Source organism: Trachinotus anak, unplaced genomic scaffold (genome assembly GCF_046630095.1).
Source record: "Trachinotus anak isolate AG129_WGS33_773 ecotype Australia unplaced genomic scaffold, CSIRO_AGI_Tana_v1 ptg000028l, whole genome shotgun sequence".
Classification (NCBI taxonomy): domain Eukaryota; kingdom Metazoa; phylum Chordata; class Actinopteri; order Carangiformes; family Carangidae; genus Trachinotus; species Trachinotus anak.
Window position 1 is genome coordinate 18431129 of NW_027273879.1, and position 288358 is coordinate 18719486.

Genomic DNA, 288358 nt, shown 5'->3' on the forward strand with positions numbered 1-288358 from the left:
TGAGCCAAACTATAGTCTCACATAGCCAGACCTACACACACTTAGTTTTGGTGCTGTGCCAGAGCTGGAGAGTCACATATACTCTATTATAGTAAGACTATCATAGCAGAGTAATTTAGTTACCTTATCTATCAACATGATGACTATTTTATGAGCGCGAGCAACACAGTTCTGACTGTGGTTCACTGAATGACCACCAGTGACCACCAGCATTTCTGAATGGTACACATATAAATCTTTTAAACGTTTGGTGCTCATAGGATTTTTATTTGCAGCTTCTGTTCCAAATATCTAAAAGATCTAGAGCTGTCCAAAACACACACATCTGGAAAAGCAGATGACATGAAATTAAACAAATCACAAATAAAAACTTTGTTAATTTGTCAACATGTTTATCTGACTCAAATGTTGCATGCATAAATTAGATGAACTAATTTAATATGGATGCACAGGTGTGCACAGCTCCTGCAGCACCCATCTGGCAGCTATAATGAGGTAGGGTTGTAATTATGCTGCAAATCAAGACAGCTTCCACCTCAAGGCCATGGGAGCAGACCCACTATATTCACCGCAAAGAACCGTTTCCTAACTTCATCATCTTCATCTTTGCCACATCAACAAGGAGTTTCTGCCACAAACACACACTTCAAGAACCATTTGTTTCTTTTTTGTGCACTAATCCAAAGTTAAATCCCTTATTGAACATCAGTGCAACAATGCCAGGAGAGGACAGCTTTCATTAAGGTGTATCTGACACCACAAAGAGCTTCACGGGTGAGTAATCCATCCTTGTTGTTTTAAAGGGCAGCAATATTGGATTAATGTTTTTCTTGGTGTCACCTGTTCAAAGAATTCCCACTGTTCCACTGTCATCTAGAGTCCACTATCAGCCAACACACTGGGGATGATTTAATTAACTTTCCGGCAAAACAACACACTTGAACACTGTAAGAGTTCTACCCAACCGCTTTTTAATGCTTTTAGCTAATTTCCGGAACACAACAGGAGAAGCCATGATGAAAAACAATTTAACGTGGCCAATCCAGTGTGTCCGAAATGGTATAAAAGGCCATGATATGATCCCAGAATCAGAACAGCAAAGGAAGAGCTCCGGAAAGCAATTCATCCACGAAACCAACGGCTCACGCCTCTTGGAAGATCTTCACCATGAGACAGTCACTCATGTCCGTTATCTTCGCCGCAGCACTTTTATTCAAGTGCTACGCACTGACCGGAGCATTGCCCATGGCCAAGACCGAAGACAGCTCCTTGGAGCAGGATACTTTTGCCTCGCTGCTGAGTGACGACGCGACAGAAACCGGCCTCAGCGATGCAGATCTGGGCACTGCGGGGAAAACCAGAGGGCCGAGGGTGATCGTTGTCGCTGATCCCAGCCTGTGGAGGGACCTCCGGGTTCTGCACAATGGACTTCCCCTCTACAAGCGGAGAGCTGACAACAATGACCAGGCTGTCGAGCACGTCAACGCCGGCCAGGGCCAGAGCATCCCCATCCTGAGGAGGGACAACATGAGGTGCATGGTGGGACGAGTGTACCGGCCATGCTGGGAAGTCTAGGACAGTTTCCAGCTCACACTGAGATGTAACATAATCCAAAATCCTGTGTATCTATATTTAAATTATTGCATATCTGAGAATAAAAAAATCATTGAATTCTGCCTTATGTCTTGTGTATGTTTGACTTCTCTTTTGAGATTGTGTTTGAGTTCTTCTTTCAGATATGATGGCACAGAAGTACAGTGACTGAATTAGTGAGCTGTAGAGGTGTTGGTAAGTTTGTTGATGAACTTTGAAAAGAGCTAGACCAGCTGTTTCCCTCTGCCGCAGGTTTTTATGCTAAGCTAGCTAGGCTTATCACCTCCCAGTTTCCAGGGGTGGATGATAATGAAGTACATTATTTTGAGTACTGCACTTCAGTAAACATTTCAGGATCTGTACTTTACTTAAAGTTTTTAGTCTTTTAGTGGGATTAATTTTCTTTTATTTTAAAAATGCGAGAGGCCATACGCTGGGTTTGTCACAGGAGGAAAAATAATCACAGCCATTTCCTACATTTTCAGTCATGTTGGAACAGCTCAGTTTGAACATGGCAGTGTCCTAACGATGCTACGTCAGATAAAGATGAAGCAGAAGATTCTTCACCAGAGAACCACAGCCTTATCTTTAGTCCGTGTTTAAAATTTTAGAAATAAAGAAAGATTCCTTTGGTTAAAATGTTTGATGTGTCTAACACGACCAAACTTAATCACTGCCTAAAAAAAGACACAAAACAATGGCTCCTTTCATTGATTCAATCGTGGTTTTATGGACATTTCTATAGGCTTTGTAGCAGTCAGTGAGTCAGTGCATTCAGTTGGTAGATCTGGAGTCATTATGTTCTGTGAATGCTCTGTGGAGCATTACAACAATGCCTTGACATTTTGAATACTAAAGTATTTTTAAAAGCAATTACTCCAGTACTTTAACTCAAGTAAAAATTTGAACAGCTTTCACTTTCATTGGGGTCATATTTGACCAGGAGTAACTTACACTGGCCCTGAGAGCTCAACACACTGCAACTTAAAAAAACACATGCAAGTAGACAAGAACACAAGCAAATTCAGAAAACATCTTCATCAGTTTGACAACACATGTGCTGCAAATACTCACAACACAACAAAATACAGTATCGTGCTGTAAGTAGCACAGACGACAATGGAGGTGTTTCCAGGCAACACTAAAAAGTGATGAACCCGGCTGGGACACCCTTGTTGTTCAATACTTAGCGACTTTCGAAGTTAAAAGCATTGAACGAATACACATGGATGAATTAAAACATATCCATGCAAGTGCGTCGTAGCTGGCATCATCACTTTTCTGTGTCCCCTGTAAACACTTCTGTTGTCATCTGTGCTACTTGCAGAGCGTTTGTGTATTTCATTCTGTTGTGAGTTACTTGCAGCACATGTGTTGTCAAACTGATGAAGATGTTTTCTGAACTCGCCTCTCTTTTATCTATTTGCATGTGTTGTCTTGAGTTGCTCTCAGGGCCATAGTAATATCTATACTTTGACTCAAGTTATGGAGTTGTGTACTTTGTCAGCCTCCGCCAGTTTCAGCTCCATACTCTATAAGCGCAGACATAAAAATGATATTGATCGTCTTATTGGGACTCTCGGAAAGAAAATCATTTATGCATATTTCCCAAAATACTTATTTTCTTCCTAAACACTCGAATCCAGACACCAGAGGAAGTCAGAGGGAGGAAAGGTGGGTGAAAAACATCAAGTAAAATGAGGTAATCTTTTCTTCTCCAAAACACCATGAAATCATGAAGTTACAAGGCAAAACTGAAAACATGCACAAAAGCAGGATTCATTCAAAATGCTTGTAAATGTCTTTCCTGCAGCAGCTCTTAAAGTAGCAGCAGTAGTTGCTGTAGTGTAGGATGCAGATTGGCTTCTTCTGGAGGCACTGTAAATCTGATTCAACAAAAACCATCTGCGACATCTGAGAACAGAGGTGTGTATTGTAATAATACCAGCGCATTAAGCTAAGTGATTTCCTGGGCTTTGCAGATGTGTCCTGCACCGCAGAGTCGGGATTTAACAGAAATTGCCCTTTCAATCAATCAGGATGGGAATCAAGCTTCCTGATGTTTGATAAAAATCAATTACAGATGGTTTGGTTCATTATAGCCACTGTGGCTCCTGCTTTGGCAAATGCAACTCATAATGAGGATTCACACATCAAACACACATCTCAGAAAAGTGTCACTTGGTTTTAATGAAATCTGCTGGAAAATTCTCGCGTACGATGTCTTTTTCTTCCTGTCTCCACCTTCTCTGTCATTATTTATGGCCCATGACCCGTTAGTCTTTCAGAAAGCAAATGAACACATTAGGTGTAGTAATGAGCTGTTGGTGATGATCTGGTTGTGCAGGAGTTCATGTGTGCGGTCGTGTTTGCATGTGTGGTCCAGAGGTGACTCGTGAATTCTTGCAGCACCTTCGCTACCAGGAAACACTGGTTTTAAAAAGCCTTTGGCACTTTATTGTTGTGGGTCTGTCAAAGTGGCTCGGCCAACAACTGCAGAACATTCCTCACAAAATACAGAGAGAGAGCAGTGAGTCAGCAGAAAGGAAGATGTGTTTCTGAGAATGCCTACACCTTTTTGGAATTTGGGAGTAAGCTTCTGGTTGGAAAAACATTTGGGCTAAAGACATGGGCAAATATCCAGCATGTGAAAAATGTAATGCCTACTCTGACAAAAACGACTCATTGGCCACAATCTGGAAAACTGTGGTACTTTGTAAGTTATAATATACTATTTAATGCCCTGTTTGACAACATGAGAACAGTTTCTGCAAAGTAAATCCTTTAATGTTAATAACTATTGAATGAGACATTTCAGATTATGTTTTTTAGACCATGAAGACAGAATTCAACTGTTTTATTCATCTGGATGACACAGATGACCTGAGCCATCTAGTGCTGTGGCTTTAGGGAGGGCAGTCTACTCATCTACTCAGTGGATTCTCATATAATTTGCCGCAGACATTCATGGTCCCCAGAGGATGAAACCTCTGGAAACGACTGGTGATCCCTAACTGTTTCTCTAGTCAGGTGGACGTTTTGGTTTTGAGCAGAAATATCTTGACAATTATTGGATGGATTGTCATGACATTTTGTATATAAGGAATACAAACATATTTTCAACATTAACCCTATTTTTCTGTACAGAGGCTACCACAGCCTCACTGAGTGGGCTAACATTGCTGTATGCCAGTGTTTCCCAACCTGCGGGCCACGGCACACCGGTGGGCCGTGAAGGTTTTGCAAATAGACCAACTAACACCAACGACAGAATTTTGGTGAAAAGATATTATTATAAAAAAATGAATATATAAATAATGCATTTAAATTAGGGCTGTCAATCAATTAAAATATTTAATTGCGATTAATTGCAAGATTGTCCATGGTTAACTCGTGATTAATCGCAAATTAATCACACATTTTTTACGTTTTTAATACTCTTATCAACATGGGAGTGAAAAAATATGCTTGTTATGCTTGTATGTCTGTTTTATTATTATTGCTACAATCCAAAACAATGACAAATACTGTCCAGAGCATTCTCCAGAATAACCTCAAAGGTACTGCATGCTCAAAAAATATGCTGAAAGCATCACACTGCGCACTCATTCCCTGGATCCTGCACACTTAAAGCAAATAATCTAACTGTGTCTAACCTGACAGAATGTGTGCGTCAAAAAAATTAGTAGAGTTAAAAGGATTTTGTGTTAATTCGTTATTATCACGTTAACTTTAATAATATAAATGTTTTTAAACCAAATGATTGTTTTTACTCTCTTTTTAAAGCCAATCACTGTGATAAACCAATGATAGAAACTTTTATGTTGTTGCTGGACACAACATATACTTGTTTGCTATCTCAGTCTGATTGCACACTAAAAGATGACATTCATGGCAAAAACTGGAGTATCAAAATAGCTGGTTAGCATCAGGAAGAGAGTCATGATGGTGAATCGACAAGTTGATCTCTCCCCAAAAACAAAAAAGAAAAAAATGAGCTTTCTCTGCTTTCAGTTCAATCCTGAATGTTCTATTATCATTATCATCAAAATAAAAAGTGCTGTGAGAAGGCGTTATTTGGCCTCCATATTGTTATGGGGTCAGATGTGGGCCACCAACATTTTTGATTTTTTCATGTGGGCCATGAGTCGGAAAAGGTTGGGAACACTGCTGTAGACTCTTGTCTTGACTCTGTCTTGTTTTACTGTGGAAAAATGGTTTTAGCATGTGGATTTCACAAACACTGATGCATCTCATAAGTCGTAATGTCGGGAAGATTTTGTGATCAAGTTTAACTGGAATTATGCTAAATAAACTGTTTCCAATAGCCAGAAATACCTACCGCGGTGTGTATTTCCTGTTTGTCATGCTCTAATGCTTCAAGTCCTTGGCTTTAAAGTAAAAGCCCTTTAAAATTATGACAAATTACAAGGGCATTTACATACCTCATAAGAGTACGCAATTCAGATAAACGTTTTATGGGAAGGTGTTTTGTTTTACAGATAACTGTGGGGAGCAACATCTGGAAACTGTTAAACAAGAGGCTGTGCAACTTTATATTTAATCAGTAGTTGGTTATATGTGGTTTTTAATTTAATTTACCATGAATGTCAAATCTTGAATACCTGCAAGTTTTTGATATTAAAGTATAGAGTAAATCACTTAGACCCCCTGTTAACTTAGCTGACATAAGTCATGTGTTTGGCAAAATACCAAATTTGAATAACTGAAAGATGAATAAAACACCCTTTAGAGCGCTCTTGGTACGTCATTCTGTGGTATAGCATGGTTTAATAAAGGCTGTAAACAAAAGTAATCATTGCTGTAAATGTTGTGACACATTTCACCTCTATCCAAAAAATTGCAGCTCCTTACAACACTTCCTGTGAATGTAGAGTTGTTGTAACTTAATGATACAAACACATATGCAAGCGGGCCAGCTTTCAGTATCATATACAGTGAGCCTGTCAGCCAAAATATTTTATTAGCTGCCAAACTCCGCATCCATTAGCCAAAATTGCTTTACTGGCTTCTAAAATAAAATACAGGAGACATGTAGTTTATAGCAGCTGAAAAATCACAGCACTGTTCAAACACAGCTGAGCAGAGGTCTGTCTCACATCTTACTTAACTGTAAACTAATGGCTTATGTGCTGCTTAACAGGTAAACCTTTCTTCAGTATCATGCTGCTTTTACTCTGAAATACAACTATAAAGAAAATAACGGCTATAAAAATGTAATAAAATAATAGAAATGTGAATGTATACTCAACCTCCAACCTCTGATTATTACATAACCGCAGCAAAAGCTTTTATCAAGGTCATCAATTATTGGTGATTTTCCATTATGTTTTTGTACTACACTTCATAATAACGCTACAGTTATAGCGCTTTCTATCCTCTGCGTGGAGGCATTATAAGGCCTGCTTGCCTTGCCTGTCCATTCTCTGGAAGAATAGTACTATTAATAGCTGAGGAACAGCAGGAGAAAGGTTAGCTATCCATTGAAACCGTCTTGGACTTCATTATCAAAGGGTGGCAAACACAGCTTGGCTGTCTGCTTCACACTCCTCAGTCCCTCTCTTCCCCAGAACGATTCCATTTAGGCTTTTAAGAAACCTCTGGACTGTTGGATGGGGATTTAATGAGTGTGATGAGATTTAAAAGAAGGAATTAGAAAACTGTCCTGGTTCATAAATGGTGCAGCTGCAACATAAGGTACAGAACTGGATACAGATTATCCTGTAGATGTATCAGGACTTAATTAAATGAATCATATGAATCCTTCATTAATTGCAGACATGATTACAGTGGGGTGACACACTGTGTATTCAGTATTAGACAGTGCATTAGCATGTAGTCAGTGGTATGAGATGGCACCAAAACCGCTTCAACTGTTGACTTGATGAAACCCAGAACATTTTCCATGGCCTCTCAGAACAGGACACTGAATGGAGAACGGATGTTGTTGACTCTGTCTGGCTGGTTTACACGTCATTGCACAAACACTTGTCCAGATAGCAACACAGGGTTGAGTTTGAAGTCACATGGACACAGTACGGCTATCTGTCATTACAAAACTGGACCATTTAGTTGTTACTTAAGTGTTTTCTTATTATATTGTCATGACTATATAAGTTTTGTTGACTTATTACATTATTTGAAACATTATCATCGCAACATTATTCCATTCATTCATCCATTTTCTTCCGCCTCTCTGGGGTAGGGTCACGGTGGCAGCAGACGAAGCAGGGTATTCCAGACAGCCCTCTTTCCAGCAACACTTTCCAAGCTCTTTGTGGGATAATCCTGAGGCAGAGTGGAATATGTAATCCCACCAGCGGGTTCAGGGTCTACCCCGGTGTCTCCTCCCAGTTGGACATGCTCAGGAGGAATCCTAATCAGACTCAATCCAACACGAAGAAGCAAAATTTGGGGTAGGGTATGATGCACACCAGGTGGACTGGGCATGATTACTACATGAATGTGACACTGTATTTTCATTTTTTAAAATGTATTCAATTTTTGGTCTATTTACAGTGCAGAGGAAAAGAAAGCGTTCCGTTCTGATTTTAAATGATTATTTCTTCTTCTCACATATGTATTATTTTGTAAACTACAGAACCAATGAAGTCTTCAAGGTGTTTTTTTCATATATATTTTGTGTGCATAAATTATCTGATTCACATCTGATTCACCTTATTTTGTGCAATATTTGATGTGCACAAGATGAAAATTAATCATCTTTTTGGACTTTAGGGGTCCTGTAGAAAGCAACTGAAAGAAATATTAGTAATAATTTAAAAAATGACTAAAGAAAAAAAACTTGTATACAAAAAATATGTATAGATAAGGTCCTATGTCCTCTTCCATGCCTCAGTGTGATGATATTGCCAATTGATACAAGACTCAGTGATATACAAGAAGCCTTTTAATTCTTGATCAGTTCCTGATGTGGCTCTCAGATGTATAGAATTACAGAAGCAGAATTAGTGGTATTTTATGATGACAAAGGAGAGAGTGGATGGTTTTAACATGCTAATGTTGTGGACTGAGTGAGACTATTGAAGCTGTGGCAACGAAGGCCTGCAATTGTCTGAAATGGCTGAAACAGCTGACACAGTGAAAGGAGGTGAATGCATGAAGGCTAATTATAGCCAGAGAGAGTCATCTGTGTACGGTTTCTCCACAGTCTTGTTTGTTCAACAGTGCTCGTTTTGCACAGTTTACAACAAATGGCTTTCGCCCTCAATGGGGTACCTTGGAAAAAAAATTAACATCTGGAACCCATTTTTGGCAAAGAGATTATTATGTCTGGGCTGTCAAGATAAAAATCAGTACATTGTTTTACCAAATTGCAAAGGCAGTATTTTTTATTTATTTATGCAACGTCTGGCTTACTTGTGAAATTGAATAAAACTGTTTACCACATCTTATACATATGGGGCCCCACCAACATTTTCAACTTCAGTTTAGTTGGTGAACGTGATCCAGTAGCCTATATAAAGACTTGTTGTGCAGTTTTAGTCATTATAACATGGGCATCCCATTGTAGCACAGCCAGGCTCTGTTGCTGAACCAGCCTCACAAACCTACATTTCCACAGCTCTGATCCTCTCAGTACAACAGCTACTCCTTTCCAAAACTGAACGCCTCCTGTGTGTGTTTTAGATTAAAAGCCTATAAGTAAAGGAAGGAGCTATGTCCTCTGAGTGACAAGAATAACTTCACTGTGACAGCAGGAAAGCATGGAGGACGTTTTGTGTTTGCAAGAACAACAAATTAAAACAGGAGCACATGAGAAAAACCACAGGGAGACTTCTCACTAAAATATGATAAAACACACTTGTAAAACAAGTACACAGTTTAGGTAACTAAAGGTCACTGTCACAATTGAGAGTTTATGGTAATTAATGGCACTGAAACACAATCGACCTCAAATTCAGTGTTATACCAATCCACATAATGTTACAATGTTGGTGAAAATATTTTTCACTGAAGAATTTCTTTAGATTTTTAGGAAATAAATTAAGGACACTCGCACTTAAAGATTATGTGTGATGAGGAAACTGAGGTAAACTGAAGGTGAATCTTGGCGCAGCTGTAGTTAACCCTGGACAATCACAGCAGGTCACAGTGGAAAACTGTGGTTTTCCTCTGCCACGCTTTATTGATCCCTGAGGAGGAAATACACTTCCTTCCTCCATGTAGGGTGAGAGCACAGAGGACAGGGGTCGTCTGAATCACAGAGACTCCGGAGTGAGAGAGTCAACCTTTAGCCTGACGATTGTTGGGCAACAAAAACACTTGGGGCAAACAGGAAGTGATTCATAGATCATTCGCTGCAGGTCTCCAATCTGCTCGTGGCCAGTTTGAATACCTCTGAATGGACAAGACTGTCAGAAGAGTATGTAATGTACAGTAATGTAATTCATTCAGTTTATTCAGTATCCACTGTACAGCATCCTTATCAAAACTGTCAGATCCTGACATTTTTTACTGGTTAAAATTCTATAATAAAGAACTTCTACCAGTTAATCCTGCAGTAGATCAGTAGTTTATACAATCAGCTTTACCTTTCTTTATCTTATCATTATGATATAAGCTAACTTGTATTTTACAAATAACACATTAGAATATATTCATACAATATATTCTAACATGTTATTTTATTTTAATTATTATAATAATTAAATTACATATATATTGTATATATATTGTAATATAATCATACAATATAGCTGCAACTATATTAACTTTAGACTTGTTACGTCATGATATAAAAAATTATTTCAAATACATATTTTACTATTTAAGAGGTAGGGGCGTATGCTCACATTAATATTTCACAGTGAACTCTAGGCTACTTTATTGCCAGAAGTCATTTTGAGTGAAAAGGTTTTATTTTAAAGTGAACATCTGCTCTACCATCTGTCTCAAGCCATTAACATCATATTTATCACCAGATTTATTGCATTAAGTGCAGTGACAGTGACTGTCTCTTTGCGAGTGAAACCTGATATTGAAATCTAATTTGGCATCGCAATTCTTTGTTCTCTAATATGATCAGTCTAATAGTTTGGTCAACCGTTTACATGGCATCTGGCGCCAAAGGGCTCGCCGACGTCCAGTTCTAATTACATTTCTTTTAGTCAGTTTCAATAATCAGTGCAACAGCTCAACGTGTTCAAGCCTGACGAGCTGCTGGTCACCAGAGACTGAAGCCATCAGATAAAATGTTAAACTCAACTCTGACGGCTGATAGCAAGATGTTTGAATGCTCAGATTTTCAGGAAAATGTCCCTTTTTTTAAATGGGCACTTACACAGGCAGCTCTTCTCTTCCAGGAGAAAAGCTTCACAATGCCTCTCATTCACCCTTGCACAGAAGAAATCCTGGGTTCAGTGATGTTCAGTAAACTACCAACTAACACTGGATGTTTTAAGTGAACTGTGATTGTTACTGACTGAAACAGTAGCTTTTAGCACTGGAGCTCCCCTCATTGGTGACTGGGAACTTCATTATTAAAAGGTTAATAAAATGCCGCCACACCACAGAAACAAACATGATGTGGTAACTCTGTTGGTACCAGCTGGCTGCTGAGCTGTTAACTTTATAACCAGTGCTTTTATAGAACTAAATTTAACAGCTTGAACCTACCACTGTTGGAATCGCCGCCAAATATCACAGCTTTACAAACAGTGATGGGTTCGTTTACTGTTGAGCGAACTGAAGCACATTTGAGCAGTGATGTGATCAGTTAGCTCATTTGGAGGCCACATTCTTTTAGCAGTGTGAACGCAAATGATCTGAAGTGGTAACTCGAGACGAATGTGGAGTAGTGTTTTAAAGTTCCTGGCATATTTTAAACTGTGTGAAATACTCTGCTATGATACATATTTTGTTTAACTTGGTTTTCACACATAAAAAGTGTGAAAAAAAATAATCAAAAACTGGGGCTGGAATCATATCTACACTTATTTCCTTATTAAAAAATCTGAATCAGGTCTTTTGCCCCTCCCACTACTGCTGCTTGTGCTGGTTGACAGGTGAAACAGCGGAATATCAAGATGGTCAGAGGAGGAAACACTGGAAAGATTCAACCACATGTTTGGGCCTCAGTCCGACCCAGACTCTGGAGTTTTTGAGGAGTTTATCGTGACCAAAATCTGTGACTTGCAGACATTATCATAACAGTTTATTTGTTTATGCTGCTTGTTAGCTTGTAACTGGCAGTGGCTGACACAGTGTTAGTGGTTGTGCTAATGCAAACTTTCACCCTCTGTACCGACAAGTTGATGGGATTGATTCCTTAGTTACGTTACGTTTGAATCCCTGGCTGTCTGAATTAGTTTTTATGAGACTGTCATTGGTTCACTGCAGTTCAAGGTGACTGCTTATTTCATGATATGTCTTGTACTATATAAAAAAAATCATGTGAACAAGGTTAAAAACTTGATTTTCATTGGAGGAGATTTTTAATGCCAGGTGTGATCTGATGTACTTAGAGCTGTCCACTGGTGATCAGATCACACAAAACACAATAAGTACGAATCTTTGAACTGCACTGAACAAAACAGTCCAGGTTTAAGGACTCATTCCTCATACTAGATACCACTGGACTTTCCCTCCTTTCCCAATCACCTGACCTTCTCCTCCCATTCACACACCTGTTCCCAGTTTCCCATTCATCCAGCCAGTATTTACTCCTGCCTGTTCCATCTGCTCGCTGCCCCATCGAAGCCTGTTTCAATGATTTGTCCTTTGTGTTGCTCATGTTGTAGACTCCTGATCTTTCCACCTTGCCTGCTTCCTGCTTGCCTGTAAGTTTTTGTTCTCATCATCAGATTTACTATTAAAGTCTCTGAATTGTTCCTGCCTGACTGTGTGTCTGTGTTTGGTTTCTCAGCATCACAGAGCCGCTAGCCTGGCTGCAGCACCAGTTTCTATATAAATCTCATTACTTGTTGAAAATTGTGATAACATTCCTGATTTATCTCACATTGTGCAATGATTTATTAACTCGCGCTCAAGCACCACAGTCACATACAGATTTAAGATTTGTATTACTTGGCCCTGTATTCAGGGGCTTCACCGGGGCAGAGCTGCGATTTTAAAGGTGTATGAGCTCTAATGGTTCTAATGAATGTCATACATTTCTACATTTTCTTCACCACCCTATTCAAAATGTCAACCACGCCGAGCACCAACCCCATTCCTTCAAGATACTATATTCATCTGCATTTACATACCACAGTGTAAGCTTTAGATGTTAATTCATATTGTATATTTGAGTTGTGCCCAGTGTGGACAAAGTGACATTAGGATACGATGGGTTCTGCTCACAGCCACAATGTTGGTATTCCATATGTCAAGATGCCGTTAGCAGAGGGCGTTCAGAAGACATTGGATTTTGGTTGGGCTACTTAACACAATTTAAAACCAAAAAAAATATCACTGTCATCTCTCATCAGTAAACTATATCTGTGGGCTTTGACGTCACAACCTACGTTCAGCCAATTCTCACGACACTGGTGGCCAACAATGTGCCTGCAGGGTGAGTACTGCCCCTTTTGGCCCAGTACTCCATTCATCCTTCATCCTCACTTAAAATATCCCACAGATATCAGAGCTGTGACACACCAGATGTTAGCTTGTGCCAGTGATTCGAAGCCCTTTCCAGGCCTCATGAAGCCCCTTGCCCAGAGGGTGAGAGACAGAGAGAGTGAGCGAGAGACTGAGATGGCTTTTGGCAGCTGGTTTACTTTCTTCTTCTTTCTTGACTTTGTTGCTGAGCGTGTTGATTTTTCACGGTGTTTTAGTGTTTTGCTTTGCATAGTATGAGCTGGTCTTCCCAGAAATGAGACAGACGCAGACCAGCAGGAGAGTGGGAATACCTCACACTATGGCGAAAACATGCTTTTAAATTTTGATTGGTGACATAGCCTGTCAGAAGGGGTCTCTGAGTTCACAGTATCACAAGCAAGAGGACAGTAGACACATGTCTAACATCTAACATCTGTTGATAGTGGCAACTCATCGATGTGTGTCAGTGACCCAGGACAATAAGATGTCTTCCTTCTGGAGAGACCTGCTAATGACTGTAGTTCCTCCACTTTGAAGCCCTGCATTGGCCAGGCGCACATACATGCAAGCCTGTTCCTCCAACAGGACTAACTGGATTGTATTTCTGTTTTACGTTAAGTAACACACCCCAACCAACGCAGCCCCACGCGTTGTTTTCACACAGGACAAAAATGTCTGAATGTGGCCTGAGGAACAGCATTTAACTGTGGGTCACTTCAGTCTGAGTTTCCATTAGACTCTACTGGCACTCTTTTGGTATTAAACTGAGGAAAACTCCCAATTGTGAAGAGGAGAAGAAGACGTGTGTAATATGAAAACCTTGCAATTGCCTCCTGTTTTTACAAAATATATTATAGGTTCAGTACCAACTGACCTGGAACACCTACAGAGTAAGACGCCTTTTTCCATGAATTGTTTTTTTATTTTTTTTATTTAAGTCCCCCATAAGCAAACAGGGACATGCTGTAAACAACGGGGAAACCCACCACTACAATTATAAATTTCTCCTGTTGGGAAAAACAGTTTACACGGTTGTGTTCTCTGGTGTTCTCTCGAGCGGGACGCTTCAACATTTCGATTTGGTTGCCATGTCATAGCTCATTACCATAATGTTGCCTGGACTTTTTTTGATGCCAAAAAACCACCCAAGACGCGCTGCCAACAGGCTGCTCGCCGCCAAGAGACACTGGCTCAAGGAGACTTCCAGTCTCTTTGATGTCCTTGTTGGTTTCAGTCTTGATGTTCAGTTATAGGAAGGCCTTAAGGAAATTTTAGGGATCCTTGGGGTGGTTGAATATTTTTTGAATATTTTTTGGAAGAACACAGGTCACACATCCTGTCTGGAGTTCAAAAGACTTTCAGAATCTATATCAAGTAGCAGTGAAGCTGTTTTGAGGCTCATGGCAGAAAAACACCTTACTCTAACACTTCTGTACTTTTACTGCTGTGGTGTATAGAATTTAATTGAGGCCTCTCTTTCTTGTCAAAAACATCTCTCCATTTTCCAGTCTTCAGCAACTTCTGTTCTCCCTCAGCAGTCATCAGTCATTATGAAAGGTGGTTACATAAGCTCGTATTGACAGACACACAAACACACTGTATTCACAGTGTTCCCTCTTGACCACCAGGGTCTGCTGGTGAAGTGACCTGCAGAGGCAGAACGCTCGTCTGCTTAGACACACTCTTCCGGCAGAGCTGAGGTCCTCTACAGCTGACTCCATCATTCAGTCCCAGGTGTCCTTGTCTGGCTCCATGGGGCCGGGTGACATCATCGTCACCCCCCTCTCCCCTCTTACCCCGCTGTCTCTAATGGAGGCCCGGAGCTGGTGAAGGGGCCTTGTGAATAATTTAGAAGCTCTGGTGCACTCTATAACCTGGCCTGCAAGGCTAGCCGGGACATTCACCCTAAGTGCATTAGTATAATAGTCGGAGAGGAAACTAGCCTTTATTGACTAATATAATCAATAACTGTGCTTCTGTTGGCTGTCGACTCCCTGGAGGCTCCAGTGTGTGTGGGATGATGGACCAAACTACCAGAAAACACTCATGAGAACAACAAAAAAGTAACCTCATGTAATTATGCTCTGAGGAAAATTGGTTCATCCCTGATTCTCTGCAAAATCATGAGCAGATGTTGTCTCGAAGCAAAGAGCTGATGAATAATTGGAGCAATTTTATTCATTAATTCATTTTTTGACTTTGTTGAGTGAGGAACCATCTGTAACAATCAAACACATAATTTCCCCATGGCGAGGCAAAGAAATTCCTCTGACAATGTGCATTACGTGTCTGACGGGGACCAGGTTTAACACGGGAAGAGCTCCTGTAATCAAGGAAATTCAGTGTCATTTTGGAGAGGAGAGTGATGTGACAAATGGCGTGATTATCTCAGGCTCCTTCAGTAGGATAGGAGACCTCGAAATATTCATTCAGAGGAGGAGCTCACCTTCATGAGGTGAAAGCTGATGGAAAAAAATGACTCCATTTTAATTTAACAAAGTGCTTACTCAGCAGTAAACACAGAGAGCACACTGCTACTAACAACACCAACATCAGAACCGATCTGGTGACACCCACAGTTGTATTGAAGTAGACTCAAATGACACACAGGGAACAATGAGTAATATACATGAATGAAATGTTTATCTATTTAACTATGGGATTAATATATATTATAATAATATATTTTCTATAGTTATTTACTGTATGCTGGTATGAGGTTGAATTTTCGGTTTTGTATGTTTCATGTTCTAGTTTGTTGTTGGTCATTTTGTTTTCTTTCATGTATAAATGAATAAATCCTTCCTGATGTTTAAGAAACCCACAAGCTCTTTAAAACAGACGAACTGCTGTTTTGAAGGTATTTCCAAAACCTTCAAAGACTCCTCTAATCATGTGGATTAAAAAATAATGTGAACCAGTTTCCCAATTTATAACTTTATTTCCAAATCCAGGCAGCTGGAAATGACAACTCTATGTTCACGTTGTGCAACACAACATTACTGTGTGTGTAAAGTAACAATAGAGATAGAGAGTGGGATATTTGTTAATAATGTATGTTGGTACAGTATATGTTATAGGGAAGGTCGGATAATAAAGTGTGCATGTGAAGTCAACAGTGAGTCCCATGCGTTTATGTTTATTGAAAACACAACAGAGCACAAGCAAATAGGCTATATTTGATAGGGCAATTTTTTTAGTTCATGTTACAAATTGAGCACAGACATATTTCTGGCTATGATCTTTGTCTGGATTAAGAAAATGAGTCAATTTATAAAAAGGGACGAAATCAATTTTATCGCAAGGCAAACAAAATATTTTTTTCATCCAAATAATTTGAAGGCTCTTTTTCTGGACATAATATCAGAGCAGTTGTTGAGGGTTGAGGGTTGTTGAATGACCTTATGCACTGATGATAAATCTTACTGTCTTTGATAATGATTTTTTTCATCATCATGATGTTGACACTTGTGGTTCTGAATAATGTGTCTTGACAGCTGTTGTTAGGATCTCCATAAAATCCAGCACAGTCTTTTTCCTTCGGTTAAACTGTATAACTTTGGTGATCCCCTGACTTTTCATCAGGTTGAAATTGGTTTATGACCAAATACCTGCAGAGCTAATGCCATTCCCGTCAGCTTTAGCTGTACTTAGTGCTAAATAGCAAATGTTAGCATGCTAACATCAGCATGTTAGCACTGCCATTGTGAGTATGTTAGTCATAACAAATATAAAAAAATGGGGATGTTTTAAAATGTTGGTTTTAAGAGTGGTTGACACATAACTTGTATAATCGTACTGTCGTCATTTCTGTGGCCAGTTTTGTGCCACTATTTTTTTTATGGTAGCAAAGTAGCAAGCTAGCTCTTAAGTCCACTGATAGAGCTGTTGATTGTTGATTTGTTTCTCCAACTGTGGATAACACCTGTTGAAGGCACAGCACCTTCACTTTCTGAACTGGTGAACAAATCTGAGATGTGGCAGTGATATAGGGGTCTGCCAACACGTTACAAAATGCCCCCATCCCATTGTGTGCTTTGTGTTAGGCGCTAAATAGCATATCTTAGCATGCTAACATCAGCATGCTAGCATTGTCATTGTGAGCATGTAAGCAAAAAAAGTAACTAATTTTGGAGTGTTTGTATTTTAATAGGTTCTGGTAGATGGGGTTTAAAATGCAGGTTTGAGCTAAGAGCCAACTCATATGTTCAGGTCTTTCTACAGGTTCGGTAGTTGGCAAATCACTGCAAATTCAGGTTTCCTCAGGGAAACATCTCTAGGTGAAATTCTGTGAGTGTATTTTAAAAATTGAAGCGTATATTCTATGTTAAACTTCGCATTTGAATCATAGGCTACACTGACATGAACAAAATTTACCATAAATGAATGAGTTTTGTAAAGGTTTCTGTGCACACGTGGATCCAGGCAGAACAGGGTCAGATAACAAGCAGTGGAGATGCCAAGGTCCAGTGGTGGACGGCCTCTGTCAATCTCTGTGTCGCATGCAGACAACAAAGGAGGTGGCCAAGTGACCCCAGGGGTTGATTTACAGTGTGTCAGCGGGACCAGCAGTGTCCCCCCTCCCCTCCCCTGTCCTCCTCCCAACACACTGAGGATTTATCACAGCTCAGAGGTGATGTTTGCCATGCAGCCTGACTCACCAAACGGGTCAGATTACAACATACTGTAGATACCAGAAGGCAGCTTTAAAGACTAGTCATACTGGGTGCCATTGATATTTAGTGTGGGGAAAATCAGACATTACACAACATCCATAAGGGTTTTTTTTGTTGTTGTTGTTTTTACCTGTGCACACTGTAAATTTGTGAATGTAAGATCATCAATGTGTAGAATAATTCTTTACAGGATTTTGTAACACAAATCAAACCTTAAAAACTACAATATTACATTACATGGCTCATAAATCAGCCTAAAGCACTTAATTATCTCAATCGTCAGCCATCACATAAGGAAGGAATATACCACATACAGTGTAATCACAGCACCAGGCACAGGATTCATGAGCAGTCTTGTTCTCATTATTACTGATCTCGTAAATCAAAACACAAACACTGGCACAGTTCCCTCTAAGTAAAACAGTGTGATGTAACCTCTGATAGTCACACTACATGGCAACATTAACTTAATAGCCCTTTAGTGATTATTATGTTGCACGGTGAGGTTAGGTTAAAAAGCAGGGCGCAGTTTGACAAGTACAAACCATTGGTGCTTCAGTCAGCATGACGTAATGTGAACATGAAGATGTAGTGTACGTGACTGCTGGTGAGGACGTTTAGTAAGCTGCTTTTTATGAGCCAGATAACCAGAGCTGAAATCTCAAGAGGAGTTCTTCAAAGTCAAAATGAGATGTTTTATTCCAAAACTAGTCACTTAGAGCAATATGGTGTAAGTCTACCAGTTTGCTCAGAGCATACGCTGTATATAAAGATGGTTGTAGCCTCCGTGACATCACTCATAGGTTTCTGAAAGAGGTGAGGCATCTAGAGCCGTCTTAGTAAAATTAAAACGGGCAAGTTATATAAAATTTCACCCCGTACAGTTGTCATGAAAGGGGGAAATTAGCTATAGAGACCCAAACCACTTTTTGTACCAGGTTGTCATTTTGAGCCCCACAGGATGCTGCTTGACTCAGAACAGTATATTTCTGTGTATTCAAATGATGACAGATCTGTTGGTTTCCCCAGATCATATCAGACAATAACTCCTCACTTGATGTGGCTAATTCATCCTGCTGACTCCTCATATTAGCTTCAGGTGACCTGTAACATTCATTTTTTTTAATATAATGAGGACTGTGTATTTTGTCCCTCCTAGACTTCCACTGGGAAGGCATTTCTTCACAGCCAGTATGGACAGGAGGAATGATTACAGCAACAACTAACTCCGTCATTGCACATTGTTTGACGTGTAGTTATTTCTTTAAGACAGTTAAGAAAATATAAGCCAAAATAAATTTTATTAAAATTTTTCAATACTTCAAACACCTTCACTAAGACCTGCAATTAAGCTTGCTAATATTTTAAGCATTTAACATACTGTACATATACTTAAAACCTCTACTACAACCTCTTGTATCACCCAAAGATATTTTTTGTTGTTGTTGTTGTTGTTGTTGACAAAGAAAGTATGGTAGCAGTTACAAGGAGTAATTATTTCAATTAATAAATAAATTCTAATTTTTCATATAGACCAAAAAATATGTTGGTTTTAAAAGTGGTTGACATACAAATGGTGTTACTGTCATTTTTGTGTTGCGGTTTGTCATGGATGAAGGTAGGTAGCAAGCTAGCTTTGTGGGTAGATGGCATCCCCATTCTTAATGCTGCTGACAGAGCTGATTTGTTGATTTGTTTATCCAACTGAGGGAAACAGCTGTAAAAGGGTACAACATCTTCAGTTTTTTAATTGCTGAGCAAATGTAAGATGTGGCAGTGATTCAGGGGTCTCGCACTAGACTATAAAAATGCAGTCGTACACAAAAACAGTCCTCAGCAAGTTCAAAATACAACTTTTAGATCCCAATAGTGAAAAGAAATTTGACCTCAGTATCTCTGATACAGCTTTATATTGGTTCTTATATAGAACCAAGTAATAAACTCCTGACTTTAAAAAGCATGCCATCATACTGGCGCTTTAAAATCTTTGGACCAGACCTATTAATCCCCAGAATTTGTGTAGAGACGGCCAGTGGAAAAATCAGTAGGAGAACTGAAGAACCAAGAGTCCTCGTCGCTCTGCAACCACATTGTACTCTGAACTGGTCCAGTCGAGCTGCTCAGGGGCCAAAAATAACCTCTGAGAGCTGAAACAAGATAATAACTTCTTTTTGTCTCCCCAAAACAACATCTTCTGCCAAAACACGCATGTAATAAAATTTGGGATTTGTACAGTGGCTTTATTTTTGCATAACTTGACTTTATGTCTGTGTTTGTGTAACCAGGCTGTCGTTTATAACGTGTGCCGTAGGATGGTTTGCTGATTTAAAGCATAAGTTTGGTTTATTACAACTTCAGTCTATACTATTATACTATTTTCATTACTTTGTAGCTTTGCCCAGTTGTTATGGGATTGTAGATGTTTAAATTCCCATTTTATTTTATTTTATCTTATTTTATTTTACTTATTGTTCATGTTACATTACATCTTCTGATGAAGCTTGTGATAATGTAAAAAGCTACCAAAAAAAGAACTAAATGGACCTTCAGGTGATATTGTTTTGTCAACTGCTGTTTCCAAGGTCAAGAATTAACTTTGAAGGTCAATATTTAAGCTAACATGAGGATGAGAAAGTGCTCAGAAAGGTCACTCACTCACTCACGCTGATGGAGACCATCTGATATGACTGAAAGCTTGAGAACAGGTGAGATTGTTTTGTTAAATGATGTACAACACTAAACATATGGGACAGGACATATAGGAGGCCTCACAGTACATCACTAATACTCACTCAGAGATAAAGCAGTGAAGAAATATTCTTCTGTATGTATGTAGTTTTGAGATGTTCTTTCTTCTGAATATTAAATTTGCACTGATATTTGTTCAAATCATCTTTGACATTTGCTTTGAAATATAAAAGCTTTCTCCTCTCCCTCCAAACTACTCAGTGTCCTGTGTCTTTGAAAGAAAGCACAAGTAAGCGTAAACCTTGACCGTGAGGAGAAGATGACTTCCTGCTCGCCACTCAAACTGTACACAGAGAGGTTAAGGTGGTCTGGAGAAAATCCTATTCACACCTGGTTCAAGCACTCCACTGTTCAGGCCACAATGGCAGCCTTTATTTCCTCCATGTGACATTGAGCGTCAAAGGTCAGTAAAGTTCAGGAAGCACATGATTTTTATTTGAAAATCCATAAATTGTGAAAATGAATGACCCTGTGTTTATTTGTGCTTCATTCCATTCTCCAACCCAGAGGCCTCATTCTGCATGCCAGCTGCCAGCCTATTAGCACCCCACAGAAACCCTAACAGTGCTGCCACGGGCCGGCTGTTTGTTTGACTTTGTCATTATTGAATAGAGACACGCAGACTTGGTGGACGGGAGGTGAGAATGGGCATTGACTCATTCTGAAGGGTGCACTTGTTAAATCTCTGGCCATCTTGGAAGATGTTTAGACTGGGAAGGAGTTCCAAACTTTTGACTCTGGTCTTGGACGATCTGCTTGTGGGTGAGATCTGTGATGCTGAAATACTGAGCAGGCTGAAGCCAAGCTTTGCATTCTTTCTGGACCTCAGTGCTGACTCGCAAATTCATTTAATGGGGAGAGCTTGAGTAAACATGGAAAAGGACAGAAGCATTTGGGCTTTAAGGAAACTGAAATGTGCAAAAATACATAAACGGACATCAAGTTTGCATGATTGTACATTGCTGTCATTTAAGTGGTTGGTTCACCCGACATATTTTATAATTCAATTTTAGTGGTGTCTAGCCATGCAGATAGTTTTGGTTTTATCTGAATACATAGGTTTTGAGACATCTGCCTCTGATGAAGCCAATGCAATGATGGCAATAAAATAAAATAAAATAGTAATTTAAACATCTACAATCCCATAACAACTGGGCAAACTGAAGATCATGTATTCAAGTTTCAGAAAAGCTACAAAGCAAAGAAAATAATGAACCAAACTTAAACTTTAAATCCACAATGGCATACATTATATACAACAGCCTGGTTACACAAACACAGACATAAAGTCAAGTTATGTAAAAATGGCAGTAAAGATGACTGAAACAATCAACCCTTTTCACTGCATGATACCAGCTCAACTCAACTCAACTTTTTTGGCTTTCCATTGGCTGAAAGGTGTGGATAGTACCTTCCATCTGGTTCCTTTTTTGGTATCACTGCCTCCGAGGTTCCAAGCGACTACACACAATACACACAATACCATTGTGTGTAGTCGCTAATATAATGGCAACACATTGATGGGGTACTATCTGCAGAGGAGAAAGCAGTACCTGGTACCGAGGTTACCAAGGGTACCAGGAGGTAGAGCGGGTCATCTGTTAATTAGAAGGTCAGTGGTTTGATCCCCAGCTCCTCCAGGCAGTGTGCTGAAGTGTCCTTGGGCAAGATAGTGACACCTGAGCAGTTCCATTCAGAGCAGAAGACTGACAAACATGGTGGAAAAATCAGAAAAGCTAAAGGCGGACCTGAGATAAAATTAATTTGTTACAATATGCAATTGTTCACAGTGGGTTTATTATTCAGGGAAACTCGGAACTTGAATGTCACAATGCTATTACAAGAATAAAGTGATATAGTATTGAACTACTTTAAAGCTGCAAGAAACGGATAAAAACAAGGCTAGAAGCCTACACCCATACTAGCGGGTTTGGAGGGCTGCACAGTCCCACAGTCGTGTTTTAAGCTAAATAATAACATCAGAATGTTAATATGGTCAGAATGAGAAGATTTAATGTTTGCCATGCTCATCAGCTTGTTTCAAAGAGCTATATATACGTTTTGCTATAGTGACAGTGATAGCCAACATTAGCATTAACAGCTGTTTACTTAGCAGTCTAGCGTAAGCATAGAACTTTATTCCTTTACTTGCTAAGAGCTGTCTCCATTATTGGAGAGCAGCTCTCCTGTTTCGCTTCTATTTCTATCACTTCTTTTCTTCTACTGAAATTAGCATGCGCACCTGATAGCCCAGGTCCAGCTGGACGGTCTCGTCACTTTCTGATACCGAGTCACTGTAGCATCAAGTCTGCCCTGAAGAAGTAGTGCTGCTCGCACGGTCTGTTATAACCTCTCATATTGTGAACCCAACAATGGCTGAAGCTCATGGCAAGACTGGTAAGTAAAGAGTTAATGCTAATGTCGGCTATGTAGCAATGGCGAAAGTGACAAATAGCTCCTTTACTGTGTTAGTGTGCAAACATTTCGTCATTAGCATTCAATACAAAGTACAGCAGAGGCTGATGGGCATGTCACTAGTTTTGCGAGTACTTGGTCATGAACCAAATGGACAAAGAGAAAATTTGACCTGAAGTTATTATTGGCCATACACCCAATAGTTCAATATTATTGTTGATATTTAAAAAACAAACAAACAAACAAACACATGGTTGTGCCAGATGAAATTTTAGGGTATAACCAAAGTCATTAGGATACACTGTCTGGGAACCATGACTGTGTGCGATGTTGAGATACTTCACTGTGAAGCACAGATGTCAACTTACTGGTGGTGCTACATGAAAAGTCAGGGGATCGCCCAAGTCAGTAGGTTTTCTGTTAAAGATTTATAGTCTCCAAACCCCATCTGAGATTACACAAGTGCGGAGGTTCTTAGAATCCAGGACCTAATCCAGGTGTTGGTCTGGACAAAATTCAGTCAAATAAGACCAAGTAAGCCCAGATTCTCGATCATCTCTGATCACTTTCTCTGTCATTCTCATCCACGGAGTAACATATTTTCTGAGGCAGTAAACTGTGACATGCAGGAAAAGTAACATGTACTGCTGCTCCTGTGCAGACGACCGCTCAATAACTGGTGACAAATCAGTTTGCTACCAGTAAAAGGCATATTACTGTTTAATTTTTCAAATGTAATTATTTTAGAGTTTTGAGCACCACAAAGTAAATTCCATTCTCCTTTTTTGTATTGGGGTGGAGGCAGAAATCTCAGCGGCCGTTCTTTCACCCTCTGCAAAAACCAAAGCTACTTGTACGAGACCCCAAAGGTTGAGTGATGAAATATCTTTTCTTTTTTTCTTTTTTTTTTGGTATTCTGTGTGAACTTACCCCTTAAGCATTTTAGGATCACGAGCAAACGTGGTGTTTCGGTGTTCAGTTGCTGACTTGTCTTGAGCTGCACAGCCACTATGTTCAATTTTCCATCATAATAAATGTCACACAGCTGAATCCTTGTCAGAGAGGCCAAATAGTGTTCCAGGCAGCTGCAAGTGTATGGTTTGGAGCCCCGCACAGGAGGAATCTCTCTTGTAAACTGATATGGCTGCTCAGTCATGACCTCAGCCTCCAAGAATGAATTCTCAGTATGATCTGTGGGTTTAAAAGCCCGGCTTTCCACGATAACTGAGACTAATTATCATGTGTCTCTGTGGAAAACAACAGAGGGAGAGCTAGATGGATGAAAGGGATGTGCTCTTAAGGTGTCAGCATTACTGCCCGTATGTCATTATGTCAGGTAACAGATGCACATCTTTGAATCTCATATCAGGGTTGTGTCAAACAATTTAGCAATATAAAACCTTTGAAACTATCAAAGCATGGTTTGGCTGGGTTTCTACCTCACAAGACAGCGAATGCACCACTGATCTTTTATGTGGAACTCAGGTCATATTTCACTGTATGAACTCTTTGCATGAACTTCAATAAACCCAAACTCCCAACGTGCCAAATAATGTTTTTCCCCTTTCAGAGGCACATGATTTCTGGTCTCAGCTTCTGCAGCAATAGATGTAGTCAAGTGTTATCCAGAGGGCCTTTAGGAGCGATGGCCTTATGACCCCGATGATGTACACAGTGACTCACGTCATGCAGATGGCAGGTGGTCTTGTACAGCAAAGCTCTCCAGGCGTCCTCCTGGGGGTGTGAGGATGGATGGGGGGGCTGGTTCCCCCAGGGTCTCAGCTGTGAATGGGTTAAAGTGATAATAGCTCCCACTCTGCTTTGTCCATTATCCTTAAATACTTGTGGTTTGATTTGATGTAATTGAATCTGAGGAGCCTATCTGCAGCTTACATGAGCTCTCCATGTCTCTTACTAGTATTAAGACTCAATTTAAGGGGTGGACAAAAGATTATACCACAACATCTGCAGATATTGTCAATTTTGCTGGTCCTTAAATTGAGCTGAAAAGAAAAATTAATGACGGCTGAATTTCAATTAGCTGCTGTTGTTCACTTTAATATAATTGAGCCATTGTTCATGCCATTAGTAAAACCTGTTCTTCCCACTGTGACAAATCAAAATCTGTCAATACCCCAAAGCTTTGCACACACTGCCCTGCTAGATCTTTAATATTGGATAATACTACCTAATGGACACCAGCTTTGAAGCCATTACTTTAAAATTACTCAAAGTATCTCGAACATTTTTGGCATTTCTGTTCTGCAACTTGTTACTTCTCAAGCCCTGATGCATCAGCACCAAGCCATCACTGGCCTGTTGGAAAGTTACTGGAATGATAGTTCCATTTTTGGGAAACAGCCATTAGAGGAGGTCTGCAGAAAATGTTAAGACATGATAGAGCAAACAAGACCACTCTGGTGATACCAAGGTTAAGATTCAGGTTTGCAACATTAAGACTGCATAAAGTAAAGCACAAGATTCAAACAGGAATAGGCAATGCACTTTAAACTAGAAAGGCTCTTACCCCTGAGTTCACTCAGTAGTGGGGTGGTATTACATCCAAAACCAACATGCAGTTTGTTTACAGAGGTTGCATGGCCGGTCCTAAAGGGCATGAGCCACTACACATTTTGTAACAAATACTGTTGTCTCAGATCACCCTGATGCTCAGGGACATTGTAGCAGAAACTAGGACAATCCAAACACAGGTGTAAGAATTATAGAGTTCTTAGCTGAACAGCACATCTAGTCAATTTTAGAAGCAATTTCAGACTGGGACATGAGTATCTTACATCCCAGTATCACTGAAGCTCAAGCTGACACATTACAGAACTTGAGGTTATAGAGGAATGCAACTTCAGTCTTACAGTGACCTCTAGTGGTGAGGAAAATACATGGCAAGGAAGCAGTTGTCTGGTCAAAAACCATTTAATAGATGCTTTAAGAATGTAAAATCATTTAAAGTATCACTGTACATTTTACACAGTCACACATTAAGAATATACCATAAAAAGGCTGGAAAGGGCCAGACCTGCCCACTGGACCTTTACATGGCTGACATTTCTGAAAGCATGCAACAAGTTTTAGCTTTTCATTGATTACAGCATAAAAAATAACTGCTAGACTTGACACTGATAGGGACACAAGTTTGTGACTGTCAAGTTACACTGTGGCAACATTTTAGTTTCAGAACTGTCAAATTGCATTCAAGATACCAAAGACTTCAGTCTGCTAACAATAAGTAGTGCATTAATGAGTCATGTTGTAAGAGTGAAAATGGTGAATTGTTGCATTACAGTAGTCATTTTAGGCTGACTGAATCTCATGTGTAAAGATGTTGATAATGGTCACAGCATTGAAGAGCAAGTCAGTTTCATAATCTGGTCTAGATTTTCAATTGGAAGCCACAGAATTAAAACTTGGAGCATGCTTTGTAAATGGTCAGTCAAGTATGCATGATCGCAGCTGGTTAAACATGCAAACCACTGACATGGTCCTCTGCGTGCTGATCCTTCAGTCACGGTTAAAAAGTTTAAGTTACAACTGTACAAATCAGCACATGGTGCTAAAAACATTCAGGCAGTTCACTGGGTGAGCTGCTTTGCAAGGTCCTTCACAAATGCAGATTTGAGCTGCGAGATGGTGGCAATCCTCATCTGCTTTGAAGTTGAGTATTTGCCTTTGATGGCCTGAAACAGAAAAGACAAATAGCAAAATAAGTGTCACTGATGTTCTAACTGGCCAAGCAGAAAGCAAGGCTCCAACTATCTGCCTTGTGGCAGGGAGTCTGATTCACTAGGTATTTTACATCCCATCTGGCTGGAAGAGTTCAGTGACATGACGTTATAGTTTGGTCACAACTTACCACGTGCTTGGTCTGCCCCTCGTTCACTTTCACAACGTTCTTGGCAATGTGTGCCATTACAGGAATCAAACTCTCTGCTGTGTAGTCCATGTAGTGCTGCAGTGTCACATCCTGAGAAGAGATGTCAGAAACATGGTCAAAGCAGAAGAGGTCTTGCCATCTTTTACAACTAGAGGCAACTTTATGCATCTTGACAGATTCTCTATATAAATAAAGTTTTTGGATTGTCTAAACTCCAGTATCAGTTAAGCTATAGCATCTGCAGTAGTCAACAGGAAAAAAAAAAAAAAAAAAAAAAAAAAAAGGGAAGCTGCCACACTCACCCATTCCCCAGCATCCAAGGTCTTGAGGGTAAGAGCCAAAGCAGCACTAGCCACCATGGAGGGTGGGAAGTGAACCATCTCGTAGTCGACCATGGTGAGCTCCAGGAGGTATTTTGCCAGTGTGTGCTGCTCAGCAGTTACCTGAAGTGAGACAGGTACATGAGTGCCTTGACAAAAACCTGAATTCTGTCAGTGAATTCAGTTTCAGCTGGACTAAGATGCTGATACCTCGTAAATCTTTGAGGCCCTTCTGAGGAACTGCAGGGGGAGAGGGCGGCCTAGTTGGAACTTGAGCACCCGCAGGATGGTCATCTCCATGTCTCTGATCTGGGCAGTGGTGTAGGCCCTGTCTGTCACATAGGCAAAGTCTGAGATCTCCGGAGGATACATCTCCTCGTATTTGGAAGCAAGGAACATGGCGGTCACTCCAACCAACTGCAGCTGCTTCTTGGGGACTGGGTGGTCCTGTTGGGAATGCAACCACATGTAGAGATTAGAAGCACAGGTGTAGCACATCAGTGGGAGGCTAGGGCTTTGTTGTATAGCAAAGCTAAGGTTTAATACAAAAACCCTTACCTGAAGAAAGCGGTCGATGATTCCCACAGTCATGTACATCGTTTCCTGCAGTAGGCGGAACTTCAGGCTCACTTGCACCAGCCAGTCAATGAGAATGGCTCGCATGTTACCAGTCACCTCCTTACCCTGCAGATAACTGGGTCTAACATTCTGCTCAGCCTGAAGAGACAAGAAACTGGATTAAACCCAGAGACGAGACGGGGAGAAAGCCAGACACATTTAACATGAAATCCAATCACAAAGTTAAAACGTTGCTTGCCTCGAGCTGTCGTAGATACTTGTAGATGTGTTTCACATATTCACTGCAGAGCATGGGGTTGTCGTAGTCATCGGCATCCACGTCCCTGACAGCAGTATGAAGCATGACATCTGAAAATGCCTGACAGAGGTCAGCAGGCTCACAGCCAGAAGTCTCCATTGGAGTTGGGGAGGCAGGTTCAGGCAGAACCTGCAGTGGAAATCCAAACATGAGTTCAAACAAACAGAAGCACCACACCCAGCAGTCATTTGTGTCTAAATAGCCAGATAGCTGCTGGCAGGAAACTTACCTGTACCTCAGGCTCAGATTTAACAGCTGGGACCTCATTTTTTGGTTTTGGTTGCTCAACTACTGCTGCTGCTTTTTCCACTTTAGCGGTGACTTTGGGCTTCTTAGTTGCTTCTGTCTTGATGTTCTGGGGGGGGGGGGGGGGGGGGGGATTATATATAAAAGTGATAAGTCTCAGCTGAAATGATAATGCAACTGCATGGTTTAGTCATTTTCCCTAGAACATAAAAACTTAAGTCCAATTGTTGAGAATATACTCAGTAACTCATGACAATTGTTAGTTGCACATTTAAAATGCAAACGCACATCTTTAAAAGGGTAGCAGCACGTCCATTTTGTTGACACCCTTTTGTTCCCACCACATTTAGGCCTTTGGACTAAGCAGCTAGTCCACTGGTTCAATTTAAGAGACATGAAAATCCCCACAACATAACCAGACCTTATAGTATTGCATCATCCTGCAAGATTATTGAAGAATTTCAAGGCATGACTAACGATATAAGGCGTTTGTATTGTACAAACCAATGGTTTGTACAATACCACCCCTCCTTCGCAGATAAAGTATGGCAAACTCCTGGTATTTCATGATTAGGTGATATTTCACCTTTTTCTGTGCTTCTTTGTTCACTGCGATGTTTCCAATCTCGCCAAGCGCCGCCCGGGGCTTCAGCGTGGGCCCGGTCACCGAGCAGGCCTTGCCACCGAGGTCGGTCCTGGTGGAAGCCAGGCGGTTCTGCAGGAGAGCAAAAGCAGCAAAGTTATGTCTGATGTTGCAGGTGTGTGGTAGGACGAGCGAGGATTTACTCGGTTTTTAATAGTCGGATGTACAGTTCCTGCTCCAGCAGGTCCCACCGCGACACAGGACGGCATTTTACAACGCAGGTATTTTTTTTAAAAAGAAAATAAATTTTAAAAAAAATTAAATGAAGCCACATTTCATTTAAACCCTTTCCGTTATGAGTAAGAAAGCGATACATTCAAAGGGAAAAAAGGCTGAATTAACTTACTCTGGTCACTCGAAGAGCCATTTGGAAATGTTCGTTGCTTCGACCAAAGGACGAGAGTCGCGATGACGAGAGACGCGGTGTAGTTTTAAGCTTCAGCGTCTTGGTTTAAATCCTCGCTCTCTACGCGCTGATTGGCTGCGCTCCGAGTTCCCTGAGCTTCTGATTGGTCGAGCGCATCTGTTTCAAATGCGTTCCCCAGACAACTAGTGGTCACGTGATTTAGGTTCTTTTTCCTTTTCGTTCACTTCCTTTTCCTGTTATGTCCTGCTTATGTTTTAAAACCACGCTTCGTAGCGTTTACGTGCTTTTTAAATGTGTTATTTCCATGTAGAGAATATGTTTACAAACTAAAGACAAAAATAAAAATACAAACAGAAAATCGGATGAAGATGCGCTTATATGTGCCATTGCCTGCACACACACACACACACACACACACACACACACAGATAGACATATGACCTCATTGCTCAGTGAATTCTTATTTTCAGCTCTAAATGTCTTTGTGAGCAATTAACAGGAAAAAATATCCAAAAACCTATCTCTGCTTCATGCAAAATATGTGAACTATTGCCTTACTGTTATCTGAAATAACCTTTCTACAAATATAACATCTTTCTTTCTTCCATTCTCTTTATCAAACAACTACAGAATGACAAAATATTTTTGGATTATGACAATTTCTTCATTCAGGTAATCTGAAATGATAGAAGAGTTGCAAATTCAAAAACAATCTATAAGGAGCTGATGGGAATTTGCAAATGAGTAGAGGGATGAATTGCATGGATGAATTATAACGTACATGAAAGGCACCTCCTCCTAACAACAAAGGCCCCCCAAATTGTGCTTTTAATGTCTATTTTCTAATTTTGGATCAATATGTGAAACTCCTATCTGACAGAACTCAAAATGGATCATGAATTGCATCATTTTAAACTCAGGTTACCTTGAAAGAGTGTTCAGTTGTGTAGGCATAAAGGATCTGGTGCTTTTCGTTGGGTTTTATGATCATTTTATGCATCATCGTGTGTGTCCTGTGAATTGTTTGTGTTGTATTCTGTTTTGCATGCATTTTCCATGTGAGTTTTGTGTATTTGTGTGCAGGCCCTTGTGATGGACATTGCAAACAAGCTTAGGCTATAAATGCTGTGGCATGTGGCATCAGTCCATGCTATGTGCTTGTCCCTATAAAAATAAACATGACAAAAAGTTGATAAAAATAAATATCAATCCAGACTCGGTATCATTAGAACAGCTACACAACATGAAATGATCAGGATTTTTTTAAATGACCAAGATATTCCTGCTTTTACCTGAACCCTGTGACTTTTTGACAAAAAATACCTGGACTGTGCCTTGTACATACAAAGACTACACATCACTGAGCTTCACCACATGGAGATGTAAGTTACTGGACAAAGACCAGGGTTAGATGGAGAGAGCTATGGTGAAAGCTGGCAGCGGAGGTGCAGAAATTTCCTGAGGAAAGTGGAGCTCACAAGGAGCATGTGTATGCGCCATCTCCCCCCCAACTTGTTTTGTTGGATGTACAGACAGCAAGGCAGCGTCGCCCCTTCCCTAACAACATACTCATTGATTTTTAAACAACAGTGGGATCGAAGCTACTGTCTGTCTGCTGGGTGGAGGAAGCAGGTTTAATTGTTCTGTAATACCCTGAAATCTTTCGTGGCTAAACTCCAGCACCCCTGCCTTCCAATCACAGGATCACAATTTCCGTGACGTCCACCGGAAAGAGAGAGGACGCAAACGCACCACGTAAAACAAAACAGATGCCACCACAAATCAGCGACGGAGGACGTCAACCAAAGCAGCCAGCAGGAGTCCCGGGCGTCTGTGTGAGGACTGAAGAGGAAGGCACAGGCGACGACTCACCTAGACGGCCCTAGTTAGTTAGCTCCAACCAAGGTCTGCCTAGTTATTCCGTCAATCCTAAAAGTTTCCAGAAGAAACGCTTCTCTGACACAGAAGGTAAGTTCATTAGTTGAAGCATCGAGAGCTAGCATAAGTGGCTGTTGGGGAAGTTTCTGAAGTGGGGAGGAAAACACTAGCGTTAACATGGGCACTCTTTAAGTCACATTTTATCTCACGGTAATTAGCCTCGACTTAAATCTAAATTTGACTGAAAGTGAACTGGCGAGGATGAAAGAAATGCTCCCTTTGATTTACACGTGTCGCTGAAAACTTTGCTTGTCCAACTGCGAGGTCGTAAATTAAAGGCTACTGTCCCATGTTAGAGCCGCTAGCAAGTAAATCTGACTGTAATGTCACGTTTTATTCACCACCGATCAAACTAAAAACTATCTGTCTATTGCGGCTAGCGTTAATCTGCTAACACCACCCTCAGCATTTATAGATTTGCTCAAGTATCTTGTTGGCTGTATCAAGATTTTACTATTAACAGGTATTTTTATGTGTCCGCTTTACAGTTTTTTTTAATTCACCCATACTAATAGTCGTCAAGGCAGTTTGTTACAAATTAATGTTAACTTAAGCACTTGGTCTGTAGTGGGAACAAAAACAAAGAACAGACAAAGCAAAGGCAACAACAGAGCTAACAGTTTTCTGTTGTAGCTAACCCTTAGCATGCTATCATTAGCGAGATCACGAGAATCTGCTCATACGGTTGTTGTGGCTAACAGTCGTTAGCATATGAGCCACAAGACTAAACCATAAAGCGTCGAGTTTAGTTTCAGGTGTGTGTCTTTTGAGCCAGAAACATTTATAACGCGACAGAGAGGTGATAATGTCCATGCTAGCCAGTTCAATGTAACGTTGTTTTTGAGAGATGGACGCTAGCAGCAGCCATTAGCCTGCTAGCATGACTCAGTGGATTTGTAGAAGTGACACGGCTGTGGCCCGGTGTTTGCCAGGAAGCAACAGAGGACCGCAGCTTATATAAATGAGACCGATTGTTTGTGACTCCACTAAGTGTGTCTAACTGGAGGTGCGTCCCTGTGTGTTATTGATCCTCGGGGTGATGCTAGCATGCTACCAGAAACACGACATGTTTGAACCAGGGACTGACTTTATCTTTTGTCTTGGTTTTAAAACGTGCTCTTTACGTGATCTACAGGTGTTGTGCTGAATTTTGTGTCCATGTTACAATCTGTTCAGATTGCTTTCAAAAACAGTCGGTGTAAGGCTTTATCTTGATAATGTGTTTCCTCCCTTGGTTTAGAAAGCTGATGTTATCTTTGAAGGGAACCTACTCTGACGAGGATACAAATCTTGGCATGATACCAGCTCTGTTTGCACGTCTCTTGAGGTTGTCTAAAAATAGATGCGTTCACGGTCTTACTGTATTGAGGCAACTCGTGAGTGTGTGTGTGTGTGTGTGTGTGCGCGCCTTTGAGATCAGTGTCACATTGCACCCCTGTGACAGAGGAAAGCCACCATACACAGGTCCATGTGAGCCCGGGGCTCTGCAGTCTGCAGGCGCACACACGTGAAGCTGCAGATTGCAGTGGTGTGGTGATGACATTTTTGGGGCGAGGAAGACACCTCTGATGCAGTTCACTGGAACCAGAACTTGATGATGTGAATACTTCCCTTTTTTGCTCCCCGATGTTGTACACAGCCTCTGCCCCCTTTAGTGATATCCTCACCACTTCCCTTAACATACGTCTCTCATGAGGCTGATGCAAATTCCTGTTAATCTTAGTAACTTTTAGAAAAGAGAAGACTCATACACTTTATGTTTTGAATAGCAGTAATTATGTTCATTTTAGCTTAAATATTTGCTTTTAGATCTGCCTGTGCTTATGCCCACAGATATCATCATTCTAATAACATTACATCTGGACTTTTTTAAATAGCAATGGAGATGCAATTATCAAGTTTCTGGTATTGTTCCTTGTTTAACAAACAAAGTTGAAGTTCTCAAATGTTAAACATCAGCAGCCAAACAGTGTAGGAGTTTTCTCCAGCCTGAAATTTGTGGTAAATTGATCTCTGCTTAAGGTCCACTTACTAGCCCCTCAAAGGCTTTATCCCACATCTCTCAGTCTTCATCAGTGAAGACCAAGAAGGCTGTTGAATACGTTATGAACCCAACCCGACCCTCCACACTTAAACCATGTGATGACAGCTCATCCATTTAATTCACAGATGAAGACTGTGAGATGTTGGTTAAAGCTAAAAAAGGCAGTAAATGGTTTGAGTTTTTAATTCAATTCAATTCAATTCAATTTTATTTGTATAGCGCCAAATCATAATATACATTATCTCAAGGCACTTTACAGGGTAAGGTCAAGACCTTACTTTGTTAAAGAGAAAAACCCAACAGTTCCCACAAAGAGCAAGCGCTTGGCGACAGGGGGGAGGAAAAACTCCCTTTTAACAGGAAGAAACCTCCAACAGAACCGGGCTCAGGGTGGGCGGCCGTCTGCCTCGACCGGTTGGGTTTAGGAGAAGATAAAAAGAGGGGGTGGAGGGAGGAGAGGGGAGAGAAGAGAGAGAGACCAGGAACAGCTGTGTAGGTAATGGTGTTATCAGTAATAATGACAGGTAACAGTGGTTAATAGTAAAGATGAGTAGTGGTGGATCTGGATCCTGCTGCTCCTGAGGCAGAGATACCTGCAGAATGAGGACAGAGAGAGGGAGAGAGAGGAGAAGCAAAATAATCCATGTTGCCAAAAAAGTACAGACCCCTGGCTCAAATGATATGATTACCTCATCATTCAGGTAGTGTAGTGAGCTGAGGCCAAACCCTGTAGTGATACAGGGCAGAAGGAAGATACAAGTTGTCTCTAACTTTGGCTACTGAAGAAATGTCTTCTGTCAGCGGTGATCAGTGATTGCCTGCCCCTTTCACACTGTTGTTTGATGACCGTGTCCAAATTAGAATATAATGTTGTGTTAATGACATTAAGTGGCTCAGCAGCTGAACAAGCCAAAGTCAGATGAGGGCATGTGTTAACGGCTGTGAGTGATAATGAGCTCTTGCTAAACCTATTAATAATTGCTAGCTACTGATGAATAGTGTGCTATGAGTGTGTTGAGTGGAGTTGAACCGGGGGTGAATGTGATTTAGTTTAGCTGACAGACTACAGCCAGGGGTGAAATTACACTGTTGCGTTGTGACACAGCCTGATGCTCACTGCAGGGCCCAGAGATAGGTCAGAACATCACCGAACAAGAATACTCATCCAGTGCCCACCAAACTTATGGCACATTTTAATCTGTTTTGATAACTGCTTTGAGCTGTGTGTTCCAGATGTTGGATTGGTTTTATCATCTTCTGCAGATTCAAGAGAACAAATATGAATATTTTCTGACTCTCTACCTGGATATTTAGTGTGGGTGCTGCCTGTAATGCAGCTGAGCTTAGCTAAATCACAATATCACAGAACCCCACTTTTCAGACTATATCTAGTGTCAAAACATCATCAGTGTGGTTTTTTAGCACAGTGTTGTTTAGGTCTGAACATCTGGTCAAAGTGTGTTTACGATACAATAACAAAAATAATATTTTATTTATAGGCACCTTTCAAGGCACTCAAGGACACCTTACAGCACACAGTAAAGGATAAATGCAAGTACAAGGCATAAAATACAACAGTACAAAATAAATTAAAATAAATATACTTGCATAGAATAAATATGAGTAAACACTAGTGGTGTCGTTTGTTGTGGGATTTGAAAATAGGAAGGAATCAGTGTTACGGATATAAATTGGAACAAGCAGCAAACCTCAAATTAGAGAAACTGGAGTCAGTGAATGTTTGTCATTTTTGCCTGATGAATTCTTTGTATTCCTTTAACCCTTCAGTGGCGTGTTGGGGATGATTTGTCTTTGTGCAGAGAGCCCCACTCAGCAAAGCTAATTAATTCTGGAGCTTATTTCTTCAGGTCTGATTTTTTTTTTTGCCTGTGGTTGCAATGACACAAACACTCATCATTCCAGTGTGCGTCTTTGTTTATGTCTCCAGGTCAGCTCACTAGGTGGCAGACATCGCTATGGCCCAGGAGACCAATCAGAGCCCAGTACCTATGCTCTGTGCCACCGGCTGTGGTTTCTATGGCAACCCTAGGACTAATGGCATGTGCTCTGTATGCCACAAGGAGCACCTGTCAAGACAGAACAATGGAGGAGTCGGTTCTTTGAGTGCTGTGGGTAAGACCTGCTGTGTCTGTCACTGGGTTGTTTTTTTTTTTTCATGTGCACAAAGGAGAAAACTCCTGACTCCTGTCCGCAGCTGCACTGCCTTTGTTTCAAGTGTCTGACTGTAACACAGTGAAATTTACTCCCTCAGGCAGCAGCAGTGGACCCACAGCTGAGGCTTCTGCCATCCAGAGGTTAGAGGCCACCTTGAACAATGCTGCAGCTGCTGCAGTCGCTGCTGCAGAGGTGGCGGCTGAGGCTGCTGCTTCTGCTGAGGCTACTGAAGCTCTCAGGTGAGGGGATACACCTCAGTCACACTATAGCTACATTCAGACAACGCTTAAGGTCACAGGTTTGAAATGGGAAGCTGACTCCACAATTTAAGTGGTTAAAGTCATGAGCTCAGTGTCATTAGTCCTTAGCAACTCATGGGCTCGGACATTTTTGAAAACATCAGTGCCTTTATGTGATGTTAACTCAGTACTTCCAAAAACATACACTCACAGAGTCCTGAATAATCGCATCAGGGAGTCATTCCTGTGGACTCTTCTCATAAACATGACTCCACTTGAAGGCACCATTAAACCTGAAGCAACACACGTTAAGTAGGATTTCATTAGTGTCTCTTCCCCCTCACACAAACACAGCTGGATATATGATAAATATGGTCATTAAATGCATTTACTCTCATGTCATACACAGCTTTTTATAGATTTCTCTGTTTGTCCTTCACAGTGGGGTTTCAACGGCCATTTCTGTAACACAACAGATGACTGAGATGAGTCTCTCCTGTGAGAAGAAAGGAGCATCGGGGAGTAAAGTAGAGCTCACAGAGCCAGGTGGGTACCAAAAATGGGCCAGTTACTTATCTCTGAGGATATATCGAATAATAGATTGAGTGCAGTGTAATGCCGGCTAATACAATAGTCCATCAAGAAATAACATTGGGAAATTTGCAGTACAATGTTTGCCTTTTGTTTTCACTGTCAGAAAGATGTTGATTGCAGTTGGGCAGTTTGATGGTATTTATCATGAGACAATCAAAATATACTGAGGAATTCTTTACTCAGATGTCTCTGATTGTGTTTGGCCATTGAGGAGAAATTTGTAAACCAGTGAGCAGAGCTGCTTTAAGGCAATATTGCATTTATTGTCTTTCATTCTGCTTATTTTATGTATAAATTCAGAGAATTTGTTGTATATTTCAGTGTATACATTAATGTTACAATTTATAACTGCAAACCACCCTGATAGAAGGCTTTGTTGTCCGAGGAATGTTTTTTTTTTTTGTTTTGTTTTTTTTAAGTGCAACACCTCTGTGAGGTTAGTGAAAGCGACACTTTTCCTAAGTGAAGTGTTTCTCTTGTGTGTCTGCAGTGGTGAGTCAGCCCACAGTCTCAGCCTCCCATCCCTCCACTGCTGGCAGTGAAGATTCCAAAACCCCAGAGCCCCCAAAACCGAAGAAGAATCGCTGCTTTATGTGCCGCAAGAAGGTTGGCCTTACAGGTGAGAATTGACACCGATGCACCAGTTAATGTGATTAGAGAGAGTCAGTCTGCCACCAAGCATGGGTTTGTTCCTGTTCTTCATGGTTACGTTCCCAAGAAGTGTTAGCTGACAACTGAAGCTTCTTTCAGTTTAGATAAAGTCATTTAGTTATTTACATGGTGGAATGTTGTCAGGTGTTCAGATGGGAACATTTACTGTGCTTAGATAATGAGATTTGCTAATGCAGCCTGGTCCAGACCAGAGCCGACACACAGCAAACAAAGAGTCCACAGCAGAATGTGAATAGTGGATAAACTATTACTTTTGCAACAGCTGATTTTAAAAATCAAAAGGTGTCAGTCTTCTTATGCAGCTGAAACATTAGCAGCAAGAGCTAAAATGGATAAAGGCAAAGATTTGAGTAAACATTAGTTCAGAAATGGTTGATCTCATATTTTGACAGTAATTGGCTACGTTACAGGAAGCACTGATTCACTACAGCTTGTTAATAGTCTACATTCGCCAAAAAAAGAGCTGTGTCCTTTTTCCTGAAAATGTGACACCTGTTCTGATCTGCAATTGATTGCATCAGGTGGTGATGAGTTTTAAGGTAATCGACATGTGGCTGCAGGGTCTCCATTTAGGGGTGTTTTGCTGTTGTTTTTGATTGATTGATTGTCCTCCGCTGTGTCTTTTCAGGTTTTGACTGCCGCTGTGGGAACCTGTTCTGTGGACTTCACCGTTACTCCGACAAGCACAACTGTCCGTACGACTACAAAGCCGAAGCTGCTGCCAAGATTCGCAAAGAGAACCCTGTGGTTGTTGCCGACAAGATCCAGAGAATATGAAGAAGACTCTCAGTTTGACTTTGAATACTGGGAGCGATCGGATATAAAAAAAAAAACAAAATAGACTTGAGCCCAACCTTCTTTGTGAAGGATCTGTTTTTCTTTTCTGGTTTGTTACACATTCAGGACATTTTTCTCCCAGTGCATGAAAGTTCACGTATATTTTCAGCTTTGTTCTTGTTTGGGTGTGAGTCTAACACTTTTTCAAGGGTTGTACTGAACAAGCTAAGAGTGTATCTGAGGATTGGGCGTGGGTGGGGGTTGGATATTATGGGAAATGACTGAGGTAGGTTGCTGAAGAAAAAGTCATTGCCCCTTTTAGAAAATGCTGTTGATGGCTGTCCAGTGTGTTTTGGGATCCTCCTGAGATCACTTGAACTCTGCCTGGAAAGCGCTCAGATATTTTCGGGCTGTCGTTTGACTCTCAGACTGTTACTACTGTTGTCTGACGGCACCATCTCAGCCGTGCTTGCTCTCTGCTGGCTTGAGTAGCAAAATTGATATCTCTCTCCCTCCCCCTCTGTCTCTTTTTCTTTTTTTTTTGGCCTCCACTAAACTCTGTGTGGTCAGAGTTAAACCCTCCTGACTTGTCAGACTTTTGCGTCCCGGTAAGTTATTATCAACGTGAAATGCTTCTCTGTGCCGCCGGAATCTCGTCCGCTCTGGCCCGCCTGCAACACACAGCTCAGACATATTGCTATAAAGACTTTGAGAAAGAGACTTTGTTGCAGCCCCTTTCTTGCTGGCTCATATTCCCCCCCTCCTGCTGTGTGTGCGGCACTAGGAACACAATGTAGTTTGACAGTGTATTTCTTTTTCTCCCACTGATCTTGGACTGAAAGCTGTGACTTGCCCTGTGTCCAGGATCTGGAGGTCAGGCACGTGGACTTCTGCTTTTTAGGTTTTTAAAACCATCCACTGAAGTCACATGACAAGACGTGTCGCCTGACTGTGATGTTTGTTTCCTTTTGGTTTTTTGTTTTCCAGAAAAGTGGTTTGTATGCTGTGTTGTTGTATGACAAGTAGCCTACACTTGTATTAATTTTTGCCTTTGGATGGGTTTAGCTCCACTAATATTTTCATCTTTTACTTCACTATTGAATGTTTTGTTCTATTTTTAATGTGAGCTGACAAATTCACAACATCGGGATTGTTGGACTGCTGCACACGCGTGTATCAAACACAGGTGTGTGTCTGTGGGAGTAGATGTGGCTGGCTGGTGTGTGAGTATCGTATGAGGCTAAGTGGTTGTGTGCCGCGGTGACTAGTGAGACCTGTGGGCGTAGGTTATTAATAATTTTCTGTTTCTGATGATTTTTGGTCTGCTGCTTCATTTGTGTGTTTTTGTTTTTTACCCTTTAGTTATGCAAGTTTGTACAAACATCTTTATTTATATACTGCAGTGCGCATAATCTTCCAATAATACAGAATAAATTGTATGATGTAAATAAATTATGTTCAAAAATATAGAATCAAGACTCATTCATTTGAGCAGTCGGTCTGAAATTAAAATGAATATCTTGGTGTTTGCCTTTCTTCCTGAATGTTTAACCTCTTCTATATGGACCTCTCTTCATATAAAGCTATTTACAGTATCCATTGTAAAACAACACTTTGGTAAAAGTGTGATGCAACTGCAGTTTTTAAAGGTCCCATATTGTATAAGGGTAAATTTCCACATATAAAGCAGGTCTAGGTTCTGTATTAATACTGTGAAAGTATCAAAGCCTCAGTCCACAGAAATGCACACAGCCTGTATTCAGAAACTGAGCATTAAAATGAGCCATCAGGACTTTTGTAACTTCGTGATGTCACAACAAAGCAGTCGCTGCTCTCAGCCATGCCCCAAGCCCAGTCCACCTGAACCCTCCATCTAACCCTGCAGGATTTGGCTTCTCTGAGTGTTTACCTGAAATCTGCTATATTTTTATCTAATCACTTGGAGAACAGTCAGCCAATCGGAAGAGAGGATTAGAGCCTCCTGTTACTGGTGCTCCAGAGAGAAGCCTGAGAGAGGAGATGTAAAACTACACTGAGATGGTTTTTGATTCTTAAAACCACAAATGTCAACACTTCAAATAAAACACAGAAGAGTGTAAAATACGGGACCTTTAATGATCCTCCAGCCTGTTTTCCCTGAACAGGTTCAGACCTGGAGCACAACACCCAGCTGACATTTACAGGCTGCTGTCTGTCCATCAGTGTCTCTGTTACGGCTCCGTGTTTCCATGTGACTCGTGTCTCTGCAGGGGAAACAGGATCTGCTGCAGCGAGTGTGGCCTCAGGTCACGTTATGGCACCTGCTCCCCTGCTTCACCGTGGGGCTTGTCGTTTTTGATGCACACACACGTGCAAAGTGTAACTCATTCATCAGCACAAGAAGCACATGGTGTCAGGGACAACGCTGTTCCTCAGCCAGCCCCCCCCCCCCAGTAGCACAGTGGGATTCGCTGTCTGGGGACCATGAATGTTCAAAAATACACGGCAGTGTGTGCAGTAGTTGTAAAAAGCTTTTTTATTGTAGACCAAAGTGGCCGACCATCAGACCAACATACCATCCACAGAGCCTTTAGTAAAACGAGGCTGAGTAAATACAAATTGTGCAGAAATGATCAATGTTGTAACTTCAGTGTGTGACTGACGTTAACAGTGCACATTTGAAGTTGTGTAAGAGTTTTGATCCTGCTTTTACAGTTGAAAATCTTTTCCACACATGCAGAGTTTTGTCACAGGTTTATAAAAGGTGATAATCACACAAACATCCTTTCATAAATTCAAAATCTTATTGATCATATCTTAATCTAATTCCATATCTAACCTTCAGATTATTCCGTTTCTAAACTTTGCACACCTCTGTACACGTGATTGTAATGAACCATACAGAAATATAAAAGTACATTAAATATATTTTCACACAAATTAACATGACCTCTCAGTATTTGTAAAACAGCTCATTTATATAGTAATACACAGCTATACTGCAGTAGTTGTAGGTTAGTACACATCAGTAGATGTGTAGTATTTTTTTTTTTTTTGTTGGTCAAGATTTATGTTGTTGAACAACCACTAGGTGGCATAACAGCCTCATACTCCCTATATAACTTATCTAAGGGCACACGATCCAAAAATGACAGTGAACTTTATATATTATTGTGCAGTTTCTAGAAATGTAAGACACTTTTTAAGACACATATAGAAATAAAAGATATCAGCATAAATAGATATCACTGAAATGTCAACCCCAACATGTAAATTTAAAAAGAGGTAACCTTGTCAATGTGATCACAAATACAAACACATGTAAACAGCTGAACTTCTAACCAAGCTTCTTATATGAAAGTTTGTAGTTGTTAATGCTCACTGACTGTTCAATAAGAAGTTTAATATCTTTCTGTCTTTCACACATGCTGGTGTGGACGTGACACAGATGTGCAGTAGCATTAAAACACTCTTCAGACCTGACTTATTAACCTTTAATTGCTCATGCATCTTTTATGGTGATCAGGCATCAAATATTGATTTAGAAACATCTGATGGTTTTTGGAGATAAGGAGGTGTTAAGAAATTTGTGTCAGGACCACAAGTGTGTCCAGAGCTCTGCTGTTCCCTGCAGCCGATCTCAGGGATGTTATCAACCGAAAAACTGAAGACAAGTTAAACAAACGCCAAGTGATTTTGGTTTTGGTAAACAATTATTTTGTAGTTTTGACATTTTAGTCTTAAAGCTAAAATATATTCTGGTTACATCTTCAAAATGCTTTGAAATGTGTTTGTAGTAATAATGAAATAATGAAGATACAAAAGTAGAACTATTTCTCCATGGTAACGCATTCAATTGCAGTTTATTTTTTTCAGTCACTCAATCATAATTTTCCCATGTTGGCAGTTTTACCTTTTTAGTTTTCGTTGTCTCCAGTGTGATGTGATGATTCATTATTCAGTACATAGAGATGGTCTTTTCAATGATAAATATCTATGTAACAATACAAGACTGGCAACACTGAGAGGTGTAAGTCTGACTTTTGGACCCCATTGTACATAGCAAAAACACAATGTGTACATGTACTTATATAATATATGTTACATAAAATGCATGTATATCTGTGCATAAGTCTACACATATATATACATACAGTGGACTCCAAAGGTCTGGGACCTCTTTTGGGAAATGGTCTCAGACTTTTGGAATGCAGTGTATAGTATATAGCACCGTCATATTAAATTCACATTAAAGTTGCAGGACTTTGTACAACGACCATTAATTACAAACATCTAATATAGTAATAATTGTATGATACACACTTTCTTGTCATATGCACTTTGACCATAATCTCAGACCAGGTGAACAGGGACTCAGCAGGTGTGTCCACACACATCAGCGCTGTCTGCAGGAGTGTTATCCACATCTCACCTGCAGGAACTGACAACCGTGTAATAGAATCATTTTGGATGTGAAAAATGAGCTCTACTCTATTATTTAATGAGGCTCTGGGGTGTTTCTCTGCTGGCTGACTGTCTTAGCTGCTGTATTTGTACTGTATAGAAAAAACAAATGCAGTTGCAAGGTCATCTCAGGGTATTTACTGCTTGCCTAATGAGCCTCACGCACAGAAACCTAAACCTTCATTAAATCTTTAGGGCGTCTGGCCTTCTCCTGTGTGTGTGTGTGTGTGTGTGTGTGTGTGTGTGTGTGTGTGGTCTCCAATAACAAGATGAGTGAGAGTGTTTTTAGGCACTTAAGATAAAGTGGTCTTTTAGCCATTTAGGAAAAGCAGCTAAATACAGTAGAGTCACATTAAATGATTCATTTAACATCGTTAAATGATGTTTCACCTCCTAGCATCAGTTTGCTTCTGATATGAGCCACTGCTGAGACCCACAGCTGTATCATCACCTCCTCTGTGTAGTAATGATAAAATATAAATGTCCCAGCTACAGGAGAATAACACAGCCGCTCTGCTTGATAAGACACAGTGCATCGCCTTTGGGTTCCAGAATTTACCTCACCTATCAAAGAACACCTGTTGGGAGCGGGTCACATGCAACAGTCGTCATAGTGACGGCACTGTCAGATACCTGAGTTGGGTGCTGGCGGGGAGCCGAGGCAGAGGAGAGCCAATTTCTTTGGGGGGGGTGGTAGACTGGTCAAACGCTGCAGAGGACGCAGAGGACAGACGCTTTTTATTTTCCATCATGCCAAGAAAAATTGATGCAGCTACAATGGAGGAAGGTGAGGTGAAGATTAGAGGACGGGAGGATTCATTTGTTTTGTATAATGATGTAGATTGTGTAGGTTGTAATGATGTGTGATGCAGCAGGGTCATTTCAGAGGAGGAACATATTTTCCTGTACCAAAACAGATTTTTAAGAATAATTTGTTTTGAAAAATGTACATCTTAACTGATTGAACACTGATTTATGACCACACATTATTTACAGACTTTATATAATATTACATGCTTTAATTGAGAGCCAGACACTGATATGTAGACTCTTGTTGGCCCTTTTCCACATACAGGAGCGTAATGTAGCTTGACATAACGTGCAGCCATTGTCACGGGTTCTGCTCTTGTTCGCACTGGTCTCCATCTGCTGTTGGCCTGAGATGAATTTGAGTCATACATTTTGTGACCTCAGACTTGACAAAATCAAAAAAGCTTATTGATTTGTGACTCAAGTGACTTGTAACTTCATTTGGACTTTCTGATCTTAACAACTTGCCATGCTATTGTTTTAACACCCATACATCTGCTGTGTGTTACATGCAAACAGTGTCGCTATATCAAGTGCATCTACGATGAACTTCAAAAACATAGTTCACATATAAAGTTTATGTCATAAAAAAATTTTTTTGTTTTTGCTGAGTCCTAAAAACCTTGTTTTCTAAAAGCAAACGATTCTCCCAACAGGCTGATATTATTCCGAAAGTAATAGTCATTCTACATACAGTATACTGTAATTTTTCAGTTTCATTATCTCTTTTTTATCATTAATACAAATAACATCTTTAAACATTTTATTTTGAAAGATTCTTGAGACATTTTCTCTCAGTGAAGATCTAATGATAACGATTATGAGAAACTAAGTCATAGATTATGTGATACAGAAGTCAGAACTACAAGATCAAGTCTCCAAATAGTTTTCCTCATATAATGAATTTCTGTATTCACACTGTAGCCAAGCTAGCATGTTCACAATGACAATACTACATGTTTACATCTTAGCTTAGCATGTTAGCATGCCGACATCTGCTAAGTAGCACTAAATACAAGGTACAACTGAGGCTGGTGGGAATTTTCATTGGTTTATCATTTTGTTGAGATATTTCACTCAAAAACACGAACATCAACCTGATGCAGGCAGGCTGACTGACACTGTCGTCCCTTAGCTACACCACGAGCATACAACTCAATAATAATGATCTGATTTATTAAGATTGAGATTTCTTGCAATTAATCATAGAACAGATTTATAATTATTGGCGTTGAAAATGGACGTGTTCGTGGTCTGTTGAGTATTTGATTGTTGATGTGTTGTTGTGTCTGCATTCGTCCCCAGTTGGGATAGAGATAGACGGGAAGTTGAGTGACAGTGACGGTGAGTGGATAAAACAGCATTTCATCAACCTGAGTTTAAAAAAGTTAACAGTCTAGACTCTGATCAAATACTCAGAACTCCACATGTGGTAATTTGTTTGGTTTATTTGGTTTTGATGTAGACGGTGCCACCCAGAGGAGAACGAACAGGAGGCAGGCAGCTGGGAGAGGAGGTGCAAGGGGAAGAGGCCGGGGTAAAAAACCAGCCAGCGAGGACGAGGATGATGAAGATGAAGATGAAGAGGAAGCTCCCAGGGGACGCAGAGGTGCAAACAAGAAGACGCCTGCCAAGAAACGCGGGGGTGGTGATGATGAGGATGAGAGTGAGGACGAAGCTCCCAAGAGGAAACGAGGAGGAGCAGCTACTAAAAAGAAAGGAGGCAAAGCTCAGGACAGTGATGAGGACAGTGACAAGGGAAAAGGAAAGAAGGGAAGGAAGGGAGGAGGGAAAAAAGGAGGTAAGGAGGAGGAGGACAGTAAGGGTAAGAAGGGGGATACCAAAGGGAAGGACAAGGGGAAAGACAAGGATGACGACAAGGACAAGAAGAAGAAAAAGAAAAAGGACGACAGGTAGGAAACAAAACTACCCGAAAGGAGTCAGACACCCTCCTAATTTTTCAATTTAACGTTACCCTTTAAATCAGATCCATATTACTGTGACAGTTTAATTCCCAAGACATAAAACTGTCCTGTGGTGTGCTGCAAAGTTTCCATTGTAACCTGAGGCTGGTATCAGTGGAAAGCTCAAGGTGTCCAGGATAGAAAGGGTTTATCCTCTGTTGAGAATGAAACTTATCTATTGTGTGGAACTTGATGCAAAGGTCAGGGGATCCCCAAAATAATTACAGTTCATCTGGGGAACATGAATATCCACTGCAAAATCCATGGACATTTTCAGCAGTTTGCAGAGGAAACATTTTTCAGCGCCAGTGGAAAGCTCAGATACACCAAAATGACAAGGGTTTATTGTGTGGAGAGCATGAATATCCAAAATAATCCTCATGGCAATTTGGTGTGTAGATATAAAGACTTGTGGACCTCTGGATCAAAGTGTTGGACAGAAAAACTGAAAAGAAAAACTTGAAGCTACTGAATTATACCAAGAAATCCTGCAATTAGCTTCAGTCCCTCTGACACCCACCAACACTGTGTGAATGTACAGTGTGAACAGACCGGGACCAGCAGACTACAAACATCACCGTGCAGCCGAGGTTCTCAGCTTTAGCCACATTAGCAGCATGGCTTCTGGGATGAAAACGTCAATCATCAGTCCGTCGGTCCACCACTTTGGTCCAGACTGAAATGTCTCAACAACTACTGGGTGGATTGCTATGAAATTTTATACAGACATTTGTAGTTCCTGGAGGATTAATGCTAATGACCTTGGTTACTTTTCATCTTGCACCACCACCACTTCAGGCCTGGTCTGCCGCTGTTTTTCACCACTTATTTAGGGTTTGAATGAACGCTGAACAGACATGAATGTTCCCCTCAGGATGAATTGTAATGATTATAGTGATCCCTTGAATGTTACTTGTATTTGTGTTGGCATGCTAACATGCTAAACTAAAATGGTGAGTGAGGTAAACATTATACCTGCTAAACACCAGCATTTTTGTATTGTCATTGTGGGTATGTTAGCATGCTAATGTTAGCATTTAGCTCAAAGCGCTGCTGTGCTTTAATTTAGTCGAGTCTCACAGAGCTGCTAGCATGTGCATAGTCTCTTTTTTTAGTTTTATTTGTATAAATGTTTAGAGAACTGAAAGAATGAGGAAGTAATTCACAAGAAAAAAGGTTAAAATTAAATTAAATTAAACAGACTTTGTGTTGTTAAACCTATCCTGTTAAGCATCCCTCAAAATTACTCTGGGAGCCCACGTGTGGAGTTCACTGCCTTACAGGTGGACGTTCTCTTCACGTTACTTTGATTATCCAGAATTTAAGGTATGCGTTCAAACAGAGAAGCATCTAAACGAGCAACAGTCCATCAGTGTTGTGTATTTTCGTCCTCGTCCTAAACTTGTTTTCCTTTAACAAACTCCCTCCTTTCCGTCTCTGTGCCTTTTCTGCCTTTTCTCCTCCAGTTCATCTGACTCCAGCTCAAACTCTGAGGAGGAGGAGTCCATGTCAGAGGGAGAGATGGCCCAGCTGATGGAGGAGGTGGAGGAGAAAAAGAAACTGATCGCCAATATCAGGAATAAGCCATGGAGGATGAAACGAAGGCTCACACACCTGAAGTAATCTTCTGCCCTGACAGACTGCTTTATTGTCTTTATGTTGGGAATCTAGAAGTAGATGGATGTGGAAAAACATAGATTCAGCTCATTGGAATGAGTGTTTGTCTCTTGTGTCACTTTCTCTCTTCACAGGGAGGCTCAAGAATTTGTGGATAAGTTTGAAGGTGCTTTGGGTAAAGGAAAAGGCAGGAAGTGGTACGCCTACAAAGTGATGATGACGAAGGTTAGGCACAAAATCAAAACTTTCAAGCCTTTCTTGTTTCTGCTTTTTGCTTGTGTGTGTGTGTGTGTGTGTGTGTGTGTGTGTGTGTGTGTGTGTGTGTGTGTGTGTTTGTTTGTGTGTGTGCTTTGATTTTGCATCTTCTTTTCGATCTCAGAAATGGATCAAGTTTCAAAGGGATTTTGAGAATTTCAGAACAGCTTGTATCCCCTGGGAGAGGAAGATCAAAGAGGTGGAAAGTAAGTCTTGTTGACGGAGCAGCTGCAGTGTTCACCAGATGAACAGCGACTCCTTGTGGACAGATGCTGAATTAAAAAATCTTCTCAATGTCTTCAGGTCACTTCGGGTCATCTGTGGCGTCTTATTTCATCTTCCTGCGCTGGATGTACGGCATGAACCTCGTCCTCTTCGGTTTAACTTTTGGACTGGTGGTTATTCCTGAGGTCAAGTGATGTATTCCTGTTTCTGCATTTAAAAATCTATTAATGTAGCACTTTACTAAATCAGAAAAGGCATGAAGTGATTTATTATTATCAGTATTAAGATGTAAGTTCAAAAAGAAATGAAGAAAAACTAATTATCCAGGATCCAGATGTGCTCTCTAAGAAAAACTTTGATGAAGAAATTCAAAAGATGACACTGACTCATTCTGCCATTCATTTCTCCGGGGTGGTTCTTAAAGAGCCTTTAATCTTAACTCTACATATTCATGTCTTTGTGTCTCAGGTTCTGATGGGTCTCCCTTACGGCTCGATTCCCAGGAAAACTGTACCGAGACCAGAGCAGGCCACGGCTCAAGACTACTCTGTCCTCATGGACTTCAATGTGAGTCTGATATAAGAGTCTGCAGTTTTTTTTTCATTTATCATTGTGTCGTACATAAATATACCCAGGCGATGTGTCTAAATATAAACTAGATCATACATATGCAAACAATACTGCAGAGTCCAAAAATAAAGAAAATCCATTCATAACTCACATAAACATATTTTCATGTCTATAATGAAATTCATAGGTTATAAATTACCACAGAAAAGTAGACAAGACTCACTAAATACTCTGATCCTCTTTTTATCTTCATGACATCCACTATTTTAGGGAACTGAAAACCATATTTAGCAGTTTGCTCTTTATGTAATAAAAACCTTATGTTTCCTGTATTTAACTAGAATCTTCTCTTTTTTGAAGGCATCCTAACATGGCAGCACAACTATGTTACACAAACCAACACAGACAATAAAGTAAAACAACATCTTCCTTTATTTACATCTTGTCTCTTTGCAGGGCTACTGCAAATATTCGGTCCTGTTTTATGGATATTACAACAACCAGAGGACCATCGGCTTGCTGAAGTTCAGGCTGCCTCTGTCCTACCTCATGGTTGGGATCGGCACCTTCGGCTACAGCCTGATGGTCGTGATCCGCACGTGAGTCTGCAGCAGCATCAAGCTCAGAGACCTTTGTATTAGCTGCTTTGGATAAATGTCATTAATAATTTAATGTTATTAAGCTCCAGTTTTGATCATTTGAATTGGAAAATCTTTCCATTGATTGGATTAATTTAATTTAGTCTCTTAAATGTGACAAAGCCAGACTCAAGCTGTAATTTAAACAAACACAGAGTGATTGTCATCAAGATTTAACCCTTGTAATTATGTAAACTGCCTGTTACAAATATCAAGATTTATTTCTAGAATGTCCAGACTTGTCTGCCTAAACGACCGTAAAGAAGGAGTTTGTTTTATTTCCCAGAATGGCCAAGAATGCTGATGTTGGCGGTGGAGACGGAGAGGAAGGAGAGTTTACATTTGCCTGGAAGATGTTCACCAGCTGGGATTACCTCATCGGCAACGCAGAGACAGCTGACAACAAATACGCCTCCATCACCACCAGCTTCAAGGTAACCATGGCAACCGTTTTACCAGGAACAAATGTATAAACATGTGTGCGTTATTTTTCAGGACATCTGTAGTTTATTTTGAGTTCACCGCTAAGTTCTCCACTAAACATAAATCATTTCTGTTCCTGCTCTGCCAAGAACAGGAGTCCATTGTGGACGAGCAAGAGAACCAGAAGGATGAGAACATCCACCTGCGGAGGTTCCTCAGGGTCCTGGCTAACTTCCTGATTACCTGCAGCCTCGGCGGCAGCGGATACCTCATCTACTTTGTGGTGAAGAGGTCTCAGGAGTTTGCCACCAGGGACGACCTCAGCTGGTACGAGAAGAACGAGGTAATGATGGTCACACGACTCCAAGGAAACAGGCCCTGATGATGATGTTAATAACGGGGACACCACTGTTGCAGTCATTAGTAGCTGCTGCTAAGCTACTGCTACCACGGCTACACCTGCTGCACCACTGTTACTGCTACATACTAATATTCCTGTTATTAAGTCTGATGCAAGCAGGTTTATAGGACGCTAAACAAAGGTTACAAATGAAATCTAAAAACTCACAGAAGACAGTGACTCTACATCACAACATCACATGTTGCTCAGCAAAAAAATCTGTTGTTATAACTGAAAACATACATAAAATACATGAATAAACTCAGATACAAATGTAGGTATAATATAGAAAGGAGAATGTAAATTGTAATTTGACATGATGATGTCAGATGGGATTTTGACCTGTTTTGATCCAGTTGGAGATCATCATGTCTCTGCTGGGCCTGGTGTGTCCTCCTCTGTTCGAGACCATCGCTGAGCTGGAGGACTACCACCCTCGCATTGCCCTCAAGTGGCAGCTGGGACGCATCTTCGCCCTCTTCCTGGGAAACCTCTACACCTTTCTGTTTGCCCTGTTTGATGAGGTCAACACCAAGGTAAGGCAGCACCGCGTTCGTGTGTGTGTGTGTGTGTGACCCTCAGGGCAGTTTTCTGAAGGTTCCACAGTAACCACAGTTGACCTCAATCAGGATAATTTAGCTGAAACCCCTCGGATAATTATGGTCTTTTCGTGTTGCCTGAGCAGTCAGTCAGTCAGTGTGTCCATACATCCCCCTGAGCAAAAAAACAGATGTCAAATTTCATTGAACCCTTGTGTGACATGACCCTTGGTGACCTTTCCCCTCACATCACTAAAATTCCTTCTTGTACACGGGAAACACTAAAATCAGATGGTTACCCTGTCATGAAGTTTTTTCCTCCCTCAGGCCAAAATATCTGCACTCAGGAGATGTCATACATTTTAAACTGTCAGGTTGATTTGACTTGATTTGGTTGAATTTTAGCCAAACTTTACACTTTGTCTTCCAATGAGATCCTGCTTTTAAAGGTGATGTCATCAGTATGCATCACCAAACATGACAGTCTCTCTCAATCTGAACATTTAACAATCTTTTATAAAATGAACATTTTAGTTTTATATCAGAAAATGTATCAGTCAGTTTTCATGTTAGCTTTTGATGTTTGATCCCATAAACGTTCACATAAAAAACCAACCTCTATGTAAAACATCTCAGTTGGAGAGAGGTTTTGTGTACGCTGGACAGAAAGCTGCTGACTGATTGATTTCTTTGTGCCTCTCAGCTGGAAGAGGAGCAGGCCATTAAAAACGCCTCCATCTGGGCCATGAAGGAGTACTACGCCAACTACTCACGTCTGGTCAACGACTCGGAGTCCACCCCACCCCCCATGGACCCTTCTGATGTCATCAGAGGACCCTGCTGGGAAACTGCTGTCGGCATAGTAATGAAAATAAAAGCTCTTTCATACCTACATCATTGAATTCAGCTCTCTTAATCAATTTCAATATGGAATCATTTTCTGGCATCATCTTTCAATATGATCTGACCAAAAACTGGATGATGATATTTTATGAACCACTCGCCAGTTTTACCTGGTTCTCAGGCCAAAGATCATCATCTGACTTCAGAATCAATACAAGGTGTTTAGACGGTGAAATTCTCCTTTCATATCAGGTAAGTATTAAATGAATTCATATCTCTGTTCTCTGCTGCAGGAGTTTGTAAAGCTGACAGTGTCGGACATCCAGGTGACCTACCTGACCATCCTGATTGGTGACTTCGCCCGAGCCGTCATCGTCCGCTTCCTTAACTACTGCTGGTGCTGGGACCTGGAGGCTGGATTTGTAAGTGTTTGGTTCAATATTGAATTTAATTGTTTTCACAGGGTGTGTCTAAGAAGTGGTGCATAGTCATTTTCTGCTGGAGGAATTTTTAATTAGAATTATTTTGTGTAGTTGTATATTTGGGTGTCTGCTGTTATGTGAAATTCGATCTTTTGTTGTCTCTCTCTCTCTGTCTTTTTGATCTTTTTCCTTATTTTAAATTGAATAAATTATGCAATGCAGAGAGCCCTGATCAATCCTCCTTCAGGGGCTTTTTGCACCTCTCTATTTCACTGCTTTGTTGTTTCTGCAACTTTTTGCATATGTGTAAACCAATAAAATCTAAATCTGAAATCATTCCAGTGCACTGGAGGTTCAAGTGTGCAGAAAGCTCCCACAATGCACTGATTGAGCAACTTGAAATACTGTTATTTCACCTCCAATAGGACCTTCTTCATAGTCTGAATCCCAGCTCCACACTATGATCAAATAATATGAAGTGTATATTATGTTTGAGGGTTTACAGGAGGATGTTATTGGCAGACAGTGCAAGTGCAAAAAGATTTTTAACACTACCTGCAATTCCCAAATAGAATAGTAAAAAAAGAATTGAACTGTTATACTTTATAAGTTCAGTGTGAAACTTAAACTTTGTTATGAGGAAAGCTGTTTTTAATTTGTTGTCTCTGTTCACTTTTAGCCGTCGTATGGAGAGTTCGACATCAGTGGAAATGTCCTTGGATTGGTCTTCAATCAGGGGATGATCTGGTACAAACTTTATTTTTATACTGACATGCTCATGCTCAGTCAGCGGTGTGGTCATTAGTCCGGTGTGTGTATGTGAGTGTGAGTTTCCATGCATGGCTGTGTGTTGCTGCATGTATCCAGTATCACTGAATAGGTAGATAATGTACAGCCAGTGTTTGGGCTTCAGGTTGCCATTGGAGCTGCTCTGCATTCATTATCAACATGAATAGACCATCACCAGATATACATAGCATGAAGTAGTAGGTTACATCTAATTATGTTACATCACATTACGCTGCATCACATGCATCCCCTCAATGTGTTATCAAATGATACATTTAAGCAGGAATATGCTGATATGAGATACACTGTCAGGAACTGCATACAGTCTCTCAAAAGAAAAGCTTTCATATTCAATGATTTGTTATAAAACATGGTGTCACGTCTTTAGGATGGGAGCGTTTTATGCCCCTGGGCTGGTGGGCATCAACGTGCTCCGCCTCCTCAGCTCCATGTACTATCAGTGCTGGGCCGTCATGGCAACCAACGTCCCCCATGAGAGAGTCTTCAAGGCCTCCAAGTCCAACAACTTCTACATGGGCCTGCTGCTCCTCATCCTCTTCCTCAGTCTGTTACCTGTCGTCTACACCATCATGACCCTGCCACCTTCGTTTGACTGTGGACCATTCAGGTAACAACACTTGTGAAAAAAAACCTTACAAATACGTAATATGAATATGATTGATGCAAATATTGACCAAGTTGATGTCTGCAGTGGGAAGGTGAAGATGTTTGATGTCATCATGGAGACGATCGACCTGGACCTGCCGGCCTTCATGGGGACGCTCTTCAGCTACGCAGCCAACCCGGGCCTCATCATACCAGCTGTACTGCTCATGGTGTGAGTGTGGAGGAGGCACACAGGATCACACACAAACACACATTAGACTGTGAACTTAAATCTGCTCTTAGGTCTGATTTATTTATTTTTGAGCTTTAGTCAATTTTGTACTGTTAGATACCATGTTTTATTTAAATGGATCCATATATACATTCATACGTACACATCTCCAGACAGCAGAAACAAACTGAAATGCACACACATACATAAGTTCACAACAACTAATTGTTGTTGTTGATGTGTGTATCTAAAAAGGCTGCAAAATTTCCCATGTTGCCTCAGCAGCCACTGAAAAACAACAACTCATGTCCTCTCTCCTGTGCAGACTGGCCATCTACTACCTGAACTCGGTGTCTGAGGCCTACAAAAACTCCAACATGGAGCTGAAGAAGAAGATGCAGATGGTAAATAGAGAACGGAGATAAATGTAGAGTGCACTGTGCAATCTGTACATGTACAGAACTGCAGACTGCTGACTGAATAATGAATAATTTGTTGGTATAATGTCAGTCTGCCCTTGGTGATCCCTTCACTTTTCATCTAGCGCTACCATCTGTCGTCATGTACAGATCCACAGTATTTGGGGTCAAATATTTCACCAAAGATGCTGTTTAAAGGATAAATTAGAGACATTTTATATTTTAATCAATGTAAACAATTCATATGAAAAGAAACCAACCATGAATTGATCCTATTAACAAGCACGTTTCGTATCCAAAGTCTCATATATCTTATTTTCTGTGCCATCGAACTGTTGTTGTTGAGAAACTGTGAAATGAGCCACTGTTGCCCCGGGCGACATGTTCCTTCATTACCATGAATACTGCATTAATCCCTCGCTGAAAATAGTCACAAACAAATGCAATATTTACTCCTGTTAGAGTAATGTTTGCGAAAAACTACAGTGTGTAGCTGTTATAGGAAATGACTGAGCCTTTTTTAAAGAAGTGAAAAACATATTTGTGCCCTGTTTTAAAAGATTTACATCTTCAGGAAGAAGGAATGGACTTGAGGCCACAGACTCTCAGAAGTCTGAGTATGGAGAGATGGACTAACACATAGTTGGTTTTGGTCTTTTCAAGGGATTTATTATCAATAACTATAAATATAGAATATCACCAGTCTTACCCTTTAAGCACCTTCTTTACATATCTGATAGAAATAACAACACATTTAACATGACTGGTTTGTGCCTCCTCTATATGTTCTCTCTAAGTGTCTTGTTTTTTTTTTTAACTCCTCCTCACTTTTTCCATCTGCCACCTCGTTTTGTCTGTATCTGTCTCCCTCCATCTCTCTCTGTCCAGGCTCGGGATGAGGAGAAGAATCGGAGGAACAACACAGATAGCACCAACCAGGTCATGAAAGACCTGGAGGACCTGCTGCCGAACCGCTCCCTCATGCCCCCTGCTCCACCAGAGCCTGGTCAGTAAGCTCCTCAAAACTAGTGAATCTATTACTCATCAAAGCTTATTCCCTGTATACTATCGTAGGACGTTGTATCCATTGAGGTGTTGAGGTTATGAAACAAATGGAGATCTAGAAATATGACTGATTTATCACTTCCTCTGTCTAAGCAGAAAAAAAATCAGAGCCAGAACCAAAACCGACAAAGACCAAGCCCGGGTCATCTGGTAAAGGCGTTAACCTTCAGAAAGATGTGGCTCTGGCATCGCCCAACCCCAACGTTCAAAGGCCAGTGAGCCGGCCACCAGGGCCAAGAGGACCAGGGCCGATGCAGGGTCCAGGTGCAGGCCCGGGCCGAGGCCGTGGGAGAGGGCCGCCTCCAAGATAGCAGCATGAGAAAATCATTTCCCTGAAGGCTGCGTTCATCCCTCAGGGAACCTGTTCAGTTCACAGATCAGACACATTCAGCAGAGTGTTGAGACAGTGGTATTTCACAAGAGCCTTCATTTCCTTTCATGCTTCTTTACTGACATCACTAGTCTGAAGTTTGTCGGAGGTCATTTTTGAAACCTGTAGCCCTGTAAACTCTAACTGACAGTTCCTGTTTTGTCTTGAGCAACTGATAATCAGTGAAGGAGGTGTCTGTGTTTCTACCCTGTGGGTGTGAGCTGTGACCAAGGTGGGCCCTGCTGGGCAAAATTAGGACCAAAGTGGATATCTGTTGGCTAGCATGTGAGTTATACATTTAACTATACTACTAATATCATACATAATATCACTTAAAATACTTGTTATTTGATTGACTGGTGTCATGACTCAGGATACTGAGGACTCAGTACAGTATTTCTGCTTCACCCTGTGTTACCAGATAACTCACTTGCAAAAAACAAACAAACAAACAAAAAAAAAAACATGATATAGTGCAAATAACCCACAAAATAAAGTGCAGAGAACTGGTTACTATGGATCTCAGATACATAATGTATGAATGGAAACATGGACGAGTCTTAATACAAAGACTAATTTCCCTTAATGATGCCCTCACAACATTCCTTATTTTTCATATGAGCACAACATATGTATGATCACTTACATGTACAATAGCCACAGAAATGGATGAGCTAGCAAGGTGAAGTCAAAATATAATATATTAACAACCCACATGGGCAGACGCACATGAGGCCCACAGTATATGGAGGAGATAAGTACATTGTGACAGATGCACAAACACCAGCCTCTAACTAAACTTGCCTGGAGTATGTTTGTTGAATAACTAGCATATTTGACTGAATCATGATGTTTGATAAAACACATTTCTAAAGAGACAAAGTTTTCTCATTAAAGTTTGAGCTTATCAACTGCAGGAAACAATGATCTTAGGTGTCCAGACACTGTGAAATTAATGTTAATTTAACGTAGTATATATATTAACATGTTAAAGGTTCCATATATTACACTTCTCTGGTGTTTTATTTGAAGATATATTTGTGGTTTTAAGAACCAAAAACCATCTCGATGTAGTTTTACATCTCTTCTCTCAGCCTTTCTGGAGCTCTAATGACAGGTCAGTCAGCCAATGGTTGGCCAGCAGAGTGGTGACTGCTTTGTTGTGACATCACAAAGTTACAGAAGTCCTGACGTCTCATTTTAAGACTCAGTTTCTGAATACAGGCTGTGTATTCTCTTTGGACTGAGGTTTTGATACTTTCATAATGTTTCTATAGAACCTAGACCTGCTTTATAATAAACAATGACATGGAAATCTCAATTTCTGCAATATGGGACCTTTAATAATGTCGATTAAGCATATTTTCATGCTGTTACATTGTGATAATTTTGAAGACATTGGCCTCTTTATCTCATCCATCTACCACTCAGTTTGTTCCTGTACTTCATATAAACATAGCGTGGTCATGTCTGATGTCTCAGTTAATGATTTTCAACACATCTGTGCCTGATTCTTTTTTGTTTTCTCTTACATTCACATTGACTTTGTAATTCTGACTTTGAAATAAAGTTTAAAATCTTTTAATAACATCTTTGTAGCAGTTCAGTTTATATCCTTTTACTTTGTATTTTATTGTACCCTACTTTATTTTTATTTTATTTTTTATTTTTTTCAATCTTGCTTGTCTAAACCTGGTTCCCACATTACCCACAATGCAACTTAACAAAAATGTTTTCATTTTCAAACTTGTATTCTTCAGACCCAACAGACCCTGACTCAGGTGACATCACTTGAGGACATTGTGTAGCTCCCTCTGGAGCCACAGAAATCTTCATAAAACTTTTTTCAAACATGCAGGCGAGCTCCCTAGGATCTATAAACAGACTTTAATGCATAAAATCTGCTGAGTTCCCTTTTCACAGCCCAAGATAAAAATGTGGAAGAACAGGTTCAGTTATGCAATTGTGCAAAAACAACATTGTGTTGTCTCAGGTCAGTTTTTAGGTGAGTTTTCTTCACCAGCTCCTTTAAGTTATGAACTAGTCGCTTGTATCTGAGTTGACACTGTTTGCTACATGTCTGCGTGAATGATAAGTTGTTTGATCAAAGGGTGAAGCACTTCAAAATTTCCATCACAAGCCCGAACAGAAGAGTCACCCAACCAGTCAGAGGTGTCCAAACCTCAGACTGTCACCTTGCAGGAATGCTGTCTTTGAGAGGTGACAGATGATTGGCTGATCCTCTGCAGGCGAAAACAAACCTGCCTGAGAATCATCTGCACAGAGTTGGGTGGAGACACAGACCAAGCTAAATACTGTGACATCCAGAGATTTACAGACTGGGGTGTGAGGACAGTCTCCTGTAGCACGGGTGAGGTTTTTACATTGTGAAATATGATAAGAACCATTTTAAATCACTCTAACCTCCTGTTTGTCTTTCTTCACCTTTTTCCCTCTACAGTCTTTGTTTCTTTTTTTAAACCCTCCAGCTGAGGAAAGATGTCCATCTTTAAGAAATTTTTCAAGAATGTCATCCATAACAGAGACCCTGAAGATGACACAGTTACAGTGAGTATCACCTGTAGGAGCGACCAGTCATTGGGAGCATACACCTGATGTTGGCTAACTCCAGTTACGATGAATGCTGTGTAATTCCAGTTTGAGATCCAGGTTTTAATGAGAGACATTGTAGTATTTGTTCTTCGTATGAATTTCATAGCTCTGTCAACCCTGGCAGCTCATCATCCTGTCCAGAGTTTGTAAGGCATCTGTATCTGTTTGTTCTTGTAGGTGAAGGGTAAACCGAAGCCGAAGTATTATGGAACAGTCACCCCGTACCCCAACTTCAATGCCAGCGCTGACGCTTCAGTTCTGCAGAGCGCCATTGAAAGCAAAGGTGTGTCTGCTCACTCCCGTTTTCTTAAAGATGACCTCATGTATGTAAGGTTAGGTTAGGTTGCTGTGAAATGTTCTGGCTCTCCTCTCAGTGCTTTAAAGACAGCGAGGTAAAAGTGCAGCTTGTTCCTCACAGGAGTGGACGAGGATGTGATCATTTCAGTCCTGGTGAAGAGAAACAACGAGCAGAGGCAGAAGATCAAAGCCGTTTATGAGGCGTCCACTGGGGAGGTGAGAAAATTAAGAAAGTGTCTTGAAAAATCTTAATGTAAGCCTGAAACATTAAATGTCAGTCATCATTCTGACCTCACTATGTAAAGTGTTTTGAGCATTTACACTTTTGCAAAACAAATGAGGTCAGTTGTTATGACAACAAGTCATTCAATCCCTGTGCTGCATTAGAATTAAAGCTGCTCTTGCAATTCTTATTTCCTCACATTAACCCTTTGGGTTTAACAGGCTACAATTACACCAAAGATTAATTAATCTTTCACATTATACATAAGACATATGACTCATAAGACTGTGGTACGTTTGAAGGAAGAAATAAAAAATCTTAATTATAAGTAATAAAACACAACCTTGTTTAATTAAATACACGCAACCAAACTTTACTCAGTAAAGTTATGACCAGCTCTGGCCTAGAGCAGTGAGTTTTGGTCCCACTCACTATAAATCATAATGTGATTGGTTAATTCACCTGCCACTTACTAAACAAACACACCCCGCTGTGGAGGCTTCCAGCCTCCTGTGCCGGTTCTGAGGTCCTAACCACTGAGTTCACCTTTTCTCTGCCAAGAGACAACAACAAAGAAAAAGAAAAATCTGATTGGTTAACTCTGTTTTCATGGTTACAGGACAGTAACCTTTTCATTTCTAAAGCAAATTTACAACAAAATGAGGATGAAGTTAGAATTGGAAGAGAATAATGATTAAATTAAAAAGAGTAAAGAGAGTAAAATGCTGATGTGTGGCCTGACGGTTCCTCACTGCTTAGGCAGTTTTTCCTTATGACTCATCGCTACTTGTGCTACTTTTCTCATGTAACATTTCATCACTAATGTTAACAAGTAAATCCAGCAGACCTCACAAGAAGGACCATTATTATTGGTGGTTCCCTTCCATTCACTCTCAGTCAGGCTGTATAAAGAGAAATGTCTTTAAAGCAGCTGACTGAAGGGAAATTTAATCTGCTATGATCCTGTAGTTATAACTAGTGGTGATAGTGGTCATTGTTCAGCAAATGTTTAAAGCTCATATGTGAAGAATTTGAAAATGTTTTACTCATACACACACAAATCAGGACATAATGGCTTTAACTTTCTGCAGTAGTTTTAGTGTGTTTTAGTGTGTAACGCCATGAATTTCATGAACTATAGTTCCCTCGTGTCTTCATGTGGCTGCTCCCTGTGTGTTGCAGAGGCTGGATGAAGATCTGAAGGGAGCTCTGCGTTCAGATTTAGAGGATGTCTCTCTGGCTCTGCTCATGACACCAGCTCACTTTGATGCCTACCAGCTCAGGAAAGCCACAAAGGTAAATATCAGAGGTTTGTGTGCTAAATATCAATGGAGAATATTTCCAGATATCACTCTATGTGTAACTCTTTGTTGTTCTACCAGCAGTGAATTCCTCTTTGATTTGGCCTCTGAATGGTTTTCATCTTTCAAAAAGGTTGAGCATTAGTTGAGCTGAGTAAGCTATTACATGTACCATATTTTATTTTCAGGTTTTTCAGTGGCAAAATTGTATATAATTAACCTTGTGTAGGACAATGAGAACAAAGTAAAGAAGTGATCCCTCTCTCAGCAGCAGCAGTTACTAGTTAAGTGCCTTGCTCAAAGGCATTTTACTGTTGATAATGAAGGATGGCAAACTACAGATTCATTTTCCTGACCGGAATTAGTCTCTGCTGCCAGTCTTCAACAGTCTTCCTGCAAATCAACACTCTTGAGATTGGCAGTAAGGTGTAGTCATTATTTTGTGATCTAATCACATAAATAGATTATTTTCCTTTAACATTAAAAAAGAGAGAAGCTTTTCTGGATGTCTGTGTATATGTATCCTCACCATTTAGTAAAAATCGAGTTATGAGGAGCTTTAAACTGAACTTCACATATAACACTTAAAGCCTGTTAAAAATAACTCAATAAGCTGTATCTGGCATTTCTAGGCACAGCTGTTGCTTGGTGATTCACTGCTGTTTTTTCTTTAAACATTAGTTCTGTAACTAATATCTTTAATGCTTGGATAACACTTGGGGTCCTATAAAAAAACAATTTTACCTTTGAATTACTGTTTTAAATTTCATCACTCACTTCTGGTATTTGCTCCTTTCCAACAGGGTCTGGGCACACATGAGGAAGTCCTGGTGGAGATTCTGGCAACCAGATCAAACCAAGAGATTCGAGAGATCAAGAGAGTCTTCAAAGAAGGTTTGCCTCGCTTCGGTCCCATTACTTTATTATGTGTGGTTGTACATGAGCTGTGAACTGCTGAGAGGTCCTCACATTTCATGTAATATCTTCGGTATGTAACTGACACTCTGTAGTGTCTCCAGTGGAGCAGTATAACACTGAATTTCCACACAGTGCTGCACTGTTATCATTGTTAACCTCTAAACATACCCTACATAACCACTGCCATTATATTATTGCAGAGTGTGTGATCTTTGTACTGAAATGCTCTTGATCCCTCAGAGTATGGAAAGGATCTGGAGGAGGTTATTGAGGATGAGACCAGTGGTGACTTCACCACAGCCCTTCTGGCCATGTTGAAAGCAAACAAGGATGAGAGCACTGAAGTTGACCTGGCTCTGTCCCGAAAGGACGCAGAGGTAAAGTTCAGGAAAATCAACTTTTAAACTATATGACTGGTGTTATTCTTTATTTCTGTTGTCAAAAAATCCCTTGAAAAAAACAAATAAATACTGTCAAACTTACCTATCCTGTCTGCAACACTGTCACAAGCTCATTGGTTCTTATTGAAGATAGTTTCATGTTTTTAAAAAGGTTCTAATTTTCTACAGTATTAGGGCACTGTAGTTTTTAAAGGCCCCATAATGTAGAAAGTTAGATTTCCCTATCTATTTTGATTATAAAGCAGGTGTAGGTGCTGTATAAATACTGAGAAAGTATTAAATCATGCAATCCATGGAGACATGCACATAATCTGTATTCAGAAACTGTGCCTTAAAACAAGTTGTTGGGACTTCTGTAAGTTTGTGATGTCACAACAAAGTCACTGCCCTCTGTCATGCACAGCCCACATGGACCCACCATCCAATCTTTTCTTTTTTCTTAGTTTTAACTTCATTAACAACACAAAACCAAGCGGTTCATTCTGTCACTGAGCTCACAAGCTACAAGTCAGAAAAATGTTGAGGAAATGCTGCACAATTGTTGGATGTCAGAATATCAATACATCAATACAGAACCATCCCAAGGACAGTTCTATTATAGGCAAAAGGCTCAAGTTTATTTTTTCTGAAATATGGCAGCATTTAATCGTTTATTCAGCTCATTTCAGCGCTGGCTGATCATCGCCATTTGCATTTACTAGTGAGTTTTACCAAGCTACAAAAAACTAAAATCTATGACCTGTGGTTAGCCTGGCCATGTGTCACTCAAAACTGTCAGCCAATCAGAAGACAGACGCGCAAAACTATCACATATACATGTATATATCACCAAACATTCTTCACAGGTTAACAGTGTTACTGTTTTCTATCTGTAGATGCTGTTTGAGGCAGGTGAGAACACTTCAGGAGTCGACGTCTCCGCCTTCATCAACATCCTGACCACACGGAGTGGGCCGCAGCTCTCTAAGAGTGAGTGTGTTCGAAATGTGTGAATGCTTCAGCTGTTAGGTTGAAACACTCAAAGCCTTCACTTTTAAATGAAGACACCCACATCTGGGCAAACAGGTGGAACCACACTCCTCCAGGTGACAGGTGGAACACACCCAGCAGCGTAGGAACAATACAGAGTCAGGCAGGAGGGCAAGTAGGCACGCAGGCAGGCACACGGGCAGGCGCAGACAACAGGACACTACACACAGGTAGCAGGGACACAGGGAAACACATGCTGATGCAGGAGATCTGGCAGTGAACACAGGAAGTGAACTGGTATATGTAGTGCAGGGCTGATGAGGGAATGGGGTGCAGGTGTGGAGAGCTCAGGTGACTGGAACAGGTGCGGGAATGGGTGTGGCAGTCAGGTGAACAGGAATAAGTAGGAGGGTCTGAGGTCATCTGGTTGGTGTATTACACATACTTTGACATGACATGATGAATAAAGCAAAAATAACCTCTGTGAAATAAAACACTTGGATCTCTGGCAGAAAACCTACACAAGAAATGTCTAAAAACATCTGGTCCCCTTGTCCAGTGAGAGCTGTTGCAACCTACACTATCTGCCTCCTAACTGCAAACTTGTTGTTATTCATCTTTTGTTGTTCAGCTGAACTCATGAATTCTGGATGTTCATGTGTAAACATCCCTTTAAAGAGTGTTTTTTAAATTCCAGAAATGCTTATGGTATAATGCAGCAACCTTGTACCTTGAAGACAATAACTTGGAGAGGCGCCTGGTTTCTGTCTGACGACTACAATAACCCATTTACCCATAAATGCATGTTATTTGTGTGTTCACCTGTTAGCATTCCAGCAATACGCCTGCGTCAGTGACATCACATTACCTAAAGCCCTGGACATTGAGCTGAGAGGAGACATTGAAGACTGTCTTATTGACATAGGTAAAGTTGATGTCGTCATATATTTCCTGATGTGACGTGATTAGGTGTCTTTAGGTCTATCTACTTTATATTTTGCTGAGTTTCAGGGTACATACAGAAGAAAATTTTAAAGACTATGAAAAGCATTTTCTCAATTGGCTTCTCACTATGAGCAAAGTTGTCCTACAGTACATGAACACAACATTGTCTGCCATAGTCTTTGTTAATCAAGTCAAGTTATTTCTGTGTCTGTGCTTTTCTCACTGGATTGAAGAGGGTGGGGTTCAGCTGGAGGATGGTGATGTCACATATCTCTATATGCTAGTTAGCATTTAACAACATATAACAGCTGTTTGCTTGTCTTGTCAGGCTGCTGTATCAAATCTGATCTAAACACACCCACAGAGCTTCCAAACTTTAACCTTGATTGCTGTTATTGAATATTTAATATTACAGAGAAATAGTGAAACCATGTTGTCAGGGATTTTCAAGCACTTATTTTGTCATTGACAAGCTCTGACTATAGTGCTGCTCAGCTGATGTTAATATGGAGGATCTGCTGACAGGACACAGGCGGAAATATTTAACCACAACAGAGAAAGTGCTCCACTCATTGAACAACATACTGATTTTTTTGCTTTCTGGGGTCAAAATATAAAAGTTTATTCTGTGGGTGGAGTGAAACAAAAGATCATGAGATCAAACAGAGTGATCCTCTAGGGAGCATGGATGAGCTCAGTAAATTTCATAGCAATATGTCTGATATTGCCTTTGTACGAGTGAGAAATGTGGCGCCATCATGACTCTACAGGAAAGATCAGAGGGTCAACAAATTCAATGTGACCCTGAATATTCACAGTAAATTTTAAGGAAATCTGGCCAGTGGATGTTTTACACATTCATTCTCTGATGGGTGGGTGGATGGACAGACCACCTTCTGGACAAAGTGATGCTTTAAAACCACCCCTGGCAGAACAAAACGGTTCAACACTCTAAAACCTTTTTTAAAACATGATTTTGAATGTGCCATCCAATATAAAACAGTGGAAGAAGGGGGGATTGAAAAACACCTTAAATGCACAAATAATAAAAAAACATTTCCAGCTGAATAAGTGAAAATGAAGAAAAGTGAGATCAGGGAGGATTTAAAACTTTTTATGAACTACTTCAGCCTGAACATGAAACTCTATAATATAAGAGGTGAAGAAACACTGTAAGCTGTGCATCTGGACACGGCATGATGTTTGTGTGTGTGTGTCTGTGTGTGTGTGTGTGTCTCTTTGATGTTCAGTGAAATGTGCCTGGAACACACCAGCTTTCTTTGCTGAGAAACTCCATCTGGCCATGAAGGTGCGTATGAATATCTCTCTGCTTCCCTCTCTCACCATATGTTAGGGCGGATAGTGTGTGTGTGTGTGTGTGTGTGTGTGTGTGTGTGTGTGTGTGTTTGTGTGTCTGACTTTTCCACAAACATTTTCTGCTAAATTTATGTTTTCCTTGAGCAACTTCACCAAAACATAATTTTTACCTAAACTTTTATAACCTTGACATCTTTTGATTAGCATAAATAAATAAATTATTTGTACAATATCTTAAACCTTAAAGAGATAGTTCAAGTTTCTGGGTCATATGCTATTTTTCTTGCTTACTCAGAGTGACACAAGCTCATGGTTTTTGTTTTTTGTTTTTTTTTGTTTTTTTCTTTATACAACTCTGCATGTGGACTGAAGCGTGAGGAGAACTGCTTGATCGGTGAATGTAAAATGTCTTCAGTCGGAGGAACTCTCCAAAGTCTGAATGAATTAAAAACTGATGATGTCATTGGGGTTATCTAGATTTTAACCAGCAAGTCTGTGGTACTAACTGCGGGTCTGGAGTTTGAGAGTGGGTCTTTAAATTTAGAAGGCAGGGGGAAGGTTGAATGAAACACGCAAAAGTAGATATCCCAGTAGATATCACTTGTTTTGTATTTATGTCTTTCTTTCAAAAGCCAACTATGGACTGTAGTTGAAATAGTAATAAACTGAAAAGTCACTCACAATGTGCTGCAATCACAAGCAACATTTCAGATTTCTCTGCAAATATTTTCACCTTCTAAAAAACACAGATTAACTGTAGCGATGCAGCTGACAATACACAGATGTTGCACATCACAATGGTACATAACTTTCTGTGACATGGATGAGAACACTTAACTGAACACAGACGTGCTCCGTCGTCACAGGGCCACGGCACATGTGAGAATACGCTGACCAGGGTGCTGGTGAGCCGCTCTGAGATCGACCTGAAGAAGATTGTGGAGGAATACAGGGCCATGTACGACATCAGTCTGCAGGAACACATACTGGTGAGAAGACATATCTATTTTTCACTTCCAAGCTCATTAAGTGAAGAAATGACATCTTCAGTGTGTCTCAGCTAACACATCTTTGTCTCCGTTTCACAGAGAGAAACTGAGGAACATTATCAGAAGGTCCTGCTTGGACTCTGTGGACCCCACTGAGTTTGTGTCATTACCACTGTCCTAGAAATCAAGACTTTCTTCTCCACTGGATGCCACTGAAATCTCTCATATTTCTGAATCATTTGGGACAAAACTGTCTCTTTGACTTGATTCTCTAATAAAGCTCTTATCCCAGCAACAATAACATAAGCATCTCATACCCCTGTCTGACAAAAACATATTTCTACTGGTAATAACAGCTTTTTTAATCTCCTCAGCAAGATTTTTTCCCTTCTGGGAATAAATTGTAGTAACACGTTTAATATAGTATATGGGAAACTAATCTAAAAGATCCAGATAACATAAAAGAAGGACAATCAGGAGGCGGATTATATTTTATAAGATTTAAAGCCAATATCTCACCAAAAATGCTCATGCTCTGTTATGTTTTAACAAAGTTTGTGAAATCTTAGCGTGGTTCTGTTTCTTTGTTTTGTCTTTACCAAAAGCTTTGTTTCCACATACATAACATCGGTGATGAGGTTGCTTCATCAGCTGCAGGACTAACAAGACAATGATTTTAAAATCACCTAATTAGGCTCAGAGAGAAAGAAAAACATGCGTGAAGCTGCTTCGACTAATTCAGAAGAGTGTGATGTTACATTTCTACATCAGCTACTGTGTGTGTTTGCTGTCTCTCTTTTTGCTTCCATACGTTGGTTTTCTTTCTATACAATGAATTCACAACATGGCTCATTGTAATACAATGATATTAGTTTGTGAAGCGGAAGGGAAGAGGAGAAAATCTCAAATAAACCAGACAACAGGAAACAGTTTGAATTGATTTGAAATAAGTGGAACAACATATCCCATGAGTCTTTAGCCACAGAACTGTTGTCAAAGCCTCATGGGAGCTGTAGTTGTTTAATATGAAGGCATAAGAATAAGACGTTGAAGTCATACTGTCCAGTACAGTAGTAGATACTTTGAAAGCTAATTTCCACCAGGAAAAGAAAAACAACATGAAAAAGTTTGGAACGAGAAATATAAAAATACTCGTGGTAGGTCAAAGTTATCAGCTGTGAGTCACAATTTGATGACATCTGGACTTCTGTCGCTAAGTCATAACCACGAAATAGCTTGTGGAAATGTGGGATTTGTGAATAAAATTATGAAATATTAAGTAAAGATCTTTTACTTTTAACTCAGTATTTTGAGAAACTAAGTCATCATTTTGAGTCTGTCAGAATAACAGAAAATTATGAGATAAATATCATTACTTGGTATCTCAGACCTGACTCATTCCTGGCATGTCACCTATTTTTGTCCTGGCGGGAAAAGCTTTCCATAACGAGCATGACCCTCGGTATAAAATATAAACTATAATATATATCATATAATATATAATACACTGATTAATGAAAGCTGGTGAACACTGGTACATAGCTCACCTGAGTCAGGTCACTTTTCCCAGTCGCAGTGCCACCACCACCATCGCCCCCCCGGCACGTCCAAGGGCAGAACTGCGCAGGCGCGACTCTGACGAATAGACGTACGTGACGTGGAATGTTTACCGTGTCCGGAAGTGCTGTGACTCTTTTGTCAGCTTATTGTTTTACTCTTTCATTACGGACTTCAGCGTTCACTGTGGTCAACTCAACCTAAAACCTGTACATTTTCGTGCTCTGACTACGCGACCGCCTGTGTCAGTTTGATGTACACCGTCCACAGGACGTGTCGCAGCTACAAACCTTGGATAAAAAGCTAACTGACATGCCAGATGGCTAGCTAGCTAGCTAACAGGCTAAGAGTATGCCAGCTGACTGTTGGTTTCTGTTTGTTTACAGTTCACTTTAAACATTTTATTAAGTTAAAGCAGGGGGATGTATTAGGGCTAGAAAAAGCCAGTTCATACTCTTTAGCTGTGGCGGTTCAGCTTCACTATTAAGGTAACAGTGATGACGAGGTAACGGGAACATAAATACTGTTGCTGGACTTAAACTGGTCGAGATTGGGAGCTTGAAAATGGAAGAGAAATACAGCAGCAACGTGCTCTCAGGGGGGAAACTGGGCATGGTCGAAGTGCCTAATTCTAGGTATGTCTCTGTTGTGTTGTTTACGTTAATCTCATCTAACTGGTGTGAGTTATTGACTGTTTTCTTACCCCTAAGTCAGAGAGGTCAGATGACTAGCTGTAGTCCACATATGCGGTTTGTTGTTTAGTTTATAAAGTGTTTGATATTGTGAAAAATGTCCACCACAATTGTCCAAATATCTAAAATATGCTGCTACCTAAACTATTAAACAGAGTACACCTTTTCAATTGAAAATCTTGCTACTGTCTTTGCTTGATTAATAACTTAATAGTGATCAATGGATTGTCATAATTGTTATTGATTTTTGTTTTTACTAATCCATTACCTGACTGATTATTTCAGCAGATATTTAGTGTAACAGTGCAAAATAATGTGGAGGGGATGTATTAGAGATACAGATGAGGGATCTGTATCATCAACTCGATCACTAATATATCTTATTCTATATTTCCTTTTCCTCTTCAGGTTAACCAGGTACATAGTTTTACTGGTCATCTCAAAGATCCTCAAGGCTCTTGGGATCTTTGAATCATACGATATCCTAAAAGTTGTTCACATTGTCCAGTTCATCTTTGCACTAAAATTAGGGTAAGTACTCCTGAACTTATTTACTTGATGAGGTTTCATTTCATGCATTGTATTGAAATTGCAACCAGTGGTTATTTCTTTGCATTTTGAATTTATGGATGATGACAACATGCTGACAGAGATCTTTCCTTTTCTCAGGAGTGCTGTTATTCTGCTTTTCTTTCAAAAGCCTTTTTCCTCTGGAAAAGTCATCTCAAAAAGACAGGTTCGTTTGATTTCTTCCCCTTCAATATTATGAGCGAAAAAACCCAAATTTTTCTCTATGGTGTTTGATTATATCCACCATTTCTCCACAATTCAACATAACAGGGACATATGCATGTTTCTCAATTCTCTTATCCACCTATGGATGCTGTCTTGTTGTTTGTAGTGTTTGTGTTGAGTATTATAAAAGCAAAATATCATGTTATAATGAAACTGTATTTATTATATTGTATTGATTAATCTGTAAATCTGTTTTCTTTGTAGTGGATAAAGTTATTAAAGCATGCTGTTTTCAGCTGCGTCATATCTCTCCTGGGATTCTTTGGCCTAACTCTCTGTGGACCTCTAAGGTGAAATGTTTATCTACAATGATACATTTGTATTAGACTGTTTTTCCCATAGTATGTAAAGACATCAGTACTGTGTGTGTGGGGGTACTGTATCAGAGTGTGTGTTCATGCAGACACTGTTGTGTTCAACATGTAATTGAATCTTGGCTCATATCTATCACAGGACACTGTTGCTGTTTGAGCACAGCGATGTGGTGGTCATTGCTCTCCTCGGTGTCTTGTTCACCAGCTCAGGAGGGGGGCCGTCCAAGGTAGGAGGACACAAAGTCACACAACTAGTTTGTAATCAGAAACTTTGATCTCTAAAGCTCCGCCCCTTCCAGGTATATCTGACCTTACATGCATTTCTGTTGCTTGGTTTTTGTGCAACTCTGCAGACCAGAGGCGCTGCTTTCTTCATCATCGCTGTGATCTGCCTCCTCCTCTTTGACAACGATGATCTCATGGCAAAGATGGCTGAGCATCGTATCCTTTGCTCCATATGGAGGGCAACAGTTGCATCTGTTCTCAGTGTTTTTTGATGTGATCTGTTAGTGTTGTTGATATCACATGTCTCTGTTTGTGTTGTGTTTTCCTTGACTCGTCCTCTTAAAGCTGAGGGACACCATGACAGCGCGCTCACTCATTTCCTCTACACTGCCATTGCATTTTTGGGGGTTGCGGATCACAAAGTAAGCAAAGCTCATGTCCCACAGTAAATTTTATGTTTGCTGCTGCCTAAAGAGAAGCACAATAAAGTATTAGTTTTGCATTCCAAATTAATTTCCACCCACTGTTTTAACGTTCATCCTGTCAGGGTGGTGTTATGCTGCTGGTGGCCTCCCTGTGCCTGAAGGTGGGCTTCCACACGGTCTCCAGGAAATTATCAGTGGAAATTGGTGGTGCAAAACGCCTCTATGCCCTTGACAACCTGGTTTCTGCCATGGTGCTGCTGCCATGGGTCATAGTGCTCTCAGCGACCACAGAAGTAAGTGCACAGACCATTTGACAAGATGACAAATCTTTACCAATGTTTACATCATATACCCTCAGTCCTGTTTTAGCGATGCTAGCAGCTCCAGGCATGGCAGTGTCAGTGTGTCTATTTGTCACTCAGTCCAGTACTGTGGTCCAGACTGACATAACTCAACATTTACTGGATGGATTGTTGTGAAATTTGTCCATGGTTCCAGATGATGTAAGCTAATGACTTTGGTTATCCCCTGAGATTTCATCTACCACCTTCATGAGGTTGGATTTTGTGGCTTTGATTGAAATGTTGCAACAACTATTGGATGGGTTGCCATGACATTTGGTCCTTCACATTCATGCTCCCCTCAGGAAGAATGCTGATGACGTTGGTAAACTCTTAACTTTTCATCCACCATCGGGGCAAAATTTCACCCTGTCCAAAGCTTTACTGTTGGACAGTATCTGCAAATCTAATGACATTCCTATCAGCCTCAGCTGTACTGTTAGTCATCAAGTGTTAGCATGCTAACATGGTAAACTAAGATGATGAAAATTGTAAATGTTATTCCTGCTAAACATCAACATGTTAGCATTGTTCATTATGAGCATGTTAGCATGCTGATGGTAGCATTTAGCTCAAAGCGTTACTGTAGAACAGCCTCACGGAGCTGCTAGCATGGCTGTAGAATCTCAGTCTTGTCTCTCTTTTTGTGACAAGACCTAATGATAGCAATGCTACTCTGTTTTTTGGTCAGTGTAACACTGATTCAGAACAAGACCTCATTAACAAGTTTGGTTTAAGTATTTACGATGGATTCCTACATTCTTTAGTAACGATGTGACCTTTTCATTAAAGCCACATTACAATGAAAATTTCTACTTGTTCAACACAAGGTCAAACTAACAGCTGGATTTCTTCTTACTTTGAAATAGATATTATATATTATAATTATTACCAGTGTTTTTGTGTCCCCAAAACTCTTAGAGAAAGAATTGATCAAATGCAGAATCTGGGTTTCAGCACTGTTTCCTTTTCATTCCAGGTTGATGAAATATCTCAGTTTCTTATAAATCTGTTATGGAAGCTTTAATCTCCTTGCTCTCATATTCACTTTTTTGATCAGTAAAACAAATGCTCTAAATATGAGCAGTTTCTCATTTTCAGCTGGTGTTGTCTGTCCCTTTTCCCAGATAAAATACAAATGTCAGAGATGGCAGATTATATTAGTTGTAACTAGTTAATCTTAAATCAAAATATAACTAAAATCTTTCCTGTACATTTTCTCCAGCACCTTATTCAGACATAATTGACTTTCTTAAATTACTTGGGTTGTGTGAATGACCATATAAACATGTATTATGTTTAGATCTACCTCTCCATACTGTAAATCAGTGACGACTGTATCTGTTTATGCTCAAATGATGTCACAGCTCACCACTGTTCACTCTGTCTCAACACCAGAGTAAAGTAGAGTCATGGTCGTCCCTCATCCTGCCATTCGGGATGATCATCTTCTCCGTGATGATCCTGGAGTTTTACGTCGAGGCCGTGTGCAGCGCAAAGATGGAGACGCCGAGGTGTGCCCGCTACGGCACCATCGCCCTCTTCCTCAGCGCCCTGCTGCTGGCCAACTTCTGGACTCACCCGCTGACGGATCAGCTGCGCTCCATGAGCAAACCACCGCAGCAGGTCAGCACGGAGCATGTGCTCTCAGGAGGAGTGCTAGTCAGCGCCATGTTCTTCATCATGTGTAAGTAGGCAGGAGTCAGCAGGATGAGTACTAAATACTAAATACACAACTACATCTCATATTTTAGGGATGGAGGTGCAGTCAAAATTTTGTATATCCGCCATGATTTCTCCTCACGTTGTCTCCGCCCTCATCTCTCTCTGCAGCGTCCAGTATCCTCTCGTCTCCATCAAAGAAAGGTCAGAAGGGCACGTTGGTGGGTTACTCACCTGAAGGGACTCCTCTGTACAACTTCATGGGCGACGCCCTGCAGCACACGTCGCAGTCTCTCCCGCGGTTCATCAAAGATTCACTGAAACAAATCCTGGAGGAATATGACTCCAGACAAATCTTCTACTTCCTGTGTCTCAACCTGGTACGTATGATGTCACAAAGAGATAACTCACAGCTGACCATCAGGTGGAAGGTCGTGAAAATTGACTGTTTTACATTTCAGTAAACTAAAACCTCCTTGTGGTGTAGAGGAGACTTAGAGACAGTGTTTAGATCACAATATAAGGAGGAAAATAGAATTGGATCAACGCTTTCAAGATATAAATTTCAACTTTGTTAGCAGAAAATATTTATGGCTGTTTTTCACACTTGGAAGTGACTTGTCCTACTTTGTTTTTATTTTGTAAGATTTGTTGCTCTGAACGTTTCAGGCTTTTACCTTTGTGGAGCTGTTTTATGGTGTTTGGACCAACAGCCTGGGGCTGATCTCTGACGGCTTCCACATGCTGTTTGACTGCTCTGCTTTGGTCCTGGGGCTGTTTGCTGCCCTCATGACCCGCTGGAAAGCTACCAGGATCTTCTCCTATGGGTAAAGTCCATCTAGAACATGTAAAAAAGCCTTTGAGAGGAGATGCTGGAATAAATGTTAAATATTCAGCTGCATGTTTGAAAATGAACTCTTCTTTTTTTTTTTTTTTTTTTTTTTTGCAGGTTTGGTCGTGTTGAAATACTTTCTGGATTCATCAACGGCCTGTTCCTGATGGTCATCGCTTTCTTTGTCTTTGTTGAGTCAGTCACTCGTTTACTGGATCCTCCTAATATAAACACAGACATGCTGACTGTGAGTAAACTGCTTCTACCTTTTAATGTAAAGGCTTTTAACTGAATCTGTGTTTGCTTCATCATGTTCATGTACTTGAATTAATTCTGATCTGCATGTCCTGATCATGTAGCCATTTAATATTGAGCATCTGCTGATACAGTTCTCTCCAGTCCGACATAATAGAGCTGCTCATTGCACACTTCAGTAATTATTTACCTAAGCATTTATTTTCAAAGTAAAAGCTCTGTGTTGAAATATATAATAATCAAATAAAATAAGCAAACTAACAGGAGTTTGCTCATCATGTTTAGTGTTCGTTCTCTACTTAATGTGGCTCTGAAGTCAAAAGAAAATAAAATGTTGTCAGGCTAATCTTGTCTTAGAGACCACAAATGTTTGACAAAAAGCTTGTGTTACAACTGTGGTTGTTATGAAACACTACAGAGTTGCATCATCGATTGAGACGAGGAGCTAAAGGACTTCTTTCCTGGCCTCAGCTGCACTGATCTTGACTATACTTCCTTAATCTCTCTCTCACAAGTTCCCCAGTTAAATGCATGTGCTTTAACTAATCACTGGGGAATCCCTTTAAGAATGAATGAATCCTTTTATCCTAGAGTCAAACACGCAGAGCTGCTTAGCTCACATGGGCTTACAAGACACTGTTTATATTACAGGCAAGATAAACTGAAAGCAAAGCGAGCAAAACACAGAGTGCTATATCTCAGTATCAAAACACAGAATATCAGACGTAGCAAATTAAATACTGCATTGATGGTAATTTAACAAGAACTGAGCCAAATCAAACACTTTGCAGCATATACAGTAATCAAACACCCCAAAGATTAACATTTAAATTTCATTTTACTTCAAAGTTATGTTCCCGGTTCCTGAATCTGGTAAAACACTGGCAGTGCAGATATTCTATAGCTGCTGTTCTGTGTCTGATGATAACCAGCACCATGCTGTAGTCAGTGTAGTTTCTTATGCCTTGCCAGCTGCCTGACTTGTGTTCAGCGGTGGAGGGTAACAAAGTACATTGACTTGAGTACTGTGCACATCAGTCAGTCTGAACTGTGCGTGCTGTTTTTTCTCTCCTGCAGCCGGTGTCTGTCGGGGGCTTGCTGGTCAACCTGGTGGGTATCTGCGCTTTCAGTCACGCCCACTCCCACGGCGCCAAAAGCTGCTCATCACATGACCACGGCCACTCGCACCACGGCCACTCCCACAGTGAGCACAGCCACGGAGGTCACGGCCATTCTCATGGAGGACACGGGCACAGTGGTCATGGGCACGGCGGACACGGGCACTCCCACGGCTCGGTGGGTGGAGGCATGAACGCGAACATGAGAGGTGTGTGTTCTGGGAAATGCACAGAAACAAAGCCAGTGGGAGGGAAGTGCGAACCAGTTAAAGCCCTTATGTGTTTTTTTTTTCTTCCAGGTGTTTTCCTTCATGTCCTGGCTGATACTTTAGGCAGTGTTGGAGTGATCATCTCCACCATCCTCATCCGGCAGTTCGGCTGGTTGATCGCTGACCCGATTTGCTCGCTCTTCATCGCCACGCTCATTTTTCTCAGTGTCATCCCTCTGCTGAAGGACGCCTGTGAGGTTCTTCTTCTGCGAACTCCCCCAGAACACGAGAAGGACCTGAACAGTGCACTGGAGAAGGTGAGATGAGAACAATGTTACTGCAGTTTTCTCTAACAAATGGTGGTTTTACGAAAGTTTATTTGAACAGCACTTTTCACAAAGTGCTTCGGAACCAAATTAATAAAATCAAATGAAAGAATTAAAATCAAAATACATCAAATACAAAGATCAGATAAAATATACAAGAGGAAAAACAGATATAGGACACTGGGAGGACATGAAGTCGTTTAGTGGCGTTTTTTAAAATTACAAACAGAAAAACATTACTGTGTAAAAAATGATATTGTGCTTTTCTTTTAAGGCTTGACACCAGTAGAATCTGATGTTTTTTTATGTTATGTGGTTGGAGGCCTGTTTGGTTGCTTAGAAAATATCTCAAATATCATATTTATATTATTTATATATGTATACCTTTGACTCTGTCGACACATTCTTGTGAACACAATAACTGAAAAACTGGTGCATAGGAGAATCTTCGTACTGGACACCTCAGGGATCTCATATGGAGGAAATAATCTGATTACATTTTGGAGCATTTTGCTGCATAATTATGCATATTAATTTAATTTAGTTTTTTTTTTTTTTTTTGTTTCTGACAGCCTTCTCGATGACAAACTACTCGTACTGTGAGCATACACAATTATTCTATTTGCTGGATTACAACTTCAGCAAAGAAAATGTGGCATGGTCTCCATCATTGCCCATCACTTTTGGTGATCCAGATACTGATTTTACACTTTTTGTGTCAGATTTAGAGGATTGTGCAGCTTTAGTGGAGGTCTGCACTATGAAATGTTTTTAACTTGTAAATATGCTGCCTATTGAACGCCTAATTTTTCTGCTCCAGATCGAGAAGATTGAAGGAGTTTTGTCGTACAGAGACCCTCACTTCTGGAGGCATTCAGCCAACATGATTGCAGGGACCATCCACCTGCAGATCATGTCAGACGTGGTGGAGCAGAGGATCATACAGCAGGTCGGTACAAACACGACTCATACTCTATAAAACTTCCTCCAGGGTTAAAAGTCTGAAGTGTCTGACTGTAATTCTCCTCATTCACAGGTGACGGCCGTTTTGAAAGACGCTGGGGTGAACAATCTGTCGGTCCAGGTGGAGAAGGAGGCGTACTTCCAGCACATGTCTGGACTCAGCACCGGATTTCATGAAGTTCTGGCAATGACGCAACAGATGGAGTCCATGAAATACCTGAAAGATGGGACGTGTATCATGTAACGTCTGTCTGTGGGACCAAATGAAACTCTAGTGATTGTTTTTGAAATGTACAGTGTATGTATGTGGTTTAAATAAATCTGAATATATTGCTTTTATCATTGTGTCACTGTGTGTTTGTTTGCGTGCAGAACAAATGCTCTAAATGTTTCCTTCCTTTAAACATTCAGCGGTTAATTGACTGCATTATTTACATTTCTGTCATTTTCACTTCAGCGTTATTTGTTAGAACAAAGAAAGTGATTTTTGATCACTTAAAATTCCCACGTTTTTATTGGACCCTAACAGCATCTGTTCTTTCTTCACTAATTTCTTTCATCTGAGCTGTGTCGACCTCGACAGCAACTGGGGTCGGTGTCTATGTCGGTCAATAAGGACAAGGAACTGCATTAAAGAAATGGAGGTTCCCACAGTGGCTCCATTTATGCAAATAAAGTATGTGTCTACAGTGTTTGTCCACCACAGAGGACTGACAGACTTTTTGTACAAGGCCCACAAATACTCAGATACAATAACTGCAGCTGAGTGGAGAGTTCTGACCAAGTTCAGTTTTTTTTTTGCCTTAATCTATATTCAATAATAATACTTATTGTTGTCTTTATATATATATATATATATATATATATATATATATATATATATATATATATATATATAGTTTTGTGTCAGTATCAGTGCTATTTGGTCCCAAATTTATCAATATTTGTGCCAGAACAATATCTGAGTTTCAGTAAAGATAACGAAACAACAGGTTTCTCTACAAAACCATTTTTCATTTCACAAAATGATAAATGTTTTCTTGACACATAAAACTTTGTCTAAATGGACAAAATTAAAATTCAAGTAAAGAGAATGAGTCTGACCAATTCATACAGGCGATGATCGTTTTCAATAATCTGTGCTACAGATACATTTTGGTTGGTACCAAAAAAAGAGGTTGAACTATTCCTTTAAGCGTTGTCTTCCTTTGAGTACATGGCAGTGTTATTGATTAATGATTAATTAATGGAACATATGTTTCCATACAAATGAGACAATACAACACTAAATCATGTGCATCAGTCAGACTAGGCTGTATTCCCACCTGTTGACTGACGTTATTTCCTGTATCTGAACTCAGCAGTTATCAATGAAAACCACAGACATGTTGAATAACTGTCTCACTTTATTTGAGCAATGAGCATTAATCTAATGCATTTAAATGTGAAGACAAACACAGTTTAACACACCCTCTGTTGCTACAGTGCAGAAAGAAGTGTTGACTATGATACAACTGATGTGTTGCTTCATGAAAATAGAACTACATGAAAAGTTCAGATTGACATGTAGGAGTCAGGAGTGGACAATGCTTTGGTTTGTTTGTAATGTGCAAAAAAAAAAAAAAAAAAAAAAAGGGTTCATGCATCCTACACAGCGGCTCTCCTCTTCACCTCTACTCAATCTCATTGGAGGTTCCCACGGTGGCCTGAATCTCATTTTCTGCAGGGGAAATTAAGAAATCAGGAGTGGCTACAGATCTTCAAATAACTTCCTGTGTTTTTTGTTTCTTTGCAGGACCTTAAATCCTCAGTGTTTCCAGCAGTGTGTTCAATAAATAGGTTGTTTACCTGGACAAGGTCCACCTTCAAAGACAATGTCATCAATGGCGATGTCACTCCTCACTGATGAACCTCTGGTTGCTTCAAACACAATCTGGTTCAACAACACAAAGAGAAACAATCATAATTTAGATTAATGTAGAAGTTGTTTGATGTTTTAGCTGATAGAAACATACGTTTTGTCTTTTATATGGTCTCATATTGATCTGACAAGGAAGCAGTTGAGAGCAAACCTCTACAAAGGCCTGTTAGTGGCACTAGAGAAAACAGCATGTGGTGAACAAAAAGCAGAGATTTATTCCTGTTGGCTGCATCAGTGTGCAGAGGAAATACTGAATGTTTACCAGTGACAGTTCAGGAGATATGTTTAAGGGAAAATTGAAAAGTTGCCCTAAAGTTGTTGGTGAGTGAGGTTCCTTCTGTTGATCTGGGATAATGTTCATGTTTCAGTCTGTATGTTAGCTGACTCAGGTTTTGGGAACTAGCCCTTAGTTTGCCTGCTAACAGCTGGAGCAGCCCTTGTTGCAGTAGCTTCTTTAAGGGAAAAAGAGTGTTTTCCATTCTGCTAACTCCTCCGTTACTCAGAAATGGATCACGTTCTGCCATCACTGAGGACATTCCTGTACTAGTACTGAGGAAAGCAGGCCTCTGGAGGAGCTTAAGAAGAGGTGGATCCTGTGCAGATGTTTTTTTTCAGACTGTAACACAGAAGCTCATTTAGATAGTAAAAGAAGCAGCCAGATTTCTGTGGAAATTACAGCGCTGACAAGATGTGATTTAAACGTGTATATAATCCCCACTATTAATAAAGCTTTAACACTTTTACTACTTTGTCCAACTTTTCTTTACAGAAGCCTTCTCTCTCCTTTTTTATCCTTGGCTCCACATTTGTGTTGGCTCATCAGGGAAAGACTTGGTCCAAATACTTAATACTTCAAATAGCAGCTAGGTCACAGTTGTGATCAGTCCTATAATATCCAGCCTGAACCAAGACAATATCACACTCACTGTACCTGCAGTCGTTCAGACAATTTCATTGTGTATTTGTGCTGTTGGTTAGAATCTGTGAAGGATCAATGTTGGCCAAATGGAAAGGACTCAATATGTCAGTCAGGCTTAGTTATGACGGAAATTTGAATTCTTGATGTTTGAATATCTGAAGGGTTCATCTAAAAAGTCACTAGATCCTCCAAGAAAAGTCAGTAAGTAATTTCTGACACATTTATAACCCGAGCCCTTATTTTCATGCACCAATGGCACATGAATACCGTCCTCACTACTCAAAGTCACCATGTCCAGCCCACAGACCTAAAATATACGATTATCTATAATCAAAAAACAGCTTGGAGAGACTTGGTCCCAGTCTTGCCTGATGCTGGCTGTCACACTGATACTCTACTCTGGCCCTCAGCCAGGCAATGCTCTGCTCGCCGCTCCGTTGCCACAGCAACGTGTCCTGTCCGTCCTTGTCGAGGTAAATGCTGAGCTGGCCCGTGCCGGAGCCATACATATGGTAGAAGAAGCGCAGACACTGCGGCCCCCTGGAGCCCCTCAGAGGGCGGGAGAGCAGACGGATAGTCTGACCGGGCAGCATAGGTGACGCCTCCATGTGCAGGTAGTATCCTGCCAATCAAAAGTCAGCAGGTGTGTCTCATTACAGGTGTTTAAACAACAGTCCCAACAGCACCTGAAGAATTTCTGTGTATTGTTGTGCTACAGAATAATAATGAGTACAGGGTATTATTGTTTTCAGGGAGGAGGAGAGCCTCACCGAGGCCCGTGGTGTGGTCCCCTCTGGGCCCTGTGTAGGAGGTGGGGGTGGGTCCTCTCCTCCACTCCCAGTCACCAGCATCAGTCTGCTTGTCCTGAGTGTAGCCACACAGGCCTCTTTCAAAGTCACAGTGTCCTGGCAGGAGTGACGACAACGAACCTGCAACAGGAAAATGAAGGTTACTTCATATTGGGGCGGAGTTTACTGTGTGAAAAACAACAATCAACTGACAGAAAGTTGATGTTTATCAGTGTGTAACTTTTAGCTGCTTCTCTCTCGATTCACTCAAAATTAAATCTTAATCTGATCCCTTTTTAACTTGCAAACATCAGACTGAGTTCATTTCTGAACAGTGTGTCTTCACTTCATCAGCAGGCAGTGCTTTTTGAAGTGTGGCTTAAATCACAACATCTGGATGAGCTGTATTTGACAGCAGGGGCCTGCAGCCATCAGGGGATGTGGAGGAGGCAAAATCTGCTTAGGGCCAACAACAGGTTCAGACTGGCCCTGGATTCCTTGATGAAGGGGAGACCCTTTACTTTTGACTACTACTGACCCCCTCACCTGCTGCTCCCTGTGCACTGTGGATGTTGTGTTGGTAATGAATTTTCATAGTACAATTATATTTATATGCAAAAATATCACAGTAGTAGTAGTTTGTAGTTGATATATTACTTTACTGGTGCACATTCCCAAACAAACTGTCGTGCACTGTGTTTTAACTTTTGGGCCCTTGGTGGTTTAGGACCCTGGAGCAGTTTCCTGTGTTGCACAGTTAATAATCGGCCTTGATTCCCAGTCAAGATTTCATTGTCATTGTGCAGAGTACAGGGACAAAGCCAAATGCATCAAGCATCTAATCACAAACAATAGTACTATTTACAGGTAAATGCAATTATGATTAAGTACCACAGCATAAGTGATGCTACTGTATGTCCTACAGTATCTTACTGGACAATGGAGTGAAGTAATTTAGCAGTTGTTACCTGCCGTCAGCTCACAGTCTCCGAGGCTCACAGTGATGTCATCCAGAGCCACAGAGCCGCAGTCCCAAAAGCTCCTGCAGGTGCTGATGAAAAGCACCTGAACAGCAAAACAAAGAGCAGAGGCGTCCTCATCAGCGGTGTCGTACCAGAGGAATTCCACCAGTTTTATTACCATTAATAGTTCACAGATCAGCCTCGAACAGAACTGAACCAAAGCCTCAGACACTTTGTTGTGGTTGTTTCTTTCTGCTCAGATGTTTGTGTGAGGCTCTGAAATCCCTAATTAGGAAGGAAAGAAGTCTTCGATCAAATGCTGTGTTAAAAAAAAAAAAAAAGTCATAAAGCGTTTGTGGCACCAGCATATTTTAATTGTCATCCTGCAGAACACATGATGGTGATACTGTGTCCTCTGACAGCAGCTGTTCAGTGAATAAAAGAGGCTCAAACACACAACTGAGCAGACAGTTTTTAAATGGACGACTAGTCATTTGTTTTTGTATTTAGTTCCTGTTTAGACTGACTTAACTAGACTTTTATTATTTTAATTGATTTGCATTTCATTCATCACTTTGTTTATTTGAGTTTTTTTTTTTTTTGCCTTTTAATCCTTAAATACTTCATGTTTTCTTTAAAATACTTCCTTTCCTTTTTATGTAACAGTCCCTGTATTACATTTCCTTCTCTCTTCCTTCATTTTTTCTCTATTCATTTCATGTTTGCTGCCTTTTTCTGTTCTTCTGTTACTTTTTTGTTCATTTGTCTTTGTTCAATCACTTGTTACTTAATTCGTTCCTCACATCCCTCATTCATTCCTTCATTCCTTACTCCTGTTTTTCTTTTTATTAATTCATCCATTCTTTAATTTGGTTTTTCCTTCTCTCCTTCATTTCTTTCCTTTCTGTTACTAATTCACTCTTTTCCCTCCTTTCTTTCCTCTCTGTTTGTTTGTCCCTTTGTTTATTTTTTCACACATCTCCTGATGACCCTCCAGTGTTACACTTCCTCTCCTCTGACCTTGGCAGGCTGTGATGTTTGGAAGGTGACATCCGTTGCGATCCAGATTCCTCTGGACTTCTCCCCCTGAGTCCAGATCTTCTCCTGGCTGCTGCTCTGCTTCAGATACACAGCCAGAGCCTGGTCTGTCTGGTTGAAACCTGCAGTTTCCAGAGTTTTTTGTGGTCGGTGAGTCAGTGAAATAAATCACAGCAGCAAAGAATTCACACATAGATTCAAACACCACCACACAGGGAAAAGGTCTCAGCAAATATCCTTCAATGTGGAGAGTTCGTGGTGCCACTCACCCCTCAGAGAGAAGTAAAATCTGAGGCAGTACTTCATGTTCCCTGGCAGGGTTGGACCGATCAGCCGACTCATGTAGCCACTGCGCGGGCTCAGCCACGAGTGAGCCAACAGGAAAGACCCTGGAAGGAGAAAATAGCTTTTATTTTCTTGTGAAAATCTCACTTCCTTGGAATCAGTTTTCCATGAATGTTCCCATACACACTCACATCCGGGACTGATCTGCACTTCAACAGTTTTCGGATGTTTTTCAGCCCCAGATCCTGCTTTACTTTACCCCAGTTGCACCCAGAAAGCAGCATGCATCGATTTTGTCTTCACAAATCCAGAAGACACAACATTGTCATCCCACTGAGTTGTTTTTGTTTCCACCTGATACGTGTAAAGTCCAGTATTCTTTCTCTTTTAGCTCTGTTGATGGTGTATACCAACTCACAACAAAAATATCTGGCATGACCCCATGACCATCACATCACACTGTTCTCACATTGTCACTGGTTTAAAGTTAGATCAAAAATATTGATTACAGCCACTTCATGCAGGTTTTAATGGCATGAAATCCATTATCAGTTGTTGAATTCCCACCTGCCCCTGTGGTGTGGTCTCCGTTCCTGAAGATGTTGGGCTTCACAGACACTCTCCTCCATGATGACCCTCTCACCTGGTCCTGGGTGTAGTGGCACAAACCTGACTCAAAATCACAGCTGGCGATGGAGGGGTCAAAGGTCGGCTCTGTGGAATAACATGCACTGAATCAGCACTTCTGTGGCTCTACAGTGATTTTCATCTTTTAATGACATGGACATCATGGACACATATAAGATTCACATTTGACATGGATACATAGTGACCCCCTGACCTCACCCCGAGCTGCTGCAAACTGTACATAGCTACGAAATTTAAGGTGCACATGATGTCCATATCACCACCTCCAGGACAGACCTGACATTCTATCCCCACATCATGTGAACCTCCAAGGTTTGATCTGTCAAAGATTTTTAAGCAGATCTGATCTTGTATCCTTCCTTCCTTCTTTCCTTCCTTCCTTCCTTCATGTTTGTTTATTTTTCCTTTATCCCTCCCTCATCTCCTTCCTTTCTGCATTAATTTATTGACATGTTTGCTTATTTATTCCTTTGTTCCCTTCATTCTTCTCTTCATTTCTTTATTTATTCTTTGATTAATTAACTAATTTGTTTGCTCCTTTCTTTTTTCATTCCTCATTCACTCCGTTCCAACTTATCTTCCCTCATTCTTTAATGTCATTTTTCCATCCCTCCTTCTTTCCTTTTCTTTCCTTTTGTCACTCTCTTTTACCTTCTATCTTTCTGCCCTCTGTTTGATTATCCCCTTTAACCTGAAAATTTTCACTAAGAAGGGATTCTATCATAAATATGACTGTTTGAATGGCGACATTAAAAATAAATGTGGCTGTTTCAATGGGGACATTACAATAGGCCTGTTTAGTATTAACAATGAGTGACTGTGTCTGCAGCTCACCAGTGTCTGAGCTGCAAAATTCTGGAGAAAAGGAAATGTCATCAAGTGCAACTCGTCCGCCTCTTGGACTGTTAAATGCCACTTCAAAGACCACCTGAAGGGGCAGACAGACACATGGAGACAGGGACTCGTAAACAAAGCATCATGCAATTAAGTGCATGCAGATGTACACACACACACACACACACACACACACAAACACACACACACACACACACATGTAAATTTAGGTATGTACAGTTTTGTGGTAGCAGCACTATATTTATTGTATCTATCTGTTTGATAATTATTGTCTAGGTGGGTGAAAAAGAACAAAAAATGAACCCTGTCACATTTTCCAAACAGATATAAGAACAAAGATCTTTTATTTTATGAAAAACAAACCTTATATTGCCTCACAAACAGAACCACTGCTGACTGTTTGAAGCTTTGTCTCCAGCTTTATGTACTATCTTAGCACAGTAGCAACACCCCAGAGAGAAGGTCAAAACTCACAGCTGAGGTTTGTTGCACTTTTGATGATATTAGAGAGTAAACAGATTGTGATCATGGTGGGTTGAGAAATACACAGAGTTGTAATATAATTGTTTTTGTTTTTCTCATATCTGTTCTTCTGTAATTAATCACTGTGCAACAAGTTTGTATCAGCACATCACAAATCAGACTATAAAGTTCTGGAGCATCTTCAGTTGAGATAAATGTTTGTTTTGTTAAATATAACACTGGTGAAAATTCATAGTTAATGCAAGACTATGTAACTTTTGCCAAACAGCGGCCACAGTGACCACAAGTGACAACTAAAGAGAAATGGCACAATGTATTTCCCCACATGTCCCATAATTCTCTTGAGTCCCTTGTTCATTACAAGGTGATTTGACTGAGCTTAAATGTATTGTAACAGTAGTACAAGTGGAGACGAGTCATTAAGTCAGTAAAATCAAGCATTTATCTGAAGTTTGTTAACATTAGCTAACACTGGCTAACATCAGCCACTGGTCATACCAGACCAAGTGAGGCTGTAGCAGTGAAACCCGCTCAGTCTACTGCAAATGTGCGTTTACTTCACTCTTTCATTAGTGAGAGGAACACTGTGTAATGTACATCCTCTCACTTTAGAATCTGTTTATGTAAAAGTCAGGACATACGGGATTAAAATGACATGTACATAAATATGACATACTTTAACATGTTCACACTGACCTGTACAGAGTATGGTGCCTTCAGGTCCACCTGTACAGGTATCCACTCTCCAAGCGTCTCACTCCAATCACTCTGGTTTTCTGCCTTCCACAGCTCCTGGTACTGGCCCATACGGTCCCGGGTGAAGACAGAGAACAGGTTCCCTCTCTCCTCGCTTCGCTGATACTGAAAACTCAGGCAGCCGGACATCGGCACCGTCGTCATAGGGGACACCAGTTTGGCCACTTCTTTGAAGGTCTTGGCATAGATGGAGTCCACATACATGAAGTGACCTGAGAGGGAGTTTAAACATGAATCAGCTTGTAGAATATATTTACTCATATCAAGTGAGAACTGATTTAATGATTTGCGGGTCAACAGATATCTAGACAGCTAAATCAATACTGAATCTGGGTTATATATAACTATCGTTTACACAACATTAAAATGAATATATTTCAATCTAAAGCAGGTCTAGATTACATGTTTAAATATAGTCAATAAAATGTTGTTTAGTTGGTGTTGTCAGTCTTGTCATGACATGTATAAGACCAGGTTAACACCATGAATCAGTTTTGTTTGTGTTATTGTGCGGTACTTTTACTTAAGTAAAGGATCTGAGTACCTCTTCCACACTGGAAGTCACACAATAACACAAACAAACTAAGTGACTGAGGCAGGGGCAGACCAGCAAGTCCCTGTCCTGTGAAGTAAAATGACTGTTTTTGTCAATGGAGTCTGGTGACTTTGAACAGAGTGATATAATGGCTGTTTCTGGTTAAACGAAAAGGATCTTACGCTTTAACAGAAAGTGCCATCTCTGTAGGAATCCTACCCAGATTGTTTTAGATATTTATAATAATAATATGAACCTGTCAGTGGCAAAGACATGTTTTAGTGGACAAATGCACCATTTGATTATATTGCAGCAGCTGTTTAGCAGTTCTGGGTTCACTGTTCTTGCTCAATAGTGGACTGATTGGAAACATTTTGAATGCTGAGTCATGAATAAAACCCATGAATAAATAAGAACATCAAACATCCCAGTGTTATCCTTTAAGTATGAACAAATGGGGTTGGGGTTGGGTGCCACAGACAGGGTTGAGAAGTCACAAAGTACTGAGAGACAAACAAACACACTGCACCTGCTCTGACTCACTGGTTAAAAACACTTTGTATGAATATAATGTAAATCTTACTCACCTGTCCTGTTGTTGTATGTGTGGTCATTTGGCATGTTGTTGTGAAGGAGCTGGACCCCACCTCCTCCCACATACCAGTTTACATTGGCGTTCCATTGGTTACTGTATCCACACAGATGAGACTCCTCAAAATCACAATCTGGATGTAGAGAAAATGAGAAATCAGCTGCTGTGTGGGTGCAAAAGGCTCTCATGCTATTGGATCTCTATAATGTTTTCACTTTATAATGCACCAAATATGTTCGTGTGTGTGTGTGTGTGTGAGAGAGAGAGAGAGTTTAAGGAACAGGGCACAGATGGTTTTTAATCCAGCCATGTTTTTTTGTTTAAAGAAAGATGTGTGAGTGATATACAGTAATCAGCCACAGCATTAAAACCAGTGATCAGTCTCAGTGCTGAGGCTGATCAGTGGATGTGTGAAGTCACTGACCCAGGCAGTATCCGGGGCTGATGTGGATCTCAAAGATGGCCACACTGGTCCCATCGCTCTGTCCAGGTTTACCTTCAATGACAACCTAATCAGAAACACATGTTCAATAACAACCTGAACCCAGTGATTCAGAGTGACACGTGAATGACATCATAGACAGTGAGCTGAAGTATGGAAGGTCAGAGAGAGTGCATGCATGAAATGTAATGATACGTAATTTACTTTCAAAGCTCTTGTGAGCAGCAGCAGGTTTGCTGTAAAATGACTTACAGAAGAAGAGATGACAGAGAAGAAACACACTCATTATGCCACAAGGTCAGGACTTGTATGTGTATGTGTGTGTGTGTGTGTGTGTGTGGGATGAGGCGCAATCTCAGATTTCATTTGCACTTATTTCGATGAATAAATGTTTTCTTTATCATGTGTGTTAAAAATTGTGGACAAGTTGCTCTTGTTAGCAAATAGTTACCCATTTTAAAATCCATTCACTTCCTTTTAGCTCCACTTTAGTCTCCACCAACTCCTGAGAAAAATAGCTAGCTCTTTAGCTATTAGATGCTTGCTTTCTTCTGCGGCTAACGCTAATTGCTAACTGTTGTTGGGAAGGTAAAGTTGAGTGATGTTATCAGGAACTCAAGGAGCCCTGAAACTGAACAATCCAGTACATGTCATAAAACCAAAGCAATAAGCTAAAAGAGGCTGAAAAACTCCATAGCACTATGAGCTTTTCACATTTTACTTTCAAAACCATGCATCAAACAATGAAAAGATATGTTTTGTACCAGATTTAGCTGTAGCTACTTTCCATCTGTAGCCTGTCATTGTTACTTAATATCTTGACATTTTGGTAAACATACTAATTCACTTTCTTTCTAAGACTAAGACGATTGACATTACCCTCATGTCTTTGTGTTACAATCAGAATGTGGTTAACATAGCTAAAGGCTAGAAACAGGGGGAACAGCTAGCTTAGTTTAACAAAATGCTGAACTATTCCTTTAATGGGCAAAAAATATTAATGCAGTTTTAACCAAAACAAGAACATAACGATGGTCATTTCTGTGATGGTAATTTGAAATTTGAAACACAGATCAGTCATTTTCAGTCACAAGTTAGGAATGTGAGAACGTGTTGGTGCTTTTGAGTTGAGTGTAAGTTAATGTCAGAACATTTTCTCAGTCAGAGTGAAGTTTAAACCACTGGCATATTGATTTTTTTCACCAAGGTCTGGACTGAAGCATGTTTATGAGCTGAGGGGCCCTCACATAGCAGAGGCCTGGTTTACCATCATGTAGGTCACAACCCTGTCAGAGTCAGCTCTGCATCTGCATATAATATAAACATGAGCTGTACTGTTCCCACCCAGTGTTTAGATAATGTGTGTCGGTGTAGGTGTGTGTGCTTCTCAACACACTTCATACTGGCCTCAATTAGGGCGTGCATGTGTAACGTCAACCTATATCTGTCGTCCTTACAGCAACAGCATGAAATGTTGTTTTCTGCACCTCTGTTGCTTAGGAAAGTCAGCAGCAAATAATATTCATTGCTGTGACACAGTGTACTCTATAAATAGTAAATAATTAGTAAATTAGTGTGGTGCTGGTACATTTTTACTGGTTTACTAATTCTAATTTACCAAATTTACCAGCACCAGAGGAGCCTACAGTTACACTGTTTATGGCCCATTTCTTCCCTCATTAGCATTAAAGCTCTGTGAGAAAGTTTTCTGATAAAGAAATGGAAATATAATTACCTTTTCTTCAAATATTATGGATAATGTAGCAATATTATGACTTTGTTACTTATAATATACTTTTTTCTACAACTCTATTCTCATAACATTATGGCCTCTTTCTCAAAATATTCAAATAGAACTATTTAAATCTTTTCCTAACAGTGGCCCTTACACTCCATCATGTATTTACAGTTGTGCATAACTGTTAACTGACCCAGTGTTTTTGTTCTGTGGTTTTTTTGCATGTGTTCCAACAATTTTGGTGACTTTTTTTCCACATCTATGACATCTCAAAAACTAAAAGCTGGACTTACATGACACTTGCTATTTATATTCAATGTCCTCAGTAATGAATGATATGTAATGTTTTTGCATCCTCCTGCCCTTTTCTGGCCATTAAGAAAAAAATCAATTTACAACAGTGTCCATTTTGATAAGTGTATAAAAGTGTGTGACCTGAACACTAGAACAAATTCCTTGTACGTGAAAACATACTTGGCAATAAACCTGATTCTGACCTTTTCTTTAGTGCTATCATCAGCACAAACATGACACTTTCAGCGCTACTGGTGAGGTTGTAATAATAGTTAAACTGCCAGTATGCCATTTGTTTCATCCAACATTTTCATATTATGGAATAAATTAAACATAAAAATCCCTCCAGGGACCATTAGAGGAGCTTTAGACTTTAGCCTTGTTATCATTTTAAGCTGGTCTCTTATTAAACAAAGATTAGACTCTATTTAGTATTTTACCCTGTAAGGCTCAGTGTTGTTATGCAGGTCCATGCTTGAGATGACCCAGCTGTCAGAGGGCGTCTGGCTGCTCCACAGTGGCCTGTCAAAGCTCTTTCCCTCCATGCGCTGCAGGACCTCCAGGCTTCCTGACCCTATGATCTGGTAGACGAGCCTCAGGCAGCTCCACTCGCCCTGCTCCAGAGCTGGACTCAGCAGGACCCCTGTGATCTCTCTCTGTGGTCTGTCACCTGCACCTATCTCATCGTCCTGGTCATTGGTCGTGCCCCCGTCCACTGCGACAAAACGGCCTGAAATAAAAAGGTGTGTAGGATTTAGCTCTTAAATCGTGAATGATGCTACTTTCAAGAAATACAAAAATATCTATCAGGTAGCCATTGGTTTCCACTCATTTTCACTGACATTTAGTGTTATGAAAGTATAAATTCATAGAATCTTGAGATATGCATTAAAAGACTTTCAACTTTTCTGTCATTGGAATAATTTTTAAAATGAAAACCGTTTCGTAAAAATAATTCAGGTTTACTGCACAGCATTACAGCAGTGTACAACTGAAGCCTTAAAAATATTGCATCCTCCTTAATAAATCTTTGAAAGTTTTATATCCAAATTGAAGCAAACAATGATCTATTTTTCTATTTTATTTAATTCACTATGAACCTGGTTGCATCTACTTTTGCATCATAGTACACTGGAGATTGTTCCTATCATCGGTTGACTGCCAATTAGCAGCATTTGTCAGCTATAAAAGAGACTGGCCAGTCAGCACCTTAATTTAGGAGGTATGAGAGGAGTCAAAAGTTGGAAAATGTCAACTTCCAAATTGTGGCAAATTCAAACTTAAGCTCTGTAGTAATTTGCCAAAAAGAAAAAGTGTTGTATGCACTGTGATGCATGGGTGGAACAAGAATGTCACTCTCTACCAAGCCTTGATAAATGTGTCTGGAGGAGAAGATTTAAAAAAAAAACTGCAAGGCAAAAATCCCTTAAATTCTCAGAGAAAGTCATTGGTTGATTATTCACACAATGATTGGTTCTGAGCAAGTTTCTTTCTAGCTTGTGAGCATTGCCAAGATCACAGCAACACAGTTGTCTCCAGACGACTCTACAGTCATGCTAGCAGCTCTGTGAGGCTGCAGGCACAAAGGTTTTCTGTGGTATTTAGCAGGTTTTCCATTTTCTCCAGAGCAGCTTAGCATGTTAGCATGCTAACATTGCTGTTTAGCAATAAACACAAAGTGCAGCTGAGGCTGCAGGGTATACCACTCTGCAGGTATTTGGTTGCACCAAACAACTTGAATATCTGACCTGATGGTGGCACTAGAAGAGGAGTCAAGATCAAGCAGCTTATTCAGTGGTTGTTGATGTATTTCACTCTGGACCACAGTGGTGGACTGACCTACAAACTGACCTTCTATCCCCACCAATTGCATGGCTACATACATTGAATAATTTGACTATTATTCATTTGTTCTATACAAGATGAGGTCCTGAAGAACTGAGGTTGACATCCGAGCAGCAATCTGCACTAAAGCACCTCAATTGACTGATTTCAAATTTAATTGATCATAGTATTGGCACACAATCAAACTCCTGTGCTGTCTTGACTTAGTGCCAGTGCCTTCTTTGATTTGAGAAAAGCAGTTTCTCTTTAAAGTAGAACAGCAGGGGATAGAAACATGTTAAAAACTGGATCTTGTTTCAATTGGATCATTTTCCAGAAACAAGTTACAAAATTTTAGACAAATTCACAGAATCAGACATTTTGCATCAGGATGTTTATCCAAAGTCAAAATACTCTGACTCTGTGCAACATGAAATCCACCACAGCTCTCATCATAACAGTAAATCTCAGCTTCTTTTCTGCTCCAGGGGGTTCTGAGCTCTCTTCACTGGTCTGCCATTTATTATTTGTCCCTGTGGAATGCCCTGCTGCCCCAGGGCTCCTACATCCTGACCAACACATGTGTATTCAAATACACTGACACACACACAGACACAGACACACACACACACACACACACACCATAGCTGAGCTCATTTCACCTTCACTTTGGTCAATGTTTTTGCCAGTAAACTGCAATTGGTTGCAAATGTTTGTAGTTAGATGCTGAAGTGGAATTTAAATCTACCCAATCTTAACGTTGACTCACGCTCACACTGATATGCTTCCTTGGTTTAATTAGTGTATGTGCCTTATTTGGATTCAGAAAAGAAAAAAGAAAATCAAAATTTCAAATATATACAAGATGACGAGTTCTGTTAAAGCTTCAGCTGTGCTGCACTGAACACAGAAAAGGGAAAAGAGAATTGAGAGAGGAGAATAAATGAGCAGGAGCTGAGCACACCATTAACGCATCAACTGCCCTGATCTTTTTAACAAGCCGGTGGCAATAGCAACAAGGATGGAAACAGGAAAAGAGAAAGTGGTTGACATTTCCCAGGGGAAAGACAGAAAGTGAGACAGGCTGCAACAGCAGAGCAATTTTCAGACAAATATGAGCAAGAAACGGTGGAAAAAAAAGAGTCTTATTAAGAAGTTTTTTCCAACAGGGTCTGGCTGCAGACACAGTAGCTACTGGAGCAGTAGGACAGTGTTGTGCTTGGAGGAAATCTGCACTAATCAAAAGGGCAAAGATTAGAGTGGGTTAGGAATAAGAACCACAGTGCAGGGTATCTCCACGTGAGCTCTGATTGTACCTCTCAACAGACCTGAAGCATTCAGTCAAGTGATTGGTCTACACTCTCTGTTAGATATTGTGAACTTATCCAATGCATATGCTTTGTGTTGAGTTTAGTTTTCTTTTTGCTACGTTTTTTCTATAACATTGTTCATGTATTTGTACTGCAGATTATTGACATGTTCTGCTACTCTCAATGTTATATTTGACACAACAATGAAACTGTTAATGAATTTTTTGTGTTGAAGAAAATCCAATAAACATTCTGGGAAGAAAAAGATAATGTAAATTTAACATCATTGTTTTGTATGGTTGTTGCTCAAACAAAGCAGTTTGTTTGCCCTGTCATCATTTCTCACGTTATAAACCTAATAAATAATTGATATATCAGTATATATTATATATTACTTACTGTAATGGACAGTGAACCACAGGGTAAAAAGTTAAAAATAGCTATGATTCTGGCTCTAGTTTACAGATGTGGAAGTTCATTTAGGTTCAGCTCACTCAGATATGTTCTCGCACTGAAGGATGAAATATAATCTGGCCCTTGCCCAAGTGTGGCTGCCTGATTTGCCTAGGATTTGGAAATGTGGAATCAGACCAGTTCTTGAACCACCTCTAGTGTATCATTCTCCATCAGTCTAGGATAACAGGCCTCCCAAATTTAGGCATATCAGGTGAAAGATGGTTAAATTTAGGGATAGGTTGTATGATTAAGACTGGGCTAACAATCTGAGAGTGTTTCGTAATCAACATAACCTCCACCTCTTCAAACAGGCCCCTTGTCATGTCACAAGTAACATCCAGCTGCTAGTGCAACACCTGCAGTCAGACCTTTCTCAATACTTCCCACACGGACTTTGCTTTCCGCAACAGTCTACAAGTGTATTCAATCTGAGTACAGATACTGCAAATTAAAATGTTAGAGAAATTAACAACTCCGTTAAAGTTTCTGCAAAAGGGTAATTGCATGACTTAAACCATGTACAAATTATCTTATTTGCAGACATCTGTTGGCTTTGATCTCGTCACATAAATAGACAGTGACATAACTAAAATATGGGTGTGCACCATAGTCATCCGTATCAGCTGCTCTACCAACCCAAAGAGAATGCCTGAATGTGTTATTTCACTGACTCCAGATGTTCTGACTGAGATGCTTCAATCAATGCAGACCAGATGGGCTTCTTTTCACTAGTGTGCTTCAGTGGTATGGCCAAAGTCAGCACCAAAACAACTGCAACATCACAGCCAAACCTGTTAACTGCTACTAAAAGAGCCATGATACAGTCTCCACTCATCACTCATCACCCAAAACTAAAAAGGTTTTCAAGGAAAGAGGAGTGAAGATACAGTGAGGCATCCATTAAAGCCTCCCAGTACCATCTTTGTGCAGGGTCCAGCTCATAAAGTCTGCATCTGACGTATATCCACAGGTGTTGGATTCAAAGTTGCAGGAGCCTGGCAACAGCTGGATGTGGGCTTGGATGGTGGCTTTGAGCACAGACGGAGAAAAAGAGAGAGGGGAGACATTAGAGACAGGGAATGGTAAGTATGAATCATGGTAACTGGCATTAACAGAAACATGCCCTCATGCACCAGCAATGGCACAACCATTAACAAACGTACTCACCAGCAAAAGTCAAGAGGTAGAACGGAAGCATTGCAGCTTTCTGTGGAAATAACTTGACTCCTGGAAGAATTAAGAAAAGCAAAAGTAGGTCTTGCATCCACAGCTGGGAAAATACAAAAAGTTGTGACAAAAAGTTTGTTTTTGAGGACTTCTCTGGTGTGTGTGTTGCCTGAGTGTCTCTCCAGCTCACAGACTGGCAGCACACTGCAGACTCTCCACTGGGAAGTGTGTATGTGTCTGGACAACAGAGCAGGGAGGAGGAGAAAGAGAGAGGTCTGGGACGGAGAAGAGGAGGAGAAAGAAGGTGAGTGATGAGCTGCTGGGAGAGAGGGTGGGGGGGTGGCTGTTGGGAGAAAGAGGTGGGAGACATGAGAAAGGGAGAAAAATGTGAGAAAGAGAGAGCTTAAGGAAGAAACATAAAGTAATGAAGTACAGAAGAGAAGGAGAACGTGCACTAATGATCATTTCGTTCAAACACTTGAAATAAATTATGTTTACATTTTTGTGAGCAGCCTCTTGTGGCTGTGGCAGTAATTACTGTAGGCTGGAGGACAAATAGTAAATTCTTATGCATAGGAGAATGAGCGAAAGCTGTGATCTCCCACACACTGTCAGTACAAAATGACATATTTTTGATTAATGTTAAAGCTATAATATGTAATTTTTCTGCATTCATTTTCAAACCTAGAGAAATCTGTAATTTTTAAACTTTTACAATGTGATTTGATGTATTGATATCCATAAGAAGATATATTTGTGGTTTTACAAACCAAAAACAATTTCAGTGTAGTTTTACATCTCCTCTCTCAGGCTCAGAGAGACTCTGAGCCTCTCTTCTGATTGGCTGACTGTTGTCTGACTGATCGAATAAAAACAAATTGTTCACACTAAGAGAAACTAAATCCTGCAAGGCTGGACAGTGGGCAATGGATGGCCAGGCTAGGGGAACAGCTGACAGCAGTGAATGCTTTTGACATCACAAAGTTACTGAAATCCTGACGGCTCGTTTTGAGGCTCAGTTTCTGAATACAGGCTGTGTGCATGCAGAAAATAGCACCTACAATTTCTTTATAATCAAAAAGACATAAAAAAAACCCAACTCACTTTATACAATATGGGACCTTTAATCGATGTAACGGTCATCAAATCCCCTTTCCACATGGTTGTCTGCCAGAAGTGACTTTTTTATCCAGGTTTAATTGATTCATTTTTACAATATACTTTTTAGATCTTGGACATTTTAACTTTATATTCTAACCTATTCTTTTATATTCTGAAGGATTTTAGTCATCAGAAATTTGGATCATAAGTTATCAGAGAAACAAGCTGATCAAACGTTCTTCAGTCTTGAAGAAACACATATCTTTAATGTGACATTGCTTTATTCAGTGTTTTTATGTTTGAATCACCAGATCAATTTGTTGTGAAGAGGAGGAGACCTCTGTGGGTAATTCAGATTATGGTTAAAACTATTCCCTCAATCATATTCTACATAATGACATCACAATCTCAGAGTTAGAGGTTAAGTGCCTTGCTCCTCAGTGGTGGCACTGACAGAAGGTCAATGCCATCCATTCACCTCCCTGAACAACAAACTGCTATCTTCTAGCTGAGATTAGCCACAAGAATATCACTATTCCCATTTAAGAAACACAAAGGTGGAAGGAGCAGGATGTGGTTGTATGGTCACTAAACATCTCAGGGAGGAGCTTGGGTGGAGGGATGTGTCTAACTTTGACAATGGAGGCTATTGTTTGCTTCCTGTCTCCTACCAACAGTAAACACTGGTTTCTTTAACTGAATGACAAGTTCAATGATCACATATGTCTGACATATGCAGATACTCTCGGGCCAAATAGTGTACAATATTTCATCAACTATTTTGTATATTGTGTGCTAGAACTGCACAAAAACATGCCGTTCTGGAAGCTTCACTGTTTAAGGAGAGGCCTGAATACATAAATTGGCTTAAACTGTGCCTGCCTTTAACAGCTTGCAGGCATTTTGTATTTTTGAAGATGAACATTATATAATTCTGTGAACCTAACAAAAACATTTTTAGATAACACCAGTATTACTTAAATGTTAATGAGCCAAGTGGGAATCTAAAGCTGTCACAAGAGAGACACTGTGTCCTGCGCAAATGCAAAAAAAAAAGACTTTTTGATGAGCGATTAATAGAAAAACTGAATCTGAATTCTGAACGCCTTCTTTCAAGTAACAATGCATAAGGGAATGACAATGAGAGGTAGAGGAGAAAAGAATGTACCATGTTGGATACGGGTGATTAGACTTTGCTATAATTTTTTTTCCAAAGGAGTTCTCTCATCCACATTTGTGACCCATGTGTCAGACATGCTTTCTCTGCCTCTCTCTTTCTCTCCCTTTGTGCAGTTGTCGTATATTATACATGACCATTCCTCCACTTTCCTCACTCATTTATCAGCATTTTAATCAAGTACTATGGAAACCATGTACACCTTCAAACCAGATGGGGAACTTGAACTCATGAACCCCTGATTTTGTCCGTATGGCCAGACTGCAGCCTTGAGCTAATAATGAGGATCTCAGTCAGAGAGAAAATGACTCATAAAATGATTATTTTCAAGTGTAAATGCAAACAGTACAAACTGTTTGGTCAAGAACAGAGAGAAGATTGAGAGAGGATTCTTGCCTGTTTTCCAGGGATTACTGTATGTCCAGGGATTTCTACATTCATTCAGCTCTAAAGACAATTTTAGTTTTCAACTGGTTTAAATTTCCATCCTCACAAACCATCAGTCATCTCTTTAATTTCCTGGTTGCCTGTGTAAACAACAATACAGGGCTTCAATAAATAAACGAAGTGCACCAGAATGTGTCATGTGCAGTGCATGCAGAGTAATGTTTGCACAATGATGCAGTTATGACAGTATCTCCTCAGTATGTAACTTGCCGGCCAGTGAGATCAGCAGCTTAGGTCCCCCCTGACCCACCACCCTTCCTCTGGGAACCCTCCAGACCACTGGATCAGCCCTAAAACTGTAACATAAATCTTGATTTCAATCACGAAACAGTGAATCTACTCTGTTCTAAGGGCTGGGACTGACCTTTAAATGGTTTAAATCTTTATTATCATTCATATTTACTCCTGAGATTTTATTGTAAAGGAAAATATAGACACAAAAAATGTTTTTGCAAACTTGTCTCAGATACTGTTGTTTAACTTAGTCTGTTGGCAGTATGAGTGACAGTTAATAACATACCTTTTACTGTATGAGACCCAACCAGTTCAATAGGAAGTAATTATATGAACAAATACCCCAAAGATTTGTAATATAACCATGAAATTGTGAAATAATTCAATACATTTGTAAAACATTATGTAATGCTGCTGCTTTTATGTCATTCCAGCTGTTTTGTATTTTCATTTTCCCAGATGTTTATTTCAGAATACCACTTTTCAACACAAACTCTTTGTCAATCGAGACAAACAGGAAAGAGCAAAAGCCACTGACATTAGGCTCTGCCATGTAAGTATAATTTGATGAAAATTTAAAAAAAATTTTTATACATGAATAGTAATTTTATGAATTACATAAAAGGTCTTGGATATATTGTCATCCTTTAGAGACCATTTATCATTTCCTCTTGTCTCTATTATAACAGGAAAAACAACTCATTAACACCATACACTTTGTAATATATTTGTACAAGTTGATAATGCAGTAGGGTCAGAAATCATGCACAGATTGTTAATGTAGTTTATAAATTATTTTTTGATTTCATAATATACTTAGGCCCACTCCTTCTTATGTATTTTTAAACAGGTTTATCGCCCTCTGAGGCTGGTCTTTGGCACAGCAATGCTTTGAGCTAAATGCTAATGCCAGCATGCTAACATAATTACAATTATAATAATAACATGTTGATCTTACATAGTGACAGTAAAGGTTACCACCATCCTGCCACCAATCCTCTCCGTTCCTGCTGCAGAGTACCACCTGCAGACAGGCTGCGATCACAGGCTCTGGGCAGGGGAACAAGGATCCCGGATGGTCTCATGAATATATGGGAACCTGCAGTGTGCATTTAATCGAGGCCACTGGTTTTCTGCGTGATAACTGTGTGATGGGAAACGATGAAACATTAATGTGTGTTAATTCCAGTAAGGGCTTCAGTCTGCGCTCACTGCGTGCCGTACAACTACTGACAGGACATGTACAGTATACCTTCATCCATGCAGAGAGAGATGGACACAAATTATTGATGTCTTCTCAGGAAATAGAGCAGCAGAGAACTGGACTGGCATGAAATATAGGTTGTGTGACATGAGTTAACGCCAGCAGCAGAGTGATAACGTTACCTCAGATACACTCTGATGACCTGATTCTGCACGCTGCACTCTATATTGTGGAGCTTTCTGATTGGCTCGGGTCATTAAAATGTGTCATACACGCCTCCACATTCACCCAGACGTTCCCAGCCTGTACTTTATAGAAGCGTGCAGGCTGTTTGTGTGGGCTATGAGATTTGTGGCTGCAGAGAGGGCAATAACAGACTGGATGCCATGGTTACTACTCGGCACCATCACCGTCCTCTGTCACATACTGTTGTCACGGTAACGGCTGCTCCAGCAGAAGGATGCACGCGACTTAGGTGAGAATATGTTGCAGGAGCTCAACAATGTGTAGATACACGATCCTATTGATCTGCTCCACCAGGCCTTGAGTGACACCAGATTATTTTGCCAAGGGCCCTGCAAACACTACTGTGTATCAGTCATGCTTAGTTACTGAATTTCATTTCATACATGCCAGCCTATCAACAAGAATAACAGGCCTGGAATGAAAAGGTTTTGTGTGATTTTTAACCAAACTAGCAGGAAACAATGAAAAAGAAAACCTTTCTGCATTTTACTTTGGGATATTTGATCTTATTGAAACTGCTATGAGCTGCTTTAAAACTCAAATTAATATTAAATCACCTATGTGTGAATACAGACATTTATGTATTCATATTCAGTAACTACTGTGTTAATGACTGTAGTTAATTACTTCATAAGCATCACTGGTGATTATGAGGAGACATTAATAAGCTCAAGAGCGTGTCATCAAAATTAAGTTACACTGTGTAACACTGCATAGCCATTAATGATCTGATGCAAATTGTTATAGTTGTGTAATGTCATTTACAGCAAAACTGTGTTGTAAAAAAATATGAATTTCCCTGTTTCCCATGACTATTTCAACTGTAAATGTAATGGTCCTAATGTAATAACTAATCATTAGCAACAAAAACAAACAATTTCCACTAATGAAATGAAATAAAAACATTTGTGGGAATGTGGGATTATTGCAATAAGCATTTGACAGTTATTTGTGTCTGTATTTCAAAACATTTCAAATTAGTGTCATTTGAAGATTGTGAATATCTGGACAACTGTAGAAAAAAAAATTAAGGCTATATTACTTTTCCCGCAGGTTCCAGAATGCCTCCTCTGACCAGACTGAAGGGAAAATATTCCTCCTAAAGCACAATATAGATTTTTGTTTTCCAAGCTGCGACTCCTTTGTTCGGCCAAACAAATATGATACACATATGAAACAAGGGTGACAGAACTAACACATTCATGGCCGTTTCTCACAGCATTTTGATGTGTCGTACTAGGAAAAGCACAGGTATTGCCAATAACATTTACAATGGCTCTGTCTGATTCAAGTGTTCCGGTAAGCCATAGAAACACTGTGAAAAAGGCCCATTTCATCATTATAACAATATATGAAAATTACTATAGATAAATTAACTAGCATTAATTTTATATATTAAGCAAAAAGAACTTTAAATAATATAATATAATTACACGCACAAGGTTCTTATTATTTAATTAGAGATTCAATGGTATTTCTAATTCAGTGCTACTTGTTAAAGGTTTGCTGGTCTAGCCTGGAAAAAAATGGCTGCCATCTTTGACTAGCTGATTACAGAGGCGCTACTGGCTACTTAACGATTTTTAATTTCAAAGCAGGTGAAATACTTTTTGTTAAAGCGAAGAGTCTTTGAGAAAGCACACAGGCATCATTAAATACCGATTTTTTTTTTTTAAGTTGTGTTTATATTTGTTGTTGGGAAAAACATTCTTGTCTAACATTAGCTAGTTTATCAGGACTAACCGTTAGCTAACTGTCAAAACGGCTAACTTGGGTTACATATAATTCATTCTTAGCTAACAGACGATTGGGCACAAACTAGCTAGTTAGATATATCACTTTTCTACCTGTCCACCTCTTACAGGTGTCTCAGTATCCCAGGAACATCTTCGACAGGCAGAAAACAGCGACACCGCCGGCCGACCGTGGGAGCATGACAGCTAGCGGCGTTGCAGCGGGCAGCGGGCAGAGCCGGGGCTGCTCATTGCGGGCTGCTGGTGATGGAGTAGGTGGGACGAGGCTGGGCGACCAGCATCAGCCGTGTTTGTAAAGGCGCTTTGTGCATCGCTAATCCGCTCTGATGTCACGGTGCAGGAGGAGGGGCTGAGCTCTCGGCTTTAATCCGTGCAAGTTGTCTGGAGGGACAAGCGAGAGGAAAACCAAGCCGAGCCGGACGAGCAGGCACAGGCACAGAGGCGATGCGTACTGCAGCAGCCGGACCGGGGCCTCTCCGCCACTGACATGCAGGTAAAGAGTGAATGTCATGTCCGGCAGCCGGTAACAGGAGGCCGGGTTTGGTGCGGGACGGGACGGCGGAATGAGAATGAGTTCAGGTCGTCTTTCCGCTGATGGCGGACCCGACACCTATGGAGATGTAATCTGGACTGTCATAAGGGAACGGTGGGAGTATTTAGACAGCTGACAGTTTACTGTACATTTTTGATTACTCCCAAATAGATGTCAGGCGTTTAGGACATTTGGGATACAGGGAAAACTGTTTACAATTCCCAGGATATACGTCCATCATATCTAGAATAACATGATCATTTAGGAATTAGACCCTGGACTGTAAACGCATGTCACAGAGGCCGTACAGGTGCAGGACGGATCACTGATTGATAATGCCTTTTTAACATAATATAATCGTTCAAGGCCACGAAAGGGGATTTAAGAAGCCAGTAGCCTTCAAAATAAAAGCACTTGCCAGTTTGGCACTTGTACATGGGTTAATCTCCCTCTGAAGCAATGGCGTACTCAACATGTAAACACAATGTAAGCAATACGACTATTGATGCATCCAAACATGGACCCTATGCTTGCTGAGTGAGTGGATCTGTCACTGTGGTATGTGTGGGGTGTGTGTGTGTGTATGAGAGAGGGAGCATGAATCATGGGCTCATGAATAGATAGATGAGGAGAATCCCCCAAAGTAAGGACAGTTGCAGTTAACGATTATTTTCATGATCGATTAATCTGCCAGTTATTTTCTTGATTAATTGTTCTGTCCATGAAATGTCAGAAAATAGTGAATAATGCCTGTTTTAACTTCTCAGAGCCCATGGTGATGTCTTCATAATGTGTTTGGTCAACAATATAAAACCCAAAGAGTTTTGGTTTCAGTTCAGTGTTACATAATTTAAAGAAAAGCAGAAAATCACAATTCATAAACTGGGGTGAGGTAATGTTTCCCTTTTTGCTTGAAATACTTAAATCTATTATCAAAATTGTTTGGGATTTTTTTGGATGTTGATTAATAGATCAATCAACTAATTGTTTCAGCACTTGTTGGGATTTTAGGAGAGTAGTAAAGGCTACATTTTAAGGTTAGTGCAGTACTGATGTCTGGGTTCAGGTTGAAATTTAAATTTAGGATTAAATACCAGATAGACCAGGTAGATACCAGCTGTGTAATGCATTTGGTTGTTAATTTCACAGATGTACCATAAATCTTGCCTTATCTTGAACACTGCGCCACTGTCAGTCTGTGAACCTCATCATCTAAAATGTTTGGATTAAGATCTCACAGTCATGTCCAGGATCATTTTAGAACCTTGCTTTCATAATCAGCTTTTATTCTAAACGATTCACTGGGATGATTTTTAATTTCTACTGAACCTGGATATTTGTCAAAATGTTATGCACTGTGTTGTATTGTCTCATATATTCTGCAGCAAATAGTCTTGCCCAAGGACGACAGGTGCAAACCAGCTGAAAAGCTCACTCAGGTGCAATTGTTTAAATTTTACAAGAAGCAACAAACTAAAGATTGATATTTGCTCTGTAGCAGTTTTCTGAGCTTACTTTAAAGATTGTTGATAGTTTTTTCACAACAAACTAGACTGAATAAATAATCTGTCAATTAATGAAATAATTGATTGGTACATTATTAATGAAAAACTTAATTCAGTGATAAATATTGTGTTATTTGCTTGTCACCACCTTCCAGCCCTAATTTCAGGCTTGTAGTAGAGAGAGTTAATGGCCTGTGAGTAGATATAAATCAGTTAAGGTTCGTACGTAGAGCACACGTGTGTTGTTGTCACTGTGTGTTTGTCTGTCAGTATAAGATCAGCGAGTTAATGGGCTAGTAAATCCTCCACCCCGCAGCTTTCACTGCAGCCTGACAGATGGAAGTGCAGTGCCCGGCTCACAGCTCTGCAGGCCTGGTCCGGCTCACTGCCGCGCTTCCATGGCCATCTGTGACCTGGGCAACTCCTCCTTTCTGACTTCCCCCCCTGAGTCACCCAGCCACTGCCATCTAGTCCTAAACTCTTGGCAGAGAGGGACATTAGCCACCCTGGGAGCCCGCCCTCACTCCTGCTGCGCCCCTTCATGCTCCCTCCCTGGCAGTTGTGGTTTGTGCTCAGATTACAGGATCAACATTAACCTTTGCCCTCTGTGTCTTCTCTCCGTCAGCCATATTCGATTTTCAGTCTAGAATTTATCTGTATAAGATGACAAACACATCAGTAAACCTTCTGTTAGCTCCTGGTCCAACAGCAAATGTGTTTATTCAAGAGTTTACGCCAAGTCCACTCATAATGATGCAATTTTTCTTTATTGAGGCAATTTATCTTTATTATAAAGATGAAAGCAATATATTATATATTATGTATATTATAAAACATGTTAAGAATAGTTTTTTTGTTTTTCTCAGTATTTCTTTGGAGATTTCTCCACAAAAAATGGCTCAAAGTTGCTCAGTTTAACTTACTAAAAGGGGACAATTGGCATTATGATAGGATTGTATCAAATGGCAATCTGAAAACCTCCTCTCTTCCACTTTTGGCAGGAAACCACATTCAGCTGAGAAAACTTACATATTGTCCATTTAAAGTCAGTTTTCCATTGCACATCGATGTTGTGATGTGTACGCCTCAGAAAACGTCAAAATTTAAAACATGATTTTGCTCCTCGGTTCAGTTTGGTTCCTTTTTTCTAAGATTAATAATAATTTGTATGTCAATCAAGCTCACCTTGAATCTACTGTAGCTAAGAGATTTTTTTTTTCTACTGCGTCAAGTACATCATTATTATAATTATTATTGATAATCTCAAGATAGTAACAACTATGGTCTGGAATCCAATCTAGATTGTTTTAGTAGTCTAGAGTAGTTGTTCAGTGCAGAGCTGTGTTAGAGACTCTAAAGGAGGAAAAACTGTTCATTTCATGCATAAAGTCACACATTTATGGATTCCTCTGATCATTATGGAGAGATAAATAATTTATGAAAGCAGATTTAGAGAGAATCAATACTGAGAAATGCTTTTAAGTATTCATATAGACCTTCCTAAACAAGTTTTAGTCTCTTTCCTCCTTAAAACAGACTGTACATCTTTCTCATTTTCTGGAATCGCTTACTTTACTCCCAAAATATCTAGCAGGGTTATGTTCTGGTGTGTTTCTCTGCTTGTTGACCTCAGACACAGTGAAGCCTGTGAGAGGAGATAGCTGATGGATGCCCTGATAACCTCGTCATATTAAATAAATATCAAAAGTGGGCTTCTCACTCACAGAAGGCATTTATTATTCAGGTCGCAGCCCTATCCATTCCTCTCAGTCGGGTCTTATCTGATGCCGAAGAGATGTCCCTCCTTGTAGTTATGCCCTCCCTCCTCCTCCTCCTCCTCCTCCTCCTCCTTGTCCTTTTCTCTTCCCCCTTCCAGTGCCATCTGCCAGCTGCTGGTGGACGGATGAATGTGGTGCAGATTAAAGTGCACTGCACACCCAGATGAATCCCACAGGATTTAGGTTTTTGCCATTAGCAGTATAGAGACAGGGAGTCCCCAGCCTGATACTCCCTCTCACTGTAATATCTCCTTGGAGTGTTTGTGTCTGTGGGGAGGGGTTGGGGTGGAGGGGTTGATTAGCCGTACACTTGGAAACCTTGATGAAAGCACCAGTCTAGTCAGACTCATTATCCACCCAGCATTGCTGAATATTTATCCACCTCCAGAAAGATGGATAATTGAGACATTGATCTCTGTTGTTTTGTGAGACTGAGCTAACGCTGTTCACAATAGACTCTCTGTAGATCTTTGTCTTGTGTAGTTTTTATCCCAAGTCATACAGTCAGTCATACAAATGAGGACACAGGGGAGGCAGCTGTGTGAATATTGAATAACGTGAGTTTGAGGAGGAGTGCAACTCTGCAAACTTTCTCACCTCCACCAACTGCTGGAAAGCAGGTGTCAAAAAATAACATTTTAAAAAATAGAATTTTATAAAATGCAAAAAAATAGTGAAAACTGCCTGTCGCAATAATCACAATAACCCATACCCCCAGGTGACATCTGACATCTTTACATTATTTGTTTTGTGTGAGCAACAGCAAGAAAAAAGATAAAAGATAATCAATTTACAATGATATAAAATAGAAAAGGGAAAATTCTTACACCTGAGTTGTTTTTTTTCACATTTTGTAGACACAATTTTTGATCAGATAAGTAATAAACAGATTAATCAATAATCAGGATAATAATTGGGTGAATCCCTAATTGTTTTAGTGCAAAGCAGGAATTTTGCCTACATGAATTCAGTTATGATTGAAATCAAAAAATGATGAAAAAATGGAAGCAAGACTGAGAATCTAAGCCACTCTTCAATAGTCGGTGCTATGAAAACATCTGAGTGGGTTTTCAAGAGTATTGATGTTTGATTTTCAGCCTTAGTAACACTTGTGTTTTTCACTTTCTATATCTCCTTGGATCTGTTATTTCTGTGATTTGACTTTTGCTGTTTCTATCTGTCTCTGTCTCTCCCAGGCTGTGCTGTGAGCGGGGTTTCCTTGGAGACAAGAGAGGCATGTTCTGAAAATCAGAGACGGATCACGCCCCAGCCATGAGCCACAAGTATCAGGGAGAGGAGACGGGGGAAGCAGGGGAGGAGCACAAGCTGCCCCCGAGGAACAGGCAGCCCAATGGGACAACACGCGGGGAACCTCCTGTGCGTCGGTCCTGGAGGCCGTGTCAGATGCTCAACCAGGATGGGGAACCAAATCCCCATCATCATCATCACCATCATCATCATCACCCTCCTCACCACCACCATCATCCGCCCACAGGTCGCGGACCCCCTCGGCACCGCCGGCGTCCTCCGTCAGGGCAGGGCCAAAGCCAGGCTCAAAGTCCTGGCCTGGTCCCAGCGGTGGCTTCTTCCCGGCCCGATGGAGGCGAGAGTCGGGACACTGAGCCTCATCCTGTGCAGCAACCCCGCCCTGCTGTCACCCGCTACCGTCGTCATGGCGATCCTAACCCCAGGCTGAGAGGTCACAGACAGAGGCAGCCAAACAGAGAGATGCAGGACTCCTCACATGGTTTGGATGACAGAGACGGTCCAGCAGAGGTGCAGGTGCAGCAGTGCTCAGCCGATGATCCCGTAACAGACCAGTCCCAGGACACGGGATCTCCTCACCAGACTCCCGTCGCTGTTGTCACCCCCACCCACCTCTCACCTGGTCCTGCAACCCATAAGGTTCATCCTCACCCCCAATACACTCCACCCCCTGAAGTAGAAGAAGACCTCCAGGAAAGTAAGGTAGAGTGTGAGGAGGAATTGGAGGAAGTTAAGGAGAAGGATGAAGAACAAGAACAGGCAGAGGATGATTTAGACCGCCGCTCACCAACGGGTCGATCCAGCTGCAGCCGTGACGACATGCAGACAGTCGATGATGGAGCAGAGGAATGTGCTGACAGGGTGGAGGAGGATCAGGAGGAGGTGATGGATGAGGTGGCGGAGGACATTGCTGCTCAGGGAAGTGAAATCAATGATCTCTGCTCTGACACAGAGAGCGCCGCCTCGCTCAGCATGGACGGACCCCTCCACAGCCCACCACCGCTCCAGTCACCTACTCCTCCTTCGTCCCCTGATGTTCCACCTTTTCCCCAGCTGGACCACTTCAGTGAGGACACCAGTATGAGCCCTGTACCTGACAACGACCTCCCTGAAGATGAAGATGAGGATTACTCTGAATCGTGCTCGCTGTCCCACTCCACTTCCTGCTCTGAATCTTATCCAAAAACCTATGCAGACTTTTATACAGAGTCCCACCAAAAGTCTTACCCGGAGCCGGCCTACGAGTCCTACTCAGAGCCAAAATCCCATCCTAACTCTTTTCCTGAACCTCTGAAGACCTCCTACCCTGAGTTACACAGAGAGCCTTGCAGGCAACCTAATTGGAGGACTGAGTCTAATGAGGCCCAGCAGGAGTCCCGCCAGGAGCCCTATATCAGCCACAGAGAAGCAAGCGTACAAAAAATGGCTCCAACCTCTCCCACCAAGAGCTCCCATTATGCACCAAGGCAGGTGAGAGACCGCGGTTTACATCACTCCCCTCCGGACCGCTCTGTTGGCTGCCGGCTGCACCACTATGACGGACAGTCTGATGGCGAGGGGGACAGCGGCATTCAAAGCCCCGTTTCCAAAAGTCGTAGGCAGCCACCCAGACAAAGAGACACCCAGGACAAGAGCCCCTCGTCTGGGCAGAGCAGCTCAGGTGAGGTCCAGGAGGAGCGGAATGCAGTGGGTCTGCCAGGAGAAGAAGGTCCAAGGGGCTCAGGAGACGCCATCAGCCTGGCCATTAAAGACATCAAGGAGGCGATCGAGGAGGTGAAGACTAAGACGGTGCGTTCCCCCTACACACCTGACCAGCCCGTGGAGCCGATATGGGTGATGAGGCAGGAGGTCAGCCCCACAGAGGATGTATACCCACTGCAGACTACAGCTGGCCATGTTAGTATGACTTCTCTTATTATTAGTCCTTATTATTCCTGTTTTGTTTTTTAACTGAAAATGTGTCTCCCAAAGAACTCACAGCTCTGTCACCTGCTTCTGTTAAAATATCTTCGTAATTACATGAAGAAAAGTACAAAGTTTTAAGCTCAAATTGGCACAAGTTGCAATTTTCTTCAGTGAGTAGTGAATAAGAAACTTGATAATGAAAGTAGTGTGGCTAATCCTTTGGGAGATACAATCGGGATAGGTTGAACTCACCTGAACATGATAGATGTTCATGTGTTTTCACACCCAGATTATTTAAAGAAGTAGATTGTTTTACACTGATTTTTACCACTTGTTTATGGTCCAGTTTTGCTCAAGTGACAGTTTTACAGGCTCTTCAGCTCAGAACAAGGCTAAAAAAAATAGAAACTGAACAGAACAATGGGGAGAAACCTGCAGATGAGACAGAGTTCCTCATAGTGTTGCAAGAAAAATTGTGAAATTATAGAATATTTTTTCAATGTTCAGAATACATTCTTTGTGAATTTCCAGCTTTAAAAACAAAATAAAAAAGCTGAACTGGACTTATCTTTTACTTTTCAGTGCCACTGCTACCTGGTGTTGTTGTTTATCCAGTGCATCAGGAAAGAATTAAAGGAATAGTTCAGCATTTTGGGAAATATGCTTATTCACTTTCTTTCCAGTATGGAGTTGGAGTCAGGACCAATTTAGTGTAGCCTGGCATGAAGACTGGAGGCAGAGGGAAACAGCCAGCCTGGCTCTGTCCAGAGTGAAAAATAATACATGAACAAAAGCTGTTTTTATTTTGTTGTATCTTATTTGTTTAGCACACATGAGCAGAAATGTGAAAGTGACAATTTTAAGTTTAGATTTCTTTTCCAAAATGCTGACCTGTTCCTTTGAGGCTGTGCTGACGAGTGACTTTGTCTAAGGTCTGCAGTGTTGCAATAATTAAATTCGACTTCATTGCTTCCAGGAAGTTTTACAACAAGATTTACATCCTTGCCTTTCATTTCATTTTGAGTCACTTGGATTAATGCCCAAGTCCTGAATCATGTATCTCTGGAAGAAGGTGTCAGCATGAGTTGCTGCATTGCAGTTTCATAGAAAAGATTTTTTTAAATCCTCTTTTCTTTTTCTCTTTTCTCTCTTTTTCATTCTCTCAGTCTTCTCCTCACTCCCCCTCTCAGTCAATATCCGAGTCTCCATCCTGCTACGCCTCAGTTCAACCGGTCAGTCCGCGGAGAGCTGAGTCCTCCAGAGCACTTCACCCCCAACATTATCACCAACAACAGCCCCAACACAACCATCACCACCACCAAGGTCACCAGTCACAGCAGAGGGACACCGCCCGGCCGCCGCAGACATACACACAGCCACAATCATATGCACACATGCCGCATAATCAGCATCAACAGCGTCAGCATCAACAACAGATTCAACATCAACAACAGCCTCAGCCACTTCCGCCTCAACAGCCGAGGCCACAAGTTCAACCACAATCGCCTCTGCAGCAGCCGTCTGTCCAGGAGGTGAGAGGTGTCGAGCAGACGAACATAAACCCACTTAGAAATCAGGAAAAAAAAGACTCCAGGACTTGACTTACAATCATCACATTTTTAAGTTTTCTACAGTATGAAAGTAATCCAGGGATAGCTCTCTGTACATCCATGGGTATATCGCAAACAGGAACCTCCATTCACTAATTCGGCATACATACCCTCTTAAGTACAAATGATTTTTTTGAGCTTCAATCCAGTGAAACCCTTTTGAAGTCTACAGACAAATCTTTAAAAAACCCATGGCTCGAGTGTCTAAAAGTGACAGTGTGATGATAAATCCTGCAAAGGCAAACATCTTTTCCCAAGGTGTTTCTCTGGCAGCAGCTGAATGGCTGACAGCACTAAAAGTCCTGCAGAATTTAAATGAGTTAGGAGAGACCTGCAGTATGTGAGTAGAAATAATAAGGATGGTGATGTAGTTTTTCTTGTTTGTGCCTCCTCAGATTCGCAGAGCTCTTCCCCCCTTTCCCACATTTGTGGATGGTGAGTGGAAAATCATAATTTTTACTCTCAGCTTCACCTCCTTTGTTTTCATCTGATGAGATCATATATTACATTTGGCAATATGTTTAGTTTTGTGTATTTTTTGCACGGCTATCTCCTCATATTTAAAAAAAATGCGCAGATGTGGTAGATGTTGGGTGTAGTTTTTTTTAAATTATCTTCACTTTTTCATCGGTAGTATGTTTGTGTATGTACATGTATGTGTGTGTACATGTGCCTAATGAGTGCATTTGGTCCATGCAGTCCCGGGACCATGTGACCCAGAGGACCTTATTGACGGCATCATCTTTGCAGCCACCTACCTGGGCTGCACCCACCTGCTGTCAGAGAGGACGCCCACAAAGAGCGCCCGCATGCAGCAGGCACAGGAGGCCATGAGCAGAGTCCGGGTGAGAGCACGCTACGGCTGATTTAATTGAATTCATATCACAGTGAAAGAGGTGAAGAAAGAGGGGATATGTGAACACTGAACACTGTCTGACTGTAGATAAAACTGAACTGAACTATACATTTGTTGTAAATATAGAGCACTATATTTTAAATATGGAGTGATTTTGATAACATGGGCATTTTCAGCTGTTTAACTTGTTAGAAAATGCATATTTTATAGTTTTTATTTGCATTTTTATAATCCTTTATTTAATTTAGAGGCTGAACATCAGTTTATCGTTTCATATCTTTGCATGGAAATAAATTTATAATTTCCAATCTCATATACAAAGGAAAACATTTTATTTTGTATTCCAGTCCAAAAATGAGCAATTATATGAGGCTGTATTTTGGGAAAATAAGGACAAATATGAAAAATTCCATTTTATGGAATAAAACTGCCATAAAAAACATGAATTTGTGGGTTTCACACAGTTGGAACAAGCTGATATGAAGGATGAATGTGTTAATGTCAGACAGTGTAGAGTGTGATGAATACAACAACCTGAAAGCCTGTTAAACTGCATATTAAGGGTCTACTTAATAATGGTACTTACAACAGATATCAAGGAGCTCACAGATGAAAGCCACGGCTCTTTGCTTTGGAGATACACTACATTTTCTGACACACTTGGACACATCGTTAGTGATGTAACTGAGGTTCGCTTCATATTTGGGTCTTTTAAAGTCAGAAATCCTCAGCAGGCGACACAGCCAGCAGGCAAAAAGTCCTCGGGTTTGTGCACAATGCATCATCCACAGATCACTGCTCCTGCTCCTCAGCTCCACTGGATGTTATATAAACTGCTGTTCAAGGCTGCGAGACCCCGGAGACTGTAGACCCCACTTTCTGCTCCAATCGCAGTGTATGATGTCAAACAGGCATCACACAAAGGGAAGATACTTTTAACTTTGATCACAGCAATCAGTGCATCAGTACATATAAATCTGGCCTTTCTCAGCCAGGATTTCATGTGTTTTCTCTGTTGACATGAGAAGAAATATCCAGAGATGATACTAGTATACAAAAAAAACAAAACATATTTTGAGTCAGTTGAGGACAGGTTGTGTCAGGGAGTTAGTGAGAAAGATGTCTTACAGCGACAGCGTGGCATTCAAATGTAGGACTGTGGGAGTGTGAGAGACGAGCAGTGAGACATTACCATTTGGAGGAGACGAGCGGAGGAAGTCAGAGGCAGGAAAAGGACAGGAGCTGAGGCGAACTCTGCTCTCTGGACGGTTGACTGACAGTTCCAGGACATCGCCTCTGTTAAGGTCTGAGAAACATACAGGGGAGGAGAAGGTTGGAGACTGTGTAATGATGAGAGGAGTGCATTTTTTTAGAAAAGAAAAGAAAGAGGAGGCTCGCTGTCAAACAGGCTGCGGGGGCTGACATCTCACTTGTTGGGCTGCACTGATCCGACTCAGGGTACTGGCTGATACAGAGTCCTGATCTGATGCCAGGGCTCTTTGTTTGTCCTAATGTAACATCTGTGAACCTCAGTGTGGAGCTGATTAAGATTATTTTTCTCTGTGTAAGTTAACATCAGGCTGTAACTACACATCAGAGCTTAACTAGTACACTGACATCTTCTCTGGGTTTGGACAATTTCTAATACTATTGTTTATAAGGTTTATGGATTTGTGTTATTACAGTGAATCAAACTCATAACAACAGACACACACCTTCACATTTAACTTGTATTATACATGAGCACTCACAGTTCCTGCTGCAGTGTTACTCGTGTTGTGTTGTGTTGTGTTGTGTTGTGTTGTGTTGTGTTGTGTTGTGTTGTGTTGTGAGGCTGACCTGACAAACAGCACTGAGCTTCTGTGATTAGTGGTCATGAGAGCTGCTGAACAGTAGAGCCCTCCTCTTTATTGTCGTTAACACCATGTACCTTTCAGTGTGTAATTAAATGTATTAAATGACGTCTGGTAAAAATTCAAGAAACCATCTAATACAGTTTCACAGAGCTCGGTTATTAGTGACTCTGGTGTTGTCACAGTAAAGGTCCACCACTGCCTGCACGTTAAAATGCTGTTTTTTTGTGAATGACATACAGGAAATGTTGTTTTGGTGTCAGTGTTGTGCAGCACCACAACAATTGACCAGACCAGGAAGAGAAAAGTGTATTTAATGTGGACTGGCCATGTGTGGCAGGTATCACTCATCCAGTGGACTGGATTCAGGAGCAGATGTTGTTGTATTGTATTGATTATTTATTAAATCTCAGAAATTTCAGTGATAAAAGAATCAAGTTGTAGAATTGTCTTCACTTTTAATCTCCCATTAATCACAAAGCAGTTACCTTTGAGCACTGAAAAGGAATACAAATATATGTAGTGAATTTATATTTTGTCCCATTTTATTTGCTTATGGTATGTTCTTTTTCAACCCTACCACATGCTATCAATAATAATAACATTGTATAATTATAACAACATAATTGTAAAAGCCTGTTTAAAAAAAATATTACATATTACCATCACACACAGTGGGGTCATCCCAGGATGTCTATAGGCCAGAAGGAAGCTGATAATTCCAAGATGACAAATACACAAAACAGCAATACAACGGAGAAAATATAGCACGACTGAAATAGGCAAAAACAAATTTCAGACATGTGTGTTTAAAAATGTCTTTTTGAGACACTGACCTCAGCAGCCGAAGGTTCAGAGGCAGGACTGTGCAGGACAGAGTCAAAAGACAGACGCTGATTATCACATGATTTGTCTGCCAGCTACAAAATAAAGTCCTGGAGGTGACATGAGTGTTGTTAACAGAACACCGCACGGTGACGCCCACCACAGGTCAGGAGTCACACTCCAGCTTATGTTGACGTGACGCGCAGCCTGCGGAGCCTCCGAGCATCATGGGTGAAAAGACTCGGTGAACAGACTGACGTGTTCGCTCCGGGGTCTGAGACGGTCTCACCAACACCCGAGTTCACAAACAAACATGTCGTTACTACAGTAAATAAACACTAGTTAGCAGCACGTGTCAGCTTTAATAGAGATCTGATGATGGCTGTTCACATAAGAAGCTTTTACCGAGCAACGTGAGGTCACTTTTATAACGACCGGACAGGAGCTGCTCTTGTATCCGTCACAGAAAAGTCAGGAAGTAAAGTCAAAATGTCAAAAATCACGATCACAGTTGTTCGGTCTCGAAACATGAAACAGGAGCAATAATTCATTTACAGGAAGAGTCCGCACACACAGAGCCTTCATCGGGATTTTACTCTCAATCATCCCCACGTTGATTAATCACAGTTAATCATCAACCTGTTTTATAAGCTCCAGTTCATCAGTTTGAACAGTGCAGTCTCTAATCATGAGAAGAAGGTTCAATAAAATAAAACAAAAAGTCTGAGAAAAAAGAAATTTGGGTGACTTGATTGGAGTGACCTTTAACAGATGACTAAAATGAAGGAATGTCTTTGTTTGTGAGGCTGGCCTCCAAGAAGCTGATGGAAATACATCGTGACTGCACATTTTACTTTGTCTAAATGTAGTTAGAGCTGAAGGATTTATCATCTTATCCCAGTTTAACTGAGAGATTCCAGCCACTGTTCACTACCATAAACCCTTGACAACTACAAACGTATAGCTCTAGGCCAGCAGTGAATGATTATTGTCATTATTGATTAATCTGCAGATTATTATCAAGAGTCTATAACATTTCAGAAGATGCACATTTTCCCAGAGCCTAAGATCAAATGTCAGTGCAAAACCCAGACATGCATCATTAGTATGATCAGTCAGAACTGTGACAAGTCAAATGTCTGCTGTAAAAGAACTTTAATATTAACAGTGACGAGCTGCCTCAGCAGTATCAGCAGCTGCTGACAGAAGCAGACAGTCCAGTAATTAGCACTGCAGCTCTTGCATTTTAAAAATTGCATCTTCCTAGTTGTGATTTTTGAATATAAGAAGTCTAAATCTAGCTGCACACAAAGTGTGCAACATGTTAGCGCCACCTCTGCCGAAATGAAATAAACTGTAGTTGGAGTCCAGGTGGAAGCCACGACGATCCCTTTTGTTTTAACAGATTAAATCCGCTTTAATCACATCTCTGCTGATGAAGGGGAGCAGGCAGGTTTGGGTTTTAAACCTTCAAACAACACAGATACATTTTTAGAGAGGAAACGGTGGCACATGCCAGCATCTGGAAACACGAACCCTGAGCCGAGACGAGGTCGCCTCTCTCTCTCCAGGGTCGCTCGTGTCACATTGATGAAGAGGAAACTTTTGATAACGTTTGCTCCAAAGGCCTCCAGCAGTCTGCTGTTGTCAGATGTGATAGACAGTAACATCACTGTCCTCCCACACACACACACAGACACACAACATACACCTTTAAGGTCCTTTTGTCCATTAATTTAGCATTTGGAGTGGAGACACTCCGCGGTGAATGAGGCGTGTGGGTTTGTGGTGATGCTCCAGAAATGCTGTTTTGTTGACTTGACTCTTAGTGAGTGTGTGTTGTGCTCTGTGGTCTCTGCAGGCTGCTCAGAAACAGGCAAAGAACAGGAAAAAGGTGAGTTCCTTTTGTTTGTTGTCTCTGCATAGAAATTTAGATCAAAGACTGTTAATGAATTACTTCAGATTTTTACATTTCTCCGTCTGAATCTAAAAGACCTTGTTATGGTGCTTTCTTTACCTTTTTTTCCTGCTGGCTTCTCTGCATGTTTACCTCCAGCATGATGGTTTGTTCTTTTGTCAGATTGTATGAGACTGTAGAGTTGCTTCCTCTGTTTGTTGCTGTGAGATGTGATGCTTTTTCACAGCTGTGACACCTGCTGTGTTGTCTCTGCCTGTTGCTTCCTCTGTTCACTGCTCTTCTTCTTGTTTCCTTCTGGCTGTGCAGAGCCCCGACGGCGAGGCTCCGTCCACTGCTGAGGTTGATCTGTTCATGTCCACACAGAGGATCAAAGTCCTCAATGCAGACACTCAGGTATAAAATAATAATATGTATTCCTAGCTTTGCTCCATTTATACATGACTTAAATCCTTCAGTGCTGGAGGGGAAGTGTCACTACACAAAAAGATGGAATAATGACTCGACAAATGATAGATTTCATTAATATTAATTTCTTCAAAAGTGTCCCGGAGCAGCAGAGCCTCCCTGCAGTCCCTCCAAACCTCATTAAAAAAACTTCCCAGTGGAAAGTTATTACCAGGGACTCTGAAAACCAATTAAGACGTTACCTCATGTGAGCACCTCGTGTCTTTTCTGGACCACCAGGAGTCTTTAATGGACCTGCCGCTGAGGACCATCTCCTACATAGCTGACATCGGTAACATGGTGGTGCTGATGGCCCGGGGGAAGATGGTCCGGTCCCGCAGCGCACAGGATAACCTGGAACACACAGCTGAGCAAACCACCATGACCCATGACGACAGGCGGCTGTACAGGATGATCTGCCATGTCTTTGAGTCTGAGGATGTGAGTTAATGATCCTTTTATGACTAATAATTTACAATCAATCTCTGACAGGGTATCCGTGGGTCTGCATTGAATTTATTTTTTCCCAAAGCCTTAGAAGATATTAAAAAGTCCTATATTTAATGCTGCTGTAGGCAGTGAATAAAATGTTTTTGTATCATATTGCAGACTGTCAGGAGACATTACGCACCTATAAACTGGAAGTGGGGTTGTTTTGACAGTGGATTGTGTTGCGTAGGAGGCAGTTTAATCCTTCTTTGTGGAGTTTCAGTCAGAATCATCCAACCTGTAGCAAACACTGTCACTACTGCTGGCTAGAGCAGCCAGGAAGTTCTCTGACTCGTAACGGGCACGTGTCGATCTCAGCAGAATCTTAAAGGAACGTAAATAAATGAATCATTTTTAATCTATCAATTTTCTGCTGCTTATCTGGAACCAGTTCTGTAAACTTAATTAATTTTAGAAATAGAAATAGTTAGAAATAGTTGTCATATAAGAAATAAGCCACATCATCCTGACTAGTCTTCCATCACATTTTAATACTTTGTGCAGTATGATCATGGAATTGGCAGCTATTAAATTTTGTTCTGTGCAGTATGAAAAGGTGTGAATTGGATTTGGTGAATCCTGCAGAAATCTTGTATTAGCAGAAACATTTGAAGCTTGTATTTGGATTCTCTGTGTGCTGTTGTCCTAAACCAGAAAATCTAAATTTGTTTAAGTGAGCTGAGGTGGGTTGAGCAAATAGAAACAACTGAAACCATAGTTGACTGTGATGTATGTCTTTGGGGGAAATAAAACTAATTTGTTGTCTTGTGGGGAGTTAGACGAGAAGATCAGACGCCTGTTTCATCTTCACAGGTCCAGGACATGTTTAGCCCAGCTTAGCACAAATACTGGAAACTGTGGGCAACTCCTGGTTCACCAAAAGCAGAAAGATACACCTTCAAACATCCTGTTCGCTGGCAAACTAGTCACCTGTACATCCAAGAACCAACTGGACATTGTTTAACGTTCAGGGAAAGTGAGATCTTCCAACTCATTGAGCACAGCTCTGTTGATGCCTCAGCATCATAATTACCAGCATCAAAAAACTGCTTTTTAAGTCCCAATGCTCCATTTCTATTTCAACAGGTGTTAAATAAAACATGTTGTTAGAAGGCACCTTTGATAATGCTAAGCTAACAGTTTCCACTTGCTTTCAGTGTTTGTGCTAAGCTAGGCTAAACACAACAGAGGTCTACACTGGCTGTGCAATAAAGCCACAAAATAATACCAGATTAATTGCTGACGTCCTGGAACGAAATCAAAGGGGCAGGAAATACGAGCAACAATGAAAAGTTTTAATGAACTGAAATGATCCTTTAAGACTTTCAGGTTATGGTTTGAATTAACCGTCATGTCAGTGCAGGTCCTCACAGGTACAGTGTTACAGTGTGAGTGTGTGAGTCTTTTATAGGGATGTAAACATGAGTCCTGATCCACATGAAATATAAAAGTTAGTGTCACTCACTGACCTCTCTCTCTCCCTTGCTCTCTCTCTCTCTCTCTCCCTCTCTCCCCCCCCCCCTCTCTCTCTCTCTCTCTCTCAGGCTCAGCTGATAGCTCAGTCTATCGGTCAGTCTTTCAGCGTCGCCTACCAGGAGTTCCTCAGGGCCAACGGCATCGACCCCGAGGATCTGAGCCAGAGGGAGTACAGCGACCTGCTCAACACTCAGGACATGTACAACGACGACCTCATCCACTTCTCCAAGTCAGAGAACTGCAGAGACGTAAGTCAGGCAGCAGGTGGCAGCAGAGTCTTAGATGGAGTTTAGTTTATTATCACTGGGACATTTTTACCTTCAAAAAATAAACTCCTGCTTGGATTTAAAGAATATTCTGCTTTACACATTGATAGATCTGAATGTGTTGTATGAGATTTTCAACTTTTGTCCATGTAGAACAACAGCATCCTTCAGTTCAGGTCAAGTCTAACAAATTAATATCTGAACTCAAATGAGCCAGCGCCATTATTTTCTGCTCCGTCTGTTATTTTGCCTTCCAGTGGTTTCAAATGAGCATCAGCCTTTGGAGTCACAGCTGCGTGACAATCATCCTGAAAAAAAAAACCACACAAACAAAAAAAAAAACAGAACTTAACCTCAGTATGAAGGTGAATTTGAGATGCTGAACCCGGTCTAACCTCAGACCCCCCCCCTCCTCCCGCTGCTCTAACGCCTGCTGTCATCTCGTATTTTTCACAATCGTGCAGTTGGCCGCCGCCAGAAGCTCAGACTGCATTGTTACTGTTTCATGTTGTTTGGACGACTGTGTTACTCCACTGCAGAGGTTTCAGCTGTGTGAATGTGTGAATGTTGACTCTTTGACTTCCACAGACTCTTCAGTAAAAGAAAATATGGCTTCATGATGAGGAGGAGCTCGTCCCAGCTCTTGAATTAAAGCTTGACTTGTTTCGCTGCAGGTTTACATAGAGAAGCAGAAAGGAGAGATCCTGGGTGTGGTGATAGTGGAGTCGGGCTGGGGGTCCATCCTCCCCACCGTCATCATCGCCAGCATGATGCATGCTGGTCCGGCAGAAAAGTCCGGTCGACTCAACATCGGAGACCAGATCATGACCATCAACGGGACGAGTCTGGTGGGTTTACCGCTCAGCACCTGCCAGAGCATCATCAAGGTACGCCGCTGCTTTCTGTGTGGGCTCTACTTTTATTATTCTTTTAATGAGCTTTTTTTTAAATCATATTTTCCCCTTGTTGTTTTAATGTATACAGTTAAATTCATTCCGGCCTGGGAGGTGCTCAGTTCTACTGGTCAGCTGGTTAAGTTGCTTTGCTCAGAACAATCACAGAGTCTGGTTGTGTAAAGGGGCCGTGCTGCACCTTGTTGTCTGAATTCTTCCAGTCCAGTTTAAATATGTTCTTTAGTGATGAAACTATTAGTTAAGTGACAACTATTTTAATTGATTAATCGTAATCTTTAATTAAGTTATAAAGCTGATTTCACTGGTTTCAGTTTGTTAAATGTATTCACTCCTTTTCTTGACTTTTTTATATTTAAATGAAATATCTTTGGGTTTTAGACTGTTGGTCAAAACAAGCAGCAGATTTAATGACTGACTGATATATTAAATAATCAATGAATCAATTGTTAAAAATATTAGTTAATAGCAGGACTTGTTTGATTCCCTTTATTATCTTTTTCTCTGAATAAATCAACCAAGAAAAGTGTTGAATACAAATAACAGATGAAAATATAAAACTTTAACCTCTGTATTTTATAAATGTGAGCTGAGGTTAACACAGAGGAAAACAGGTCCCAAAAACAGAGCAAAGGTGCAAGTACAAGACCAAGTCTAAAATTGTTGGGCATCATGTCAGAGATAATATGGAAGGAAATTTTAGAAATTTGATTAATTCAGTATTTTATTTATAATTTACAAATCCAGAATGTTTTCAAGTCATTCAAGTTTTTAACTGTAGCGTACAATATTAAGGTTTTTAGAATATTTTAACAAGGAGAAGGAGGCAGGCTCCGCTCTGATAGTTGGTTGTTGCCAGCTCAGCTGACATGTTGTTTTACATAAAGACTCAGATGAAACATGAACTCAGCTTGCAGAGCCTGCAGATGACGTATGTTTAAAGTTTCACTCTTTGCCCTGAAAAAGTTTATTCCACCGTGTGTTTTTTCGTTCTTAACCTCCTCATCTCCACCATAGACTCTCTGTACCTAACCTGCCTCTCTTCCCTCAGGGTCTAAAGTCTCAGTCCAGGATCAAGATGAACATCGTCCGGTGTCCCCCCGTCACCATGGTGCTCATCCGCAGGCCCGACCTCAGATACCAGCTGGGCTTCAGCGTCCAGAACGGCATCGTGAGTATGATCACACACACATACAGATGACGTGGCTGAATCATGGTCCTCTCTGATTATATATTTAAGAAGAGCTTTTATTTTGTTAATAGTGCACTAAGTGTCTTCCTGTCCTTATACAAACCAGTTACCTAGCAACAGATTGCTATGATTCTTTTGATGAAGTGCTCATTTACAGTTTCAGTCTCAGGGTGTCTGTCACTTCCTGTGTGTGTGCAGATCTGCAGCCTGATGAGGGGAGGCATCGCTGAGAGAGGAGGCGTTCGCGTCGGTCACCGCATCATCGAGATCAACAGCCAGAGCGTCGTGGCGACGCCTCATGAGAAGATCGTCCAGATCCTGTCTAACGCCATGGGAGAGGTAAAGGTGTCTTTTTGAAATTAACCTTAAGAAACTGAATGAGATTCACGAAAATGTGAAGTCACAGAAAGCTGAATTTGCTGTCTGGTTTCTCTCTGCTCCAGATCCACATGAAGACCATGCCTGCGGCCATGTACCGTCTGCTGACTGCACAGGAACAACCTGTCTACATCTGAACACACACTCCTCACTCCTTTCACCACATCACTCAGTCTACCTTTACTACTGATAGTCCACCCATCTTTGAGTTGTTTAATACCTTTCTCCTCTCTGTATCCTGTTTGATATCACTTGACTTGCCTTAATCTGTACAGTGCACTGTCATGTAAACATGTACATCTTCAGTATGACAGCAGAAGGCAGATTATCTCACTAGGCCGAGTGTTAATGTGACGTGTTATGTTTGACCAAAGAGAACTTGTGGATTTTATTGTGCATATTTAGGTGGGAAATAGAGTAAATATTACCTTTGGTTAAATAGCTGTAATATCTGAATGTACTCTAATCATGTTGGACCTATACGTTGTCAGGGCGATGCAAGTGATAGACAACTTCTACACTGAAGCAATGGAGGAATGCATGTACAGTTCTGCTGAATAAACTCTTAACAAAAGGCTGGAAAACTGCAGTTTTATTCAACAGGATTTGAACTGAATGGAGTCTCACATCCAGCCACTGTATGAAATATTTCCTCTTTCAGCTGGAATTCACACTAAATCTGAGATGTCAGCGTAGTGTAAGGACTACTGATGTGACTTTAACCTCTTCTGCAGCTCTTGAGGTGTTGAAAAGACAGTGGCCTCAGAAATGGTCTTTATTGTGTTAAAAGGATCAAACACACACTAATCACGTCAGAAATGCAAGGATGTTTTCAAGTATCCAGGAAGAAAACGTCTTTGCTTTCAACTCATTGATTTTCTTTGCTACCAGCTGTAGCACTGTAATTCAGTAGCGTAACTACTGTACAGGCCTTGAACAATCATTACACATGTAGTTAACAGGTTCACACATATAGAAAATGAGAGATGATGCAGATGAGTGACAGTTGTCGAAAACATCGAGAAAGGTTTTTAAAAAAATTACTACTGATGTGATGTAGATGTAAAATCTTATGAATGAAATGTTCTTGATGATCGAGCACCTTTCCAGCATCAGGATTTGGGGTTTTAATTCAACAGTTTTTGTCGTTGAAACACACAAACCAACTATTGTGTCCACTCCACACAGTGAGCTGAAGTGAGACAGTAGGCAGGACTGAGGTTCTCTTAAGGTCCCCATGAAAACCTTTGAGAAGAGACCGGAGAGTGTGCGACACTTTATATTTCCCCTCTGTCTCTTTGTGTGCGGTCAGTTAGAACTGGTTCAAAAACACGGTAAAAACTCGGTAAAAACAAAAGTTGAACCTGAGATCTATACAAAGACAAAATGTAAAAAAAGAGAAATTTATTTATTGAATTTCCCAAGAGTCCTGTAACACTGAAAAAAAGAAAATCACAAACTAACAGACATTTAAAAGAAACTGATCAACAACATGATTGTCGTCACCACATTCCCAATACTCCCGTTTACAAAGACTCATATTTAATATAAAAACATTATATGCAATAAAAATGTGATTGTCTCTGTGTTGTGAGCAGCTAATAAAGCTAATGCTCCCTCTGGATCCATCTTCACAACCCATCATCTGAACGTCCTGTTTTCAACATTTACCTGGTCCGTCTGCTCCTGCTGATGTAAACACACAAGTGTTTTCCAGGCAGCTGCACATCCGCCTTAAATGACAGAGGTGGACTGCGTTCACCAAAGACATAAGAAGGACACATTTTCCTTCCATAACTCGTCATTTTAAAGTCATAACTCTGGAATTATAATTATGTCTTGTAATTATGAGATCTGCTCTCATGACTGAGATAACAAATGTTGCATTAATGAGATCTTTGTGTATCTCTTAATTACAGCTTCATCATCTTCCTTTGGTGAAGGGAATACACTCCTGAACCAAACTGCCAATCACAGAAAAATAAAACAGTAGGAAGGAAATGTCCAGTTGTGTAAATCTAAAACTAGTTTGTCAGTTCTGACAAAAGTGTGTTCGTAAAAATGATGATTCTGTAAAATGAAGTGAAAATCACCATGCACCTTTTTTTTGTATTTTAAGAACCTCGTGTTGTCTGTGAAGAAAGTTCTTTGTTCTTTCTGAACTGAATCAGGGCTGCAAGGCACTTTGAAAATATGCTGCATCCCACCAAGCACACATATCACAGTGTAGTGTATGGACAAGTAGGAATGTAGAGGCAAATGACCAATCAGCGGAGACTTGGCAGGACAGTGACGAGAACAGGAAAACTAACACCTATATCTAAAGAGTGGAGAGGTGCTATAACATCAGTGGTGCACACAAAGATGCTCAAAACCACTCACTAATAAAACCAACCAGTCTGGATACTGTACACAGTCTACAGTACCATGTCCATGGTTTGGTGCATGTTGGTCAGCTCCAGTTTCTGCCTCTCAAGTATCACCATCACGTCCTGGTAACACAGCTCATCATCCGTCCTCCTCAAAGATAAAGGTCCCTGACGCTCTTTGAAACATTTAAACTCTTACTGCTGCTCTGAGAAGAAAACTGTTCTAAACATCTGAATGAAAAAATGTTCTGTCTGTAAAACAAAGATGGCCGCTGGAAATGCCTTTCTCAATTTGTACAAGAAGTTTTATATTCAAATCTCCATTTTCTTCCAACAGTACACACAACGTCATGTTTACATCTGAGTTACATCATTGAACAATGGCCAGAGGTGTTTCTGCAGAATATTATGACATCACAGTGAAGTTGACCTTTGACCTTTTTGGATACAAAATATCATCACTTCATCAGTTTATCCTTTTAGACATTTGTGTCATAATCAGCATATGAATTAGTGAGTTATGGCCAAAAATGTGTTTTGTATGGTCAGTGACCTTTAACCTTTGACCACCAAATTCTGATCAGTTCATCTTTGAGTTCAAGTGAATGTTTGTGTCAAATCTCAGGAAATAGCCTTGAGGTGTTACTGAGATATTGTGTTCATGAAATGGGCTGAACAGATGGACAGATGGACAGAGGGACGGAGGGACGGACAACCTGAAAGCATGATGGTTATCACCAGCGTAAAGGCAAAAAAAAATCTGGCATCTCCAGCTACCTGTTAGGAAGCAGAGCAGTAACCTGAGAGACAAATCTAACATTTCATTTCATTTTTTAAATTTGTATCTATACTTTCTCATCTATTCATCTATATCTACGTATTTATTGTGCTGTGGACAGATATTTTTAGACAAGTGTCTTCATGTGCTCTGGAGATTCATTCAGAACTGCAGATTTGTTCTTTGTGACGTGAACGTAACAGCAGCACATGAGAGGCACAAACTGGGGCTGGGTGTCAGTGTAATGGGGTCAGATGAGGACTCGCTTGTAACAAAAACATTCTCAGACACATAAAAACAATATGTATAAATATACACACTGAAGCGTGACATGTGTGGAAAGGTCCATCAGAAAACCCTGGACGGGTGTGAAGGGGCCTTTTGTACAAACTTGTGTGAAGTACAACGTGTAGTGAGACTGTGCTTGAAATTAGTGTTGAAAAGAGTTCAGTTTACAACAAGGTAAAACTGCATAAGCTGTTACCAAGGCGACGAGCTCTGACAGCTTGTAGCGACGATGTGGGGGAATGGAGCGGTGTGCAGTGATGACATCACGTTCTGGTTTCCTGCCTACAGCTCAGTGTCCTTGTATTTCTGGGGATTGTAGTATCCTCTCTTGGTCTGGTCGACCAGCTGTCGGCGGTAGTCGGCCTCTTCGCTGTCGTGTCCTCTCGTCTCTGAGTACGGTGGCCTGGAGGGAGTCTGGGCCTCGGGGTTGGAGCTTGAACTGATCACAGATGAACAAAGCAGTGGTCCAGCAGTTTAGCTTTTCCTTTCATAAGACTAATGCATCATTAAAAGAAAAAAAAAAAGAGAAGAAGATGCTCTCACCCGATTGGCTGAGGACGGTTGAGGTTGGGTTTTGGCAGCTTCACTGGGATGGCGTAGATGTCTGGATGCTTCTGGGCGATTTCCAACTGTGTGAAGAGAGGGGAACAAACAAGACCCAGATACGTCACAACTAATACAAAACTAAAAGAAACAAACCCACCACCAGACGTCCTGAACTCTACATCATTTCTCAAAGAAAGTACATTTGTTCAAATATGTTTCAAATGTAGTGTTTCTCAGACAGTCTGAGAGTGACCACAAAGCCTGTTAGCCAGTAGAGTATGTGTTGTTTTCAATATGGAATCAACTCTACGTAAATTCAGACTTTATTATTTCAATTGGCTGCTCTGCAGTAACGTAACAACTGCAGCTATATCAGCTTATGTTTTACGATTTACATGAAAAATGATCAGCCTGACATTTGAAAGGAAATGTGGATGAAGCTCACAGTTATCCTGCCCTGGGACTGTGCTAAATCTCTCCAGTTATCAGCAGCCTGTTAACTATAAATCACTGACAATGGACCAGATCGTGGACTTGTGGTTTAAAACCTCCAGCATAACACAACAGGCAAGTGTTCAGTGTTTTACTGGTAATGTAGTCACCAGCCCGAGACTCGTGGTGTGTTTGACGACACCCGGCCAGTGGTCATGTATGTGTGATAATTCTGATGATGCAACAGAAACAGCTCCACTTGTTGTGCAGTGTGTGAGGCGCAGGGGTTGCTGATAATTTAAACAGCTGACTCTCATCTGCAGAAGCTCACCACAATATTACTGAAGCAGCAGCCCCGTTGGTTTTTGGGATGTTTTATTCTAATGGTCATGTGGTCTGAGAAAGTTTGAGAAACACTGCTCTAATGCAATTTCAAACAAGTGATAGGAGGCTAAATCTGGAGTCCCTGTTCTGCACAACCATACATGTAATAGCTCACACTAATGTGTCACATGATTTTGTATATTGTGAATGTATTAACTGTTCATATGGACATGACGGTGGGGTTTTAAAATTCTTAATTAAAAAAGAGGACAAGGCTTAAAAGATTATTTCTAAATGCTCCATAAATACACATAAATGAAAATCTAGATATTTTAAGTTTTTTTTTTTTTTTTTGTGAGTCTCTACTAATCTGACGTTTGTTGTTGTCCACAGTCAACAGGAAGGATCAGGGCAGAGCTACCAGTTTCAGTGATAACCTCCCCACCTCGTCTGCTGCATCAGACTAAAGACATTTAGCTGTGATCACACACAGGCTCTGAGGTTGGCTTCAGTTTCATCTGTCAACTTGTACTGAAATAACATCAGTAATAATAACAGTAATAATAGCAACAGCAGCACTGACTCGAGCGTTCTCCGCCTCCTGCAGCTCCAGCATCCTCTGAGCTCGAGCCAGGTGGTCCATCTTCTCAAACGCTTTAATCTGGGAGAAAACAAATGAATATTAACTCATGTTCTATTTTTGTTGATAATGAATAGATCCTACACATCCACATGGCACGATTCATCAGGAAGTGACTGTCAAATGAAACACTTGAGAGTGATAATGAGATCATAGGACATCGTTACGATGGATGATGAGTGATTATGGGATTTGAAATGAGGACTCAGAACATTCAAGACGACACGTTCAGTTACCTGGTTGCCCATTTTCTATTTCATATTAGAAGCAACGAGAGTCAGAAGAGAAGAAAATGAAATAAAAATGATTTAACAACTGAGCCACAAATATACTATTACAAATATTGAGATTTAATAGGAAAAGAAAGAAAAATAATAATTCTCACTTTGCCCAGGAAGGATTTGTTGGCGGGGTCCTCCTCCTCCTTCTTGGGGCTCTGCTCCTCTGGGGGGTGGTTGAGGCGGGGGATGGTGGGCTTCAGGGCCACGGGAGGGGGAAGCGGCTTGTTTCCGCCCGCTGCGTCGCTGCTGATGGTGCTGCTGGAGTGTGAGTCATAGCTCCGCGATGAGTCAGTCCGAGTCTGAGCCCGCACCTGTCAGAGCAGAGCAGCGGTCAGGATATTTTGGTCCATGTGAAACCTTTCTTTGTCTTTTTCAGTGAGGATGACCTGCTTCAGCATCAGGCTCCTTCAAAATAAAACACGTCCTCAGACCAAATTATGAATTTATAGTTTAATACTCCAGGCCAATCCAGACATTCAAACTGACAACGTTACAGCCACGTCCACCACCAGACAGAAAAAGGGACGTGAACAGGAGGTAAAAATATCCTTATAGATATTATAGACTTATAGATAGAGCAAGAAAATCTATTTTCAGACTAAGGTTTAACAATGTCAGTTTTAAAATACTCAATCATCTGTTTTACAGTTTTAACTGTTTTAAATACACAAGGTAAAATTTCCAAACATGGGAACAAGTTTTAAAAACAAAACATTTCCTTGTCTTTTACTATCCTCAATTCATTCTTAGAAAGAAGAATAACTCCACATTACTTCAAGAGGTTGAAAGATTTTTTTCAGTTTCTTTTCATTAAAAACCTTTTTTTAGCGTCAATTGAAATGCGTCAGTACCACATTGAAAACTGTTGGGTACAGTAAATTACTGCTGAATACTTTGATTAGATATTTTAATGATTTAAATCTAAAATTTTAGACACAAAGTTCTTGTGTGTAAGTTTGTGTTTAGACGACATTTAACATTTCAGAACTGTGACTAATTTTTGTTAAATGAAAAATGGGGTTTTGTATATGAAAATTGAGAACTGTAAATGAAAACACTTATCAGTATCAAAACTTCAGTGTCGTATCGGCATCGAAAACAGGTTAATTTCTACAGGGGTCACAGGGGAGGTGAGGTGATGAAGAGGAAGGAGGGGAAGGTTCTCACCTTTGGGGGTTCGGGGACAAAAGAAGGGGGAGGGCTGGGGTCTCTGTTCAGCACCTCTCTGCTCCCTGACCTCCTCATACGAGCCCGAGGTTCAGGGTGATGCTTCTACACACACACACACATACACATATACACACACACACACACACGGAAGAAGGGCTATCAGGCTCAGGTTATACACACAAGTATACACACAGTCTCCTGCTGTGTTTACCGTCCCACCTCGTCCGGCAGCACAGGCTCCGACGATCGGCTGATCGCAGACACGGGCTGGGGCTCGTCCAATTGCTCGTCCAGCTCATTGTCAGTATAAGCCCCGCCCTCGTCAGCTGTGTCCTCGTAGTCACTGGTCAGACGGCTGTCCATGCTCAGGTAGTCAGCGCTCATTGCTGACAGGTAGGACATGCGGTCGTCATGGAGATCCAGGTCCTCCTCTGAACCGTCCAGCTGAGGACAGGAAGTGACAGAGAGAGATGACTGTAACAATCCTGTAACTCACACAGCTCGACCTGACTGACCCATCACAGCTGAGTTCATATTATCAAAGAAACTTATTTGAGAAACCAAGTGTTCGTAAATGAATCTCCAGAAACTGTGAAAATAAAATCTCTCAGCAGCAGAGTGTCACTCCCAGACTCACCTTGCCCTCACACACCCACACAGCTCTGTTCATCTGCTCCTGAATAGAATCCTTCACGCTACCGTACCACGCATCATTGGCTGAGTTCAGGTCGATGGTCGCTGAACGCACGAAAACAAAACAAAAAACAACATAAATTAGGTCAAGTCAACATTGACTCATCATTGATGTATTATTTAACCTGGATTCATGCTTTGTTCTTCAGCTGATTATTTGATCCAACATCCTCTGGGAAGTTTTCTCTGTTTTCTTCTTTCATGTTATTCTGTTCGTTCATGTTGATCAAACCTAATTCTGTCATGTTGTTTCAATGGAGCAGTTTGTTTACAGTCACTGGGGTGAAACTGACTTCTGATGTTTTCTTTACACTGCAGTTTGCTAAACCTGACTCCATATACTCCATGTCTGTTTAAAGTCTATCGATGATGTCGTCATGATTGTCCAGTATAATATCAATATGTTGGTCTACTCTGTGCACACAACGTCCATGACATGTCTGTTGGTCCTGGAAAGGGGATCAATCCCTCCTGAGGTTTCTTCCATTTCTGCCCAATTTAGGTTTTTTTTTTTTACCCTAATTGACGATCTGAGGACAGAGGGTGTATGCTGTAAATTCTAAATTCCCTTGAGGCAAATTAGTGATATTTAGCTATATAACTTAAATTGACTTCCTAGTGGACATGTACATTATATTTGTGCGAGTATAAAAGAAAAACATGCAAACATGTCCCAACAACACTTGTGCATGTTTGCTTACATGCAAACCAGAGAGGAGTCCCTGAAGGCCAGGTCTTGTTATTTTATATTTGACTTTCCCTTCATACAGCACTGAAAGCATTTTGTTTTGAAAGGTGCTGCAGGTATAAAGTTCTGATTGTTATCACAGCTGCAGAGTAGCAGCCACGTTCTGAGTAAAACCCACCAGTGAAAAGGTGTGAGCAGGTCTTCCTCAGCTTGACGGCCTGCTCATACAGCTTGCGTGCGCTGCGGCTGGATCCGGGCATGAGGCGGTTCCTCATGGTCTTGACGCCTTGCTTGCTGTCTGGGTTCATGAAGATGACGATGGGATACCACTGGGTGTAGTTCAACGTGTCCACAGCTTTGGGAGTCACGTCCAGGAGAGCGTGGCGGTCCTGAGGAAACAGGGAAGTGGTCTGATGTTAGATGGCGTTCCATTATTTTCATAAAGCCACGACTTCTCTCATACCGTACCTGTTCAATGATTTGTCGAATGGTGTTCAGTCTCACCACTCCGGAGGATTTCTCACTTCCTGCATCCTTCGGTTCCGTTTCTGAAAGAGGAAAGAAGTTAGTTCTTGTGCGAGAATCTGTTTTTATCGGCACCAATTCTGAGACTGTTTTAAACATTCCCAAAGAAGCGATGATGATGTAAGCACTTACTTGCGATGACAAACTCGTTTGGCATGTCATTGGCCAGTTTCTCATTCACTGCATCAGAAATGGGCCCAAATATCACCACAGGCCTCTTGAATCCAGCTGGAGAAAACATTAAGCAGATCACAGACTCAGTCACAGACATCCTGGAAAAACACAACACAGCAACAAGAACTGCAGAGTGACCAACAGAGAGCTTTTCTTTGACTACCTTCACGCAAGACCACTCTCTCATAGGCGGGAAATCGCGTGGTGACCGGAGCAGCGCTCAGGTCCTCCCGGCTCTTGCGGAGATCTTTCTTCTTTGCTGCTCTTTGACCTCTCAGCCTCCAGAAGTCTCCTCTGTCGTTACCTGACGCGGCGCGAGCAGCATTCTGGACGTTGGCCATCTGCTCCGCTCTGTGAGACAAAATGACAAGGAACTTCAGACACTGTCCTGCCAGACATAATAACATATGTACATTTAAGATTCATGGTTTGACTGTTAATGATTAAGGGCTTTGGCATTTGATTGTATTGTAGATCAGATGATTACTTTTTAGCTACCAGGTCAGTGAATGAGACATAGAGAATCTGTGTCAAGCTAAGGTTACAGGGCTATGGTGTTCAGAATGCCACTTGTATATATATATATACATATATATATATATATACACACACACATACATACATACAAACAAACAACTGGTGGTTTTCATATGTTCAAGACTTTTTCATTTTTCTTCAGCAGTCTCTTTGATTCATTTTCCTCTTTATTAATTCAATTTCAATTCAATTTTATTTGTATAGCGCCAAATCATAATATACATTATCTCAAGGCACTTTACAGGGTAAGGTCAAGACCTTACTTTGTTACAGAGAAAAACCCAACAGTTCCCACAACGAGCAAGCGCTTGGCGACAGGGGGGAGGAAAAACTCCCTTTTAACAGGAAGAAACCTCCAACAGAACCGGGCTCAGGGTGGGCGGCCGTCTGCCTCGACCGGTTGGGTTTAGGATTATTACTGATGTATGAAAATACGACCATTAGTAAGGCAAGACTAGGTCTAATCCTAGTATATGGCTGGACCACCTATGGTCACATCTTGAGTTTATAACCACAACATTGTCTGACAAAATTACCAAACACATAAATTAAAGACAAAGACTGTGCTGTGATTTCAGCTGTATTTGCTGTAAAATGATCAGAGAAAGTTACAAGAGACAGAAGATCTTTCTTATTTTGTCTCTTACACAGAGCACAGCCTCCATCTGGGATCGAAAACAGTTTAGTCTTTATGTACCTGAACTCCACATAACAGACTTTTATTAGAGACAGGTCTTTATTTCTAACTCCCTCTGTTTGATAATGTATGTTTGGTCATAGTGGTATTTTAAGACAAAGCCTTGTATTCAGTAGCTCCCGTTTATCATGTTAAAGTTACTGCATTATGTGTTAATACAAACTCAACACTTTCTTTCAAATTAAAAGCCCTCTAATGTTTCAATGGGCAGAAACCCTTTATTTCTGAACAGAGCTTGTATTGCTGTGCTGCAGGAAGTGTATTGTCTCATTTCTGGTTGCTGGTGTCTCTGTTGTTTACATGTTATTCAGATGGCTCAGCAGACTGCCTGTAACTAGAAGTGTAGCTCTAAGCCCCTGCTCGACATCCATACACGATCCAGTCAAGTATCAGGTTTATACCCAGTTTGTTTGGAAAAATGCTTCTAGATCTTGCAACGATGCGCTAAGTTTGCAACACTGCAGACTGTAAACACTCCCTAATGGAGCGTGTTTGTGCCAGAAACTCCAAACTCAGTGACGAGGCACTCGACTGACCAGCGATGGTAATGTCATCAGTCAGTCAGTCAGGGACACTTCGGATTATAGGGCTGGCCCCACTGTTGCACACATGCAGACACACACCTGCTCTTGTTGGGGATGATTCCCTTCTCCAGTAGCTGGTTGTCTTTGTCAGTGCGGATTGCCAGCCAGTTGCCCAGTTTGCCATCATAAAGCGTGTCGGTCACTTTGAAGATCTCTCCTCTGGAGAAAGGAAGACTCTGTGGAGCCTCCTTCTCATACTCAAAGTGGGTCCTGATGAAGAAAGAGTCGCCTCTGCCAGATGCTAAAATGTCCTTGTACACTGAAAGGGAAAGTAAATGAGGAAAGCTGTTATCATACTGGGCCACGAGGCATAATCTTTGTACTACAGGCCACAAAACTACAATACAAACTGAACTAACTAAATAAAAATAACTGACTCAGCTTCACAGTCTTGTAAAGTGGACATGGTGAACCACAGAGCTCAAAACAACACCACACTGGTATTGGTACTGTCAAGCTACAGGGTGTATCTCTGTGAATTTATGTGTAAATGCACATGACACTTTGATTGGTATATAAATATTGTTTGTGGACCTTAGTTTGGTGAACAACTGCGAAAGGCTTTGAATTAATTTCACCTTTTTTATTAAGTCTTTACACAGGTGTTTGTTACCTTTCAGTGCAGGGCTGAAATATTTTAGCACATCACAAGTTTTGCTGTATTTGTTGTTTCATTAATTTAAGTCTTTAACCATTTTGTGATTAATAGCAATATGTATTTGTATTAGTTTGATTAGCAGCAAGTATCTATAAAGCACAGTACCTTCAGGTTTACTCTGAGCAAGAATGGTCACTTCCTCTCCCTTGGGCATCTCCAGGAGGTAGAGAACAGCATCCTCTCGCACCATGCCTCTGAAGTCTGTGTTGTTCACCTGAGTCAGACAAGAAATACCATTAAAAACAGTGAATATATAATTACATGATCAGCAGGTTAAATAGGATGTTTTCACACAAAGACGAACACCAGATCACTGGGACAATAGTAAATGAGTAAAGCTAATAAACCAAACATGATAATTAATGAATTTAGAGGACAGCAGAGACTAATTCTGCCTTTGGTTTACATTCACATCCTGGATTGTGCCTTTAATAATTTTGTTTTTACACTGTTTACATTTCTTGCTCTTCATCTTTTGTCTTTTGTTTTTATGTTATGTTTATTGTACTCTTTAAAGAATAAAGCTATTTTCATTATTGTCAAACTATCCCAGACAAAAGACCAAAACAACAATGAATGTATCCTAATAACAACTATTGTGTGTATCCAGAACTGGGCCACAGAGCTCCTCTATTACGTAAAAACTATAAGAACACATCACAGACTGATAATGATGATGACTTCACAGAATGTGGACAGGAGTTCCTATAAGGCATGGGATTCATTGACAGTAAGAAAGGTAGAGAATATCACCAGCCTTGTCCTTTAATAATGCGTACTGCACACTGTTCCTGATTGGTAACATTCTGCATCTTATTCTACTGAATCATCTGAATATTTCATCTACTGTGATAAAAGCCGCCTCACCTTCATGATCTGGTCTCCTGTGCGGAGACCCTCATGCTCGGCCGCGCTGTCCTCCTGAACGCCGGCGATGAAGATGCCGACATCATTTCCTCCTGCCAGCCTCAGACCCACGCTGTCACCCTTCTGGAAACGCACCATCACTGTGTTCGGTCTGAAGCGTGGCAACAAAATTTCATGTGTTATAAAAAAGGAAAGAAAGAAAGAAAGACATTAATATCCAGTTCTGGTGGATTACAAACCCAGAGCAAGCTGCACATGCAGATGTGTTATCTTATATGAATAACTTGTGATGTACTGACCCATACACTTCCTGGTCCTCTGTGCTTGGCTTTACTGGGACCTTAGGAGGAAGGTGAAACTTTGGGGCTGCAGAGACGACTGCTACAGAACCAGAACAGGAAACAACATGTTAATCACTCGAATCAACTGCTGCAGAATTAAAGCTTTATATGTTCAGAAGGAGAAACACGCTCACCTGGTGGTGTTTCTGGTGGAGTTTCCTCCCTCTCTGCCTGCAAAGGGGGCGTGTCTTCTGCACCTCTGTCAGAACCTCTGAATGGTGTTGGCATGGCACCCATTTTTGCCAGCCTGTTGGGCGGGTCCTCTCTGGTGGGATCACAAATACAAGTATCAGAATATGTCTAATTACCAGCTGTGACAGGGTGGCTGGTGTTGTTTCCACCTGTGTGTGTGTGGGCTTTTATATCCCCATGACTACTTCAGGGACCACATTCAGAGCCTGCTTTTTGAGAGCTAAGACTTGGTTTTAGGGTTAGAAATAGGTTTTTGTTAGTGAAACAACTGCAGTTAGACATTAAGTTGCGATGGTTCAGGTTAGGGGCTAGCGAGTTCATTATGTCCCCACAGGACACAGAAACAGGTTTGTGTGTGTCATCATAGAAAAATGTGGTCCTGGAGACACCTACTGTGGCAGGAAGTAGCACAGAGGCAGTTTTGAATACTGTGGCATGTGTTTATGTCTGTCTGTCACAACCGTGCAACATACAGTCATGATATTCTCTAATTTCTAATGAGACATCCTGGTGACTACAGCAGAGGCCCATGTCGACAAACCCCAGCCCCAATCAATGCAGAGAAATTCCTCCACACATATAAATCCTAAGTTTAGGAAAAAAAAGCATAATTATCACCACCATTCGTTTGATTTAATTTGATATGATGGACTGACTGAGCTTCATGAAGCATAAATCAACATAATCCTGCATTATCCTGATTTTTTTCTGCTGTATTTACCGACATGCAGATAATAAAATGACAGGGGATCTCTCACTAAAGCTGCTTCAGTGGTTTTTATCATCATCTAAACATAATGGTGAAATTAAACTAAACAAATGCAGCATACTGTGAGCTTTAATTTATGAAATGACCTCAGTCTAAAGATATTTCACAAAGCACAACTACGTCCTAAATGAAGCAGTTAAATGTTCAGGGGACTGAAGGTTTGACGGAAACTTACCTGGGCTTCTCTCTAAGCCTCTCATTGGAGGAGTGGGAGGACAAGTCAGAGTGGTGGCCCCGCCTGTCATCCTGTGGCGAGTAGGAGCGGTAGGACTCGATCTCTGAGATATCTACAACACAACAACAAATATATTGTAACCGTTCTGAACCAACAAAAGACCGAAAAGTGTCTGTGGGGTCTTTTGGTTTTATATCATCTAAATTATATCTGAAGGAGTAAAAAAATGACGAACTTCTCCTCGATGCTCCTGCATTTTTTAAAATTACATAATGTGGCTTTCACGTGATTGAAACTGGCCACAGTTCATGAAAGCAGAAAAACACACTGGTGTCAGACAGATGAAGGTCAGATGACTATTCACATCTGAGTGTGCTGGTAATTCATATTCATTACCAGCTCCAAGAATCTCGATCATTAACAAAAAACACTGAAACTCAACATGACAATTAACTTTGACACTATGGATGGTTGCATTTCTGTGTACGGAAGCACAGCAGGAGTGATAAAGCGCCACGATGCCATTACAGAGAGAAATTAAGTAGAGGCACATGAGGTGATTTCTGGAAGTCTTCATTCACACACACAGTCAGACCCAGAGATCTTCACAGAGACGGATCCTGGACGGCAGAAACCAGACGGCTGCTACGGTGAAAACCTTAACATAATGAAATTCTGTCATATCCAATAGCAGGATTATGATGGGGGATTAGATCACCCTGCCAAAGGCGTGTGGGCACTTTCACACATACAGACACACACATGCGCGCACGCACACACACACACACACACACACACACACACACACACACACACACACACACACACACAGACCAAAAACCAGACAAAATGGGTCACAAGTCTTCCGGCTATTACCCCCCTCCCTTCAAACATTTGGTCAGTGAACAATCCACTCACACCACTTATCTAGATTGGTTCCAACCAATTGCAGCACAGCATCTAGTCATGTGACATTAAAAACAGGTATAAAGGAGTGAGTGATCATGACGGTGGAGGAGGAGGAAAAATGATGAATCAGTGAATCTCTGTGTTTTTTCCTGTTTTATAAAAGATTTGTACAAATGAAATAATATTTAAATGAAACTAAAAACTGATGAGTGAGTAAAACCTTTATTTTATGAAGGGAAAACAGATTTGATGGACAAATACAGCATCAACAACAACAGCAACAACATTTCCACAGTTGATTCATATGAAGTTCATATGCAGTGGGTGTATATATATATATATATGTGGATGACGGCCACTCGCCAGGTTTGCCTTTACACTGGATAGGACCTGCTGCTTTTCAGTTTCGATTGTCTCTCACCATCGAGCTCCGAGTCACTGTCGACCATCGGGGGGACTCGGATCAGCACCTGCTGTTTGTCTCTCTGCACCACCAGCTGCAGCTTCCCACGGGACTTCTCAATCAGCTTCCCCGCGTCGCTGAGAGACAGATTCTCTGTCACCGTTCCGTTAATCTGACAGAGACATAGAGGAGACAAAGAGACAGCCCGATGACTATCACTGCATTGAGCAAACAAACTATGGAACAGTACGAGCCCTGTGAAGTTAGGGAGAAGGAGAGTGATCAAGCAAAATTCTGGGAGAATTAGCGCCTTGTGGTCGTCTGCCTCCGCCAAACAGCCAGGTTGAAATTTACACCCATGTCTGTCCAGACTCATATATTATATGTAGTGAAGGAATCTAATAAAATGCATTAAGTGTATTTTGTCATCATTAGTGTATAAATTCTCGAGTACTGGCCAGAACATGTTATGTGAGGTCACAGTGACCTTTGAAGTTTCCATTACTAAATTCTAATCAGGTCACCGTCCAAGTGGACGTTTGAGTTGAGCCACAGGGGCAGGGGAAAATTTACTGAAAACTATTTACAAAAGAATGAGTCATTTATCAAAGAAAAAAACAAAATATTTGCTGCATTGAAATGCAAGGATTTGCTGCTTTATTCTATTTTACATTAGTGTAAATTGAATATCTCTGAGCTTTGGACAATTGGTCGTAGCTTCTTAAAAACCTTTAGCCTCTGGGAACTTGTTATGGCCATTTTTCACTTATTTTTCACTGTTCTCCAAAAGAAACGCATTGACTCTACCTTCAGTATAATGTCCCCTTCCTGCAGGTTCCCATCTCTGCTGGCAAGTCCTGTGCTGGTCATCTCCTTGATGAAGAGCTGACTGCCCAGACGAAGGCCGTACTCTGGGAAAGACAGCAAAAAAACGAAACAAAACAAGTGTTATTTTTGTGTAATATCAACACATAAACAAGCTCTACAACAATTTTGTTAGCTCAAGACATAACTCCCTTCAAAAGGGTTACTCATCACTTCTTTCTGTGCTTTTGCTAACGTCACCCATTTCAAAATGGTATCTGTGGGACAGGGCTTTCAACATATGATAATTTAGATGGACTTGTTTTTTTGTTTTTTGGATCCTCTTCAACACTTGGGAACTTAACTTCATTTGTTAAATTTCAAAGTTTAAAGAAGTTTAAAGAAGAAGCTCTACCCAGCTCTGATAGCCAATTTTAAAAAGTACCAACCATGTGGAGTCCAACAGAAGGTTTGTTTCTTACCTTCGTTGGGCCGGTTCTTTAGCAGCAGCACATTCATTGGTTTGTCCAGTGGTTCCAGGTCCCGGGCGGGGCGGGGCAGAGGGATGGGCATGGCGGCAGGTGATGGCGAGCGGTCCAGACGGTCCCTGCTCCCACTCCGCTTTATCGGCTCATCGTACTTCCTCGGGTCGCTGGGGATGCGATCCCGCCCTCGTTCAAAGCTGTGGTCACGGCCATGGCCTCGTACCGGACTGTCACGCCTGTAGCGCAGGTCTGGGCTGGTGCGGTCCAGTGTTCTCTCACTCCGGTAGCGTCTGTCCGGGCTGTACTCGCGGTCAAGGGCTCGCTCACTGCGGTAGCGGCGGTCTGGGCTGTGGTCCCGGTCTAATGCACGCTCACTGCGGTACCTTCTGTCTGGGCTGTAGTCGCGGTCAAGCATGTGGTCGCTCTTGTAGCGGCGATCCGGGCTGCGCTCCCGGTCTAAAGTGCGACCTCTGCTGCCATCTCTCCTGTACTGCCGGTCTGGGCTGAGGTCTCTCTCCATGCTCCTGCCACGTTCCCGTCGGTCATAGTCCCTGTCATAGTCGCGCTCACGTGTTTGGTAGCCTGAATCCATGTAGCCTCCACCGCCTCGCTCCCTCTCCAGGCTGTGGTCCCGTCCACCACCACTCCGACCGCTGTACACACTGCGGCGGTCCTGGTCGTAGTTGTAATCATCATTGTAGTCGTTGTTGAAGACTCTGTCATCAGGTGACGGGGGACGGTTCAGCAGATTGACTGGAACCTTCCTGGGCCTCTTCACTGTCTGTAGGTAAACACAGACAAAAAAATTTTTACATCAAAACAAAAAGGACCATCTAGCATAGTGTTGTTAACAAAGTTAAAACGCTGGGTCCAGGTGGGCCATGCTTGGGGTTTGGCTGAGGGCGGTGACTGTATAGTTGTGACATCACAAAATTACTCAAGTCCTGACGGCCCTGTTTTAAGGCTCAGTTTCTTAACACAGGCTGAGCGCAATTCTCTGTGGACTGAGGCTTTGATACTTTTAGTATTTATTTAGCACCTCGACCTGCTTTATAATTAAAAAAAAAGACATCATCTCTCTCAATACAATATGGGACCTTTAAGTCTGCTGCCATTTTTCATCTCTTAGTGATTGTTTAAGTAACATGCCTCACATACGTCATGATTTATTCACTAAGTCTGACTCTGACACATTTTATTTTTACTTCTCAACCTCATCCAAGAGTAAAAAGTTTTTCTGTGATAATTTGATTTTTTTTCAAATTCCTGGTGTTTCCAGGATTTTCGCGTCCAATTGGAAAAGGTGTCAAAAAACGAGTGGATAAAAACGCAACATCAGTCACATGGTATGCAACTGAGCATTTCTTCATTATTTACTATGTAACAAAATAACACTACATTTTAAACCACAAACCCACTGCTTTACTTACAATTTTTGCCACTTTGCCGCACTTCCTGAGGGTCTGGACAGCAAAGGAGTGGATGGCCCCCTCCATGGGGATGGCGTTCACTTGCACCACTCGGTCATTCTCACTAAACACAAACACACAGTGATGTGACCTGAACAAGCGAAACTCAGAGGATTATTTGAGGTGCATGTAAACAGCCATTCCAAAAATGAAGACATAATTTTTATAAATACATTTTCTACTTTCATATGAACCTGAAGTGACAAATGGGACAATAATGGCTGTGCCTCTGTTCAGAATGTTGCTTGAAGGCATAATAAGGCAAATAAATCCTTTGAGCCACACAAATATGCTGGATAGCTTTGAAGTTTTTATTTATTTACTAAAAATAATCAGTGTTTTTTATTCATATAATATAGGGGCTTTACCAGTCCAGAACTACATAAAGTAAAATGAATCCCTGTTGTCATGTGAAAGTAAACAAAAATATAAAACTCATTAACTGAGGGGTTAGTGTGACCAAAATGGATAAAGTCATCTATCACAAATAATTTTATATCATAAAATAGTGAGTTCTGGATGATGAAGGATAAACTGAAAGGAATGTCTGTTTTTGGAAATCCTGACCAGACCAGACAAATAATGCTCCTTCCTCATATAGATGCTAACAAACCCTGTAAATCTAATACTGGCATAAAATGGTCCTGCTCAATGTTTTTCTTGTCTCTCACGATCTAATACATACAGAGATATTAAGGGAAGAGATACACCCAGAAATGCAGAAAAGCAAAATCTCTAGAAGGGACTGTGGTTAAGTGATTCCCCTTTGTGGAAAATTTTATATCAACAAACACAAATTTCTCCACAACAACAAAAAACACGTTAAAAGTATTAAATTAAAAACAACAACTGTACATACAATAATAAGCCATCAGCAGGTCCTCCCTGCAGGACGTCAGACACCACGATGGACGTCTCGCCGTTCTCCTCGTTGGGGTTGTCCCGCCCCCCTGACACTGCAATGCCAAAGCCCATCTTTGGATCCTGAGAACAAAGAGAGAAAACATGTAAATCATGTGGAGTCTATTACATGTCACTGTGTGCGTTTCTGAGTGTGTGTATGTGTGAGTGGGAGAGCTCCTGTAATCCGTGTGGTGTGTGTGTAAGCTTGCACCGATTGTAATTACAGCTGTGAGGACTGGAGTCATGTATGACAGTGCAACAGTTCAGTGCATGTGTGTCCATCTTCTGTGGCTTTGTGTGTAGTGTACTTAACAACGGTGCTAATCCTTGTCATCATAATGTTCTTGAGTTTATGATCATGTGTGTCTGTGCATATTAACATGTACTCGACACTTTTTCACTGTGTGATTTCAATTTACAAATAAGTCTGTTTTTAAAGGCTCCTTCTTTGGAAAGGAGTCTGAGCTCTGAGTGATTCTACCTGCCACCGCTCCAGTTTGCACAGATGAGATTAGGACAGAGATTTGATGACCCCTCTCTCTTTATCCCTTCCCTTCCATCTGTACTTAAAAAAAAAAAAAAAAAAAAAAAAAAAAAAAAAAACACACACACACAATATTCACCACTTCCCTCTGTCTCTAGCAGATGGCCATGGAGGCAGAGGGCGGGAGAAAGTGTGAGCAGAGACACACAAGCAGGCAAAAATGAAGGAACACAGGAGAGGAGCACATATACAGGCTCTTTCACTGTCATATAACAATATAAAAAATTATTTTAAAAAATATTAAATGAAGAATCAAACATTGGCCAAACAGAAAAAAATTGAGAAATAGATTGTTACTGTCAGATGTCCTCGAAATGTCAACTGTTCAGTCGAAGCCTTGATATTAGCTCGACAGTAAAGCATGTCTGACATTATCTGATTTTTGAAAAGGTCTTATGAGCCCAAGAGGCCTGAGAATTTTCTCTGCCCAGTAGGAAAACAGGCACGTAGTTTTTTCACAGGAAAATCGCCACAGCAGTGTAAGAGGGTGTTTAAATGTGACAGCAGAGACAGTCAAGCTAAGGAAGCCTGCCACTGTGTGACATTAAAGTTTCCACCAGAGCTGAGGTGGAGATGATGGGATTTAATGGTGTGGAACAGGTTGTGTCTGTGTGTGTTTAAAATAAACAACAGTGTGTCTTCAAAGTTGGATGTTAGCTGTGCTTTTTTGATCAGTCGGATCAGGCTTGTTTCCAGGTCCCACAGTCTGTAGGAAGTCAAAGCAGCAGATTGCCTAATGTCTTCTCCTCCAGATGTGTCCACATATTGTCTATATTACCTAAAACCTACTTGACTTTTCCAAAGATACAAATTTCTTTATCATATCAAGCCTTGCTTTGCCAATTAAACTGTGAAATCCAAAGACTGCACCTCTGAAATCTCTGCGAGTGTGAATGGAAAACATGGAACAATGGAAAACATGAAGTACTCATGTTCGGTTTGATCTGAACGTACAGTGACAACAAAACACATTCACAGACAAAAGAAGTTCAACTATTGAATCTCTGTACACTTTGGGTGTGTTACTAATTGACTATAGTTAAACTGATTTATATTCATTTAGAGAACACATTCTGGCCTCAGTGATTCATCTGTTACATCTGTGTTCTCTGTTCACCTGGTGTCCACCAACAGCTATTGACAATATGTCTGTTATATGTAATGTTTTATAATTGCCAGGTGTGTTTTACATGTATTTGTGTTATGTGCCAGTTGTATTTGCTTGCTTTTGTCCTCATAATGTTAAGTCTGTTGTAAAGTTATTATTACCATATGTACCTTTATACGTTTGCTCTGTAACAATTTCAGGTTCATCTTTATTTGTTTTTGTTTTTAAATCAACCTGCAGACGATATAAGGTATATTTGGTCAAGGAGCAGATGAGTGCAATGCAATGCAGTTCAGTGCTATGCTAATGCTATCTTATGAATGTTGCCATAAATGTTTGGGACTGTCTGCAGAGGGGACAAGTTCAAAGACAGTACTCAGTTGCCAAATGGTACAAGAGAATAAAAAGTAGATATGGAGAGCAGAGTGTGACAGCTGGCTGTGGAGGGGCTGAGAGTCAGGGGTCACATGCCTGCAGCAGAGGACCTTTTTGCTCTAAATCTGTTTTTCAGCGAACTGCAGCACGAAACAATGAGCTTATCACAATGATTACCGAAGCTCAACTGGTTTGCTCTGCTCACACAGTCGTACACGTGTTTAACATTAACAACAGCAGAGAACCTGGTTAAATTAACCAAGGGTGACATGCGGTACAAATTTAACATATTAAATATATTTAAAATATTTAAGCTGTAACATGGCAGGAACTAATGATCATTTCTACTACAATTGAAAATGTATCACGAAGAATTGGACACTTAAGTACCAAAAGCTGACACTGATTTTTTAAGATTGAACCCAAACTTTATAAAAATGTTCCGATCCCTTTAAAAAAAAACAAAAAGAAAACAAAAAAAAAAAAACAAAACAAAACAAAAAAAAAAAAAAAAAAGAAAATCACATATTTCATATAAATGTGTGGCAAGTGGCAAAAAATAGGTTAAACCTGAATAGATTTTTGCCACAATGTCCATAAATTAACATATCACCTTGTAAGACTGAGAAAACAAACTTGTTAACAAACAATGGCTTAATTTGCACTCTGAGTAAATGAACTGTGAATTTATCGGGGGAGGACGTGAACCACACATAACACCAGTAGTAGGCTTGTTGGAAGAGGTTTCACTTCTCTGCTCACGTGTTGGCATCCGACACCATAATGGGTTCTTTTTCCGTTGGGTAAATGATAAAAAGTCACGGGGGTGGAACAACAAAACAAGCCATTCAACTGGCTGACTGGACTGGTGGGGTGTGGAGGTGAGTGAAAAAAAAAACCCAAAAACATAACATGATTTGATACATGGATGATCACAATAAAACAATAAATTAACATAATGTGTATGTTAGATTTCTAAAATAAAACTGAAACAAACAAATGCAATAACCTAACATGAATATCATCGTAACCAACAAAAAAACATATTAATTTAACTCATAGTCTGGGAGCCCTCATGTGTCCACTCTGCTCACCAACTCGTCGCTAACTTTGTCTTTCTGCCATTTGCAGCTGTCTCAACTAGCACATGGTTTTTAGAGTTTTTTTAAATACTAAAGCCCCGAATAGAGACCAGCAGCAGGGATGCCCATCAACATGCTGACGTCTTGACCCAATGAGAAATCAGTATTTATTACTACATTATTACATGAGTACTCAGTACTCATGGGTCAGACCACACACATTTTCACCGTCAGCCTCAGCTGTGACACTATCATCATGACAAATCTGTCCACGGACAGATAGAATTATAAACACAAGCCAAAGTTTTTAAAACCACCTCTATAGTAGTTCCCACTACAGTAGGTGTCTCCAGGACCATATTTTGCCATAATCAGACAGAATTTGTTTTTTTTCCAATTTTTAAAATATTTCACCTAAAAATATATCAGTATGAGCCTTAAATATACATTATGTGTAATTATGCAATAAACCCTGAAATCAAGACATATTACAGACAACATGACATTCGTGTCCTCAGTGGGATCTTTGGCCATGGATAAATCACGTGGTCCAGGTGGCCAATGTTGCACTTCAAAATTTACCACTACAGGGAACAAGACTCATTTCTCCAATTCTGAAAGTTACAATTATTTTTTAATGATAGCATTCATGTAGCTCTTAATCAGAGGACAGGAGAATGTCTTGTTATGTACAGTCAGGATGCTCTTTGCTGAAAGGGATGTGTCAAATCAGTAATTTAAATACACTACCTGAGAACCACTGGGAATAACAGCCTGGGTTTATGGCTGTAATGTAAATATTGTAAATCTGGTGTGTTCAGGTGCAGGTGGACTCACCCTCTGCAGGGTCACAGTGTACTGCTCCCACACAGTCTCCTCCATGACTGGGTTCTGTGGAGAGAAAGGAAAGATTACCATGGTGGGTTTCGTTTCACTGAACAGATTAATAATGTATTACGTGATGTAATGACAAAGCCAGTTCGTCAGCCTATGCTGTTGTTACACAACCGGGGGCTCCCAGAAGAACATCGACAAGCTTCTGCTGGGCTGTTTACAACAAGTTTGACTAAGAAACTTCTGACTCTGGTTGATTAAATATTGATGAGAACTTGAACATCCGCTCACTTTCTTTAAAAAGCACTTTAAAATAGGATGAAAGCACTTCTTCTGACGGTTCAATGAAACCACCAACAGGTTAAATCAACTGTAAGATACACATCTGCTTAACTTCTGCTCAGTTAACAACCAATAAGCTGACAACTCCACAAGGTTTAGGACAACAACTTAATTATCAGTTAATTCATAAATTATTTTTTGATTAATCATCAAGGCTAACAAGAGAAGTGAGAGGCCAAACCAATGTCTTGAAATTGGTTTTGTTGTCCCTCAAAAGGCATTAAAAATTACAATGATATGAAACATAGAAAACTAATAAACCTTTGAATTAGAAAAGCTGAAAACAGTACAATTTAAAAAAAATATTTGAACTCTACATACTCAAATGATTATCACTTATTTCCTGTGAAGCGACAGATCATTTAATCCAATCAGCCCATCAGTCCCAATCAAGTACAAACTAACTTTTGTCACAAATATTCCTTAATTTCAGACCAGGTGAACTGAGGAAAGCTGATTTCAAAAATCTAAAACAACAGGCCATTACCACAATTTCTCTTGTAAATGCACCATGGGTCAGTTTTGATTTGGACAAACTTGCATCATTTTCTACTCTAAAAATAAAACAACATAATTTTAATCTTATAACAGTTGGTGCCACTTTTCTGTGACTCCAGATCCCTAATTTCACAACAGAACTCAACACAACTTTATAGACATCTATAGAACCAGTCAGTTTGATTATAAAAAAAAACCACAAACAAAAAAAAACACCACACAACATGCAGATCCATGACAGAACCAGTCAGGTCCAGTCGCCCGAGCCAGAGATCCAATCTGAACCATGTTATCAGAATTGCACTCACAAGTCCCTGCAGGATGCGAATGGTCTTGACCGCGTGGGCCCATTTCCTGTGCAGGCTGAGGACAGTCTTCATTGTTGGCACTCTCCGCTGTTTCCTATCTGCGTCTCTCCCTGTTCACCGCCAGCGGTGCTGTGGCAGACTGATGTGCGCCACAGCCTCCTCCATGGCCACAGCTGCACAACCACCAGCAGCTCTCTCCCTGCATCTGCCCGCCTGCCTGCCTTTGACGTAAGAGGGATTCTGCTGGCCTACATTCAGCTCAAATCCCACCGTCTGCAGTGTAAACATACAGACACACCAACTCCTGCATGCGGTGATTAAACTCCTGAGTCTTCATCCACAAACACAACAAATCACACAACAAATTTTAAGTTTGATTCCTGCTCAGATATTGAAAAATATCAGACAATTAGCAAAGTTTTAGAGATGATCTGCACATCTGCAAAGATAATTCAACACTAAATGTGGGCAGTGTGCAACTTTATGTTACTGACAGCACAATGGTTGGAATTTTATGTTGTTGAGTTCTTCTGGTAAATCTGTGTGTCGCTGACATCTCAGGCCCAGGCTTAGTGAAATGGGGGCACGACTCAGGCTGGCAGCTCACCCATCATAACCCACTTTTTTGATCTTCTGGCCTACAAGGGGAAAGCAGATGACCAGTGGCAGCAGCAGAGACACTTCAGAGGGCCATAAGGACTGTGTGAATGAAAACATGATGACCAATACCAACAGAGTGCACAGACAAGGATTTTTGTTTTTGCACTGCAATTTGTAAAAACATCAATTTCGAACTTCCTCCTAAATTGCTCTTGTTAACCAAATGGAGAAAGAATCTTCTTGTCCGATAACTGTCCATTGCTGAGTGAGGACCTGCCTCTGTTCACAACAAGTAACAAATCTACTTTTGGCAGCCACATATAAACAAACACCATTTCTTCAAACAAGGTGGAAAGTTGTTCTATTGATAAAGAGAGGAAAAATTAAGAAGTGCAGCCGCTTCGTATTACTGTTTATTTTAAACCAGTTTTAATCAGACTGCCTTCTTGTACAATGTGATATGATTGCAATGGCTGTTCACAGGCAGGCCTGCTGGATAAGTCGCAGTCTCCTGAGTGCAGGCCATTACATAACAAAACACAAGCACATTTCCACTAATGAGGAGGAAGGTTGAAATACTAGGTCATCTTCACAGGACGTGACTTAGAAAAACTAATTATTTACAGGGTAGACTCTTTTAAAAGAACAGACACATATAATGTCTGGGTAGATTTTAATCAAAACTAAGTACTGTACCCAGAGATAAAAGCCTCTCTGGATGACATTCAAATTCAAACATAATACAAAAATCTAGTTATTTGTTTTTTGCTGGATAAAAAGAGACATATGTCCATTATACAAATGTATTTTCACATCTATTTAATCTTTTCTCATTTTCATTCCCACACATTTTTTAAGGGCTAATAATACAATAATTTTGTTTACATGTATTTGTAATATCTATGCCCAAAACATGTTTGTGTCTCAGTTAACAATTAACAAATACTTTATCTTTTAATCTACTGACTACTTCTTCTAATTCATTGTTTAATCTATAAAATGTCAAAAAATGCACAAAGTGATGTCTTCAAATTTGTTGTTTTGCCAGACAAAATGTCCAAACCCCTAACAAAATTCGGTTTACAATAATACTAAACATCAAATCCTTACATAGAAGATACTGAAACCAAAGAATGTTTGACTTTTGTGCTGGAAAATGACTCAACAGACTGATCAAAATTGTTATTAAATAATTTTCTGCCCATCAGCTAATCAATTATTCAACTAATTGTTTCAGCGTAAGTACTCAGGTTCCTGTCTTGGCACCAAGACAATAGAGATACAGATACTAGTAAGAGCACCAATCATAAGTTAGCTGGAGGTGGAATAAAGAAAAAAAACTGACATGTTTTGTAAAACTGTACAAAAAAAATATTAAATTGTATTGAAAATTTACTGCACTGCACAAGATGCAACACAATAATTAAAAAATAAAAAAGTGACACTAAAATCACCATGCCAGGTATAATGAAGAAAAAAAAACAAAATTAAAACTACCCACAATCCTTCAGTCCGCAGTGTGAAGTTTGTTGGCCGCTGAACCCCTGTACAAGTCTGCCCCCTACAGGCGGCAGAGCCGAGTCACACCGTGCGGCTCAAGAAACAACACATCAACACAGCAGGGCACGAAAAGCCATCACATGAAGTTTGGATGTTTGCAGCCTTTAGTTTGTAATAATCTACGGCCCAATCACAATTATTAACCACCCCCGAGAAAAGTATACATGGTAATTAAAATACAAAAGGAAGCAAAGATGCGTTAGGCGCACTAAAATTGAAATACAATTGACTTCGTTAAAACTCGATACATGAGCTGGAGTAAAAGTACAGTAAATACAGTAAAAGCGATAAGACAACATTTGAAGCAGGACTGATTAACTCTGAACGTATTTCCTCCTCCGGTAATTTACCATTAGCTGAAGCTATTAACAGCAGGTGCAACAGGGTGCAACAGGGTGCAACAGGGCGACTCCGGACAACTCATTTCTCTTACAACTATAACGTTACACACAAAGCACTGTAAGAGGAGTATATCACTCCTATCATATTATATTAATCAGTGTTTTAAATCCAACTGTGCTTGTACTTACGGCGAAGTACTGAGTGGCATATCTGCTCAGAGAGAGCGACCCCCCTCCGTTTACTGGCATCACGCACTTTGAACTGTCCGGGACTGGTACTGAAGATTTAAACAAAACTATGACTGTTTAAATGTTCCCAGTCGGATGTAGGTCAATGTTGTGAAGGAATAAAAAAAAACTCCAGACTCCAAACTGTGTAAAAGTTTCGTCTTCTTTACGGTAAACGGCGCATTTCACTGACTAAAGACATGAAGAGTAGACTTTAGGGGCAAAAATTAGCGCCGACTACCCCTTGTTTGGCTCAGATTGTACCAAATGAGAGAGGGGGGATTTTAATTTAGCAACTGCGATAGATAACAGAAAAGTGAAATAACATTAGTAATCTCAACATCGTTTAATTAAACAAAGTAATTTATTTAGTCATCAGTAATAACGAATGACGGATAAAATGATGTTTTATGTGCGTGTGGAGGGTGCTAACACCTCTAATACCGCTGGGATGGATCAGTCCGAGATTCCCATTGATTTTCAGGGAGCCTGCTGTGAGGCTCCCAGACAGAGGGCACAAAAACAGATTTAATACACTGCAGTTTATCATTCTGAGAAAGACAAAAGACTATTTAAAAATAGGCAGAAGGAATTAATCTGAAATGTATTTTAAAGTGTATAAAACTTTTGGATGGCCTGTACTATGACCAACTGCTATCCATAGACAAAAACAATCTTAGTTTTGTGTCTAAAATATGTAAAGCACTGAAGAGTACAGCTAGCTCCCCCGAAAAGATGAAACACATATATTATACTCCTAACCACGAAAACCTTCAAAAGGGCAAAGTATATAGTTTATGATTTATTTTGTTTTCTTATACATCCACAGACATTGTTTTTTTGTTGTTGTTGTTGTTGTTGTTTTGGCTTATAAGAGCAGAAAGATGTACTACATGGCCAAAAGTATGTGGATATTACAGCCATAAATCTGAAACCTGGCTGCAGTGATTTGCTCCCAAGAGAATTAGTGAGGCCCACTGACGTTGGGTGATAAGGTCTTGGCATTCCAGTTCATCCCAAAGGTGCTGGATGGGGTCTAGGTCAGGGCTCTATGCAGACCAGTCCAGTCATTGCACACCAAACCGGTGCGAAACACTCCTCTGGCTTTGTGCAGAGGGGCATTGTCATGTTGAAAGCACACTATTGTCCAAATTATCACTGTATTCTGTAGTAAGATTTCTTTTCATTGGAACTATATCCATGAAAAACATCACCAGAGCAGAAGCACACAAAGGTACGTGGTTCACTTTATACTGTAGAGCTATGTGAAAAATGTAAGGCTCTTAGCTGAAGCAAAGGTCTGGAAAAACTAGAGAACCATGTGCAGCTGTACCACAATAACCCACTGTTGTTTTTCTGTTTGTGTGCATGTGTATGTGTGTATCTCTGTGTGTAATATGATCCATTCTATCCATTCAAGCCTGTCCTGATCTGGTATTTTATCAGCACAAAACAAATCACAGATAAGAACGTCAGCTGACCCTGAACATGTCCAAAATCCCTAATACCACCTAAATGTAACTGCTCCTTTCAACAGCCACCATTTTAACAAATGATTCAACCTTTTCTGCTAGTAAAACATTTTATCCACATCTTTGAATTTCAGAAAAGCCACAGTTATAAGAATTAAATAATGACAAGTTTAGAAAAATTAAGGTCAATTAATTCAAATGAACACATTTCACTGAAACATGCAAAATAGAGCTTAAAATAGGCCGCCCCAATGCAAAACAGCTTCACTGGCCTGAATAATTTGTGCAACCAAGTCATTAAAACAATGAAGTTTCTGGGACATGACATGTCTCCATGGTTAATCATCATCCTTGATGCAGGACGTGTCACCAAAGCGTAGTTGTATTCAAATAAGGAAACAGGAAAGAGGTCTGGGAGACACTGAGTCACTCATATTTTCAAATAATCATCATGTCAAGGGAGAAGCAGCCTTGTTTACAGCGTACTAACTATTTTTGGATGTATTAAAAAAAGATGCAATGCATGCATTTTTCATCTTCTCCAATGATGGGATTACGAAAGAGTTTCAGAAGATTAAAATTCATAAAAAATTCAAATCAAAAGAGAAACACACAATCATCATTGTGATGTTAAAGAATGAAAATCACCAGCTAAATAAAACTGTGAAGTTTTCGAATGACACCAGCAACTGACAGCCAACAACATACACAATATAACAGAAATAAATGACAGTTTCAGTCTTTACTGAGAAATTCATCAGGCGTTATGTGTGCAAACACATGTCTCCATGAGAGGCTTCCATGTGACTGGATTCAAAACTAACTAGAACCTGAATTAATCAGTAGAGCAGAGACCTCCGCTAAGGCCAAACACTCCTACACATGTCTGAGATGCTGCACCAATATGTATAAACTCGTGGATCTCAACACCATTAATATGTCTTTTCACACCAAGATCCAAAAATTATTTCCCAAGAAATATACAAAAATGTCAAAAATGACAAAATCTCGCAGTGTTACGGAAAGTGATAAAAAAAAAAAAAATTCCAGGATCCGCCCTGGTTCCCTGGCACATCCCCCATCTCTCCACCAAGTGTGGTGCAAATCAGTTCAGCACTTTTTGCATAATCCTGCTGGCAAATAAACAAATAAACAAACAAAGGGGTGAAAACCTAACCTCTTTGGCAGAGGTAATTACCATAGTTATATGCCACCACTGACCCATCAAGTGGCAGTTTATGTCTGTGCCTGTCCAGATTTATATAATAAATGTAGTGAACCACAGAAGATCCATACAATCACCACAGTGTCAAGGTGATCACCCAAGATTAGCGTCACCACTTCAGTATCTGATCAAATGTGAAATATAGTCACGATCTGCCCTCCTGCTCCTGAGTCATGGTGCTGAAAAATGGCCAGAAACATTCTGATCTCGCAGTGAAGTTCACTTTTGACCTTTTGGATATAAAATGTCATCACTTCATCATTTTATCCTCTAAGACATTTGTGTGACATTTTGTCATTATTAGCGTATGAAGTCTTGAGTTATGGCCACAAGCGTGTCTTGTGTGGTCACAGTGACCTTGGCCTTTGACCTTTAATCAGTTCATCCTCAAATCCAAGGGAATGTTTGTGCCAAATCTGAAGAAAACTCCCTCAAGGCGTTTGTATTTATAACAATGGGACTGAATATGTATGGACAGACAATCTAAAAGCATAAAGCCTCTGGCCACAGCTGTCACCACAGAGGCACAACAAGTCTACAGCATAATAAATGCTAATTCTAATGCTTTAACAGCATAACAGATTCAAAACTGGTGAACTATGAGTGTAGACATGTTGAGTTTAAACACAGTGGGGGTGAACAAGGTGAACACAGTGCAGAGACAAAGCTGGCACCAAACCACACTGTATGTCACATTAAGCATCATGTGAACAACATAACAACATACCATCATTATAGCCGAGTAGCTGCGTGAAGAGAGGCGGCGGAGATACAAGTACTGGGCTTCTCTGGACCAGCAGAACTTGCGGCTGGACTTGAGTAGGTCAGTGCTGGTCTGGTCAGAGCCAGGCTGGTCCCTGCACACAGAGAGAAACACACATTTAACTGATAACTCTTTACTACACACTAAAATTAACTGAGATCATTCAAAACCCATCACACTGACTTTGTAGCTCTTTGTCAGGAGAGAGTGGTGAGAGATATAAAGAGTGACATAAGTATTTTTATGCATAAACAGGTCATTTTTATAAAGCGTGCTCCTTATAGTTTGCAGAGAAGTTCTGAAAATATTGAAGGGACACAACAGGCAGAGAGATATGACAGGTGTGGCATATCCAGATGCAGATTACACATCATTATTATTGTACAGGTGTGCATTGAGCTGGTCACGATAAAAGGCCACTTTATGTCTTATTTTGAAAAAATACATTTATTAGGCATTGAATTGTGGGTGTCACATGACTTGGCAGGAACTAGATCATGCTGTCGTACATCCAGAGCCAAAGCATCCCAAACATGCTCAATGGGTGACATGTCTGGTGAGTGACAGGCTGGGTGCACTGCCACATTCTCAGAAATGACGTGTCATGGCCAACAGCTCTGGTGGACATTCAGCACATCAGATGCATGCTATCTCAAAACGTGCAACATCTCTGGGATTGTTTTGTGCAATAAAACTGCACATATTAGAGTGGCCTTTTACTGTGACCAGCCCAAGGCACATCTGTGCAATAATCATGCTGCGTAATCAGCATCTGGATATGCCACACCTGTCAGGTGGATGGATTATCTTGGAATAGGACAAGTGCTCACAAACACGTTTTTAAACACATTTGTAAAGAAGATTTAAGAGAAATAAACCCTCTGTTTATGTAAAAAAAATTTTAGCAAAAAAAACAGAAGACTTGCCTTTATATTTAGTTCAGTATACAGTATATTGGGTTTTGGACAGTTGGTCATTAAGACATGAAGATGTGCCCTCAGGCCCTGAGATCTTGTGATGGATATTTTTTCAAACTTTTTGTTCACATTACCTACCTAATGTTTTACACAGCTGAGAGACCATGCACCCTCAGACATAACAGATTGCAACAATCTCCCTTTGTGCAACAGTCAGAAGGACAAATCAAACCCAGACTGTTGAAGAAATATGGGCCAAATATTTCAAAGACCAAAAGGCTCAGATGGTAAACAGCAGAGCTATAAATGGTGAATAAAACTCAGCCACGTGTTTTCCAAAACTAAGCCACCCATGCATGGCTCACTAAAGCCAGATTCACCTGCACGCAGATACTACTCACTATAATACTATAATCTGCAGTCTCAGTTCAGGAGCAGCGTTTCTGACCTGATAGCTAACAGCGTGTCCGAACATGTGGCAATCTATGCCGAGTGAGTCAGAAATGAGGTTTCTCATGTGCTGAGTCTGAATGAATACAGTAACACAATAACTTACTGCAGTGATACTGTGCCGCCAGTGAAGAAAGCAAATTGTTTCTGCATGACTAAAACTGCTGCCCCCTCCACATTAAGCACAGACTTGTAGGTTCAGAGAAGACAGAAGAAAGGGCTTTGTATCTCCGCTGAAGAAATCCAAGACATAACTCGCCTCACTCCACAACATGGCTGCATGAACTTGTTAGGGGCAAGGATTTGTATTGCATCATGGTGACAGGTGTTCCTATTAATTTGTCCACTCCATTTATATCAGTGAGTGTAAATAACAAACACAGCTGTATGTATAATCTAATCCAGTTCAACAGCACCACAGCCTACATCCCTCAAAATGACCACACAGTTAAATCAGCACCTCTGTGAAACAGCTGAACATTAAAACCCTCATAAAGAGACGTTACTGTGGCACTAATGTATGAGACTGAATTAGTGTTAGCAAGATGGAAGAAATAAACTGCCAACTGAGTGTATTTGTGTGTAATATGCAAAACGATTGAATAAAGCTATGCTATGTACGGCATGGACAGGACCACTAAAAGGTATATATGGTAGAGTCTGGCAATGTCATGTATGATATACAACAAGCAACTTTCTCATATGTACAGTGTTTAAAAAGGCTTTATGTTGTATGTTGAGCTATGGGGCACATCGATGAGATGACATAGTTCCTGCTCCCGTTCTCTGCCTGAAACAGGAAACAGGTTATATGTGTATTTGCATGTGCTGTTAACAGGCAGGGCTCATAGGGTTAAACAAATCAAGTCAATTGCAGTCGGTTAACTTGGTTAGTCTAAAAGTGCAGTAATCAGTGAAACAAGTTTAACTAAAACAAAACTTCTAAATGAACTTAAAACTATAATTAAACTACTCTGACAAAAGATTATTGTTTCAGTGCTTTCACATTTCACCGTCCAATCAGAGGACACTGTCTGCACTATGAGTAGCATCGTACTAGCATACTACTACCATGAACATGAAAGGCAACGTAAAGATTTTCATGCACTGCAGTTACTTAATAAGAGCTTCTGTTGTAACAAGAGCCAACAGCAGAGGTTGTAACTGACAGCTCAAACACACAGCATCTACGGTCAGTAGTCTGACACTTCGAATCTTATGTCCGAATTCTTTGCCACAGCCTGTCACATTGATGCTGATGTCATTTTCAGTGCTGTTAGGATCATAAACTAAATTCACCAGCAATGTGTTGGTGAGAGCCATGGACGAAAACAATAAACATCTGCATGACCAGATACCACTGGACATAAGCACATTTTATCATTTCTGTGAGTGGACTTTTTAAAAAGAGACTTGTTACAATCATTTTTACATTCTTCCAAAATTCATGTTGCCTCCCTGAACTAGACGCTGTAAGGTCATCATATACATGAAATACTATCAGGATTTAGCCACAGATCTCTGCACATGTTAAAAATAATGACAAACAGACACAGACAGTGGGCTAACTCACCCCGGGGGTCTCCACAGTTTCCTGCCAGGAGGCAGGAGCTCCCTTTTGTTGAGGGGTACGATCCCCATGGCTGCCTGCATGATCGTGATGAACTTCTTAAACTTCATCGTCTAATTCTCCTCTAACACAGAGAGCATCACACACACTGCTGCTGACTGCTGCTACACACCGATCACTCATCTTCTAACAAAGCGCAGATTCAACATCTCCACGTTTCCTCATCTCCTTCTGCATCACCAACAAACTACAAACTTGTCCTTTCTTGTTGCCTCAGTGAATCAGCTTCTCCACGCCAGCCGCAGCTTCAGCACCCGCAGCAGCGAGGTCCCTGTGGTGTGGCTACTACCATCCCTGTCCCAGACTCTGAGATGTCCTTTTTGCTTTTCTGAGCGAGGGAGGATAACAGAGGAAAACAAACGGCCACGTTCCTGCCAGGCGGTGGGCAGGCCGAGTGGGGATGACACCACGTCACTCTTACATAATGCTGGAGCTTCTCTGGACATTACATTAATGAAAACACAGCCTCTGCCACCATCACCACCACCGCCGCCGCTGCCGCTGCTGCAGCCGCTGGGATAATTGTGGTACTAAGCCCTGACAGATCATAAATACTCCCCGCCCCCTTCTCCTATAATCCCCCATCCAAGCTTAGTCTTCTTGCCATTTACACCCAGACAGACCCATCTACTTCCCCCTCACATGCTCTCACACCTCTGCCCTGGGGGTTAACCCCTTAGGGAGGTTCATTAACGACAAAACTACTCCTAAATTAATCTGAGCTGCAATCACTGCGCACAAGGACAGATCTGTGAGTACAAGACATGTTTCCACAGCGATGTCCTGATTTTGTGCACGCTTCATTTGAAATCTACCTCACTCAAAATACATTTTTAAAAAAGTAACATGTCCCTGAGTTTAACTGTGTAGCTCACTGATGTGATTTAATAGTTTCCTGACAACAACGGAGCTCCACGGCACAGAGGAATAAGATGCATCAGGCAGCACGTGTTAGTGAGAGCAGCTCGTTGTTTACTTTGGTTGTTGCTGATTTATGGTGGGAAGGACTTTGTTTTCAGACAGAGCTGGGTGTGTATTGTTCCAACCAAACCTTTTGAACGGACCATTTCTAGCTTTGTTCATAATTAAACTGTTAACTGACAATAAGAAATATGACCGATTTATACAATTAATTAAACAGTTATAATACTCTGGGACATCAGTGCCCTCTGAGTGGGTGTCACAGTTAACAGACTGTGCACTAGACTAACCCCACAGCATGTCCACATGTTGCCAGTTCTGAATAAAAACCAGTAGACAAGCTGGCCACTAAATCGTGTTGTTAATCTTTTGGCTGTTTCTGACCATTAATCAGCTGCGAGAGGAGGATTCAATGTGTTTTCGTTTTGTGAATCTGTTTATACAGTAGAAAGTCTGGCTACTATTTGCTATTAATTTCAGTTATTTCAAATTTTCCTTTGCAGGAGAGGCTGTTATGCCAGTTAGACACAGAGCACTTGAAGCCAGAGGACTGTTTACAGCCACTCCTCTATTCTAAATAGTACATTTTCATCTTGTCAGTTAATGGTTGATTAATGTCAGCTACCATTTAGAAAAAAAATAAAATCAAAATGAGCATCCCTAATGCAATCATTTATATCACCAAGTTCTTTTATCTGTGTGTGTGTGTGTGTGTGTTTGTTTAGAATTAAAATAAATTCTTATACATAATGTCTTGCATTTTTGCATAGCATTGCAACAGACGACTAGAAATGTTTAAATATTGCTTCAATTTACTGCAAACTGACAAAAAACTGGGGCCAAATACACAAACATTCTAACTGCAGCCACCTACTTCACAGCAGGGGCACAGATGCAAAGGGCTCCAGCCAGCACACATGGTGGCCTGACAGAAAGTTGAACCTGCATATTCAGTGCAGGTTTCAGACTAAATGCACAGTAACAGGACACAGGACAGTTTTTGGACAGCCACTGAGACAGAGGAAAGCTCATGCAGCACACTGGAAACAAGCCTGATGTGATAAAGAGGACAGGCTCTAAGAGGATGACACCTTCAGGTCAAATCTGATCTCACGTGCACTCTCAAATGTAGATATCTTATGTATATCTATGTCTTTAACATATGTTTTGCATTTGCTTGTTATTAATGTTTCGTCATTAATGAACTTTCTTAATGCATCCCCAACTACCTACCCCCTGATAAGGAGGAAGTAGCACCCTCCACTCTTAAACTCATGCAAACCCCCGGCGTGCACGCCACACAGATTAAATGTCTGTATCGTGTCATCCCCGAGTCACAAGCTGACAGCAGGCTGCCATGCCCAGGGAGGTTTGAAATAAATAAATAATCTCTGCGGCCTCTTGATGAGCTGCCAGCCAATGCAAACTCTGGACAGGATTTATATTCCAGCAGCTTGGACGTCTGGATTACGGCTCTGGGCGGTCGTGCCATGAGAGCTGCTGCAGATTTCACTGAGCAGCAGAAATCCCTCAGCACTCTGAGGGTGGGGGGGGGCAAAATACAAGCAGCATAGCGAAGGAGACACAAAAATAACAAGTGTCTATTTTTAATAACACTGGGTAACACCAGCACAAAGGGAGAAGACGAAGAAGAAAAGGAAGAGAGGTTTTTTAAGTTCACCCTGTGTGTCGTGTTCGTCACAGGAGCCCAGATGAGGAGCCTCGTCTGGGCTGGAAGCGGTGAGGACACCAAACCATTAAGCTGCGCAAAATTCACACAGCAGCATGACATTCACAGGCGGTGTTATCATAATCCAACACCTTATGCTAATCTCACACAGCACACTCATCCAGCCCAAACTGCATTTAGGGAGAAGAGTGTGTATGTGTTCGTGTAGGGATACCACAGCACACACCAAGAAAGTGCATAAACATGACACAAAGGTACACAATCACACCTGTGCACACCAGGGCCCAGATGCATAAATGATACAGCCATAAAAATCATGCATACTCCATTTCCCACACAATAACTGGTATTTATGAATGTGCAGCGAGACCTCATGTATTCCTTTCACCATGCATACACATGGTTTCTTTCAGAGCGAGCCAAGTTCGATACAGTGAAGAGAAAATGCAAAATAAAGAGGAGAAAACTAAATCGCCAATAACTGTGTGTGTGTGTTTAAGAATTCCTTTTGTATTGTTTAAAATTATATCCTCGTTATTTATCGTGAGGCGTTCTGTAAACTGTTCCCATACTAGTTTTACATTTACTAATCATAGTTTCACACCTGTCTGGAGCCTAATGAAGACCTGCCAAATGAAGCTCAGAGTAAATCATGACTTTACAGTTGGAGTTACTGCACTGAAGTTTACCGATAAGCTCCTGTATGTAATCCTAACAAACAATGGGTGAAGTTGTGTTTCTTTTTTTGTCGTTCTTTTCTGTGCCGTGCCTCATACCTGGTGGCACAGTCAGTGTTTCTGTCTGCAGACTGAAGGATTAAGGGAGTGTCTTCATCCATTTATGGCTAACTGTGGGGGTGGAAATGAGGCTCGTGCATGTTTGTCCGAGTTCTCATTGAGTGAGCTGTATAAGGGAATCATGCGTAAGCTCGCCTTTATAACTCTGACAAAAAGAATGCATATACACTTTTATGATCATGAATCTACACAGAGTTTTATGCATCTGGCCCCTGGTGTTTGATGAACTAAGGTGTAAGCAACCCAGAGCCTATAGATCTGTAAGGCTTCTGTGTTTGTTTTCTTTAACCACATTTGTTCTGCAGGCAGCATTACTTTGTTTTTACTGTTTAAATAACAAAAATATAGGAAAGTGGTTTGTCTAACAGCTACAGAGCTCAGTGTTTCTCTCAGGAGTTGCTAAAGCAACAAGGAGAGATTAGGTTTACATTCATCAGGTGGGTAATGATGCTTTGTGTCTGATCAATGTGGACATAGGCCATTGATTGCCAACATGCTAACTATAGTTAACTACAGTTGTTGTTGCATTTCCTTCAGCCCTATAGGGCTGCCAATAATCAATTAGGTGATTATTGTGGCAGATATTGTGATACGAGTCAGGATTACAGTTGGAATTGTCATTTTTGCATTTTATTTTCACTGATAAAAATATAAAAATAATAATGTGATTTTTGCTGTTGTCTGTACCAAACACGCATGTTCCTTTTTGCCTGGAGAACATGATTTGCAGCCCGGGGTGTCTCTGCATCTCTGTTTCATTTAAGGTGATGCTGTGACACACTTAATAATATTTTGTTCAGACCTAATGCTAACCACATCAACTTTATATGGTGATATTAGTCTTTAAAAGGCATTTCAACACAGCCAGAATTGTTCACAGCTCCCACATAATGCACATCCACAGTTTCTCCTCTTTAACCTTTCACGGCATGAATTCATGCACAAACATTCACATCTTCCACTTTAGGTTTGCACAGATGGTTGCATGATGGATACTTGTAGCTATTTCCTGCCCAAGATTTGATGTCTTACTTATCAAGAACAACACGTTAAGCTTCTTGGCTTTTTTCTTTTTTTTTTGGCTCTGCTACTGCTGCTGCTTTTTCATAACTACAACATGAAACACTTTAATCTTTTGGCATTTAGCATTTTTCCCAAGGTATATATATTTCAAATACAGCCTTTTTTTAAGTTCTAACGGCAAAAAGAGGAGCAAGATCAGTTGCCTTCATCTGTATTTTTTATTTTTTTTTTTTTTTGGTTGACCTGCATCAGACCTGCAGGTTGGGGCATTTACTAGTTAAAAAGGCTCCAATTTTAATCATGAAAGATGTCAGAGAGCGATTCACTCTTCAGCTAATTTCTTTGTCATTGCATGTTTTCACTATTTAATGAACTCTGAAAGTGCCCTCTTTTTTTCCCTCCTTTTTCTGCAGGGTGTGCAAATGTAGCTGGGGTTGTTTGGTCGTCTTAATGCTTTTACATAAGCAGTTTGTTTCTCTGCCCCTTGTCACTTCCCCACGTGTTGGAGTAGTGCTGTGATGCTGCATTACTGAGGCCCAAGGCCATTATGCAATGTCCATATGCAATGCATGTGCGAGGCAGATGGAGGGGACACATGCCACTCACAAATCTGTGGTGAGAGCAGAGAGAGAGAGAGAGAAAGAGAGAGAGAGAGAGGGGGAGAGAGACTGACAGACAATCATTAAGGAGAATCAGCATGTACTCATGTCCATTCAGGGAGCATTAAGTGACCTGGAGAGACAAACTGAAAAATGGTGCAAAAAAAAAAAAAAAAAAAGTTAAGGCTTGACCACAGCCAGAGCTGCAGCTGAGCACATGTACTCAGTGTTGACGTTTTCCACAGCACATCTGGACTTGTCATTGCAGGAAAAGCACAAGTGTAATTACCAACATTAATAAGGGCTGCGTTCCACTTAGGTGAGCTAGTTGCAGGGTGCTGGTATTGTGCATGCTGCCTCACTGGTATGGCTAACTGGGGAACTTGAACAGAACAGAGCCATTGTAACTGAAATCTGGTTCACCTAACCATAATCCTGCAAAAAAGTGGATAAGTCTGCAGTGAAAAAAGGTCTATTGTTTCTAGGAATTTGGCAGCTATAACAACCTGAGGGAGGGTTTTAGTTCTACAATTACACACAATTACACAGTCAGGTTTTTTAATGCTGATTCTGACTGGTGTTAGAGTCGGTGTTAGACAACAAGACAGCAGCACAAAGTGTTCTACATTGGCTCTCATTTACACATTCACATCAGTGACGGTGGAGGTGCCACTCAGGACGCTCTGACATGTGAACAGGAGAAGCCAAATCACAGAACCAAACCTTTCTATTAGTGGGGGACATGTGCTGCCTGATGAACAACAGCCCCCACCAGAAGGCTTTTTGTCATGGAAGACATTTTAACATTAAAAAAAATAATAAAGGATGGCTGCATGCCTTTTAGCTGCTGCAGTCTAAGGTTACTGGTATTGTGCTGCTGACTCATGTAATAGTTTACTGGGACAATCGGAAGGAGCCATTGTTAATGTTATTTGTAAAAACTATGCATTTCCTACTATGACAAATCTAAATGTGTGCTGTGAAAGAGGACTGTTGAGGAGAAGCTTTAATCACAGTCATTCTGACCCTCATACTTGAAAATACAGTGTAACGGTTAAATGAATATCACCACGCCTCGTGCTAACATTGCACAACATAATGTGACACATCTTACCTTTATCAAAAACTCCAACTCCTGCCGCTGTGATATAGAACTTGATCATATTGCAATTTTGATTATATTTAGATTAATTTTGTCCATCTAATTTACACTCAGTTGCCGGTTTATTAGGAACACCTAAAACTAATGAGTCTAATACAAGACCTCATGAAGGTTATATTGTTCAGTTATAGTTTAAACTGTTTTAGAGAGGTGTTGATTCACCGATGGTCATTGTGAAGGCTGCAGTTGGCGAAACTGTTGAGTTGCACTGTGATATATTTAGCGTTTCTATTATTTTGTCCATCCTGTTTATATCAAAGAGGTTAGGCTAAATACCAGCACCACAAAATACAGTGCGTCCCACAAAATGACCACACAGTTGAACTGAGAACTGAACTTTATAACCGTCATGAAGGAAGGACTTATTGCATTATATCAGACTCTGTTCGTTTTAGCTAGGTGTACCTAATAAACTGCCAACTGAGTGTATATTGGGTCAAGGTGGACTAAATATTAGAAATAGACTGCTCAGCATAAATTAGTAGACTTCAAACTTCAGACTTCAAAATTCAACAGCACCACAAAATGCCCCCAAACTTACCTTAAAGTTAATCCAATGCAGCACTTTATAACCTGAACTTTATAACCTTCATGAGGATGCGAGCCTATTTACTTAACATAATAAGCATGCATTGTTTTAGGAGTGTCTACCTACTAAGCTGTCAGCTGAGTCAGTAAGCAGCAACGCTTAATGTCTGACATGTAGTGGAGTAAGGCAGCTACAATATCAGCCTGTGAAACATAATGGAGGGAAGACAACCTCATCAGAAAAGTGTATTTAGTCATTTCAGAAATATCAAACCTTAAGTTACAGTTAGTTTTGGTTTATCAAAATAAATACTTTCACACATCTGTAAAGTAAATGTGGCTGTTAAAAATACTAGTTCCTGTCCAGTGGAAACACACACACACACACACACACACACACACACACACACACACACACACACACACACACAGAATACACAATAGCTTGTGTGTGTACAGAGCAGACACTGCAGCAGCAACAGGCCTGAACACACTGTTCATTACATTCAGCGTTGGCCTGACAAGAAACTATCAAATAAAAGTGGAAATGACCGAGTCCTAACTGTGAGACAACGCTGAAACGCCGTGCAGCCGTTAAAGCGCGGACGTCTGTAGACAGTACAATGTCCTGATATGGCAGTGACCGAAACGAGACTCGGTGAAAACACGTCGACGTTCAGGGCGAAAGACGGGATCAACTCACCAGGTGACCCTCCGTCTGCTTCCTGCTGTAAAGACCGCGGCAGGATGATGGAGGTGGAGGCGGATGAGAAGGACGAAGAGGCTGGCGACGGCGAGGGTTTTACCGAGCGGGATTTTTGGTGAGTATTTTGATTTCACCAGGTCCGCATCAAGCTATTTCCTGGTTCTCGCAGGTATATGGGCGTGGCTTGGAATCTGCAGGTGTGCTGCGCGCAGGCCGCTGCAGCTCCCTCCTCTGGCTGCGGAGGCGGTGTCGCTCCTCAGTCACTCCTGTAACCTTGATGTGACACGATGGACAAATGAAACAGGCGGAAAGGAAGAGCTGACCAAAAAAGGTGATGACTGTCAGAGTTTCGCTTCAAATTCGGCGCATAGGTTTACTATTTCACCACGGACTGATGAGACATGATATATGATCTATCTGTTATTAATCTCACCAATGAACAGATGACTAATATATTACATATCGTTTCAATTCTTTTAAAATTTCCTTCTAAAGAATATATGAAATGCAGGTTACTGTCCTGACCTCAGTTTTTTCTTTTCCGCATATGGAGGACTACATGTGTCATGAAAATGTTTGTAAAGCATTCTATTCATTTATAATTGGACAATAAAAACAAGGAATAATAAAACTTTTACAAGTTAAAAAATGTATTTATTGATCAATTGGTGAATTAGTTATTTAATCAGGTGATATTTAAATGGACAAAAAGGCTTAGAATGTAATAACCATTAATGAGGTGACATTGAAAAGAGGGTTATGAAAAAAGAAAAAACGTGTATATGACGTGTATTTTACATGTGATTTCTTACATTTTACATGTGAAATGCCATCTGATGCTGATATTTTTCTAACAAATCCCTCTGCAGACCAATGCAATTACTGACTGATAGTGACAGCAACATTCATTAACCTGGTGGTTCCACCTCTGCTCACACTTGTTCTACTGTTTGCTACTAGTCATGCGGTACATGTACATGGTATAAATGCAATAGTGGGGCTATGATTTTAATTCTGGTCTGACTGGTTGATCCTGTTCAGGTTAAGACCCTCTGGCATGTCTGATGTGAGAAAACAACAAGGCTTATCAAAAGCTGTTTACCCTCTGCAATCTGCCATTGTCAGAATGAAACTTGACTCAGTGCTGAGAGGTGAGTAAACACAGATTCAATCCTCACAACAGCCGCTATGTCATCTGATGAATTTAGGTAAAAACAAAGGTACCTAGTGATATTCCTCTGTAATGTAACGAAATATGTTATGTGTCTTCCCGAAACACAGTATATGACAGTATCATTGCTGTGCCCCCTTGTGTTTAAGTGAAATATGACAGTTGATGTGGATGTCAGCTGTCTTTACTGACTGGTTGTGCCAGGGCAATGACAGCGTGCTTACACAGAAAATTTAGGCCTTCTAGTTGAATTTACTAATATATTCCACATATTTTTAATTTCTTAGTCCACTTCTCCCCTTCCTTATTTGTACTGAAGATCCCTTTCCCAAGAGGCTTAATCATGTAGCTTATTAAATAGGGATCATGCTTTTTATTATTATTACTACAAATGGCTGGAATGGCAATAATTTCTTGATTGGCCTGATAATAACAGGAGCTGAAAGGACGGCTCTTGTTTCACCTATATTTACTTCATTTATTTATTTTACAAGGGAAGTGTGTACACATATATTTTCCCTTTACCAAAAATCATGTAATTTGTGACTGTAATTTAATATACTGTATATACTGCAGTAAGTTATTGCATTATGAAATAATAATAATAATAATGATAATAATAATAAGAAGAAGAAGAAGAAGAAGAATTATTATTTTGATGAAAGGATACAAGGGTCAATGTAAGTACATTAAATATTAGTTTATTTCATAGATACAAGTTAAAAGTATTGCTATAATACAGTTGTAGGCCTATAAATCACATCAAAGCACACATTTTAAAACTTTTTAAGGCATGTGGACAAAAAGAAGACAGTTGACATGATGGTCATTATTTACCTGCGGGATTCAGAGTTTACAACAGTTTAAAACAGTTTTATTAAATCCCAGTAAAACACAGAATGTACATTCTCTAGACAAATGAAACAAGAATACATGAAAAGTCAAGACCTGAAAACTGTTTGAAAAATATGCGACGATAGCATTTATTCAATTATGGCATCGTATTGCTATCGTACCTCTGAGAGTATTATGTCATTATAACGTGAAACTGGGCAAATAGTTTTTGTCCTGGTGGCAGCAGATTCTGCATATTTGAATAGAAATACACAGAGAAGAGATACATTTAAATTAATGAATGTGTATCAGAATATTGATAGATTGTTTCATGCAAATTTGGATTTTTTAAAATGAATCACTTGTTTGTGAGGTCTGTCTGGCACTTTTCATTCAGATACATGAAACCGGATGGATCTTAGAACACATCTCTATATAAATATATGATCTGAAAATAACAGGTTTTTTTTTTCTGTAACAGATGAAGTAACAAGACAGTTTGTTTCCTCAGGGATCCAGCCGCTGAGAAATTTGAACATTGACACAGAAAATCAGACGTCCAAGAAGAGAGGACAACCTGAAACTCAATTTGTTTGTTAGCACTGTTGTTAAGTTAGCAGCAAAGTGTACAAGAACAGGAGAAGAGGCAGCATGATAGTGTTTTATATGAACACAGGGGTTCACTGATCCTAACACACACACACATAAACACACTAATCATGTGTGTTAGCTGACTGTTTCCATATCTGTTACTGATGGCATGTTAAGTTTGACTTGCACAGGAAAGTCAGAGAGGCACAGAGTGAGGCTCACTGTGGAGAAACTGACAGCAACCTGTAGTCTGTGTCGTGTTTACATCGTTGTGAGGTCCTGATGTCTTGATGCAGTGGGCTTCGGAGGTCAAAGGTCAGAAGCAGAGGCTGGAGAGGACCCCATCACTCAGCTCCCCTCACTAGAAAAAAAAAAGAAAAAGAAAAATATTATTTTTTTTACATTTGGGGAACAAAGGAAATAATGCTATGTTGACAGGTGAAGCAAGTAAAACTTGAACATTTGCAATCTGGTGGTGGTGGTGTGGGAGGGTGGGGGTCTATTGTTATTTTGTCTAGTGGAAATTCAAATTTAAACAATCTTTATACAGTCTTGTATAAATTTGAATTTGTGTAATTTAAAGGACCAGATCACTGTTTTTTTTCATAATGTAGCAGCAAAGACACTGTTTCGATCCTTTAAATAACAATAAAATCAAGGGGTAAATAACACCCTTCCCCTTAAAGTCACGCCTTAATGTTATTTCAAGGTTGAATGTTAAAACAGCCAGGAGCATACAGATCATCAGCAAATGTGTTAGGAAGACAAGTGGAGGCTGGCAGATAAATTCAAAGCTTAGATCTAACTGTTTACGGTCACTATAGTTTATGAATCCTTCTGTTTTCTGTCAGAGGCTTTGAGATTAGATTAACGCCGATGTCTGGATGCTTCCCACAGAGCAGAACTGCTTAATGTGGGCTGAAGAACAGCTCCATATAAGCCTGAATGAGGATTTTGTGCTTATGTAAGAGAGGTTCTGTAGAAAAGGGAACTCATGAAGGTCTCTCAGGCTGACACATGTAAGGTCTGAGAGAGGACATACAGGATGCCAGGGACCTCTAGGACCCAAGTGCCACCACCACCAAGGAAGACAGGTACAAGAAGATGGAAGAAACTGCATGCTGGGAGAGTGGCAATCGATGAGCAGGAAGATGTGAGCATTTGGTAAATAGTAAGGTCTCTTGAATAAAGGTCAGTTTGTTATGCACATGATTCACTTGTTTCTACAGTGGTTCAGGATGAGGCAAGTCTGAGTCGTCAGAAGGACCCGTGTGTCTTTTGTTAATGACACAATCCAGAGGTGAAGCTGACATCACCCAATGAAACAGTGTCCATATCCACAAAAGAAGATTAATAAAAAAAAAGTTGTCATTTGCTGCTTACAGTTTATGGATGCTTGGACACAAACGATTGAGCAACTCCAGCTGAGTCGCCTGGGTGAGACTGTGTGATGCTGAAAATGCAGAGACACCCAGTGACCCCTGAATTCATCACGCATGATGTTCCCAAATACACGAAAAAACATGAAAATACAAAAAACTTGCACAGGTGTGAGAATGTAGTTGTAATTTTACCAGAAAGAAAGTAATAGCATAAAAAAGGCTTCACAGTGTGGAAAAAGGTAGAGTAAGTAAACAGAGCTAAGCTAACAGGCACTGCCTCATATTTAACTCACAGATGCGAGAGTGGTATTAATCTTCTCGTCTAACTCTCAGCAAGAAAGCAAACATGTCTGACTAGCTCCTGAAAGAGAGCGTGGAAGTGCTTCACAAGCTTTGAAGACTCCTCTCAGAAAGCTGAGTGTGAGTCCACATTTCACCAGAGTTGTGTCATGTTGAGTTGAATTAAAGAGATGCTGCAGTCTTCAGTCATTATTATAGTGACGCTATGATTATGGTTTCATATTAATTTAACATTATTATTATTAAATAACATATTCCAGTTTTGGTAGAAATGCTGGTGACAGTAATATTAATACTGAAAATAAATCCATCGAATCTAGATCTAATAAGTCTAACAGTCAGCAGATTTCTGATGAGTGGGATTATAAAAGGCTGGTGACATTTATCTACATTTTTCTTGGGGCTGAGAGCCACATGAGTGAGAAAGTCAGACAACATTAAAAGACGGACTAACACCTTGTTTCTTCCCTTATTTCATGGGATTTACTGATAGATGAGATAAATATAGGATAATACCAGCCCCATCCTTTAAGACCTTGGAATTGATTTTTTTTTTTTTTTGCAGATTGTGTTGGTATGAAATACGTCATACCAAGTAGACGTCCAGTTCAGACTCTGAATGGGTTCTGCTGAGGGACGGCAGAGGATCGTCCAGAGCGATTGTTGAACTGGAGGCTCGTCGCTCCTCGCTGCAACATAAAAAATATACTAGTAAATAGTACTGATGTATATGAGTACATTGTATTAATGTTTTCTGCTTGTAGCCCAGATTTTGATGATATTCACTCAGGATTGACTTTTTACTCATAAATTCAACACACCCTCCAAACAAATAGCAAATAACTATATGACAAAATTATGACCAATGTTTTTTATTTCCTACCTCCATGGATAAGGTGTGGTTAATTTTGAACAACTAAAAAAAGGCTGACAGTTGTAGGGGACAGATTGCTAACAGCAGTCAGAAATGTTGTATGACCTACCATCCACCCTGACCTCCTCCCAAAGAGGATCTATGGCACTGCGGCAGTTAGTAACAGTCACACTACTTCCTCATTTACATCTGAGAGACCAGTCACACACTCAAATTCCCTTAATACATGTATTTTCATCCTGTTGGTCAGTCAGTCCCCCACTTTTAACCAGACTGAACTATATCATCTATTTGATGGATTGCCATCACATTCCGTACAGACATTCATGATGCCCAGAGCATGAATCCTAATCCTTTGGTAAGACTTTGGTGAACCCCAAAGTTTTCCTCTGGCACCTGTAGTGGTTCTGCAAAACTAACATGTCCCCATGTCCCCTGTCATGTTTTCTCTTTTCCAATCAGTTTTAAAGCCTTTCCTGTTTTATTTTTGTGTCACTTACCTTTTCCTCTTGATTCATCCCCAATTCCTGCCTTTGTGTGTTTCCTGCCACTGGGATTGTCTGCCATGCTCCTGATTTGTTGTACCTGTGTCTCATTGTCCCCCCTCTCATAGTGTATTTAGGCCCAATTCAAATGTCCACCTTCATGGACTCAGAGACTTTGAGGCGCCTTCCTGCTAACTCCACGAGGGGTTAGGGCTGTGCCACTGTAAAAAATTCTAAATCAAAAGACCAGAAGTGTTGTTGGGGTTCAGGCATCAGTCTAAGCGGGGACATTGGGACTGGGCCTTAGTCTCTGTGCCTCTCTCCCTCTGTTCGTCTTCTTTCTCCGTGACAAAGGTTACAGCCTGTCATGTGTTTTTCGTGTGACGTCTTCGTCCTCGCTGTCTATGAAATATGTATGCATGTATGTATCTATGTAAAAACCTTGAATTTTTTGGACCCTGATTTTGCATTTGAGTCCATGCTTTGTGGTCACCAGCTTTTACAACAACAGTCCCTTCAGGCTTTATATCTAGTGGTAATTAAACACATTAAACACACTGAAATTAGCATTTATCTCAGCATTTATTTACTCTCTTTATATTTATACTCCTCAGTTCATCTCTGTGGGTGTGAAGTAATTAGATAATGCTATACATTCCAGGAAAGCTCACTTAAGGATACAGGGCTTAGATCTGAGAGCTGCACACAAACACTACCTGTTTTCAAGATCCTCTTCATCATTTCGGGTGGACTCAAAAGAAACAGCAGCTCTTGGAAGAATGTCTGGTTGTTTGGATGAACTATAAACTGTTGGAACAAGAGGTTCATCAATCAGTGAATCAAATATAAAAACGAAAAAATAAAGCTTCTAATAAAAAAAGACTGAAAAATGTTGTCTTAAATGTGTGTAATCTGTTGAGCTTACAGTTTCCATCCAGGTTGTCCATGCTCTGGGCCTTCTTCTCCTCCTGCTTCTCCTCCTTCAGTGGAGACAGAAACTCCTGAGAGGCCGACTTTGCTGCATAGAAGGAACTCTTCTTCCTCTTTGAAGATGCTCCTCTTAAAGCTGAGAGACAGAGACAGAGAGAAGTACAATAAAAAGCTCCCCGATCAGGATACAGGATACAGGAGTTATGTTGGTTGATGAACTTACGATGAATCTTTTTAAACACAGTGGAGCCCATGAACTTCAGAAATCTGTCTGCATAAAAACTGGGCCTGTGAACCGACACCGTGTCCTGAAAATCAAAGAAAGCTGTTAGATACACACACACACTCAAAACACACACACACACCCACACACACACCCACACACACACACACATCCATGCACACACTTTCACAAGGCCTCACATTAACTTGCACAGATACATATCAGAGGGGGTTGGACATAAAAGTCTGCAGATACACAGGAGGAAGTGAAGTAACATACCCCATCATGCACAAGAGCTTTCCACGAGTGCTCCACTTTCTTAATGAACCTGAAAATACCAATGTTTACAATGTTCAGTGACAATAACCATAAAAACAACACTGTATGTAAAATAAAATCAGTGAATACATTTAAAGAAGTAAAACTTAATCGACGGTGAAACAAAGAGATTAAATACTGAAGCAGGAGATAAAAAATCCTGTCAGATGGAATATGACAGGTAGAATAATAAAAGGTAAAAATTTGTGATTCAATTTATAGTTTTAATTTTGTGAGTGTGTGTGAGTGTTACACTGTGAGCTCACCTGTAGGACTGGAGGATGTCGATGATTCCTAAAAAGATGAGCATGTTCTCATCTTTATGTTTTGCAGGAATTCCACCCAATCTAAAAAAAAAAAAAGTTTTAATGAATTTTACAGTTTTTAATAAAACACAGTTACTTTGTAATTTCCTACAGTTTGGTAAAACATTTAAACCTGTCAAAGTTTTAAACAGTTGCCATAGTGACAACAGCAGTAGAACTGTTCCCTGGTTTGATGATCCCTTATCACATCAAACTATTGTGCAAAGCTTCACATTGGAAAGAGTTTGTGTATGAATAAAAAGCAGAGGAAGAGACTTCTAAAATAAAATAAAAAGAGCAGGATAGAGAAGTAAGAGAAACACAGACTGACCTCACACAACCTTTAACAGTAAAAGGTTTTGAGAGTGTTTTAGTATATTAAAGGAAACACCTTGAATTTGTTAGAAAGCCATTTGACTTGTCTGAAAGTGTGTAAACTAATCCTTTTGCACATAAATCAAAACATCTCTGGTGATGACTGGCTCTCAGGTAGCTACAAAAACAACTCTAACACGGACTCAAGCTGCAAAAAATTAGATGTTGAAACTGCATTTTTGACATATTATAAGCTGCACAAACCCTAAACAGACAGACAGTGTTAACAAAGACAGAAACAGACGTGTCGTCATCAGCCACAGGTTCGGGGTCCTTCACGTTCCCTTGGATGGACTCGAGGGCCGTGGAGTAGAGGACTTTCTGTCCCTTCCTGCTGTCACATCGGTTTCCTCTGTTCAGCGGCTTACGGTCCAAAACATGAATCCCCAGCAGGAGACTGTAGTCCATGATCTTAAAGCTCTCCAACACCTGGCGAGAGGCAGAAACTGGGTGTAAACAAACAATATAAGAAGGAATTAAATTGAAAGATCAATTTAAAAAAAGGTAGGGATGTGAAAGTATTACACAGGAGGACAAGACTGTGTCCTCGTTTGGAGGCTGAAGTTGGAATACGAGTTGAGAAAAAAATCGTAAAGGCTCCTCCACATATAGATTAAAAATGCAGCTTTTATACTGAGAAAGAAAACAGTGCACGTGTTATATTCACTCCCATTTAAAGTTCACAAAGAGAAACTAAAATGTGTTAAAAGATTGAATGTGTTTTCTTTATATTACTCCAGCTGTCTCACCACAGTAATATCAAGCAGTTTTTTATGCATAGCAACATTTTTTTAGTAATAAAATACTATAATGACTCTTCATGGTTAGATTTAGTATGTATTCATTGGTTATAAGGTTCAATCTGGCTTTCAGGTCTGAAGATGTGTCCTCTAAAGATCCTGTGCCTAATCTGAGACACAGCTTTGCAACCATGACCTCTGACCTCCATGTAATACCGTGTAAGACACAAGAGATTTTCCCTGTGGAGGTAATGGTGCACTTTTTTAAACCACCCATCATAAACTTTTCTTACACAAGCTTTAAATTGTCCTGTTCAACATCAACACAGGCTCCAGTAAAAGGGACTAAACCTGGATTTACAAACCAAAAGTACGGTGCAACATAAGCCCCAATCCCTCTGACCACGCTCTGATATCATGAAGTAACTCCTGTAAACAAAGAGGCCTTTACTTTCCACTGTGTTATGTAACACACTTACTGAGGTCACATACTGAGCCCCGATAAGAGCACTTTACACACAGACAGGCCAGTTTGTGCTCTAGAGTCCAGCTGCTCAGCCTGATTGCACCAGTCAGGTGCTTCGCTCTGCTGGGGGCTAATCCTCCATCAAGTGGCTGCTATTGTTTCACATTAATGAAATAACAGACAGGCACTAATGAAGTCATCATAAGAGCTCCAGACTGAATGAAGGGGGCTTGTCACGGTTGCATAATGATATCCAAGCAGTGGGGCTGTGTGGTGATCACCGGCTGAATTCAATTCTGGCTGTGACGAAGAAAGATTTAAACCCACTGTGAGTGGTCTTAGTGTGGGAATGATAAGTTGATTACGTGAATGGACAACCAAAAAATTTTGTGATTTATCACTTAAGTTATTTGATTCCAAACATTCTCTTGTTCCAGTATTTTAAATGTGAGTTTTTTCTCTGTTTTTCTCTGTTTTATATAATGGAAAGTAAATATCTTAACCAGCTGCTGTAGCTTCATGTTTATCGTAGGGACCTGAGAGGACTGCGGATCATTTAACCGTCAGCAACAATTGCTTCAAATTTTGGGAAAGATAGGGTTTTCTCTCTCTCTTTTTACAGTACATTAATCATGATTATTATTTATTTATGTATGTGTTGTTTGGGTTATTTCACCCATCTGCCATCCAGAGTGAGTGTGTTGGGCTCTAGAAGGGGCAAATAAAGGCCCTTTGTCAGGCAGTTAATGAATGGTGACGTACATGGATAAACAAGAGCAGCATGTTTGTGTGTTATGTTAAAAGAAACTATGTCTAATATTATTGATGTATGCGAGAGCTGATGTTTGATCCAACCTCCAGTGCTGGGGGAAAATAAAAATAAATGGGGAAAGCCTATTTCTCTAAAACTCAATTCAATTTAATTCAAGCAATTTAAACCCTTTTAATCTTACTAAGCCCACAATTTTTGGTTTAGTAACATCCTCAGGACAAAGTTGACATTTTCTGTTCCTAATACGACTTTAAGAAATCATCCAGGTCATTAGCTGTTAGGCTATATTGTTTGTTTTATCCAACTGGCTGTGTTTAAGTCATTGTTAGTGTCTAAAATGTTGAAATATCTACTGAGATCGTGCTTGTGAAATAAAATGGAGAAGTAAAAATGTCAAAACTTTCCAGCAATGACAAATATATGTAATTTTGCTTAGTAGAACAGCCATCCTAATACCAACGTCATGGTCCATTGTGTTAATAGATATAAGATCTTTATGTGGACACACCCGACAGTCCCTCTGCAGAGTCTTCATCAGGGCGTTGTAGGTGTCCGGGTCAAAGTGCAGGCCCTCGTGCATCTCCTGGAAGTCCAGGTCTTTGAACGTGGGCGAGGATTTGATGCGCTCTTTGCGTGAGGCACGGCGTTTGTACGAAGAACCTTTCAGGTCATACTTGTAGTGCATCTTCATGGCTCGCGGCAGCACGTTGTTCATCACCACCACGCGGATGGTGACACCGCTGCACTGGATGCAGTAAAGACCGTAGAACTTGGGCAGCAAGGTCCTTGGGTTCTGATTCAGATTCTACAGTAACAAAGACAAATATTTCTGAGCTGAGTCTCAGACACTTGTTATCACGTCAGGAGAAATCTGAATTCTTGGCGTACTTATCAGGGTTATTAACATGGATTGGAGGTGTGATTAAGTGCATTAAAACGGCTTAAAGTAAAAATGATTAAATCCAAGCCCTGTGAAACTGGGAGACTTCAAGAAGTAACCCCAAATAACCTCACATGTTGATGTGTTCTCAGATATGTTGCCACATCCTGATGTTTCTCAGGAGGCTGAGCATCATGATGATGTTTATCAGACTTCTGAGAAATCCACTTGTAAATGAGCTAGAGAAAAAACTGAGGAGTAAAAAAACTTTTTACTGGAAGTTTATCAAGAGACTCTACTACTACTTTTGGGAGTTTCACTTAAAGGTCCCCTGTGGAGTTTTTCACTACTGGTATGTTTTTTGAGTTTGTCCCCATCTGGATTTGTTTTGTGCACAAGGACATATATGCACATGTGCGGGCATGTGGGCAACACAAGACTTATTCCTACTCCCAGTTTCATGCTATTCAGCCAATTGGTGATACACACAGTGAGTTTTGATGAGAAATACTGAATATAAACATAACTTTGTTTGTTTACAAAGGGCACCTTTAAGTCAAAAATGTCACTGTCAGTTTGATAAATATGGATCTTGGTGTACATGTAGACATAGGGAGTTTGTGTTTGTGGGAGCAGCTCACCATGTAGTAACCAGGCAGCAGCTTCTGCAGGAACTCTGCCTCTTTATGCTGCACCGTCTTAATGATGAACTCATCGTCGCTGGTGAGGTAGAACCATGAACTACTGGCGCCGGGGTTGGATAGTTCGATCAGAGGCTCATTGCAGATGGAGTACTGAAATTCAGAATGATGCGATACTTTCAGTTGTGCAGTTAACTCAGTGGAAACTTCCAGCACACCGTGTTGATGATATGAATGCGACTGCCTTTGAGAGTCTCCTTACTCACCAGATAGTCATCTGGTTTGATGCCAAACAGCTCTCTGAAGTAGCGGAAGGCCAGCGGGGCGTACGTCTTCAGCCGGAAATCTGGGTAGTGATGTGCTGGAGTCAGGTTGCTGCCCTCACTACAGAACAAACAGAATGTGTTTAAGTTATTAAGTGAAAAAAAAAGTTAATATACAATAACACAAAAATAGCTACTTTCTACACTTTGACATGTCACAGTGGGAAAAGCAATAAAACACTAAATAATTAAATGAATGAAGGCTGAATTCCATTTAGCTGCTTCAGTTTCAGGGCCCTGGTGTTGTTCATGCAGGCTCACTGTCACACTGTCAGGGCTCACTGGGACACGTGATTAGAACAGAGCCAAAGCTATGACAAGTCAAAATGTCTGCTGAGAAAAATGCCTACTGCTGCAATGTGTGGTTTTCTACTAAACCAGAAATATTCAGGTTGTACACTTCCTACAGTGACTTCCCCTTCTTCTTAACATTAATACTAACCTTTATTCTGGCACATATTTTTCAGTATTAAAGCTATGTTGAATATAACACTTTATTATTCTGGGTCCCATAGTTTTCTAGTTATTTATTTATACATTTTTTTATTTTGTTAAGGTAAACTGCAGTTTCTGGTCATATTAGGTATGATTTATAAAGGTTTGTATGGTTTACTCCTTGATGGGCTGGAAAAGTAACTGCACACTTTCAATGCTTTGGAGCAAGCAAAAATTACATTCCTCTACATTGGGGGTGAATGCAGAGAAATGTTTAATAACATATGAAAAAGACACATCTGTAATTTTGGCAAACTAAGCCTTTTAAATGTATGACTGCTGAGTGCACTTTGAACATGAGCATTAGCCAAATGTCAAAAATAAAAAGTGTATAAACCAGTGCGTGCCTGGGCAGGAAGACGCTCTCCACCACAGAGAAGTCCTGCATGAGAACATCTCTGTCTGGTTTGGAGCTGAGGTTTCCTACAGCGTAACTGATGCCCAGCTGGATGGCTCCTTTCAGGATGGCTGCAGTAGGCTAACGACACATAACAGGGAAGAAGAAAGACCATATTTGTTTAAAGAAAAGATCATTTTTTCATCAACTGTCATTTTAAAATTAAAATTTTATATGTTTGATGTTTTGGTTTTGATCAAAGACCTGACTTTTCCACCAGCTTCAGCTCAACTTCATATTTAGTACTGGTTAGGCAACGCTAACATTGTACCTATATTATACTTACTACCTGGTGAACATGATCACGTTAGCTTTATCACTGTGAGTATGTTAACATGCTAACATTAGCATTTAGCTCAGAGAATTGCTGTACCTTGGTGCAGCCTCACAGAGCTGCTAGCATGGGGGTAGACTCTTAGTTAAACTTAATCTCACATCTAACAGACACACAAGCCAAACAGCAAACAGAATCGTCATGGTCATCGAGGAAGTAAGCATGTTTTTGACATGAAAGTATTTCCCCCTCATTTTTGGGTCTGAGGCTTAAACAATAAAATGATCTTTCACGTAGGCATATTAAATGTACAGTAATAGAAGCCAATCTGTGATCAGCTGAGAAGTAGCACAGCACACACAGACTTGTCCAGACACGTGACACATCACACTGCCTCACTGCACACGACGAGATAACGTCAGCGTAAGATTTCAGGTTCATCAGGTGAGAATATGCGGAAATGTGTTGGCATGTTGGTCTGGCAACAACAACAACAACAACAGCTAATTTTAGCCACAGTGATGGTGTTGCTCTTTGTTTTACCTTAACTGAAATGTCATTCTTTTTTATGATCCATGGGTCCTTTAAACTTTAATTGCTGACGGATAAACAAGGACATCAAAGATTTAACATTCTTGGAAAGGAACATTGTTTTCCTGTCTTAAGTCTTATAGCACTGCAATGAATAAAAAATCCTCCTCAATGGGGAAAAAAACTAATACAAGCTCCACATTATGATATCAAATTAATATTTTAAGCTAATTTTGACCTTGTAGCCTACAACTGAAAGGTTAAGAATTATGCTGTGGCACATTTGTTTTTAGAGTCCAGCCTAATAAACTGAAGTCTGCTGGGTCTAACCTTTGTCCAAACATGGGATGTTTAAGGTCTGAAAAGAAACTGATGATAAATATTGATGTCCACTTACCTTTTTATTATCCTTTGACACTTTAGAGGTTTTGGTTCCTGATCCTGCACTGTCAGTGGTGGTGGTTGACATCTTTTGGAAAGAGAGAACTTGATTAGAGGGAAGCTCTGGTAAATGTGAGTTCCTTTTTCCCCCACTCAATAATGAACAACCAGACGCAGGGATTTACCTTGAATGGGCTTTACCGAAACTGCATATTTTCAGGTACAGCGCTCCTGCAGTTGAGGTAAAGGAAAGAGGAGTTACACAGTCTGTGGCATTTGCATGAAGGTCAATGCAAAGCACCTGTCAGCTGGTGAAAAACTGCACAACTGTGAACAATTATCCAAGTTGCTTTAGTGTTTCAGGACGTAAAGCAACCTCCTCTACTCTCACACAGCTAAACAACTTCAAGAGTTTGTCTGATTCAAATCCTCGATATGACTTACAGACCCGAACAAGGTGCAGACCTGTCTGTCTGAGGTGCTGCTGAGCTCTGAAGGACCACCAGTGTTTTTGTGAGTCTTTAACTCCAGAATCCTTCACAACAAAACCTTTGATCCCAATTAAGAGGGATTGGAAAACCATTACGTACCAAATCCCCGTTTTATAACAGTACACTGAGGAGACTCAGCTCTTTCTCGCATACATGTGTGAGACTCAGGCCCTCGACAAAGGACACAGTGACGACCAGAACAGAAACAATAAGTAACTCATTAAGGAGAAGGGGACTGTGGTGAAATAACTGTGATACACTTACTGTCTGCCAAATATGGACGAAAGTTAAAATCAAATCTCCTTTAACAGTATTGATTGAATCAGCATAATCCACATTTTCACATTATGTACATTTAAACATAAATCAAACACTGCTACAATGACGGGTGGTAATTTGCAGCATTTGTCAGCTACAGGAGGTTTGGCAATCAGGTCTATGGAGGCCAAAACTGCAGCATTGTTGAAACTAGAGGGGATATTCTCAGTGGCAATTCTAGAGTTCATTGGGATCCTTGGCAAAAAATTGCCAGCAGCCCCCTCCTGTTAGTGTTCATCGCCAATATGTAATACATAACCTGACATCAACAAAAAAAGTGCAAAATTTAAACATTATTTTGGATTCCAAATTTTTATGTTAGTAAAACTTTCAAAAGAAGAAAGAAAGTGAAAAACCTTGTAATTTTCAAAATATAAATATAGAAACCAAAAACAAACAAACAAACAAAAAAACTCAAATAAATAACTAAATACCTTCAGCATTGGCACATGAAAGTATTTAGTATTTAGAAAGTATTTAGTGGCTTCCAAATTTCAATTTGGAAGCCACTAAATATTGCCACTAAATATTGTTTTGACAATATTGTGGCAATTATCAGGCCGCAGGGGCCCCCTAAAAGCCAGTATCCTGTCTTTCCTGTTCACAAGCTGAGCCTCTGGATATTCTAAATTATGACTGACTGTAGCTATATGAAAAAATATTTGGGAAAAAAACATCTTTCAGTGTCTTGAGTGAAGCTGCAAAATCAAGCAGAACCCCTACCAGATAAGCCCCCGTTTATTTTAAGCATTGCCTCAGGATGTGGTCTTGTGGTCTGACTCATGGAGAAAGAAACTGTTTGTCAAGGATCTACCTCACAGTTTGTTTGCATATTTGAATTTGAGCCTGAAGAGATCAAGAGACTTGCTAAAGATTATTCCTGTTCAAGCCTTAGTAATTAGTGGTCTGAATAGTGAATGGGGTTAATTATGTCTACACAGAGCCTTCGACGGTTCGTTTCAGGTTTCCTCCGCAGCACTTTACATATTGAAAACACACTGAGTGATGTAACAGCACAACGTGGCTGAAAACATGTTGGATTAAGTATTTGTAAATACACCAGTTTGTGTTCTGTGCACTTAGAGGGATTTGATGGACGGCCTTCCATTCACAACAATAACAAACATAAATTATAAATCTGCCTAATTGCTGATCAGTGAAACTGAAAATCAATCAAATTAATAATAAATAAAATTCAAAAATCTGGGATAATCGTCATGACTACAGCAGGACATAAACATACACACAGGATCCTACATAAACCAATACTTTTCATGTGTTTAATATGTTATACTCTATACTTCAATATATTTAATGATCAATTATTCTAAACTACATGATACAAAGTTTTGTTTAAATCAGAAAAGCAGAAGCTGTTGGTTGGCACTTTGGACCCAAAGATCATTTCTACAGTAATTAAATACTTTGATACTTCACTTCATAAAGTATTGATTACAAAGGTTTTGATACAGTTACATGTTTCTTTCAGGCATAAACATGTACTTCTGATTTTTATGTTCTTCAAATGACAGCTGCAGATATATCTGTACATGTATTTCAAAGATTAGCTCTTTATTATGTACAAGTTTAAAATGAAAACTAAACATGAAAATACAATCATCTCATTTTACATTCAGGACTTTTATCTATAAACAGGACTTACAGCCTTAAGCCTGGATGTTCTAAGGTACTAAATGCTTATGTCAGCATGCTAACATGCTCACAATGCATATATATATATATATAAATATATAAAACACCAGATGAAAAGTTATGATATAATTAAGTTATTTCCATTTATTCTGAGGAGAAACATGAATACTTACCAAATTTACCAAATACCAAATTTAATGTCAATACATCCATTAGTTGTTGAGACATGAAACTCAAAACCACAAATGTTGAGGGCATCACCAAAGGCCACCACAGTAGGACGTAACATCTGAGGACCATGAATGTTTGTGCAAAGTTTGGAGATATTTCACAGGATAAGTAAGAAGTGTACTGATGCTACTGGAGGAAAGGTCAGATCATAAGAAATGCTACTATAGTCCAACCTCAGTGGAGACCAGCGTCCCTCATTTTAATGTACACTTAATAAAGTAATACTGTCAATGGTGGAATAGACATAAGAAACATCTCAGTGTAATACAAAACATGTAAACAACAACGCAAGCTGCAGCCTCCAAAATGACTCAACACAAACTGAAGATTAGAACCTTCATGCAGGTACAGTAGGATTTACTGCAGGCCTGTTCTGTACTTGAGGCTCAGGTGAAAAAACCTGCGCACTCTCACATGCACACTGCTGCTGCTCTTTTGCATACATGTAAACGATGAGAGCCCCATCCAGCTCACTGCCGACATTTTACTTTCTTTCTCTGACTGAAGAGAAGGGAAGTGGAGTTAATTTCCTCTTGTGATACCATCATCAGCTCCTCTTCCCCCTGAGCGACACACAAATGGCCTAGAGGCTTCGTAACACCACTATTGTTCCTCACAACAGGAGATGACTGACAACAAACCTGTAGCTGAGAGCTACTGATGAAGAAACAGACATAAAACTTGGCTCCATCCTCCCTCAAGAACAAAGCTGACAGGAAGAGCAGCATAGTTTGTTCAGCAGGAATGAGCGCTGCCTTCCCTCTTACCTCAACAGACATGGTCGTGTACAGATGGTGGTGAATGGAGGTCAGTGAGACACCGGTGACAGGCAGCTGCTGTGTGATAGAAACTCTCTGGCAGACTGGCTCACCGTGAGATGAGAAGAAGTGCTGCAGCGACTGTAGAGCATCCTCACCACTTCCTCCCACTCTCTATCTCTGTTTGTGTACATCTCTCTCTCTCTCTCTCTCTCTCCCTCTCTCTCTCTCTCTCTCTCTCTCTCTCTCTCCCTCTCTCTCTCTCTCCCCGCCTACCTGTTGTATTATTCCACAGGCCAATGAGTCAGACTAAGTTATAGTTGTTTGTACTGCAGTTGTATTTTCATATTCAAACTTTTGAATAACACACGTTTACATTTTTATTTTGTTTTTGATTTCATTTTGTTCTGTTGTTTTATTTTAATGTCTTTACATTACATTTACATTATTAAGATGATAATGTTGATTTTAATGTAAATTAATTTACTTTAACTATAATATGAATAAAGTTTTTTATAATGATGACAATACTGACTAGTTAGTAGATGTTTTTCCACACACGTTATAATTTATAACTGTTTTGGAGGGTAGTTTATACCTTTAAAGGATGGAGGACAATAAATAAAGATGACAGGAAATGAGGCGACAGAGAGAGCTGGGAAATGACATCAACAAATTTCCCCAACTGGATGTGCATGTAAGATGGACCACAATTACGGTTGGACGATACAGCAATAAAATGACTCACAGGCAGGTTTGGCATGTGTAACAGATGAGGCCTTTCATTCATCCCTCTTCAGGAGCAAGCATCGCCCAGCATCAGACCAGCAACACACAAGTTGTTAAAATGGTGCCTTTTTATACTGTGTATCGGCTAATGAGTCAGGAGACTCCACTCACAGGGATCCAGTGCCTGCTCACATATTAACACACCTTTCTTTTCTTATAACTATACACACACACACATATCCTCACACCCTTATATACATATTAATTTCTTCACTACCAAGTGAAACAATACCGCACATTACATCTACTACAATAAAATACACATCTCTAAACCACCCCACACCAATTTACACTTGGTTAACTATAAAACATGGGGTCCGTTGACTGGGGAAGCCTTCTGCCCAAACACCCTGAAGACAAAGAGACTGGTGAGTAGTTAACACACTTTATGCTCCCTCATTGCACCTTCATACACTTATTGCACATACTACACATTACATCAACCATTACATTCTTTTGGCTCAACTCTAAGCTCATTGTTTTATTCCTTCAAACATGGCTGCACATTTACTCCCATGTCCCTCTCTTTCAGGTGGAGCTGCGTGGCCTACACAGCACCTGCCAGCCAATCACAATTAAAAAGGACAATAAATATGGAGACAAATATTCCAATCATCAATAGTGCAAAGTCTAGCCATACCAATGTGCAAAATGCAATGTTATCAAATGCATTGTGCAAATCTTCAATAAAGTGCTGTTGCGCCTATTAAAGTGCTTGTGCAATTATTGAAGTGCATGTGTTTCCATACCCCTAACAGTCAAAAGTGCATGGTTCCATATTTACAAGGCCAGGTGATGAAGCACTCTTCGTCACAGTGCATTTACTCTGGTCCAATTTTCAGGGGCTTTATTTTTAGATTTTGTGCTTCTACAGGACATTTTCAAAGGGAAATGATGTTTATCTGACAGCTGTAGTAGCTGTAGTAGTTTTAGATATAAAAACATATAAGACCATATAAATACAACATGTTGTTGAAGATTAAATCAGTGGTTCCTCACCTGTTTAGACTATGACTCCATAAAGAAAAGCAAGGTGTCTAGTTGGGGCTCCATGTCATGTTAGGATATATCTTTATCCAAAAAAGAAAAAAAAAAACTAAAAGAAAATAGAGAATGGGCAAAAAATAAATAGAAATGAGTTTTTTCTTCTTTCCTCTGGCATGAATCATCTCACAAACACTCAGATTTATCTTTGAGGGGCCTGACACCTCGGCTGTGAACCTGTGAACTAAACCGTATATAGTTTGGCATATACATAAACGTAAACAGTTAAAGCTAACTCCACTGCAACCAAGCAATGACAGTAAAATGCTACGCACACATCAGTATCTTTATATTAACATATAATAATGTCATATATAATAGTATCAGTCACAGAGGGGTTTATTTAAAAGGGATTATGAATGCAGACTTCTTATAGTTATTTAATTAGTTTTATATTGTTGTTTTGATACATCATAGTCATCAGCTTAACTATTTATCTTCTTTTTCTCATTCTGTCTCATAAGACCTTATCAAGAACAAAACGTTTCCCAGTCTGAGTCCAGTTCAGTTTGGGAGTGTGCAGATACTCTTCACTGTCCTTCATCATCATCACCAATATCTCTTCCCCCTCTCATGTGTGTGTTTCTCTCTCTCTCTGTTAAATAACTTAAATAAAGCACTGGGTCAAATAGAGTTGAGTGGGAATCAGCTGATTGGTCATGTTCAGTCATAACCATGTATCCAGCAGGTCCTTTCCCGTCAGACCTATCTGCACCTTTTTGATAGAAATGGTCAGTTCTCAGTGTCTCAGACGGAAATGAGCGTCACCGCCTACTGTGACAATGTACAGACTGTATTGTTAAAGCACAAAGGTGTGAAATAAAACAGAAATACTCAATACAAGTGTGGAGATATTACACCTCTACTGGTTCTTCACAGCCTACAGCCACAGAAAGCCACAGTCTGTCAGCTTCTAAACCACAACATGCTCAGCAATAAACACAACTGTCTGCAATGATGCTATCAAGTGTGAGTGTCAGCTCCGGCCACGCATCTGTTACAAGGGTGGTAGATACACATTAACTCATTTATGGCCTATAACACATTTTTTTTTATATACAAGCAGCTTAAAAGATAAAATAATATCTGTTACTGTTATTAGAAATTAAATAAGCCTAACCCTGTCAGAGGAGGTACATCTTCAAAAATAAGCCGGTATTAGTCTTGTCTTTTAAGATTCAAAACAAGCAAAATATAATGATAAATATGATAAAATCTACTACTACTGCATTACTACTGCATTACTACTAATAACAATAATGATAAAGAAAAAATATTTTAAGAATGAAAATGTCAGTGTTTGACTCTGACCTCTGGGGGGTGCTGTTGCAGCTCTCACTAACCTGCTGAGGTTTCCACTTCCAGAGGGATGGCTCTACTTCCTCCCATTCACAGTAACTCTGCTGTATGTTAATGAGCTGAAATAATCTGAGCTGCTCTGCTCCGTGTTCCTGTCGCCTGTCTGTCAGATCAGTTTTATTTTCAGTTTTTCTTCCCTTCCTTCTTTCTTTTGTTCTTTTAGTTCCTTTCTCTTTTTTGCACTTGCTATTGTATGATTATTATTTACCCCTGAGAACATTTCTCTTTCTCAACCCTCTCTTTTAGTCTTTCTTCCTCTTTTTTATTTCTCCCCAGCTTTGTGTTTTGTCCTCCATGTGGGCCAGAGTTCAAGTTGTTGGAGGTTTGTTTGGGAACACCAGAGGGGACAGACTGCCTGCAAGTCGGCTGTCAAGACAGTGACTTGAGGCCATCAGATATCAGCTCAGTCCTCCAAGATTCAGCAGACAACCTTTGTCACATTTGGCTGTGAGACAGCTGTGAAGATTTCCTATTTGTCCCCCCAGTGTCTCTCTAAGGAGACAATGGCACCAAGCCTGTCTGGGTTTGGGGTTCAGTTCTCACTGAAGTGATGAAAGAAAGCAGGCATTTCTCAAAATGTGAGATCACGGCTCTGAATATTGTTGCCTTTACACATAAAGAGCAGGTTTAATACGTGTAAGCTACATATAGTGGTAAAGTCTATCCAATTCCTTTAATAATTCTTACATAGTACATAATATATATTTTAATTTTTAGTATGTGTTATCTGATGTGAATGTCCATACTTAGGGGATAGTAAACATCTGCAGCCACAAATCATTGATGAATCCTGCACACTCTCCAGTAACTTCAGCATCTTCGGCATGCTGCTGCTAAAGTCCTAACAACGACGAAGGAAACTGAATATCATCATACCATATACCAACATCAGTGCTCAGGTCTCATACGCTGGCTTCCAGAGTAAATAGAGCTAATAACTGCTGCTTGGTTTAGGACCAGAAAACATCTGACGATCCAAAATATCTGTTGTCAGAGTCGAGTCTAAACATGGAAAAGCGGTGTTTAGTTACTTTGCACCTCAGAGCTGGAACAGATTTCCAGATAATTGAAGAGCTGACCTCCGTTACATTCAGGCTGCAGCCAAGTAGCTCCGTGATGCACAACACTGCTTTAATATTAATGTCAGCACAACAACAATGCTAACACGCTGATGCTAAGCAGGTATAATATTCAAAGTTTCACATGTTAGCATAACGACCCATATTAGCATGCTAATTGCTAATTAGCACTAAACACAAAGTACAACCGTAGCTGATGGGGATTTCATTGTTTTGGTCAAAAAAAAAAAAAAAAATTAAAGTTTTGACTTGATTGACTTGGTGCTGGATGAAAAGAGGATCACCACAGTCATTACAGTTCTTTCTGAGGGGAATACGAATGAATGGAAATCTATCCAGATATTCCACTGAAAACCACTAATTTGACCCTCATGTTGGTGCTAGAGGAAAAATTTAGCGATCAAAAAAGTCAGGAGGATGTATTCTCTGTTCAAAATTTCATTGCAATCAACCAGTGTTTGTTAAAATATGTCAGTCTGCACTAAAGAGGTGGACTGACCATGACAGACCAACAGGCTTGCATTAGCATACGTACAGCCGTGCTGTTAGCCTGGAGATACCTTACTTTCCACCGCCTTGGACTGGCACTAATTTTCCACTTTCACTTTCTGTGATAGCCACAGTTAGACAGGATAGCAACCATTATTCCAATCCTAATTCACCTCATTAGTTTGTTGTCAACATTCATTTGCAGTCAACCACACTCAAGCTGCATTATTTGCAGTCAATCAATCTTAAAAATTAAATATCATAGTTTGTTTAATTTAAAATCTGTTTATTTGCTTTTAACCTTCCACTGTTTACATGGAGCACACACATTTTTACCCTGCAGGGACATAGACAACTTTCTGTCGTATTAATCATTGGTTCTTTGTTTTGAGTTACTGTGGCAAAAGATGTGGCTGAAAAGATGTGGAGCCGTAAATCCTGCAGCCGGCTCCTAACTCCTGGTCCCTGTGGAACGATATTTCCTTCAGCTGTGTGATTTGCTCTATTACTTTTTTTTTATGTGCATTGTGAATTGTTTGTGTGTCTCCTATTGGAGTATGTCAGTGATTCATCTGTTGTCTGTCTCGCATTGTTGTGCACCCGGTCTGAATGGAACAACATTTTTTCAGCTGTGTACTTTGTGTGCAGAGGAATGACAAGGTTGACTTGACTTGACTTGGGTGAGATGTTAGATTAGCTCTAGCTCATTTTGTTTCCCCCTTTGTTATTTGGTTTGGCCATACATGTTACCTCCTTTCTCCTTGTGTTGGGGCAGTTTGTTCAGCTAACACCTTGTTTAGTGGGTATTTTGGGTGTTGTTGTGGTTTGTTGACCTCATTTATAGGCCGAGAGTTATGCTCTTGTTTTTATATTGTTTGGTTAACAAAAGCCCTGTTTCTTTCAACAGCAATTCCTGTGTTATTGTTGTGTCTCTGCTTGGTCCCTAACACCTACTGTATTTTTCACCCCATTTATTTCTTTTCATTTCTTTCAAAATGTTTTCAACCCCTTTAATTTGCATTGTTTGTTGCATGTTCTATGCTGTATTTCCTTTGACATGTTTTGTAATGCATGATGCAAACATTTGAATTGCACTTGCCTTCGAGTGAATTACAGTAAAAATTATTTAAGCTAAATAGAAATGTCTTTGATTGATGAATACTTTGACATCACTGATTTCCCCTGACAATATCATCTGGTATAATATCTGTGAAGAGGAATGTGGGGGAGGGGGCGAAATGTCAGTTGTTTTTAAGACACATGGACTTGCTTCAAGAATTGTGTGGATTTAAAAGTAATTTCATAAAATTACTGAAAACAGGAAACTGTCTTTGGAGCAGGCAGTTTTCTCTCTCTCTTTTAGCATGTTTTTCCTAATGTTTTGTGAATTTCACAAGTGAATTTCAAAAGACTAAATTACTTACAAAAACGGTCTTTTTTGCAGTGCACAACATTCTCTGATGACTCCACAGAGAGTCTGATGTCTGACCTACAGGGACATTCAGACAAACACGTCCAAATATGTCAAGATTGTGACAGTTGTTGTACCTTGTTATGTCACATCATAACCACAGAATATATTTTAAAATATTTTAATTTTTTGAAACCTACTGGAAGAATATTCTGCTGCTTTAACTAGAAATGAGCAAACATTTTTACAACTTTCACAGTTTGTGTTTATTGCTTTACATGTGACCTGTGTGCAAATTCACCACTCATTAAACCATAAATAAGTTCTGTGTTTCATTATGTTTTTACACCCAATAATCTTGCAGAGAACTTCAATGACAAAACACAGTTTGATTTTATATAAGTCTGGAATGTGGTGGTTGTAATCATTTATTCTTACACAGTGCCATCTGACTGTGTGTTGTAGTGTGAAGGTTTCTCTGCCTTCATGTGCGTCTGTTTATTTGGATGTGTATGAGCAAACTATCTTCACACAACATTGCACCACCGTCGTCAACCACAATATTGTGGAAGTCAGAGCCACAACAGGATGACTTAAATACAGGAAAGTTTTATTTTGAAGCCTTTATAGAACAGAGCACTATCTTGTTGAGGACAAGACACATGATAACAGTCACAACAGTTTTCCTCTCAACCTGCACCGTGACACATTTTTCTGTCGGAAGTGACACGTTGTGTTGGAAAGTCACCCAAATTCATATTTATCTAAGCTGGGCTGATAGTGACACATCGCTCTGTGAGTATCAGAGCAGTTGATTCTGTCGTCTTCACAAACTCGTCTTCACTCCTGCTCGTGAGTGAAAGTGTTTAGAGTGTGTGTGTTGATGCAGCTGTGCTCATCAGACACAGTTGGAGTCAGAGTCTGCCCTGGGTGCTGCTGGGACGCTGTCAGACACCTGAAACACACACACACACACACACACACACACACACACACACACATCAGAAGTAAAGACATGCAATATTGTTCAACTATAGAAAGTATAAGACAGCAGGCTACATCATCAGAGTGTCCCTGAGTTAATAAAAGGAACCTTATTTAATAACTCAGCACTTCATGGCCTCAGCCCAGACCATACCTCAGTGACCTGCTCACTGTTTATGTTCCTAACAGATCGGCCCAGGTCCAGGACCAAAACCTGCAGAGAAGCTACATGTAGTTCATACAGTTCATCCCCAGACTCTGAAACATCCTCGCTGCAGAGGTGAGAATGAGCAGCTCACTTCAAAACAATACCTAAAACTCATCTTGTCATTTACCTTGAAACTTTTACAGTGTCACCACCTCACCCACAGTATTTGTTGTTATTCATTCTCTGTCTTTATTTGTCTTGAAATATCTCCTTTTTTTCTAGTTGTCTCTTTTTTAAAATCTTTTTTAAATGTTCCTTTTTGCATTTGTCTTTTTATGCGTGTTCTTCATCTTAAGCATATTTTGTTGCATTGTTTCGGATAAAGAAATATATACATAAAAATAATATAAATACTGTATATACTGTTAACATAAATATAATATAAAGTCGTGTTTCTGTTATTACATCACGTCTACTGAAATTATAACTTTCAGAAATTAGTTCATATAATTTCTCAAATGACAAATTCAGTTATCACTAATTCTGATGAACTTTTCCTTAAAATTTTTAACATGGACTCTAAAGAGACTTTATTTTAAAATACATCCAGTTGAATTAAACAAATTCTAATACAACTACTAAGTGATAACAATGTGAGACTGTGCTAGACGTTCCTCTCAGAGATTTTCTTTGACCTTGTTTTCCTTTCGGATTAAGCACTTTAATGAAAATAAGATGCATCCAAACCTGTTTCTCCAGATGTTCAATGCGCTGCAGGCGTCTGTCGATCAGTCTGTCCTGGGCTGAAACCACTGAGGTCAGAGTGGCAAGCTGCTGGGCCTGTTTACCCATGAGGACCTACAACATAACCAAGAAATGAAAGAAAGGGCAAAAACAGTCAAATCTGTCATTTCTGACACTGATGAATATTTGTCTCCTACAACACAGCAACTACAAGATAAAATAATGAGAATCCACTGGTATTTTATATTTGATGGTCTTATATGCTACTGACAATCTCAGGAAACCAAAGCAAAATGCAAGTCTGCTACATGACCAAAAGTATGTGGACACCTCTATCTAGCTGTGGTCTGGATTAGTACCAGGGAAGGGAAGTGATTAATGCTACAGCAATATTTCAAACAATAGTCAACTTCCAACTTTGCAACTACCGTTTGGGGGAAGGCTCTTTCCTGTTTTAACACCACAACATGCGTCAGTGTTCCTGTTGGTTTATAAGTTTACTTCTCACTTTATTCTCACCTTCATGAAGCCAACGCCGAGCTGATTCTGATCTCCTGACCTCGGCTCGGTCAGGCTCTTCACTCTTTGGAGGATCTGGTTCATCCGCTGCTCCATGGCTCTCTGGTCCGACTCCAGATCCTCCAGCCCCCTCTGCAGCTCTTTGACCGCCGTCCACAGCCTGTCCCCCCTGGCACTCAGTATCTGCAGGTCCCTCCTCACCTGAAGGACGACATATTATATTAAATTGTTCAGAACAATGTCCCACAGTATCTGTACCCGATTGTCTTTCTGATGGTTTCTGGACTTTTTTTCAATAACTTTCTGACCTTGACCCCTATTGACTTGGAGGTGAGGTGAAAGTTGTCTACTTTCAAAACTATTTTTTTGATGCTTGGTGGTTAATTTCTTTTTTACTTTATGATCTTTTTTTCTTTAATATCTTTCTTGTTTGTTTCTTCTCTGTCCGATATGATTTAATTTGCATTAGTCTCGAAAAAAAGATGCTGAAACATACCAACTTCCAAATGTACAAGCTGAACAAAATGCAGTGAGCCTGTGAGTCAGAAAGGTGTATTTCCTCTGTAAACTGTGATTCTTCCTCCTCACCTGCCTGCGAGTCCGCCCTGCCTGTAAACCCTGCTTATGAAGGCTCTCCAGACTCCTGGTGGCTCCATCCAGCTCTGCCGCCACCTGCTCTCCCTGCTGCTCCAGCTGCTCGGCGTTCTTCTCCACCCCGTGCAGCAAGTGAGCCAGTCCCAGTGAGAGCATCCTCAGCTGGGACACCGGAACCTTGCCTGCCTCCTGTGATGTGGAGGCATCATCTGTTGACAGGACGTGGTGGGCCTGACAGAGTCCCACCAGCAGGACAGACAGCTGCAGCACTCGGCTCACCCTCATACTCCAGGATTTCATCAGGTGGAGACTCTCGGGTCCAAATGTCTAGATCCTGAATCTTGAGAGCCCAGAACCAGATCTGATCACATACCAGCTCTGTCTCTTCAGAGAGTGGCTGCTGAATAGCTCAGGCGTGGTGTCGAGATGAATCCACATCTGCCAGGCTTCCAGTGTCCTGATGTGCCTCAGATGTTCCCTGAGGTCTGGGGCTCCGAATGGTGAAGGATAGAGGGATGAGGAGAGGGAGGAGAGGCAGACGGACATAAGGGGGGAGTTTCCTGACTGACGTATGAAGTATTAAATAAGAAAAGTTAACCAGATTCTGTATATTTAATTTAAAATCACAACCAGGATCGTGTTTCTATTTTATTAAATTAATACACTTGCAACAACTTTATTTATTTCACATATGCTTTTATCACTTACTGTATACACACAAAACATTACTGAATGATTAACTATAGAAAGGTTATACAAAGGTTTCTGCTGCTAAAATGCTAATTAAGTATGTAATTTGAAGTGAAAGCTGCAGATTTGCAGAAGTCAATGCTTTGCTGAACTCTGGACTTTCTCCTCAAGCAAATAAGACTGTTACATTTATACAAAAGAGTAAAGCAGGAGAGACCTCTGCTGGCTGTTTGAGGAGCTGCAATAAGCTTCTAGTTAAGGAGGTGTTGGGGTTTAAAGGATTTCTTGTTAAATTCAGTCCTTTCAATCCAAGCCTATGGTTATTTATGCACTAGTTTTTTTTTTTCTTAATTTTAGACATGTTTCATGGCTGGATGATCTTGATCTCATGACATCAGACCAGACAATGATTTTTTTTTTTAAAAGCAGCATTTCTATTCCTACAGCCAGTCAGTTTTTGCTGTCAGTTTTCCACATCATTTTTCAGAAAAACCTGTCAAACAGCAGATTGTAGCCTGGAAGAATTTTGTGCTTAAAGCAGCAATAATCAGTATTTTGATATTACCAATGGATCAAATGTACACTCATATGTGAACGGATTTGCTTATGGTCAGAGTGCATATTATTTAATTCATGTAATTTCAGATACAATAACAATATTAAATTATATAGCTACATTTCAGTGATATAATTTTACAAAATTGAGGCTCATGATTTCTGTAAAGGTATACACACCTGTTAGTGAATCACGAAAAAGTTTCAGGAAGTTTCAGAGCGACGGAGACAAAGAGCATCGGTGTAACCATAGTAACTCACTCACACACCTGCTTGTGTGCCATGGATGTATTATAAGACCCATGCAGTGTGCCCACGACGTGAGAGGAGCATCATGGGAATAAATTACTATAACAGATTTGCGGATATTTCTCATATCTTTGCTCTGATGGCCTGAAGAACTCTAGTGTCAAATGATGCTGTTAGAGGCTGAATAAGCTGCTCATATACTATTAGATACTATCATATAGATTTTGAAAAATACAAGTGTGATATGATATGATGATATCAAGGATTAAAGGAGACAGAGCTCAACTCTCGCCCAATTTAACCCCTGTGAGCTAGTGATGGAGTGAGGCAGGTAGAAGAGACGTTCAATTAACGTCTAGGTTGAGAAATGGTGCGGTTCAATTTGGAGTGAAATTGTACAACAAGATTCTTCCAGGCATGAATATGCGAAATATACTGTATATTTATATACAATTATAGGTAAGAAGGATATATAAATGTTTCAACCCCCTGTTGTTTTTACTTCTTCATTGGTGGGTCCAAGCCTTAATCATCCCCCACAGTAATTCGAACCCTGCTTGTAGTGACAAACCCACACAGAATTATCACAGATCCTCTCAGCTCCACAGAGAAAAAGACAGAAATAGTCTTTCAGCTCATTGTTTTGGTTTTCTGGCCCAAAACCATACTGTTTTGAATCAGTTTCACATTTGTAGCCACTGCGTCAGACCAGCAACAAACAGCAGAGAGGCAAAGTAACCAACTAGCTGGTAGTGGAGCATATAGCTGCTACAGAGCCAGATATTTCCCTCAGGAGTTGGAGGGCACAAACCAGAGCTGTCAGCGTTGTATTTGCAACTTGTTTCTTCTGCCCCCAACTACTAAAAAAAATTATATTGCTGATTTGTTTGACTAAAATACTTGAGAAAATACTAATAATGGGTCTTGACTAAAACTTGACTAAAATATCAATGGGTTTCATTGTCTAAAAATTGATCAAAGAGAAGGACAGTTGAGTAAATATGACTAAAACCCACATGGACTTTTGATCTCGATTGCAACGATTACACTGGCAGATGCTAAGAAAATATATATTCCTCTTTAGCTGCTAAATGTTCCACTTTCTTTGTCTGTTAGTGGCTAATTTTGTCTCTATTGCATTTAGTGCTGTGTAAGCAGTGTACGGTTGGCTTATCAGAGTTTGCCTGCTGAAAACAGCTCCCTGTTACTGCTGGAAACAAGGCTGATTGAGAGCACTGAGACTGAAGCACACAGTAAATGTCTCATAAAACCAAAATAAATAGCTGAAAGAGGCTAAAAAGCTCTGTAGAGCTGGGGAGGTGTTGGTCACCCTCTATTGATTCAGAACCATGGATGACCTCTTTCACATAACACCATTGTCACTGTCATTTGATTCATTGTCAATAGATATTTAATAAATCTATTATACTGTAGCTCTAAAAAAAAGTAAAAAAAAAAAAAAAGAGATTTCCTATTTGGGGATAATTTTCTAATAATTTGCTAATAATGATAATAATTTTCTTTAAATTATGTGTGTAAGGATTTTGTCAGATGATATCATGGTTATAAAATCAGGATTTTAGCAGTAACTTGGAAATAGTTTGGAAGTTAACATGTATTCTTAATGGGCTGTGTTTCAGTCACAGAAAAACATGTAAATGAGAACAGCTTTGTTGGGAATGTGGCTGTATCAAAACACTGTATGTGTGAGCACAGAGAGGAGGACAGAAGCAAACAGATAAAGAGCTGACTCTAGGCAGAATGCAAATATGACACAATGATGTCAGTTGTTTACATCGGTTTCACAACTGTTTTTGGCTTCATCCTTAATTTTGCACATTGACCATACACCAGGTTTTGACCTAGTCTTTAAATATCTTGTACACAGAATTTTTATGAATATGAAGTGTTTGTTTCTCACTCTGTCTGTTTTCGTTATGAGTAATTATGTGTCTTTGTAGATGCACTTTTTATGTATGTATGTATGTAGATGTATTCACTGTATTAATTTATTTTTATTTCCAAACGTGTTTTTTTCAAACTGTCGTGCCAAGAAAGCTTTGTTGAATTGAATTGAAATGAATTGAGAGAATTGGGGTAAATCACTTCCTACACTCAGACTCAGGCTGAATGAGCTGCTTTGTGCCATTGAGGGACAGACCAACAAACTGTTCTTTGAATTGTTTTGGAGTTGGGGCAGGCCCAATGCACAAGCGACACTATGTCAACTCATAAAGCCTGATTTATAAAAGACAGAAAGGCGTCAGTCTCAGCCCACTCCTTCCTCCTGGCATTCAACATACACAAGAAAGCTGCAGGAAGGCAGTGTCACTGGGTCACTGCGGGAGACAGAGGACAGACCACATTACACAGTAAGTCAACATGGTTTTGTCATTTTATCATTTCTGATAAGGATTAAAAAGACGGAAAAACGGAAATTACGCATAGAACTGTCTAATAACAACCTTTTAAAGATAATCAAGTCATTGGTATTAGATGCAAACTTTGTATCTTCAAAATACAACTCTTTTATGCATAGAGGCCTGTTTGCATTGTTTGTGTATCCAGTGAAAGTTGTTGTTGGTTTAGTAAAGCAACGCATCATAGACATTTCTCATTCTTTGGACTTAATCTAAATGTAAGAACAAACCTATGACCACTCAATGTTGAAAAATAAAAAAACAAACACAGAAAATCTCAAAGTGATAAGTCTTAAGGTGCATGAACCATCAGTTCATTTTTTAAAAACCAAATATTACGTCTTATTTAAAGGAATAGTTCAAAATTTTGGGAAAAAGAGTTATTTTCTTCCTTTGCTAGAGTTAGATGAGAGGATTGATGCCACTCTCATGGCCTCCCATAAGAAACAACTCCAGAGGTTGTTTGTGCGAGCAGCTTATTATAACATCTAGTCGTGATAGTGGTCCAGTGGACAGCATCTGTGTTTTTGGCAGATGCCCCAAAATGACATGTTTACGTCACGTTCAAATGACGAAACCCTGTAGTGGCTGTAGTAATTATGATGGGTGCAAAGAAGTCAGGCCACATTGTCTAAAGAACAACCAATTTCTCATACAGAGGAGGTTGGACGGATGTTGGGTTGACACCTGGGTTGAAAAATCACAACACAACAGTTGGCACAAGTCTCACAGGACTGTTTGTTTCCTGTTTCCAACCAAGTGTCATCTTTTTTCTTTTAACCATGACTGTGACTGTTCTATAACCTTAACCACAAGTGTATTATTTCAACCATGATGACGGACGTCCTCCAACCTTAACAAAGAACATGTTTAAAGCCAAGCCATGATATTTTCCCAAACCTAACCAGGTTGTTTTGACCAAACCAAAGAAGAAGTAATTATTTATTTTTTATCTATGATTTTTTTAAATGTGTCTGCGGTATGTCTCTTCCCGATGTGGGGACACTAATTCAGGCAATGCTCCTATAAGTCATGTCAGAGAGCAGGAACAAACAATCTATATGATTGTTTAGGTTGGAGGACTTGTTGTGATTAGCCTAGCTTAGCATAAAGAATGGAAACAAATGGCCCTGGTCTGTCCAAAGGTAAAAACTTGTGCCTACCAACACCTCTACAGCTCACTGATAAACATCCATCCATCCACGTATCCACACACAAACAGAAATGTAAAAATAACAAATTTGTGGTCTGAGGTATAGTTGCATGCAGTAGCTATGTATTTCTTGGCACCAAGCTAGCTTGTTTCTGCCAAGCATGGCTAATTGCCTCCCGACTCCCGTAAATAAGAGTCATATCTTCTCACCAAACTCTCAAAACTCCGTGCATTTCCCAAAATCCCAATCAAGGGATTGTAATAGACAAAAATAATTTATCCTCAGGTGAGCATGAATGTGCACAGCAAAAGTAACAGCTTTTGAAAGATATTTTTGTGTACAAACTCAACATTATGACCTAAATTGGCACTACAGGAATGATGGCGGAGTACAATTAATCAAAGATTGACAGTAAGTTTCATGTTAATCTGGACAAGAGTTGTCAGCTTGAAGCGATTCACAGGTGGGTAGATGGGCTATAGCTGACATCACCATGTTTATGTCCCACCCCCAGCAAAAACTATACTTCAAACAACGTAGTCCATAAAATGTCTAAAGGTAACCGTGCTTATAACTGTTTTGATGAAGTGAGATGTGAGAAGAGAAGTGAGATATGATCAGCAAGCTGAGGGAGGAACTTCTGGCAGATATGGTGAAAGGCTGTTTTGGTATTTGTAATAACATTTTATGTGTAATTTTCCTTACAATGATGGCAAGAATCGTCTACAGACATGATTGTGATGATCCTATCAACTGCTGAGTATCTTTCGAAAGTACCTCACCATGTCCAAACAGTTTCCAAAGAAGCATTCCCAAATGGGTCTGTGTAACAAACCATCTGATGTGTCCGGTTATTGTACCCAAGAAAAGTGATGCAAGTGTGGGAAGAATGAAAAGAAGGAGCTGGAGAGAAAGGTTCATTGCACACTTGCAGGCAGGCTCACTCACACACTGTAATGAGAGTTGAATAGAACAGAAACATTGTTAATGTTGTCAGTGACACTTGTGCTTCTCCTACTATGACAAGTCTTAGTCTTCTATGAAAAAAGCCATTATAAAAATTCACATTCTTTCAAAATGTGTTTTGATTAAAGCATTGTTAAACATGGATATGAGTTGGCCTGTCCACATACAGTATGTATGTGTGTGTGTGTGTGTGTGTGTGTGTGTGTGTGTGTGAAGGGGTTGAACTATAACTTTTAAGTCTGTCTGAGTCAGCGGTGAGTCAGGAGGGAGGAACAGTGCAGAGTATTGAAGGACAACATCTGGAGACTGTGGCCGAGGCTGTGCAGTAAGTGAAAATGACTTTGTCTTGAAACAAAGAAAGTTTCTTCGTTGTTTCTTTGTCTCTGCATCTTTTCTGATCTACTTCTGTCATTCCTGCCATCTTCATGAGCAAAACAGCTTGGGAAAGATTATGTTGCTTCTCAATCACACGAGATGGGATTAGCAGTGACTGTGTGATGAGACCAGTGTCACTTGTGGTGATGAATCCACAGAGAATTATCAACACCTCGGCAGCTTAATGGAGCATTTTGATATCTTGTAGCTTCGAGGTTTGATTTTGCTGTTTGCGTCAGTCTTAGTGCTCTCACCAACCTCATTGTCAGCAGCAGCAGGCAGCTGTTCTTAACAAACAGACTCTGATAAACCAACTCAACACTACCTGCCAAGAACCAAAAAGCAGACATGCAAAGTTAGCAACTATCTAGTGAAGTAAGTGGAGCATTTAGCAGCTAATGAACCTAAAGTTTTTCTCATTGCCTCCAAAGAGCAAATGATGCAGCTGTAAATTTGTAGGCTTCAGCAGCAGGAACAATGTGAGAAATGATACAGGTGCTGACCAATGACTGTATTCAAAGATGGACAACATGAGATGGACTCCCTAAAAGTAAGGCCAAAACATCTCGATGGTGGCTGGCTGCAGTACAAGTAAACCCAGCTCCCTCCATGTTAGCGGAGGAGACATGGGCCAAACTAACAAATCAAAGTACACGTGAAATACATTTTTCACCAAATAAGATCCAGATTCTTTCAAAAACCTAAAAGGGATATCTGCGGATTCTCGGGGTTTTGGCGCAGTGTGACAGTGTCTGTATTCAGGATATTTTGGCTTCTTTATTGTAGAGTGGGAGGAAGTGGAGACGTGTCGTCCATCTTTATATAGTCATTGGTGCTGACCATAGACCGTAAATAAAGATGGACATAGCCTCCGTGATGTCACCCACAGGTTTCTGAAGAATGGTTTTGAAGCTCAGGGTGGGCTGCTCCCCTGTCGCCAACTTGGCAGTGCCTGATTTTGCCTGACTCCCACCTAATCCAAAAATGGGCATAGAGATGGTGTGGAGCCGAGATTTTATGAATGTTGGTCTGTGGTGAACATACGCTCGGCCACCTGTCACTCAAAGCAGCCACGCCCTCAATTATGCAGAACTTTAAGCCTGAATTAAATTTACAAAACAAAACTGATCAGGCTGTAAACATGTTTATTTCTGCTGTAAAGTTGGCCATTTTAGCATGAGAGTCTATGGGGATTGACCCACTTTTGGAGCCAGACTCAAGTGGCCATTTGAATTTCTTTTTGCATTTTTACATTTCAGTGTTGACTTCATTTTTCTGGTCCGGAGGTTGCCACTTGGTGCTGACATGCAGCAGTGATGATAATCTGTTTACAGACATCCCTCACTGGATGTGCACTTTAACCCCCCCCTCCCAGAATCCATGACTACGTCTTGTGATACTGCTTTGTTGGTGTTGGTCAGTGTCATTGAGCTTTGGGAAATGGAGCACAGGAAGTGGATTAATTTTGTGAGTCAGCCACACAGGAAATGTTGCTCAATTTGTGATTCTTTAGAAGAAGCATACACAGATACGCATGAATGCTGCTGCAGTTTGGCCAGAACGTTAGCACATAAATATATTCTGTGTTCATGCATAAAGGCCTGCTTACATGTGCATATCCTGATGAATATATCCACTTGTGTGTGTATATGTTGGATTGTGTGTGTGTGTGTGTGTGTGTCTTAGCTATATGTTGAACACTAGCAGAGTGAAACGGAGCACAGAGCCGTGAGGCTGGCATGCATGCATGTATGCACTGGTCGTAGTGCCCACAGGGGCCTATGATGGAAGAATGAGGAAAAAAGATGTTATCCAGTCATCAAAAAAAAAAAAGAAAATTATAAAAAATGTATAATGTATAATAATATAATGTATAATTATAAAATAAAATATTTATTTACAGAACTCTGAGATGTAAAATCCATTTCCTCCACAATCCTCGCAACAGTCTGAAACATGTAAGAAAAGTGTTTTCAATTGAGACTGAGTTTAATGGCTCAATAAAACAGGCCGTTGACTCAAATGCACGTGTAGAACCCGATAATGTAATAAATCCCCGATAATGTAATAGCCCCAATAATGTAATAAAAAATTTCACTTGAGTGGATTGAAAATGTAATAGTTTGGTTGAGATATGTTAAAGGGTTGCTGAGAAATGGGCTTGCTTCCTGTTTGGCGACCTCAATGTCAAGTTTGGTTGGCTGTCACGGCTAAGTGCCTTTGAATTTGAAGAGGATGCTGAATGCAATTGTGTGTCATGGTCTGAATATCACCTGGGCGACGTTTCAAGAAGATTAGACAAAAGTTGTGACAAGAGAGGCCTTTTAAAGGTTTTTGATCAAATCCAATATGGCGGAAAAAGACATTAAGGATGCGTTTACCTCGGCTTGGCCCGAGGGCTCCAGTGATACATCGTTTGTGAAAACGGATGAACGGGTCAAAGTTAACCATTCATGCATGTCCTACTTTGACCTGTTGGTGGCGCTCTGGAGCTTGTGTTGCTTACACAGAAATATAACCTTGAACACACCACTTGAAACCAAGTAATGGGTGATCTCCTGTTAAATTATTACATTATTGGAGTATTATTACATTATCAGGTCCCTTGAAATGAAGGCTAACCTGATAATGTAATAACCTCCCGTTAATGTAATACTTTATTACATTATTGGTTAAGAGTGTATTACATTATTGGGAAATGCACTTTATTACATTATTGGGAAGTTATTACATTATCAGGTTTTATTACATTTTCAATCCACTCAAGTGAAATTTTTTATTACATTATTGGGGTTATTACATTATTGGGGATTTATTACATTATCGGGTTCTACAGCACGTTTTGTACAAAACAGGTAAGGTAAAAGCAAAGTTCACTGTGTCGCTGATGAAAACAGGGTTTGGCAACCGTCAGTAGAAGCAACTAAAACAGCACAACTGACAGATATGAAGTCCAAAAAGGCAGATACTGGTCATAACAGGGCAGACAAGCACAATAAGAGAGCACTACAGCAGGCAGGGAGCAATGGCCAAGGGGCCAGTCTATGTACTTGGGACCTGATGAGCAAATTAGGAGCAGGTGTGCAGGTGGGTGTGAAGGTCAGGTGATGAAAAAAGGTGAGAACACACTGAGGACTCCTGCACTTTGACTTGTCACACAGTGTTACTAATAACAATAGCTCTGTTCTGTCATATCCATATTAATGTGGCAGAAAGCAGCTAAACAGAGTCCAGCCATCATTCATTTTATTATTTACAGCTGTGATTTTCCTGCTGCGACTTGTCATGGCGGATTCCAAAATGACAAGAGATATTAGTGACTGGTAGATCAACAAAGGGCGTGTTATTTCATGGCTGTCACTAGACACTCAGCTTATCATCTCAGATAAAAATAACAGATAGCTAGTAGCTAAATTTAGTGCAGCAAATCTCTTGTGAATGTTTGACACTAAAATATAAGGAAAATATTTGAGGAAATTAGCTTTCTTGCTGTAAGTTAAATGGGAAGATCAACAACACTGTTATATCGAAGACTAGAACCAGAGGGTGATTAGCTTAGTGTAGCATAAATACTGGATGTAGTATTGGTCCCTGACAAATAAATCCAACAAAAATATAATGTGATGTGAGGCCACATTCCCAAACCCACTGTATAGCACTTTCCAAACAATGTGCAAGACAGCTGATGGATCTTTTGATCGTATCACTTGATCATCATCAGCAGAGGGAGTTTAATTTTAAATGTCAAAATTTAATGCAGTGTTTGCATGCATGTTAAAATGCATCTATTAAACAGTAAAACACACATGTACCAGAATTTACTGCAAGTCAGGAGAGTATAATGACCTCTGAAATAAATTTAAAAAAGAATAGTACTGAAAAAACTGACAAAAAAAGACAGATGATGCGGTAGATTGTTTTCTGGTTATATGCTGTGTTATGTTTTTATATAATTGGTCGATGCATAAAGAAATTACTGTTTTTGTAACATTATCTTCTAACCATAAACTTATTAATACTGGTGACGTGTGTTGTGGCAATTCAGGAATTTCAGCCTCTTCTTCCAGACAGTTGCTCTAATGCTCCGATAACACAATCTTTCAGTCACTCAGTCTCCACCTCTTATAAAGGCCCCACCAAGTCAAGCATGGTCTTACTCTGACTCCCAGGGGTTTGGAGGTCAAAGGTAAGGTGGCTGAACAGCTGGTGGGGGTCACATGCCAAGATCATGCTTGGTGTGTCATGCCTCTGTAAATCAAACATGTAAAAACTGAAACCCCAGCAAGCAGGATCAGGCGTGTTATTGTAGTGTGATTCCCATTAAGTAAGCTCCAGCAGTCAAACACATAGCTACCCGTTCAGCGTACGGCAGGTTCATATTATAATTTAGCATGAGCCTGAGCATGTTGTGTTCACTTTTAGCTTGAAGACCTTAAACTCTGGGCATGATGTCTCACAGGGATTGGGTAAGAACTGCAAATTTATTATGAAAATAATTTCTGTGACATGAGAAACTGGGATTAGTGACAAGTTTTAAGAGGCGGCTGTAGAGGGCAGCCATAAACCATAAATCACCACTGATTAGCTGAGGAGATAACTTACTCACCGCTGGCACTGTACTGTAACAGTTTTGCTCTATCGCTTAGATGCAATCCACACATCAGAAACATCATTCTCACAAGTCTAACTCGCCTGTGCTCGCTTGTTCACATGTGTGAAAACAGTCAATCACTTCCATATCGTCACCAATGAATAAAACCCTTTCACCAGCGCTTTAGACTTGGACGCCAAATGTTTTGGTATTTTAAACAGCACTGCATTACTACCTTCCTGACTTTTAGTACTGCAAAAAATGTAATGTAGAGTAAAAAATGTTAAAACACAACAACAAAATGTGAATAATTTAATGTAACCGTTACTGACTGAGCAACCAACATGGGTCTGTTTACAGTGGCATCCAATTCGCACCTCTCAGAATGAGAGCAGGTATTCAGCTGTCTAATGCCTGCTTCAGCACTACTGTAAATATCACTGCATTGTGTTCCATAAACATTTGTAGGTCCTACTGTAGCCACTTGTTCACTGCACTGCAGTGTAGTAATAGATGGCCACAGATCGGTTGGTTATCATACTGTACTACAATACAGCCAACTGCAAAACACATTTGTGTAGGCTACAACACTTCACACGCCCACACTGTTTTTCACTGTAATCTTCTACAGACATCGTGGACGACGAGGTCACATGTTTACAGAGAAGAGGTGCTATTCTACATATAGGTTTCAAATATTTCCATACCATGTAGTATATGGTTTTGTTTTCTAACTAATAATGGTTTTATTATTGAACACTATATATCATATATATACTTTATACTGTATATTTATAATGCAGCAATGTGTTCACCTGTCACACAGAGGTGAGTTGTTGTACAATTTAGAAAATGTTAACATGCTAACACAGAAAACTAAGATCGTGGACATGGTAAACGCACCAGCTTAGCAGCAGCATGTTCGCATAATCATTGTGTGCGTATTGCATAATATCATTATGTTAGCGTTTAGCTCATAGCATTGCTGTGCGCTAGTCTCACAGAGCTGCTAGCATGGCTGTAGACTTTTGTCTATAGGCTAAATTATCTCCTGCTCCCTCACACTCCTGAGTTGGTTTGCAAACACTCGAAACTGTAACTAAATTTGAGAACAAAACATCCTTGTATCAACTCCTACAGGCTTCTGAAGGAGGGTTTTTCAATCTTAAAAGCAAAATAGCTAGAAATCAGCAGGCTTTTAGTTGTGTATTCATTGCTGCCATCTTGGCAAATAAACTGTGACCAGAAAATCCAAATTTAAGCAACAAGAGGGAAATCTAAACCTTAACTGAGCTGGGACCCGCCAGCAGCAGACACCATAGCTAACAGCTGGCTCACACAAGAAAGCACAGCCTGAAATTTGGCAGGCCAATGTTTTGTTTTCTGGTTAGAATTTGTGTGTTTTGTTTTGCCGATTATAAATACAGACTGCTGAGTTGGTCATTTCCTTTCACACAGTCTTTCACACAGACTTTTAAATAGTGTTTGACCTGGATTTGCAAAGAATTGCCCTCATAGAGAAGCTATTGACGATTCTTCTTCCTCATCTTCTGCTCTTTCTTCTCTTTCCCTCAGAGCACAGTCTGGAGTAACCTCTTGTCAGGGACATGTGTTGCCACAAGGGCATTTCTTACTGGGTGGTGTATCTATGGCTCCTTTGGACCCCTGTCAGGGCCAATAAAAGGCTGTGATGGGAGCCAGAGACACGATGACGCATCACTCTACTGGATAACGCAGGAGGAGGCACAGATGGATTTGACTCTGTAATTCTTGCTGGTATGTGGCAGCAGAATCATTAGTTTTATCAATGCACCTTAGTAGCTGAACAGCCACATCAATTCAGTATCACCCCATCAGGTTTGTAAAAACAACAGTTCAGTATTTTGGGAAATATGCTTGTGTTTGGTTGAATATAATGTGAGGCTTTTTAGCCCATAGCTCAAGGATGAGACCAGGGCCCTATACTGAATCAATGTCCTCAAAATGAAAAATATATTTCCTTCACATGAGCAGCATGCTAACTGCAACCCAAACCCTTAACCACCATGTCTTAAATGCATAGTGTCATTTAGGACAGTGTTTCCTACTGAAAAGCCTAAAGGGAAGCTGCTGTATGCTGCACATTCATTCTCCTCTCGCTGGTGCATCAAGCCTCAATTGACTGGAGGATGAGCTGATAAGTGGAAAGTAAAGGATCATAACAAATGCAGCTATGCAAACTACACTTAATTTACTCACCTACTATACAGTACATAAAAACCTCAATTACTGCCTCGTGGTTGTACAGCTCCGCCCACCAGCTAAATTGTAGGAAATAGTCACAATCTCACCTTCCCGAGTTAGCCTACAACACTGAATAATAGCCAGAGGTGTTTTGCAGAACATTATGATGTCACAGTGAAGTTGAACCTTGACCTTTCGAATTTAAAATGTCATCACTTCATCATTTTATACTAGTAGACATGTGTTAAATTGTGTCATAATTAGTGTGTGAATTCATGATTTTCAACTGTGATTTAAGAAAAACCTGATTTGTGAACCTTTGACGTTTGACCACCAAATTCTAATCAGTTCATTCTTGAGTCCAAGTGAATGTTTGTGCGAGATGAAATGAAAATCTCTGGGTGTTCCTGATATATTGCATTCACCAGAGTGTGAAGTCACCGTGACCACCAAAATCTAACCAGTCCATCTTTTGAGTCCAAATTAACGTTTGTGCCAAATCTAAAGAAATTCCCTCCAGCCTGCCTTGACAGACATAAGACAACACGACAACCTGAAAACTGTTGCCGGCGTGGAGGCTGAGTGTTTCCCTTTACTGGCAGTGTATTACAGCTGGACTGGACCAACACGCTAACTATTTCTACAGATCACGGGGGGATGCAGTATCACAAGGACACCCAAAACTTAATGTGAGGTGATGCCAAACTTATTGCAAGGTAATGCAAACGTATTGTGAGGGAACACAAAAATAGTTGACACATATTCCTGCTGGCTATGTGCTAGATTTATAGTTGGGTGTTAAGGGGTTAAGGTGTTGGTATGTAGCTTACATACATTAAACTATGCAACTGATGACTGATACACACTTCCGCAAAAATGTAACTACATGTCAAGGCTTTGAAAATACCTCACTGGGGCTGACAGAATAGCAGACTTGGTGATCTTCTGCTTTTCACTATCACACATCAAGCAAAGCAAATACACCAGTGACAACAACAGTGGATGGAAGAAAGTAAAATAGAGTGGAAGTTACATGATATAACTCTCAGTTAGCACAGTTATTATGGGGAGTGTAATGAAAGCATGAAAAGGCCTGATGACATATGATGCATTCATGTAGTGACCTGCATGACCGGTATCTTTGATGGCAACCCCGTTAACCCCTTGCATCACCTACTTACATTTATTACATTATTACTTACATTTTTCGTTCGTTAGAGGAGCGCAACGGTCGTGAGGAAGCATATGCCTGTACCAGGGCGTTCAAGTAGGTAGGTGCAGTACCAGAGACAACTTTGTAGGCAAGCATTAGAGATTTGAACTTGAGATAAAGCTTCACACTCATACATATGTTATGAAAGAACCCCCCCCCACCCAAACAAGGTGAGTTATGACAACAAAAATACAACAGATGGAGGCAAAGAGGGTTTTCTCATTTTGTGTTATCACTGACTGTTTAAGCTTTGTGTCCCAGAAAGCCCCCACACCTGCCGACTTACCAACCCAGCAGAGCAAGGAGGTGATTATACTTTGTTACTATCAGAGGAGCACGCTGTCATTTTATTTCAGAGCCAGACTTCCTCGGGCCTCTCCGGAGTTCCTGATATAGGCGTAGCAGTTAATGAGGGAAATACCCAAAGTTAAACCGAGCATGGGAGCCTGAGAGGGTAGAGTGGGGGAGGGAGGTCCGGAGAGACTGGAACGTGAGAAAAAAAGGAGCAGGAGAAAGGAGAGCGATGACAAGACGGGGCAGAGTTGTGGGTTTTCCTGGAGAATGGAGAGTCGTATCTTTGCTGTGGCTGTGTGGGTCTCTGGCATGATGATTTGAGACAGAAAATAAAAAATCACATTGCCAGGGATTACTACACTGCTATGGTGTCTGCTACACTGCTGCTTCTGGAGCTGGAGCTGGATATGCAGGTACTTGTTTTTTCATATGAGAAGAGTGTCAGACTTTTTTTTTCTGCCTGCTCTGTTCTTTTTAAATATTTCTAAGAGGAGGGAGTTCTTCAAGCTGCCAGTCTGTGGATCACGCAGAAAGAAAAACTAAATCAATAGGTTTGTGTGTATGTCTTGTGTCGTGTGTATCTGCTGTTTCTGATCAGGTGCAGAGCTTAGTCGACTGCTGAACAGGGAGTCTTATTAGTTTGTTCACAGTGGCTAAGTTCTTCACTTGTACAGAGATAATGGGATTTTGTATGACAAGAAATCCTTACTTCCTAAAGCTGTATATAATCTTCTTACACAGCATATGTGGAAACATTTCAAATAATTTCCATGCATAAAACTAACAAAATTGAGATTGTGGCGATTATGGGGATTTGTCTTTCTCTCTACTTCCCTTCAGCATCATCACACTTCATCTTCCTTTAAACCAATTTGTGATTATACCCTTGTTGTTGTTAAAGGATAGGGTTGGTAATAATCTGCTCTTATTATAAACAAATGAAAAAGATTTAAAATGATGAACTGAACCTACTAGCAATATTGTCTGTGTAGCCAAAACCTGATGTGGTATGTTTTATTCCTCTGTGCCATGGAGCTCCATTGTCATCCAAAAATTCTTAAAAGCCAGGTGCTATTTGCACCCAGGTGTCCATAGCTAACAGCACCCTTTGCAGCCAGGTGTCTGTGGCCAGCCATGCTATTTGCAAACAGTTGTCTCTAGCCAGCAGTTCTGTTTGCAGCCAGGTGTATGTACAAAACAACGCTATTTGAACCAAGGGCGGATTGCCAATGTGGCTATTTACACCCAGGCTTTAGGCTCTCACATGCAGTGGTGTAGTCTTCGTGATATGCAGGTATACACTCAATACCCACTAAGGCAGCTCCAGAATTCCTGTATAACCACTTAAAAATGCCCAAGGATACGTGACATCATAGTTTTGTGACAGAACTTGCAGTTCAACAATTTGTGTATGTAAAAAAAAACAAAAGAGGTGCTGTGAATCATGTAATGTCAAGTGAAAAGTTTATCAATTAGCAGTAGACTGACGAGCTCCTTGTGCTGTCAGAAAATACACATCAGTGTCAGTGGTTTCCCTCTACACTTAGGAATTACAGTATGATGTTGCAGCGGCTCACCAGGTAGAGAGGATATCATTAAACCTGTGTTCAAACCTTGTCCCTGCCGTGGCCTTTTGCTGCATGTCCTCCTCTCTCTCTCCCTGACTGTCCTGTCTCTCTCTCACTGTGGCTGTCAGAATTAAGAAACAGACAAATCTACAGTATACTCAATAAAACAAAGTACACTACACCACTAATCACATGGGAGACATTTGGGCAGAGAGGCTGTCTAACATGTGGTTTTTGTGGGTCTATTTTAACTCAAACTAAACTTTTCCTGAACCTAACCAAAGAGTTTTGTTGCCTAAACCTAACCAAACTGTGACTGAAAGCTGTATTTGGAAAAAAAAAAAACAGTGTGTAAAACAAGGGTCACAGGGAGCCGAGGGCCATTACATACGGATGTAAATAGCTAAATAGCTGCCCTGTGACTATTTTCACCTGGGTGGAAACAGACATTCCGGCCCACACATCAGTGGGCCACACTCTTACACTGGGTGACAGGTCCCTTCATTATCATGAACACAAACACTGTGGTTTGTCTCATTCCCACATACACCATCCTGATACCTTCTAGAGTAGTAAGGGTGGATTAATAACTGAGCCTTACTTTTTTTTGAATGAAGGTATATATACCTGTGAATTATTTTTTAAAGATTTATACCCTCTACAGGAACCAATGGGCTTGAGGATGAGTCCCACAGATGGTAAGGAAGTCAGGAAATATTGAGAGACTAACACATTGCTGGTTTGGTCATTTCACAGGATGTGTTGACAATAAGATTAATATAGAATAACACTAACCTTCGCCTTTAACTGGTCCTCACTGTCACACAACATATTCTCCATTCAACCAAACAACCATGATCTCAGGTTAAATGTCCTTAAAGGTGTGACTGTAAACTCAGACCGAGACCTGGAGTAAATGTTTTGGTTCATTTAATGTAGGGATGTAGAGGAAGTCTTGAGCTATTGTAGGATCTGTCTAGTATACCTATAATCTAAAATTATGTGACGTCTAGAAAATGTTTCAATGTTTTAACACAGGATCAAAGAGCTGAGGAGAGCACTATTTTAGGGTTTTGTAATTAAAGGAATCCAAACAAACCAAACAAATTATTTGTGGAGTACTTTTGTTGAGAAGGCACATTGGAAACAAACAAAAAACAAACAAACAAACAAACCATCAACTACTGCTGACAAAGGAATGAGCTATTCATATATGAACAGCTTTCTTTGCTTTTCAACTGGGAAATTATGGATGCCTGTTACAACAATAGAGATGAAGCACATATTGTCATTTGTGCATATATTTTGTAAATATAATTTGAAAATGTGTCCTTATTGTGTCTGACAGAACAGCAATTCACAGAAATAAACACACAAACAGGATTACGCATTGGTGGTTTTTCTTTATTATCTTGACATATACAAAAACAATGAACTGCCAGCTCACCTCAGGTCAACACTGACCCGAGCCTTAACACGACACGTTGCTGTTGTGTGGGTATGAAACAGCTTCTGAAAAAAAGAAAAGAAAACAAGACAAGCTTAAATTTGAAAAATCAAGTCTCTGCTCTGTGTCTTTCTGTTTTCTCACAATAAAACACTTTGGATAAACTGGGATGGTTATTTTCATCTAAAAAGATCGATGAAAGCCTCTGTTCTACACTGTGTCTGGCTCTAATGCCTACATGTAGCATTTGTTTTACTGGAGAAGATGAACACCTGAGGTTTCATGACTTCGGTCCTTTGTTGTGCAGGAGTAGTGATAATTGCCAGCTGAACTGTTTCCCCCCTTTAACAATTAGAAGAATGGCAAACCTGTGTTTACTTTTCCTTAGGGCTGATGTTAACAGATAAACTATAAATATAACATGAAAAAGAGTTAATTGGAAATAAAAAAAACTGTTGCCTGTGAGTAATTACTTAAATTAATTTCCCATATGCCACATGCTGCAGTCTCCTGACCAGGGTTCCGACATAACTGCGAGGAAACATCTGGCCTCCCTCTTGTGCCTTCTGAACTGACAGCAGTTGGATCAAACTCACTGGCTCAGTTCAGCAGGAACAGGAGTCTAGTCAACGCACAGCATTTTGTCACTCGTAACAAGAAGACAAACTGTGGGAGGAAAAGTAAAGTGACCCTGTGGCAAATAAGAGAGGAGCTGAGCCCTTCCCGACTGAGTTTGTTTAAAGGTTTTCAATGTTTGCCATTATTTAAGAGTATTTTATGTGCAGGTTATACAGCTTATAATCTGTCTGCAATTTTTTTTTTAACCATATAGGCCACAACAGAAGAAGCCAAATGAGGCTGGTGGAATTGACGGTTGTTCAGAATTGAGACTTATGGGTGTTTGCTTCCCCCTACTGGTAAAATGAGGAACTACAAGTGCACAATAATAATATCTGTGATGGTAAAAGCTGGATTATGCTCAGACTTCAGAGTGATACATCCTCTTAGTGGTGAAAACTTCAAAAACACCACAAGCACCAACAAAATGAAGCAACCGCAAACAGTTTAACAGTCCAACAAAGAATACATATTCACTATTAATGTTTATATAGAAATATATTCACGTAATTTATACATATTCATGTAAATGTATAATAAATGTGAATGTGATGAACACAGTTTGGATAAAGTGGGATAAACATGGGCGTAGACCATTGAGAGACAAGTTATATATCCACGGAATCAGACAGGATTTAATTCCCAACATTATTCCCGAAGTGCTTTCAAACTTTTCAGAGCTCAGAGTTATTTATCTCCAAACGAGCGACAACCCTGCTGCGCCACTTCATCTCTTGTGGAGGGCAGAAGTCCTCCTGGCATTCAATAGTCCGGCGTTAATCACACGAAGAAGAAGAGAGGGGCGCAACATCATGGCAGTTACACAACTTACCCAGAGCAGGAAGGAAGTAAGAAAACTAAACTAACCCGTCAGCGTTACTCAGAAACATGTTCAGCCTGGAGGCGTTTGAGAGCCAGGTACGTGGTGTCATGAAGACTCTGGTGGAGGCGGCGGTGGCGCAGCTCAGCGGGCTCCTGGAGGACTCCTGGGCCACCGTCACGGCTGCGGCTGCAGAGACCGAAGAGGAAGAGAGGGACGGGACTGCGCCGGAGCAGAGGCAGCAGTTCACTGCAGCCATGACGGTAATATACACACACTGCTGTCTGACGTTAGCCGACCCCAAAGTTAGCTAGTTATTTTTAGAGGACGCACATTAGCAGTATCTTAACAAAAACTGTCCATAGGATGTAGAAAAAGAGAAAGTTAGTAATAGAAGTTCAAAATAGCACATCATTGGTCTATAAAATGATCAAACGCAATTATTTCTAAGTGCCTATTCAATGTGGTGCCATGCTGATGCAGTTCTTCATGCCATTTGCACCCACTTGTCCATAGTCAATAGTGCTATTTGCACCCAGGTGCACATATAGCAGAGACAAACCCAGGTGCCTAGAGCCAGCAATGCCATTTGCACTCAGGTGTCTGTAGCCCACAGTGCCTCTGGTGGATAGCCACCCTGTGTATGGCACTTATTAAAAGGTGCATTGCAATAATTTGCATCTAAACAGCCACATAGGTGCCCTGAGACTGTTTTCACTTAGGTGCAAATAGACACTCTGTAGAAAAAGTGCAAAATTTGATTTGGAGTCCGCCCATCTTTTCTTGTGAAAGTGGAATTACCTCAATAATAAAATTAATTGCACATCAAAAAATCTCCATCATTCTCATTAACTTCATTTATATAAGTATTTATATATATTCGTCTTATCCTGACTGTTTTCTCAGCTGTCTGTTTAATATAAGACTGAAGTTTTCCAAGGAATATAACAAAATTAAATGGATTGATCATTGAACCCTTGATTATTGAACCTTTAAGAAGCTGCAGCCCACCCCTTGCCAAAGAATTAAAAAACACTGCATATTCTTTTGGCGTAAGTGGTAAACTGGAATTCAATATACATTAGTAACTATATAATTATTTATTTTTACATTCAATAGTTTTTTGTTAAGGAAATTTATTCATATCATGTACAAAACACATTAATCTCAAAAGAGAAGAAAAATGCTCTTTACCAGATTTAGTTACTAGTTGAACTTCATCTGCAGTCCCTGGGGTGGTAAAGGAAGTAACAGAACACAGAGCAAAGCCTAACTTCACCACTACAAATAGGCCAACGTCCTCTTTATAACCACACAGACATACACAAACACACTTCATAGGAACTAACACAAAACATGTAACTTATCAGGCAACAATTTTGTAGTCTTAAATAACTAAATACATAGTTAGGGAAGGTATGTGCTGTAATGTTGTGAAAGTTGTCTCTTTCTTTAATCATATTAATTAACCATTTCACTTTGAAAGTATTATTCAATGTTTCAAAGCTTAGTATCTCCAGACCACCATTTCTTTATGTTGCATTGGATATCTTTTCTTAAATATAAAATTGAATATAATCAATTATTTTGTATATTTGATTAGGAATTTCCAGATCGGGATATTCACTCAGACATTGTGAACTTTTTCATTATTTATATAAATTCCTTAAACCATTATTATCTTATTATAATGTAATGAATGCATTTTCTGTGGCTCAACAAATCAGTAAATTCACTAATTAACACATTACTTATACCTTACTATGATTATTGCTCTCCATTTTTTCTTACCCATGACTTTACAGAACCAGTTTGCATTGCTCATGGAAGCATGGACCAAAGGTGCAGTGGAGAAAATCTCGATGATCTTGAAAGTGTCCATGTGTCAAGTTCAGGATGGTCCCGCTGCAAGGCAGAGAGCCGGGCTGAGCGACAAGCAGACAAGCAAGAGGCAGACAGCAGGGCAAGGGACCAGGCCCAAAAAGCGTTAAGTCAGCTTGAGTGACTATGGAGAGACTTTCTTATCTTCACACTCTGGCATTTTTTTGTATATTAAACCAGCTTTTATGCTCTTGTTAAACCACAGAATCAGCAGGCAGAAGCTCCTGTCAGAAGAGACAGAAGCTTGAGGGAGGACTTGTACCAGCAATAAGAAATGGGAATGACCACATGTATTACCAAGGTATTAGTCCAACTGCTATGAGATGTGACTTCTTATTGACATACATGTGGAATATCAACCACAAGATCAGTTCTGTCGCTGACTCAGGCTCCTTACTATCAGCTACAGTTGTATTCAGACTTTGAATGAAAATATTTGAAACACAAAGATGTATCGCTACATGTAATGATCTCTTCTTCTTATCCCACCTCACTATAGAAACTGTACAAATGTTGCACTTCAGTAGTTTCAGGTCATTATTCTGATGTTTCTGCATTTACGTATAAATAGAGGTTGTCTACAAAACTCTCTTGTTGTTTGGACAGGATGATGCTGCAGCAGAATAATAATGATCCTCCTCTCTCAAATGACACAAAATACCGTGTTATCACATAATAAGCAGTCACCAGAACTTGTATTGAATCCCTCTGCATTGTATCTCGACGTGAGTTTCACTGGAGTTAATGTCACAGTTTTTGTTTTCAGGGGAGCAACTGGCTGAAGAAGCAACAACAGCAACAACAGCTGAGTCAGAATCAGTGACTGGACCAGGTAACTACTGATTCTTTACAAACCAGCAGAACAGAGACTTACTGTATAAATGACAGTGTAGAGTGGTCAACACCTCTAGTTATCTTACAACACTCACATACAGCTCAAAAAGGGAGGACCTGAGAGGCCTAAAAGAAAAATGTTTGACTGTTTAAAACATGTAGTGAATGTGGCGTTTAAATGTGTGATGTTAAGGTCGCGTGTTTAGCCCAGTAATGCAGATTATACATGCAGTGGGACAGATGTCAGACACAGGAAGAATTTTACAGTAGACTGGAAGATCACCGAGAACAGCTTTAAAGATTAAAAGTGCACATGAATCTGCCACTGTATTGTTATTGAAGTCCATTCAATTAACATATAAAAATTACAGTGATGAGTTTGTCATCTAACATTCACAATACATCATAGAGATGAGTTGTAGGCAGGATCAATCCTATGTGGTAGTGTAATGCATGTCCAGTGTACGGCAACTGTTTTTGTGTTTTTGCTGTTCTCTTTTGTTATGCCCGGCTCATTTAGGAGCACAACAAAGACTTAGCAAAGACTCACTTAAAGAAACAAATTTAGTAAGGGTAATTCAACTCAACCTGAGCAAACTAGAAAGTATGAGGTCAGTAGTGTAGTATGAGAGTTGGATGCAAGGAAAAATGGAAGAAGTAACTGAAACTACCAGTAGAAAAACTGAAGCCACAATTGAAAACTAAACAAAAGGAAGAACCTGAAAAAAGAAAGGAAGCAGGAATAGGCCTAAAAAAAATATTAAGAAAGTGTGTCAGTAACATTAAAAACATTAAGTTAGTGAAGAGGTTTCATGCTCTTTAAATATGATAAAACATGTTTCCTGTTTGTTTCAAGGCCCCTAACAAAGCTTTCCTGTTTGTTTCAGCTGATGTGGCCTCACACAGAGAGAGTAACTCTGGAGCCCTGTCTGAACATGGAGCCTTGTTGACAGGGGCCACCTCAGAGCCGGCCCCTGAGCCGGCCTCTGATGTCAATGAGGAGGATCCAGACCCTTCAACTACCACCACATCCAAGATGAAAAAGAAGACGACCACAGCGCCTTTCAAATGTCCATCTTGTGACAAAACATTTGCTCTCAAGTGTTTGATGGAGCGGCACTACCTGACTCACTCCAAGCCTCACCTTTGCCCCGAGTGTGGCAAACGCTTTGCCGGACAGCGGGGGCTCAGCGCACATTCAAGACGTCACACTGGAGAGAAGCTTTACAAATGCTCAGACTGCGGGACGGAGTTTGCTTACAAGTACACCTTCGAGAGACACATGCGGAGGCACAGCCTGAAGACACCGAACACCCTCATCTGCACACTGTGTGAGAACCAGTTCACCGGGGCGCTGGCGCTTCAGCGACACAGATGTTGTGCCCTGAAAAAGACATTTGTCTGCTCGCTTTGTCCGGAGACGTTTGAGTGCCGAAAGAGTTTGGCCGATCACGAGAACCTACATCCAGGAGACAGAGATTTTGTCTGTGAAATGTGCGGCGAGAGTTTCTTCTCGTCCTCGTCTTTGGCCACTCACCGTGTGACTCACATCCAAAAGGAAAACTGCTGCGACGTGCTCGGCCTCGGATGCAGCGACGTGAGCGTCCTCAAGAATCACCTGAGCAAACACACCGGAGAAAAACTCTTCACCTGCGAGGTGTGCGGGAAAGGTTGCAGCCACCAGAGCGCACTGAAGCACCACATGCTGACCCACACGGGGGAGAGGCCGTACGTCTGCGAGACCTGCGGCAAGCGCTGTGGCCATGCCAGCGCGCTGCAGAACCACATGAGGATACACACGGGGAGGAAGCCGGGGCAGCAGCCGGTCTGCGGCGTGTGTGGGAAGAAATTCCGCTGCAGTGTCAATCTCAAATATCACATGAGCATCCACACGGGGGAGAAGCCGTACGCCTGCGATCAGTGTGATAAGAGGTTCAGCAACCCCAGCAATCTCAAGCTGCACATGAGGATTCACTCGGGGGAAAAGATGTACGGCTGCAACATCTGCAGCAGGAGGTTCACTCAGTCCAGCAGCCTCAAGCTGCACAGGCGCATCCACACAGGAGAGAGGCCTTATCGCTGCTCCACCTGCGGGAAAGGATTCATACACAGCAGCGACTTCAGGAAACATCAGAGGGGTCACCTGCAGGAGGAGGCGGGAGACGGACGGCCTGAAAAAAACTGCAGTGAAAACCTGAAACCTTTCACTGCAGCATCGTAACTTATTGCACTGAGCACGATATAGATTCTATATGTTTGCACACACTGGAGTTAGGGCTGGACAATTAGACAATAAACACTGTGAGACAACGCCGTCAGAGATTTTATAAAATGTTTGTACTGCAGATCAGTGAGAGGGACTGTTTCATGGTGGTATAATCTGCAGGAGTTCAAATGTGATTATTAGTGTTTTCTAGAAAGTTTTCAGTTGGTAAATTTTCTATGGGTAAAATCACATACACTACATAGCCAATAGTGTGTGGAGACACTGTGACTGGGTGGGTGTTAATCTGCTTCTATAACAGCCTCCTCCTCTGGTTTCATTTAAGAACCTGGCTGCAGGGATTTGATCCCTGGTCAGGTCCAACCACAGACTAGATGGATGTAGCCTCAGTGATGTCACCCACAGGTTTCTGTAGAGCGGTTTTGAAGCTCAGAGTGGACAGTGCCTGCTGCCGCCTAACTCCCACCTAATCCAAAAATGGGTAAAGAGGTGTGGAGTGTGTGGGTGAGTCGAGACTTTGGTCCATGCCGGTCTGTAGTGGATATGCTCATCCACTTGTCAGTCTAAGTGGCACACCCTCAATTATGCAGAACTTAATAAAATTTAAATAAAGATTTAACCCCTGTAGAGTTGTCATATAAGAGGAAATGAGCTATAGAGACCAAAATCGTTATTTCTGCTGTGAAGTCAGACATTTTAACACGGGGGGTCTATGGAGATTGACTCACTTTTGGAGCCAGACTGTAGTGCAGTTTTTGGCACTTAATTTTTCAGCCCTGGCGGTTGGTGCTTCAGTCCAACATGATGTTGGGTGATAAGGTCTGGCTCACAGTTGGTATTCTAGTTCATCCTAAAGGTAGTGGTGGATGGGGATGAGGTCAGAGCTCTGTCCAGACCAATCAAGTTCTTCCACACCAAACTGGGAAAACTGTTTCTTATGGACATTAGTTGCTTCTGAAGTTAGAAGCACACAGTTGTATAGCAATAAAATAGCAATAAAATTCTCTGTCATAGGAACTATCACTTTAAACCAGGAAAAACAGTACCAACCTATGTGGTCCTGAGTGTCTACATACTTATGGCAATGTAGTGTATACCCTGATACAACACTGTTATTGTCCACAACTGGAGCCAGAACTTGAAATTACTTTGTTAACTGTTATAGAAAATGACAAATGTTGAGGTAATTTAGCTTTTCCCAGAAAAAAAAAAAGTTCTGTTCAATATTTTACGGATTAACTATTAAGTTAATGACTTTCCACAAAATATTAATAAAGTTGCCATTTTGTTCACAGTGACTTCTTGAAAGTTTAACACGTCTGTAAAGTTTGTTCTCTGCTGTCTTCATTAGCAGCTGTCGACTTCACTGCTCAGTCTTAAAACAGCGCTCGCTCTCAATTTAATGTTTTTGTTCACTTGACTGGTTTTGCTGGAATCACACAAATTACTTACATGTGGCTAATTTCCTTTGTCATTAAACAAAAAAAGGGAGTAGGGGGTAAATGAGGTCAATAAAGTTAGAAGATAATGCAAGGTAATTAACACTTCATCAGTGCCTGAGACTTTGTATAAAAAAACCTGGGCACAGTGTCGTAGGGAAACACTGGGACTGGGAGCTGCAGACAGACTTGCAGCTCAGTGTGTTGATTTGTCATGAAGAACGGTATTTCAATTTATGCCGGATGATATCTCCAGATTGGACGAAAGAGATCGAGGTGGTGGGAGCATGGAAGAGTACGGTCTGTTTAACATTGTTGCTGTCTTTGTGCTCGACTATTATGCAAGGAAAACCAGTCACGTAATCCTAGGTCACTTATACGTCATGTATTATATGACATATATGTCCCCATATAATGAGTGTTGTTGCCAAATATGTCACCTATGTTTTCATACATATAAATCCTCTGCATATTTGAAGATATCAGTTTATAGGATATATACAAAATATCAATAGTAATGTTTTTTATATGTACATCAAAAAAATCCATATGGTTAATTTTTATATGGTATATGTTGCAAGTATATTTGTTACCAATATATATTTGATTTATGTATGCAAATTTATTAAAACAACACACATAAAATTCTTTATTCCTTAGTCTTATATATGTTTCTTTTTTATTTCTTATTCATTTTAAACACGTCTATCTTCCCATTCTGGGAAAGTGGTCACTTTTTGACACGATAAATAAACTAAAAAATATTAACATATACTGTCAGGCTTTGGGATGGACATACATTTATGTAGCATATGTCTACAATATAAGCATATGCATATAAACATATTTGTCTGGGCTAGACATATAGGCTAATATATGAAATTGTTCCAATTTCTAGTAGGTTTCATACATAATTTTTACTCATATGTTTTTCCCTTATATGTACATGTTCAATATATGTACATATGTTATATTTGTGTCTGGGAGCATAATGTATACATCAGAATACTACAGCTGGTTTGAAGTACATTAGAGTGTTTACCTGCACCTTTCACATTTTCACTGACACATAAATATCCATCTTCACGTCCCTTTCACATGCGTTATCTTTATGATCTCCAGCCTCTGTCTGGATCATGTACAGGGGAGAATGTTTGCATTGCTTGTTCTGAGTTCGTCACAAGTTTGACTGATTGCAACAAATATCAAACCAAGTTCCTGTGCTCTGTTAAAATCACCCACTAGATGGTGGTAGAGGATCAACATATGTGAAACTGCAGCATTAATATTCAGCTCAGTTCCTATTGGTGCACCAGGGTGATACCTCAGAGACACATGTATATGTATCAACAGGCATCCATAGCGACAGTCGTTTTATTTTGACTCATCTACAACACGTCTTTGTGAAACCTAAACTGCTGTGATATGAGGTTGATATTGAGAGACTTTGTTCTCCGTTTTGATCGACAGGTAATGTAATTGAATGGGAGACAACTGTCGTTTCCAGAATTGAAAGGTATTTAGCTATATTCATTCATTCATCCATTAACTTTTACACTCAGAAAGGTGAAACTGAAAAAGTCAAATAAAAGAAATAGAAAAAGCAAAACAAGACAGATGCACAAAAAACAGACCGCAATTCAAGTAACTGTCAAAATCAATCAAAAATAGTCACTTAAAGAAAATAACATTTTATGAGAGCCTTTGAAACTGGATTATATGTGACCGATAGACATCACCTCCTCGCTCAGTCAGTTTGAACTCAAACCCTGTCCTCAGATGAAATGTGTTCAGCTCACTGTTGCTTGTGGCTGCAGCAGCGCTGACGGCTTCTCTGCGTGACTCTTTCTCAGGCTGCACTAAGGAGGTCACACACTTCTAATGCCAGTTTATTGCGTTTAGTATAACCTTTATACCAGCTGTGCTTAATGCTGCTAAGAATTCAGTGTTTTTATGGAGATTAAACTCATGCTGGGGTGAGGCTCTTTTTTCAAAATAGCTCTGCCTGTACGACTCACAGAAGATTAGTCTTAGTTTATAATTAGAGCAGCTAAAAAATAATCATGTAAAGAGATATAGCAAATGTCAGGAGAGACTGATGAAACGCAGGGGGACTCGTGACAGTTATGTCCAAACAATTAATATTATAAGAATATATATATGCAAAAATGAAGCGCTCCCTTTGATTTTTCCTTAAATGTAATTTCAGGAGAGTGAATGGTGTCTGACATCAGGTCAACGTTGGACAGTTGTCTCAAAGATGTTTCTTGCCGGTGAAATGGCTGGAATCTCATTAAGATACTGGAGCTGGTTACTGTGGTTGTTGGTATTCCTAATCTGTTCTGTTCTGAATGGAGTGTGCTACTTATTGTTTAATGGCATGGCTAGTTAGCCGAACAGTCATATCAGCAACAGTGTGAAGCTTATTAGCATGTTGTGAATTTTGCATAAGGGTCACGATGCAACAGCCCCATTTCATTTAGCTGGAATTCATCATTTCACGCTGACTTCTTCTCCAACATTGCTGGAATAAAATGGAATTGTCATTTTTTGTGTTGAATAATGAATGGTTAAGCCCTAAAAAATGCAACAGCAACAAAAAAAAAAAAAAAAAAAAAAAAAAAAAACTAAGCAGGCGACAGGTTTGGTTTGGAACTGAAAACTGTCAAATGTCTGGTGAGATTTGTGGTCATATATTATTCAACTGGACACTAACTGATTTGTGTTTAAACATTTAACATTTTAAAACTGTTATATTTTTGTTAAAGCTGTTAGAATCAGTATTTTATAGTAACAATTTCTTATAAAACCACTTGTATGCGAAAGGTCACTTGTGGTGATGAATCCCAGTTAATCGTCACCTGACTCTACAGCAGACTGACAAAATGAACAATTAACCAGTGATCATAGAAGAACATTTAGCAGCTAAAGAGCCAGATTGTTCCCTCAGGAGGTGGTAGAGACCCAAGGCAAAGCTAAAGGAGAGTGAGTAGAGGATTTATATTTGTGAGATGGCCAAAAACACAACTTCAAATAAATGCTTATGTTGCTCTGCTGGATGTGTAAATCAGCAATTGGTTCCAAAGAGGTTCAACATATCAACTACTCTTGTGTCGCAGAAAGTATCTATACCAACTCTTAGGTTTTGTATTGGCACTCGGAAAATTTCAAACAGCACCCATCCCTAGCATGGGTGTAGTAAAAGATGGTGCTCCATTCATTCTAGTGAGACTTGCTTACTGGGAAAACATACACAAAACAATGGATCCAAACAGCAAGCATGTCAGAGACTTCCTCAGGTTGAGCCGGTCACTTCCTGCTCATACTCTGTGAATAATTCTAACGTGTTTGTGATTTTCAGAAGAATTTATCCATCATTCATTCACCCCCTCCTTTTGTAATAATTGTGTATGGAAAAAATATTTTTGGCCTAGTAGGTGACACATGTCTTGCTGTGCCCACTATGTGAAAATTGCCTGTTCCTGGGGGCTTGATCCCAAGAGTCAACAACATTGCAGGATTGATCCGTTATATCTGTTGTGGCATGAAGACATACGTTATTGCTTTAGTTCATTTCAGAAACAGCAACAGCATTGATACCTTCAAATGAACCCCCTGCTGCCTGCCAGATTGACCTCCAGCAGCTTTCATTTCTCAATGACTACGGCTCCCTGCATGTTGTCTAACTGTGATTAACAGAAGACAGTTTCAGGGGTCACTACCCTGACGTTCAGCTGGAGCTGTGTGGTGACAGGGCGTCACTGACTGCAAAGTGATAAACTGTATGAACAGAGAACAGACAATCAGCATGCAGAGGGGCTGTCTCCCCCCAAGCGTTCGATCCAAGGTCCAGATTCAGTCACACAGGTAATCACACCTTCACTGTCAGAGCTCCTGGACTCTGGAGGGTCCGCAGGACAGCAAATACTTTGTTTCTTTGCAGCCAAAACCCAGTGCAGCCTTTTTTTTGTGTTATTTTACTGACCACAGTTTAGTGCTTTGTCCTCGTCTTTTTGGATTTGGATTTTATTATTTGACTATTTCAGCTCATTCGTCTGATAAATTTGTTTCACTGTTTTAATGCTTTGTTTTTATTTGTTTGCAATATGTATGGCATGCCACCAGCACCTGGCACCTGACCAGTTAAAGATACCACTTAGAGTGATACCAAAGTGGAAGCGAAATCTCTCCTACATCTCAAAGGAGTGTTCTTGTTGCTGCAGTAGGCTAGTGTCTCTGGAAACTAGATTGTCTACCAGCCATCTATCATTTCTGTCATTTAGAAAGGCTGGGGCTTATCGGGCAGACGTGTGATGACGAGGGGTTTTGCAAGAAAAGCTTTCACAGATATATTTATTAAATATTTGAGAAAATTCTGTTCTGCCTTGTGGATATCATATCAGTATCTTTTCCTTTCAGGGTGTGGCGTTCTCTGTGTAAGATCTGCAGTAAGTGTCAGAAATTCGAGACAGGAAAATACAGGATTCTGCATTGCCACTGGAGTGTGCCATTGCCTGTTAATGGTAAATATTTTGAAGATTATGGTGATTTTTTGATAGTTTTCCTCTATACTGCTCATTTGATGTGTTCAGTATCAATTCAATGGGATATTAAAAACTTCTTTGGCCAGGAAGGAGTGCAGAAAGGTGAAGGCAGAGTGCAGCAAGATGCAGGAGAGAGACAGGGAGCACAGGACAAGCTCTGAGTTTAATTTGTTAGTACTATTGTCATGAAAAGGTATGTTTGAGTTTTCTGGTCTAATTTGTCATTGGTGTAGTACACTATTTTATAATTATAAGAAACTCATGCCACTGGAACAATAGATAAATCAATTGGTGTATGAATGGATGGACATACTGTATGTATGGGTAAAGAGATGGATGAGTGAATGGATGGTAGGATAGGTGAAAGAATGGGTAATGGATGGGTGAATTAATGAATAATTGATGGGTGATAGATGGAAGGATGGATGAAATAATGGATGGATGGGTGGATTTGATTTGATGGATAATAAAAAATAGATAGTTTGATGGTAGGATGGGTGAATTGGATGGATGGAAGGGTAAACAATTTGATAGATGAATGGATGATGAATGGATGGATCAATTATATAATGGGTTAAAGAATGGATGGATGAATGGTAGAACTGGTAAAAGCTGGTAAGGTTGGTTGGTTGGATGGACAGATGAATGTTAGAATAGGTAAAGGAATGCATGAACGCATGAATGTATGGATGAATAACAGAACGGTAATAGAGTGCATGGAGGGATGATGAATGGTGGTTAGGGTTGAATTTGTAAAAGAATGGATGGCTAATGAATCAATGGATTGAAAATGGATGGACGTATGAATGGATTGGTGGATGAATGTATCTGGAGTGTCAGCACAGGCCACAGACCCAGATCAATGTGTGTCACCTGACTGTGCGTGTCACAGTGTGCGAACAGAACGTTATCAATCAGCTGTGGGGCCACAGCTCACTGACATGATGACTCTGACCTTGGACAGACACCATTAATTAAAACTCTGTCCAGCTCTTTATCACTTGCTGCCCCCCCTCATGTGGACAGGCCATCAGTCAGCAGCAGCAACAGCTGGCTGTCAGCAGTGAGCAGAGTAATGTAAGCATTCAGCATGCCAGCATCACTGCATTATGCAACATTATCAAACATATGTGCATCAAATTGCAAACAGCAGGCTGAGCTTGGAGCTGAACTGGTGTCAGTGATGATGTGGACTCGCAGCTCACACACATTAAATCAATGCTGAGTCTGCAGGAAGTGGTAAAATCAATCAAATGTGGGGCTGCCACAATAAAGCCTTACAGTTTGTAGTCTGAAAACAGACAAGGCTTCTAGCTCATGCATAAAACAAAGCCTGAGGTTCATAAGTAAAAATGTTATCAGCAAAATATGAAAATAAGTCAGATCAGATCAGATTGCATCATTTACTGGATCAAAAGATATCCAATAGTAAGTATCAAAAGCAATCACTTATAGTGATATATAGTGAGCCTTTGGGGATTTTCATGCTTCTGATTAGTTGGAGGATGAAAGAAAGTAAATAAGAAATAGAAAAATAGAAAAAATAGAAATATAAAAAAAGAACTACTGAAACAGAGGAAAAAAGAGGTTAATAAGGCTAAAACAAAGAAAGGAAGACAGACTGTCTTTGAACTGAAAAGCTGTTTTTGACCCGTTGCTTAAACATTTGCAGCCATTTTGAAAATAAACGGTTTTTATCAACATTTATTTCATGTTTATTATGTCTGACTCTGAAGAGTTAACCAATAACTGCAGCCATATCTGCCATCAGAACCCTGAGCAGAGATTTCTTCTTCTCTAATATTTAACACAGACACTACTTGCCTTCTTGAACGCAATCTGCACTTTTGTGCTCTGCAGTAAAACGCATAATAATAAAACACCAGTGTTGATCTGCCCTAGAATCAGTGGTTTTATGGCAAAATGCAGCAGCAGATGATGCATTAATTTTTCCTGTGGGTCCCTCTGATGAAAGTAGGGTTCATTTTATTGACTGACAGGGAAAGGTCAGAATGGGGGAATGCCACCCCTGGGCCTTTAAAGATGGAGTGATATTTCATGTGAAGAAATCAAAACAAGGCCTCTAAATGGAGCCTATGGGGAACAGAGACCCAGCTGCACTATTGACAGAAGAAGAAGAAAAAAATGAAGCTCACTTAGAGAAAGAGCTGGAGAGGGATCAAGTCTGACATTCTCACTGTCATTTAGGTGATTTCCCACTTGGCTTACATTTCCTCTTACCTGTGGAAGACATTTCATCTGTTATGCAAGCAAACACAGGCTCATTATTAATGACTGTGGGAAGGCCTCATTACAGATGAAATGTTTTATGTTGTATTTTCAAAACTTGGATGAAGAAATATTAAAGAGGAATAAATATGTGTAGAGTAGAATATGGCATACAAAACCTAATGTAATAACCTTATAATAACTACAGGCATAATAAAAAAACAAACAAACCTGTGCATATTAAAATTTTGATGTCACAAAATATTTTGATCTGCTGGAAGCAAGAAATATGAAATTATATAGCATAAGAACATGGCTCATAATACGTTCTGACCACTAGTGGGTAGGTAAGTATACCAAATATACAGCGTAGTTACTTGATTCCTTCAATTCCCTATCATTCAATACCTAATTATTTCAAATAAAAGAGTAGAATAGTGGACTGAACAACACTGCAAAACAATTTACTGATTAACATGGGTGTGTTTACTTATTTCACTCCCTCAATCCTCCCTCAGTACTTAATGCTAAAGATACAGAACATTGTGTTTTACAACCAAACATTAAAATCCTCTACTTATTGTTGTCAACAGGAATAGACCAAAAGCTAGTGGGCTATACGATCGCACTCTAAGCTATCTGCATTGCGCCTCGTGTCAGCAGGGTTCAGCCCTTTATCCGTTAACCTGTTTTTCTGTTTCTGTTGTCAGACAATGTATGAAACAGAGACTGAAGCTTGGTGCATTAAGACGTTTTATTATTAACCAGCAGTCACTTCCAAGCTGCTGCTCTACTGCTGCTAGAATACGATATCATTACCATACATATAAAATAGAGACAAAGATTATGTTGTGATATATCATCAAATGATCACTCAGAGAGAAAGTTAGAAGTTCATTCACATCAACAATCATGTGGTCAACATGGAGAGGTGTGTCTGTGGAGAGAAAACCTGACCTCACGGTGGCGTGGACTATACTGACGACTCTCTTCTAAGGAAAAAGACTACGTTTGTTGCTTGACGCTTTTTTGAAAAAATGTGAATAAAAGTGTCTGAAAAGTCGGTAAACCTTGGGACAATGACGCAAAGTTGTCAAGTCTACCTTTTCATGCTTAAACATTTTTGAAAGAGCAACGACCAATAGGGGAACTCCAACTCTTGGCTGGCCGACCAGTGGCATAACTCCATCACTCAGTCAGTCACTCAGTCAGTCAGTGACACTTGTGTTTGTGCACCACTGTTCTGGTCCAGTCACAAATGAAATGAGACCTGCACTAAATCAAAGTAATCCACAGCAAGAGAGTCAAGGGGACACAGAGAAATACTATAAGCTATTACTTTGAGGAAATTAATTAGTAATTTGACATCATAATTTAGTAATTTTAATAATTCATCAGAATACTTACATGACAGTTACAGCAGGAAATCTGGTTGGTTACAGGACATAGAACAGATTATAATATATTCTTACATGCTGTATTGCTTACTGTATCTTATTCTGTCCATCCATTATTTTCTTATATAAAGAAATTCATTTTATTCTCATATAAACATTTTCCATTAAAAGCATGAAAATCACACCTGGCGTTGCCTGACATTATCTTCAAGGGCTCCTCTATTAAGCTAGCTGCCATAACCCTGCTATACTGTCACCCTCATCTTTTAATGCAGGTTGACCTTTGATGTTCAGGCATGTTTCATTCATACATGCTACAAGCAAGTCTGTACACCTGCGCACATCACAAGTCATTTCTAATAGTAGACAGAAAATAGAAGCAGAATTGGCTCTTTGCCCTCAGTGAACCTGCTCTCCCTGAGGAGCAGGGGCTTGCACAATCACCATCATCCTCTAAATCACTCTGTAAGATCTGTCTGCATTGACTTCATTATGTTTCCATCTATGGTGAGGCTAATAAAGTTCCTCCTCCTCTTCCTCCTCTTGATTTATCTTGTTATTTGTTTGCTCTGCATCTACTGTTCCATTACCACAGACTCAATTATTATTATTAGCCACTGTCAGGCTCACTTACATCACTGTAGCACGTGCAGACAGTTTTCTCAGAACCTTACAAGTTTTTCTCTGGAATCCTTCAAAGTTCACACATCCTTTTTCTTTCTGTTTCTGACTGCGCATGAATGTGCAACTTAGTGCGAGCACATGTGAGCGCGCCTGCGTGTGTGACTAATCTACCTGCTCTAATGGCACCATTAGAGTGTTTCACTGGGGCCCAAATAGGCTGAGGCCTGCTCTTAATGGAGCCTGCGCATCTCTCAACCAAAAGCACAGTCCAGTGGCTGAAGGAGGACATTTTGCTCAGGCAATAATAAGGCATAACAAGATCTGCAAAGTGTTCAAATGGTAAAATCAATACTAAACTGAAATGTTGCCATGGACACGTGGAAGCTGGCGGAGGAGAGTAGAGAGGCGCCGGTGAACTCGCACTGGAATATTGAGGTTGAGTGTTGCATGGTTTTATCTTCAGTGATGGAAGAAGAAAAATAGCTGACCTGAAAGTGCAAACAGGATTATAAATATCAGACCAAGTCAGAACTGAAAGGACAAAGCATTTAACATGTTAAAGTGATATATAATGCTTAATTGAATCTATCTATCTATCTATCTATCTATCTATCTATCTGACTTTCTACTGTACTGGTGGGTGTGGTCATCTTATAAAATATAAATATAGATTCTAGATAAATACTTGTACCAATGACTGTATATAATGAGGACAACATGTCTCCAGCTCCTCCCACCGTACAAAAATAAAGCCAAAAGCCAGTCAGTGCAGCAGTGATTGGCTGGTGGAGCTGTGGTATCCAGGTCCCACCCATGCACCCGCACAACCCAGTCGGGAGTCAGCTATCAATCATGATGTCACACTCCCGTATATAGAGTCAAATAACTAATTAAAACCAAACTTATTAGAAAATAAACACTTGAGCATACATCCTGTCGTTCAAACATACATAATCACATCTGTGGAAAATATTTTTTGTAACTGTCCCATAACAAGAATACGGCTGTATATGCATGTACTGTATACAGCCATGAGAAACCTTATATTTTGTATTAATAAAGTAGACCTACATTATTAATAAAAACCTTTGCTTACTCTGTGGCTCAGTGAAGTGTCAGCTCAATAATGCATGTAACGGTGCTACTTTGAAAGAGCACTGCAAAGAATAAGGCATTTATTTTGTTTTTATATATCATCTTCGCAATCTTTTGGACTCATTTGTCAATTGTTTGACAACAGGAGGCCAATTACTCTGTATACACTGGAGACCAGCAGAGGAACAAGCATTGAAATGTTTGTAAGGTAGGTGTATTGGATATTTTTTATCCCTCTGAAAGTTGTTCTTGAACTTAGATACAATTACCAGACCAAGGAAAGGGTGAGTAGATAATGCATTTTCCTGCCATTTAAACCTTTCAATTTGAAGTCAGGATTCACATTTAGAAATGATTTGATATCTTGTCTTTCTGAAATGGATATGCACCACACCCATCATCCATCTGGATTGCAGCCTACCGCTCGCTAGGCTATGTATTTAGCATTTATACCACAGTGCACTTTATCCATTTGTTCATTTGCCACAATTTGTTATTGCACAATGTGTTATTATTTGTTATTTGTCTCAGTTGTAATGCTAAACATGTCATAGGCATCATGTCACTGGCCGAATCCCGTTGGGCCACAGCATAAGTGTGCTGGTGGTCGAACCACTGCCACTCAAACTCTCCAGAAGAATTGTTTTGCTGGTTGATTTTTCTAGTGTCAGTGCAGTGAATAGTTCACATGGGGAGAACCAGACTCTCATCAAAGGCATTCATGATGTTGCACTTGGTTCACATGGAAATTGACAGAAGTAGTTTGTGGGAACAGTGAAAAAATAGAGCTCATCAGAGAAGTTCCGACCTTACCCACTGTTACCTCTGCATTGGTCATTGGATTGACTGTTTCAGAAAGTACAGAAAAAAAAAATTGTAGGGTGCAGCTCCAACTGTTTCTGAGGTTGGAAAGGGGGTTTCAGACATTTCTAGATGATCTGACAGGCACTTTATCAGAACCATACTGAGGCCTTTCCACAGCAATTCTGCCACATACCACTTGCAGATTGATTTTGTGCAAATATAGAACATCAGCTTATGGTAACCATGGATGTTGTTCTTCATAATGCAGTCAGATGGGTAGCAGCACAGTTGTGTGTCATGTGGGTGAAATATGCTGGTGCCACAGCTGAGAATTACATCTGTATTCTATTGTCAGAAAAGTGCATAAAATGCCAGCAGATGTACAGAGATTGGCTGATACAACTCACACACACACAAAAAAGACCCATTCTAGATTAATACTGTTGACGAACAAAGAATTACAATGGGATAATGAAGAAGCTGTTTCTGTCAGTCTGCCTCTCGACCAGTTTCAGAGCGGAGGGAGAGTCACTGGAGAGTGTTGTTTTCTTCTTTTCCTGCTCAGGATGTCAGGTACTCCGTTAATGAGAAAAGCGTGGATGTCAGAGCCTGAACTCATGGGCAGTTTCTGTTCATCTCCAAGGAAACAATTAAGACTCTCTCTTCATGGACAACCATAACACTCTCTTTCAGCATGCAGAAAATCTCCCTCTCGCTCTCTGTTTCCCCTCTCTATACACCAGACGTTTTAGAACAGCTCAATCTTTCCAGCTTTTATATAAATTTAATGTCTCAGTGTTTCTGAAATTAAAACATAGAAGAAATAAACAAATAGAGTCTTCTTTGTGAACTAAATTGCTTTTTATGAACATACTCATGGCGTTCTCTCTACAATGGAAATCAGATATTATTCAGAAAGTTGGTTCCATCACTGTCTCAGAAGTTCCCACGGCTGTGCTGCACTCACCTTCTGTTCAGTTCATCCCAAACCAGCTCCATGAGGTTTAAGTCTGGAGACTGTGCTGCTCCTCCATCATGTGAAGCCACCGTCTGGTTCTTCTAATGTTTTGTTCAGTATCTTGCTGTAGGATGAAGCTCTGACCGATCAGCCTGTCCTCCTCTGTTTCCTGCCTTTTCTCACCATTCTGATAGAAATATACAGAACTACTTCCTGCAGTGCAGTGTTGTCCTAATAATGCATCAGAGGGGGTAGTAACAGTTTCCTCTTACACTTCTTTTATACAGACTGAGGCTTTGTAAGTAACCAAAGTTCAAGGCTTCATTTGCTTCCATTGCAGCAGGAAAGCTGCAAGTTAATTAATTTCTTTAACCCTAAGAAAGACAGGTTTTCTATGAAATTGTTGATGATCAAAACCTTTCTTTTAAACTTTTCACTGCTAATGTATTTGTCAATCCATTGGGATCTTTCTTGGAATCCAAATAGCAGCACTGAAAATCACCTTTTTCAGTGTGATTTTTTTCTTGTTTACATGATTGCATTTCAGTTCATCAGTTTACTTCTTGAAAATCAGCTTGCAGAGAATTGAAACTTCACTTGAGGGTGATCAATTTCCACAGATACATCCTGCTTTATTTGTTTCTGTGCTCTGTAGGTGAAACTCCTGTTTATTTTCTACAGACACGATATTATGTGACTGACAGTTGGACATGACACTCTGCTGGTTGGATCATCAGTACAGAGGATGAAAACCCATCAAAGGCACAAGTCTGTGTACTAAAACTCAGGGAGAGAAGTTATTACAACTCCCAGCTGCATGTCAGTAAAACACACCCAATCACAGAGCTTTGTAAACATATGATTAAACTTTCAGCAGCTCACTTTCAGATTCGGGGTAAGTATGTTATATGAATTCATTAATGGTGCAGTGTTTTGCTCTCAATTTCAACAATAAAGGTGTTGAATTTGCTGCACGTCTGATTCTGGCTGCTTCTCCATAGCAATGGTGGCCTGTCAGAAGAATTGTAAAATGTAATACAAAAATTCATGGTACTGCAGGATTTATCCTAATGACTTCAGTGATCCCCTGGATAGTGCCACCATGAGGTCTGTAGTTTTGTATTTCTTTTTTTTCAATTGAAATGTATCAATGACTATACAATGACTAGGATTTCAATGAAATTTGGCAGAGACATACATGTCTCCCTCAGGATGAGTTGCCACAATATTATGTATTATTACTGACATACAGAGACAAACAACCACACACACACAAATTCAATTTAGAGTCACCAATCAACCTAGCATGCATGTCTTTGGACTGTGGGAGGAAGCCACAGTAGACACGGGGAGAACATGTAAACTCCACACGGAAAGGCCCCAGGCCCCACAGAGAGGCCCCAGGCCTGCGCTTCAAACCAAGAACCTTCTTGCTGTGAGGCAACAGCGCTAACCACTGCACTACCATGCAGACTGGAGATAAGAAATACTTTCTTCATTTATTCATAAGATAAGAAATATTTTATTTATCCCTATAGGGAAATTCACAAATGCTAAGATGATGAACATGCTAAACATTATACACTAGCATTGTCAATGTGATCATGTTAGCATGCTGACATTAGCATTTAGCTCAAAGCGCTGCTGTGTCCAAGTACGGCCTTGTTTTTCTACAGTCAGATCCTCCTCTGCTTCATAGTATCTGGACTCTCTCTGGTCACGATCGACCAGCTGTTCTATAAAGAAATCTCTGCAGCCTGGAGAGCAGCCGGATGGGAGGGTGAGCCATTTGTTTCTCTGTCTCCCTGGTGTCTCTCCTGAACTCTCTCCCAAACACACTCACGCGTCTTCTCTCTTTTCCTCACACTTTCCACACTACTTCTGCACCGTTGTGGGGTCTGTCTCAAGGTTATCCCTTAACTGCAGCAGTGTGTATGTGCATGTGATGCTCAAAGAACCTGTTGTATTGATTTGGACTGCGGGGCGAAGCTGTCAGCAGCCTTGAGTCCTGGTGAACAGCACAGGGACGTGCAGCTTAAAGTAGATAGATTTCAGAGTTTACACTGTATTTAGCCTGGTTTCTTCTGTGAGACTGCAGTCCTGCTCCACATAAATACACACCATGAATGCTATTGACCTTTACATTCCTTAAACATGTGTTAAAATTTAATTTATGTCTGTTTATTAATTGCAAAGCAGGACTAATTTGTTTGAAAGAAAGAATTTATAATTCCTGCAAATAATTTATTACTTCCATGAGCACTGCTGATTAGCTTGCGCACATATTTGTTTTTCTCTCCACAGCATATGCCAGGCTACTTATTAAGCACTGGACCTGTACAAAACATATGGTGAACCTGTTAACACAACTACCCACACAGTTTTAATTCCTTGTTTTGAATATACAGTCATTACTGAGGGAGGTCAGGTTTGCTAACTTTCCCAGAGAAATCTGTCATGTGAAAATTATAACCTAAAAAATACTCAGGATGATGCATAGGATTAAATATGCAAGAAGTGTATTTCCCAAGGAGAATTTTGTGATGATATAGTTCCTGAACCTCTTCCCCTCGAGATACAGGTCTACTTGGTTCTGAAGAACCACAACCCATCCCAGGACCCAAGACAGACTGGGTACAGAGTCGTCTTGGTCTACTTGGGTTGGGTAGGGTCTCTGGTCTGTGTTGAAAGGTTCACTACCTGAGTGGATATGAATGGACCTGATAGATAGCATCTATACAATGACACTATGTTTTCTCCCAGAATGTCAGAAGGAGCCACTGATGTCAGAAATGTTCAAATCTTAAACACAGGGGCTTTAAAGTTATAATCCATAAGATTTTAGTCCAGATTGGTTTGATGACACCATTGGTTACCATGGTAACCGCCAGTTCAATTTGATACTGCAGACTTTTTTATTTTGATACACCAACACTGCTTGAGCATCTGCTTTGTCAGAAATACAACAGAAGAACAACTGGTGTACCTGTTAATAGTTCAAGTCACATTGTTTCAATAAGGACATCAGTCAAAGACGTGTCCCGATCTGATTTCATGCTGCACACGATGTGAGTACTTTCCGCACATCAGCAGGACACAGTAAAGTTGAGGAGTAAGAGTTGGAGGCATGGAGCCTGCAGCTCTTCATGTGACAGCTCACTGCGGCTGCTCCTTCAAGTTTCATCACTTACATTAAAAATGACTTGTTTAGGGGACTAATTCTTGATTAATGTTGATCGCAGCCTGTGCTATCCACGATGACAAAGAGAAACACACAGTAGCTGCTTCACAAGAAGAGTTACTCGTCTTGTTATGCACATTGTTTCATGCTTTAAATGTGAAGCAGCAGCAGCTGGATGTTGCCTTTGCTTTAGCAGTAAGTTAATGCAGCTCCAGGGCAGGAATGGCGACTCCATCGTCACCAATAAAAAGTACTTTAGTGAGATAATTACTGAATATAAATACACTGAATGACCATAAATAGAATCAAAAATGAGGTTTGATATCATGACTATAAGTTTAAATATTTACTCATTGTTGGTCATTTGTACTTTGTTAAATTGTACCAGTTATGTGCTGAGATTAATACTTGCAGTGTTATAAAATGTTCTGTGTACTTTACTATAAAGCGTTACGATACTATATTTGTGCTAATTTTTATTTACTTATTTTATTTTTTAATGAATCTGTAGCTTGGTGTCTACAGTTAATTTGAGGTCGTGTAAATGTTCATACAAATACATGACATCCTCTTACAGCCTTGGTGTCAAAGTCTGGGATCTGCTGTTAACCTCTAACAATTAACAAAAGAAATATTAAAGAAAACAGTGACATGCAGTGTAAATATATAATGCACTGTAATTTAATGATAATATAATAATCTTATATCTTGTAAAGTAAACTGGTCTTCATACAGGATGCCTCACACTTGTCCACTCATGTGTTTCCTTAAATACACTTAGAATAACTGGAGAACAGATGCTCTGCCTAATACCTACTGTCAGCCTCCCTCGAAGTGATGTGATGAATGTTTGTGCTTTTTTTAGACAAATCTGCCAACATCTGAATCACTGCTGCAGCACAAGACACAGAGGTCACAACACAGATTGCTGTCCAAGTGGATTTATTTAACGTCATCTGTGCTGATTCATAGTGAAAACCGTTTGTCAAGATGAAGCACTGGACCAGGGCTTTTCAAATTTCTCCCTATAAATTTCTTCTTTGAGAAGTCTGGTTCTTCAGTGTATCTTTATAAATTCATCCTTCACCACAGACTTTGTTGCCTAAACAATGTTGCATTTATTTTCTCCCTCTGCTTTAATTTCCTTCAATTCAAAACACATTGTAACACTCTTCACTGATGTGGTCTATAAATAACTTGAATAGATAAATCTAATAATTACAACCAGTGATCAGAATGATTGGTGACTATCACTCTAATGAAGTGATAAAATAATGATACATGAGCCTCTGGATGATAAAATTGTTCTCACTATGATTTTATTGCTTTAATTAGTTCACAACAACTCATTCAGTTAATAGCAGCATGTAGCATCATAGACTAATTAATGCTTAAATGAATTAATTATCATTGCCCACTTACCAATTATGTTTGTGCTGGGTACAGTACTGTAAACTGAACAGTGAACAGTAAGTGAGATCATAAGGAGGTGACACATCTTTGACTGAGTATTAAAGTGTGCTATGATTTTTTTCCTAAATAGTTCAGATGTTTAGAGATCAGTAACAGTTACATATCTGTTATACATGACGCTAAAGCCAGGAGAAGGTTAGCCTAGCTTAGCATAAAGACTGTAGTCAAGAGAAAATAGTTGGCTTGGCTCATGGCTAAAGGCAAAAAAAAAAAAAAAAAAAAATCATCCTACCAGCATCTCTTAAGCAAAGTGTATAACAGTGTAGTTAAAAAGCTAAGCTGTCTCCTGGCTCCAGCATCATGGGCGAGCTCATTGAACTCTTGGCAAGAAACAATAAAAAAGTGAATATCCAAATTGTAAAATGGTTCCATTAACATTATATAATCCTTTAAATGTATTATTTTCTTTTGCATAGTATTTAAAAGTCATCGCCACCATCGCACTCGACCACCAACATGTCAGACCAAAACAGATGCTCCGCTGGCCCCAGGCCCCCCTCTCCTGTCTTCAGTCAGCAAGGTGTTATAGAGCCATGCGGCCACAAACACACAACAAGAAGCACAACTGAATAAAGTTAGCATGTACACGAGAGCCAAGAAAAAACAATCTAATCACAACCATTAGCCCATGCTAGCATTGCGGTGATATGCTCCACGGCAATGCTAACAGTTAGCCAGCTAATGACAGCAGCACCTGCCAAAGACATGTATAATATCAATAACAGCAAGTTAGCCAAAATGATCATGTCCTGTATCATGAAAAGCCAGTTCTGAGCCAAGCTGTGGGGTAGGACTCCTCTCTTGGTAAAGCCAGACCAGTACTGGCTTCACAGTTACACTTGGAAACAAAGTCAGCCTTGGACTTATCTGTGGGGTCTGTGCCGGTAAAAACTTTATGAATATTCTGATAGTCCATCAGCCGATCAGCTCTGAGTCTTATCTCTTTCTTTGAGGCTTTTTGAAATGAAAGAGTAGTTTCTTCAGTGGAGGAAATTCTGGAAGATTGCTTTGACCTGAATCCTGTTTAGTGCACTGTGCCATCACACAAAGAGGGGGTGTGACTTCATTCTCTGCTCAGAGCGCCATGACTTCACTATATCTTTACATAGAAATTAGTTGTTTGCTGCTGTATTAATGTTAAAATCTCATTTACAGAACTTTTAATAACTAGTATTTATAAACTGACTAACAAGTAATCTATCTAAAGCTTGTTATATATTATTCCTCTGTGTTGTACAACACACTGTTACACTGGGTGACATGTTCCTTCATTACCATAAGCAAACATAATCCTGCTGCTGGAAATACTATAGCACCAAATGTGTATTTATCCACCACAGAAAATAGTCCCCAACAAATGTTTGAGTAACATTTGGTAAGAACTGCAGCAGTGCCATCAGGTTTTAGAAATTACTGAGCCTTTTTTTAAAATTACGTATATAATGTCTATATTTTGGTCTCTTCTTAGGAATCATCTGAACAATCTGTCCATTGAATATTATGATGTGGGGATGTGGTGTCCACGAGGACAACAATCAGCTAGAAGTTCAATCCAAATGATTTTTACTATATTATCTAAATCATTGTTTGTAGTTTAAAATGAATGTGAATGTTCAAGTGAATTTTTTGCTTAGCTCAACTTTTACCTCCTGTATGTCCTGGGATTCTACACTGCACTAATCACTTAATCAATTTAAATAATCTATTACTGTATTTCAGTAATTCATTTAGTTAAAGTGCCACAGTAGCTGCTGCGATTATGAAAATATTTGTTAGCTGCTGCCCTGCACTGTGAGCAGCTTTACTACACAGTGGAAAAATGTATTATGTATAAATACTTTACATGTGTTTATCTTTTTTTTTTTTTTAACTTCCACATACTTGGTTGAAAGTATGTGGTGAAACCTGAGATTTGCTTGAGTGCCTGTGTGCCTTCAGATTCAGATCTTAGTAAAAAGAAGTGTGATGCTATCAGCACTGATGGAAAGTAAAGCAAATAAGGACCAGGGATGTAAAAAAAGATGAAAAAAAACAAAGCAAACTTTTTATGACATTGCTTCTGAGGTAAAGTAATTTTACTGAAGCCTCTTTGAAGATAAGTCACTTATTTCTCCCTACTGGCAGAACATTATGGAGATTGTTTTTTATTTTTACACAAAGGCCAGCATGTGGTGAGTGGATACACGAGGATGTTTGTTCGCTCAGTTGCGCTGCTGACAGTCAGGATGGCTTTTGCTAATCCATACATCACAGTGGGACACGAGGACGGGTGCTAGCATCAAGAGAGGCAAAGACAGTCTCCCACTGTCTCTGAAATGAGACATGCAAAGTGATGTTGTCTCAAAATTAAAAGACAAATTGTCTGTGCCTTAGCAGGAGCCAGATAAGCCTGTTAAACAAAACAACTGCGGCACCACGCTCTTGTGATGATGAGCTGTATGGATAACAAATGAGGGAGCAGACATGATGTCTGTCAAGGACAGTGTCATAACTTGAGAGCTTTGTGAGATCTGCCATCAGCACGTTATTTGTTGTGTGTGTGTGTGTGTGTGTGTGTGTGTGTGTGCTGTTTCGCTGTTGTATCTGCATATGTGTGAGGAGGCAGTGACAGAGAGAAAGCAGGCCTGCAGTTAATTTTTGGTAATTAATTTTAATTACCAAGCAGACAGGCGTAGTTCTGATAGCAGATGGAGGAGTCTGGTGGCCCGACGTGGTGCGGTTCACTCCAGTGACCTGTCTGACTCCTCCATTTCCTCCCTCAACACCTCCTCCGCCTCCTTCTATCTCCTTGTCAACCTTCAGGGTCACCGGATCGCGGTCGGGGCCCCCATCCTTTAGCCAGGGCTCGGGCGGAGGAGACAGGCGTGAAACGTAAGACGACGCCGTGATACTTGGGCGAGGGCTCCTCTATGATGTGAAGATGTAATCAACCCCTGACAGCTGCTCCCAAAAAGACAAACAGTAGGTTCTTAAATCTTCATTAGTCAATGGTAAATGAGGTTTGTTTTACACTGCAACACACACACTACGACAAAAAAAAAAAAAGGCACCCACACACAAAGTGGTCATGTGCATATCCATTACACCTCAACTGAGAACCATGGTAATGGTGTCTATTGATTTCCTCTCTCCCCTCGACTAGTCAAGCATGTAGAGTTTGGATGCTGGGTAATGAAATTACCTTCACTCTGGAGGATGTCAGGAAAACGTTACAGCTGGAGAGAGGCCCCTCAGTGAGCACGTGCGGTAAACACAGCACCTGTTTGCATCGCCTTAATTCACAGCCAACGGCTGAGCTTCCTGTCTCAATCAACTCATTCTTTTTTTTTTTTTTTCCTGCTCTTCCATCGGGGCAGTAATTCATTTATTATTCATCTCATCAGTAGCACTAAATGATGTAAATGACCTTCTCTGAACTGTATGGGAGTCCATTTGGACACTGTCAGACACCATTAGACATTCAGCGCCCGGCTGCTCGAGAGGGTCAACTCTCTTAGCTCAACGCTGACAGATAAAGCGTGACTGAGCTTTGTGCTCATGAAAGGATCCGGTCGCCCATGGCCATGCAGGTGTGTTTGTGCGTGTGTGTGCGTGTGCTTACCCTCACTTGCCTGTTGTGTGCTTTCAAACATTTTTAAAGCCTTTGGATGTGAGCGCTAATGGAAAGACGGGGGCATGAATGACAAAATGGTGTGAGTCAGAATTGAGCCCATGACAAGTACATGGTTCAGTATGTGCCTGGGACATTTGAGTCAATAGGAAGTGTGTGTGTGTGTGTGTGTGTGTGTGAGTGAGTGTTTGCTGTGTTTGTTCCCCCCTGAGGTCTCTGCTCTGAGTCAGTAAACACAATGCCGCCTTTAATTAGCTCTGCAGTTCTAATTGATTAAAATTCCCTGCGGTGCAATTATGCGATTTCATAGACATGCTTTCCCTTTTCTTTCTCTCTGTCTTTTGACTTTCTGCCTCGCTGCCTTTTCTTTTCTCCTGCCATCTATCTGTTTGACTTCAGTTTCATCTCCACCCTGACAGACTGGATGGTCAAGGGAGGAAACACTATTACTCCCTTGCTGGTAATGATCCTGGTGCTTGAGGTGAGAGGTCATCTGTCTGTTTGTGTGCTGACCTGTAGCTGACAGTGAAACTGATCTCACTTGTCTCTTTCACACACATTCAGTGACATTAAATAAATAAAGTGTCCAAATAACTCCACAGAAAAATGAATGACTCTATGCTAAAAGGTTATTTCACGAGCACAGACAGATTTATTAAGAAAGCTGACGACAGTTTGGTTGAAAGACTCGAGGTCTGGTCTGCCTGATGTCTTCCCTTTGATACCATTCTGCCAATGCGACATGAACACAGCATAAAAGTTTGCAGTTTCATTGCTCACAGCCAGCAGCAAACTCTTCTTATCACTGTTTCAACACAATCAACTATTCCACTCTCCACTGCTGTGTGTTGTAAATAATATATTGTTGCTAGCAAAGTGAGTGTTTATCATTTGTTACATATGATAAATTGATAAATTCACTTGTGCCCAAGAGATAGAGAGAGACGTAAGAGACACAAGGAACAATTCCTCAAAACAATGAGGAAGTGAATTATGCTGAAGCACTTGTTTGACGGTGGATTTTTTGATCTATGGTTCAGAGTACAGTGGTTTGACAGTCAAACAGTAGCCTGGAGGCAGTGTTTCTTTAAAAGCTGGGGTAAAGCTAAAGTTTACAACCAAATGCAACACCATGAAGGCTTTCAAGGAAATCATCGTTGTATGATTAATCATTCCAAGAAGAAGTAGGATGCAGCCAGGAGGGGCCTACGATGGCAGGTTTTTCACCCACCTTTTCAAGTGGCCATTGGAAACCAGAATAAACACTTTTGCCATTAGTTGAGGTTGCACAACTTAGTTTGCATCAACCATGCTGAATCATGCCAACCACTGCTTACCTTACCAAAAGGTAAGGTAAACATCGTCTCTGGTTTCAGCCTGGTCACACCTGTATGTGAAATTACCACAAATCACCAAATTTTTGAATTAGCTTACAGGGCTGAAGAACAAGGGCCTTAATGGATTTTTTAGCTTATTAGCTTTGTTGCACCATCCACTTTTCAAATTGATTAACAAAAAAGGAATTGTCTTTTGAATAAACAGTGTGAATTATTGTCCCATTAGTAACAACGGTAATAAGCTTGATAGCTAGAAAGCAGCTATAGTTAGCTTGTTAGCTTGGCAAGCTTTTTTTCTTTTCTTCTTTTCAATAAAGCTCTTTAAAGCTCTTTTTTTCAAGTCACGTACAATCCTGAGAACAAAATGCTGAGCGACTAAACAGCCCAGTACAGAGAAAACAGAAAGAAGCTCAGGGAGCTACAGACTACTGCTGGCTGAGTTGACCAGTTAACCCTGAGAGTGGACAGGTGGATGAATTTCACTGTGCCACTTCCTGTCTGATATGTGTTTGCTCAACATTTTGATGAGAGAATTAAAAACAACAAACTACGTCTTAGGTTAAATCTCATGACAAAATTTTGCATGAATGGAGTGAAATGTTACTGCTGTGTACACTGACTGTATGCTGAGGCACTCATCTGTGCTTGTGCCAGCCCATATAAACCCTTTGTTTGTGTGTGTGTGTGTGTGTGTGTGTAATCATGTGTGTTAAACAGCCGACTCATCATGATTCTGTGAGGTACAGGCACGTGCCTAGCAGCGCGGCAGCTCACCGTCCTGGCATTATTGGGAGGGAAAAGGCCCGTGATGAGAAGCCATTTCACTCCATTGAAATAACACTCAGGCAAATTACTCTTTGAACTTGACTACAGGCTACACAGCCTCATCACAGAGTCATTGCAGCCAGAATGGCAGAGTAGCAATAAAGCATCCTCACACATGTCGAGACAGCCCATGAATAACAATGAGGAGCAGCACATAATCAGGGTGACAGAGCCTTAAACAATGGGGAAGGGGAGGAAGTCTTTATGTGACTCTTTCATTTGTCTTTTCTGGTCTTCACACACGTACACAGATAATTAACAGAGTCAGCACACTGTTGGCTGAATGTAAAGGTCAAGAGGTCACGATCAGCATGACACCAGATCTTGTGGGATCAGAAGACAAATTGGACAAATCTCAGCTGTAACATCAGAGAACTGATTACTTTATTAACATTTCTTTTATAGTCTTCTTTATTTTCAGATACATTTCAAAACAATAAAACTGGATAAATAAATTACACACAAAATGACAATATGGCTACAGGGGATGCCAGCACATACAGCAAAAATAACCAGAACAAATAAATGGTACAAAAGAAAATCTATTTAAAATATTTAAACAAATTTAATACTTAATTTCATATTTCTGACCTGGTCAAGTCAATTCATATTTACTGTCAGAACCAGGTTTTTGTCCCTGAGGTGATTCTCCTTCATGGCCCCGCTACACCATTTAAACTTAAGACATTAGTGTTGGGGCTAGCCTCATACACCTGATTTAATCACATGATGGGGACAAAAATCAACTCCCCATGAGGTAAACCATTATGTTTGAGGGTGAAGATGGTTTTTGGTCAAAGTGATAGTTTGAATCAGTGCACTCCCAGTTTGAGAAAGAGCAGAAAAAATGTCTTAGTCACTTAAAAAATACCCACTGAAGAAGTAAGTGTATTTTGAATACTTCACTTTATCTTGCCATTAAACAGCCCTTTCCTTTGGTACTACATTTTCCCAACCGTTGAACTGCCGTATTACTACGCACAATCACTCAGCTTCTGTGGTATATCTGTCAGTTTCTCCAAACTGGGAGTGCCCCGATCCAAACCTACAACAGGTGATACACTGACTTGTATAAGCACCTGTAGGGGTGTGTGACCTGATGATCATATATTGTGGACGATCTTACTTTGGCATATGATGTACTTGTCAGATGAATCATACAGATTGTGACATTAAAAGTTGCTGCATTTAGATATTTAATTTTAAAGTTAAATTGCTAACCAGCCCACTGTTGACTGTTAAACAGCTAGCCCACGAACTGCAGCTGGAGATTAGTCCTTGTTTTGCTCTGCAGGTTTGGTGAGTTTGGCATGGCAGCACATGAACCAGTTCTCCACCAGAGCAGAACAAGGACCAACATCACCTGCTGCAGTCCAAGATGTTGGAGTAACAGTCTGCCCGTGGGACGAGGACCTGCCTGCAGGCCGGGAAACATGAGGCGGGTCGAGCCGGGCTAGCTGGTGAGCAGTGACTGAACTTTCAAATCAAAACACTCACATATAGCACCTCATAAATAAAGAACAGCGCCGTCCAAATGAATACCGCATATGATGTACAAAAAGTGTGACTGAATTATAAACAGAAGACAGCACTGTGAGTGAAGAATAGTGAGGAGCTGATGAACATCCAAAAGAAGCATCTAAGTGGTGGAAAGATACAAATCACAACTTCCAGTCAGGATTTTCCCAATAGAATCAGAGTGGAAACAGGATGCAGATCGTGACTCAGATCATGGATTTCGATTCTACTCACAAAGATTGTCATGTGATCTTCTGGCCAGATCTTCCACCCCTAAGTACCTCATACAACCTCAAGTCAAATAACCTGAACTATCACTTTAAGGTTCATGTAAGAGCTGTGGTTAGGCCTGTAGTGGTTCTGGTTACAGTTCAGGTAAATCTTCACAGAATTGGAAGGTTAATGCAATGTCCTCTTAAGTGACACAAATGAGTGTGTGTCAGGGTATTGTAAGATAAGAACATTTTAATTTGCCATTATGAAAAAACGGTAAAATAAGGCCCAGTGTGCAGAGAGGCCCTGGATTCTGTGTATCAAAATGATGTGAAGGGAAATGATCTCCTGTTGCAAATTTGGTGAAATGGGCACAAGGTCATCAATTTATGAAAAGCTTTATTAAAATTAATTTAATTTAACATTAGAGAAAGAAACTGCCCTGATCTAACATGATGAACCACTTGTTCATGATACTTGATGTTCAATTAGCTGACAGATATGGAGGAGATTATTATTTGAAAACTGAGTACACACAGTATATTTATATTTTGTGTGTGACCTTGTTGCACATCAAGCTGTGAGTGGGGAGTGACAATAGCTACTTCCTAATCAATGAAAGACTGTTGTGATGATAATTTGTGATGATATTTTTTTTTCATATTTTATTGTGCTATCCTCAAGATGTCAATTAATATGTATCGCCATGTATGTGTCAAATGAATAAAAACCAAGTTGTAGAGGTTCACTTCAGATCAATTTTCAGCCTCACATCACCCACTTTGTGATATAAATATGACAGAGATTAGTGAGCTATAACCCAGACAGTGAATAAAATCCTCGGCAAATATCTTTGATGTTTAATGAGACGGTATGATAGGCACCAATGCACATTTGTCCAGTGATGACTCACAGGAAATTACAGACGTCTTTGACAACTGAGCTCCCTGACCACTCCCCTTTAAAGCTTTATTAACAGGCTTTTGGAGCCGCTTCAAAACAAAGCAATCCTTTTATACGAAGCCAGCGAGCTCGGAAGCACTTTTTTAAAATCATCTTTTGATTCTTGTAGTCTAAATATTGTTTTTGTCAGCGCTCATTCCAAGGGAGTAATTCTAAACACTTGGACTCCTACAGAGGAAGGAGTTGTATGTTTTCTGTTCATGATCAGTCAACAATGTTATAGACTGTGAGAGGACATGCAGATGATAATGACAGTTTATATACAGTAGAGTAACTGCCCTGGATGACCTTGATTTAGGTCAGATGTAGGGGGTTGATAATCTCTTTATCAATCTACATGCAGAAACACAGCTGGGCCAGCCGTATCCCAGCATGCCTCAGTTCACATCTTTCTGGCCAAAACCAACTGATTCTGCACGTAGTCAGGAATAACTCAGGCACAGCTTGACATTTGGCATAGGGAGAAAAGATATTGGATTTATAATTGAATTAGTGTGAGGAGAAAAAAACTTTTAGGGAACTATTTTGCTGAAACATAATGATGTAGTGCCCCCTTCCCCGCTACCCTCCTTTTTCCATTTCAGAAAAAAAATCACCACAGTACTTTATAAAGCTTTGCCTGTGGACACCCTTCTGGTTTCACATGACTGAAATGTGGTGTTATCAAAATAAAAGGTCAGATTATACTTATTACCTCTTGACTTTTTATATACCATATTGCCTCTAGGCTATCTAAATCACAATATAATAAACAGCAATAATATAATCCATTTTTAAAAAATGATATATAATTATATTGTGATTATTATAAGTATTTATTATTATTCTCTATTGGTATTTTGATTATTACCAGGTTTGCAAAAAATATTGAGTGTTAGTGATTTGTTATTGATTGTAGCTTGATGGGCAAAATAACAATTTCTTCTATTCACAATTAAATCTACAACTACAACAAAATGTGCAAAAAGTGAAGAGGTGTGAATAATTTCTGAAGATGCCATATTTCAATGTCTCACTCATGCAGCAATGAAGCAACACACCTCCACTAATGAAGCTCCTTGTATTATTGTAACATGGGGCTGTTTTCAGTCTGACCACCCGCTAAGGGCCTGTAGCAAAAGTACACATAAGTATGTGGCAGGGCTGTCCACATACTTTTGGACACAAAGTGTTTTTGGTTTCGGAGCAAGGGTTAATTAACATACAGCAGAGGTGGACAAGAGGGTGACTCTCTGTGACATATTTGTTCATTTTTTTGTTAATTTGTCTTGAGAAAACTCAATAAAAAGAATTAAATGAAAGAAAATAAATAATTAGCTCCCCCAAGAACAAAAAAGGGCTATTTTACCCCTTGATAAAGTTTAATTAGCAGTAAAAAGCACCAATAAGTCCAAGTTCTCTTTAAAAGTTTTAAAGTACTTTGTATTTTTTTGTCTTGGTATTTCATGTGTCAGCAGATGGCGAGCCCTGGGGGAGCACAACTGTGCACCTCTGAACAACCTGTAGCATTTCCTAACGGCTTCATTTAGTTCCAGGCATGGTGTCTGGCTGGGTGCCGTAACCTGGCTGGGCCCTTTAGGGCTGCCAAGCACCACAGCACCAGCCTTATTATTCCCCTCTTGCTCTGACTGTGTAATTTGATCAAGTTATTCATAACATTTCAGCTGACGCCTCTCCCTAGAGTTGCCGTGACATTGCTATTTGCAGAGGATAAATGCATTATGGGATGGCCCACTGCTAGGAAATTGAGCATTAATATTTGCTCTTGATGTGATGTATATAAACAGACAGATTTGCAGGCTTTTGGCTCTTCTATTGACAACCCACAGGGGAAGGGTGGCTGAATGTTCGCGGACGATTTGAGAGACGGGAGATAGGATAATAATAATAACAATTCATGTTTGTGTTTTTATCTGCTGAGAGGGAGGCCTGCTGCCTCCCATCTCGGCAGCTTGCTTCCAGGTGAGGTGGTTGGCAGCTATCAACGGGGTCCCAGTGACACATCACTCGTCACATTGGGCTAATTTCACTCAGAAAGCATGCAGATGCAGCTGGAGAGGGAAAATGCAGATGAAAGCAGTGGTAGAAGGACAGACCACTGGGACCGTCCCCTGAATTCAGTCAGGCCTGGTTAAATCGATGCAGCCATTTCCCTCAGAACACCAAAACCTGCGAGGTGCTGAAAGCATTTTTTTTCTGCGGGGAGAATCCCTCTTTCAAGGCCTCCAATCTCTTTGTGAATCCGTTCAAATACAACAATAAAAGCCAAAATACGTCCCCCATACATAACAGCCCTCCCACGGACCTATGAGGAATAGAAATCGTTCACTACTTGGGGCCTACACACCAGCGTTGCTCGCTGCAATCTACTTTCGCATTTAGCACCGCCTCCTCCCATGGAGTCCCTCAAAAAAAAAAAAAAAAGCCACAGCATTAGGTCAGCCTGGCAGTGCAAATGACGCTGTTTAACACTGAGATCTGTTCAAGGCTAAAACCAGCCTGAACTAACCTCTGAGAGCGAAGTGGACTCAGATGTTCCACCCTGTGATTTCCTTTACTGTGGTTTTCTTGAATTCAGAGTTTACAGTGTCATTTAGATCTTGAAGCCCAGAAATGTTAGTAACACAAATAACAGAGAGCTGAGAGCTATTATGATCAGTCCATTATTTGAATATCCATCAACAGAAAATTGATCTGCAACTACCTAACAGTCATTTTTCAAGTTAAAGATCCAAACATTCACTGACTCATGTTTCCAAAATGTGGTGATCTGTTAATTCTCTTTGTCATATGTGACTGAATGTCTTTTGGAAAAAGACAAGCAAACTAGATACAACCCCCTTGAGCTGACTTTTGAACATCTCTGGCCAGGCTGAACATAAGTGTCTGACTGACTCCTTGGAGAAGTGAAAGCCGCAGATCTCCCAGGCTCAGGGCAGTTTTCTCTTCATCTTAAAGAGGTGGCCAGTGGAAGCTTCATATCCTGTGCAGATTCTCACCTGCTGTGCTGACAGTCATACTTTCTTCACTGGCCTGGATTTAACCCTTAGTTTATTTCTTTTAAAGCACCTGAAGATGTATTATATATACTCTATTACATGCCATGCAAAATATGACTCCCAGCACTGTTGCCAGAAACTTTAGGGACTGTATGAAAATTACTCAGGGTGGTGAGGGGGTCAGAAATTGAGCAGGGTAAGATACTTTTTCTTGTTGCTTTAGGTAGAGTTGTCTGACCTGTTTTGGGGGGAACTGGGGACAGTCTTGTATTTTTTCTTGTCCTAAATTTCTTTATAGAATCATAAAGGTGCAACAGGTCTGTTTTTTTGTAGCAGGGTGTTTCTGAGGTGTGTGTTGGTGGTGCTCTTTAGGGGTCCCATTCAGATTTTAAGATTAAACAAGTTGTACCAATTTAAGACCGTTGTATTATTTTGACATGTTGTGGGGAGGTTGTCTGCTGAGTCAAGAGGAGTAATTCAAAGAAAACATCAGTAACCCTATGAAGAGTCATGCTTCTTTATACCACCAGTCATTTTTGCACAGTTCCTTCCTGCATATCTCCCTGGAGTCTCATTAAATGTTGTGATATGTTTAGAGCTAGAGACATATTTGGAAACGGAAACAAAGACACACCAGAAAAATGTACTGCAGTCATTCACCTTACTATAAATCTGTGTGCACAACTGCAGTAGAAGTTCAGTTGCAGGAGATTACTACTGCAAGATCAATGAGAGTTTCAGTTTCACCTTTCACTTCTAAACTGGTATTTTGACATATATAGTATTGTTAGAAATTATGACAACCATTGAAGGTTTATAACATCCTCTGTTGGTCAATGATGACGCTATGAGTGAGTAGCTGTTAGCAATAAGGACAGCTCTGGAAACACAGAAACAACAAAGTAAGCAATGTTTTTATTGGTATAAAAATGTGTTTTTCTCGGTACAGTTCTTTCTGGGGACTTGTTTGATGTCATCCCTCTTCCTCTCTTCTTCCTGTCACTCTCTACTGCCAGTCTAATAAAAGCAAAAATGTCAGAAAAATAACAAAAAAAAAAAAGAGCGGTATGTTTTGGGGCGTCCTTGCTTGATTGACAGGTGTTACAGGCCTAAACACTCAGCCATGGTGGTTGCCATAGCTCTATCCATCCATCCACCCATCCATTATTTTATCCATTCTACCATTTATCCATCAATCCACCCATCCATCCATCTGCTTATCCAGGTTTGGGTCATGGTGGTAACAGTGTAAGCAAAGTAGTCCATCAATCCTCCAATTCCTGCTGATGCACCCTGAGGTGCTCCCAGAACAGGTAGGATATATAACACCATCAGTATGTTTTTGGGCCTGTACTGGGGTCTCCTCCCAGTTGGACGTGCCTGGAATGCCTCCACAGGAAAGAATCCTAATTAGATACCTGAACCCCCTCGGCCTCCTCTCAACAAGACGGACCATACAGTGGATTTAGCCCCCTTAGCTCCCTGGGTCTACGAGAGGCTGAGCTCCTCAACCCATCCCTACGGGTGAGCTCAGCCACCCGGGGAAGGAAACTTATTTCAGCCACTTATAGTCATGATCTTGTTGTTTTGTTCATTACACAGAGGTCGTGACCATAGGTGAAGAGTGTGTATCGACTGGTAAATCAATAGGTTTGGCTTCATACACTTTCAGAGCCTGCTTCAACACTGGTGTTGCAGCCACTGAGATCTGTTGACTTTACCATCCTTCTTACCTGCACTCATGAACAAGGCCCTGGGATACTTGAACTGATTTGGGGCAGCTCCATCCTGGTGCACAAGTCTGTTCTTTAAATATATCCCTCATTATGTGCCTCGGGCTGATTAGTCCACACAGACGGAGTGGACACTGTAATTAGGGTCCATCAGCAGGAAGTGATATGTCAGCTCTTGGTTAGAGAAGGGGAAAAAGTAAGGGGAAGAAGAAATAAGGAGAGATCAGGAGCGAGAGGAAAGGAAGATGGAGAAACAGAAACTGAATTTTTAAATGAGAAAAGACAGTGGGTATACCAGAGACTGCCACTTTGTGTGTGTGTGTGTGTGTGTGTGTGTGTGTGTGTTGGGGGGGGGGGGGGGGGGGGGGGGACAGAAAGATGATTAGATGGATGCATGGGCAGGAGGAAAGAAAAGGGGTGAAGAAAACACGATGGGAGAAATTACAGTGATGGAGGGATGGAGGCCAGAGCAGGAAGTCAAGCCGAGAGCATAATTTGCAAGGCAGAAATGGACCACGGACCACTGTGGAGCTTAATTCCCCCCGTTTTATGTCACATTTTGATCTCACAGGACTCACACGTGTACAGCTAGTGTCCAATTTTGTTCTAGTTTGGACTGAAAAAAAAAAACAGGGGAGCCAGTCCAAACACAGGAAAGTCAAAGAAAGTGAATTACATGATGTGTTGCTTGTCAGATTGTGTAGATGGAGACTGTAATCTAGAGAGGTCCAATGGTGGTTTGCACTTCCTGATTGTCCCCACAGGCTGGGAAATTACCTTCAATTACAGTGAGCTGACCAGCAGGCCTTGAAGTAATTGGCACATGGCAATGCTTTCAACAACTCTTCTTTATTAAATCCAACGCTAATGTAACATTACATTGGCTTTTGCCATTAGGTCAGTCAAACAACCCTGCCTTTCGCTATCTATGCTAATGGCTCCGTTGCTCATTGGATTTCTCAGATCTGCCCATAAATATTGTGTGTGGCGTCGAGCTCCGTGCTGCTCTCATTATATTGACCAGGTCTGCAGAGTTGTGTAGGATGTAATGGGTGGAAGTGAAGTGCTGTTTATGTGTTGTTACCTCCCATCAGATGCAAGCTGCATCTCTAACAATGCCCTTAATACGTCCCACCGGCCTGCTCGCTGCGGTGAATGGTGGAGTCTCTGTAAACAAGCAGAAGTGAAGTCAGAGAGGTGAGGGTGTCCTGGTCCTGTCACCGATGTTACCCAACGGGGGAGACATTCTCTGGATGTGAGGCTCAGTTTTTTGCCTGGGAATTCTTCACGTTACACAAGTCTCAGCATCAGAATTGAAGCATGTAATGAGTTGTGTCTCAATCGTCCTGCAACATTTTAGGGGAGCTTGTTAGTTATAATGGGCATCCTTGTCAAACTGTAAGACAATGAACCCTTCCAGACACAAAGTCACATGTACAGGTAACATACTGCATACAGCCACTGGAGTAAGAGATGCTGCACCCCCCTCCTCCCCTGAAAAGACATGTACAGTATATACTGTACAAAACAGGTGATGGGAAACCTTGTTAATGTTGTTGACGCCCTTCACGTTCAAATTAATAAACTTGAAACAGTCAAGCTCATGCTGCTAATCTGAGTGAGATACCTGCTAAGGCCTTAGCAGCACTTGCATCTTTACTTCCTGCAGGAATGAAGAGATATTTCGGTGGGTGGGCGGAACCTGGTCAGACTGTATGTCATGATTTCATAGACCCTCAGGGGTATTTCAGAATTTGTTTATTGCTACCAAAAAAGACAAAACTTGTTTGCAGATGTTTTTTCCAAAACCTCCTTGAGAGATGGTGTCACTTGATCAGTTTTTGAATGGAAAATGAAGAAAAACCTGTAAGCTATGTATTTTTTTTTTGTTTCATTTGTTTCTAAAACACATAAAGACTCTAGACTGTAACCAACCAAGACTATATTTTCATCATATTTTCATTTTTCATACTTTCAAACAACTTTAATAAAAATAAAAACTACACATTTCACCATGGAGCATCTTGCACAGGCTCTAAACTTTGAATTCTTGACAGTACTGACCCCCCAAACCACAGAAATACATTGACCTCCTTCATCTAAAGGGTTTACTGATTCAAATGAATCCAATCACATGCTGATAGCTTAGCTAGGAAAAAGTAATATTCTTTAAATATTGTCATTAAATCCATATTATTCCATACTAAAGTCATGTTTTTTTAAAGCTATAATATTCTCCTTGGTTTTCTCCTGATCACAGTGGCAGGAAATGATGTGTCACTTTCTTTCTCTCCCAGCTTCCCCCTTGGGCAACATTAAAGTTTCATCACATGTAATAAGCAGTGATTTCAAAGGGTAACGTCACATAAGTAAAATAAAAGCCAAAGGTGAAGGGTTTGAGCTGAAATGGCTCAGATCCTTTGGACTTCAGTGTTGCATAGTGATCCCACTTGACCTCATTTCAGTCGGCCCAGGGTGCAGCAGAAACAACAGCAACAGAGAGGAAGGCCGTTGATCAGCGGCCAGAAGTTAAAGAAGTCCATGCATCATGCCAGACTGCAATTGTGTCTGTAACCCGGCAACAACTGATCTAGGATCCGAAACCAAAACTTCAGCAGCCGCCTCTGCGTCGTTGGGATCCTGGTATGACAGGCAATTTAAGGGCAAAGGCTCAGACTGATAGGGTTCCATCTCCCCTTTGGTGCATTTTCAATCGTATATCAAACCAAATCACCCCTTTCTCAGTCTCCATTGAACCATGTGTGTCTATCAGCAACTCTATCTGGACCACATGTTGACTGTTAAATTGATCTGCACAGGCATCACAACATTTGTCTGTTTTTTTTTGTCTGTATCTACGCAAAAATCTGACAGTGTGAGCAGGAGGAGAGGAGCAACACAAAGTATGCTGGCAATACATGAGCAACCTGGAGGATTTCAGCAAACATGTTTATTTACACCCTGCAGAAGCAGCATTCACTCATAAATTTTAAGGCAACACATACATTTCTTTTAAATAGATGAATCTGCAAGGAGATTAGGCCTGATCCAGGACCATCACACTGTATCATGGTCATAAACTGTAGAATGTGTTACAGGACTTGACAACTTTTAAGATAGAAACAGCAGCTTAGTCAGCCTGACTGGGCCTAGGCCCAGCCAATCAAATACCTGCTTTATTCTTTTTGCAAATAAGTCTTCCATTGTTAAAATGACTTAAAATATGTAGTTTGCAATCCAGATCTATTTGTCTCTGTGTATATATTTGTTATTTATACTGATTTCACACTCACTTTCATTCATACTTTTTTAGGGTGAAAAAACTCCAGATTTACACCACAGGTTGGAAACCAGACTAACTTAACAGTTATTATAAGTTATCCTGAGTGGAACATGAATGTATTTACCAAATTTCATGGCAATTGATTAAACTGTTTTTGAAACATTTCTTCATGGTGGCGCTAAAGATGATCACCAATATCAATAGGATTCATCCTCTGGGGATCCTGAATGTTTGTAGAGGATTTTGTGTGAAGCCATCAAGTATACTGAGATATTTCAGAGGATAAGTGAAAACTTTGACCTGCTGGTATTGTCAATATTTTTCCAGGGTTCATCCTCTGGGCACCAAAGATATCTGCAGCTAATTTCATGGTAATCCACACAGTAGCTTTTTATAAAAATCAAAAATGTCAAACTAAAAGTTGCACACAAGTTAGGGCGTTACTAAAATCAGTGGGCTTCATCATCTGGTGACCATGAATGTCTGTACAAAATCTTATCTCAGCTTGTCAAGCAGTTAAGAATACTGTGGCTGGTTACTACAAAGATTTTAAGCTTTTTTTCCTGCAGCACTTTTCTTGAACACCAAGTGATTGCAATTTCCCATTTCCATGTGATGATTATCCAATTTTGAGAACTTTTTGGAAGAAAATTACTCATCATTTCTAGTAACAGAATCAATATTTAGGATGAAGACTGTGTCTGTGGTGTGTTTTTGGGTGGCCAAAGATGGAAATACAAATAAACCAGTCAAGCTCTGTGTTGCCTCCACTAAGCATGTTTGAAACCAGCTCTATTGTGGTGATATAGCATTGCAACTGGAATAAGTTAGTGTGTTAAAGCAAAGTGTGTCAGTGGTAATTGGCTCTATATAATTGTGATCCCACCCGAGGTGTGAACACACATCTGATTGGTTAAGAGAGAGATTCAAAGCCGAGAGGGTGATTTTATTGATATTTCAGGCTCCTGTGCTGGTTATAATGTGTTTAACACAGTTTTACCTAAACCAGTCTGAGGAGCTCGAACTGAAAACCCATCTGTGATTCCTATTCAGAATGTAACCAGGGGGACGTACAGTATTTCACCTTTCTGATTGATGGACTCTCAGAATTATTTTTTGAGATCACAAAGATTGATATATTTAGTGGAACAAAAAGGGCAAAATAATCTGAATTATCATAATGCAAAAAACACATAATACAGAAGTTAGGGAATTAAGTGAAGCAGATTTCTAGTAGTTTTAATCTACACCTGACAAATGATAGTTTTTCAATAACCCCACTACCTTTTCCATTGGCATTGTTCAGTGACTGACTCTGGCTCACCCATTACTGTTGGAGATTCTTCGAAGACACTGAGGCTCCCTTCAGATGGTTTATACACAGACGTCCACTCTAATTCTGCCTTCACACAGTCCAGAGGCTGAATTAGTTTTTGCTGCTGGTGGGTCAAATTCTCACATCTGCAAATGTAATTCATTCAGTGAAAGGAAAAAAGATCATTCTCTTCACTGAGCGTACTTTCAGAATTATTCCTCAGTTATCGAGGTTTGTTTTGACATCTAAAGTTCATGAAACACACTTGTATGGTTTTCACCCACGTGGAGAGACAGTGGACTCTGCAGTGGTTTTACCCACAGTGATTTCCCCTGTGTATTTAGATCCATAGGAAATGATATGACTTGACAGCTGCATCCCACTGTTTGATTTAATCAACGCAGTGTTTCTCTGTTTTATTATTGATTCATGTAGCTGACCCATAAAGGTTAATAAAAGAACTCTGATCCAAAGATTTCATATTGATGTTGGGACAAAAAACAAGTTGCATGTCAGCACTTTAACAGGTTATTACTGTGCAGCGCAGTGAACTTACTGAGAATAAAATGACAACTCAAATACAAAGACATAATTAATCTAATATATCCAAACCCCTTGACATGGTTGTCAGGAAATATCAAATACCATGCTTTTCTTCCATTTCGTTACTTTTCATGTATTTTAGTACATGTGGCATTCAAGTGAAAAATGTAAAAAAGTTTTCTCAGATTTATCAATGGTTTCTCATTTTCAAAACGTCTGGTCACAAGTACACAGGAGTCAGGATCACTCATAGAATGACTGGCACACACTCTTATTATGGTTTATGACAGGTTGTTTGCATATACTCACTTAATCAGGCAGACCTGAACTCTGTATGCATTCTGATAGCACAGTACGTTGGTATGATTTGTCACTGTAAAGTACATAAAAACCTTTCTAAAAGCAAAAGAAGAAGAGTTTGATCAGATTTCCTTCCTTTGTGCTGCAGTCACCTCTGAAAAAATAGTCACAAGTGATGATGATTGACAAATGTGTTCTGTCATTTCAAGAGACAATAGCTACGATCCACAAATCCTTCACAAAGGTAAACAGACCGGGGAGGATGTGGACAGATGACATTGTGAATTAAGTGACACTGTGAAGGTCTAAAGGCTTGTTGATATATAAAAACAACAAAAACATAAACAAAAGGGACATCTACAGCATTTAAAGAAAAATGAAGTTGGTAACATTATATTCATTTAGTTTGCAGTATGATGAAAATTGGTATTGTCAATAATATAGTTTGGTTCAATGCAAAGGTTTGCTAACTCTTTACCATATACGGACCTGCGCTGCCACTTACTCTACAAACCTTATTGAGATAATTTCTTCACAGAAAACACCTCATTAAGTGGTCAGATTATTATTTCCTTGAAAGAAATATCAAAATGTTATGGAGTTAAGGTGAGGCACATAAGCAAACATATTTATAATGTTGCTGCTTATCCAAACCGAGCCCATCATTCCTATCACACTATCCCACTTCTGTTAAAATTCAATGCATTACTGTTAAAAAAAAACTGAACCTACAGGGCACACAATATGCAAACATGTGTGTCTTGTAACAGATAATAATAATCTGACAGACACTTGAATTTCAAATAGCTCCATCGCCAAGAGGTTTTACACTTTGTTAATATTACTGACTGTAGAATAATGGGTTTAATACCTTAACTGAAGACTATAGTAGTTAAACCCACATTTTTAAAAAGTTTTTTGTTCTCCACCCTTGTATTTCAGTCAAAAAAGGATAAATTAGGCCTTTTGCACCTGACAGTGCAAAAGAACCAATTAAATTAATTGGCTGTTTGTTTCACACCTTTTTCTCTCGTTTTCACAAGACAGAAGGTGGCTGAGTGTCACACACTGTTACCTCTAAACGTGCTCAGCTTCATATTTGTCTAATTGGACACTCCTGGGGACCTTTGAATACACTACAGATGTTATTCTTCTCTGTCTCATAAAACTGTCTCTCACAGTAGCTATTATCATAAAAAAAATGCCCTGGTTCTTCATGTTTCTTGCTCTTCAATCTCTCTGCTGTTTTATTGGCTGATATTTAATTAGGGAAATGGGTTTCTGTGGCACATGCTGAGGGATTTGATTATTGCCTGAGAAGCAGTTTTTTGATGTTTCACGATAATGTCATCTGACAAAACATATTATAAATTAATAATAATGATAACGATAATAATAATAATAATTTCCTTTGATTTACTTTTCAGTGACTGCTGTCACAGGCTGACATTATTTTTCTCACTCATGTTTTATTCATCGTCTGAGCCCCTCTTATTGACGTTTGTGCAGATTGGACTTCTCCTTTTGTTTTACGTTACTGTATGTTTTCATTTAGAGGACAAAAGCATATTTGTTTGCAGTGTTTATGCAGCTAAAAAATGTCACAACTTGAATGGAAATCTGACAGTCTGGGTTGTTTGCAGCGTTCAGAGTGAAGTGACAACCTTCTTTGTGCTGAAATGTCATTGTCGAGCAGGAGAACAATGTCAACGTGAATATTAAGACTGAGACATATTCATACATTATGTCATTACGCAGTGCTGTGGCATATGAAACACCTGCTGACAGTCTGTTCTTTCTGTCTGCAGAGAAATTAACTAGTGCGGTGGACAGGATTTTAAAAGGAACATTCAGCAATTCGTAAGACCAAAAACAAGAAGAAATATAATTTTTAAAAATGATTTGTGCTTTTGTTTCTGCATCTAAGATGCTTTGCTTTGCAATTTTTTTGTCTCTGCTTTTTCCTAAAGTTGTCTGCTCCAGTGTTTTCCTGTTTTTAGCTACAAATTGCACATGTGCATGACAAAACAGGACTTTGTGGTACCTGTATAATAACACACAGCAACTCTCTGTGAATGAAAGGTGAGACTTCAGTAGTTAAGTTTATTTCCCACCACATCCTCTCATTTTGTTGTTCCTGTACAGTCATTCATCTCTATGGAAGATTTAAAAAGCCTAAACAAGCAAAGAAATTAAAGTGGCGCACTTGAAGATTTTTTTTATCAAAAATAATGTTGAGTCACTATGTATGACTGAATGAGGTAAAAACACAGAATTAAGCTGCTGCTAATGCAAACTGAATATTTCCTACTGTTGCAGCTTCAAATTAAAAGCATTTCACTAGTGAAAAACATGAGCTGACTTTTTACAGTGGATCAGTTTGAAATATTGCAGAGAGTCATGAAAGAAGAAGGAGCAGCCACAGTGAGCTGTTAGAGGTTGAAACTTCTCAGTGAGGTAACCAGGCCCTTTTACTGTGGCCTGCTATTTGGAGAAGCATAACATCAGATCTTGGTTGTTTACAGTTCAGTTATTACCTGCCAAATTCAATCGACCAGGACTGAAATAATAGTATAAATAGTAAGTAAGTAAAATACACATTATTTTATGTGATTCCCATTTATGTACACACAACATATTGTATTGTATTTCACTTTATTTCTTTGTTTCTTTGTTGTTTTATTTTGGCATTTTAAATCTTCTGTACATTTCACTCTCAGGTCCAAGCAAGAGACTCATGTATCAAAGATTACATTATTGTAATCAACTGGCAGACAAAATAGAGGAGTCTGAAATAGACAGAAGACAAGATAAAGACATGGGAGATGAAAAGCAGAGAAACAGAAAGATGTAAGAAAAAAAAGGGATGCAGATGTGACACACTAGATAATCAGTAGACAGCTGTTGAGACCACAAAGATACTCAAGTTTCAACTACTCAAATGAATAACTTACATTTATTGGTTTAAGTATATTCCAGGCAGAGTGTCATAGGGAGGCGGTGGCTGGGGGTCTGAAGATAAAAATGTGTAACTGTATGTTACACATGAACAAAGAGGAAACATACAATGAGGTCCAGCTGGTCCAGCGATCAGGATCTCTGTCTCCATCAGACCTCTCCCTCTCTCTATTTCTGTCCCGTCTTCCTTGTCCAGTTCCTCATCCCTCACTTTCAGTTCTCTCCATCTCCCTCTTCTCTTTCTCCCATTTCCTTATCTCTTCCCTTTGTGAGTTTGTTATCTGCTGTCTTTCCTTCCAGTCTCTCCTGCCTCTTCCTCCTCTTCCTCCTCTGCTCAGTCTTCAGGATTTTTTCCCTGAAGGTTGAAATATTGTAACAGTTAAGATGTGGAAGGATATCTTGGTTAAAATCTGTGTTGTATTTTGTAGGAGCATGTGGTTAATAATAGTAAGCTACAACCGAACGATCAGATTACAGTCACAGAATTACAGGTGAATATTAGAGAAAGGACACTTTAACATATATTTACTTGCTACTTATCTTTTAATAGATCCTACACTGCCCTACACTACAGTAACCCCCACAACACCTTTGGTAAACCCTACTCCTTCCCAGAGGAAAGGGAGTCTAGCCTATTTCTCCTTGACACAATTGAGCTCAATTTAAGATCAAGGTTTAAGATTTTGACCATTTCTTTGTATTTCTTTATCTCAGCTCCTAAGAACTTAAGATTTTTCTCACACTGCTCTGATCTTTACTGGTCTGAAATAATCAGCTCTTAAGACAACAGTAAGATCCTAAAGAAAACTTGACTGGCTTATCAATGAGGCTGCACAATGCCTGAAGTTGTGACTGTGATCAATTGAAGGCCTGTAAGCATAAGATCTTCTCCTTTTCTTGTTTTTCTCCTGTTATTCTCAAACTGGACAGGATTGATTCATCAGATCTTGATCTCTTCTTTTGTTCCTTATTTCTCATAATGGGGGGTTTAGGAGAAACAGGTCAGAATTCAGTGATCTCCAGACGAGATCTTATTTACTTCTGTGAAAGAAAGACCAACATTTTCCTCTGGGTACGAATGACCTGTCAAACTCAACATTTCCTAAACATCACAGACTGAAACGTGTTGTGATTAAACTTGATTACTGAAGTTTGAGTTCAGTTTTACACAGACTTCACCTCCATAGACAGCAGCAGTCCTCAGATGCTCTGGTCTGTTGTGTGTGTGTGGGCTAACTCTCTGTGAGTGAACAGAGCTGTTTACATTTACTTTCAATTACTTTTAATTAAAACACATTACATTTACACATTTTACATCACAACCACATCATCAGCTTATGCTGTAGAAAACAATGCACTGTTAAAGACTACACCAGTGCTTCCCAGCAGTTTGGGTTTGTGGCTTTTCACAAAACAGCAGTCACAAATGTGGCTTAGATGTGAATGAGTTGTTTGCAGTTCCAGCAAAAGCATGTTTCCTCCAAACTCTTCAGATGTTTCATTTAATTAGCTGTTTAAGGACCAAAGAGGTAAAATTATCCAACATTTCGCAAAAAAGCAAAAATTAGAGAAAAATGTATGTAAATTTGTGCAACAGAACTCTGTTTTTGTCAGAGCCATTAATCATCTCACAATCTTGTGACCCTCTGGAGGAGCTCGACCCCCTGGTTGGAAACCACTGGACTGAACTATCCAACTGTATTTTTTAATCAGGAGAGACTTCATTCTGAGTCAATGAATAAACTTTTACTGCAGAAAAGTCAGAGATGTGAGTCTTTGGCGATTAGACCCCATCGTTATGACATCATATGTGAAAAGTGGGTGAGGCTCTGTGGAGTATAGGAAACCCCCCGGGGTCTAGACACTATTGCTGATGGGAAGAAGAGAAGCTAAAGATCTGGATGTGATGAGGACTCTGGTGAGGATGAGGAGCTGGACCTGGAGCTGGATATGAAGACTGGAGGTGAGTGGGGTGGAGGACGGTTTCAGTAATACACACTGAAATGAGAGCTGACAGCAGAAGAGGGGAGAATGGATTTTAATGTTTGACAGCAACAATATGATTGGCTGGTTGAGATTGTGGCAAAATGTGATTGGTTGCAGAAGTCAGCTGATTAGAAGAAGTGGGGTGAGAGAGGGAGAGAGAATTGTGAATGAAGGCATAAAAACAATCTTCCTGATTGAACTTCATAAAGTGGTCAAAACTAGCTCCATTACTGACAACATAAAGTAATATATAATCATATTATGGGAACATTTTCCTGCAGAGCAACTTCTTTTACCTTTGATACTTAAAATGCATTTTGCTAATCACACTTCTGAGTGTAGAGTTCTTCCTTCCTTCCTTCACATTCTTGTATCGTCATTTCCATGTTTTGATAGTGACGTAGTGTGTGTGTGTGGTGTGTTTTAGAGGTTGAGGAAGAACCATTCAGAAAATGGCTTAATGCTCCTTCTTGGTAAAATAAAGTCTCCGACATGTGCCTCAGGGGAGCATTTCAGCTTAATCATGAAAAACCAGCAAGGAGGAAAAGTCATGTATGCACTTATTTCCAAAAACCAGGACCACTTGTAACCACAAAGCCATCGCCAAGATTTCCCAGCCCGACCGCTGTGGACACGACAGTGATGAAGAGGGGGGGAAGTGGGCGGCGGGTGACCTCATGAGCAAGAAGCCTGTTGTCCCTGTCCAGCAACACCTCATGAACTGGGCTCCACATCCTGCTGTCGTTGGCCGGTGCTGCTGTCCACTGGGCCCTCTCCGAACCCGCAGAGTCTGCTCCGTTTCCGTCGGCCTCTCGGGCAGATTACATGACTAATGGCGAGGAGCTGCCATATCCCTCGTACCCACGTGTTAGTCAGGGAGCAGGAGTGGGTCGGAAATTACTTGAGTCTCTTATTACTCACATAAAAGCAGGAACAAGAGTTGCAATTACCTACATGCACCTCAGGATATGTGGAAGTAGAAAAGACAACCCTGCTGTTGTAATTCCTCTTGACTGCTTTCTATGGGTGAAGCAATATATTCACAGGAGCTGATGGCATGTGACGCTTTGCGGAAGAAATGAGAGAAAATGCTATTTTCTTCTAAATGCAACTTTGCCTTTTCTCATTTTGGCGCAACAATTCACATGGACTCTGGTGTTAGTGCATGAGTGGACAGAATGTGAATTTCCTGTCCAGGGTTCACCTCATCTGATGGGGCACCAGTGAACTGGAAACGGCAGCATGGTTATTTCATCTGCGATTAATCATCACGTCAAACATGCAGTTTTCTTTACGGAAATGAATGTTTGCAAGTTGTTGGTATTCTGCGAGTGTGTGAACACATGTCCGGAGTCCTCTTCGGCTTTGACAGTCTAATGAAAATAAAACAGCGTTGTCAGACGCACACGCCATGGCTCTCGGCAGCCCCGAGAGAGTCCCCAGCGTGATCATAAATCACCGGCAGAGAAGAAGAAGCAGAAATGTGCTATTATCTTGCCGTTGTAGCCACGCACTCGGCCATGGATGTTACTTTATAATTCCACCCGCCACAGCCATGGTGAATTTATTCCATTATTGTTGTGAGTGTGCACGCCTTAGTTGTGTTTGTGTGCAGATCTGTGTGCACATGCATGCTTTTAAGGTCTGGGTTTATCAGCGCTGCTGCCTGAGTTTCTCTCAGACCGGAGATAAAGCTCAGGGGCCTCTGGGCTCAAAGCCTCCGTATTACTGCGGCGCACGAGCTGGTTGTCATTCAGACACGGCGGCTGGAGGGGAAGAGGAGGCATGCAGGGTGAGATTAAAAACAAGAAACGCAGTAAAGTGACAGGAAATTGTGCATGTATGAGTGTGGTGTTCGTGGATTTACACTTGTGAGTGTGTGCATGTGTTTTTGCGTGTGATTCATTGGTTATAAATTATTGTTCTTTAAGGAGAGGCACCAGAGATTAGAGAGGAGAGAAAAAGGAGGGTTTTTGGGTATTTTTAGGGATTTGCACCCGAAGCTTTCGCCCACTGTTTCTCTCATTCTTCATTCGCCGTTGCTCTCCAGACCGATGAATGTCATTCCGCTCTTAAAGCTTGCTCCACACTCCTATAATCAAGGATAATTCCACCTTTCAAAAGTCCTTGTGCAGCTTTTGTTGCTCGGAACACTGCTTTTTAATTTTTTATTTTTAGCTGATGTCCTTGGAGGACACTTGATGCAGGTTGATACAGTTTTTGGGTTTTAATGAGCAGCTACATTAACGCTGCAGTCTTCAGAGGAAGGTAGAGGAGCCGTGAACTGTGCTCAAGTAACAGAACTGTTACTCTGTAAAAACTAGGACTCCTGTTGAAGTAAGAGTGATCATCAAAATAACTGCTTCAGTTAGAGTATTAAAGTCCAAGGGCTGTCCTGGATAACATATTTGGGGCTTGGAAGCTTCAGGGAGAATATTTGAAGGTACAACCTTTATTAGCACGCAGGTAGCAGTGACAGCTTAGTTACCTACAGTAACTTTTTACTTTTTGTGCTCATTTTGTAATTTGTAACAAGGTCATGTGTCACAGAGCTGTGACGCACTGGGCTGGAAAGCAGACCAATCAGTGAGCCCATGTTTGTTTGCTCTGGTACGATGACTGACAGAGGAGCACCACGTCAGCATTTTTGTTAACAACCAAGATGGCTGCAGTATCAGTAACAATCTGGACCGTTGGTCTGTTACTGCTGATTTTTTATTTGTTATTTTTTGTGCATTGCTGAAAACAAGGCTGATGCTGCAGTAAACCATGAGCTAAAAGAGGCTAAAAAGCTGCTCAGAGGTGGACGTCCTGTGGGTTCAACATAGTAACTACTCCCTTTAAAATCACCCAGATGTTTGACGGATCACTGAATTATAAAAATATTGATTAATGCAGCTTAAAACTTGGAATTTTAGTTGGATTTCTGGACTCGTCCTGCTTCATGTTTATACTTCACAGCAGTTTGAATCCTTCCTCTAACTTTAAATGCCTCTGAGCAGCATCAATAGAGCAGCATGGAGTTCAGTGCCTTGCTTAAGGGTGCCTCAACTATTGATTTTACCCAATGCAGACTTTCCACTCATGAGCAGAGATTAATATCTGTGTGTGTGTGTTACATCACACAAATGACCAGCTTGTAAGCTCTTGCTGGTAGGGATCCAGTGCCCTAGGGTCAGGTTATAATAAGGTGACATTCTCCACCTCTGTGCCTCTTCCCCTTCAGTAATTCCTTCTGATGTCACCCAGCGCTTCCTCTTACTGCCACTATTCCTCTATTTTGCCTCGAGAACCGGGGCGGAGCACCGAGCATCCAGGGGAATGTCAAAGATAGACCTGTGTGTCGCCTTCACCTGCAGGGGGGCTCCGTCCTGGAATCGTGATGAGGAGGAGAGTGCTGCGGAGTGCTTTCTAATGACAATACGACTCACATTCAGACGGAGGCTGCTCCTCTGTTCTCCACTGCCAGAAATACTGAGTGCAGGTCTTATTTGAATAACTCCCCGTGCTTTTAAACTTTAAAGATCCATGCAGAAAGCCAGATGTTTGCCAAAGGCTTTTCCTCTAACCTGAAAATCTCTGAATACTGCATGTGAAACAGCTCACTGTGATTTCGTAGTTTATTTTCTTATTTAAAGATTACCTTAAGGCAGTGAAACAAAAGATTGTGACATGCAAGGGAACAAGAAATGCAAATCAGTGATTTTTTTTCTTCGTCCAGTATGTGCACTTTTCATGGGCATTTTAAAACTACTACACACTTTTCATCCCAGCTACTACACACTTTTCTTTTTGTTCAGAAAGTAGCTTAATTACAACCATTAACTGCTCTACAGTAAAAGCAGGGTTTAATGAGGACTGCAGGGGGATGGGAAGGAAAGCAGCAGTGGACAAATTGATTTCCGAATAGGACAAAATCCTCCTACGTTTGCTGGAGCGTAGAAAGAAGCAAAGCAGGAAAACAGCCGTGTGCTTTTCGAGAGCTTCACAAGCACCTGGATGGCGCAGCAAAAGCCACAAGAGGAGGCAGAAATTGGCTCCATACAGTGACAATTCTTGGCCACACCTGGTCCCTCTTTTCAAAAGGCAACTGTTGAACATGATGAGCAGACAGCATGCAGGCCGTGCAGCTGCATCCCGGCTACCAAACCTCAACTTTTTCCGTTTTCAAGTAATATTCTGAAGGTTCAGCAGCCAACACCAACTTAAAGCAGCTATTTGTCAGTTTTGCTATCGCTACATCGCTAGTGTTAACATTAACAGCTGTTTATTTAGCAGTCCAGAAGAACTGTTGTGATTCAGCATCAATCTTCATTCCTTTACTAAGAGCTGTCTCCAGAGGTGAGAGCAACGGGAATGTTAATTCGATTGTATCACATCATCATTTTCCGATAGCGAGTCACTGTAGCCCTGAAGATGTACCGCTGCTCAGAGGGCGTGTTATAATCTCTTGTCTTGTAAACGCAATTGTGGCCAAAGCTCTTGTCACCCAACAACCACCACCACCTGCTCCCGGAGAGAAACCACATTCAGCAGCAGAGAAATACCACCTTTAATGTACAGTGTACAGCAATACTGCGTACAACCCTGGTCAATATCCCAAAAATGTTAGGTAATTACAAAAGCAAGAAATGTTGGTATGCCTTGTGAAGAGACGTTCTGCTGTTCTTCATTGATGTTTCTTTTCAGCTGCTCTGCTCTGGAGGCTTTTGTTGCACCACATTCTTCTTTTAAATACTCCAAAGGTTTACTATTGGATTCAAGTCAGCGGACATGTTTGGTCAGGTTATATGGTTTAATCTCTTTAAGAACCCTTGTGAGTGTCTTGAGACCAGGAGTCATCTTTTCATGCACTGTTTGGGTAAACAAATCTGTTTTCACTGTGACAATAAATGCCATCTCCCCTCCACCCCTTGCACTCATGCACTTCCACAATATTTCTGTTTCACAGTCAGCAGTAAGCAGTTACTGAGATAGCCCTGGCCAGGTCCACATTAAACATGCTGGCCTCCATCTGATCCAAACTTAATTTATTGTGGTTTCATCTGACCAGAGGATGTGCTGCCAACATTCATCAGACCTCTTGTCATGATCTTTGGTAAACTCCAATCTTTCAGTTTTGTGCTGTTTTGTGGGAAATAGTTTTCCTCTCGGATGCCGTCCACAGAGGTTGAGTTCATGCTTGTGTCAAACCAGAAGCACTTCCTCATTTGTTTCAATACAAGACATATAAACAGCTCTTCATTAGGGTTGTAATCTGTAATCTTAAGTGATGCTAGAACAAAGTGCACAGTAACCTGGTAAACTGACTCTACTTTTTCTTTGTCTTTACATTTCCAGGTGACTTTCACCTCCATTTGCATAAATGTAATCTTTTCAGCCCTTGGCGTCTGTCTTTTTTGTCGCCTGCTATCCCACAATGCTTTGAGAGGCAGCATCCCGTGGAAAATGAATGGGATCAAACTTTGATGCACTGTGTTCAGCGTGTCTTCCCCATCATGTGTTGACAGAAAGTGCACTGCTGCTCTGCAACTGTGATGTGTTTTGGATTTTTATATGACAGGAGTAATTTGGTAAACGTGAGCTACAAGAAGCAGAACTTTTCACACCCCTGTGAATTGACAGGTGCGTCGGAGAAGAACATGGCCCGACTCAAGTAACACTTTCTTAATACGTTTTTCTTACTGCAAGCTTTCAAGACGGTGTGCAGGAGTAAATGTGAGCTACAATATTGGAGGCAAACAACTCACACTGCAAACATACAGGTGTTGTCAGCACTGTCAAAACTCACAGAACTACATGACACCTTTTTTTTTCTCCAGCTCAAGGCATGAATTTTAACTTGAATAAGTCTTTTTCTTTGTCATATGCACTTACTCCACATCTCCCTCTTTCTCTCATGCAGAAGCAAGAGCAGAAATTTGGAGGTTATCTCAGTCCAACAGATGACTTCCATTAACAGCACGAATCTCTGCCAAAATTCCCACACACTATGATCATCACCAGATTCTCAAACAAACACACATTTCTGTCCTTGTCAGATACAACATGTCAGGACAGGAGAGGCTGCACAGGCAGTGCCTTGTCACAGGGGAATAACCTCCCAACGAATTTCAATTCAGTACCCTTACCTCAATATTATATCTTATATATTATATATCTTATATATAACATATATAATATATATGGTATATATATATATATCATATATTATACTGTATATCTCAATACTCAATATTAGACTTGAATGTGAGTAATTGGAGCTGGTCACTGTCTGGAGAATTGACAGAGAGCGCATGGGCGTGTTGATGATGTTTCTATCTTGTCTCCACACGTTACTCAGTGTTTCCAGGTGAAAATCTCTTGGTGCTCATGAGTGTGAAAGGGCAACTCTGGACAATGTCTGGACCTGATTCTCTGGTCATTGTCTAGTGTTCCTACTGTACGTGAAAATGACACATGTCTTATTTTGTCCCTTGGGTTGGTGAACAAGCTAGAAAACAAACATTCAGCAGACAAATGTGCACTCACTATGTAGGTAATTAGCTCATCAGTTAGCTACAGCACTGTAACCCATTGATGAGTGACTTGATTATCTAATTCGTGTTTAAGGCAAATAATTTCTATATTACATATTATTATGTAAACAAGCTAAAACTAAAATGGTTAACATTACCTGTTGCATGTTTACCATTGTGTTAGAAGAATCAGTGTTGGGTAAATTACCCAGGAAGCATCATAAGTTTCTTTTTTACTCATTACTCCTTTAAAAGTAATAAAATTACTTTACTTATTACTTCATACCAAAAGTAATTAGTTATATTAGTCCCCCCCCCCCCCGAGAAAGTAATAATATTACAGTAATTCAGTACTGACTGATGCTTTACTGCCCAAGAGTGGTTACCATACACTTACCATTTTTACATTTATGTCATCATGACTACTTGCAAAAGCAGACTGTGGACTCCAACTTTTATTCATCTTAGTTTTATTTTCTTTACAATGAACAGTAAATTCTCAGAGCAGCTAGTGAAACTGGATTCTCTCGTTTTTCAATCCACTCTATCCTTTTGCTTGTTCCTACATAAAGGTGTGTACATTGTCTCCCCCTCAGAAGCTTAGAGAATTTCTGACACTCGTTTTCCTTTTAGTTATAAAATTATACAACTTTGAGTTTGAATGACACTTTGACTTTATATTTACCTGTAAAAAAAAAAGGAAGGACTTTTGTAGTTTCAGTTGGACTAAAGCTTTTATCAATCATGTGACCTTGATTTCCTGCGGTCCATCTCTTATCCCCTCCTGATACCCCCCAGGTGTCCCCCAAACACTTTGATGGAGATACAAAAGCACAGACCAGGTGGCTCACCTAATCTACAGTCTGTGCCTGAGGACAGTCGGCCTCTGAAGAGAAATACAGCGGCGAAAAATCAATTTCCCATTGACCCCTCCTCCCTTCTCTGTCCACACAGCGTGTACGGTAAGAATGGTGTCTGCACAAAAAGTACCGTTGTTGTCTCTGTTCTTTGTGGCTGCTGAGGTTCAAAGTGAGAGACTCTCAGGCTGTGTTCAGACCTGGCATCAACATTCGTCTCGGTGGACAACGGTGAACACACCCTAGATGTGGCCACATTCTTTTAGCAGTGTGACCGCAAATGCATCCTGGGCCACACTGAAGAGCCACCCACTCAACTGACGTCCGCTGACGCAGTCTGATTAGTCCCAACGTAGATTGATGACAAACTAAAAGTATTTGACTATTTCAAAAAAAAAGTTATTTCACTGTAAAGCTGTGCACAGCGCATTGATTCATTCAACCCCTCTGTACTGCTCTCTCTCTCTCTCTCTCTCTCTCTCTCTCCCTCTCTCTCTTTCTCTCTCACAAACACAGTGGACTAGTCTGTCACAGTTAGACTGGCTTAAAGCGAGAAAGCAAACCTGTTGATTTGCATACGAAGTGGGGAAGTGAGATCCGATCACAAGCAGTCACTGGAGACACATGTGGAAATGCATTTTAAAGGCAGTTGTGAACAGATGCACTTAGAGCTGACCACCTGTGATCGATCACTGAAGACGTATGTTAATACCAGGTCTGAACAGGGCCTCAGAGTTTATTAATCTCAATTGCTTTAAAAATGTTCCTGTGCTATTTTCTTGAGGCATTTATCTGACAGTAACTTCAAATGAATGCAACACAGTGGTGTTAGTGGCCTGACAACTGTGAAACATTTTTCTCTGGAAATTGTTTAATAACATTATATAATAAAGCAAATACTGGTTGTTGCACTACAGACAAGTGGCAACCCACTGTGACGTCACCCACTGGTTTGTAAACTGCAGTTTTAATGCCTTGAGGTTGTAATTTGGCCGTTGCCATCTTGGTTTTTTGAAACCAGAAGAAACCATATTTAGATGAGAAGGTGGATCTGAGGAGGAGTGAGGGGTGGATCTGACCTGCTCTGTCCTCTATCCTGATTGTCAGACAGGTACAGTCTGTCAATCACACGGTAGCCCCGCCCTAATGCATACCCTGCTTTATTGTCTCTTTATGGAGACCATAAACTCATTAGGAAAAGATTTTCTGAGGTAATAAATCAAGTGAGAAGTAGAGACATTTTCCCATAGACTTCAATACAATCAGACTTCTATTTGCAACCAGTGGAGTCATTACCTGATGGTCATTAGATAGAACGCATGTTTAAAGCTCTTCAGCATTGGCTTCACTTTTCAGACCAGTCTATGTCCATTTTTATGCACAGTCTACTTCTCACTTGTTTTCTTACCTCAGTTTTCCTAATGAGTTTATGGTCTCATTCGCTAGTTTCAAGTCCTCTTCTGTTGACCTGTTTGGGATTAATGATCATTTCATAAAACTTGACAAAAATGTTAAACATGCCATGAACAAAAATGTGTCAGTATATGCTCAGTCATTCTGTACTCAGCAGGAAAGCACTGAAACCGTTGACTAAGGCTGTGGCATATAAAAACATAGCTCCAATGCGTTTTTAATAATCAGTGGCCTGATTTTTGTTTTCATTGTGAACATTAGTGAATTAGTCTGAACATATAAATAGAAATTTTTATTCTTTAAAGATTCCATCTTGGGATTTGCATGTTTGACTTGTGCACAGACATGGTTTTGCACTGACACAGATGTGAATTCACTGATATTGATCATTGATTAAGATGTATCTGATGTGCATTAGATCGATGGTTCCATATTGAGAGGCGTATTTAATCAGTATCAGGAGGAGAGATTCACGTCTCAGCAACCACATCTGGTCTCTTTAGGACCACGGTGAACACCCCCCAGCCTCCCCCCTTCACTTCCACAGATCTATGTGTAATTGTTTGGGCTGCAGAGGATGACAACTGATGTGCAGAACATGATGATTGTCAAGTATAGCATGCTGACCTTTCTGAGCTGCAGTGGGAACCTTATTCACATTCACATCATGGAATAGCAATCGGCGAGTTACTGTAACAGCAGCACAGTATTTCTCAGCACCTCTGACGGTTCCCAGCTGTTGCTGCTGAAGCGTACAAAAGGTTACAGGAGACAGAGCCACACCAAAGTAGGAGAAAAACCCTGCCGTGCTACTAAAATTAAAGAAGGAGAGAGGCTGATCAGTGTCAGGAGGATGGAGAGGAATCCTGCTGGGCTGGTGTGTTGGGTCAATACTGTGGATTACGTCTTGACTTTATATTCAAACACATTCACTGATTATGTCGCACACTGGAGCAGGGTGCTATTCAATTGTAAATTTAAAGCAGGATGAAGGCTTTATCACTAGATGTCCAACTGTCTAATCCAATAAGCTGAGTAGATGAAATTTGAAATTTAAATTTAAATTAGCCAGCAAACTCATCATTTAGGCAAACGGGGAAAAAGACTGAAGCAAGAAACAAAAACTGGTATTACAAAATAAAATTCATAGATGGGGCTGGTTTGGTGAGGGAGAGAAGATGAAGAGGGACAGATACAGGTGCTCAGTCATACAGTGGAACGGTTTTTGGTTGATGATTTTTCAGATGAGTGTTTTTGTTGGTTAGATCTGTGTCAGATTAGAGGTTTAATTTCCTTCTCAGCGGCCTTCTCCCAGAACTGCACTGTTTTATACCCAGGCTCAAAATGACACTGTAGACTGGTCATAATATATTCATTTATACAATATGTAATATCTAATCAATGAAGACACTTAATTATATATATATATATATATATATATATATATATATATATATATATATATATATATATATATATATATAATGCCATTGTTTCCGTGGCTGGGGAAGTCGCAGGCAGCCTCCGGCTATATATATATATATATATATATATATATATATATATGCAATTTTCTAGGTCCTACTAGCTAAAATTTTGTAGCATTTGGTGTAATGCAGCAGCAGCAAACAGCAAAAACTAAATAAAATCTCATGTGTTGATCACCATCACATTATCATTTGGCAAAACAAAGCTGTTTTCTGCTCCTTTTGTTTTTTGGCACCTCACCGTGGAAGCCGATAAAGACGCTGGAAACAAGGTGAAAGAAAGAGGAGTAGGAATCGAACTGTGTACGGTGCGATTATGTGGGGTGTGGCACCGTGGTGCCCCACAGCTGCTGTGATGTGGACGGACGCTGCAGTCACACAGTCCTAACGGTGCAGTCAGAAGGTGACGCTTGCCATGAGCTGGTTGGACAGTGGTGATCTTTGCACACACAGGGTTGCCACCTGTCCTGTATAATACGGGACTGACCTGTACACTTCATTCCATTTATAAACTATGTGCTCAAAGTGCTGTGAAACAGGTCACGTAAAACCAAACCTACAAGTGGACTGGAGAAGTTTATTAGTGAGCAGTCTGAGGGTCGCTTTGCCATTGTTTCCGTGGCTGGGGAAGTCGCAGGCAGCCTCCGGGCTGCCATCGTCCCCCCAAGCACAGACAAGCTGAGTGTGCTAGAACGCATGGTTGTCTTCTACAGGTAAACACAGAAATACGTTGCCCCGGTGGCTCACGTATTGAGCACACACCACAAAGACTTAATCCTAACCACAGTGGTCCAGGTTTGAGTCCAACCTGTGGCCCTTTGCTGCAATGCCCTCCTCTCTCTCACTGTGGCCATCAAAATAAAAATGCCTATTCTTTAATTAATTGTATATCACCAACTGTAGCCAACATTATAGTCTATGTTATACTTTATTATATAATAAACAATATAGGCAACAAGTCAAAAATCAGCAAATTGATCATGCTAATATTCCATGCATTCACTTAGATTTGGGGCTGAAGGTTATTTAGTTATTTATTTTATAATTCATATATATGATTGATAGCCTACGTTATTAATATGACACTGAACATTTTAAAACGTCTACATAAATAACCATATATCCATAATAATATCCTGTATACTTCATAAACATACTGCCTACACATTTAAAGAATAAGTGTTTTTTTTCTACCTAAGGAAAAAAGTATCAAACTATCCTTTTGTATTTAATATCCATATTTAATCATAATCTAATGTTTCCTTTGCTTTGCAGGTAACAGCATCAGAGTTGACCCATGTATATCAATCACACTGTTAAGCACAACCTCAGTTATAACAATGCTGGTTGTGCACAGAAGCTCAACCAAGACATAAATACTTATAGCAGCATTTAAAAGAAGTGCTGAGCAGGTGTAAGTGCAGAGCAAAGTACACAGTTTCAGAGCTAGTTAAAGGCTGAGTGAAAATAGGTTTTTACTCTGTGAGCTGGATTCTCTAATATCTATATGTAATGTTTTCCATAGCTTTGGGCCATAACTGACAAAGGCTGCAGCACCAGTTTTTCTACGGCTGCTGCTGGGAACCTTCAATAAACCAGCGGTGGATAATCTCAGTGTTTTTGTAGGTATATAGTTAATCAGGGAGTTAGTGATGTAGCTTGGACTTTAAAATCAATTCTAAATGTAACAGGAGGCCAGTGCAGAGCAGCCAAAAGTGGACTAATGTGCTCTAATTGTGCCCCCTGAGCTGCTGGAAGGCTTTTAATGTGAAATTCATCATAACAGAAGCTTAACAATGAAATAAAAAAGTGTTGAAGTGGAAACTACTGGACATAACTGGTGAATAAAAATGGTATTTCTGTTAGAGAAGAGCAACTAAGAGCAGAGCAGAGTAGTGACCATGACATGGTTCACAGGTTGTATTGTTGGAATTAGTGCTGTGGAAATGTACATTATCCAAGATTTATCAAGAGAACAGGGAAACATGGAGGAAGTGTTGAGTTTGCATTAATGGTAAATAATATCTACATCAAATTAAAACAGGTGCAGATCAGAAAACTGGGAACATATAATTAAAATAAAGGCCTGGGTCCCCCTGCAGATGAGGTAAATAAAGCCACAAGCACCATTTGATATTTTCAGGTGCATCTGATAAACTTGTCACTACCACACAATCAACATGGCCACAAATGAATTCACATTTCTGACCTAAGATGAGGCTGAAAAATGAAGCAGAAGTACATCCCTGTGTGTGTGTGTTTGTGTGTGTTTGTGTGTGTGTGTGTGTGGATTTTCCTCTTTTTAGTCTCTTTTCTAAATGTGGAAAGCTTCTTTTCCATTTGCAAATCCAAGAATCCATCCATCTCTCTGTAATGGAGCTCTGCAGGACAATAAAATCAAAGTGCAATGAGCAGGCACAACCTTTTACTCATAATTAATTTTCCTGTCTATGAGGCTTTGAGAAAGAAAAAAGAAATGGGAGGAAAGTATCATATCCTCGAGAACCACCTCAGGATTCTAATTTATTTTTCCTACAGCCTCCTCAAATGCAACAGGCAGCGTGCTCCACAAAGAAGCCTCTTGAAACCTTATTTTGTCGTGCACTGTGGCGTCTGCTGCATGTCGGAGTGGGGACAGCGTGCTCCTGAATTACCTGGTATATAATGGGCATCTATAATTAGATTGACATTTGGTGCTAATAGCCCAAACCTGTGTAACCGCTTGTTGTCGTAAATTCGAACGTTCGGGGTGAAATCGTCTAAGAGCGTGCTGTCAGCCTACATGTGTTGTTATAGTTGTCTGCTCTGAGAAGATTATGTACTGATGTCTTTTTGACGGCATCCATCTTTCATTTTTCATTTTCTGCTCGAGTGCATTAGGGTTGCTGGTCTGAGAGGCTTCAAGGCGTAGCAGCCACCAACAGCTGTCTGAGGAGCACCTTTGAGGCCAGTAGAAAATAATCATCATCTCCTTAATGGGACTCGGATGCTGCTTTTCAGCATCTCTGTCTTTGCCTGATGCTCCTTCTCTATTTATCAGCTGTTTGCCATCTCACATCCTCCTGTCTCTTCCCCTCACCTGTCCTCTCCACATTCAGTTTAATCATGCTGCAATAGAGACATGAAAAACAAAAACAAGATGTGTCAATAGCCTCCCCGGTGTTCGTGATCAGAGCATCAGTTGGAACGAACTCAACTCTCAACCAGCAGCTGTGGCTGCTATCAAATATACCCTGTTATGACTATTCTATGTCCAATGTGAAATCTGTGTCTGTGTAAAAATGCCTGTAACTCATGAGGAGTATATGTGCAAGGGATTGGTTTTAATATAGTGAAATACATTTCCTGTACGTTTGGAAATTGAATATGCACTATACAGTACATGGAGAAGGACACAGCCTTTATATGTATATAGACCAGTGCACATAAATATATTTTTCTAAGTAGGCTTCAACAAAGCCAATTTAAAATCTGTCATGCACTGGACTGAAGAGTCATCACACTGCATCTGAAAACCACCTGCAGCCCTGTTGTAATTTAAACTAGAGTTTCCTCAGAGTTTCAGTTCTTTTGGCTCTCTGCACTCATTTTAACAAGGATATTTTTTTGCGCTGAGTACTTCATGGGCTTGTTAAGTTTTTAGTCAGAGATCATCAGCATGAACACATAAAATTTTGTTCCAAATAAAGTCTGGATAAAAGAGGCTGATGGCAGAAGAACTCAATCCGTCTCACTCCCGGGTCATCAAATATGGATGCTTTGTCAAACCTGCTGGCGTCACATAGATTAACCCGATGGTTGTTTGGTATCTGTAAAGCGACGCACACGATTTCAACTGTTAAATCATCTGTGGCACTACATTAAATGCCCAGAGCAACTGACTCCAGTGTAAACCTACCTAATCCTGGATGCTTTTAGCTTTGACATTCCCACTGGAAAGCCAACAGATGACACAGATTTTCTGCCTACTAAAGTGTTCAGTATTTCTCTGCTCACTTCCAAGATTTTCTTTCAGTGATATTCCCTAACAGAAAAACACAGTCTGTGTGATAATTAAATAGGTTTATGTGAGGCTCATAACTTTTAATCATTTTTAATCATGTCTTATTATTGAGTTTTCTTCCATCAGTTTTGAACAGCAGAAAGCTCTGGTTGATACAATGTGTGATGTCAATAGTGTTACCATGGTAACAAATGGCACTGCTGGATTTAAAGTTAATATCCACAATTTTCCCATTGATCTTTGATGTATAATTATATTTAATTAACACACCTGCAGAGAGTGCGGAGGCAGCTTCTGAGATTTTCAAAGTAAATGAATCGTGACTGTTGTCAGTCTGCTTGACACTTGACACTAAACTTTTACGTGTTTACTTCAATGTTAACGTTTTTTTTTTTTGTTGTTGTTGTTGTTTTTTGCATAATTTTCCCCAGTTTTCTGGAGTTCACTAATTTGCCAAGTTAACTCATTATCATTAGTTGCTAGGTGCTGTTGCTAAATGTTGGCTAACCTTAGCACATTTCCCTAATATGTCACTTTATGGCTCCATTAGAGCCACCTAATGAAACCCACTGTCTTTAACTCAATACAGAATGGAGAAGAACAAAATATGGAACAAACACAAAACAACAAAAATGTTTACATGTGATTACCGTTCCTCTGGCACTGCTGTTCTCAGATGTCTTCAGTTACAGGAGTGCATATTTTTGTAACTTTTGACTCAATTTGAACACATCATATGATTTTAAACATACAGCTAAAGCAGATGAGTCCTGTATTATCTGGCCGTGGACTCTTATTAAGTAGCGAAACCAGCCACTTAACTTCAGTCCAGCTAAGTAGGTATTTCACTTGCTGAAAACCAGAAAGAGGTCACCAGGACAGCAAAAGTCAGCTGATGTTTATGTCACAGACTTCATCCAGAGGAGGGATAAGTTCAAGCAAGGAGTTTAAGTTAATTGTAATTTGTCAAACTGCAACGAAGAACTAAGGCTGTTTTGAGAGCAAAGTTAAGCCCTAGCTAGTATTAGTATGGTGTTCTTAATAACATGTTTGGCACGTGCTTGAAATACTAACTGTGCACCATCAAAGCTTAGGTAAGGGGACTTTCATGGGCCCCATTAAAACTGAAAACAATGGTGAAAACCACCATTAAGAAAGCTCTTTACTTTGTTGTCATCAGTTTTAACAGAGACACTTTCTTGCATTGATTCTATAATTTAATGCAATGACTTTGCAATGAAATGATTTTGAAATGATTTAGTGACTTTAATCTTTAATCCACAGTATAGGAACTGTAGCCCAGTTTAGAAATAGTCCAGTAATGTTAGGGGACCAAAGGTAATTTGACAAATTGAGATTAACTTAAACTCCTTGAGTGGATGAAATCTATGACATACAGTATAGAAGCGGTTCCTGTTATTGCTGTTATCACAATCAAAGTCCCTTATTGAAGGAAAGAGTCAACACTTTAATCCCAGACCAAATTTCATTTCAAGTCAAATGTGCTGGAGGAAAGCACATTTGATTCTGGAGGAAAAATAAAAACAAATGTGACTGTCCAAATATGTTTGGACTGCACTATACAGCTATAATGCAGTCTCAGTTAGCTTCCATAGTGCTGGCTGTATTACATATTGTAGTATCCAGAGCCTTCTGCTGTCCAAAGATGACACAACCAAAATTTCACAGAAATGAAGTTGAAATTATTAAAATTTATCACTGATCACATAGAAAACCCTGTGCCTCAAACCAAAACATTACCTTACACATATCTATGAGACGCCAGTGGGTTTGACAAGGTGTCAGTGTTTGGTGACCTGGGAATGAGAGTGGGTTGATATCCCTGTACTGAGAAATTTCCACTATAGCAATCAGTACAACATGTCACCACCTGACTGGTGTGAGTTTCTCCTTTCAAGAGAAAAACCTTTTATTTGATAATTATTCCCAGTTGCTTTTACTACTTTATTGTTTTTTTGAGTGCTGTTGAGTTACGGTCAATAAAACTTAACACTTACTTCAGATGTTTCAAACTAAAGTAACAAGTACATTTAAAAATACAAAACAAACTGTAAGTACAATTTTGATATAAATCTACATTACTTCAATAGTTCTCATATGTACTATGTTATATTTCTATACTTATACTTTTTACTCCACTACATTTATGTAACAGCTATAGATACTATTTATGATTTTACTTACAAAACACTTGTCAACTTGTAAATTATGATGCAGTATAAATTAAAGGCCCTGCATACCCACACAGGTTATGTGGCTGATGAGACCTACTCACAAAGGAGCTGTGTAACACAATGTATGATGAGATTTACAAGAAATTACCAAGTTTAAATTACAAAGTTGTAACTTGTCCTGGAACAAAATTAAAAATGAACAACAATAACAATTAACAACTGAAGTCCCCCCCAAAAATTCAGATTTTTATGTTACTAACTGTGTTTGAACAAATTACAAAGTACATATTCAATTAAAAAAAAAATTTAATCAACTTTTGACACCCTGGGGTCTCCTGATTTTAATTTTCTATAAGGGCCCATTTTGCATAATGAGTATTTAGTTTTGATATTTTAGGTACATTTTGTTGACACTTCAACTCAAGTAAAATTTTGAACTTACTTCTAACCAAGTATTTTTACAGTGTGGATTTGCTACCTTTAGCACTTTTTAGTGAAGTTTACTACGTGCTGTAAAAACTGACATCTGGATTTTATGAACTATTCAACTGTAATCAGAGAAAGCAGTAAAGGATTTTTTATTGTTAAATTTTAAGTAATGCACCAAATTTATAGTTACTCTCACTCAGAGCAAAGTGAAATGACTAATTTCATTTTATAAGTGGAACTGCATTTATGACCATGAGTGATGTGGAGATTACAAGGATTTCTATAGTGTTGCTCTGAAAGAGAGGTAAGAGTGTGAGGAGACGGGAAATAAAGAGGTGAGAAGAAAGGAGGAGGTGTGAACCCCTGGTGTCAGTGGGAGAAGTCTTTTATTCATATGGTCTCGTGCTGCTCGCCTGAGTGTGGAATAATGGGTCATTCCCACAGTACGTGCATTCAGAGCTGGGCTTGCAGATCATCACTTCCACATGACTGGACACAATGAATGAGTCAGAGAGGGTGTGATATAGGTGGAGGTGGAGGCAGAAGGAAGAAAGGACAAAGGTCAAGCAAGTAAGTCAAATAAATGGATGTTAAATCTTACACAGTGTCTGTTATCTTAAGTTTTAGTTTTTTCAAGAAATTATTTAAAATATTTACATAATAAAATGAAATCAACAATGCGCATCACAAATGTATTTAATATTCTAAAATGTATTTAATAGGAACTACACCTATACACATACATATACACCTACGTGTACACAACAATGCTAACAATGGTTTAATTTGTGCTGTTTTATCAATATGTCCAATTATATCTGCACCTACAGATATAATTGGACATCTTTAATGAAAACATTAAACAGATTGAAACATCAGCAATACAAAACTTCCCACCTGTGAAGCTGAAGAATACAGTTTTTTTTTTTTTGGTAGATTTTCTTAAAGAATGATTCAACTGATTAGCAAACTAATCTTTTGTTGATCAATTAACCTACTGTTGTTTTAGCTCATCATAGAAAATCTGTTCAAACTGATCTACTCCTTTAAAAAACTGCAGGTATTCTCTGTGGCAGTCAAGAACAAGACAACACAGTACAGCAGCTCTGCAAGGCTGCACTTATTAGCACAGCGCTAATTTGAGCTACATACTAATGTCAGCATGCTAACATGCTCACAGTGAAAATGCTCAGCAGTTATAATGTTTATCAGTTTTCACCATCTTAGTTTTCCACGTTTGCTAAACACAACATGCAGCTGAGACTTTTACAGCCAGAATATTAGACAAATAAAAAATTTGACACGCAGGGAATCAAGAAATTAGAAAAATGTTTTGGAAAATAAATAAATAAAAAGCAACACTTAAGCTGCAACAGAAATATTCTTATACCAAACTGCCTCCACAGCAGCTAATGCAACTGTTTCGTGATGAACTGGAGGTTATAATACAGTAAAATTCTGTATTGTACAGTGAAATTGTTGCCTGACACTACCGAGCACAGAGTTAATCTTTCCCTCTAAAGGGCTGAACACATCTGAGCGCCGCTGTGCTGAGAGATTAGGAGGACGAGAGCAGGAGAGAGAATTGTTCACGCTGAGAGTGACCAGGCAATTTCTCTCCATCCCTGGTTACGCATCAGTAGTGTACTTCACAACCATAATGCACTGCAGGTCTGGAGACACACACCTCTCCTGACATCTCCTGATGCTACACTTCTTCTCTGAGGCACGCACACGACATCCTGAATGTACCTTCTGGACCACGACCACACAAGCCCCCCCCCCCCCCCCCCCCCCCCCCCACACACACACACAGAAATCACGTGGCTGCTCACATTTCAAACTTGCCATCAGACACCCTGTCACCCTCCATGCTGTGTCCCGCTGAGGCCTCTGTCAGCCGTGACTGACAGGATGACAGGGGGACGCTGTTGCGAGTCATGCCTGGGCTGGTGGCCTCACAGCTGGGTACCTCCAGCACCACACCTGGGTACCCCAGCTGCCAGCCACGCCAGCCAAACCAGGCAGTGGCAAGAGGGGAAGAGAGAAGAGCATCACTCAGAGAGGCTGAGACTCAAAAGAGATTATTCAAGATGGAGGGGGGACGCTGAATATGGATGTGTGACAGACAGTCAGACTTAAGTAGCTTGTAAGGTGAAACCTGCGTAATAAGGGGCAATTTGCAGGCGAAGCGCGTGCAGCAACAAACCAAAGACAGAAAAAGGACACAGGAGAAAAGTTTGTTTGAGGAGGGACTTTGGTCAGAGGCAGCAGAGCTGTCTGGGGCAGATTGTAGGGTTAAAGGAACATTATGTAAATCCAGTCAGTAAGCCTAAGTGATTGGCGTACGCAGACAGCTCTACTGATACACCTCTCAGCAGTCAGAAAATGACGAGAGTAATGGGCGTTTACATTATGTTCAGATCATTTTCATCTGTCACTCTAAAAAAAACTCTTTCTGACGGCCATTTGTGAGTGCAGGAAAATATCTAGGAGCTCAAGACTTTGACAAAACATTTTGAGTGTATGAACATAGCTCCAGTTCTGGTTCTGGACATAGTTCCTGCCTGCAAAATATACTTGTCCCTGAAGCAGGACTTCTGTTAAGAGGTACACGTTTACAAATACTTTGCAACTGCTGGGCGTCACTTATCCACAGCAACTGATGAAAACGTATCTGCACACTGCTGTTTCCTTCATTCTCATCTTACAGGACTTTCACCCTTGCTGTCTTTTCACCCCAGTTGCCAACTGTGGTACTGCGACAGAAATTCTCTGGTGTATTTTCCCTGCAGACCACAGTTACATTACAACAGATGTGCGCTGCTGCTGCTGCCACATGCAAAGGGCAGAAGATGTTGTCGTTGTTGTGACACTGGACAACTTTGAGGTGCATGTTGGAGAAAGTGAACTGTGGGCAGCAGTCCATGCAAAATGGTTTGTGTTAATAAAGTTAATTAAAGTGCTCAGATCAGCACGCTAACGCTATCATTAACTATCATTAACATGCTCATACTGACAATGCGAGCATGTTATTGATAAGCAGGGGTAATGTTTACCATGCTCACAGTCTTAGGCCCTGTTCAGACCCGGTGTTAAAATCCATCTTCAGTGATCCGATCACACGTGGACAGCTCTGAGTTCAGATGTGAATGTACCTAAGACGCATTGAGGATGCATTTGAGATCTGATCACTCAGACTTCATCCGGAGGTGGTCTGGCCACATGTTGCCACTATCCTTTGGCAGTGTGAACACAAATGTGTCCTGGGCCACATGGAAGGACCGCTTACTCTACTGACGCCCTCTGTCACAGTCTAATGAGTCCTGTTACAGTTTTATAATGAACCGAAAATATTTCACTGTTTCTAACGGATAAAACCTTATTTCACTGTAGAGCTGTGAGCAGCGCATTGATTCCCTCAACCTCTCCTTACTGCTCACTCTCTTACTCTCTTTAGCTGGTATTTGATCATAAACCAAAGTCTTGGACACACTGATATTTGCAAGATGATCCAGGGATGCGGGGCCCATAGCTCCAGTGTTTAGCTCCAGTGTTGATGTCAGTTCATCAACATTTGCATTAACCATGAGTTTTACCAGGCTACAGCTGTAGGCTACAATCCGTTACCTGTGGTTGGTCTGGCATCACTGATTGCACCCCTCAGGAAACAGTCAGCCAATCAGAAGAGAGGCTCAAAGCCTCATTAACCTGTTCTTGCTTGTGCTCCAGAGAGAGGAGATGTAAAACTACAGTGAGATGATTTCTGTTGCTTAAAACCACAAACACAGCGGGACCCAAAAGTCTCCCAGACTCTATGTGTTCTTATAGATATAAAACCTTCACATAAAACATTGTAAATGTTTGTGTGTTTTCACCAGCAATCCAGGAGTAGATCAGGAAGCAGGTTGGCCTTTTAAAATATGATGCGATGTACTCATAAACCAGGGGAAATTAGTAATAATTGGTACTCTTGTGCCTCCATTCATGTGCTCCCTGAAAATCCATTTTGATAATTATAGTAAGCTGCTGCAGGGCCGGCTTGTGGCATAGGCTATGTAGATGGTTGCCTACGGCAGAATGACAGGGGGCCGACGCAAGAACATAATTTTATTAATCAGGGCTACAGTAACGACATTACCAACAAAAACAGCCTTTTAATTACAATAATAAACATACTGCTCCCCCTGAACTGTCAGTCAGTTGACACTGTGCAACACTGCTGAGAGTGGGGGATGTTGGGCACCATTTAAGGAATAATTATGCATCACTCAGCCCAAGTCCAAGAGGCAGCACTGACTGACTGATGGCAAATACTTGATAGAATTGGCTGGAGGAGCGCTGCAATTCTTATTCAGTAAAATAATTTCATAATAGAAAATTTCAAGTCTTCAGGTGCACAAGAACAGAAACAGAAAAGAGGAGGAACAGAAAGCCCAATATAGAGGTAGGTCATCTTATGTTAACATTAAAATGTAGCAATAGTAGTAATAAGGCTAATGATAGATCACGATGCTAGAATAGCAGCTAGACTCAGATCCAGATTGAAGGATATGAATCTGAATGACACAACAGTGGTAGAAGTATTCAGATCCTTAAGTAAATGTATCAGTGCAGTAATGTAAAAATACTCAATTACAAGTAAAGGTAAAGTAAGATAAATAAAAGTAGCAGCAAAATACAAAAGTATTAGCAGCAAAATGTAGTTAAAGACTCCCTTCAATGAAAATCAAGTTTTTAACCATGTGAACATGTCCATATGATGTTTTTTTATAAAATATAACACAAGACATGACTGTGTATTTCCACCTTTAACTGCCAGTGAACCAATGACAGTCTCATTAAAACAGATTCAGACAGCCAGGGATTCGTACGTAAGATAATAAGGAACCAATCCTGTCAACTTGCAGGGACGGGGGGCGGGCAGTGTAAACCCGAAACCTTGTTAGTACAAAGAGCAAGAGTTTGCATTAAGACAACCATTAACACTGTGTCAGCCACTGCCAGTTACAAGCTAACAAACAACAAAAACAAATAAAAGATGCTAATTATGCAATTAACAGTTTTCATGTATCTGCTAGTCACTGATTTGGTCACAACAAACTCCTCATCTCAGTCTCATCACCTGTCAACCTACCGCAAGCAGTGTTGGTGGGCGGGAGCAAGGCCTGATCCAGATTTCTCAAATGAGGAAGTAAGTGTAGATGTGCCTCCAGCCTTTTTTTACTTTTTATGTGGGAAAATCACATTAAACCAAATATTAATCAGAGTAGAGCATTTTTACATGGTTTAAATCATGTCTGGAGAGGAACTTTAAAGTATTAAAGTAAAAGTACTGTTTTCGTCCCTCTGATTGATATATTATTATATATGACATCATTAGATTATTAATATTAAAGCATAATTGTTTAAGCAGCTGCTGGAGGTGGAGCTAGTTTGAACTTCTTTATATACAGTCTTATACACAGAGACAGCAGATAAATGTGAGGGGCTGTGGGATGATTAATGAGAGAGGAAGGGAGAAAAAACAAAGTTCTGGTACAGAATCTGTTTTCAATTTCTGGAGTTTTTCTCTAATCATTAAGATATTGGATCATTTGAGCCTTCGTTGAAATTGAACCATGGGAAAGTGTAGAGGGAAAAATCGCTAGTTGGTGGAGTTGTTAACAACTCGCGACTGCACACTGCTTTTTGTAAGACCTCAGAAATCCTAATGTCGCCCAGGGCTCGAGCTCACCCTGAGTTGCTGTCTGAACTACATGTTGCTTTTGTTTCCCTCTGTAGCTTTGGACTGGATGACTACATCTTTACTGCATGTTGTAAAAGCTTACATCTGGATTTTATGAGCTATTTAACTGTAATCAGAGCAACCGGTGAAGGATTTTTTATTGTTAAATGAAGTAATGCACATAATTTCATGTTACTCTCAGTCAAGGCAAGGTAAATTAGCTGATTTAATTTTGTAAATCAAATTGCATTCATTTTAGAACCCACACAGACTCACAGAACGGTGGGTGGCATTTTACCTCCTCAGGTTGCCCTAACTGGAACCTACCACCTACCCAGGTGATTTTAGGATGAGCTACACACATAGAAAACACTGAAATAATACACAAGAACAAAAGAAAAGCATAAGTTTAAGATTACTTACTTACTGCAGACAGCACAGTTTGACCTAACTATGGACACACATGCACTTCTATGAGTGCACGCACTTTTAATGAGCATCATTCTCTGCAGTTTTACCCTTCCTTCCAAACCCTCATAGTCCAGCCTCACTGCCAGGAGGACCTAATGGTGCACACCTGTTTTCACTTTCCCTGACCGAGCAGGTGATGTGCACCAACAATACAACACAACAGCACAACAACATAAAAAAATCTGGACTGGTCCTGACTCTGTTTAATCATCCCCATTCATCATAACCTTGTACAACACAAATGCACCTCCACAACTCAAGCAAGCTCGTGTTCTGTTATTTCTATAACTTGACAGATAAATCAAGAGATTTATCAAGAGATTTATCTGCTGAGTTGTTCATTGTGAAGCTTTTCTGCTCACCACAGTTGTGAGGTGGTTATCTGAGTGGATTGGATAATTGCATGAATAAATAGGTTGTTTCTAATAGCTAAAGTGCTTGAGTATAGCTGTGTCTCAATTCAGGGGCCTCATCCTTCAGAGGCTGCATTTGAAGGCTGATTGTGTCAAAGCAGCGTGACCAGGCTGTCCCATTTCAAAGGCTCCTTCAAAGGTCTCCTTCTCTTTCTGGGCCACCAAAGCTCCAACAGGTGGATCCGTCATGGCCCAACTTATCCCATGATTCATTGCGAGCTGGTAACGAAAGCAAACAATACAGACAGAGAGCCCAATGATTACACTTTGAAATGTAAGTAATGTGTACATTCAGCTCAGTGGAATAGCTAATGGTACAATTGTTCAAACCGAGGGCCCCAAAACCTCAAGAAAAAAGTTACGTGTTGACAAGGTTGCTAGGCGACAGGAGTCAGCTAGTGAGGCAAAGTAAAAATGCTCCGTAGGCCAGAGCATCTCAGCTCAGCCAGAAGGGCTACACCTTCATAGACCCCTGAATTGAGACACAGCTTATGTATCAGGCTTTTGTTGTGTAGACCAATTTCTATCAACGAATAGCACTACTAACAAAATTCTGAAAACTAAATGAGAAATGTTTTGGATTTCCTGCAGCTGCTTCACGCTGGCTCGTCACCGGAAAGCTTTCAATGTGAAGCAGCATGTGAAGTTCCTGCCACCTCTGCACGTCGCCTTTTCAAACCGAGTCATCGCTTTTTAATCTGACATCAGTCCACTTTGCATAAATCTTCACAATTTGTAAATACACTATCAAAGCGTTTACCACCTGTGTGTACTGAGTCAAAAACAGTTGTAATCAGCACATAAGTAAAAGCAAATTTGCAGACCAATGAGAGCACACTGCCAGCTGACCATCCAGTCTTTCTGTATGTACACATAATTGATTCATCACCATCGGCCAAGAAACCTGCAGCTGTGAGCTCATTAATTTTCAATAAGCACAGGCATGTTGGCAAACGTGGAACACGGTCACCTTGTTTACTTGTTTACCGAGAAGAAAAGTTGGCTCCGGTGTAAGTTTTGGGTGACTTCGCCCATCAGTGGCTAATCACAGAGCAGCTGAATGTACAGTGAGAGACGAGCCCTGACCCTCTGACAGTCACCCGGCCAAGCACCCGGGCCTCAGATGCTGCTAATCTAATCACCTCATCCACATGGCAGCTCACTTTCCCTCACCTCGTCTCACACACACACACAGTCTCCAGAACTTCTTGTGCCCCAGCTGGGAGTGGAGTCACCCAGACACAGCTCACTGAAGCAGGGACCAAACCAGCACCTGCTGCCTGGCCTGGAGAACCACACACACACATTCATGTTTTTAACTGTTTTGTCTCGCAGGTTTTGTTTTGAAGTTAATACCCTGCCCTCCCTTTTCAAATGACCTTCACTTGTTTATCTGTTCCCTTTTTTTTCCTCCGTACCCTTCATCCAGTCTGCCTTGTCTTCCTCCAGTTTGTCTGCTCCCTCTGCAAGTCATTTCCTGTCTGTTTTCCTTCACCTGTCCTTATGCTCTTCTATTAACATTTTTATTGCTGAGATACAAGCAGAATTATTGCTCGTATGCTTCATTTCAGGGAGTCTTTACTATACATAGATAACTAATATAGTCATAGTCAGGGACGTCTGACCATTTTAAATCCTCTCAGCAAAAAGAGGCTCCATGCATGAGACAATAAACTCATTAGGAAAAGATTTTCAGAGGTAATAAATCAAGAGAGAAGTAGAGACATTTTCCATTGACTTCAATACAATCAGACTTCTTTTTACAACCAGTGGAGTCGCTCACTGATGGTCATTAGACAGAAGGCAGGTTTAAAGCTCTTCAGCATCGGCTTCACTTTTCAGACCCTGAGTTTATATCCAGTTTTATTTACAGGCTATGGGTGTGTCATTGTCAGTTAATGGTAGCTGTCATTTTTAGATATTTTTCCTCTATACTGCACATGTGATATGATGAACTGTGAGTTCAGAAGAATAATCCAGAAGATGAATCGATGTCCAGGCAGAAAGCAAGGGGATGCAGGAGAGAGACTTTCACGAGAAAGGACAGACTCTGAGTTAAAGTGAAATTTGCAACTGCTACTGTCATGAAAAGGTATGTTTCAGTCTGGTCCAAACTTTTGACATTGGTGTAGTAAACAGCTGAATCACACAGAGTTTGAGGGGTGGGGGGTGGGGTGGGGGGCTCTGCTTGCCTATCGTACTGTCAGTATGCTTGTGTAGTGCGCTGAGACTGTGGAGATAGAGGAGGGGCTCTTTTGCATATTCATTATCTTGTGAATGGTAAATGAGGCAAAAGTGTAGAGTTACATTTTAAGGCTATGACAGGATTTTTTTTTTTCATGTTAAAAAACTGGTAAATATGTAAAATATGTAATACTGAGGAACAGAGAGTTTCAGGGTTTAATCGATGCCAAGTTTTCTGACTGGCCTTTTTCACAGCTGACAATTTGACCTGACACAGTGGGAAAAACACAGGTGTTGCTAATAACATTAACAATGGCTTTGTTGTATTCAAGTGTCCCAGTGAGTCATGACAGCTAATGAAGCAGCTAAATGGAATTCAACCATTGATAATTTAATTAATCACACTTGTGTTTTCCTACAGGGACATGTTCTGTAAAAACAGTCCATTGTAGTCTTATCTAAAGCTCTGAACAAAGTTTTATGCAGACTACAATCAAAACTCCAAAAAACTCCACTCAAGGCCCACTTGCTAACTGGTAAAGGACCACATACATACATGTGGTTGAAAGCTCTGGCAAAGCCAGTAAGTGAGCCTTAACTTTACTCTGTGTTACAGAGGGTGCAATAAAAATTACATTTTCCAAGTCCCTGTTCCTGTGTTAATTTTTCAGATGTCTCTTGTTTATTCCAGATATGTATTAGAAATGTTACATGTTCTGGCTGTTTTAATGTCTACAGTGATCTAAATGATGGGAGGAGGTGTGGTCGAAGCCCTCAGGGACAGAGCTGGGGCTGTGAAGAGATTTTGGTGTTCTGGCCACACTGATTTAATCCAAGTTCATCAAATGAGACACATTTTGCCAAAAACATTTTTTCCATACACGATCACTGAAAAAGGAACAAGTGTGAAACAGTGAATGTATTTTTCTGCGTGTAACAGGTCACGCGAAATGACTTTATTTGATCCGTTATGTCCAGTAATGTTTTGGAAAGTCTACAACAGCCTGAATGATTAAATTGTTTTATCCCATTCGTGTGTGTGGGGAGTCAGACATGCATGCTCTCAGCTGGTTCAACTGGAGGAGGACACGAGTTGGGAACCATCTTTGGACGTGGTGTCCAGTTCTCCTCAATACTTCCATTTGAGTGATCCTATCAAATCTGATGAAGTTGAAAGAGTCCCTGTACACTGCCTAAATATTTTGTTTGACTGAAATAATAAGCTAAGTCATATTAGATGCTTAGACTAAAGATGCTTTAACTGCATGCTCTTACTTCAGTAACAAATGTGTACTGACCTCTGGGGGCAACAACACGGCTTGAACAGCTAATCTGTCAGAACTACAACAGAAGAACGGCTGTATCTGTTTACAGTTAACTTTGCATCAGATTCATGGAGTCACAATACTTTAATAAAGATCAGATCACATCCAGTGCGTGCAAGCATCATTTGCTATGTAACTCTAGAGGGAGATGTGGATTTCACTAATCACAAAGAAAACTTCTATATGAAAATGTGATTACTTCACAGAATGAAAAACACATTAAATGACTATTGGCCATAAATATAACATCAGATATGGGGGTTTCAATTTCTTGTGCTTGTTTTAGAAAATGTCATCTGCTCATACAATTAAGATGACACACACACACACACAGATGTGATGAGATGCGTTCTGCACTCGTGCCTTTCTGGATTGATGCTTTGTATTTCAGTCAATGTGCAGCTTTAGCACCTAAGCCCCCAAATCCTTTTTATTATTCTCCAACTGAGGAGAGGCCTCCTCCCACCCACAGGGAAGATAAATGACGGGACAAATGGGAAGAGTATTACTATTCAGGCCAATGCTACAAAAAACCCAATAAATATCAATGTTTTTTTTTTATTATCTTCTTTTTTATTGTTAATGATTTTTTTGTGAGGTACAGGGCTTTCCTCTGATAAAGTTGGCCCGTTGTGGTTTTAAATAACCTGTTTGCTGGCCAAAGATGTCCTCCCCATGGTTATGACTGAGGGATTTGAATTGGAGATTGAGCTCGAATCACTGACCGTGATGGCACTACATCTGCTGCAACTCCTCTGTTCGTCTTTAGCTCATTACAGGCCTGAAGATTTCCTGGCTGCTACGATACTCACAGTCAGTGGTCCAAAGGAAAAGGCTGAAGAGGTGCTGCTGAGTGCATGTCTGCATACTGCTGTAAAAACCACTAAAACACAAGAAAATCATCAGTGACAGGAATGCCATATACCCAGTTAGTTTACAATGGACTAAATATGAAAAACACCAATGAACAGATTTATTGAAAAACACTGGAAAAACAGGAACAGGAAGTCATGTGACTGAGGAGAAGAAAAGTCGAGATCACTGATCACACACAGAGACACCCTGGCCCTTCAGTTAGACGCCTCCTGGAAATCACAGCACCTACTAAGTGAGGATGTGATTGTAGCATAAAGAGATGAGAATCTTACAAATTGAAAATGTGGAGTCTTACTTCTGTTAACGCTCTAATGTTATAATTACTCATTTTTGTTGAACTCAGCATTCAAGTTATAAATATGACTGGTGAACTGATTTTTCTTAAAGCTCTGACATAGCCAACTTGGTGCTTAGCAATATGGAAGTGCCCCCCCCCCCCCCCCCAAAAAAAAAACAACTATACAACAACTATAAGATGCCTCACATCAGCAGAAATCTATTGCTCTATTGTCACTGTACAGTATTTTTAACCCTCACACGTCCACCTCTGCAATCACTCAACTGTCTCGAGCTGTCCAATGATGAGAATGGTTGCACTGGAATCTGTCCTCCTTTCCTTTTCTTCACTCTTGTTACTTTTATTTGTGAACTGATTGCTCCATGTTTATAGCTGTAAACATCTATTTCAAAGAACTGACTGTCAGCTAATGAGCGGCACTCATTTTTATGGATCAAACTACTAAATTTACATTTTCCTTTTGATTATAACCACAATTGTTAATTGTTTTCCAGGTTTTTTTGTTTTTTTTTCTGACTGTTAATGCAACACGGTTCAACTGCTGATGCTGTAGTTTTAAAATTCTAGATTAAAGATTAATATTTGTATTAGGCACCTCGAGCCTGTACCATTAAGGCTTAGTCCTAACCAGGGTTCCAATCCAACCCATGGCCCTTTGCGGCATGTCGTTCCCTCTCTCTCTCTCCCCAACTTTCCTCTATCTCTCTCTCTCGCTGTCACTATAAATAAAGCCATGATAAGCCTGAAAATAATATTAATTAAAAAAAAGATTAGTATCTTTGTATATACAAGAATATTTGTATGGGTCCCTGATAATGTTTGTACTGTGCACTGGCATGAGGAGGCAGATGTGTGGGAGTACGTAGCCAAAGCAGAAACATGCAATGAAATGTTGTGATATAAATGCAAAGGCAGTGAAGACAAATACTGCAAGTTTGCAAACATGGATGTGAACTGGAGGCTTTCAAATATATTTAAAATCAGCTTTCCAGATGATTCATGAGGAATAATATTCATCCGACGAGCTTGTTGGGCCTGAACAATACACACAGTGCATTTAGGTGAGAGACATTCATGGCAATGTTGTCTTGTTTTTGCCTTGTGTTTTTAAATGATGATTACATCTATATCAGAGAGGTGCAAATGTTTGTATTGAACTTTGAGACTGTGCATGCAACGATGCAGGCTTTAAAATATTTTAAAGATCAGCTTTGAATTATATGCAGTCAGCTTGCTTGTTAGGCCTTTTGGTGAGAAACACACATTGTAAACACAACTTGGTTCAAGCGCCACAGGGCACCTTTAATGCATGCAGATCCACATGACCAAAAAATTCATGAAGTGTCTTTAATTTCCAGCTGAGGTGTTGCTTCTAAAAAAAAAAAAAAAACGAAATCTGTATTTGGCTTTTTTCCCAACTTTCTAGTAAATTAACAAAAGTAACAAAAACAACTTTGGAACTTGCTCTTTCTGTCTACTAGTCATCAAAACCATGTTTTGTCTTTTCTGTGGTAAAAATTCAACCTTCCTTTAAGGCTTTTTAAGGTTCATTACTCCAAATGATGCACAAACACAAGAGAAAGGTTTTGGAAAAATCTAGCTTCAAAGAGATTAGGAGTGACTGATTGTAAGAAAGAACAAAATCAAACATAAAAACACAATCGAATCTCATTTTAAGTAATCTAAAACTAAATACACACAGAAAATTGTTCAACAATCCATTTCACTTTTCTTTTGTTGTCGTCTTTCTCCTTCTTCCTTCTGTAAAGCAGCATTGTAAATAGACCAGTCAAATCAATGTCAGTTGAATGAGACCACATAATGCTGTGTTAATTAAAACAGAAACGAAAACACAGACATGCACACAAAGCGTGAACAGGAAATACAAGAGCTTAAGATGTAGTCGCATGATGGACGTTATATGAGAGATGGCACCGATGTCTTCACTTAAACTCTTTCCTTTGTTTTTCTGAGTGTGTTAATGACTTTTAAATGATGGTTACATCTCTGTCAGAGAGATGCAAGCGTCAGTGTCAGATCGTGAGACTGTGCGTGAGGCCCCTTGCTGGATATGTAAACTGCAGTGTGTTACAACATGTTAGCTGTGGCGCCTTTACGTTGCGGTAATGTGTCAGGGATGTGTGTCTGTCAGCTGCCTAAATAAACCATGTCTATTCAATAAAGCTGAAATTCAATCAGCCGCTGCAAGCTGTTGGCACCAGGCTCGCCATTGTGTCATATGTCATGCCACTTTGTTGGACAAGGACTCATACAGGTTGAACAGAGTTAATGGGGAATATGGCCTCTGAGGAGGCATTACTGCCAGTTAAATGCATTGCAAAAGAACCAGTCATTATTGAACAATTGAGCTAATGGAACCTTAAGGGCTTGCTATTGATCAGTGAGCTGCCACCCTTTTAGACTACTGTGATCAATAATTCAGCCATAGCCTGAAAAAAATCATAATAGTACCAGTGGCTTGGCACCCACTCCTCTGAGTCCTTTTGAGAGAGTTTTGAGAAATACACCTTCCTACAAAACATTTCCATCTGTGAGACTGCAGTCAAAACTGCATGCTAGGTAGATGCTATTAATACCATACATTCATGGGAGAGAGAACAGCTTTCTATGGAAGGCAGGCTCTTCGTCTCAGGGAGGAAGCAGCAAGCTGCCGCTGCATGGTAAAATGGTCTTGATAATGGAATAGGGTGAATGCAACTGAACTTTGAAGAGGGAGTGTAGGGAGGGTAAAAGGGGGATATGAATAGAGATTGAAGGGGGAGGACAAAGAGCCGTGGTGTGAATCAGTCAGACAAAAAAATAAAGCTGTTAAAAGCAGTTTCATTTGGTGACAAAGGAGAGAGAAAGCGCAGGGATGGGAGAAACTTGAACCTTCGTAGGTTCAAGTTTCCATGATAGTAAGGTATGATTGTTATGTACTGGAGTCATAGAGCAGAATAAATGGCCACTTGACATTGAAATATCCAGTCAGAGAGCATTAGACAGCTCTGCTTTATCCCTCATACCTCATTATATTAAACCTCCACAATATTATTTTCTGGTGCAGACAGTGAATCAGTTGTCTCCCTGTAATGTGAAACGGTTGCTCGGACTGTACTGTTTGCATTGTTATTTAGGTTTCAGTCACTTTCAGTTTGCTTTCTTTTACCCTGTAAGTTGTTTCAGCTCTTTGTGGCTGTCAGATTTGGCTGGTTTGGTTTTGGGAGTGTAGACATGAGCCAATTTGGATCAAGAATCTGCTCCAGTTTGTAGCTCTTGGTCCGTCTTTGGACTGGAGGCAGCCCACAGGATCGGATCAAGTATCATCATTCTGGTGTGTCATTCACCATTTGATCCATCAACAATACGTTTCTTCTCTTTCTTTACAGTTGACAGCCATGAACAATCTAATTCTGCTACGACCAGTCTTTCCCTATAGTATCCTCCAGGGGTCTGTGCTGGGCCCTCTTCTTGTTTTATTTGAAAGGCCTGTGAAACTTCCAGTGCTGTATCTCTTTACATGCTTTGACCTAAAATCAAGTTATTTAGGAGTTTAAACGTATTGTCCAGTTCCAGTTAAATGAATTAATCCAGTGGTTTGCTCTGGGTGATTGTTTTGGTTACATACACTAAGTTCTGCGCCAGAAAAGCAACAGTTTTGAAAGAAAGTTGATCAAAACTTAGTCCGAGCCCTGGTCTTATGAGCAGGGATGTTGTAGGAGTTGACAAGGTCTGGGTCTAAGCCCAGACCATCTGGAGCTGAGGTCAGGGTGTGAGCGGGAAGAGCCAGTGCCAATTTTTTTTTTTTTTTTTTTTTTGGGTGGTCCCTGCTGCTCTGCCTGTAACACTACTGCCTAAATTTTTATTTAATTTTGCTTCATTGCGTGACTTCAGCAAACATTACCTTTCATTTGAAATAATGTTCATAATGTTAAGACAATTGCTCCTGAGAGAATGAACATCTGCAGGGCAACTGTGACGCCTCAAACCTGTGGCATCAGTGTTTCAATGCTGCTTTACTTTTTTATCTAGTTTTTACATTTTTATCATATCTGGCCCCAAATAATAATAATAATAATAAAAAACAGCAGCCTGATGGCCAATAATTACTTATTAATACGTCCCATTTGTTACTGTACTTCCCATCTGTACATAACAATAACTCCCACTGATATAACTGATATAATCAATGACATGGATATTCATCAAAATTTAAAAAGGAGCAATCAAATTCTGGCTTCATATTAAAAACCGTGACTCCCACTCCTATCACTACAAAGCCCTCAACTCACTCAGCTGATCCTGATGATTAGTTCACAAACACCTTATGACCCAGTTCTGCCTCAGGACCAGTCAGACAACAAACCAATCAGAATCAACAAAATGACGTCACACCAGAAACTAAATGATGTCATCCACTGGAAAACACAAACAAAAGTACAAAGTAAGCCTGGAGCACAGAGAGAGCTGCAGCCTCGCAGCAGAGTGTGTCCTTACCTGCCGTGCTGCCGAGGAACAGTGAGTGACACACACCCACACACATACACACACCTGTTACAAAACACAATAAAAGCATTGTATCAACACACAAACACACACAGTGAACAACAAAAACTTTGTCCTTTTTGTTTTAATGCGACTGATATTATTTTTCATACAGTCATTGATCTCCTTCAGTTGTGTTTCACTTCATTCCCTTTCACTAAATATTGTGAATATTGTGTTATTAACACCTTTAAATATACTTTTTTCCTGTTGGTACTGTCCTGTGCAGTCTGCTTTGACAATGCTGTATTTGACTAGTCATGTTAATTAAGCCTCTTTGAATTTGAATTAGTCTAATAAAGACAAGTGGGTGGATGGTTTACACAATTAAAAAAGGTTGACTTAATTTATTTAACTTCATTTAAAAAGGATAGTTCAGGTTATTTGATGTGGGGTTGTGTGAGGTAGTCATGCATAGTCAGTGTGTTACCTGCAGTAGATTCGGATCAACGTACTGCCAGTTTAGAGGAGCAGCCAGGAGCACCGGCACAGAAGCCGAGGGATGTGCTGCTGTGGACGGTGCCGCCAGAGAAAATGTGCTTTAGACACTTTTAAAAGACGCCCACTGAAACAATCCAATATCCACTGATATGTGCACTTTATTTAGAATATTATAACTGCTTTATCTTCCTGACAAAACAAAGTGACGTTTAAGCTCTTTCTTATTCACTCAGCTGACCTGCGGCTGTGGTGTAATACAGTGCTCGCTGGTGCGCCTGTGCGTAGGAATAGGGGAGTTCAGAGGTTGAGAGAAATGCACTACCAAAGGAAAGTGCTGTTCTGACAGGAAGATAAATCACTGAAAATATTCTAAATGAAACGTACATTTAAACAGATATTGGATTGTTTCAGTGGACGTTTTTTAAAAGCATCTAAAACATATTTTTCTGCTGGCACCGCCCACAGCAGCACATCGCTCAGCTACTGTGCTGATGTGAATCTACTGCAGGTAACATGCATGACGACCCCTCACAACCATTATTGTCCATTATGAGCTGGTGACATTCCTGACTTACTGAAGCAGCATTAGGTGCTTACAGAAAACATGTTTTAACTAACATTACTACCTACAACCGGAAAGAGAAAATATTTTAGACTTTTGGTCAATCAAATTAGGAATGTTCAATACCGTGGAAGTTTTCAGTTCAGAAAACAAAAATCATTGCTGTTGAGACTTTTAAAAACTCTGCTCCAGGAGTAGCTGATGATACTCTTGTTCGAGCAGCACACCTTGACTCTGGCTGGTGTGCTGCTTAGGGTCAGGTTTAGATAAACAGAAACACATATTGATGAGGAAATAGAATTTGACACAACACCAGCTTATGGCCTTTATAAACTGTCAGATACCACTTCTCACCGGCAGATAATGATTCTTGTTGATGCTAATTATGATATGCTGCTGCTCTTCTCAGTGCCTCTTCTGCGCGGCTGCTCGCTGTGCTGTCAGCTGCAGCGGTGATCACTGTGAAAGGAGCAGGAACTGCTTTATTAAATAAAGACATAGTGAAATAAGACATGTAATGGACACATTTCCTCAGCAGGGCTTCAGACTGATAACAGCTGTGCAGAGAACTCAGATGACTGAGCTTGTAGGATGTGACCCAGCTCCACCCACTCCCACAGTCTCCGTTCATCCACACAGGCAAAAGCAAGGGTGGAGGTGGTCTGAATTTTGTTATGATTATAGATTTTCTTTTCTTTGTCAGCAAGATTCGAGGCTCGTCTGAAAACATTCCCAGCTAAAGCGACAGTCAGTTTCCATCTCATCTGGAGCCCTTATTATCCAGACTCTTAAACATATTCCCGTCTCATTTGTTTATATTTACATTTGACCACTTTTCAGCCAACAAATCAGTTCATAAGTAATGTGTTCTATGTTGGCCCTGAGAGCTCAACGCACTGCAACTTAGAAAACACATGCAAATAAAATTCAGAAAACATCTTCATCAGTTTGACAACACACGTAATTCAGTAACTCACAAAACAACGGGGACACAAAAAAGGGATGAACAACACTGGGACACACTCGTTGTTCAATGATTTCCTGATTTTTGAAATTAACAACAAGTGTTCATGGATGTATTTTAAATATCAATAATTAATAATTTGATTCCTGGTTGTGTGAAACATCCTGTTGGGAGATATAATTTACAGAACTCAAAAACAAAACTAATTCAACATTTGAACTGAATAACAGAATAAATAAAACAAGAAAATTCAAATAATTAAGACATTAAAAAAAACCTATTTTATGTCTGGAGCTGTGTGATGGAGGTAGATGTACTCCTGCCTTCAGTAGTTCTTATGATGTTGCTCTTGACCTCAAACCTTGACATACAACATATTACATCTGATGATCTCTGAACGTATTCAGCATATTTAACTGTCACAGAGTCGCCATGGTGATAAGCTTTAAGTTTCATATGTAATAACATGTGTCTCTCTTTGGACACCTCCTCGTTTACTGAGGAGTTTCAGTTTGCTCTTTTACCTCTGGCTATGAGGAGATTAGATTAGGTTCATATCCCATCACACACAAGGATAATAGTCACGTTCATCCAGCCCTGTTTTCTCCTCTGACCGAGACACGACTGGGGGATGATACAGAGTAAGTCATCATCAATCAGGCTGCCTGTCCATCTCTCAGTCTGTTTGTCTGCATTTGTCTTGTTTTTCTGTCACATTTCTGTGACAGTTTGTCACTTCACCTTCACAAGGGATCCAATAATATAACTCGTGCTCCGTGTTTCTCTCTGATAGTTTTATTTGATTTATCTGAATCCTGACTGACACACTTGTGGCAAAGCAGAGACGTGGAGGGGTAAATAAATTCCACGCCAGCAGTGATGGAATAAAATTGCTGTCTCTTAGTCCTTTTGACTGTCCAGCTGGTCCATGAAGAGTCAACCACTGTCACTTCCAACCCCGCCACCCGGTGACACAGATTCTCCTCACCTAGTCATTAACTGGGCAGATATGCCCGGGGCGAGAATGACTATTCTGTCCTCCTTCAGTTGCTCTTTTTTGTCTCTCTTTCCTGCTCTCGCCATCTTTATCTCTTTTCTAGTTCTCTTTTCTTCTCTCTTCCTTCCCGTCTTTGTAGTGCAGGTGTTAGTATTGTGAGTATTAGTGTTTAGTGAATTTATCATGGGGGATAATTTATCATGAAGAGAAATTTATATGCACCTGTGGTTTTTGGACATTTTCAATGTAATACGTGTTTTGTAAGTGACAAAATTAATTTGCAATAAGTGGAGCCAAATGGACATCTTACATGTGAAAAGCATAGCTGTAGACCACAAACATGGACTCATCTGACTTAAATGTGTTCTTTTTTTGGGAAACTGGGAGCAAAGCAACCAGTAACGTAAAAACAGATTTGAGACTTGACTTTAATTTGACTGTTGTGAGACTTATACCCTTAAAGACTTGATTTGAGCAAAAAACATAAAAAATGAAGTCTTGTGTTTTGCCATGTGAGATCCCAGAACAATAACACCAGGAACAAACTGTGTTGTGTGGTGGCTGTTGTTGTTGATCTGCTGTGGAGAAGCACGTGTGTGTGTGTGTTCACACCCACTGTGTGTCTGCTGCGTCACTGCTGCTGCCGGCTTTATCTGTCTACACAGAGTTTGCCGGATACTTGAATGTTGGATTTCTCTTCATTTTTAATTAATTCAGATTTACTTTTTATATAAAATATCTATAAAACACCACTGTCTCCACATGCAGCAGCTAAAAAGGTAAAAATTTTTTTTTGATATTTCCTGTGTGTGACATGTTCAGATTCAGCCTGGACATGCAGTCTGCAGTGGTGTCAGTTTTATGTAGCGCTGCTGGTATGATGTCAACATGACATCAACGGGTCTTTTCTCTCGACCAAGCACACATCTCACGCAGGCAGTGTGTCCGCTCTAACCCGTTAACATGCCGCCGACATGCAGACACCACACTCACACACCACGTATCCAGTGTGTTCCTCATCCAAAACAAGTCAGCCTCAGTCAGACCCTGCAGAGCTGCGTTAACAGTCGGAGGGTTTAATTATTAGGCCTTTGCAGTGAAAGGACTTGGCCTCAAACTTGTTAAAATGATAAAGCAGCATTGAGAGGAAAATTTTCAAAGGTGTGATTTTCACAGTCGGCATTCAGACATTGTAATTTTTCCTGAGAGCAAAGAGTTGCTACTTAACTTTGGTGTGACCTGAAGGACTTGAGAAATAACTTGAGTCCTGCTGCGACAGACCTGAAGTCAGCTTTGATGAAAACACACATTTAACATGCCTCGTGCTTGTTTTCTTACCTTTCCATTTAGTCCTGGTGATGTCCGTGCTGGTTCACTGTCACTGTCATGGGACACTTAAATAAAACAGGGCCACTGTTAATGTTATTGTAACAATAACATTAGTCAAAATGGCTGCTGTGGAAAATGATGCTTATATTTATGTGCACTGTGTTTTTTATAGGAGATTTTGTACAGTCTAACTGTGCTGCTCTAAAGTTTGTTCACGTCACATTTACACATATATCATTTTATATGGTATTTATATCTGTATAGATGAAGAACATTTAATAGGGCTGTCAAACAATTCATTTTTTCTTAATCGCCGAATTTCAATAGTTTCAATTTCAATTTTTCAGTCGCATGTTTTACCACATGATTAAAATTCTATTATTTAGTATTTAAGAACTGTTTTCTCTTGCTTGACAACGCATAACCTTCAGTCTGACGTGTAATTATGAAGATGTCTGATCATTTATTTATCCGTAGACGAGCTCTGAGTAAGTTATATATTTATTTTCCAACTCATTTGATCTTCACCAACGACGATTCAGACATTGGATTTAAACACTTTAGGTTTCCTGACACGCCCCTTTATGCAGACCGGAACCCTCCCCCTTTTGCTCCCATAGACATGTCTTGCCATGAAGTATCATGCTCCGCCATGTAAAATCTTTGTAGGAAGTGTCTGTGGCAGTTTGAGAACAAGTAAGGGTGCGTCAAAGGGTCAAAATAGTAGCAGCAAAGATTCTAGAACGTAGCGCTGTAGAGTCTTTGGTAACAGCAGCAGTGACGGTGTCAAAATAAAGAATCTTTGGTGGCACGCGATTAAAAAAATAATGCGTTGTGCTCGGCCCTTAATCTCATCATGATTAATGTGTTAACGCTGACAGCCCTATTTTTTAATAGTTTGTGTTTACAGGGTTTAAATCTTTTCAGCTTTCTCCTCTTGTATCCACAGATCAGTTCATCTCTCTCTCTCGCTCTCTCCTAACAAAATTCCACAGATAAAAAGAGGGTGTTTGTTCACACACAGATGAACAGGCAGGCACGAGCAGCACATTCAACAGCTCATGTTCCTACCTCAGAACAAACAACAAACTTAAAAAAGAACCCTCAGTGTCTCAGTGCAGGTTTGATCAAGGCTGCTTTTGACTTTATCAGCCCCATGGGTGCTGTTTCTTCTCTCAGCTCCATATACCTCCTCTTCAAACTGCACGCTCCAGAAAGAATTAGAAACCTGCGAAAACAAAGTGCCAGGCTAGAAGCCATGGTCTGCTACACAGCATCAGCTCCACGCCGCCGCTCAGCTGCTTATAAATCTCCTTATAAACATCTGGGCTTTCTATAAAAGGGAGGAGCGCTGTGCATGTGCACTGTACCTGACACCTGATACTCCCCCGTGACACCGGGCCTTCAGGACACCGAGAGACAACTTTGAGCTTTTTCCTTTGGCTGAGACGTGCATGAATCTCTTGGTGTTTAACTAGCTGACAGTTTATGAGGTAAACTTGCACCGTGTTTCCACAAACCTTTGCCCTCCGCTCCGAAGAGAAATTACAATGTATATACAAGCACAACTGAAAACGTATAAAGCCTGTACCTTTTATCAATTACACTGTGTAACACAATATTTGTGCGCTTCTGGGGATTCTCTGATACGCTGGCCTCGCACTGAACTGGAGATCTGGCTGTATCTGCAGAAAAAGCACCTTCTTGAGGATCTGTCAGAAGTGAATGGCTTGAGTGTTTTCCCTCTTGTTAAAAACCAAAAAAAAAAAAAAAGCCACGACAGACGTATTAGCTGGTGACAGGATCCATGTTGGGGCGCCGGTTTATGCGTCCAAGGCCGCTGATCCCTATGCCTGGCTGAAACTGGGTTTATAGGACCCAGGGACCCGCAAAGTTCCAACATGACACGCTAATGGCTTTATGTGTTTAAACGGTGTGCACATTACCGTTTCATTGCACAAGCACTATCTGTGAGATCTGACAAGTTGATTTCTCAGAGGAGAGATAAGAGCCAATTTGTTAGCCCGGCAGTATTAGCTACACCCCTGCTCTGGATTTTGGCCTCAGCTTTGGGAGTGACGGACAGAATCCAGCTGTCAGATTCAGCCTGGGAGCCTGATGACGCGCCGGAGTTGGGTGAGGATGCATCACAGTTAATGATTGATGATTCATCAATCAATCTTTATCCCACTTTGGCTTTATTCTCCTCTCTGTCTGTGTATCTGTGACACCCAGAAAATCACAGGTTCGATTCCAACAACAGCCGTAGTTCGGGTGAACTGAAAGCTGGACCCCAGACCAGACCTCCTCCGGGAATGTTGCTCCTGGCTGCCTTCTCAGTCTGGCCCGTCTGCTGAAATGTGATTATGTACACTATGCGAGGCTCACAAGAGGAATTTACGCAGAAACACATTAGTTGTGCTGTATGTCATATGACAAGTGAAAGCCTGTAAAATCCCCCAAATACATGAAAAGATAGAATCATTTCCAAGCAAAATCATATTTCTTCTTTGCTTGACACATCAGGAAAACTGCACGTACTGACAGACGTTTATGTTGAATAGTGACATGCGATATCTGTATAATGTGCTGTGTGTGTGTCAACAACAGTTTCGCGAAGGCAAACTGTTGCCATTTATTATCTTTGGGACTCAAAGGAAATGTGAGTCTGATTC

At 40.3% G+C, this 288358-nt stretch overlaps 12 protein-coding genes and 2 long non-coding RNA genes across 35 annotated transcripts; 8 read left to right on the forward strand and 6 right to left on the reverse strand.

Moving 5' to 3' along the window:
- The first annotated feature begins 513 nt into the window (after positions 1–513).
- On the forward strand, positions 514–1675 carry pmchl (pro-melanin-concentrating hormone, like). Its single transcript, XM_071466214.1, has 2 exons — positions 514–774; positions 878–1675. The coding sequence occupies exon 2, from the start codon at positions 1168–1170 to the stop codon at positions 1573–1575; it is 408 nt and encodes a 135-aa protein (XP_071322315.1). The 5' UTR covers positions 514–774; positions 878–1167; the 3' UTR covers positions 1576–1675.
- Positions 1676–25930: 24255 nt separating this feature from the next.
- ccnb1 (cyclin B1) lies at positions 25931–29496 on the reverse strand. The gene is made up of 9 exons (XM_071465889.1): positions 29340–29496; positions 28937–29065; positions 28334–28459; positions 28045–28233; positions 27786–27944; positions 27438–27674; positions 27210–27350; positions 26887–26997; positions 25931–26710 (listed from the first exon to the last, which is right to left on the reverse strand). The coding sequence occupies exons 1-9, from the start codon at positions 29358–29360 to the stop codon at positions 26606–26608; spliced, it is 1218 nt and encodes a 405-aa protein (XP_071321990.1). The 5' UTR covers positions 29361–29496; the 3' UTR covers positions 25931–26605.
- Positions 29497–31193: 1697 nt separating this feature from the next.
- LOC139611320 (AN1-type zinc finger protein 5-like) lies at positions 31194–39271 on the forward strand. Its single transcript, XM_071465890.1, has 6 exons — positions 31194–31328; positions 35291–35475; positions 35615–35756; positions 36199–36302; positions 36841–36969; positions 37651–39271. The coding sequence occupies exons 2-6, from the start codon at positions 35319–35321 to the stop codon at positions 37797–37799; spliced, it is 681 nt and encodes a 226-aa protein (XP_071321991.1). The 5' UTR covers positions 31194–31328; positions 35291–35318; the 3' UTR covers positions 37800–39271.
- Positions 39272–42906: 3635 nt separating this feature from the next.
- Positions 42907–54539, forward strand: tmc2a (transmembrane channel-like 2a). The gene is made up of 20 exons (XM_071465914.1): positions 42907–43029; positions 44358–44396; positions 44518–44965; positions 46483–46635; positions 46768–46858; positions 47013–47094; positions 47192–47298; positions 47582–47680; positions 48140–48282; positions 48608–48755; positions 48899–49087; positions 49501–49680; positions 50387–50545; positions 50820–50948; positions 51628–51695; positions 52126–52365; positions 52450–52575; positions 52901–52979; positions 53883–54000; positions 54156–54539. The coding sequence occupies exons 1-20, from the start codon at positions 42993–42995 to the stop codon at positions 54368–54370; spliced, it is 2850 nt and encodes a 949-aa protein (XP_071322015.1). The 5' UTR covers positions 42907–42992; the 3' UTR covers positions 54371–54539.
- A 2125-nt stretch (positions 54540–56664) lies between these two features.
- On the forward strand, positions 56665–65338 carry LOC139611333 (annexin A1-like). Its single transcript, XM_071465918.1, has 12 exons — positions 56665–56800; positions 56891–56997; positions 57220–57325; positions 57461–57555; positions 58745–58858; positions 59667–59757; positions 60022–60158; positions 61058–61151; positions 61981–62076; positions 63347–63405; positions 64280–64402; positions 64502–65338. Exons 2-12 carry the CDS (start codon positions 56929–56931, stop codon positions 64556–64558), a joined length of 1041 nt encoding a protein of 346 aa, XP_071322019.1. The 5' UTR covers positions 56665–56800; positions 56891–56928; the 3' UTR covers positions 64559–65338.
- Positions 65339–66036: 698 nt separating this feature from the next.
- Positions 66037–74455, forward strand: slc30a5 (solute carrier family 30 member 5). Of its 2 annotated transcripts, XM_071465917.1 has the most exons (16): positions 66038–66594; positions 67060–67182; positions 67321–67387; positions 67651–67736; positions 67900–67987; positions 68114–68201; positions 68331–68407; positions 68533–68703; positions 70150–70438; positions 70585–70793; positions 71083–71240; positions 71363–71492; positions 72578–72827; positions 72918–73144; positions 73974–74102; positions 74190–74455. In XM_071465917.1, the coding sequence occupies exons 1-16, from the start codon at positions 66524–66526 to the stop codon at positions 74358–74360; spliced, it is 2334 nt and encodes a 777-aa protein (XP_071322018.1). In that variant the 5' UTR covers positions 66038–66523; the 3' UTR covers positions 74361–74455. The 2 variants fall into 2 exon arrangements, with proteins under 2 accessions (XP_071322016.1, XP_071322018.1); XM_071465915.1 differs by having other exon boundaries at positions 66037–66594; positions 72578–73144.
- Positions 74456–75502: 1047 nt separating this feature from the next.
- Positions 75503–97538, reverse strand: LOC139611880 (MAM domain-containing protein 2-like). Of its 7 annotated transcripts, XM_071466864.1 has the most exons (19): positions 97386–97528; positions 95047–95232; positions 94065–94150; positions 93804–93934; positions 91130–91189; positions 90880–90990; positions 86813–87102; positions 84323–84407; positions 83894–84031; positions 82712–82983; positions 81512–81605; positions 80597–80743; positions 80014–80133; positions 79727–79866; positions 78713–78809; positions 77727–77885; positions 77325–77578; positions 75965–76049; positions 75503–75836 (listed from the first exon to the last, which is right to left on the reverse strand). In XM_071466864.1, exons 5-19 carry the CDS (start codon positions 91158–91160, stop codon positions 75790–75792), a joined length of 2070 nt encoding a protein of 689 aa, XP_071322965.1. In that variant the 5' UTR covers positions 91161–91189; positions 93804–93934; positions 94065–94150; positions 95047–95232; positions 97386–97528; the 3' UTR covers positions 75503–75789. The 7 variants fall into 7 exon arrangements, with proteins under 7 accessions (XP_071322965.1, XP_071322966.1, XP_071322967.1 ...); XM_071466865.1 differs by having other exon boundaries at positions 93804–94150; positions 97401–97529; XM_071466866.1 differs by lacking the exon at positions 95047–95232 and having other exon boundaries at positions 97386–97514.
- An 86-nt stretch (positions 97539–97624) lies between these two features.
- LOC139611879 (amyloid-beta A4 precursor protein-binding family A member 1-like) lies at positions 97625–117068 on the forward strand. The gene is made up of 13 exons (XM_071466861.1): positions 97625–97785; positions 102304–104269; positions 105445–105810; positions 106284–106323; positions 106588–106733; positions 111284–111316; positions 111647–111733; positions 112025–112225; positions 113818–113997; positions 114690–114902; positions 115978–116097; positions 116317–116457; positions 116562–117068. Exons 2-13 carry the CDS (start codon positions 102380–102382, stop codon positions 116631–116633), a joined length of 3489 nt encoding a protein of 1162 aa, XP_071322962.1. The 5' UTR covers positions 97625–97785; positions 102304–102379; the 3' UTR covers positions 116634–117068.
- An 817-nt stretch (positions 117069–117885) lies between these two features.
- Positions 117886–157032, reverse strand: tjp2a (tight junction protein 2a (zona occludens 2)). 8 transcript variants are annotated; one of them, XM_071466853.1, is made up of 26 exons: positions 142979–143277; positions 140783–140926; positions 140289–140561; positions 139144–139197; positions 135154–135278; positions 134256–134358; positions 132823–133606; positions 132344–132447; positions 131555–131708; positions 130225–130336; positions 129223–129353; positions 129047–129128; positions 128748–128898; positions 127986–128094; positions 127262–127481; positions 125568–125755; positions 125363–125458; positions 125174–125253; positions 124884–125094; positions 123962–124062; positions 123544–123768; positions 123322–123426; positions 122259–122465; positions 121817–121894; positions 120475–120560; positions 117886–120370 (listed from the first exon to the last, which is right to left on the reverse strand). In XM_071466853.1, the coding sequence occupies exons 3-26, from the start codon at positions 140358–140360 to the stop codon at positions 120214–120216; spliced, it is 3735 nt and encodes a 1244-aa protein (XP_071322954.1). In that variant the 5' UTR covers positions 140361–140561; positions 140783–140926; positions 142979–143277; the 3' UTR covers positions 117886–120213. The 8 variants fall into 8 exon arrangements, with proteins under 8 accessions (XP_071322954.1, XP_071322960.1, XP_071322959.1 ...); XM_071466859.1 differs by lacking the exons at positions 140289–140561; positions 140783–140926; positions 142979–143277 and adding exons at positions 146442–146571; positions 156898–157032 and having other exon boundaries at positions 129047–129125; XM_071466858.1 differs by lacking the exons at positions 140289–140561; positions 140783–140926; positions 142979–143277 and adding exons at positions 146442–146571; positions 156898–157032.
- On the forward strand, positions 157027–159555 carry LOC139611883 (uncharacterized). Its single transcript, XR_011686373.1, has 3 exons — positions 157027–157231; positions 157942–158051; positions 159417–159555. It is a non-coding gene; the product is annotated as an uncharacterized lncRNA (long non-coding RNA).
- On the reverse strand, positions 158757–174250 carry pip5k1ba (phosphatidylinositol-4-phosphate 5-kinase, type I, beta a). 6 transcript variants are annotated; one of them, XM_071466869.1, is made up of 16 exons: positions 174049–174250; positions 170774–170819; positions 170605–170676; positions 169353–169483; positions 168454–168571; positions 168188–168340; positions 167175–167471; positions 164933–165117; positions 164275–164355; positions 163970–164018; positions 163691–163775; positions 163463–163603; positions 163254–163344; positions 161771–161867; positions 160880–160949; positions 158757–159857 (listed from the first exon to the last, which is right to left on the reverse strand). In XM_071466869.1, exons 3-16 carry the CDS (start codon positions 170674–170676, stop codon positions 159841–159843), a joined length of 1587 nt encoding a protein of 528 aa, XP_071322970.1. In that variant the 5' UTR covers positions 170774–170819; positions 174049–174250; the 3' UTR covers positions 158757–159840. The 6 variants fall into 6 exon arrangements, with proteins under 6 accessions (XP_071322970.1, XP_071322972.1, XP_071322971.1 ...); XM_071466871.1 differs by lacking the exon at positions 174049–174250 and adding an exon at positions 171037–171713; XM_071466870.1 differs by lacking the exon at positions 174049–174250 and adding an exon at positions 171033–171713.
- A 6553-nt stretch (positions 174251–180803) lies between these two features.
- On the reverse strand, positions 180804–183711 carry LOC139611821 (uncharacterized). Of its 2 annotated transcripts, XM_071466758.1 has the most exons (5): positions 183194–183706; positions 182606–182806; positions 182090–182200; positions 181349–181408; positions 180804–181165 (listed from the first exon to the last, which is right to left on the reverse strand). In XM_071466758.1, the coding sequence occupies exons 1-5, from the start codon at positions 183497–183499 to the stop codon at positions 181109–181111; spliced, it is 735 nt and encodes a 244-aa protein (XP_071322859.1). In that variant the 5' UTR covers positions 183500–183706; the 3' UTR covers positions 180804–181108. The 2 variants fall into 2 exon arrangements, with proteins under 2 accessions (XP_071322859.1, XP_071322860.1); XM_071466759.1 differs by lacking the exon at positions 181349–181408 and having other exon boundaries at positions 183194–183711.
- Positions 183712–201560: 17849 nt separating this feature from the next.
- Positions 201561–209405, forward strand: LOC139611591 (oocyte zinc finger protein XlCOF6-like). 2 transcript variants are annotated; one of them, XM_071466380.1, is made up of 5 exons: positions 201561–202645; positions 204188–204368; positions 204469–204564; positions 205030–205095; positions 205985–209405. In XM_071466380.1, the coding sequence occupies exons 1-5, from the start codon at positions 202451–202453 to the stop codon at positions 207316–207318; spliced, it is 1872 nt and encodes a 623-aa protein (XP_071322481.1). In that variant the 5' UTR covers positions 201561–202450; the 3' UTR covers positions 207319–209405. The 2 variants fall into 2 exon arrangements, with proteins under 2 accessions (XP_071322481.1, XP_071322482.1); XM_071466381.1 differs by having other exon boundaries at positions 202512–202645; positions 204188–204373.
- A 56310-nt stretch (positions 209406–265715) lies between these two features.
- On the reverse strand, positions 265716–272009 carry LOC139611794 (uncharacterized). The gene is made up of 3 exons (XR_011686359.1): positions 271702–272009; positions 270688–270776; positions 265716–266039 (listed from the first exon to the last, which is right to left on the reverse strand). It is a non-coding gene; the product is annotated as an uncharacterized lncRNA (long non-coding RNA).
- Positions 272010–288358: the final 16349 nt, after the last annotated feature.

Excerpts from the sequence above, each read along its gene's own strand:
- LOC139611879 (XM_071466861.1), top strand. The coding sequence starts at position 102,380 with ATGAGCCACAAGTATCAGGGAGAGGAGACGGGGGAAGCAGGGGAGGAG. Across the intron at positions 105,811-106,283 it reads AGCAGCCGTCTGTCCAGGAG|ATTCGCAGAGCTCTTCCCCC; the intron begins GTGAGAGGTGTC and ends GTGCCTCCTCAG. Across the intron at positions 111,734-112,024 it reads TCCTCAATGCAGACACTCAG|GAGTCTTTAATGGACCTGCC; the intron begins GTATAAAATAAT and ends CTGGACCACCAG.
- tjp2a (XM_071466854.1), bottom strand. The coding sequence starts at position 140,360 with ATGAAGACTGTCCTCAGCCTGCACAGGAAATGGGCCCACGCGGTCAAG. Across the intron at positions 133,607-134,255 it reads GCGGCAAAGTGGCAAAAATT|ACAGTGAAGAGGCCCAGGAA; the intron begins GTAAGTAAAGCA and ends GTTTACCTACAG. Across the intron at positions 120,561-121,816 it reads AGGAGGCGGAGAACGCTCGA|TTGGAAATCGCCCAGAAGCA; the intron begins GTCAGTGCTGCT and ends CTCTTCACACAG.
- ccnb1 (XM_071465889.1), bottom strand. The coding sequence starts at position 29,360 with ATGGCTCTTCGAGTGACCAGA. Across the intron at positions 27,675-27,785 it reads TCATCGACCGCTTTCTTCAG|GACCACCCAGTCCCCAAGAA; the intron begins GTAAGGGTTTTT and ends CATTCCCAACAG. Across the intron at positions 27,351-27,437 it reads GGGCCTCAAAGATTTACGAG|GTAACTGCTGAGCAGCACAC; the intron begins GTATCAGCATCT and ends GTCTCACTTCAG.
- pip5k1ba (XM_071466869.1), bottom strand. The coding sequence starts at position 170,676 with ATGTCAACCACCACCACTGACAGTGCAGGATCAGGAACCAAAACCTCT. Across the intron at positions 165,118-167,174 it reads CTCTGCAGAGGGACTGTCGG|GTGTTGGAGAGCTTTAAGAT; the intron begins GTGTGTCCACAT and ends GCCTCTCGCCAG. Across the intron at positions 163,345-163,462 it reads GGACAACCTGGATGGAAACT|TTTATAGTTCATCCAAACAA; the intron begins GTAAGCTCAACA and ends TTGTTCCAACAG.
- LOC139611821 (XM_071466758.1), bottom strand. The coding sequence starts at position 183,499 with ATGAAATCCTGGAGTATGAGGGTGAGCCGAGTGCTGCAGCTGTCTGTC. Across the intron at positions 182,807-183,193 it reads CAGGGCGGACTCGCAGGCAG|GTGAGGAGGGACCTGCAGAT; the intron begins GTGAGGAGGAAG and ends GTCGTCCTTCAG. Across the intron at positions 182,201-182,605 it reads TCGGCGTTGGCTTCATGAAG|GTCCTCATGGGTAAACAGGC; the intron begins GTGAGAATAAAG and ends GTTATGTTGTAG.
- tmc2a (XM_071465914.1), top strand. The coding sequence starts at position 42,993 with ATGCCAAGAAAAATTGATGCAGCTACAATGGAGGAAG. Across the intron at positions 47,681-48,139 it reads CTGTCCTCATGGACTTCAAT|GGCTACTGCAAATATTCGGT; the intron begins GTGAGTCTGATA and ends GTCTCTTTGCAG. Across the intron at positions 48,756-48,898 it reads CCATCACCACCAGCTTCAAG|GAGTCCATTGTGGACGAGCA; the intron begins GTAACCATGGCA and ends TGCCAAGAACAG.
- LOC139611320 (XM_071465890.1), top strand. The coding sequence starts at position 35,319 with ATGGCCCAGGAGACCAATCAGAGCCCAGTACCTATGCTCTGTGCCACC. Across the intron at positions 35,757-36,198 it reads GAGGCTACTGAAGCTCTCAG|TGGGGTTTCAACGGCCATTT; the intron begins GTGAGGGGATAC and ends TGTCCTTCACAG. Across the intron at positions 36,970-37,650 it reads CAAGAAGGTTGGCCTTACAG|GTTTTGACTGCCGCTGTGGG; the intron begins GTGAGAATTGAC and ends GTGTCTTTTCAG.
- LOC139611880 (XM_071466862.1), bottom strand. The coding sequence starts at position 91,499 with ATGTCTCCCACCTCTTTCTCCCAACAGCCACCCCCCCACCCTCTCTCC. Across the intron at positions 84,408-86,812 it reads ACAACACTGAGCCTTACAGG|GTTGTCATTGAAGGTAAACC; the intron begins GTAAAATACTAA and ends GTTTCTGATTAG. Across the intron at positions 76,050-77,324 it reads AGTGTGACAGCCAGCATCAG|ATTGTGTTTGAAGCAACCAG; the intron begins GCAAGACTGGGA and ends TTGTTGAACCAG.
- pmchl (XM_071466214.1), top strand. The coding sequence starts at position 1,168 with ATGAGACAGTCACTCATGTCCGTTATCTTCGCCGCAGCACTTTTATTC.
- LOC139611591 (XM_071466380.1), top strand. The coding sequence starts at position 202,451 with ATGTTCAGCCTGGAGGCGTTTGAGAGCCAGGTACGTGGTGTCATGAAG. Across the intron at positions 202,646-204,187 it reads AGTTCACTGCAGCCATGACG|AACCAGTTTGCATTGCTCAT; the intron begins GTAATATACACA and ends ATGACTTTACAG. Across the intron at positions 204,565-205,029 it reads TGACCACATGTATTACCAAG|GGGAGCAACTGGCTGAAGAA; the intron begins GTATTAGTCCAA and ends TTTTGTTTTCAG.
- slc30a5 (XM_071465915.1), top strand. The coding sequence starts at position 66,524 with ATGGAAGAGAAATACAGCAGCAACGTGCTCTCAGGGGGGAAACTGGGC. Across the intron at positions 68,202-68,330 it reads GGCAAAGATGGCTGAGCATC|CTGAGGGACACCATGACAGC; the intron begins GTATCCTTTGCT and ends GTCCTCTTAAAG. Across the intron at positions 71,241-71,362 it reads ACCAGGATCTTCTCCTATGG|GTTTGGTCGTGTTGAAATAC; the intron begins GTAAAGTCCATC and ends TTTTTTTTGCAG.
- LOC139611333 (XM_071465918.1), top strand. The coding sequence starts at position 56,929 with ATGTCCATCTTTAAGAAATTTTTCAAGAATGTCATCCATAACAGAGAC. Across the intron at positions 56,998-57,219 it reads CTGAAGATGACACAGTTACA|GTGAAGGGTAAACCGAAGCC; the intron begins GTGAGTATCACC and ends TTGTTCTTGTAG. Across the intron at positions 57,326-57,460 it reads GAGCGCCATTGAAAGCAAAG|GAGTGGACGAGGATGTGATC; the intron begins GTGTGTCTGCTC and ends TGTTCCTCACAG.